The 288,358-nt window shown below is 44.5% G+C and overlaps 1 protein-coding gene across 3 annotated transcripts; it reads left to right on the top strand.

Annotated features, from left to right (window-relative positions):
* Positions 1-125,371: 125,371 nt before the first annotated feature.
* On the top strand, positions 125,372-285,072 carry LEMD2 (LEM domain nuclear envelope protein 2). 3 transcript variants are annotated; one of them, XM_044288141.1, is made up of 10 exons: positions 125,372-125,919; positions 125,965-126,746; positions 170,368-170,408; positions 193,664-193,739; positions 252,533-252,609; positions 252,705-252,784; positions 257,318-257,463; positions 280,010-280,111; positions 280,268-280,370; positions 284,078-285,072. In XM_044288141.1, the coding sequence occupies exons 1-10, from the start codon at positions 125,504-125,506 to the stop codon at positions 284,220-284,222; spliced, it is 1,968 nt and encodes a 655-aa protein (XP_044144076.1). In that variant the 5' UTR covers positions 125,372-125,503; the 3' UTR covers positions 284,223-285,072. The 3 variants fall into 3 exon arrangements, with proteins under 3 accessions (XP_044144076.1, XP_044144075.1, XP_044144077.1); XM_044288140.1 differs by having other exon boundaries at positions 125,372-126,746; XM_044288142.1 differs by lacking the exons at positions 170,368-170,408; positions 193,664-193,739 and having other exon boundaries at positions 125,372-126,746.
* Positions 285,073-288,358: the final 3,286 nt, after the last annotated feature.

Below are 288,358 nucleotides of genomic sequence, written 5' to 3'. Positions count from 1 at the left end.
GCATGGCCTCCTGCTCAGAAGGGGCTGACAGCGACTGAGACCCCTGCGCACAGAATGAGACCGCTGCACTGTCCTGGGACTGAGTATGACAGTAAGGAGAGATCTCTCCTCTCTCTCTAAGACACCTGTCAATACGAACGGCCTGAGACATAGCAGCGTCCAAGGAGATAGGCCTCTCATGAAAGGCAAATGCATCTTTCAATCCCTCTGAAAGACCATGGCAAAATTGACTTCGGAGTGCAGCATCATTCCAACCAGTATCAGCTGCCCATCTCCGAAATTCTGAGCAGTATATCTCTGCGGATTGTTTACCCTGGCATAACAGACGTAGTCTAGACTGAGCCAAAGCAACACGATCCGGATCATCATATATCTGACCCAGGGCTAAAAAGAATGTATCCACTGAACGGAGGGGCCGTGCCCCCACCGGCAGCGAAATGTCCCACGACTGAGCGTTACCCCTGAGCAGCGATATAATGATCCCCACCCTCCGTTCCTCATCACCAGAGGAATGGGGAAGAAGGCGAAAATGGAGTTTGCAAGCCTCTCTGAAACGCACAAAATTCTCACTACTCCCGGAGAACGTATCCGGGTGCGAGATCTTGGGCTCAGAGCAAACTCCATGAGCGTAAGCTGAACCGGTCACTAGAAACTGAGAAAGAGTCTTACGGAGATCAGCTAGCTCCAATGAAAGACCCTGAAAGCGTTCAGCCAAAAGTGAAACCGGATCCATGCTTGAGACGGTTTGGGCGGTTTATAATGTCATGGAAGGTGTACAGGAAACAAGACAATGCAAAATGAATATATGACTCACTGGATCCAAAACTAAGGAACAAAAGGGAGACCCTGCATAAGACCTGGCACTCTCCCTGACTCTGCTCAGCCTATGCAAACACCCCAATGGTGGATGATCGCATATCCACGTACCTCGACTATATAACACCTGAACACCCTACAATAGTGAGGGGACACGACCACCGGCTCCCTACACTAGACACGGAGGGAGTCAGGGTCACCTGGGATCCAGCAAACATAAAATCACAAATGAATGTACAACACTTAACTTGTAGAAGACTGGGAAATAGGATCAGCATGCACACACACGCCAGGAAGTTGTATAAACCGCACACTAATGCATTATGGGGAGGAATTTAAAGGGATGCAATCAGTCCAACTACAAGACAGCTGAGAGAGACTAACGAGATAAGGAACTGAAAACCAAAACAAAGAAAAGCTCAAGGAGGAGGTTCTGAAAGGCATCTGTCAGAGCTTCTCAGATGTCTGGTTGTGACAAAATCCCTTTCCTTAGATACTGAGGTTAGGACTGTATCACTGATTTTATATTCTGCTCTTGGGTTTTTACGCCCCAGGTGCATTATCTTGCACTTATCAACATTAAATTTTAGTTGCCAGATTTTTTACCATTACTCTAGTTTTCCTAATTCCTTTTACATTTGGTGTATCCCTCCAGGAACATCAACCCTGTTACAAATCTTTGTGTTATCAGCAAAAAGACATACCTTACCATCGAGGCCTTCTTCAATTTCGCTGATAAAGATATTAAACAATATGGGTCCCAGAACAGATCCCTGAGGTACCCCATTGGAAACAAGACCATGGTCTGAATATACTCCATTAGCTACAACCCTTGTCACGAGGGTGTCAAGAGCCACGTCTAACTCCGTTATACCCGGGGTCAGGAAGTCGCAGCAGGTGGCTGCGCGCTCTATGTCTAAAGATCACGTTGTTTCTTAGTGATTGTTTTCTGTGTTTGCCTTGCTATCCTTTTTGTCTCACTCAGGGATCCGTAGCTTCTCCTCCTCAGCTGTTTCTTGTCTGCCACTCCCATGATGTTCCACAATCCTCTCCTTAAGTATGGTTTCCATTAATTTCCCCACTATTGATGTCAGGCTTACTGGTCTATAGTTGCCCGATTTCTCCCTACTACCTTTATTGTGAATGGGCACAATATTTGCTAATTTCCAATCTTCTGGGACGACTCCTGTTACCAGTGATTGGTTAAGTAAATCTGTTAATGGTTTTGCTTGTTCACCGCTAAGCTCTTTTAATAGCGTTGGGTGTATCCCATCAGGCCCCTGTGACTTATTTGTATTAATTTTAGACAAACGACTTAGAACTAGAGTTGAGCGAACACCTGGATGTTCGGGTTCGAGAAGTTCGGCCGAACATCCCGGAAATGTTCGGGTTCGGGATCCGAACCCGATCCGAACTTCGTCCCGAACCCGAACCCCATTGAAGTCAATGGGGACCCGAACTTTTCGGCACTAAAAAGGCTGTAAAACAGCCCAGGAAAGAGCTAGAGGGCTGCAAAAGGCAGCAACATGTAGGTAAATCCCCTGCAAACAAATGTGGATAGGGAAATGAATTAAAATAAAAATTAAATAAATAAAAATTAACCAAAATCAATTGGAGAGAGGTTCCATAGCAGAGAATCTGGCTTCCCGTCACCCACCACTGGAACAGTCCATTCTCAGATATTTAGGCCCCGGCACCCAGGCAGAGGAGAGAGGTCCCGTAACAGAGAATCTGTCTTCATGTCAGCAGAGAATTAGTCTGCATGTCATAGCAGAGAATGAGGCTTCACGTCAGCCACCACTGCAACAGTCCATTGGCATATATTTAGGCCCAGCACCCAGGCAGAGGAGAGAGGTCCCGTAACAGACAATCTGGCTTCATGTCAGCAGAGAATCAGTCTGCATGTCATAGCAGAGAATCAGGCTTCACGTCACCCACCACTGCAACAGTCCATTGTCATAAATTTAGGCCCAGCACTAGTGTTGAGCGGCATGTCCCATATTCGAATTCGCGAAATTTTGTGAATATTCGAAAGAATATTCGTAAAATATTCGCGATTATTCAAATTCGTTATTATTTCGCATATGCGATAATTCGAATTATCGCATAATACATATGCTATGCAAAATTCACATGTGCGCTAATGAAATCGCCTTACGAAGATTCGCAACTCAATTCAATCACTAATGTATGAATGCAATGCCCTTTGCCTCTGTTCTGGGACAAGTGTAGATATTCGCATGTGCGCTAATAAAATCGCCTTACGAAGATTCGCACCTCAATCACTTTCTAGGGAATGTGAGACTTTTGGGAATCAATCGAGATACAGTGGGGGGTGATGACAGTAGTTGACAGAGTACAGATCAATGTAATCTGTAAGGTGGAAAGTAAAATAAAAAATACGAATATTCGTAAATCGAATTTTACGAAGTTCTACGTATTCGCGAATATGGTGCTATACTATATGAATGCACAGGCCTTTGCCTCTCTGTTCTGGGGACAAGTGTAGATATTTGCATTTGCGTTAATAAAATCGCCTTACGAAGATTCGCAGCTCAATTCAATCACTAATGTATGAATGCAAAGCCCTTTGCCTCTGTTCTGGGACAAGTGTAGATATTCGCATGTGCGCTAATAAAATCGCCTTACGAAGATTCGCAACTCAATTCACTAATGTATGAATGCAAAGCCCTTTGCCTCTGTTCTGGGACGTGCCGATATTCGCATGTGCGCTAATAAAATCGCCTTACGAAGATTCGCGCCTCAATCACTTTCTAGGCAATGTGAGTAAGATCTGAGCTGTTGGACCTTTGGGAAACAATCAATTATATGTGTACTGTAATTTTGTGGGGGGGGGGGGGGAAACAAAAAACGAATATTCGTTTTTACGAATATATAGCACTATATTCGAAATATTCGCGAAATCGCGAAGTTGCGATATTCGCGAAAAAAATTTGCTTTTCGAATATTCGCGCTCAACACTACCCAGCACCCAGGCAGAGGAGAGAGGTCCCGTAACAGAGAATCTGGCTTCATGTCAGCAGAGAATCAGTCTTCATATCATAGCAGAGAATCAGGCTTCACGTCACCCACCACTGTAAGAGTCAATTTTCATAAATTTAGGCCCAGAACCCAGGCAGAGGAGAAAGGTCCCGTAACAGACAATCTGGCTTCATGTCAGCAGAGAATCAGTCTTCATATCATAGCAGAGAATCAGGCTTCACGTCACCCACCACTGCAACAGTCAATTGTCATAAATTTAGGCCCAGCACCCAGGCAGAGGAGAGAGCTCCCGTAACAGAGGATCTGGCTTCATGTCAGCAGAGAATCAGTCTGCATGTCATAGCAGAGAATGAGGCTTCACGTCACCCACCACTGCAACAGTCCATTGGCATATATTTAGGCCTAGCACACAGGCAGAGCAGAGAGGTCCCGTAACAGACAATCTGGCTTCATGTCAGCAGAGAATCAGTCTGCATGTCATAGCAGAGAATGAGGCTTCACGTCACCCACCACTGCAACAGTCCATTGGCATATATTTAGGCCTAGCACACAGGCAGAGCAGAGAGGTCCCGTAACAGACAATCTGGCTTCATGTCAGCAGAGAATCAGTCTGCATGTCATAGCAGAGAATGAGGCTTCACGTCACCCACCACTGCAACAGTCCATTGGCATATATTTAGGCCTAGCACACAGGCAGAGCAGAGAGGTCCCGTAACAGACAATCTGGCTTCATGTCAGCAGAGAATCAGTCTGCATGTCATAGCAGAGAATGAGGCTTCACGTCACCCACCACTGCAACAGTCCATTGGCATATATTTAGGCCTAGCACACAGGCAGAGCAGAGAGGTCCCGTAACAGACAATCTGGCTTCATGTCAGCAGAGAATCAGTCTGCATGTCATAGCAGAGAATGAGGCTTCACGTCACCCACCACTGCAACAGTCCATTGGCATATATTTAGGCCTAGCACACAGGCAGAGCAGAGAGGTCCCGTAACAGACAATCTGGCTTCATGACAGCAGAGAATCAGTCTGCATGTCATAGCAGAGAATGAGGCTTCACGTCAGCCACCACTGCAACAGTCCATTGGCATATATTTAGGCCTAGCACACAGGCAGAGCAGAGAGGTCCCGTAACAGACAATCTGGCTTCATGACAGCAGAGAATCAGTCTGCATGTCATAGCAGAGAATCAGGCTTCACGTCAGCCACCACTGCAACAGTCCATTGTCATAAATTTAGGCCCAGCACCCAGGCAGAGGAGAGAGGTCCCGTAACAGAGAATCTGGCTTCATGTCAGCAGAGAATCAGTCTTCATATCATAGCAGAGAATCAGGCTTCACGTCACCCACCACTGTAAGAGTCAATTTTCATAAATTTAGGCCCAGAACCCAGGCAGAGGAGAAAGGTCCCGTAACAGACAATCTGGCTTCATGTCAGCAGAGAATCAGTCTTCATATCATAGCAGAGAATCAGGCTTCACGTCACCCACCACTGCAACAGTCAATTTTCATAAATTTAGGCCCAGAACCCAGGCAGAGGAGAAAGGTCCCGTAACAGACAATCTGGCTTCATGTCAGCAGAGAATCAGTCTTCATATCATAGCAGAGAATCAGGCTTCACGTCACCCACCACTGCAACAGTCAATTGTCATAAATTTAGGCCCAGCACCCAGGCAGAGGAGAGAGCTCCCGTAACAGAGGATCTGGCTTCATGTCAGCAGAGAATCAGTCTGCATGTCATAGCAGAGAATGAGGCTTCACGTCACCCACCACTGCAACAGTCCATTGGCATATATTTAGGCCTAGCACACAGGCAGAGGAGAGGTTCATTCAACTTTGGGTAGCCTCGCAATATAATGGTAAAATGAAAATAAAAATAGGATTGAATGAGGAAGTGCCCTGGAGTCCAATAATATATGGTTATGGGGAGGTAGTTAATGTCTAATCTGGACAAGGGACGGACAGGTCCTGTGGGATCCATGCCTGGTTCATTTTTATGAACGTCAGCTTGTCCACATTGGCTGTAGACAGGCGGCTGCGTTTGTCTGTAATGACGCCCCCTGCCGTGCTGAATACACGTTCAGACAAAACGCTGGCTGCCGGGCAGGCCAGCACCTCCAAGGCATAAAAGGCTAGCTCTGGCCACGTGGACAATTTAGAGACCCAGAAGTTGAATGGGGCCGAACCATCAGTCAGTACGTGGAGGGGTGTGCACACGTACTGTTCCACCATGTTAGTGAAATGTTGCCTCCTGCTAACACGTTGCGTATCAGGTGGTGGTGCAGTTAGCTGTGGCGTGTTGACAAAAGTTTTCCACATCTCTGCCATGCTAACCCTGCCCTCAGAGGAGCTGGCCGTGACACAGCTGCCTTGGCGACCTCTTGCTCCTCCTCTGCCTTGGCCTTGGGCTTCCACTTGTTCCCCTGTGACATTTGGGAATGCTCTCAGTAGCGTGTCTACCAACGTGCGCTTGTACTCGCGCATCTTCCTATCACGCTCCAGTGCAGGAAGTAAGGTGGGCACATTGTCTTTGTAGCGTGGATCCAGCAGGGTGGCAACCCAGTAGTCCGCACAGGTTAAAATGTGGGCAACTCTGCTGTCGTTGCGCAGGCACTGCAGCATGTAGTCGCTCATGTGTGCCAGGCTGCCCAGGGATAAGGACAAGCTGTCCTCTGTGGGAGGCGTATCGTCATCGTCCTGCCTTTCCCCCCAGCCACGCACCAGTGATGGACCCGAGCTGCGTTGGGTGCCACCCCGCTGTGACCATGCTTCATCCTCATCCTCCTCCACCTCCTCCTCATCCTCGTCCTCCTCGTCCTCCAGTAGTGGGCCCTGGCTGGCCACATTTGTACCTGGCCTCTGCTGTTGCCAAAAACCTCCCTCTGAGTCACTTCGAAGAGACTGGCCTGAAAGTGCTAAAAATGACCCCTCTTCCTCCTCCTCCTCCTCCTCCTCCTGGGCCACCTCCTCTTCCATCATCGCCCTAAGTGTTTTCTCAAGGAGACATAGAAGTGGTATTGTAACGCTGATAACGGTGTCATCGCCACTGGCCATGTTGGTGGAGTACTCGAAACAGCGCAACAGGGCACACAGGTCTCGCATGGAGGCCCAGTCATTGGTGGTGAAGTGGTGCTGTTCTGTAGTGCGACTGACCCGTGCGTGCTGCAGCTGAAACTCCACTATGGCCTGCTGCTGCTCGCACAGTCTGTCCAGCATGTGCAAGGTGGAGTTCCACCTGGTGGGCACGTCGCATATGAGGCGGTGAGCGGGAAGGCCGAAGTTACGCTGTAGCGCAGACAGGCGAGCAGCAGCAGGATGTGAACGCCGGAAGCGCGAACAGACGGCCCGCACTTTATGCAGCAGCTCTGACATGTCGGGGTAGTTGTGAATGAACTTCTGCACCACCAAATTCAGCACATGCGCCAAGCAAGGGATGTGCGTCAAATTGGCTAGTCCCAGAGCTGCAACGAGATTTCGCCCATTATCACACACCACCAGGCCGGGCTTGAGGCTCACCGGCAGCAACCACTCGTCGGTCTGTTGTTCTATACCCCGCCACAACTCCTGTGCGGTGTGGGGCCTGTCCCCCAAACATATGAGTTTCAGAATGGCCTGCTGACGTTTACCCCGGGCTGTGCTGAAGTTGGTGGTGAAGGTGTGTGGCTGACTGGATGAGCAGGTGGAAGAAGAGGAGGAGGAAGCCGAGAAGGAGGAGGTGGCAACAGGAGGCAAAGAATGTTGCCCTGCGATCCTTGGCGGCGGAAGGACGTGCGCCAAACAGCTCTCCGCCTGGGGCCCAGCTGCCACTACATTTACCCAGTGTGCAGTTAGGGAGATATAGCGTCCCTGGCCGTGCTTACTGGTCCACGTATCTGTGGTTAGGTGGACCTTGCTACAGATGGCGTTGCGCAGTGCACACTTGATTTTATCGGATACTTGGTTGTGCAGGGAAGGCACGGCTCTCTTGGAGAAGTAGTGCCGGCTGGGAACAACATACTGTGGGACAGCAAGCGACATGAGCTGTTTGAAGCTGTCTGTGTCCACCAGCCTAAATGACAGCATTTCATAGGCCAGTAGTTTAGAAATGCTGGCATTCAGGGCCAGGGATCGAGGGTGGCTAGGTGGGAATTTACGCTTTCTATCAAATGTTTGTGAGATGGAGAGCTGAACGCTGGCGTGTGACATGGTTGAGACGCTTGGTGACGGAGGTGGTGGTGGTGGTGTTGGTGGTACATCCCCTGTTTGCTGGGCGGCAGGTGCCAACGTTCCTCCAGAGGCGGAGGAAGAGGCCGAGGCGGCAGCAGCAGAATAGGCCGAGGCGGCAGCAGCAGAAGAGGTAGCAGGGGGAGCCTGAGTGACTTCCTTGGTTTTAAGGTGTTTACTCCACTGCAGTTCATGCTTTGCATGCAGGTGCCTGGTCATGCAGGTTGTGCTCAGGTTCAGAACGTTAATGCCTCGCTTCAGGCTCTGATGGCACAGCGTGCAAACCACTCGGGTCTTGTCGTCAGCACATTGTTTGAAGAAGTGCCATGCCAGGGAACTCCTTGAAGCTGCCTTTGGGGTGCTCGGTCCCAGATGGCGGCGGTCAGTAGCAGGCGGAGTCTCTTGGCGGCGGGTGTTCTGCTTTTGCCCACTGCTCCCTCTTTTGCTACGCTGTTGGCTCGGTCTCACCACTGCCTCTTCCTCCGAACTGTGAAAGTCAGTGGCACGACCTTCATTCCATGTGGGGTCTAGGACCTCATCGTCCCCTGCATCGTCTTCCACCCAGTCTTGATCCCTGACCTCCTGTTCAGTCTGCACACTGCAGAAAGACGCAGCAGTTGGCACCTGTGTTTCGTCATCATCAGAGACATGCTGAGGTGGTATTCCCATGTCCTCATCATCAGGAAACATAAGTGGTTGTGCGTCAGTGCATTCTATGTCTTTCACCGCTGGGGAAGGGCTAGGTGGATGCCCTTGGGAAACCCTGCCAGCGGAGTCTTCAAACAGCATAAGAGACTGCTGCATAACTTGAGGCTGAGACAGTTTCCCTGGTATGCATGGGGGTGATGTGACAGACTGATGGGGTTGGTTTTCAGGCGCCATCTGTGCGCTTTCTGCAGAAGACTGGGTGGGAGATAATGTGAACGTGCTGGATCCACTGTCGGCCACCCAATTGACTAATGCCTGTACCTGCTCAGGCCTTACCATCCTTAGAACGGCATTGGGCCCCACCATATATCGCTGTAAATTCTGGCGGCTACTGGGACCTGAGGTAGTTGGTACACTAGGACGTGTGGATGTGGCAGAACGGCCACGTCCTCTCCCAGCACCAGAGGGTCCACTAACACCACCACGACCATGTCCACGTCCGCGTCCCTTACTAGATGTTTTTCTCATTGTTATGGTTCACCACAACAACAAATATATTATTTGGCCCAATGTATTGTATTCAAATTCAGCGGGATATAAATTTGAGGCCTAGTATTTAGGCGCTGGGTGACCGGTATGGATTTAGTGACAGAATTAGACTTGGAAATGCACAGAAGCGTGTGTGTGTGAAGTTATTCTGAATGACCCAATGTGCACCTTGAATATTATATACCCTTTTAGGGATAGATTTCAAATAGCTCTGATATAGCAGAAACCACTAAATTATGAAATTGCTAAATTGGGAATTGTACTTCAACCCAGAACAAAAAATGTGCTTTGACGGACACTAAATATCTTGCCCAGCAACAACAGTACAGCGGTGGGTAACGAGAGATTTAGAGGGAATTAAATTTGAGGCCTAGTATTTAGGCGCTGGGTCACCGGTATGGATTTAGTGACAGAATTAGACTTGGAAATGCACAGAAGCGTGTGTGTGAAGTTATTCTGAATGACCCAATGTGCACCTTCAATATTATATACCCTTTTTGGGATAGATTTCAAATAGCTCTGATATAGCAGGAACCACTAAATTATGAAATTGCTAAATTGGGAATTGTACTTCAACCCAGAACAAAAAATGTGCTTTGACGGGCACTAAATAACTTTCCCAGCTACAACAGGACAACGGTAACGAGAGATTTAGAGGGATTTAAATTTGAGGCCTAGTATTTAGGCGCTGGGTGACAGGTATGGGTTTAGTGACAGAATTAGACTTGGAAATACACAGTAGCGGGTGTGTGTGAAGTTATTCTGAATGACCCTATGTGCACCTTCAATATTATATACCCTTTTTGGGATAGATTTCAAATAGCTCTGATATAGCAGAAACCACTAAATTATGAAATTGCTAAATTGGGAATTGTACTTCAACCCAGAACAAAAAATGTGCTTTGACGGACACTAAATATCTTGCCCAGCAACAACAGTACAGCGGTGGGTAACGAGAGATTTAGAGGGAATTAAATTTGAGGCCTAGTATTTAGGCGCTGGGTCACCGGTATGGATTTAGTGACAGAATTAGACTTGGAAATACACAGTAGCGGGTGTGTGTGAAGTTACTCTGAATGACCCTATGTGCACCTTCAATATTATATACCCTTTTTGGGATAGATTTCAAAGAGCTCTGATATAGCAGGAACCACTAAATTATGAAATTGCTAAATTGGGAATTGTATTTCAACCCAGAACAAGAAATGTGCTTGAACGGACACTAAATAACTCGCCCAGCTACAGCACTAGGGACAGATTTAGCTGGATATAAATTTGAGGCCTAGTATTTAGGCGCTGGGTGACAGGTATGGGTTTAGTGACAGAATTAGACTTGGAAATACACAGTAGCGGGTGTGTGTGAAGTTATTCTGAATGACCCTATGTGCACCTTCAATATTATATACCCTTTTAGGGATAGATTTCAAATAGCTCTGATATAGCAGAAACCACTAAATTATGAAATTGCTAAATTGGGAATTGTACTTCAACCCAGAACAAAAAATGTGCTTTGACGGACACTAAATATCTTGCCCAGCAACAACAGTACAGCGGTGGGTAACGAGAGATTTAGAGGGAATTAAATTTGAGGCCTAGTATTTAGGCGCTGGGTCACCGGTATGGATTTAGTGACAGAATTAGACTTGGAAATACACAGTAGCGGGTGTGTGTGAAGTTATTCTGAATGACCCTATGTGCACCTTCAATATTATATACCCTTTTTGGGATAGATTTCAAATAGCTCTGATATAGCAGGAACCACTAAATTATGAAATTGCTAAATTGGGAATTGTACTTCAACCCAGAACAAAAAATGTGCTTTGACGGGCACTAAATAACTTTCCCAGCTACAACAGGACAACGGTAACGAGAGATTTAGAGGGATTTAAATTTGAGGCCTAGTATTTAGGCGCTGGGTGACAGGTATGGGTTTAGTGACAGAATTAGACTTGGAAATACACAGTAGCGGGTGTGTGTGAAGTTATTCTGAATGACCCTATGTGCACCTTCAATATTATATACCCTTTTAGGGATAGATTTCAAATAGCTCTGATATAGCAGAAACCACTAAATTATGAAATTGCTAAATTGGGAATTGTACTTCAACCCAGAACAAAAAATGTGCTTTGACGGACACTAAATATCTTGCCCAGCAACAACAGTACACCGGTGGGTAACGAGAGATTTAGAGGGAATTAAATTTGAGGCCTAGTATTTAGGCGCTGGGTCACCGGTATGGATTTAGTGACAGAATTAGACTTGGAAATACACAGTAGCGGGTGTGTGTGAAGTTATTCTGAATGACCCTATGTGCACCTTCAATATTATATACCCTTTTTGGGATAGATTTCAAATAGCTCTGATATAGCAGAAACCACTAAATTATGAAATTGCTAAATTGGGAATTGTACTTCAACCCAGAACAAAAAATGTGCTTTGACGGACACTAAATATCTTGCCCAGCAACAACAGTACAGCGGTGGGTAACGAGAGATTTAGAGGGAATTAAATTTGAGGCCTAGTATTTAGGCGCTGGGTCACCGGTATGGATTTAGTGACAGAATTAGACTTGGAAATACACAGTAGCGGGTGTGTGTGAAGTTACTCTGAATGACCCTATGTGCACCTTCAATATTATATACCCTTTTTGGGATAGATTTCAAAGAGCTCTGATATAGCAGGAACCACTAAATTATGAAATTGCTAAATTGGGAATTGTATTTCAACCCAGAACAAGAAATGTGCTTGAACGGACACTAAATAACTCGCCCAGCTACAGCACTAGGGACAGATTTAGCTGGATATAAATTTGAGGCCTAGTATTTAGGCGCTGGGTGACAGGTATGGGTTTAGTGACAGAATTAGACTTGGAAATACACAGTAGCGGGTGTGTGTGAAGTTATTCTGAATGACCCTATGTGCACCTTCAATATTATATACCCTTTTAGGGATAGATTTCAAATAGCTCTGATATAGCAGAAACCACTAAATTATGAAATTGCTAAATTGGGAATTGTACTTCAACCCAGAACAAAAAATGTGCTTTGACGGACACTAAATATCTTGCCCAGCAACAACAGTACAGCGGTGGGTAACGAGAGATTTAGAGGGAATTAAATTTGAGGCCTAGTATTTAGGCGCTGGGTCACCGGTATGGATTTAGTGACAGAATTAGACTTGGAAATACACAGTAGCGGGTGTGTGTGAAGTTATTCTGAATGACCCTATGTGCACCTTCAATATTATATACCCTTTTTGGGATAGATTTCAAATAGCTCTGATATAGCAGGAACCACTAAATTATGAAATTGCTAAATTGGGAATTGTACTTCAACCCAGAACAAAAATGTGCTTTGACGGGCACTAAATAACTTTCCCAGCTACAACAGGACAACGGTAACGAGAGATTTAGAGGGATTTAAATTTGAGGCCTAGTATTTAGGCGCTGGGTGACAGGTATGGGTTTAGTGACAGAATTAGACTTGGAAATACACAGTAGCGGGTGTGTGTGAAGTTATTCTGAATGACCCTATGTGCACCTTCAATATTATATACCCTTTTTGGGATAGATTTCAAATAGCTCTGATATAGCAGAAACCACTAAATTATGAAATTGCTAAATTGGGAATTGTACTTCAACCCAGAACAAAAAATGTGCTTTGACGGACACTAAATATCTTGCCCAGCAACAACAGTACAGCGGTGGGTAACGAGAGATTTAGAGGGAATTAAATTTGAGGCCTAGTATTTAGGCGCTGGGTCACCGGTATGGATTTAGTGACAGAATTAGACTTGGAAATACACAGTAGCGGGTGTGTGTGAAGTTACTCTGAATGACCCTATGTGCACCTTCAATATTATATACCCTTTTTGGGATAGATTTCAAAGAGCTCTGATATAGCAGGAACCACTAAATTATGAAATTGCTAAATTGGGAATTGTATTTCAACCCAGAACAAGAAATGTGCTTGAACGGACACTAAATAACTCGCCCAGCTACAGCACTAGGGACAGATTTAGCTGGATATAAATTTGAGGCCTAGTATTTAGGCGCTGGGTGACCGGTATGGATTTAGTGACAGAATTAGACTGGGATATGGCCAAAAAATGAACAGACTATTGCTGGTTAAATGCACTTGGTGTGACAGCTTCACCCTGATGTAGGCTTTAGCCAAAAAACAACCACACCATTGAGGGTTAAATGCACTTGGTGACAGGCGCAGCTTGCCCCTGATTTTGTATATGGCCAAAAAATGAACAGACTATTGCTGGTTAAATGCACTTGGTGTGACAGCTTCACCCTGATGTAGGCTTTAGCCAAAAACAACCACACCATTGAGGGTTAAATGCACTTGGTGACAGGCGCAGCTTGCCCCTGATTTTGTATATGGCCAAAAAATGAACAGACTATTGCTGGTTAAATGCACTTGGTGTGACAGCTTCACCCTGATGTAGGCTTTAGCCAAAAAACAACCACACCATTGAGGGTTAAATGCACTTGGTGACAGGCGCAGCTTGCCCCTGATTTTGTATATGGCCAAAAAATGAACAGACTATTGCTGGTTAAATGCACTTGGTGTCACAGCTTCACCCTGATGTAGGCTTTAGCCAAAAAACAACCACACCATTGAGGGTTAAATGCACTTGGTCGCAGCTTGTGCTGGCGCACCACAAGACACAAAATGGCCGCCGATCACCCCAGAAAAATGAGACTGACAAACGGTCTGTGCAGCCTAAAAACAGTGAGCAATTGAGGATCAGCAGCTCAATGATCCACAGCTGCAGATCGATCAGTTAATCAAGTCCTTTGGAGGAGTTAATCTGCCTAATCTCGCCCTACTGTCGCAGCCGCAACCTCTCCCTACGCTAATCAGAGCAGAGTGACGGGCGGCGCTATGTGACTCCAGCTTAAATAGAGGCTGGGTCACATGGTGCTCTGGCCAATCACAGCCATGCCAATAGTAGGCATGGCTGTGATGGCCTCTTGGGGCAAGTAGTATGACGCTTGTTGATTGGCTGCTTTGCAGCCTTTCAAAAAGCGCCAAGAAAGCGTCACAAAAGCGCGAAGAAAGCGACGAACACCGAACCCGAACCCGGACTTTTACGAAAATGTCCGGGTTCGGGTCCGTGTCACGGACACCCCAAAATTCGGTACGAACCCGAACTATACAGTTCGGGTTCGCTCATCCCTACTTAGAACCTCTTCCTCTTTAAAGACATGCATCAAAAGATTAATTAGTCTTCCTTCCTAGCTGAGGTCCTTTTCCTTCATTTTCCTTTGTAAAAAATGAACAGAAGTATTCATTGAGGCAGTCAACTAGTTCTTTATCTTCTTCCATGTACCTTCCGTCTTTTGTTTTTAATTTGGTTTTGTTTTATTTTTTTCATTTATGTATCTGAAGAATGTCTTATTGCCTTTTTTCACTGACTGAGCTAATTTCTCTCCTGCCTGTGCTTTAGAAGCTCTTATAACTTGTTTGGCCTCTCTCTGCCTAATCTTATAAATTTCCCTGTCATCCTCGTTTATTTTTTATTTATATAATTACTAAATGCTATTTTTTAGTTTTTAATGGTTTTGGCCACTTCTGCTGAGTACCACAGTGGTCTCTTCCTATTTTTGCTTTTACTGACAAGCCTAATGCAATTATCTGTTGCCTTCAATAGTGCCACTTTTAAGTAGTCCCATTTCTCCATTGAAACTGTTCCAATCTGATAGGGACTTGTATACCACTAGTCTAATTTTAGTCAGTTTTTCTAAAATCTAAAACTTTAGTTTTTGTATGGTGTGACTCAGTCACTGTACTTATAGTAAACCACACTGACTGGTGATCACTAGATCCCAAGCTTTATCCTACAGTAAAATCCGACACCAAATTCCTATTTGTGAATACTAAATCCAAAATGGCTCCTTCCGGGTTGGCTCCTCCACTACTGGCTGTAGAGATAATCCGAGTAGGGAATTTAGAATATCTGTACTCCTGACCACAGATCCACAGCAGTCCAAAGAACAATAGTAGATAGCAAAAATCACAGCAGCACAAGTGCACACACAAGTAAAGTCTGACGTTTCGGCTAAGCAGTAGCCTTTATCAAGTTCATAAAGGCTACTGCATATACTGCGTAGCCGAAACATCATACTTTACTTGTGTGTGCACTCTAGTTTTCCTAAATCCTCTAGGCTTCCAATAAACAGATGCAGCAGATATGCTGGTGTGATTTTTGCTATCTACTAAGACTCTGAGCTTGTCATTTCTTAACCTATGTGCTACTGGCATCTTCTGGCATTGTTCCGGGGGACTGCTGGATTATCACTCTTTTGCCCCCCCCCCCCCTTCCTAGTTTAAATGCTCCTAAGCAAATACTTTGAACTGTTCACTGAGGACTTTCGTTCCCTTGAGAGAAAGATGCAAACCATCTTTCTTGTACAGTTCTTTTCCATTCCGAGAGCTAACATGAGACACAAAGCCAAACCCTTGGTTCAGACACCATTTACCAAGCCATACATTTAATTCCTTAATGCACATCTTTCTTTCATGCTGAAGGTTATGCACAGGCAAAACTGCAGAGAATGAAACAGTTGATGCAACCTCCCGTATATCATTTCCAAGTGTGCGAAAAACTTCCTTCACCTTTGAAACCTCATTGCAAGCCAGATCATTTGTTCCAAGATGGACAATAACATCCTCCTCCCTTTCCTGCTTTGCTTACCTAACAATATTAAGGATACGCCGTCTGTCCCTGCTAGCTGTAGCACCAAGGAGACATCTCACAAAACCATTTTCCTCAAACTTCACACACCATGATAGAATCGCCCACCAACAGCTGCTTACTATCAGTCCTCGCCTTCTCTTTTTTGTCTTTGGCTGCAGTCTTGCATACTTTAGGCATGGGAGATGATTGTTCCTCACCCACTGTGCCTGAGCCATCCTCCATGTTGATCTTGCGCTCTATAAATGTGACAAATTAATTATGGAGAGCCACAGACTGTGGGACATGTCTTCTATCCACAACTCTAAGTCTACCAGAACCTGCAGTAACCCATCTTCCATTTCTAGGTGGCCACTGTGGCAGTGGCATTGCAACATTCCCAGCCTAAGTTTGTTTAACAGTTAATTTACAAATCTCAGATTTAAAAAATGAAATTTCCTGCTGCATTATGGAGAGCTGTCTACAGATCAGACAGCATCCAAACTTCCGAAGAGTGGAACCTGAAATAAAAGCACAACAATTCCTGCACAGAACCAGGTCTGCCATTTTAAAGAGGGGAAAGGTTTAAACAAACAAATCTTACTTTTTAGAATGTATCCACCTCCAGATTACCTCCTGAGTATCTCCTGAATATCTCAGATGCAGCACTTTGAGAATGCAGCTACCGCCTGTCCACAGCCAATGTGGACAAGCTCACGTTCATTAAAATGAACCAGGCATGGATCCCACAGGACTTGTAAGCAGTGATGGCCAGTTTACCGTTTTCGAGAACAGCCCGATGAAGGCCCCTGGCGGCTGTTCTCGGAACTGCCTGCTCCCTGTGACCATATTTGTTTCAGACTGGCTCGCGTCACAGGCATAGGTAGGGAATTACCTGTGCATTGCCGGACTTGTGATTTACGATGGCAGCCCGCATGTGTTCGCGGCCGAACACGGTGAACTGGCCATCACTGCTTGTAAGTACCTTGTGCAGAATAGACATGTATACCGGCCTTACCCAGCCATTCTTATACTACAGCGCAATTGCTCATTGTTGTATTTTGGATATTTTGGAGTGTACTCTAATAAAAAAATAAAGTTAAAATTAAAACCAAAAACTAGTGTTGGCTACCTCGTCCTCCTCCACTGCCGCTTCCACCTACACCGCTACATCCACCGCCTTCTCAAACTCCTACTCCATATGGACCTCCACCTCATCAATCAAGTTTATTTCATTTTATTTATTTGTACATATTAAATTTTACATCATTTCACAAATTTAAATATGGGGGATTCAGCCCGCACAACCGGTGCAGATTGCTATGGTGAAATACAGATACAAACGCAAAAACACAAATGCAATCGCACTCTGCAACCAGCCCTGCCTTTATGCTTGATGTTGAATAAGACATTGGTGTACATTTTGGCCAAAGCATAATAAGCCACTCACCACGTCAAGGTCGCCTTCATGAGTGGTCCCTAACACTAGTTCCTACCCGTTATGGGCCATGACAGCCACACAAAGTCCAGGGAGTGTAGGTACAGCATGCACGCCAAGAACACTCTGCTTTTAACCCCGTCCGGTGCCATTACAGCTTTCATCGGATCCAGACAGGGTTAAAAGCAGAGTGTGCTTGGCGTGCATGCTGTACCTACATTCCTTGGACTTTGTGTGGCTGTCATGGCCCATAACATTGAAGTTCATATGTGTGACATATTATTGAAGCGCAAATGTGGGAAAGCTTATTGAAGAGCAAATGTGGTACAAATTATTGAAGCGCAAATGTGGGAAAAATTATTGAAGCGCAAATATGGGACAAATTATTAAAGCAAAAATGTGGGACAAATGATTGAAGCCCAATTGTGGGACAACTTGTTAAAGTTTAAGCATTGAATGAAAGGAGGCGCGCATCAATTAAAGAAGAATTGTATTCCCTGTCACCTATGCAGAGCAAAGTTTTCTATCCGGCAAAATTTTTTAAATGTCCCCTGACAATGTAACAAATGTATGTTCCTGTCACCTATGCAGAGGTGTCCCCGTGATGTCCACCATCCATTTGGATATCCTCTCTATCAAGTTTCGATGTTCTTTTCTGAGCCTACCATGTTGATTACGGTTATCGGCAAATCGAGGTTCCACACCGGAGAGGGAGTGTTACAGTTACCTCAGGCTGGCTGAGGGTTGGACCGCTTAGATGTCCTTCTCCCCGAATTCTAGAGAGTGCTGTTAGGTTCCTTTTAGCAGTCATCCATGCTCCTGTAAGTGTAGATGAAATCCAGAGAGCTCTTACAAGGGCTAGTGATTAGTGATGCTCTACAAAACGAGTCAAAGCACGAATTGACGGTAAGAAGCAGAATCTCTCTTTTCTAAGGGCTACCCGCCCGTATTTATGCAGGTCCCCATCTAGTGGACACTCCCCTGTGACAAAGGATAGATAAACAACAATTCCGGACACACAGACACAATACATCACCAAATGCATCCTCCTTTCTGCCCCGGAGACAACCAAGGAGTAATTCAATTGTCTCTCAGGACAAAGGGAGATTGCCACTATACGCGTGGAGACAACAGAAATCACCATTCAAACATATAATGTCACAACCCTTGCAGTAAACATAGACACGTACCCTGGAGACAACCGAGAAGTAATTCCATTATCTCTCAGGACAAAGGGAAATCGCCACTATACATGTGGGGACAACAGGACAGAAATGACTACTCAAACATACAATGTCACAGCCATTACAGTAAACATAGACATGTAACACATCCCCAGATAGCTCCGGTCTGAGTGCATATTATTAGGTAAATGGCACTCAGACTACACGAATACAGTAGAATCACCATGGATCCAAAGTCTTTACTTTCACATAGTCTTTCGTTATCCGAATGGGCTCCATGGCATAGCAATCTGGGGTATCACTGTTCAAATCGGGCAAGTACCAAATGACCCGGCTTTCATGTCTTAAATAACCGAAATACATTGTTGCAACAAAGTATCAGCCAGAGTGTAACTGTAACATAGCTCCCTCCTTGTGGAACACTCTGGCAGACACGGTTTGACCCCTTTTCGGGGCAACTTGAGGATGTCCAGAAAAACTTTACTCTGGGCTGATATCAGTCTGCTGGGACAAACCATCGGCATTACCGTTTTGTTTTCCTGGTCGGAATTGAATGGTAAAATTGAAAGGTTGTAATGACAGGCTCCAGCGCAATAACCGACCATTGTCCCCGGAGACACGGTTTAGCCAGACGAGAGGATTATGATCTGTTATGAGTGTCAATTCTTGACCATATAGGTAGGGGGTTAGTCTCTTTGGGGCCCACACCAGGGCCAAACACTCCTTTTCCACCACGGCATAATTGACCTCTTGTGGTAGGAGCTTTCTACTGATGTAGGCAACAGGATGCTCCCCCCCCCCCCCCCCGTCCTCTCCGACTTGGCTTAGAACTGCCCCCAGCCCGAACATGGAAGCGTCTGTGTGGACAATAAAGCTTTTGTTAGGGACTGGGGCAGCCAAAATAGGAGCATTCACAAGAGCCTTTTTCAGAGCTTGAAAGGCTTCTTCACAGTGGGGAGACCACAGGACTTCTTTTTCATCAAATCGGTCAGGGGTTTTGCAATGGTGCTTAGCCAAAAGGGGTGACGAAGGCCGACTCGGGGACAGCCTCCTTGGCCAGAGGATCTGCCATCATTCTCAGTGGCTCCCTCCCAGTGTTCCCTAATATGGTCCAAGGGTCCTTGCACTTTTCTCCCATAAAGTAGTTCAAACGGGGAGAAACCCATGGATTCCTGCGGCACCTCCCAATATGCGAACAGGAGGTGTGGCAGGAACCGCTCCCAATCCCTATACTAACTGGTAAAGGTCTTGAGCATTTGCTTGAGCGTTCTATTGAATCGCTCGCACAAACCGTTTGTTTAGGGATGGTAGGGAGAACTGAGTAAAGATTTTATGTTACACAGATGCCACAGCTGTTGGGTTAGTTCTGCTGTAAATCGGGAGCTTCTATTGGATAGGATTTCCCTGGGAAACCCAACATGGGAAAAAATATGTACCAAGGCATTGGCTACAGTATCAGCCTGAATGTTTGATAGCACTACTGCCTCTGGGTACCAGGTGACATAATCAACTACAGTAAGGATGTATTTCTTTCCCGAGGGGCGAGGGGTGGTGAGAGGTCCTATTAAATCTTTAACCACCCTACTAAACGGCTCTTCAATAATGGGCATATTGGCTAGGTGAGCTTTTGGATGATCTCCCTATTTCCCACCCTTTGACACACATCACAGGTCCTACAATGAGTATGCATATCATTATGTACTCCCGGGCCAGAAAAAGGTGTGGGTGATCCTATGTAACGTACGGGTCATTCCTAGATGCCCTGCTAACGGAATGTCATGCCCTACTCTTAATATCTCCTTGTGGTATTTTAACGGAATTACCAACTGGCGTTTTGGGTTTCTCTTTTTCTCTGTTAGGGTCCATTCACACGTCCGTTGTTTCTTTCCTGATCTGTTCCATTTTTTGCTGAACAGATCTGGACCAGATCTGGACCCATTCATTTTCAATGGGTCCTGAAAAAAATCTGACATTGTGCTGTCCGTTTTTCTTCAGGACCCATTGAAAATGAATGGGTCCAGATCTGGTCCAGATCTGTTCAGCAAAAAACGGAACAGATCAGGAAAGAAACAATGGACGTGTGAATAGACCCTTAATCTGTACAATTTATTCTGTTCCCTAACAAACATTTCATTATTTAACCCCCCTATGCCTTGATCAGCTTTCTCCCTATATTTCTGCAGGGTCAGGTCAGTCTTAGTCTCAGCTTCAAATGTCTCAGGAGTATCCCACTGGACTGGGGGCTGAGGGAAAGTCAGGGTAGGAGTTTATCCTACCTGTGGCTCCCGCACTGGTGAAGGCTCTTTCTCAGTCCTGGCTTGCGACCAGGTGGTTACAGGATGGGCTGTTGCACCATAGGAGGGGGCATAGGCAGATGTCATCGGCCCCAAGTCATTGCCTAATAAAACTTCCGCTGGTAAATTGTCCATGATGCCCACATTCACTTGACCCTCCCCTGCCCCCAATTCAAATGTACTCCGTCTGTAGGTACCCGGTATACTGCTTCTCCTGCCACTCGTTCAGCCACAGTTTGCCCAGACATTTTGTGAGCCGGAATAAGACTGCCTTTAACCTTTAACTAGCGTGATGGTGGCACCAGTATTACTTAGTCCTTCCACTGACTGCCCTTCTAATTGTACCTGCTGTCTGTGGAATTGACATTTGTCATCTGATGCTGCATAGATAGGGTTGGCCTCATGGAGTTGCCCTAGTATTCCTCTGGAGCGGAGGGTGATGACACACACATGGCACTAGGGTGGCGAGCTGTTACAGCAGTGGTTTGTGGCTTTGGTCGGTTCCAGTAGGGGTGTTCTGTTTTGAGTGGACACTGCCTGGCATAATGTCCTGGTTCGTGGCAGTTGTGACAGGTTCCTCTGGCTCTGTCATAACTGGTATTAACTGGTCTCTGGTACCTGGTGGGGCCTGGTGGAATTGGAGCCCAAAATTAATTGCGAGGAGGTGGTCTGTAATTATCCTGTAGTTCTGTCGGTGGAGTGGGTCTGGAGCTGGGAAGTTTGTGTAGTACCCGATCTGCATATTTGTCGGCGAGATGGGCAGCTGTCTTGAGCCTGGTGGGTTGCTTGTCCAACAACCATAGTAATAATTTTGGCTCCAATACTTTGTAAAAATGTTCTAGCAGAAATAATTGTGACACTTCCTCAGCGGTTACCGCTTGATGGCCCGTAATCCAATGATTAGCAGCTCGGTGCAATCGGTTGGCCCATTCTGTGTGTGTATAGCTGCGTTTCTTGGCCATTTCTCTGAACTGCCGGCGATACGTATCAGGTGTCACAGCATACCTTTTTAACAATGCCTCTTTTATCCATATGTATTGGGTAACTTCCTCAGCTGGCATATCCCGGAAGGCATCAGCAGCCCTACCAGTTAATTTACCCATAAGCAATGTAATCCAATCATTGGTGGTTACTTGATGTAGGGCGCACAATCTTTCGTAATCTGCCAGGTATTCATCAATCCCCCCCCTCCTCAGTCTCTTGAAATTGTAAACGCAGCATAAGGGATCTTCCCAGGACTACAGGGGACAGTTGTCATTACTGTGGGTACAACAGGGGGCGGTGTTGTATACAGTACTCATGGTCCCTCTGATCCTGTATCTCTTTGGCTGCTTCAGTATACAGTGCGGCAATCCTCTCCTCTGAGATATTCTGTCTGTACGTCATCATCCTGGCTTTTACTATTCGGGTGGCCTCATCCTCCCCGGGTGATGATGCCTCTGCCATGGTACAATTCCGGTCCAGCTCGGTTAACTCCACAATCAGCTCTCTCCTGGGCCGGTTGCTGGCAATTCCTCCACTACTCTCCAACAAATGTTTTAAGGTAGCCCGTTTCAGCTTGTCATAAGTACTTTCCATCCATTCAGCTACTCTCCTGGGAAATAAAGGACCATCCCACTTCTGTGCCACCAATTGTTACAGTTGCCTCAGGCTGGCTGAGGTTTGGACTGCTTAGACGTCCTTGTCCCCGAATTCTAGAGAGTCCTGTTAGGTTCCTTTTAGAAGTCATCCATGCTCCTGTAAGTGTAGATGAAATCCAGAGAGCTCTTACAAGGGCTAGTGATTAGTGATACTCTACAAAACGAGTCAAAGCACGAATTGAAGGTAAGAAGCAGAATCTCTCTTTACTGAGGGCTACCCGCCCGTATTTATGCAGGTCCCCATCTGGTGGAGACTCCCCTAGGGAGACCAGATGGAAGACCGTGACACAGGACAGAAAAACAACAATTCAGGACACACAGACACAATACATCACCACAATGCATCCTGGTTTCCTCCTCTCTGCCCCGGAGACAACCGAGGAGTAATTCAATTATCTCTCAGGACAAAGGGAGATCACCACTATACGCGTGGGGGCAACAGGACAGAAATCACCATTCAAACATATAATGTCACAACCCTTGCAGTAAACATAGACACGTACCCTGGAGAAAACCGAGAAGTAATTCTATTATCTCTCAGGACAAAGGGAAATCGCCACTATACATGTGGGGACAACAGGACAGAAATCACTACTCAAACATGCAATGTCACAACCATTACAGTAAACATAGACATATAACACATCCCCATATAGCTCCGGTCTGAGTGCATATTATTAGGTAAATGGCACTCAGACTACATGAATACAGTAGAATTGCCATGGAGCCAAAGTCTTTACTTTCACCTAGTCTTTCGTTATCCGAATGGGCTCCATGGCATAGCAATCTGGGGTATCACTGTTCAAATCGGGCAAGTACCAAATGACCCGGCTTTCATGTCTTAAATAACCAAAATACATTGTTGCAACAAAGTATCAGCCAGAGTATAACTGTAACAGGGAGCGTGAGAAAGAGAGACCATATCCAAAGGAGATAAATGGATGTAATTTTATTTTGATCAAGCGGAAATATGGGAAAAGTTATTGAAGTGCAAATGTGGGATAAATTATTGAAGCTCAAATGTGGGATAATTTATTGAAGTGCAATGTGGGACAAATTATTGAAGCTCAAATGTGGGAAAAGTTATTGAAGTGCAAATGTGGGACAAATTATTGAAGCTCAAATGTGGAAAAATTTATTGAAGTGCAAATGTGGGAAAAATTATTGAAGCTCAAATGTGGGAAAAGTTATTGAAGCGCAAATGTGGGACAAATTATTAAAGCGCAAATGTGGGACAAATTATTAAAGCGCAAATGTGGGATAACTTGTTAAAAGAAGGTGGCGCTCATCAATTAAAGAAGAATTTCTGAAATGTTATTCCCTGTCACCTATGCAGAGTAGGTGTTTATTCCCGTCCAAAATTGCAAAATGTCAACCCAAGAATGTAACAGAAAAATTTGTAAAATGTATTAACCTGTCTACTTGGTAGAGCAGGGGTCTATGACAGAAATAAATTGTTTAATGTCACCCGAAAATGTAAAAGAAAAATTAGTGAAATTTATTAAGTTGTCAACTAGGTAAAGGAGGGGTATATTACACCCCTAAATTGGTGAATTTCACCCCAAAATGTAACAGACAAATTGGTGATTTTTTTTAACCTGTCTACTAGGTATAGCAGTGGTACATCACACCAAAAAATTGGTGAATTTCACCCGAAGACAGACAAAGTAGTGAAATGACATAAATTAAACTAAAATACGTACAAATTTTTTATTTTTTATTTATGAGGTTGAGGTCCATATGGAGTAGGAGTTTGAGGAGGCGGTGGATGTAGCGGTGTAGGTGGAAGCAGCGTTGGAGGAGGACGAGGTAGCCAACACTGGTTTTTGTTTTTAATAAAAAATAATAATTAGGGTACACTCCAAAAGAGTGTAAAAATATCCAAAATACAAGAATGAGCAATTGCGCTGTATTATAACAATGGCTGGTTAAGGCCGTATACATGTCTATTCTGCACAAGGTACGGACAAGTCCTGTGGGATCCATGCCTGGTTCGTTTTGATGACCGTGAGCTTGTCCACATTGGCTGTGGACAGGCGGCTGCGCTTGTCTGTGATAACGCCCCCTGCCGCGTTAATCATACGTTCAGATAATACACTGGCTGCAGAGCAGGCCAGCACCTCCAAGGCGTAAAGGACAAACTCAGGCCATGTGCCCATTTTGGAGACCCAGAAGTTGAAGGGGGCAGACCCGTCATTCAGTACGTGTAGGCATGTGCACACATACTGCTCCACCATGTTTGTGAAATGCTGCCTCCTGCTAAGACATTCCATACCAGCTGGTGGTGCTGGTTGTTGTGGCGTGCTGACAAATCTTTTCCACATTTCGGCCATGCTAACCCTGCCTTCTGAGGTGCTGGCGGTGCTCCAGCTGCGTTGGCGACCAGTTATGGCCATGAGCTGGTCTGGGTGCGACCCTGCTGTGAACATGGTTCCTCCTCCTCCATCTCCTCCTCCTGATCCTCCACCTTGTCATCCTCCAGAACTGTCCCTTTGCTGGACAATTCTGTACCTGGAGTTTTTGGGTGCAGGAACCCACCCTTGAAGCCACTTGTGAATGACTGGCCAGAAACCCTACAAAATGATTCCTCTTCCTTCTCCTCCTCCTGTCCTATTCTCTCCCTCAAAGCAGCAGCAGCATCCTCTCCTTGCACTAAGCACAGCGCTACGTGACTCCAGATTATATACAGGCTGGGTCACATGCTGCACTGGCCCATCACTTCTAAGGTCACACAGTTAAACGCTTGTTGATTGGCTGCTCTGCAGCCTTTCAAAAAGCGCCAAGAAATCACCAAACAACAAACTTTTACTGAAATGTTCAGGTTCGGGTCCGGGGTCCAAAAATTCTAAAGTTCGGTACGCTCACACAGAAACCGCACGAGGTCCGCGTATCACTCTTCCAGCGCGGGCCTACTTCCTCTACTACGTCCCGTTCACTTCAGAAAAAATCTTGTATTTGGCTTTAAGCTCTGCACTGATATACGCTAAAATATCTTTTTAAATATTTGGATGGAGAAAAAACTTGTATTCTGCATTAAGCGCTGCACTTATATGCAGTAAAATCTAAAATTTCCACCTCCTCAATTAACTTCCTCATCACTTCCCTAACATTGGACACACTAACTTTACACCCCACCCCCAGCTATATATCTAAGTGGTTCCTGCACCACCTAGGATCAAATAAAGGTAAATTATACTACCAGCCTGTTAAAGGGAACTACAGCATGATACCACAATACATTTGATACGACATTTAGCAAGAGTTTAAAGTGCCCACATATAGCACATAGTGGGACACTGCATCAAGATGAATCAGGTATGGATCAGCCAGAATTTCAACACACCAATGCCTGATGCATCAGACTAGATTTTTTTTACAAAAGAGACCATTTTCTTCTGGCTACCTGCCTCAGCTACTATTCTGATGTTGTTACCCACCTGATGCCAAACATCTAATGCCAAGTGCTCCTTCTTCCACCCATCTTCAGCGAGTATTAGTATAGCCACCCACCTCCACGCTATGTCACCTTGCCACTCTGTGGCCTACTGATGCTGCCATGTCCACACTATGTCACCTTGCCACTTTGTTGTATTATACAGCTGCTGGTGCCATGTCCACACTATGTCACCTTGCCACTCTGGCCTCCTGCTGCTGCCAACTACATACTCTGTGATTGTGCCACTCGGTGGCCTCCTCATACTGCTGCCACCTCCACACTGTCATTGTGCCACTGTGTTGCCTCCTGATGCTACCACCACCTCCAGACTTTGTCATTGGGCAACTATGTGGTCTCCTCATGCTGCTTCCACCTCACCACTCTGTCATAGGGACACTTTGTGGACTTCTGATGCCGTTCACACCCTCCCCACTTCATGACTGCGCCACTATTTTGACTTTCAGCCTCGCTGACATGATCATTTATTTGTCCTTTCTTCTGATCTGTCAGAAGGAAGGAAAAATGAGACACACAATAGATCCTGTCTGTGTAGCAGCTGTAAGGCCTGTATGGTCCCATCAGAATTGACTTATGATTTGGTAGCCAAAGGCAGGAGTGGTACAAAACACAGAAGACACATAAATATTCCATTCATGTGTCATTTCTGTTTTAGTTTTACTCCTGTTTTTATTGGCGAGTGAAGGTGTTGCTCCAAAAAAATGCTGACCGAGTGAAGGTGTATGCTCCAAAAAAAGGATCTGTTTTTTGTGGGTTATTGTTCTGATAGATCAAAAGAAGGGCAAATTAATCAGTGACGTCAACACAAACTTACTGCTGACAGTCTCTCCACTCTGTCAGGGGGGCTCTACTTGTATAAGCGTGTAATAGAACAGGTTCTGTAGACATCTATGTGGAATCAGCTCACAAAGGTGTTAAAGGAGTGCACTTCTTCTTGACACTAACATTGACCTATAAGGCAGAGTTCAGAGGCCAGTTTTGGCAAACTTAAGTATACTTTCTTATAATTTTAATAAAGTTTTGGTTTAATAAAATTCATGTTAAAATAATTTATACATTTAATAATATAAATTAAATGTTGCGTAAGACAGGAGAGAATTGGCAAGTCTTCTGTTTATTTAACGACATGGTGTTGCGATGGAGAAAGCATTCCAAAAAATTAAAAATTACTCTTCATCTGGAGCTGAATCCTGTCAAGATTGATGCAAGTGCGGTATTGGCTGCTCATCAAGCAAGATACTTTTGGAGGAACCTGCCTGGCATGCTTAGGCCTCTACTAGCGACAGACAATGAGAAGAAGACAAAGCTTCAAGATTGCTTGGAGCCTGGGAGAGTTGCAAATTTAATCACGATTCAAACCAACCAGGGTCCAGTCTCTTCGCCAGGGGTTCCCAGTCATCATGGAATGGAAAAGAGGGCATTCTTATTATATTTAATAAATTTAATAGTAAAATGCAAAAATCTGACATAAAATATGAAAATCAGACATCATATAGTACATGGTAATCTCTTTCTAACAAAGCTAGAACCAGCTCTGTACCAAAGATCTCCCTATTTATTGCTCTGCTAGATTTATATCAAGTTGGCAGCTCAAAAGTAGTGTCTTTACTGCTGCAGCTCAGGGGGCGTGTCCATTCTCTCCCTATCACAGCTCCGGAGGCAGTTGAAAGATAAAACTGAGCATGCGCAGCCTTCCTAATGAGCCATTCAAAGAAATAGGAACTTAAGTGGCACTATTCAGATACATTTTATTGAATAACTCAGTAGCTATACAAAATTTTTAATTACATGCAATTACAAAAGTGTTCAAATCCAGTTGCTGGTTTGAAAACTGTAGAATATTTTTCATGGGACAACCCCTTTAACATTCACCTCCTAGTACTTCACCCAAAAAATGTTTTTGTTTTAGTATTAATAATGAATATGACTTAGGCTACTTTGACACTTGCGGCAGAGTGTTCCATCGCCGGAACTGCCTGCTGGATCCAGCAAAACGTATACAAATTGATGGCATTTGTAAGACTGATCAGGATCCTGATCAGTCTTAAAAATGCCTGATCAGTCAGAAAAATGCATTGAAATGCCGGATCTGTCTTTTCGATATCATCCAGCAAAACGGATATGGCATATTTTTTTTTCACCTTTTTTTGTATCCTGAACGGAATGCTCTCTAGAGATGGCCTTGCGGTTCGCCTGGCGGTCGTTTCTCGGCGAACTTTGTATGGTCACGATTCGCTGAACATGCGAACATATGGAAATATTTGTGCCCCCAATATTCTTTTACATTGTGAAAACTTTGACCCATGACACATCCATCAGGTGGTACAGGACAGCCAATTGAGACGTTTCAGCACATGGAAATATCCCCTACCATATAAATAAACCTGATCTGGCCGCCCCAAAGCAATCAGTCTCCTAAATGCTCGGAGATTATTGCCCCTTCCTAGGATAGAAACTACCACAGACTGAAAGTGACTGCTGCATTCATGACCCCATGATGACCTCTTGTCTGCAGTGGTGTCTGAATCAGTGTATATATACTCATAAGCACTTCCTACTTTGCTCTTGCTATATCTATATGCTGTGAACTGTGAATAGTAATGCCTTCTAGTGCAATGTTTTGTTTTTTTTCTAGTGTAATGCTTTAGTTTAAATGTCAGTTCTTGTTCCCCTGTCCATGGCATCTAGGATTGCTCCAAACAACATTTCATTGTATTGTACATTGTATTACATTGTATTGTACAGTGACAATAAAGGCATCTTATGTTATATTTTACATTCAGTCTTTTGTCAGTGTAGGGAGAGGTTGCTGTGTGGAACAGGGACAAGCTGTTAGGGACACCAAATGCTTGCTAATAGGGCCACAAAAGTCTTTTTAAGGACTGGTATAGGTGTGCTATCGATAGGTATGATACACATAGGGGTGCAACATATTTATAATATACTTTTATAATGAGTCAAAAACACATAGATTTATATAGTGATCACCTGGAAGTCAGGGGCCTAAGGGCTAGGGGCTTACTAGGGCCATTTTTATATAGGGTAAGGTTCCAGACGGGGTCGCTCTTAACAGGGCGGGTGGTCTGTGATTAGGCTATCAGGGCCAGAATAGCACCCCTCTGTAGGGTAATATCAGGGACAGTTCTTTGCCCACCCTGTCCTTCAATACCACATCATCTAGCCCAGGGATAGATGTTTTTTGCTTTCCCTCTGGGATTCATGGATGTGCACTAGAACCCCCCGAATTGTAGTAGGACATATGGTTTCTGATTTGGTGCCGCCGAGCACCTGATTTAGTGCTGCCGAGCACTAGTCATTGCCTATCACATCTATGCTTTTTGCATAACTTTAATAATTTAATTTATTTTCATTTTGAGGGATATCTTTTCCATTCACACGTCCGCAAAATAGATCCGCATCCGTTCCGCAATTTTGCAGAATGGGTGCAGACCCATTCATTTTCAATGGGGCCGGAATGTGCTGTTCGCATTTGTGGATCCGCACTTCCGCAGCCATGCTTCAGTTTCCGCCAAAAAATATGTAGAACGTGTCCTATTCTTGTCTGCAATTGAAGACAAGAATAGGCATTTTCTATTATAGTGCCCGGCGATGTGCGGTCCGCAAATTACGGAATGCACATTGCTGGTATCCGTGTTTTCGTAGATCTGCAAAACACTTACGGACGTGTGAATGAACCCTTATTGTAACATTATTAAAGGTTACGTTTTATCTTTATGTATATTCTAATGGATTGCCTTCCTTGTACAATGTTATAATATACTTTCTATGTTAGAAAGTATATTATAGTGCATTTGTATTGTGCGGCAGTTGTGTGCGGTTCTGCTGCAATACTGCAGGTACCGTATATAGAGGGACAAGCGTTATTGGAACAAATAATTTCTACTGGTGTGATATACCAGTCGTTCCCCCCAAAAAATGATTGAAGTAGGGTGTTATATACCAATATACTTTCTTTATAGTTCATTTGGGTACTGTATAGTGCATTTGCGCATACGCGTACACGAAAATTATATTGCCGATATTTCGCATTGAAAAAAATTATGAATGGAGATCGCAAATTTAAATAATACATCTGGTATGTCACTGTCCATGTCGTGGGACTATTTGTGCACTTCTAGTAATTATTTCTTGGTTGCAAATATGAGTTGAAGGTTTTTCAGGTTCGCCTGCCATTAAAATGAATGGGACCCACTGCGAACCGCGAGTTCGTGAACCGTCCTGGCAGATGTTCGTCCATCGCTAATGCTCTCCATTCAGAATGCATGGGGATATAACTGATCAGTTCTTTTCCGGCATTGAGCCCTTTTGACGGAATGTTTTGTAGCATATTATCTCATATAGCTATTGTTTCTTTGTGCATTTGTGTAACTCTTAATTCAGTATTTTTGTATTTTAAGTTATTTATGCTTTCCTATTACAGCTATGGATTCCCGTGTGATTGTGTCCACTTTTCTTATTGTATTTGGTCTCTTCATGTTAACTGAGAAGACTCATGGGAGTTTCCTACATTTTTTCTCACACAGTGATGCTTGTAATATGCAGGTATTGCAACCAATACATTTTAAACTGTACAGATAAAAATCTCTGTTGCATAAAATGTTATAATAAGAGTTGATTACTTTACTTATATTCCAGTACCTATAAAACTATTATCCCTTTCTGGTCAACACATTTTGATCAATGTTAGATCTATGTATTCAAGAGGTGTAGTACAAGTCAATTCTTTTTACTAAGTTGTTATACACTGCCTGTCCCAAAAAAAAGTCACCACCAAAAAAAAGCCTTTAGCTTTGATTACAGCACGCATTCGCTGCTGCATTGTTTCGATAAGTTTCTGCAATGTCAAAGATTTATTTCCATCCAGTGTTGCATAAATTTTTCACCAAGATCTTGCATTGATGATGGTAGAGTATGACTGCTGCGCAAAGCCTTCTCCAGCACATCCCAAAGATTCTCAATTGGGTAAGGTCTGGACACTGTGGTGGCCAATCCATGTGTGAAAATGATGTCTCGTGCTCCCTTTCACAATTTGAGCCTGAATAATCCTGGCATTGTCATCTTGGAATATGCTCATGCCATCAGGGAAGAAAAAATCCATTGATGGAATAACCTGGTCATTCAGAATTTTCAGGTAGTCAGCTGACCTTATTCTTGGAGCACATGCTGTTGCTGAACCTAGATGTGACCAACTACAGCAACCCCAGATCATAGCACTGCCCCCACTGGCTTGTACAGTAGGCACTAGGCATGATGGGTGCATCACTTCATCTGCCTTTCTTCTTACCCTGATTCGCCCATCACTCTGCAACACAGTAAATTTGGACTCATCAGACCATTGCTCCAGAGTCCAATCTTTATGCTCCCTAGCAAATTTAAGCTTTTTTTCTGGTTTGCCTCACTGATTAGTGGTTTTCAGTCCCAATACCTTGAGCTCCCTTCATACTGTGTGTGTGTGGAAATGCTCTTACTTTCACTATTAAACATAGCCCCTGAGTTCTACTGTTGTTTGTCTTCGATTTGATTTCACCAAACATTTAAGTTAGGCATGTCCAAACTGCGGCCCTCCAGCTGTTGCAAAACTACAACTCCCAGCATGCCCTAGTAGCTGTAAGCTATCCAGGCATGCTGGGAGTTGTAGTTTTGCAACATCTGGAGGGCCGCAGTTTGGACATGCCTGATTTAAGTGATCGCTAATCACAATCATTCAGGATTTTTTTCTCCGCCACATTTCTTCCTCAAAAACGATGGGTCCCCACTATTCTTCCAGTTTTTAATAATGCGTTGGACAGTTCTTAACCCAATTTTAGTAGTTTCTGCAATCTCCTTAGATGTTTTCTCTGCTTGATGTATGCCAATGATTTGGCCCTTCTCAGACAGACTAACATCTTTCCCACAACCACGAGATGTGTCTTTCGACGTGGTTGTTTAAGAAATGAGAAGCAATTCATTGCACCAGTTGGGGTTAAATAACTTATTGCCAGCTGAAAGATAATCGCCCATGCAGTAATTATCCAATAGAAAGCTCATAACTATTTGCTTAGTTAAATCCAGGTGGCTACTTTTTTTTTTTGGGACAGGCAGTGTAGTATATGTTTGTATATTTGTGTTGCAAAACCATTCCTTTTTCCTAACAAACCTTATATAGTGGCGCCCCTAACAAAAATACAGTATAACAGAGAACATCACAGCAAGAAAAACGTGAGACAAGCAATAAATGGGCACAGATATGGAACAAAGTAATAAAATAAAAAAAGAAATAGAGTAGTTCATAGTGCAGGACATAAAATACAGAAAAAGTTGGCTTAACAGATAGGGCTGTTCTCTGTCAGGCATAACTCTGGGAAGGGCATATAGCAGTTCATATCCGCTACTGTACAAAAGCTTCTCCCTCCTGCAACCAGGTACCCAAGCTATGTCTCCTCTAATATTGTAGAAAATGAGGAAAATGCAGGTAACAGGGGTAAAGAAGCTATGCAGAGGCATAGCCCTGTACCCACTTTTATGTAATTTTTAACGTGTTTTAACAATAAATAAATGTTGACATTAGTGAACAACTACCTGCATGTAGCCAAACTGTGTGCACAATTATTAGTTAAGTTGTATTTTCGAGGATTCATTTTATTATTGAACCACTATAGTGCTATCTTCCAATCCAAAATGTTAAAAAACTTCAAATCCGAATATTTATGTACACCTTTGGGGGAATTTTTTATTATTATTATTCCATTGTACTCATTTTGAGCCAAAAATCTTTTTTTGTAATTCTAGGACCCTTTTTTCTGTACATGGCTGAGATTTTTTTCTAATATGGGGATCTGAATGTTTTCTCTCTTCTGTCAGCCAGCTAATCTGATGGGCTCCTTATATCTACTTTCAGACATTATAAACACTTATTATCGCTCAATCCTTATCTTACTGATACTGAATCTAGCTTAAATAAGTGTTTATTACCTCTTAGTTAATTAGAGATAAGGGTTATTAGATGACCTGGAAAAGCAAAAAGTACCATTCACCCAGCTAGACAAACAGTTAACCCTTTGTGACAGAATGGCTCAATATTTTTTAATAAAGACCAATTTAAAAAATGATTTCTAGCACAAAATGAGTAAAATGCAATCATAAAAAAATACATTTAAAGAAAGTAAAAGGAGAATATATATACATGTGTGCATAATTATCGGGCAACTATTAGTGTGCAGAATTATTATGTAGCTTCTTTTCAATAACAGTCATAAGCATTCCATTCATAGAGTTTCTTAGGCTACGTTCACATCACCATTCAGCCTTTCCATTCTCCTGCTCCGTTTAGGGGCAGGAGAACGGAAAGGACGGATAAGCACATAACTGACACCAAACTGAGTCAAACGGAGCCCGAGGACCCCATAGACTATAATGGGGTCTGTTATGTTTCCGCTCAGAAGATGATTTTTAAGCGGAGACAAAAGTTGTGCATGCAGCACCTTTGTCTCCGCTTAAAAATCATCTTCTGAGCGGAAACATAACGGACCCCATTATAGTCTATGGAGTCCTAAGGGCTCCGTTTGACTCAGTTTGGTGTCAGTTATGTGCTTATGCGTCCTTTCCGTTCTCCTGCCCCTAAACGGAGCAGGAGAACGGAAAGGCTGAAAGGTGATGTGAACGAAGCCTTAATCTGTTGTTGATGAACTTTTTGTGCAGCAGCAACCACAGTATCCCAACCACTGCTCAGAGACGTGTATCGGTTTCCTTCAACGTACATCTCCGTTTAAGAAGGGCCCACAAGTTCTCAATAAGGTTTTAGGTCAGGTGAGGAAGGGGCCATGTCATTATTATTTAATCTTTAAGGCCTTTACTGGCTAGCAATGCAGTGGAGTACTTGCATGTGATGCATACAATGAAACACTGTCCTGCACAAAAAAAATGGTTTTCTCAAAAGATGCAGACTTTTTCCTGTACCACTGCTTGAGGAAAATGTCTTTTAAAAACTGGTCCAACTAGCTCCTCTTTAATAATACTAGTCCATAGCAGTACCCCACCTCCACCTTGCTGGCTTTTGAATCAAAGTGAAGTTCTGTGCCTGTTACTGATCCAGCCACCGCAAATCTATCCATATTTCTTGGCCCAGTCTTGATGTTTTAACTTATGTGTCTTGTTCAATGGTGGTCAGGTTTCAGGCTTCTTTACCTTGGCCATGTCCCTGAGCACTGAACACCTTGTACTTCTGAGCACTCCAGGGAGGTTGCAGTTCTGGACTATTACATCAGTAGAGTATAATGGGTTCTTATTCGCTTTACATTTAATTATTCTTAAATCTTTGGCAATGATTTGCGTCTTTGTTTTCTCAACACTTTCTTGCGACCTTGTTGACCATTTAAAACAAAACATTTAAGGGATCACGCCCCAATATGTTAGCAAATTGAAGAGTGATGCATCTCTCTGAAAGACTTTGCCAATTTTTTACTTTTCAGGGTCTTTGAAATCTTTTTTGGTCCAATTTTCAAGTGGAAAACAAGCTGCCTAGGCTACACCCTCTGTTATTATACAAATACACATAACCTGATATGCTTTTATCCAACAAACATTAAAGTTTATACAGTTGGAAAATAGGCATAACAATAATGATATGCTGAAAATACAGTAACATAGTAATAATTGTGCAAACAGTATATAAGGAACTGTGGTAACACGTAGGTGTTATCTTGTTACAAAAGCCATTAAAAAAGTCAATTAACATTTTCATGTCATTGTTTACTTTTACCTTGGCTATTCTTTCTATCTATCTATCTAGAATTTTTTTTAAAAAGCCAGCAGCAGGAGAATTGAATTGGACCTTGGTGCCCGTTCGTGTTGGCCTGATTTTGCACCCTAATGCTAGTGTGCTGCGTCCTCATTTTCCATATATATATTTTTTTAAATCTATCTATCTATCAGGGCTTTCCAAAAATTGTTTGTAAAAGGATGCCATTATTTCATGCATGTAGCGCACATGCAGCTCCTTCACATGATACACAAAGTAGAAAATACCTATGGACTGTTCATGTACACTATATTACACATATGTACTATGACTGCAGAACATATCTCTCCACTTCAACACTGGTGAATGGGTTTTGTATGTCAAGAAAGTGTATTTTTCTTTGCTGTTATCTAAGTTTATTGAAAAAGTAAAACATGCTGAAATATTAGTAATATATTTATAACTTACTATTTTGCATTCTGTTCAAACCATTCGGAGAAGGGTGGACCATGCAAGAAGTTTTTACAACAAAGATCAGAAGGAGGTGATCTGCGAAGTGTAGGAGGTCTGGAAGAAGATGTTTTAAAGGTACATAGGGGGAGATTAATAATGAGGATATTTTTAAAATGTGATTTAGAGGAGTCTGCATTGGTGTAATTTGCGCCAAATTTATCAAATCTTGCACAATGTTTGATCAATTTTGTGCATCTTCAGCACTTCGGTTTTGAGATGTCACCCTACTGTACTTTACTCTATCCATTACTGAATTAACTTAATGAAGCCAAAATTCTGGAGTGAGAAGGTTTGAAAAGGTCTGAAATGTCTCACCCACTAAAGCTTCTTGATAATTAGAGATATCTTATATTTTAGACTAAAGATTCATCTTCTGTGTTGATTGGATAACAGTTATCTGTTAAGCAAGATAAATGTCTGACAGAAACATCTGATGTCACTTAACACAGAGGAATGGTACAGGCAAAATCCATGATATATCAATGGAATGGGTTAAAAAGTGCCATGGTCTGCTAACAAACATCTAAGAGCCAGCTTCACAGTGATACATAACTAATTACCATGCTTTATTGACCATATTTTATAATCCAGATATGCCTGATGACATGCATGCATGGAGGTACTCCATGGCTATAGAGATAGGCAATGGAAGCCTTGCTGATATACAGGCTGCCACTTTGGCATGGTAAAGGTCATACAAATGCTGGATATCTGTGTGTAGTACAACATGTAATTCCAAGCTCTATCAACTTGGACCCATGGTTCAGCCAAGGTGGTTGTTGGCTGCTGTGCATGGAAGATCTGTCTCCCCATCTCGCCCAGACTCAGTGGGTCTGACATTTCAGCCAGGGGATGTGCTGGATAATCTGAAAAGCGCGTTTTTAGTGCGGGCAGTGTGTGGGCGGGCGTTATCTTGCTGGAACATCATGCTTCCTAAGTTGAAACATGCAGTATAACTGGTGTCACAATGTCCTTGGCATACCAAAGGCTGGACAATGTTTGTTCCATGAATACCAGATGAGAAAAGCCATGGTAGTTAATTGCACCCGAAACCATGACACCTGGTATTGGTGCTGTGTGTCTCCACAGTATGCATGATGGCAATAGACATTGTACAGCTCTCCTGCAAACTTTCATGTGGCAATCACCAGTACCAAGCACTGTTTTTTTATGGCAACATCAGAATTCACAAGGGCTGGAGAGCGCCTAATGCCATCATACATATTGTGGAGATACACAGAACCAACACCAATCAGGTATCATCGTGTAAGGTACCATTAGTTACGATGGCCTTTTCTGTCTTGAATTAATGCAGAGAGCATTGGCCGGCCTTCAGTATGTCCATTACTTTTTGTAACGAGTTCTACTGGCTGTTTTCACTCACCTAGGAGATGTGGTGTTTCAACAAGATAATGCCTGCCCACACATTGCCCACGCTAGAAAATATGCTCTTCTGGGTATCCAGAAGTTCCCCTGGCCAGCTCGGTCACCATATCTCTCCCCCATCGAGAATGTCTGGGACTGAATGGGCCGACAGATCTGCCATGCACAGCAGCCAACAACCGCCTTGTAAACAATTCGAAGTTCTGTTCAATTTGATCCAGCATCTGTATGACTGTTACCATACCAGGGAGGCAGCCTGTATCGCAGCAAGAGGAGATACCACTCAGTATTAATGAGAACCTGCCTCAACATAGAATGATTGAAAGAATGAGTTTATTGGCAAAAACTGTAGCTCCTACACACTCGTAAATCTTTGATTCACAATAAATCTGGCACCTGAGCAGACCAAGAAAGAGTTGCAACCTGATGGAGAAATTCCTGGCAAAACTCATTGTAACCTGAGAGGCAACATATTGTGGCCGCAGGATAACCTGCACATACTATAGCGCTGAGCTGTAGTATAGTGTAGTGTACCTTATACAGCCCTGATCAAAAGTTTAAGACCACTTGAAAAATGGCAAAAAATCATATTTAGCATGGCTGGATCTTAACAAGGTTCCAAGTAGAGCTTCAACATGCAACAAGAAGAAATGGGAGTGAGTCAAAACATTTTTTTAGGATTCAATTTAATGAAAACAACAAATGAACTGAAACAGGCTGTTTTTGAGCTGATCAAAAGTTTAGGACCACATACCTTTAAAAGGCCAAATCTGTGCAAAGATGTGGATTCAATGTAATTTTCTGTCAGGTAGTCACACGTTGTGAAGGCAAAGGCAAAAAAACTCTCACTTTTTGAACGTGGTCAGGTTGTTGAACTGCATAAGCAGGGTCTCTCACAGCGCGCCATTGCTGCTGAGGTGGGACGCAGTAAGACAGTCATTTGGAATTTATTAAATTCTTAAATGATCCTGAGGGTTATGGAACAAAAAAGTCAAGTGGAAGAGCCAACAAAAATTTCATCGGCACTGAGCCGGAGGATCCAATTGGCTATCTGTCATGACACTGGACGATCCTCGACCCAAATTAAGGCCCTTACTGGTGCTGACTATAGGGCTTCAAAAACAAAAAACGTCTTCAAAGACCTTGTCTTCTTGATCGCCACAGAACTGCTCGTTTGGACTTTGCAAGAGAGCACCAAACATGGGACAGTCAAAGGTGGAAGAAAGTTTTATTATCTGATGAGAAAAAATTTAACCTTGATGGTCCTGATGGTTTCTAACGTTAGTGGCATGACAAGGAGATCCCACCTGAGATGTTTTCTACGCACCACTGTGGAGGGGGCGCCATAATGGTCTGGGGTGCTTTTTCCGTCAGAGGAACAATGGAGCTTCAGGAAGTGCAGGGGCGTCAAACGGCCGCTGGCCATGTCCAGATGTTGCAGAGAGCATTCCTCATGACTGAGGGCCCTCGTCTGTGTGGTAACGACTGGGTTTTCCAACAGGACAACGCTGCAGTACACAATGCCCGCAGGACAAGGGACTTCTTCCAGAAGAATAACATCACTCTTTTGGCCCATCCTGTGTGTTCTCCTGATCTAAATCCAATAAAGAACCTTTGGGGATGAATAGCAATGGAAGTTTACAAAAATTGACAACAGTTCCAGACAGTAGATGGCCTTCATACGGCCGTCTTCACCACTTGGAGAAATGTTCCCACTCACCTCATGGAAACGCTTGCATCAAGCATGCCGAGACAAATTTTTGAAGTGATAAACAATAACGGCGGAGCTTCTCATTACTGAGTTCATGTTTGGAAGTTGGATTTCTGTTTTGGGGGGGTTTCGTTTTTTTTGGGAGGTGTGGTCCTAAACTTTTGATCAGCTGAAAAACAGCTGGTTTCAGTTTATTCGTTGTTTTCATTAAATTCAATGCTCAAAAAATGTTTTGTATCACTCCCATTTCTTCTTGTTGCATGTTGAAGCTCTACTTGGAACTTTGTTAAGATCCAGCCATGCTAAATATGATTTTTGCCATTTTTTAAGTGGTCTTAAACTTTTGATCAGGACTGTATCACTACTATGGGTGACCGACTGTTGCATGCAATAGCTCCAAAGATTATCACACCACACCAATTGGGGAAGTGTGGAGCTCCACAGCAAAGACAAAGGTGCCACCTGTGTGTGGATAGTGGACAATAAAACTGCTCATGATGTTGGCATATTAGATGATTCCTCTACTAGTGATCTGTCTGGGCCGTCCAGAGCATGTTTGCAGTGTGTGCATGCCCTCATATAACCTCCGATCCCAATACCTCCTAACAGCTAGGTTAGAACAGCCTAGATGGGGTCAATTCGTCAAAATGATCTTCCTGCTTCTCTCAGTCCAATGATGTGCCTGCTTTCAGTCTGTCAGCTGGGCTAAATGTTTTAGAGCGAGTCATAGAGGCATATCTAGTAGTCAAGGATCTCTCACTAAGAGATATAATACACAACCTTTTTATAGGGCAGCGAGGGAAGCACTTTTTTTTTCCCCCTCTTGTGGCAAGACCCAGCGTTTAATCAGACCATACCTGTAATCATTTACATATCTGCCTAAGACCCAACATTTCTATCTAGGTGTGTTTTTTTTGTCAATAAGTTACAGTATCCCACAAAAGTGAGTACACCCCTCACATTTTTGTAAATATTATATCTTTTCATTGGACAACACTAAGAAAAGAAACAATATAAAGTACTCAGTTGTACAGCTCGTTTAAAAGTGAAAATTTGGTGTGCCCTCAAAATAACTCAACACACAGCCATTAATGTCTAAACCCCTGGCAACAAAAGTGAGTACACCCCTAACTGAAAATTGCCAAATTGTGCCCAATTAGCCATTTTCCCTCCCCGGTTACATGTGAGTCGTTAGTGTTAAAAGGTCTCAGGTGTGAATGGGGATCAGGTGTGTTAAATTTGGCGTCATCACTCTCACACTCTTTCATACTGGTTACTGGAACTTCAACATGGCAGCTCATGGCAAAGAACTCTCTGAGGAGCTGAAAAAAAGACTTGTTGCTCTACATAAAGATGGCCAATGTTAAAATAAGATTAAACAAACTTGTTTAAATTCGGTGGCTCACCAATTGGGCACAATAAAATGTGTGCACACCTAACTGGACTTGTCCGTCCCAAAGAAAGCAAAAAATGAAATTAGAATGTGGAGGGGCACTCGGTAGATGGTAATGGATAATAAGACGATACCAGACAAAAGTGCAACTAATTTCACAAGTCCACAATCTCCATATATATACTGCTGGATGATTGGATGTATATTGCACAAGCCCGCTTTGTTCATACAGTACAGACCAAAAGTTTGGACACACCTTCTCATTCAAAGAGTTTTCTTTATTTTCATGACTATGAAAATTGTAGATTCACACTGAAGGCATCAAAACTATGAATTAACACATGTGGAATTATATACATAACAAAAAAGTGTGAAACAAATAGAAATATGTCATATTCTAGGTTCTTCAAAGTAGCCACCTTTGGCTTTGATTACTGCTTTGCACACTCTTGGCATTCTCTTGATGAGCTTCAAGAGGTAGTCACCTGAAATGGTTTTCACTTCACAGGTGTGCCCTGTCAGGTTTAATAAGTGGGATTTTTTGCCCTATAAATGGGGTTGGGACCATCAGTTGCGTTGTGGAGAAGTCAGGTGGATACACAGCTGATAGTCCTACTGAATAGACTGTTAGAATTTGTATTATGGCAAGAAAAAAGCAGCTAAGTAAAGAAAAACGAGTGGCCATCATTACTTTAAGAAATTAAGGTCAGTCAGTCAGAAGAATTGGGAAAACTTTGAAATTGTCCCCAAGTGCAGTCACAAAAACCATCAAGCACTACAAAGAAACTGGCTCACATGCGGACCGCCCCAGGAAAGGAAGACCAAGAGTCACCTCTGCTGCAAAGGATAAGTTCACCCGAGTCACCAGCCTCAGAAATCGCAGGTTAACAGCAGCTCAGTTTAGAGACCAGGTCAATGCCACACAGAGTTCTAGCAGCATGCTCTAGAACAACTGTTAAGAGGAGACTGTGTGAATCAGGCCTTCATGGTAGAATATCTGCTAGGAAACCACTGCTAAGGACAGGCAACAAGCAGAAGAGACTTGTTTGGGCTAAAGAACACAAGGAATGGACATTAGACCAGTGGAAATATGTGCTTTGGTCTGGTGAGTCCAAATTTGAGATCTTTGGTTCCAATCACCGTGTCTTTGTGCGACACAGAAAAGGTGAACGGATGGACTCTACATGCCTGGTTCCCACCGTGAAGCATGGAGGAGGAGGTGTGATGGTGCTTTGCTGGTGACACTGTTGGGAATTTATTCAAAATTGAAGGCATACTGAACCAGCATGGCTACCACAGCATCTTGCAGTGGCATGCTATTCCATCAGGTTTGCGTTTAGTTGGACCATCATTTATTTTTCAACAGGACAATGACCCCAAACACACCTCCAGGCTGTGTAAGGGCTATTTGACCATGAAGGAGAGTGATGGGGTGCTGCGCCAGATGACCTGGCCTCCACAGTTACCGGACCTGAACCCAATCAAGATGGTTTGGGGTGAGCTGGACCGCAGAGTGAAGGCAAAAGGGCCAACAGGTGCTAAGCATCTCTGGGAACTCCTTCAAGACTGTTGGAAGACCATTTCAGGTGACTACCTCTTGAAGCTCATCAAGAGAATGCCAAGAGTGTAAAGCAGTAATCAAAGCAAAATGTGGCTACTTTGAAGAACCTAGAATATGACATATTTTCAGTTGTTTCATATTTTTTTGTTATGTATATAATTCCACATGTGTTAATTCATAGTTTTGATGCCTTCAGTGTGAATCTACAATTTTAAAGAAAACTCTTTGAATGAGAAGGTGTGTCCAAACTTTTGGTCTGTACTGTATATATTGCACAAACCGGCTATGTCCCATAGATGGTATGGTAGACAGACTCCAGATGAAAAACAATAGGTGGATAACAGCGGGTGATCCGTAACAGGATAGTATTGGTCTATTGATGTGGAATCTATTCCCCTGTGATTCAGGTACACGGTATCTAATAGACAGTACTATGGTGGTACATTACCGCTCCTGAGTTCTCCGGCTGTCAGTTGTGGATGCTCCTTGATTCGGCTTGTGCGGCGTTTAGTTCATCTTACCCAGCGCTGCATCCCGCTTGGTTTCAGAGTCAGCGTAGCGTCCCACGTGACTCTACAGCCGCTTCCTGGAGTGAGTCTTCAGTCTCCTGGGTCCTACCTTCCCTCCGCCTCCGCCCTCATTAACTTAGAGGGGCAAATGTCTTTAAGGGTAATGGTGCACACAGATGGCCAGTGGTCCCAACGTCTAGGAAAAATGCAACAATCCGCAGCACTCGCCAGTGTGGAAAATCAAGTGGTGAGTTATTCACAAATCAGCATGGTACAAGCGACGTTTCGACCTTCATCGGTCTTTCTCAAGCAATTGTAGTTTTCTGCTTTCTTCCACGTCTTTCAGGTTTTGGTTGCCATTTTAAAGCATTTGCAATCATTTTAGCTGAGCAGCCTATCATTTTCTGCCCTTCTTTATATGTTTCCCCCTCACCAATCAACTTTTTTATCAAGATACACTTTTTCTGAACAATGTCTGGAATGACCTATTTTCCTCAGAATTTCAGAGAGAAATGCACTGTAACCAACATGTACAACATTTGCTGCCTTCCTTCCTTAAATAAGTGCAATAATTGCCACCTGTTTTTCAAAGAATGAATTACCTCAATCATTGAACTCCACACTGCTATTTTTTTTAACATGCCCCTTTCAATTATTCAACCCCCAATGCTGTAAAGGGTTTTAGGGAATTTAGTGTACATTTGTAATTGTGTTCAGAATGAAATCTTACAAGGACTTTTTAAAGAACCAAATGCAACTAAAACGACATCAATTGTTTTTGTAATACAGTATTAAATATTTATTTTGTGATTTCTTCATTGATACAATTATTCAACCCCTTAAAGACTACCACTCTTAAGAACAGAGGCTCATTCAAGTGTTTTCAATCAGGTATTGAAAACACCTGTGGATGTCAAGGATCAGCAATCGAGCATAATAAGCACCAATTAGGAAGATTTAAAAGGACTGTGATACTCAGCTCCTTCTAGACATTTAATGGTGTGTTTCAAACATGGTGATGTCAAGAGAATGGTCCAGGAAAACAAGAGAAGAGGTGATTTCTCTTCACAGGAAGGGCAATGGCTATAAGAAGATTGCAAAAATGTTAAACATACCAAGAGACACCATAGGAAGCATCATTCGCAAATTCAAGGCAAAGGGCACTATTGAAACGCTACCTGGTCGTGGCAGAAAGAAGATGCTGACTTCGACTGCTGTGCGCTACCTGAAGCACAAAGTGGAGAAAAGTCCCTGTCTGTGTGACTGCTGAGGAACTGAAAAAAGATTTGTCAGATGTGGGTACTGAAGTTTCAGCTCAGACAATAAGGCGCACACTGCGTAATGAAGGCCTCCATGCCAGAACTCCCAGGCGCACCCCCTTGCTGTCCCCAAAGAATAAGAAGAGTCAACTGCAGTATGCCAAAAGTCATGTGGACAAACCACTAAAGTTTTGGGATAGTGTTATGTGGACTGATGAAACAAAATTAGAACTGTTTGGGCCCATGGATCAACGCTATGTTTGGAGGAGGAAGAACAAGAACACCTTGCTTACTTTGAAGCATGGCGGGGGGTCAATCATGCTTTGGGGCTGTTTTTCTTCTACAGGTACAGAGAAGCTTCAGCGTGTGCAAGGTACCATGAATTCTCTTCAGTACCAGGAGATATTGGATGAAAATGTGATGCAGTCCGTCACAAACCTGAGGCTTTGGAGACGTTGGACCTTTCAACAGGACAATGATCCCAAGCATACCTCCAAGTCCACTAGAGCATGGTTGCAGATTAAAGGCTGGAACATTTTGAAGTGGCCATCGCAGTCACCAGACTTAAATTCGATTGAGAACCTCTGGTGGGACTTAAAGAAAGCAGTTGCAGCGCGCAGGCCTAAGAATGTGACTGAACTTGAGGCTTTTGCCAATGAAGAATGGGCGAAGATACCTGTAGATCGCTGCAAGACACTTGTGTCAAGCTATGCTTCACGTTTAAAAGCTGTTATAACTGGAAAAGATGTAGTACTAAGTACTAAGATTGAATGTCACTTGGGGGTTGAATAAAACTGATAATGATGTGAGCACAGAAAAGACATTTGTGGTTATTTCATTATAAATGTTGTGTTATATTTGTCTGATTTAATGTGCCTCTTTGATTTAATTGTAAACAAGATGACTGAAATGATCAAAATCAATGTCAAACTGGCCAAAACACTAAATTTCAGTGGGAGTTGAATAATTTTGAACACAACTGTATATATATATATATATATATATATATATATATGTACTCCAGCCAGCCTTAAAGAAACAATAAAGTCCCGAATCTATAGCACAATAGCACAACATAGGTATTGTATTGCACAGTCCGTAACCCCACAGGGTGTATGTGTACCTCGCTTTGTCCTCAGTCTTTTAGGCACTTCAACTCCAGCTCAGACTCTGATCCACCACAGAGCTGAGAGAGAGGCATTCCTCAACACCTGACACTGCTGGCTGTTTTTGTAGGCAAGTCAAAACCTGGCCTGGAACGTGGGGAGTATTCACCAACCCAACACTATAACTACTCCCAGTAAGAGTCATCCCAGTTCAGCATTTCACAGATATACTAAATAACAAAGTGTCAACCACCTACTGCCGCTGACACCTGAAATACTGGCTCTTACTTCACCAAGGCCATCAACGATGGTCCCTTGTGCCTTCCTACATATCCCCCCCTGCCCAAAGCTGGAGTCTGGGCAACTTCAGCAAGCATGCAGTGTACTCTAGACAGGGCATCTGTATTCCCTTGCAGCTTGCCTGGCCTATGCTCCACAGAAAACCTAAAATCCTGTAGAGCCAGAAAACAGCGAGTGACATGGGTGTTACCCTTTTTATCCCTTAGCCTTTTCATAGGGACATGATCCGATAATGGTTTAAATTTCCACCCAGGAGGTAGTATCGGAGGTACTCAAGTGACCACTTAATGGCCAAGCATTCTCTCAATTATTGAATAATTCCGCTCTGCCGGGAACAGTTTTCTGCTGCTGAGATAACACACGGGATGTTCCTCCCCATTTATGACCGGAGACAATACTGCCCCTAGGCCTACCTTTGATGCATCTGTCTGAATGATAAACTCTCGGGAGAAGTCAGGAGCTACCGAGACTGGTTGTCGACTTACTGTAAGCTTCTGGAAGGCCTCTTCAGCCTCAGGGGACCACTTGATCATGGCATATTTTTCTCTCTTTGTAAGGTCTTTCAGGGGTACTGCTATTTCCACAAACTTGGGGACAAATCTCAAGACAAATCTCAATATCCCACAATACTGAGAAATGCCTTAACCTGTTTCTTGGTAAAGTGGGCTGGGCCATTCTTGGATAGCTTCCACCTTATTTACTAGGGGTTTTATCACCCCTCTTCCCACGATGTATCCCAAGTACCTGGCCTCTTCGATCCCCATGGCACACTTACTTGGATTTATAGTGAAGCCAGCTTTTCTTAGCGCATCAAGGACGGCTTGAAATTTGAGGTGACTCTCTCAATCACGACTGAAGATGATGACTATGTCATCCAAGTAAACTGCCACATATTCCCTGTGTGGGTGTAAGATCTGGTCCATACTCCTTGGTAAGATCTAGGATAGTTATATAGCGAGCTGGCCCTAGTTTCTCAATAAGCTCATCCACCAAAGGGTATGCATCTACCTTGGATACTTTGTTTAGTTTGCGGTAGTCGTTACAGAATCACCACTCTGCATAGGGCTTTGGGACTAGCACTATGGGACTGGACCACCCACTTTTAGATTCCTCATTCACCCCCAGGTTTAAGATTCTATTGACCTCCTTGGAAACTACCTCCCCACGGGCCTCGGGAATCCTATACGATTTTAAATTTACTCATGCATGAGTGATAATCTCAAGTTCCACAACATTGGTTTACCCTGGTATTTCTGTAAACAAGTCCCTAGTCTGTTGCAACAGGAGCTTGCATTGGTATTTTTGGGAAGGGGACAGGGATTCTGCAATTTTCACATTCTCTATGGTGGTGTCTGGTTGGGTCATCAGACAAGGGGCCTCAGGAGGATCCCTATCTTTCCATGGCTTAAGAAAGTTGATATGGTAAATCTGATAGGGCTTTCTCCTACCTGGCTGATGTTAACTTCACCAACCCTCTCAACTATCTCATAGGGCCCTTGCCATTTTGCCAGGAATTTTCTCTCCACCCACTGTGGGCACTAGGACTAGAACCCGGTCCCCTGGACTAAACTGTCTAAGACCGGCCGACCTGTTATATATTTTAACTTGTGCCTCTTGAGCCTGGAGAAGATGCTCCTTCACAATGGGCATTCACTCTTGCAGTCTGGTGACATGTTCAATCACGCTTTTGTAAGGTGTGACCTCGCTCTCCCAGGTCTTCTTAGCTATATCTAACAGCCCTTGAGGATGCCTGCCATATAACAAAAGGCAAGAACCCTGTTGACACTTGAGGCACCTCTCTGATTCAGAACAGTAGGTAAGGCAACAGGTAATCCCAATCCCAGCCATCCTTTTGAACTACTTTAGTTAACTTTCTTCCAAGCCATTTGTTTGTGGTTGTGTCATGGAACCATGAACCAGACGTACAACAAGAGATAAGTGGAAAATAAGAAGGTTTTATTGAAGAGCAAGCCGTAAGCAAAGTCCAAACGGATGGCTAAACCGAAGCAGGGTCTTGCGGAGACAGAGGTCAGGAACCAGAAGGGTAGTCAGACGAAGCCAGGATCAGGAACCAACGGGGTAGTCAGACGAAGCCGGAATCAGGAACCAACGGGGTAGTCAGACGAGGCCAGGATCAGGAACCAGAAGCAGCAGCAGTCTTGGAAGCATGTGAACACAGGAGGACCAAGCAAGGAACTGAAGCCACAGACCTCCTATATATATGAGCTAGGCATCCAGCTCCTCCCAGTGGGAAGGAGGAGCCGCAGGGTGGGAGGCTACAAGAAAACCCAGAAACCAAGATGGCCGCCAGCACATGTCAAACGAAGGGAACAGCAAGGAGGTAAGACCATGACAGTACCTCCCCCTCAAGGGCCCCTCCTCCGCGGAGTAAGGAACGGTTTCTGAGGGAAGCGTGCGTGGAAGGCTCGGAGCAAGACAGGAGCATGGACATCTGCGGAGGGAACCCAGGAACGCTCCTCTGGACCATAACCACGCCAATGGACCAAAAACTGCACCCGGCCGCGGACCAGGCGTGAGTCCAGGATATTGCTCACCTCATACTCCTCACGATTGCCCACTTGGACCAGACGAGGCCGAGGAATCGAGGAAGTGAAACGATTACACACCAGTGGCTTCAACAGGGAGACATGAAACACGTTGGAGATCCGCATGCCAGGAGGAAGCGCAAGGGCATAGGCTACCGGGTTTACCCTGCGAAGCACTCGGAAGGGACCAACAAAGCGAGGCGCCAGCTTGGGAGTGGGCACTCGAAGGTTGAGGTTGCGGGTGGACAACCATACGCGGTCTCCGACCTGGTAGGAAGGAGCGGGCGCTCGTCTGCGATCAGCCTGGAGTTTCTGGCGCTGCGCAGAGACCTCAAGGGACCTCTGGATCTGTACCCAAGAAGCACGTAGGACGGAAAGGTGATCCTCCACAGCCGGAATATCCTGGGGAGAGAATACCTCCGGTAACACGGCAGGTTGGAACCCATAATTGGCCATGAAGGGAGACGTCCCAGAGGAAGAGTTCACCGCCGTGTTCCTGGCAAACTCAGCCCAAGGCAGGAGGTCAACCCAATTGTCTTGGTGATCGGAGACATAGCAACGAAGGAATTGCTCCAAGGCCTGATTGGATCGTTCTGCGGCCCCATTGGACTGAGGGTGGTAGGCCGAGGAGAAAGAGAGATGAATCCCCAACTGGGAGCAAAAGGCGCGCCAGAACCTGGACACAAACTGACTCCCCCGATCCGACACAATCTCCTTGGGCAAACCGTGCAACCGGAAGACCTCCCTGGCAAAAATCGAGGCCAACTCTTGTGCAGAGGGTAACTTCTTGAGAGGAACACAGTGGCACATTTTGGAAAACCGATCCACTATCATGAGAATGACCGTATGGCCTCGGGATGCAGGGAGGTCCACAATGAAATCCATCCCCAGGTGTGACCATGGACGCTCCCCGGTGGCTATGGGTTGCAAAAGGCCCAACGGAAGGTGCCGAGGGGACTTACTCTGGGCACAAACGGAGCATGCCGCTACATATGCGGCGATGTCGGAACGTAGGGAAGGCCACCAGAACAGACGTGAAACAGCCCAGGACAGCTGATTCTTTCCAGGATGCCCCGCGGCCTTGGAGTTATGGTAGGTTCGCAACAACCGAGTGCGCAACTCCTCAGGCACAAAACACCTGCCGTTGGGTCTCCCAGAGGGAGCACCAGATTGAGCCGCCAAAATCTGCTCACCCAGGGGAGAGGTCAGGCTGGTGCGAATGGCGGCCAGGATCTGATTCGGAGGTATGACCGAAGTCGGAATCGACTCCTCCCCGGACAGCTCGGAGTACTGCCGTGATAAGGCATCCGCTCTGATGTTCTTGGAACCGGGTAGGTAGGAGACCACGTAATTAAAACGTGACAAGAACAGAGCCCATCTGGCCTGACGTGGTGTCAATCTCTTGGCCTCAGAGAGGTAGGTCAGATTCTTGTGGTCCGTCAGGATGAGAACCGGAACCACCGAGCCCTCGAGCAAGTGCCTCCATTCTTTAAGGGCCTGCACGATGGCCAATAACTCCCTGTCACCAATCTGATAGTTGCACTCCGCGGAAGACAGTTTCCGGGAGTAAAACCCACGAGGAAGCAGAGGACCCTCCGGTGTTCTACGCTGAGACAGGAGGGCGCCTACTCCCGTCTCAGACGCGTCCACCTCAAGGACAAACGGCAACCCAGGGTTGGGATGCGACAGAATCGGAGCCGACACAAAGGCGGACTTTAGAGCCTCAAAAGCTCGGATGGCCTCGGGCGGCCAGACCTGGGGATTGCTGCCCTTCCTGGTCAGATCCGTGAGAGGCTTGGCTAGCATGGAAAAGTCCCTGATGAACTTCCGATAATAATTGGCGAAGCCCAAAAAGCGCTGCAGGGCACGAAGACCACTGGGCTAGGGCCACTGTAAGACAGCCGAAACCTTCTCAGGATCCATGGAGAACCCCTCAGCGGAAATGATGTAACCTAAGAAGGTTACCTGGGTTCGGTGAAATTCGCATTTCTCAAGCTTACCGAACAGCTTGTTGTCTCGTAACCGTTGCAACACTCGTCTGACATCCAGAACGTGGGCCTCCATGGATTCAGAATATACCAAGATGTCATCCAAATAGACCACCACACACTGCTGCAACAGGTCACGGAAAACATCGTTGATGAATTCCTGGAAGACTGCGGGCGCATTGCACAACCCAAAGGGCATAACCAAGGATTCATAATGACCGGTCCTGGTGTTAAACGCGGTCTTCCACTCATCGCCCGCCTTGATCCTTACCAGGTTATATGCCGCCCTCAGGTCGAGTTTGGTAAAGACCGTGGCCCCTTTGAGGCGATCGAACAGCTCAGAAATCAAGGGTATCGGGTAAGCGTTCTTTATCGTGATGCGATTGAGACCCCTGTAATCGATGCAAGGCCTCAATTCACCGCCCCTCTTTTTCACAAAGAAAAATCCAGCCCCTGCCGGGGACGAGGATTTGCGAATGTGTCCGCGTGAAAGCGCCTCCCTCACGTACTCCTCCATGGCCTCATTCTCCGCTACCGACAGTGGATAGACTTTGCCACGAGGAGGAACGGCACCAGATTGTAACTCTATGGCACAATCGTATGGGCGGTGCGGAGGTAGGGCAACCGCACGCACCTTATCGAATACATCCCGGTACTCCTCGTATTCAGGAGGCAACAGAGAGTCCGAGGAAGTACTCAGCAACTTGACAGGCCCATGGATGCAACTAGCCCCACACTGCGGTGACCACGAGAGGATCTCGGCCGATTTCCAATCGAAAGTCGGATTATGCTTCTGGAGCCAGGGGTACCCCAAGACCACCGAGTAGTGTGGAGACGAAATAACCTGGAGACAGACCGACTCTCTGTGAACGGCACCAATGGCCATCCCCACTGGAAGGGTCTCATGAGTCACGTGTGGCGGCAGAAGGGGTCTGCCGTCTATCGCCTCAAGAGCCAGTGGGGAACCTCGAGGCTGCAGAGGAATGGAATTGGCGGCAGCGAACACACTATCAATGAACAAACCACCAGCACCAGAGTCCACCAACGCCTGGGTCGTCACCGAGCCCCCGACCCAGGAGAGGACAACAGTAATCAGTGGTTTGTCAACACGGGAAACCGGGGACGAGGAGACTCCACCCAAGATCTGCCCCCGACAGGATCTCAGGTGCGAGCGTTTCCCGGACGGTTCGGGCATGCCAACCGAAAATGCCCACCGAGACCACAGTACATGCATCGGCCCTCGCGTCTCCGGAGTACCCTCTCCCCCTCGGACAGGCGAGCAAACCCCAGCTGCATGGGTTCACCCCCAGACAAGTCATCCCCAGGAGGCGTGGGAGGAGAGGGAGGCACGGCAAACGTAGGCGCCAATCTGTTAGAAGGCCTCCGCAGGCTCTCCTTAAAGGAAGGTCTCTCCCTGAGTCTGGTGTCAATCAAAATCAGGAAAGAAATAAGAGACTCGAGCTCCACTGGTAGGTCCTTAGCTGCAACCTCATCCTTCAAGGCATCCGAGAGACCATGAGAGAAAGCAGCGACCAGAGCCTCATTATTCCAGCCCACCTCTGCTGCCAGGGTACGAAACTCAATGGCGTATTCAGCTACGGATCGTGAACCCTGTCTGATGGACATAAGGAGCTTCGCAGCAGAGGCAGCACGAGCCGGCACATCGAATACCTTCCGAAGAGAAGCAACAAAACCGGAAAACTCGGCAACCACCGGATTGTTGTTCTCCCATAAAGGGCTGGCCCAGGCCAAGGCCTTGTCCGAGAGCAGCGAGATCAAGAAGCCCACCTTTGATCTCTCAGTAGGAAAGGCATGTGGCAGCAACTCGAAGTAAATGCCCACCTGGTTAAGGAAACCTCGGCACTGAGTTGGCTCTCCCCCAAAGCGCTGTGGAAGGGGGGCAGAACCGGTCATACCCTGAAACACCACAGGCGCAGCAACAGGTGTCAGGGTAGACTCTGGCGCAACAACCGGAGCGGCAGTAGGAGTGGGCCCAGGAGCGACAACCGACCCATCGGCAACGGAAGCTAAATGAGCCGTGCGTTCAAGCAGGGTTTGCAACGCCACAGCGAACCGACCCAACAGGTGATCCTGCTGATCAAGTCTGGCAACCAGCGTAGGTAGCGAGGGTGGCCCTGTACCGTCAGAATTCATGGCTTGGTCCTAATGTCATGGAACCATGAACCAGACGTACAACAAGAGATAAGTGGAAAATAAGAAGGTTTTATTGAAGAGCAAGCCGTAAGCAAAGTCCAAACGGATGGCTAAACCGAAGCAGGGTCTTGCGGAGACAGAGGTCAGGAACCAGAAGGGTAGTCAGACGAAGCCAGGATCAGGAACCAACGGGGTAGTCAGACGAAGCCGGAATCAGGAACCAACGGGGTAGTCAGACGAGGCCAGGATCAGGAACCAGAAGCAGCAGCAGTCTTGGAAGCATGTGAACACAGGAGGACCAAGCAAGGAACTGAAGCCACAGACCTCCTATATATATGAGCTAGGCATCCAGCTCCTCCCAGTGGGAAGGAGGAGCCGCAGGGTGGGAGGCTACAAGAAAACCCAGAAACCAAGATGGCCGCCAGCACATGTCAAACGAAGGGAACAGCAAGGAGGTAAGACCATGACAGGTTGCTAAACCAAGGTGCATAGCTGGGTAACTTTCAGTACTTTACAGAGATTTTGAATTACCCTTGGCATGAACAGGGTCCCCTTGTCGGTGAGGATCTCCTTGGGCAGCCCTGTTCTGGAAAAAATCTGAAACAGCTCTCTGGCGATAGCCTTAAAGGAGGCCTTTCTCAAGGGCACTGCCTCAGGGTACTAGGTGGCATAATCCATTACAACTAATAGATATTGGTGCCCCCTAGCGGACTTCACCAAGGGTCCTACCAAATCTATCACCATTCTCTCAAAGGGGACTTCGATAATAGGCAATGGTACTAGAGGGCTGCGGAAGTTTGCGACTGGGGAGGTTATTTGGCACATAGGGTACGACTGGCAATAATCCCTAATTTCTCGGTAACACCCTTGCCAATAAAACATTTGTAAAACCCTTTCAAGTGTCTTATTTTCCGCCAAGTGTCTCCCTAAGACAAGGTCCATTATCAATAGTGTTGAGCGAACCCATGCCTATTAATGGCATGGCTGTGATTGGCTGGTGCATTATGTGACCCAGCCTCTATACAAGCTGTATCACGTGTAGCACCGCCCATCAGCTCTGAGTAGTGCAGGGACAGAGGCAGGCATCTGGATTTAGGGAGAGTGTTAGGAATCTCATCTGGCTATTTACTCTGTTGGTGACCTATAGCAATCTTTTGTGGGTGTATGCACCATCTTTGCACCCCTGACACAGAAATATAATAATTAATCTGGTTGTTAATGTGACCTATAGTGATTTTTTTTGTGGGTGCAATGCACCATCTTTGAACCCCTGAAGCACACCTGCACTGCATACGTGATAGGGAAATGAATATAGTTAATCCTTCTGTTAGATCAGTGGGTGACATATACCCATTTTTGGTGTGAGGTACATCTGCACTGCCTCCGTGACAGGGAAATTAATATAGTTAATCCGTCTGTTAGATCAGTGGGTGACATATACCCATTTTTGGTGTGAGGTACACCTGCACTGCATCCAAGACAGGGAAATTAATATAGTTAATCCATTAGTTAAATCGGTGGGTGACATATACCCATTTTTGGTATGAGGTACACCTGCACTGCGTCCGTGACAGGGAAATAAATATAGTTAATCCATCTGTTAGATCGATGGGTGAGATATACCCATTTTTGGTGCGAGATACACCTGTACTGCATACATGACAGGAAAATTAATATAGCTATTGTCTGTTAGCTCAGTGGGTGACCTTAAAGAATGGAGAGAGCATCAAATAAGTGACGTAGCCCTGGTCATGGTGCTGCTGGTGGAGCTCCTGATGCAGGGAGAGGACATGGTTGATCTGTGTCAACTACACACCCAAATGAAACACCTTCCTCAGGTGCACGTAGGCAACAGAACATTCAGTGTTATTTTGTAGGCCCAAATATCGGCGTACGAATGGTGAGGCCAGAGAAAATAGAGATGGTAGTAGATTAGGTGGCTGACAGTGCCTCCAGTTCCTTCACATTGTCTCCCACCCGGTATCCTGCTGAAAGCGCAGAGTTGGCACCTGCAGCCCAGGGGCATCTGTCTTTCTCCTCACCCTCTTGCAAATCAGCCAAGCAGTCTGAGCCCCAAGTCATGCAGCAGTCTCTTAGGCCCCTTTCACACAGGCGAAATTTCTGAGCGGGTGCGATGCGTGAGATGAACACATTGCACCGGCACTGAATCCGGACCCATTCATTTCTATGGGGCTGTGCACACGAGCGGTGATTTTCACGCATCACTTGTGCGTTGCGTGAAAATTGCAGCATGCTCCTCTTTGTGCATTTTTCACGCAACGCAGGCCTCATAGAAGTGAATGGGGCTGCGTGAAAATTGGGGATGCGATGCGATTTTCAGGAGACGATCGGGATGGGGACCCGATCATTATTATTTTCCCTTATAACATGGTCATAAGGGAAAATAATAGCATTCTTAATAGAGAATACATAGTACAATAGGTCTGGAGGGGTTAAAAAATAAAATAAAAATGCTGTCATTCTGTCTGGTGGAGACAGAGACTTTTAAAAACCTTATGGTGGTGACTTTCCCACAGTAGGTGGTTCCAAGCAGCCACTACGTTTCCAGGTGAGCCATCCTTGCCTTGCACAACCAAGTGGCGGACAAAATCAGGTCTGCACTGTGCAATGCCATCTGTGGCAAGGTCCACATAACCACCGATACGTGGACCTGCAAGCACGGGCAGGGATGTTATATCTCCCTAACTGCACACTAGATAAATGCAGTGGCGGCTGGGCCTGAGGCGAATAGCAGTTTGGCGCATGTCCTTCGCCATTGAGGATTGCAGGACGTTTCTCGTTGCCTTCTGTTGTCTCTTCTTCCTACTCTGCTTCCTCCTCTACCACCTCCTCATCCGGTCAGCGTAACACCTGCACCACCAACTTCAGCACAGCCAGGGGGAAACAACAGCAGGCTGTTTTGAAACTCATCTGTTTGAGGGAGAAACCCCACACCGCACAGGAGCTGTGTACGGGCATGGAACAACAGATCAATAAGTGGTTGGTGCCACTAAGCCTCAAGCTGGGTCTGGTGGTGTGCACTAACAGGCAAAACCTCGTAGAAGCTATGGGCCTAGCCGGTTTGACGCACATCCCTTGCCTGGCGCATGTTGGAATTTGGTGGTGCAGAGGTTCCTAAAAACGTACCCTGATATGTCAGAGCTGCAGTTGAAAGTGCGGGCCGTCTGTGCAAGCTTTCGGCGTTATCACCATGCTGCTGTTCGCCTGTCTGTGTAGCTTTGGCCTTCTCGCTCATTGCCTCATATGTGACATACCCACAAGGTGGAACTCCACCTTGCACATGCTGGAGAGACTGTGTGAGCAGCAGAAGGCGACAGTGGAGTTTCAGCTGCGGCACCCTTTATTACACATAAAGGAGGGCATCCTACACATCCTTTAAAGATTATGATTGATGGCCTGCTAGTGACCTTCAAAAACTATTGGAGCAAGGGCCTGCTGATCTGACCATCTAAAACATTAGGGGTGAGGGTCTGCTGCTGGTGACCCTCAAAAACATTATGGGCAAGGGGCTGCTGGTAACCCTCAAAAACATTATAGATGAGGGCCTGCTGCTGAGCTGACCCTCTAAAACATTAGTAGCGAGGACAGCCTAATAAGCATGTTGATATGATGGAGGAGGAGGTGGAGGATGAAAAAAGGGAGATTGAACCATCTACCTTTTTAGTGGTGGAAGGGGTGCATGGGAATACAGTGTATTCAATACACCATAAAAGCCACATTTAGAGTGCCTTTATGTTCAGCCGCTTTCTTCTGTTGGAGTAGAGAAGTCAGGGGCAATCCAGGCCTTATCAGTTATTATGCCCCCAAGCAGCACTAAATACACGCTCTGACAAAACGCTGGCAGCGGGGCAGGCCAGAATCTCCAAGTCGTAGAGCGCCAGTTTGTGCCTTGTGTCCAGCTTGGACAGTGAATAGTTGTAAATCGCACAGGGATCACTGAGGATGCCGACACGGTCTGCTACGTACTCCTTCACCATCTTCCAAAATTTTTCCCTCCTTGTGACACTAGGCCGCGTATCAGGTTAAGTGTGCTGGCAGGGTGTCATAAAGCTCTCCCAGGCTTTGGAGAGTGTTGCCCTGCCTCTGTTGGAACTGCTGTGTTCCCCTCGTCTACCTTTCTCGGTTGGCCAAGGAACTACGTACTCTGCAGCCAACGTTGTCAGTTGGAAATTTTTGGAGCAATTTTTCCACAAGGACCTTCTGGTATTGCACCATTTTGCTCTTGCTCTCCACCACAGGAATGAGAGATGAGAAGTTCTCTTTATAGCGGGGGTCGAGAAGGGTGAACAACCAGTAATCGGTGTTGGCCAAAATGCGTACAACGCGTGGGTCAAAGGAAAGGCAGCCTAACATAAAGTCAGCCATGTGTGCCAGAGTACCAACAGACAAGACTTCACTGTCCTCATGAGGAGGATGAATCTCAATCTCCTCATCCTCTTCCTCCTTTTCTACCCATCCACGCTGAACAGATGGAATAAAACTTCCATGGGTACTACCCTCTGTAGTGGAGGCAACTGTCTCCTGCTCCTCCTCATCATCATTCAATCCGTGCTGAGAAAACGAACTGAGGGTGGTCTGGCTATCACCGTGTGTACTTTCTTCCCCCATTTCCACCTCTTTCACATGCAAAGAGTCCACCTTAATTGTATGCAGCGAGCGTTTGAGTAGATACAGAAGTGGGATGGTTACGCTGATAATAGTGTTATTGCAGCTCACCATCTGTGCTGATTCCTCAAATTTCTGTAAAATCTCACAGAGGTCAGACATCAATGCCCACTCGTCGCTTGTGAAGAGCGGAAGCTGACTGGAAATGTGACAACCATGTTACAGCTGTTATTCCACTACTGCTCTCTGCTGCTCACAAAGCCTGGCCAACATGTGAAACGTTGAGATCCAGTACGTGCCCACATCGCACAACAGTCGGTGAGCTGGCAGACCGGCGGAAGCTGTTGATGACTTGCAGAAAAGGGCACACACGTGGCGGACCTTCACCAGTAGCTCAAGCAAATTGGGGTAGGTTTAGAGAAACCGCTGAACCACTAGCTTAAACACGTGGGCTAGGCATGGTATGTGTTTGAGCTTGCCGAGCTCCAAAGCCGCCACCAATTTGCGGCCATTATCAGACATAACCATGCCTGGTTGTAGGTTGAGTGGCAAGGGCCACAGCTCAGTCTGATCCCTTATCCCCTGCCACAGCTATGCTGCGATGTGCTGTTTGTCACCTAAGCAGATCAGTTTAAGCACGGCCTGTTGCAGCTTCCCCACTGCAGTGCTACACTACTTCCAGCTACTGACTGATGTCTGACTGGTGCTGCAAGATGATAATTCAGAGGTGGAAGTGGACGAGGAGCCAGAGGAGGAGAATTGGGGGTTGCAGCCACTAACGTAGGTGGTGGCGGAAACCCTGATGGAAGTAGGGCCCGCAATCCTTGGTGTCGGTAACACCTGTGCCATCCCAAGGTAGGACTTGCTCCTGGCCTCCACAACATTAACCCAATGTGCCGTTAGGAAATGTAGCGACCCTGGCAAAAAGAACTTCCCAATAACTGTATTTGGAAGATGCGCGGGTGATGTTACGGGACACATGCTCGTGTAAGGCTGGGACTGCACACCGTGAAAAATATTGACGCCTGGGGACAGAATAAAGTGAGACAGCTACCGCCATCAGGCCGCGAAAAGCCTCAGTGTCCACAATCCTAAATGGCAACATTTCCAGGGCAAGCAATTTGAAAAGGTGCGCATTTAGTGCAATGGCCTGTGGGTGGGTGGCTGGGTATTTGCGCTTTTGTTCAAAGGCCTGGGGTATGGACATCTGTACGCTGCACTGGGACACAGAACTGGATGTGCTAGCTGATGGTGCTTGCAAAGGTCCAGGTACATGGCGTGACTGATGGGCCTGAGTTTTGGACAGGGGATTGGCCAGCACGTAACACAGGGGAAGAGGAGGTAGTGGTGTGACCCGCAGACACTGATTGCAGACCCAGGCATTCGTATCATGCTGGTGGTGGTGAGGTTGCTACTGTTCACACCCCTGCTCATTTTGGTACGGCATGGGTTGCAAATGACAATTCTTTTATCGTCCGCACTTTCCTCAAAAAAGTGCCAGACTGTGGAACACCTACCCTTTGGCAAGGGAGATTGCCGCAAGGGGGTGCCTCAGGGAACAGTTGCAGGCCTGTTCTGTGTGGCCCGCCTTCTCCCTTTTTCCACCCCACTGCCTCTTCCAGCCTGTTGTGGTGCTGCACATCCCTCCCCCTCTGTACTGCTCTCCTTGCTCAGCTTGCCACCTTCCCAGGTTGGGTGAGAGACTTCATCGTCCACCATCTCCTCTTCCACTTCTTCACTCTTGTTATCCTCCTGACTTGTTGACCTAACAACAACCTCAGTTATTGACAACTGTGTCTCATCCTCATCATGAACCTCTTGAAACACTAATTGCGGTTGACTTACTGGCAACTGTGTCTCATCATCATCATCCACCTTGTGAAACACTCATTGCAGTTCCCCACCGTCATCTTCTTGTGACTGTGGATGCTCAAGAGTTTGGGAATCAGTGCACAATATCTCCTCATATCCCTCTTCAAGGAGGCTTGTCGAGAGGCCTAAATCAATGAAAAGAGCTCCTCAGAATATCCGAGTGTAGGATCACTTGTTTGCCAAGACTCTCCATGGTGGGAGGAAGGAGTATCAGGGTGAGGATTCTGTTGACCACACTCTTGGCTACTGATACTGGACTTTGTGGAAGACAGGGTGGTGCTTAACCGACTGGAAGCATTATCTGCTGCAATCCAACTGACCACCTGGTCGCACTATTCTGACTTCGAGAGTGGTGTCCTGCGCCGCCCTGCAATCTGGGACACGAAGCTAGGTATCGTGGATGAGTGTGTTTCTTGTGCTCTGGCAGCAGACACAGTTTCACCACGCCCAGGTGCACCATCAGCAGCACGACAACTTCTCCATCCCTTACTGCTCACCTTGCGCATATTAAATGGTATATATGCTTGCAAGTATGTGACACGTACAGTAGCGCAGGTTTTGCAAGTGTATGTGCAAATAAAGTACACAGAATGTCTCAGATATTTTTAGGATGCGCACACGTTAAACAGGAGATGTAGCACAGATAATGTCACAGTCTGCAGCGTCTATGAAAAAAGTACACTGAAAGTCACAGATAATTTTAGGATGCGCAAACGTTATACAGGAGTATAGCGCAAGTAATATCACTGTCACCAGCGGCTAATTAAAAATTACACTAAATGAATGTCACTGATATTGAAGATGAGCAAACGTTATATAGGAGATATAGCGCAAGTAATGCTACCAGTGGCTAATAAAAAAATAAAAAATGACTTAATGAATGTCACTGATATTTAGGATGCGCAAACGTTATACAGGAGGTATAGAGCAAGTCGTGTCGCTGTCACCAGCGGCTAATAAAACATTACACTGAATGAATGTTCCTGATATTTAGGATGCACAAATGTTATACAGGAGATGTAGTGCTGGTAATGTCGCTGTCACCAGTGGCCAAATAGGCTGCGCAAATTTAAAATAAAAAATGTAGCAGGGGTTGTTTCACTTTCAGAAGCGGCACTAACAATTGCACGCAATTTAGGTCAGGTTGTGCTAATAATATATATTGCAGCCAGATACAACTATAGTCCTTAAAAGGACTTTAAGGTCTCTAACAATTCCATGCAATTTAGCGCAGGTTGCGCTAATAATTATGTTGCTACTAGATGCAACGAAAGTCTTTAAAAGGACTTTTGGGTCTGTAACAATTTTTTTCACTAAAATATTACAATTTCACTCCCTAAAATTTCTGTCCCTTCTTCAGCACAGCTCTCCCTGACTAAGACTGAGCCGAACATGTGTCATCGGGTGCTATATTGGTGACGCTTTCCGGACAGCAAATCACTGTAATGCCAGTAGCCAACATGGCTACAGCGTTACAGTGAGTGCAAGTAACCCTGCGCACGTCTATTGGCTGCAGAGCAGCCAACAAACGTGCGGGGAGGAGACTCGAGTAGAGTATCGCGCTCGAGCACACACATTGTTCGGACGAAAGAAAATTGTGTTCAGCAGAGCATGCTCGTCCAACACTAGTGCCAATATAAAAATGCTCCTTTTTACAGCCGCAATGTCCCCATAGTGCTTTCTCCAGTTACAAAATAATGAACCCCACCCCACTGTGGCCCAGCAGCATGCTGCCAAATAAAATTTGTAAACTTAAATACTTACCTTCATTCTGCTGTCAACAATGCAGTGCAAGACACAGGCCTCTTCTAGTCTGGGCCAGGAGCTCTATGCAACCTGGTTCAGGTAGCACAATAATGATGACTTCGGCCTCTGTAGTTGAATATGTAGAGATGAGCATTTTCACAATGGAGGTGCTCATTGCCCATGGCTCTTCCGCCACCCACCACTTGCTCCTACCTGGTGCTGCCTGAGGTGATCGCTTCATTGGTGGTGCAGCCCTGTTCGCCTCAGGCAGCAAAAAGGCTAGGTGTACCCCTGCAGTTACTTCAATTGACCCAGTTGTTTTGCAAGGATCTGTATTGAGCAGTTCCAGCATGAGCGCTCTGCTCAGTACAGCTGAAGCTGCTCCATATAGACTTAAGCAAAATGACTGGATGAATTTAAGAAACTGACCTAGCGTTTTCCTCAGGGTCTCTGTCACCAGTTTATGTTGCCTCAGATATGGATTTGTCATCAAAATGAAATGTCAAAGATTTTAAATGTATAATGTTTTTATATCTTTATTACACAGAATGTGGATTCTTATCATTCCTTAATACATTAATTTATTCTATTTTATTTTATTTTATGATTTCCACTTATCACAGATAAAAGCCCCCATGGAGATTGAAGTTAGACTGGATCCACAGCAAATCGAAAATTATCAAAACACTGCTGAAGACCTCTTTAGAGGGGAACCTCAAAGGTCTTAAGATGCTATAAAGTAACTTGCAACTATGTATACTCATATAAGATAACTAGTATTACTCTGGCTCTTTAACACAAATACATTTGCTAACATGAAATGTGGAAAAATATATTCCAGTTTTTTTTGTGTTGAATAAATATGAACTTCAATTCTGTATTCTCAGCATTAACTGACTAGAACTTGTGTTAATCTGTCTCAGAATTATACTGCAGAGACTAATTCTGTTTCCATGACAAAACAAATGCTTTACAATCATCTGAGTGGTGAGGCAGCATAATGTGAACATGATGGTAAACACAATAAATCATTCCTGCAGAAAGGGAATAGAAGCTCTGGGGCGTTTCCTACATTATTAAACCCTTCAGGACCCTGCTATTTTTCACCTTAACTCCTTAAGGACAGGGCTCATTTTTACCTTCAGGACCAGGCCATTTTCTGCAAATCTGACCAGTGTCACTTTATGTGGTGACAACTTTAAAACGCTTTGACTTATCCAGGCCATTCTGAGATAGTTTTTTCATCACATATTGTACTATTGTACACTGATAAAATGGAGTAAAAAAAAAAAAAACATTTTTGTTTATAAAAATATACCAAATTTGCCCAAACTTTGGAAACATTTGCAAATTTCCAAGTTTTAATTTCTCTACTTCTATAATACATAGTAATAACTATAAAAATAGTCATTACTTTACATTCCCCATATGTCTACTTAATGTTTGGATCATTTTGGGAATGACATTTTATTTTTTGGGGATGTTACAAGGCTTAGAAGTTTAGAAGCAAATCTTGAAATCTTTCTGAAATATTCGAAAACCCACTTTTCAAGGACCAGTTCAGATCTGAAGTCACTTTGTGAGGCTTACATAATAGAAACCACCCAAAAATGACTCCATCCTAGAAACTAAACCCCTCAAGGTATTCAAAACTGATTTTAGTTTACAGAAACACCTCATATGTGGTTGTAAACCGCTGTACGGGCACACGGCAGGGCGCAAAAGGAAAGGAATACCAAACGTTTTTTGAAAGGCAGATTTTGCTGGACTGTTTTTTTTACATGTCCCATTTGAAGCCCCCCTGATGCACACCTAGAGTAGAAACTCCCACAAAGTTACCCCATTCTAGAAACTACACCCCTCAAGGTATTCAAAACTGATTTTACAAACTTTGTTAACCCTTTAGGTGTTCCACAAGAATTAATGGAAAATAGAGATACAATTTCAAAATTTCACTTTTTTGGCAGATTTTCCATTTTAATAATTTTTTTCCAGTTACAAAGCAAGGGTTAACAACCAAACTCAATATTTATGGCTCTGATTCTGTAGTTTACAGAAACACCCAATATGTGGTCGTAAACCGCTGTACGGGCACACAGCAAGGCGCAGAAGGAAAGGAATGCCATACGGTTTTTGGAAGGCAGATTTTCCTGGACAGCTTTTTTGACACCATGTCCCATTTGAAGCCCCCCTGATGCCCCCCTAGAGTAGAAACTCCAAAAAAGTGACCCCATACTAGAAACTACACCCCTCAAGGTACTCAAAACTGATTTTACAAACTTTGTTAACCCACAAGAATTAATGGAAAATAGAGATACAATTTCAAAATTTAACTTTTTGGGCAGATTTACCATTTGAATAATTTTTTTCCAGTTACAAAGCAAGGGTTAACAGCCAAACCAAACTCAATATTTATGGCTCTCATTCTGTAGTTTACAGAAACACCCAATATGTGGTCGTAAACTGCTGTACAGGCACACAGCAGGGTGCAGAGGGAAAGGAATGCCATACAGTTTTTGGAAGGCAGATTTTGCTGGACTGGTTTTTTGACACCATGCCCATTTGAAGCCCCCTTTATGCAGTCCTAGAGTAGAAACTCCAAAAAAGTGACCCAATTTTAGAAACTATGGGATAAGATGGCAGTTTTGTTTATGTAAGTTTTACACAATGATTTCATTTTTGAAACAAAAAAAATCATGTTTTAGTGTTTCCATAGTCTGAGAACCATAGTTTTTTCGTTTTTGGGCAATTATCTTGGGTAGGGTACGATTTTTGCGGGATGAGATGACGGTTTGATTGGCACTATTTTGGGGTGCATATGACTTTTTGATCGCTTGCTATTACACTTTTTGGGATGTAAGGTGACGAAAAATGGTTTATTTAGCACAGTTTTTATTTTTTACAGTACCTATCTGTAAGATCCTCACCTGCTTTGCACTCCAGGGGAACCAAGAGGGGTCCTCGTGGAGTTGCGGGACAGGTTATGCGTGTCTCTGATGCACCAGCGCTGACCCCTTTGTGAGCCAGTGCGGAGATACGTTCACGTGGACATCGGAGGGGAGGACCGTTGGAGTCCCGGGGACAGTGTGGCCAGGCGAGTGACAAGACGCCGCGGCCAGGGTTGTCTCCGGTGTCTCCTGCGACTTCCGTTTCCGCATCTGGGTCCACGCGCTCGCATACTCGTGCTGAGTCAATCATGCGTCCGTGCGTACGCATGAGGGCAGGTTCGCAAAGGGATACACGGTCGCGAGTACGCGCTTCTTATGCACTTCGTCGACCAGTGGCGCATATTATACTGACTCACAAGAGCAAAGTGGATTAGGGAGCCAGCCATGGGTTAATCAACTTGTGATTGCCTTAGGCCTTGTACTCAGGTGCAGGGCAATTTGTTCACCTATGGTAGTGGACACTTGGCACCCTGGGATTGGTCAGCAGGCATTTAAAAGGAGGTCTCTCAGGGTGATCAGTGCCCACTGTTATTTTCCCTCAACCAGGTATAGGTCACAACTCCTAGTGACTGAAGACTTCCAGGAACTTTGTCCTTTACAGCGGACCCAAGATCTGGAGTGACTCGACTGCCAAGTGCACAGCATCATTCAGCACTGGTTGGGACTATTCCTGGAATCTCCTTGCCTGGTTTTTTGTTATTATTCCTTGTTACCAGCAAGTGTCCTGGACGTTTATGTTTCTGGTGAATAAACACCTTTTTGCTTTCATCACTGGTCTGTTTGTTGGTGCCTTGCATTACACTATCAATTAACGATACGTGACGTACTCAGATATATTTGATAAAGCAGCGGGGGGGGGAAAGGAAATAATCAAAGAAAGAAGAAAAATGAGGATGATCAGGGGACCACAGGGGATGCTATCCCTGTAATACCCTAGTCTATCCTCTGCCCAGGGTCACCCCCTGATGGTGGAGGTTCCCTGTCCCTGTGCCTAATCCTAGAGCATCCCTGTTAAAAACCCTATAAGCAAGGGATATAACATACAAGTTAGATAAACAATATATAATAATAATATATAGATATATAGATTAAGTTCGGTACACCGCAGATAATCGGATACCGACACTTATGCAAGCAAAAAATCTAATATGTATACTTTTTTTTATTTATGTAAGTTTTACACTATAACAGCTTTTTTTAAACAAAAAAATAATGTTTTACTGTCTCCATCGTCTGAGCCATTTATTTTTTATTTTTTGGGCGATTGCCTCAGATAGGGGCTCATTTTTTGCGGGATGATGTGACCGTTAGATTGGTACTATTTTGGTTGGCAAACGCCTTTTTTAACACTTGCTGTTGTACTTTTTGTGATGTAAGGTGCCTAAAAAATGGTTTATTTAGCAGAGGTTTTTATTTTTTACGGTATTCATCTGAGGGGTTAGGTCATGTGATATTTTTATAGAGCCGGTCGATACAGACACAGCGATACCTAATATGTATTTTTACCAATTTCTTTTAACTTTATTTGGGGAAAATTAAGTTTTTGTTTATTTTTACTTGAAACTTAATTTTCTTGGGGGGAAACTTTTTTTTTTTTAACTTTTTTTTTTGTCCCACTTTACAATGCATTCCAATACTTCTGTATTGGAATGCTTTGGCTGTATGAGTAATACAGTGAGTATTACTCATTACTCATACAACTTCCGGCCTGTGAGATCCAGGGGGCTGGGTCTCACAGGCTCGTCACAGGAAGGCAGCGCTGATGCCTCAGGAAAGCATTGCGCTGCCTTCCATGCTATCGGGTCCCCCCTACAGCCCTACAGGAACCCAATGGCACCTCCGCCCGCCGCACCATAAAAATCTGAATTGACCTGCGCTTTGAGGCGATCGCCGACATGGGGGGGGGTCACAGGACTCCCCCCTTCCCCATGCATTTAGCCAAGGTGCCTGCTCAATGATTTGAGCAGGCACCTTGTTCCGCGCGGCGGTGATCGGAAGTACACAGGGCGTACAGGTACGCCCTGTGTCATTAAGTACCAGGACATCAGGGCTTACCTGTAAGAGGTTAAGGACCAGGTTGTTTTTTGGAAACTTTATGTAGTAATGACGCGTTTACTTATCCAAGCCATTCTGGTTTTCTCGTGACACATTGTACTTCATGTTAGTGGTAAATTATTAAAACCATATTCTTAAAGCCATAGTTTATTTTCTTAGGGCAATTGTCTTACGTAGGGTCTCATTTTTTGCAGGATGAGATGACGGTTTGATTGGATGCGTGAGACTTTTTGATCGCTTGGTATTACACTTTTTGTGATGTAAGGTGACAAAAAAATGGCTTTTTTGAAAGTTTTTATTTTATTTTATTTTTTTACGGTGTTTACCTGAGGGGTTAGGTCATGTAATATTTTAATATAGCAGGTTGTTACAGATGTGGAAATACCTAATATGTCCACTTTTTAATTTTTTTTTCACTTTTAACTATTGTTGAGGGAACACCTGGATGTTCGGGTTCGACGGGTTTGGCCGAACTTCACAAAAAAGTTTGAGTTTGGGACCCGAACTTGACCCCGAACCCAAACCCCATTGAAGTCAAACTTTTGAGCACTAAAATGGCTGTAAAAATGTAATGGGAAGAGTTAGAGGGCTGCAAATGGCATCAAAATGTGGTTAAGAGCATGGAAGGTGCTCTGCAAACAAATGTGGATAGGGAAATGAGTTTAAATAACATAAAATACGTAAAAATAAAAAGTAATAATCTTGATCTAGGAGGACGAGGTCCATATGGAGTAGGAGGTTGAGGAGGCGGTGGATGTGGCGGTGTAGGTGGAAGCGGCGGTGGAGGAGGAGGAGGTAGCCTACACTGCTTTTTGGTTTTAAATTTATTTTTATTTTTTTTAATTAGAGTCCACCCCAAAACATTAGGAAATATAACCTTTGATAACCCCCTTCAGTCGTGCTAAACACATGTTCAGACAATACACTGGCTGCAGGACAGGCCAGCACCTCCAAGGCGTAAAGGGCAAGCTCAGGCCATGTGCCCAATTTGGAGACCCAGAAGTTGCAGGGGGCAGAACCATCAGTCAGTTCGTGTAGGTGTGTGCAAACATATTGCCCCACCATGTTGCATGTCCCCGTGATGTTCACGATCCAATTTGATATCTGCTCTATCAACTTTCAATGCTCTTTTCTGCGCATACCATTTTGATCACGGTTAGCTGCAAATCAAGGTTCCCCGCCGTAGAGGAAGCATGAGAAAGAGAGACCACATCTAAGGGAGATCAATGGATGAAATCTAATTGTGATTGAGCGGAAATGTAGGAGAAGCTATTAAACCAAAAGAATTGAAGGAAAGGAGGGGACGCGTGGCAATTACCCTCTCCCGACTCAGGGAGCTAGTGGCGATAAATAACAATACAGGATATTGTTCGCTCAACCCTAATCAACAGTATCCCCATAACAGTAACCTCTACAGTATCTGCCCCTTAAACAATGATCTCCACAGTGCTTGCCCCTTTAACAGTGATCTCCACAGTGCCCACCCCTTTAACAGTGACCGACCCTTTAACACTGACCTCCACAGTGTCCACCCCTTTAACAGTATTCTCCACAGTGCCTGCCCCTTTAACAGTGAACTTCTACAGTGCCCGCCCCTTTAACAGTGACCGCCCCTTAAACAATGACCTCCACAGTGCCCTCCCCTTTAACAGTGATCTCCATGGTGCCCGCCCCTTTAAAGGGGTTGTCCGGGTTCAGAGCTGAATCCGGACATACTTCTATTTTCACCCCGTTTGCCCCCCTGACAGGAGCATCGGAGAAGTTCATGCTCCGATGCTCTCCTTTGCCCTGCGCTAAATTGCGCAGGTCAAAGGCATTTTTGGAGATCTGGTGACGTATCATGCAGGGCAAAGGCTATTTTGTTTACAATCATCGTTTGGTGACGTCACTGGCACTGATGCGCAGGCTTTAGCTCTCCCCTAGCCAGTAAATAGTCTAGGGCAGTGCTAAAGCATGCCCATCACAGCCAGTGACGTCACCAAACAAACTGCCGGGCGGAATCCTTCGCCCGGCAGTGTGTGATTGTAAACAAAAGAGCCTTTGCCCTGCACAATTTAGTGCAGTGCAAAGGACAGCACTGGAGCATGAACTGCTCCAATGCTCAAGTCAAGGGGGCTGTCTGGGTGAAAATATGGGAATGTCCGGGTTCAACTTTGAACCCGGACAACCCCTTTAACAGTGATCTCTACAGTGGCCGCCTCTTTAACAGAGACCTCCATAGTGACTGCCTTTTTAACAGTGACCTCCCCAGTGCCCACCCTTTTAACAGTGACTTCCACAGTGCCCACCCCTTTAACAGTGACCTCTACAGAGCCCACCCCTTTAATAGTGACCAGCCCAAACAAGTCTCTTCTGCTTGTTTCCTGTCCTTAGCAGTGGTTTCCTAGTAGATATTCTACCATGAAGGCCTGATTCACACAGTCTCCTCTTGACAGTTGTTCTAGAGCATGCTGCTAGAACTCTGTGTGGCATTGACCTGGTCTCTAAACTGAGCTGCTGTTAACCTGTGATTTCTGAGGCTGGTGACTCGGGTGAACTTATCCTTCGCAGCAGAGGTGACTCTTGGTCTTCCTTTCCTGGGGCGGTCCGCATGTGAGCCAGTTTCTTTGTAGTGCTTGATGGTTTTTGTGACTGCACTTGGGGACAATTTCAAAGTTTTCCCAATTTTTCTGACTGACTGACCTTTATTTTTTAAAGTAATGATGGCCACTCGTTTTTCTTTACTTAGCTGCTTTTTTCTTGCCATAATACAAATTCTAACAGTCTATTCAGTAGGACTATCAGCTGTGTATCCACCTGACTTCTCCACAACGCAACTGATGGTCCCAACCCCATTTATAAGGCAAAAAATCCCACTTATTAAACCTGATAGGGCACACCTGTGAAGTGAAAACCATTTCAGGTGACTACCTCTTGAAGCTCATCAAGAGAATGCCAAGAGTGTGCAAAGCAGTAATCAAAGCAAAAGGTGGCTACTTTGAAGAAAATAGAATATGACATATTTTCAGTTGTTTCACACTTTTTTGTTATGTATATTATTCCACATGTGTTAATTCATAGTTTTGATGCCTACAGTGTGAATCTACAATTTTCATAGTCATGAAAATAAAGAAAACTCTTTGAATTAGAAGGTGTGTCCAAACTTTTGGTCTGTACTGTACATATATATATATATATATATATATATGAGACTAGCAAAAGGACCCGGCTTCGCACGGGTATATTTCATTTTTGTTTCCGTGTGTCGTAAAAAGATATCAACAGTTACCCCCATAAGAGTGACCTCCACAGTGCCCGCCCCTTTAACAGTGACCACATCTTTAACATTGACCTGCACAGTGCCTGCCCCTTTAACAGCACCTGCACCATTAACAGTGACCTCCACAGAGTCTGCCCCTTTAACAGTGACCTCCACAATGCCCACCCATTTAACATTGAAATCCACAGTGCCTGCCCCTTTAACAGTGACCCCCACAGTGACCCCCACAGTCCCCTAGACAGTAGGCCTACTACTGCTCACCGCAGCAAGGGACCGAGCACACCAAAGCTAGCTCCAAGGAGTTCCCTGGCATGGCGGTTCTTCAGACAATGTGCTGACGACAAGACACGAGTGGTTTGCACACTGTGCAATCAGAGCCTGAAGCAAGGCATAAACGTTCTCAACCTGAGCACAACCTGCATGACCAGGCATCTAAGTGCAAAGCATGAGCACCTCAAAAACCAAGAAAGGTCTCTGGCTCCTCTTGCTTCTTCTTCTTTTGCAGTCTTCATTCAACTCTGGAGTGACAGTGCCACCTGCCACCCCGCAAACAGAGGATCTGCCAGAAGCACCACCATCTGGGTCACCAAGCATCTCCACGATGTCCCACGGAAGCGTTTAGCTCTCCATCTCCCAAACACTGGAGCGAAAGAGGAAGTACCCCCTACCCACCCGCGATCCCTGGACCTGAAATGCCAGCATTTCCAAATTACTGGCTTTTGAAATTCTGTCATTCCGCCTGGTGGATACGGAGAGTTTTAAAAGCCTTATGGAGGTGGCTGGCCCACAGTACATCGTGTCCAGCTGCCACTATTAATCCAGGTATGCCATCCCTTCCCTGCACAACCAAGTGGGGTACAAAATCAGGTGTGCACTGCGCAACGCCATCTATGGCAAGATGCACTTCACTACAGATACGTGGACCAGTAAGCACGGTCAGGGACGTTATATCTCCATAACAGCACACTGGGTAAATGCAGTGGTGGCTGGGCCTGAGGCAGATAGTAGTTTGGCGCATGTTCTTCCACCACCGAGGATTGCAGGGCGCTTCAGTTTGCCTCATGTTGCTTCCTCCTCCTTCTCCATTTCATCATCCTCTACCGTCTCATCCGATCAGCGTACCACCTTCACCACCAACTTCAGAACATATTAACGACTGCAGGCAGTTTTAAAACTTATCTGTTTGGGGGACAAACCACACACCTCGCAGGAGCTGTGGACGGGCCTTGAACAACAGACCGATGAGTAGTTGGTTCCAGGGAGCCTCAAGCCCGGCCTGGTGGTGTGCGATAATGGGCAAAATCTAAAGCAGCTCTGGGACTAGCCGGGTTTGACGCACATCCCTTGCCTGGCCCATGTGCTGAATGTGGTGTTGCAGAGATTCCTTAAAAATTACCCCTATATGTCAGAGCTGCTGCAAAAAGTGCGGGCCGATTGTGCGCGCTTTTGGCAATCTCACCCTGCTGCTGCTCGCCTGTCAGCGCTGCAGCGTAACTTAGGCCTTCCTGCTCACCGCCTGATATGCGAGGTGCCCACAAGGTGGAACTCCACCTTGTACATGCTGGTCAGACTCTGCGAGCAGCAGTAGGCGATAGTGGAGTTTCAGCTTCAGCACGCATGGGTGAGTCGCTATGCAGAACAGCACCACTTCACCACCAATGACTGGGCCTCCATGCGAGACCTGTGTTACTTGTTGCGCTGTTTCGAGTACTCCACCAACATGGTCAGTGCTGATGATGCCATTCTCAGAGTTACTATTCCACTTCTCTGCCTCCTTGAAAAACCGCTGCTGGCGATGATGGAAGAGGATGTGGCGCAGGAGGAGGAGGAAGAGGGATCATTTCATAGGGTTTTCAGCCAGTCATTCACAAGTGGCTCCGAGGGTGGGTTCCTGCACCCACAAACGTCAGCTACACAATTTTCCAGCCAGGGCACAGTTCTGGAGGATGACTAAGTGGAGGATGAGGAGGAGGAGATGGAGGAGGAACCATGTTCAAAGCAGGGAGGCACCCAGACCAGCTCATGGCCATCACTGGTGAGTGGCTGGGGGGGATACAGAGGACACAGACGATACAACTCCCACAGAGGACAGCTTTTCATTGCCTCTGGGCAGCCTGTCACACATGAGCGATTAAATGCTACAGTGTCTCCACAATGACCGCCGAATTGCCCACATTCTAACTTGTGCTGATTACTGGGTGGCCACGCTGCTGGATCCCCATTACAAAGACAACATAATTCCCTCACTGGAGCGTGTTCGTAAGATGCGTGAGTAAAAGCTCATGCTGGTAGACACGCTGCTGGTGTCTACCAGCATGAGCCAATGTGGACAAGCTCACGTTCATTAAAATGAACCAGGCATGGATCTCACAGGACTTGTCCGTACATTCTGCAGAACAGACATGTATACCGGCCTTAACCAGCCATTGTTATTCCAGAGTGCAATTGCTCATTCTTGTATTTTGGATATTTCACACTCTTTTGGAGTGTACCCTAATAAAAAAAAAAAAATATTAAAACAAAAACAAGTGTTAGCTACCTCGTCCTCCTCCACCGCTGCTTCCACCTACTCCGCTACGTCCACCGCCTCCTCAAACTCCTACTCCATATGGACCTCCACATCATAAATCAAGTTTTTGTATTTTATTTGTACGTATTTTATTTTATGTCATTTCACTAATTGGTCTGTTACATTTTCGGGTGAAATTCACCCATTTTTGGGTGTGATATACAACTCCTATACCTAGTAGACAGGTAAAAAAAATGCACTGATTTGTCTGTTACATTTTTGGGTGAAAATCACCAATTTTGGGGTAAGATATACCACTTCTATACCTAGTGGACAGCTTAATAAATTTCACCAATTTTTCTTTTACATTTTTGGATGACATTCTACAATTTTTGCTCTACCTAGTAGACAGGTTAATACATTTCACAAAAATTTTCAGTTACATTCTTGGGTTGACATTTTACAATTTTTACTGTGAAAAAACCCATGCTCTGCATAGTTAACAGGGGACCGAATTTTTTTTACATAATCTGTTCCATTGGTGGGTAATATTAACCCATTTATGGCGATGAATAACCCCTGCTCTGTATAGATGACAGAGACTTACATTTCTAAAATGTGTCTTTAATTGGCCCTTTCATTCGATCCTTCTGCTTTAATAATTTCTCCCACATTTCCGTTTTTTCCCATTGCAGCCATTGCCCTCCCTTGGATTAGGTTTCCCTTTCTCACGCTTCCTCTCTGGCGTGGAACCCTGTTTCGCCAATAACCATGATATACATGGTAGGCTCAGAAAAGAACATCGAAAGTTGATAGAGAAAATATCCAAATGGATGGTGGACGTTACAGGGATGTGCGATCAAGCAGAAGTTGTCTAGAGTCAACAAAGCGGCAGCAGGGCCTCTCCTGGCTAACGTTTCCAAATCCAAAATACCCCAATGACATTCCCTATAATTTTTTATTAATCATTCAAATAACAGGGGGCATCCTAAATAACAATACAACTTTTCAGTAAAAGTTTGGGTTTGAGTTTGGTGTTCGGCGATTTAATGGCACTTTTTGAAAGGCTGCAAGGGCTGCCAATTACCAAGCGTTTAACTTGTGTGACCGTAGAAGCCATCACAGCCATGCCTACTAATGGCATGGCTGTGATTGGCAGTGCAGCATTTGACCCAGCCTCTATATAAGCTGGAGTCACGTAGCGCCGCACGTTACTCTGCTCTTACTAGTTTAGGGATAGGATGCTGCTGCTGTGAGGGAGAGAATAGGAAATAATCTATCTATCAGAACTTAACTCTGCGATCTACAGCAATTTTGTTTTGTGGGTGCAATGCAACATTTTTGTACCCTGCCCTGAGCCCAGTGACACAGCAAAAAAAGTTTTATTCGTCTGTTAGGTGGGCGTCGGCGGCCATTTTGTGCAAGTTCAGTGCACCAACACTGCATATGTGCCAGGGACAATAATTTAATCCTGTTTTTTAGTTCAGTGGGGAACATATACCCATTCATTTTTTTGTGCACCTGCACTGCATATGTGCCAGGGGAAAGGACAATAATATAGGGAATCCGTCTGAGTTCAGGGACCCAGGGGGTGACATATTCAAATTTTTTCTGTAAAGTACAATCCAAGAAAATCCATCTGTTTAGATTCTGTGGAGACAAATTATAATTTTATTTGCTAAAAAGTACATTTGCTCCCTGAACTGCATTTGTGATAGTGAAAGAAAATCTGTAAAATCCATATGTTACATAGTTACATAGTTAATACGGTGGTAAAAAGAGAACGTCCAACCAAGGGATAGGTGGGGACGCGAATCCCAGAAGAAAGAATATGTGTAAAGACTTTTGTTTATAACATTTAGGAGGGTTTGCATAGTCTGAGAAGAAATTTAGAAGGGTCTAATAAAATTGTGGGTGAAAAAAATCATATTTTTTTCATAGAGTACCTTTGCGGCCTTTGCTGCATTTGTGACAGTCCAATACAAGCGATAAATACTGCTGTTATATTCGGGTTTTAAGAAAAAAACACCCATTGTGCTAGATACTACATTTGCGGCCTTTGCTGCATTTGTGACAGTCCAATACAACCAGTCAACACTGCAGTTACATTGTTGGTTGGCAAATTAAAAAATTTGTGACCGTGAAGTAATTGTATAAAATTCGCCTGTCACACTATTGAGTGACCTCAAGAATTTTTTCCTCTTTATGACACAGGCACTGCCTTACTGTCAGTGAATTTAATTGTTGCCTATTGGTGGTTACATTGTCGCCTGACATAAATCATCTGTTAGTTTGGTGGGTGAACGCAAAGAATGAGGAGAGCGTCAAATAAGAGACATGGTGCTGCTGGTGTTGGCGGAGCTCCTGTAGCAGGTAGAGGACGTGGTCTGTCAGAACTTTTGAGTATAAAAAGAGTCCATCATATAAAGCCTATACAGGTATATGAAAAGGAACATTAAGAAAAGCTATTTTGATGTGATTTTGTCTTATTCAAGAGGTTAATATAAGTACAAACCCTGGTGAATTTAGAATCACTAACTGGAGATTAGCTATGTGCAAAGACTTTTGTTTATAAAACTTAGGAGGGTTTGCATAGTCTGAGAAGAAATTTAGACGGGTCTAATAAAATGTATTTACCCAGATAAGACACTGGAGTAGTAATGTGCTGAGTGTTGGTGATTTCAGCAAATAGAAAGAATATCATTTTATTATTCATTGTAAGGTATATTAATCCTCATATGTATGGATTTTAGGTTATATATGATATGCCTTACAATTGCATGGGTTTTAATAATTAGATGCGTGACATATATATGTACAATATATGTAAGAATCAAAGGGAATTTTTTTTCCATAGCTTCAAGGTGTAAGTTAACAAATTACTTCAGTCTTAGGAGACCTGTTCTTGGATTTGTAGACACAAATGTTCAAGAACAAACAATGGATTTACACAGAGACAATGGCTGAGTAACACTTATGGTGGTTCCCAAACAGACAGGAATAAACCATGAATAGGGTAGCACTTTGGATTGTGTAACTAGACTGGAAGTTAACAAAGTGTATATATGAGTGCTGGGTGAAAGTCAACAGTTCATTGTTTCCCTGTTAAACATTCCAAATCCTGTTTTTAAAATCAGTTAATAAATAAAATCCAAATTAATTCCAAAATTTATACGTGGACCTCTGGTGCCATCTGGTGGTAGAATAGAATAAAGTAATTTATTGCAAAATCCCTAGGGGAGGTCCTATTAGTTATAAAATTATGTCACTAGTTGTTGATTAAACTAGGCCAGTCTCATTTTAGATAGGATAAAAAGATGGTATGGGCTGACAGAGCGTCATCAGTTCATAAGATCAGATCAGGAGGCAGATCATCAGGAAGCAGATCGTCATCGTCATCATCCTCATCATCTTTTTGAATCAGCTTGGGATGGTCATCTTGAAGAAGACATCTTAATCCATCAGATAGAGCCCTAACCACATTTTCAGTCATTAGAAGCAATCTTAGAACCATTGAAACTAGATGGCATTTTTGGTATAGTATAACCTTATCTATATTTTATAGGATAATTAATTAAAATAATATTTAGCTATATATATTCGATTAACCATACTTTGTGTATAGTATCTGTTTTGGAATAAGATTGGGGTGTACCTGCAGCATCATCCTAAAACTTAATCTGATCCAGGGAGATTGAAAATGTACTGGTGAAAACACGGTATCATCTCCAAGGTATGGCTGATTATGTATACATATCTGTATTGATAAAAGATTTGGGCTTAATCAGACATTTGTCGGCTGAGGGAAATCAGGTATTAAATTGATGTAAAACATAATTGAGCGGTATTGTTATACTAAGGCATAGTAGTGAATATATATATATATATATATATATATATATATATATAATTTAGATTATTTTGACTTTTTTACTATTTTGCATATTATTGACTTTTAATTGTCACCAATTTTTTTATATGCTAGTTTGCACCTTATTATTGTTATTTAATAAATATATATTTTGATTTACCACCGCCTTCTTTTTGTTATCTAAGTGCAGATCATGACCTCGTTTTAGCTTGGTATTTATGCTAATAGATTAGAATTACAGATTATAATTTATTTACATAAATAATATAGACTGTTAATCGGAGACAGCATAAATATTCTGACAGGCTGATCTGTGCCAGCTACACGCACAAGTGAAACACCTTCCTCAGGTGCAAGTAGGCAAAAGAACCTTCAGCGTTATTTGGTAGGGCCAAATACGGCTCTACGAATGGTGAGGCCAGAACAAGTACAGGCGATAGTAGATTGGGTGGCTGACAGTGCCTCTAGTTCCTTTACATTGTCTTCCACCAAGTCTCCTTCTGAAAGATCAGAGATGGCACCTGCAGCCCATGGCCATCAGCCTTTCACATCACCCCCTTGCAAATCAGTCAAGCAGTCTGAGCACCTAGTCATGCAGCAGTCTCTTCTGTTTTTTGATGACTCTGCTAGCAGGGTTTCCCAGGGCCATCCACACAGCCCTGCCCAACCAGTTATGTTTCAGGATGAGTACATGGGAGGACCACCATAGCATGTCTCGGATGATGACAAAACACAGGTGCCAACTGCTGTGGCTTTCTGCAGTGTGCAGAAGTAGGACAGGGGTGAAGACTGGGTGGAAGATGATGTAGAGGACGATGAGGTACACTATCCCACATGAAATCAAGGTCATGCAAGTGACCTGTCTATTTTGGAGGAAGAGGTGGTAGTCACACAGAGGCACCAGCAAAGCAAAAGAGGGAGCAGGGTGCAAAAGCGGAGTGGCCGTCCCCTAGACAGTACATATGCTACTGGGACCAAGCAAACCAAAGCCAGCTCCAGGGAGTTCCCTGGCGGGGCAATTCTTCAGACAATGTGCTGACGACAAGACACGAGTCGTTTGCACGCTGTGCAATAAGAGCCTGAAGCAAGGCATAAACATTCTCAACCTGAGCACAGCCTGCATGACCAGGCATCTAAGTGCAAAGCAAGAGCTTCAGTGGAGTAGACACCTCAAAAACAAAGAAAGGTCTCTGGCTCCTCCTGCTCCCTCTTTTGCTGCATTCTCAGCCTCTTCATCCCCCCTCTGGAGTGACAGTGGCACCTGCCACCCCACAAACAGAGTATGTGCCAGCAACGCCACCACCTGGGTCACCAAGCATCTCCACAATGTCCCATGGAAGTGTTCAGCTGTCTATCTCCCAAACACTGGAGCGAAAAAGGAAGTACCCCCTACCCACCCGGATCCTTGGCCCTGAATGCCAGCATTTCAAAATTTCTGGCCTTTGAAATGCTGTCACTCTGTCTGGTGGAGGCGGAGAGTTTTAAAAGCCTTATGGCGCTGGTTGTCAAACAGTACGTTATTCCCAGCCGCCACTACTTTTCCAGGTGAGATAACCCTTCCCTGCACAACCAAGTGGGGGACAAAATCAGGTGTGCAGTGCCCAACGTCATCTGTGGCAAGGTCCACCTACGGATACGTGGACCAGTAAGCATGGTCAGGAATGTTATATCTCCCTAACAGCACACTAGGTAAATGCAGTGGCGGCTGGGCATGAGGCGGATAGCAGTTTGGCTCATGTCCTTCCACCACCGAGGATTGCAGGGAGTTTCTCTTTGCCTCCTGTTGCTTCCTCCTGCTAATCCGCTTCCTCGTGCTCTACCGTCTCCTCTTCCGGTCAGTGTAACACCTTCACCACCAACTTCAGCACAGCCAGGGGTAAACGACAGCAGGCAGTGGTTGGTGCCAGTGAGCCTTAAGTCCGGCCTGGTGGTGTGTGATAATGGGCGTAATCTCATAGCAGCTCCGGGCCTAGCCGGTTTGATGCACATCCCTTGCCTGGTGCATGTGCTGAATTTGGTGGTGCAGAAATTCCTTAAAAATGACCCCAATATATCAGAGGTGCTGCAGAAAGTGCGGGCTGTCTGTGCGCGCTTTCGGCGTTCTCACCCTGCTGCTGCTCGCCTGTCAACGCTGCAGCATAACTTCGGCCTTCCCGCTCACCGCGTCATATATGACATGCCCACAATGTGTAACTCCACCTTGCACATGCTGGCATGTGCGAGCAGCAGCAGATGATAGTGGAGTTTCAGCTGCAGCACGCACGGGTGAGTCGCTCTGCAGAACAGCACCACTTCACCACCAATGAGTGGGCCACCATGCGAGACCTGTGTGCCTTGTTGAGCTGTTTTGAGTACTCCACCAGCATGGCCAGTGCCAATGACGCCATTATCAGCGTTACTATCCCACTTCTATGCCTCCTTAAAAAAAAAAAACTTTGAGCGATGATGAAAGAGGATGTGGCACAGGAGGAGGAGGAATCATTTACAAGGGTTTCAGGCCAGTCATTCACAAGTTGCTCCCAGGGTGGGTTCCTGCACCAACATACGCCAGGTACACAATTGTCCAGCCAGGGCACATTTCTGGAGGATGAGGAGAAGGAGATGGAGGAGGAGGAACCGTTTTCACAGCAGGGTAGCACCCAAACCAGCTCATGGCCATAACTCGTGCGTGGCTGGGGGAGATACAGAGGACACAGACGATACACCTCCGACAGCTGGTTGTTGCCTCTGGTCAGCCTGGCACACATGATTGATTACATGCTGCAGTGTCTCCACAACGACTGCCGAGTTGCTCACATTCTAACTTGTGCTGATTACCGGGTGGCCACGCTGCTGGATCCCCATTACAAGGACAACATACCGTCCTTAATTCTATCACTGGAGCGTGATCGTTAGATGTGCGAGTACTAGCATACGCTGGTAGACGCGCTGCTGATAGCATGCCCACCTTACAGCGGGGGCACAGTGGAAGCACAAGTCGAAAGCAGAGGCGCAGGAAGAGGTCGCCAACGCAGCTGATGCCCTGCCAGCACCTTAGAAGGCAGTGTTAGCATGGCTGAAATGTGGAATAGCTTTGTCAGCACGCCACAACAACAACCAGCACCACTAGCTAATATGGAATGTCTTAGCAGGAGGCAGCATTTCAGCAATATGGTGGAGCAGTATGTGTGCACATGCCTACACGTACTGAATGATGGGTCTGCCCCATTCAACTTCTGGGTATCCAAATTGGGCACATGGCCTGAGCTTGCCCTTTACACCTTGGAGGTGCTGTCCTGCCCTGCAGCCAGTGTATTGTCTGAACGTGTGTTTAGCATGGCAGGGAACGTTATCACAGACAAGTAGAGATGTTACGAACATAAAATTTTCCGTTTGCTAACGGCGAACGCAAATTTCCGCAAATGTTCACGAACGGGCGAACCGCCATAGACTTCAATGGGCAGGCAAATTTTAAAACCCACAGGGACTCTTTCTGGCCACAATAGTGATGGAAAGGTTGTTTCAAGGGGACTAACACCTGGACTGTGGCATGCCGGTGGGGGATCCATGGCAAAACTTCCATGGAAAATTACGTTGTTGACGCAGAGTCGGGTTTTAATCCATAAAGGGCATAAATCACCTAACATTCCTAAATTGTTTGAAATAACGTGCTTTAAAACATCCAGTGTGTGTATACGATCAGGTATGATGTTATATCGATCAGGTAGTGTAAGGGTTACGCCCGCTTCACAGTGACAGACCAAACTCTGACAGACCAAACTCCCTGTTTAATGCACCGCAAACAACTGCAAACAGTCCATTTGCACAACCGCAATCTCCCCATTTGCACAAGATTGAATACAAAACTTGCCATGTCCCGTTCCTTGTCCTCACTGATGTCATTGAAGGTCTCTTCCTCCACCCAGCCACGTACAACACCAAGGGTCCCCGAAAAGTGACAACAAGCCCCTGGGTCGCCTGCTGTGTTTGGTTTTCCACCTCCTCAAATCCACCTTCCTCCTCTGACTCTTCTTCAGACTCCTCTCTCTCCATGCAGATTCAGCAATCAACAACGACAAGGCTGCTTCTGGTGGTGATGGTGACCACAACTCTTCTTCTTCATGCTCATCTACTACCTAATCCAGCACTCTTCGCAGGGCACGCTCCAGAAAAAATACATATGGGATGAGGTCGATGATGTTGCCTTGGGTTTGACTGAGCAGGTTTGTCACCTCCGCAAAAGGACGCATGAGCCTACAGCCATTGTGCATGAGTGTTTAGTAACGCGGCCAAAAAATACCCAGCTCCGCAGAGGCTGTCCTCTTTTTTTTAATTATGCCTGCTGTGGTTGGTCTTCCTCCTTCTCAAAGCCACATTACTCCTCTGACTCCTCTTGCTCAGACACCTCTTCCAGCGTTGCCGCAGGTCCAGCAAGCGATGCTGATAAGGCTGTTTCTGGTGGTGATGGTGATGGTGACCACAACTCTTCCTCTTCACGCACATCTACGGCCTGATCCAGCACTCTTCGCAGGGCACGCTCCAGGAAGAAAACAAATGGGATGATGCCGCTGATGGTGCCTTCAGTGTGACTGACTAGGTTTGTCACCTCCTCTAAAGGACGCATGAGCCTACAGGCATTGCGCATGAGCGTCCAGTAATGTGGCAAAAAAAATTCCCAGCTCCGCAGAGGCTGTCCTAGCACCCCGGTCATACAAATACTCACAAGAGAAAATAGTCGGCACTCACTCTGTTTGCACGTTGCACGGGATAGGATGAAATCCATGTATACAGGGAGTGCAGAATTATTAGGCAAATGAGAATTTTGACCACATCATCCTCTTTATGCATGTTGTCTTACTCCAAGCTGTAGAGGCTCGAAAGCCTACTACCAATTAAGCATATTAGGTGATGTGCATCTCTGTAATGAGAAGGGGTGTAGTCTAATGACATCAACACCCTATATCAGATGTGCATAATTATTAGGCAACTTCCTTTGGCAAAATGGGTCAAAAGAAGGACTTGACAGGCTCAGAAAAGTCAAAAATAGTGAGATATCTTGCAGAGGGATGCAGCACTCTTAAAATTGCAAAGCTTCTGAAGCGTGATCATCGAACAATCAAGCGTTTCATTCAAAATAGTCAACAGGGTCGCAAGAAGTGTGTGGAAAAACCAAGGCGCAAAATAACTGCCCATGAACTGAGAAAAGTCAAGTGTGCAGCTGCCAAGATGCCACTTGCCACCAGTTTGGCCATATTTCAGAGCTGCAACATCACTGGAGTGCCCAAAAGCACAAGGTGTGCAATACTCAGAGACATGGCCAAGGTAAGAAAGGCTGAAAGACGACCACCACTGAACAAGACACACAAGCTGAAACGTCAAGACTGGGCCAAGAAATATCTCAAGACTGATTTTCTAAGGTTTTATGGACTGATGAAATGAGAGTGAATCTTGATGGGCCAGATGGATGGGCCCGTGGCTGGATTGGTAAAGGGCAGAGAGCTCCAGTCCGACTCAGACGCCAGCAAGGTGGAGGTGGAGTACTGGTTTGGGCTGGTATCATCAAAGATGAGCTTGTGGGGCCTTTTCGGGTTGAGGATGGAGTCAAGCTCAACTCCCAGTCCTACTGCCAGTTTCTGGAAGACACCTTCTTCAAGCAGTGGTACAGGAAGAAGTCTGCATCCTTCAAGAAAAACATGATTTTCATGCAGGACAAAGCTCCATCACATGCGTCCAATTACTCCACAGCGTGGCTGGCAAGAAAGGGTATAAAAGAAGAAAATCTAATGACATGGCCTCCTTGTTCACCTGATCTGAACCCCATTGAGAACCTGTGGTCCATCATCAAATGTGAGATTTACAAGGAGGGAAAACAGTACACCTCTCTGAACAGTGTCTGGGAGGCTGTGGTTGCTGCTGCACGCAATGTTGATGGTGAACAGATCAAAACACTGACAGAATCCATGGATGGCAGGCTTTTGAGTGTCCTTGCAAAGAAAGGTGGCTATATTGGTCACTGATTTGTTTTTGTTTTGTTTTTGAATGTCAGAAATGTATATTTGTGAATGTTGAGATGTTATATTGGTTTCACTGGTAAAAATAAATAATTGAAATGGGTATATATTTGTTTTTTGTTAAGTTGCCTAATAATTATGCACAGTAATAGTCACCTGCACACACAGATATCCCCCTAAAATAGCTAAAACTAAAAACAAACTAAAAACTACTTCCAAAAATATTCAGCTTTGATATTAATGAGTTTTTTGGGTTCATTGAGAACATGGTTCAATAATAAAATGAATCCTCAAAAATACAACTTGCCTAATAATTCTGCACTCCCTGTATTCAAGGATAAATCCCAGCAGTCGTGTCTTCAATCAATAGAATATTTATTTCACCAACGAAATGTCCACAATCCTGGACGCGTTTCGGCTAGCATGCCTTCATCAACAGGTACAAATATATAAAATGACCAAGTTTATATAAGGGAATATACTCCTCCCCTTCTGACAACCTCACCTACTCCCATTATCTACACAGGTGATGGGAGGGGTGTGTAATTAACAAAGAAAATACGCCCAACATTAAAACTATAAATGGGTCTGTGTCTCAGACATTTTTCAGACATCTAATATTCAGTGAGGGATCTTATACCTGGCAATGTATGGCAAAAATATATATAAATGCATACATGGTTTTGAATTATTATTTTTGCATATATGTGATTGTGAAGCATGATCTGAGACACAGACCCATTTATAGTGTTAATGTTGGGCATATTTTCTTTGTTAATTACACACCCCTCCCATCACCTGTGTAGATAATGGAAGTAGGTGAGGTTGTCAGAAGGGGAGGAGTATATTCCCTTATATAAACTTGGTCATTTTATATATTTGTACCTGTTGATGAAGGCATGCTAGCCGAAACACGTCCAGGATTGTGGACATTTCTTTGGTGAAATAAATATTCTATTGATTGAAGACACGACTGCTGATACAAATACTCGTTGACTGCTTTTTCTTGTTGGAGCAGGCGGTCGAACATTAGGAGTGTTGAATTCCGTGTCGGGCTGTTGCAAATCAAGCGCCTCACTGGCATGTGGTTTCGCCGCTGAATATCTGAAAAGTGCGCCATGGCCGCGTAGGAAGGCCTGAAATGGCCACACACCTTTCTGGCTTGCTTGAGGACGTCCTGTAAGCCTGGGTACTTATGCACAAAGCGTTGTACGATCAGATTACACACTTGTGCCATGCACAGCACATGTGTCAACTTGCCCAAATTCAATGCCGCCAACAAATTGCTTCCGTTGTCACACACCACTTTGCCGATTTCCAGTTGGTGCGGAGTCAGCCACTGATCCACCTGTGCGTTCAGGGTGGACAGGAGTGCTGGTCCGGTGTGACTCTCTGCTTTCAGGCAAGTCAACCCCAAGATGGCACGACACTGTCGTATCCGGGATGTGGAATAGCCCCTGGATAGCTGGGGGTTTGCAGTTGATGTGGAGCAAGACACAGCAGCAGAAGAGGACTCAGCCGAGGAGGTTAGCGAAGAGGATGGAGTAGGAGGAGTAGAGGAGGTGGCAGCAGGCCTGCCTGCAAGTTGTGGCGGTGTCTCCAACTCCTCTGCAGAACCACGCATTCCATGCTTGGCAGCCATCAGCAGGTTTACCCAATGCACCCTGACCGTGCTTTGCAGACCAGGCATCAGAGGTCAGATGGACCCTTGCCCCAACACTGTGTGCCAGACAAGCCATGACCTCCTTTTGCACTATAGAGTACAGGTTGGGGATTGCATTTTGTGGAAAGAAATTTCGGCCGTGTACCTTCCACTGCGAGGTCCCAATAGCTTCAAATCTTTTAAAGGCCTCAGACTCCACCAGCTTGTATGATAAAAGCTGCCAGGCTAAGAATTCCGACAAGCCAGCTGTCAGATGCTGGGCAAGGGGGAGACTTTGTGACATTAGTTTCTTACGCTCAAACATGTCCTTGACAGACACCTGACTGTGGGCAGATGAGCAGGAACTGCTCAAGGCGAGAGACGGAGTGGCAGGTGGTTGAGAGGGGGCAAGGGGGACAGCAGTGGTTGACGTGGCTGAAGACGCTGGACCAGGAGGAGGATGGTGGCTTTGAGTTTGTGTGCTGCTTCTACTCATGTGTTGATCCCATAGGCGTTTGTGATGTGAGAGCATGTGCCTTCGCAAAGCAGTTGTACCTAGGTGGGTGTTGGACTTCCCACGATTCTTCTTCTCTTCGAGCAAGCACCCACGTAACATCCACGGACACATCATCATCATCAACCGCTTCACTTGTATCTGACAACTCAGCAAAGGAAGCAGCAGTGGGTACAACATCATCATCATCACACCGTACATCCATGTGTGTAATGCTGCCTGACTGAGACATATCCCTGTTATCTACATCCTCTGGCAATAATGGTTGCGCATCACTCATTTCTTCCAACTGATGTGTAAATAACTGCTCTGACAGATCAAGTGAAGCAGCTGTGGTGCTAGTGTTGGTGGTGGCGGCAGGCTGGCGAGTGGTAACTTGAGAGGTGCCCGAAGCTGAGCTGGAGGAGGATGGTGTGTCAAGGTTCCGAGCTGCAGCTGTAGAAGATTGGGTATCCTGTGTTAGCCAGTCAACTATGTCCTCAGAACTTTTCGAATTCAGGGTACATGGCCTCCGAACACTGGGCATTATTCCAGGGCAAAAGGGAATCACAGCACCACGACCACGACGGCCCCTGCGGGGTGGCCTGCCTCTGCCTGTCATTTTGTTTAGATTAGTTTAGTTGTACTATGCGTGCAAGCTACTGTGACACCAGATATGAGTGACACTGTGCTCTGGCAGTAGTTGGCAGAGTAGACACTGTAGGCCTGACACACACGCTTGCAGACAACTAACTGCTATTATATTACAGTCAAAATAGTTTTTTTTTTTTTTTATGCAAGCTACTGTGACACCAGATATGAGTGGCACTGGCAGAAGTTGGCAGAGTAGATGCTGTAGGCCTAACACACATGCTTGCAGAAAACTAACTGCTATTATATTACAGTCAATTTTTTGGTATTTTTTTTTAAATGCAAGCTACTGTGTGTGACACCAGATATGAGTGGCACTGGCAGAAGTTGGCAGAGTAGACGCTGTAGGCCTAATACACACGCTTGCAGAAAACTAACTGCTGTGCTGTGCTGTGGGAGGGGAGAAAGATGGCTAGAAGGTTGGAGGAGTGTTTAAACTAGGGACTGGGGGGGAGGGTAATTACGTTATAGGACGGGAAGATAGCGCAGATAGAGACCGGGGGCAAGGTAATGGGACTGGGGGAGGAATGGAAGGAGGGACTAGAACAGTTCAGAAAGAAAGGTGTAGGGTAAAAAATATACATAAACCTCTCAAATGTATGTATACTAATGCCAGAAGTCTGACTAATAAAACTGGTGAACTGGAATTAGTGATGTGTGAGGAGAACTATGACATAGTGGGAATAACTGAGACATGGCTGGATGATAGCTATGACTGTGTGGTTAAGGTTACAGTCTGTTTAGAAAGGATCGTCAAAACCGGAGAGGGGGAGGGGTCTGCCTTTATGTAAAGTCCGGTCTAAAGCCCACACTCCGCGAAGATATAAGTGAGGGACATGAACATGTGGAGTCAGTGTGGGTAGAGATACATGGAGCTAAAAACAACAATAAATTACTAATAGGAGTTTACTATAAACCACCTAATATACCAGAGTCCACAGAAAATCTACTACTAAACGAGATAGACGAGGCGGCAAATCATAATGAGGAGGTTATTATGGGGGACTTCAACTACCCAGATATAGACTGGGAAACTGAAACTTGTATATCTCATAAGGGAAACAGGTTCTTGGCAATAACAAAAGACAATTACCTCTCCCAACTGGTTCAGGACCCGACTAGAGGGACGGCCATACTGGACTTAGTATTAACCAATAGGCCCGACAGAACAACAGACGTGCAGGTTGGGGGACACCTGGGAAATAGTGACCATAAAGTAATAACCTTCCAATTATCATATAAAAGAGCGTTTCTACAGGGAGGAACAAAAATACCAAACTTCAAAAAAGCTAAATTTAGCCAACTAAGAGAGGCCATAGGCCAAACTAACTGGGACAAAGGCCTCAAAAATAAAAATACAGCCACAAAATGGGATATCTTTAAAAACATCCTAAAATCTCATTGTGAGAGGTACATACCGTATGGTAATAAAAGGTTAAGGAACAAAAAGAAACCAATGTGGATAAATAGAACTGTAAAGAAAGCAAAAAATGATAAAAAGAAAGCATATCATTCACTGAAACAGGAGGGGAGCACGGAAGCACTGAAAAACTATAAGGAAAAAAATAGAACATGTAAAAAACAAATAAAAGCGGCCAAACTAGAGACCGAGAGATTAATTGCCGAAGAGAGTAAAACTAACCCTAAAATGTTCTTTAATTATATAAATGTTAAAAAGTATAAATCTGAAGGTGTCGGCCCTTTAAAGAGTAATGAGGGGGAAGTCGCAGAGAGCGATGAGGAGAAAGCAAAGCTGTTAAATATTTTTTTCTCCAATGTATTCACTGAGGAAAAGAAATTGTCAGATGACATGCAGAATGCAAAAATAAATTCCCCATTAATAGTGTCCTGTCTGACCCAGGAAGAAGTACATCAGCGACTTAAAAATATTAAAATAGACAAATCGCCAGGACCGGATGACATACACCCCCGTATCCTAAAGGAATTAAGTAATGTCATAGCCAGACCCTTATTTCTGATATTTGCAGACTCTATACTGACAGGGAATGTACCACAGGATTGGCGCATGGCATATGTGGTGCCAATATTCAAAAAGGGGCCAAAAACAGAGCCTGGAAACTATAGGCCGGTAAGTTTAACATCTGTTGTGGGTAAACTGTTTGAAGGTTTTCTGAGAGATGCTATATTAGAGCATCTCAACAGAAATAAGCAAATAACACCATATCAGCATGGCTTCGTGAGGGATCGGTCATGTCAGACTAATTTAATCAGTTTCTATGAGGAGGTAAGTTCTAGACTTGACAGCGGCGAATCAATGGATGTCGTATATCTGGACTTCTCCAAAGCATTTGACACTGTACCACATGAAAGGTTAGTATATAAAATGAGAATGCTCGGACTGGGAGAAAACATCTGTATGTGGGTAAGTAACTGGCTCAGTGATAGAAAACAGAGGGTGGTTATTAACGGTACACACTCAGATTGGGTCACTGTCACTAGTTGGGTACCTCAGGGGGTCAGTATTGGGCCCTATTCTCTTCAATATATTTATTAATGATCTTGTAGAAGGCTTGCATAGTAAAGTATCAATTTTCACAGATGACACTAAACTGTGTAAAGTAATTTACACTGATGAGGACAGTATACTACTACAGAGGGATCTGGATAGATTGAAGGCTTGGGCAGATAAGTGGCAGATGAGGTTTAACACTGATAAATGTAAAGTTATGCACATGGGAAGGAAAAATGCAAGTCACCCGTACATACTAAATGGTAAAACACTCGGTAACAATGACATGGAAAAGGATCTAGGAATTTTAATAAACAGCAAACTAAGCTGCAAAAACCAGTGTCAGGCAGCTGCTGCCAAGGCCAACAAGATAATGGGTTGCATCAGAAGGGGCATAGATTCCCGTGATAAGAACATAGTCCTACCACTTTACAAATCGCTAGTCAGACCACACATGGAGTACTGTGTACAGTTCTGGGCTCCTGTAAACAAGGCAGACATAGCAGAGCTGGAGAAGGTCCAGAGGAGGGCATCTAAAGTAATAACTGGAATGGGGCAACTACAGTACCCTGAAAGATTATCAAAATTAGGGTTATTCACTTTAGAAAAAAGACGACTGAGGGGAGATCTAATTAATATGTATAAATATATCAGGGGTCAGTACAGAGATCTATCCCATCAGCTATTTATCCCCAGGACTGTGACTGTGACGAGGGGACATCCTCTGCGTCTGGAGGAAAGAAGGTTTGTACACAATCATAGAAAAGGATTCTTTACGGTAAGAGCAGTGAGACTATGGAACTCTCTGCCTGAGGAGGTGGTGATGGTGAGTACAATAAAGGAATTCAAGAGGGGCCTGGACGTATTTCTGGAGCTTAATAATATTACAGGCTATAGCTACTAGAGAGGGGTCGTTGATCCAGGGAGTTATTCTGATTGCCTGATTGGAGTCGGGAAGGAAGTTTATATTCCCCTAAAGTGGAGAAAATTGGCTTCTACCTCACAGGGTTTTTTTTTTTTTTGCCTTCCTCTGGATCAACTTGCAGGATAACAGGCCGAACTGGATGGACAAATGTCTTTTTTCGGCCTTATGTACTATGTTACTATGTTACTATGCTATTATATTACAGTCAAAAAATTCTTATTTTTTTTAATGCAAGCTACTGTGACACCAGATATGAGTGGTGGCACTGGGCAAGTGGGCACAGTATACGCTGTGAGCCTGACACACGCTGGCAGGCAACTGCAATTAGATTACACAGGAAAAAAAAAAGCAGACTGATGTACTATCCCTAAAAAGGGCTTTTTGGGGTGCTGTCAGGATGCTGTCCTTACAGCAGAGATCAGATGAGTCTGTCAGGATTGTAGTGGACACTGAATACACTGGCCTAGCTATCGATTTCCCTATTAAATCAGCAGCAGCACTGTCCCTCCTCTCACTAAGAATGCAGCTTCCAAATGAATCTAAAATGGATGCTGTCCAGGAGGTGGGAGGGTCTGGGCGGGAGGGTATGCTGCTGATTGGCTGGAATGTGTCTGCTGACTGTGAGGTACAGGGTCAAAGTTTCCTCAATGATGACCAATAGGGGGCGGACCGAACATCGCATATGCTCGCCCGTTGCGGCGAACGCGAACAAGCAATGTTTGCCGGGAACTGTTTGACGGCAAATAGTTCTTCGGGACATTTCTATTCTGGCATTATTTCTTTTAGCTTTTTATAGCATTTAGTATGTATTAAATCATGTGTTAGTGTGTGTGTGTATAGCCTTTTATTGTTTTTATTGTTTATTTAAGTTATGTCATGTTTGAATGGAAAAATTTAGATTTTAATGGATTTTTTATTTTTGTCTAAACTGTATGCAGCCGAGTATATAAGGAATTATCATGTTTATGCAAGACAAAGTATTAGCAATATAGTCATTACCTGAGGACTTATTAGGCACTTTTGTACTAGGTGTAGGAGATAGCTTGAAGCAGCTACATCTCCAGTTTACATCCTGAGGACAGTCAGGCCAACAACATTGGAATAGAAGTTTCAGGATTCAGAAAAGCACCTTTTTAATCAAGGATTAGAATCAGACCGGAGTTGTTACCAGTGTAAGACTTTCATTATTACCAGCCTAGTCTGAGCAGTAGCTTTCTTATGTATTAAAAGAGCCTGTACTTCATTGAGGGTTTGCATTTCCCTTTCCCCATATGCATGGGAGATCGTTTTTAATGCCGGATTGTATCAAGAGACTGTTTAATGCCTATCGATGTATTGTAATCAAGAGTCATCATCAGTAAAGTGCCATTTGGAGTTTCACCCTGCTTGCCTCAGACTCAGTTCCTCTATTAACACTATAGTAAATGGTTGTACCTCCATACAAAAGGTAATGGCGTCACGACTACAAGGGACCTTGCCACTAGCACATTAATACAGACGACCAAGGGCACCTTGTGCCATTTTCCTTTTCACTTATGCAAGCCTGCCCCACGACAAACCGTGAGTAACCAGAACTGTATTTACCTCAGCCCACCTATTGCTCACACCGTGACCTCACACATAATTCCCCTGCAAGGTCTGGTCTACTACACATATATACTCATCAATAATAACTAATATCAATTTTCCACACTATACTCATTGCATCTAACCTTCAAATCAGACCCAGTAATAGGGTGTATTACATATTGTATATTTTTTTTATATATTTTTACATAATAATTTCTTACAAATGGTATGGAAATCATGTAAATAATTCAACACTAATAAATAACATTTTGCATACTACCCCTTCCCCAAGCCCTAATAAACAATACCCTTTAAAGACCTGCTAGCTGCCATTTGTCCATTTCCATAACAATGCATACCTCTAAAAATGCTGCCCTTCCCCTCTGTGGCATCAGAATTTTTTTTATCTGTGGACTTTGATTGTTGTTCTTCTCTATTGCTCTGATTCTTATTATAACTGATGAAAGATACAGTCAGCTACCTCCAGGACACAACCGACCTACTGAATAAACTATCTGCAATAGAGGGAACTATCCTGGCTACAAAGGATCTAGAATCTTTATATTCTAACATCCCACACCAGGATGGATCAAACGCCTGTGAGGTTTTTATGAAAGATAAAAAGGAATTGGCACAAAATCTATGGTGGTACTTAAAAAATTCATCCTGACCCATAATTATTTATCATTTGGTGAAAGCATATACCTACAGAGGACTGGTACGGCAATGGGGAGCAAAATCGCAGCACAATATGCAAATCTGTTCATGGCCAAGCTTGAAAGTGACATCCTGTCCTCCTGCCCCATCAAACGTTTTGCCTAAAATTGTTACATTGATGACATCATAATCATCTGGACTGGATATAAACAACTAAAAACATTCCATGAACGCTTCAATCAGTTTCATCCCACCATCAATTTCACTTTCAATTACTTCTTTACTGAAATAAGTTTTTTGGACACCATCATCAAGATACAGAACAATAAAACAGCTCTTTACCAAAAACCAACTGGCTGCACAGCATACTTCACCAAACACATACAAAAATCCATCATCTACGTCAAGCAATCAGATACAACCGCAAATGTTCAAACTAAACTAAAACCCTAATCTCAAAAACATAATTGTCAGAAGATCACAGTCATCTCCAACAAATACAGGAACATTCCACTGCAAACAGACCAGATGTAAGACCCGTCGATACATAATGACTAGAGTTGAGCGAACACCTGGATGTTCAGGTTCGAGAAGTTCGGCCGAACTTCCAGGAAATGTTCGGGTTCGGGATTTGAACCCGACCCGAACTTCGTCCCGAGCCCCATTGAAGTCAATGGGGACCCAAACTTTTCGGCACTAAAAAGGCTGTAAAACAGCCCAGGAAAGAGCTATAGGGCTGCAAAAGGCAGCAACATGTAGGTAAATCTCCTGCAAACAAATGTGGATAGGGAAATTAATAAAAATAAAAATAAAATAAATAAAAATTAACCAATATCAATTGGAGAGAGGTCCAATAGCAGAGAATCTGGCTTCACGTCACCCACCACTGTAACAGTCCATTGTCAGATATTTAGTCCCAGGCACCCAGGCAGAGGAGAGAGGTCCCTTAATAGAGATTCTGGCTTCATGTCAGCAGAGAATCAGTCTGCATGTCATAGCAGAGAATCATGCTTTACGTCATCCAACACTGGGACAGTCCATTGTCAGATATTTAGGCCCAGGCACCCAGGCAGAGGAGAGAGGTCCCATAACAGAGAATCTGGCTTCATGTCAGCAGAGAATCAGTCTGCATGTCATAGCAGAGAATCATGCTTTAGGTCACCCAACACTGGAACAGTCCATTGTCAGATATTTAGGCCCAGGCACCCAGGCAGAGGAGAGAGGTCCCGTAACAGAGAATCTGGCTTCATGTCAGCAGAGAATCAGTCTTCATGTCATAGCAGAGAATCAGTCTTCATGTCATAGCAGAGAATCATGCTTCACGTCACCCAACACTGGAACAGTCCATTGTCAGATATTTAGGCCCCGGCTCCCAGGTAGAGGAGAGAGGTTGCGTAAAAGAGATTCTGGCTTGATGTCAGCAGAGAATCAGTCTGCATGTCATAGCAGAGAATCAGGCTTCACGTCACTCACCACTGTAACCGTCCATTGTCATATATTAAGGCCCAGGCACCCAGGCAGAGGAGAGAGGTCCCGTAACAGAGAATCTGGCTTCATGTCAGCAGAGAATCAGTTTTCATGTCATAGCACAGAATCATGCTTTACGTCACCCAACACTGGAACAGTCCATTGTCAGATATTTAGGCTTCGGCACCCAGGCAGAGGAGAGAGGTCCCATAACAGAGATTCTGGATTCATGTCAGCAGAGAATCAGTCTGCATGTCATAGCAGAGAATCAGGCTTCACGACACCCACCACTGTAACAGTCCATTGTCATATATTTAGGCCCAGAAGGCACCCAGGCAGAGGAGAGAGGTCGCGTAACAGAGAATCTGGCTTCATGTCAGCAGAGAATCAGTCTGCATGTCATAGCAGAGAATCAGGCTTCACGTCAGCCACCACTGGAACAGTCCATTGTCATATATTTAGGCCCAGGCACCCAGGCAGAGGAGAGAGGTCCTGTAACAGAGAATCTGGCTTCATGTCAGCAGAGAATCAGTCTGCATGTCATAGCAGAGAATCAGGCTTCACGTCACCCACCACTGGAAAAGTCCATTGTCATATATTTAGGCCCAGGCACCCAGGCAGAGAGAGAGGTCCCATAACAGAGAATCTGGCTTCATGTCAGCAGAGAATCAGTCTGCATGTCATAGCAGAGAATCAGGCTTCACGTCAGCCACCACTGGAACAGTCCATTGTCATATATTTAGACCCAGGCAGAGGAGAGAGGTCCCATAACAGAGAATCTGGCTTCATGTCAGCAGAGAATCAGTCTGCATGTCATAGCAGAGAATCAGGCTTCACATCACCCACCACTGGAACAGTCCATTGTCATATATTTAGGCCCAGGCACCCAGGCAGAGGAGAGAGGTCCCAAAACAGAGAATCTGGCTTCATGTCAGCAGAGAATCAGCCTGCATGTCATAGCAGAAAATCAGGCTTCACGTCACCCACCACTGGAAAAGTCCATTGTCATATATTTAGGCCCAGGCACCCAGGCAGAGGAGAGAGGTCCCATAACCGAGAATCTGGCTTAATGTCAGCAGAGAATCAGTTTGCATGTCATAGCAGAGAATCAGGCTTCACATCACCCACCACTGGAACAGTCCATTGTCAGATATTTAGGCCCAGGCACCCAGGCAGAGGAGAGAGGTCCCGTAACAGAGAATCTGGCTTCATGTCAGCAGAGAATCAGTCTGCATGTCATAGCAGAGAATCAGGCTTCACGTCAGCCACCACTGGAACAGTCCCTTGTCATATATTTAGGCCCAGGCACCCAGGCAGAGGAGAGAGGTCCCGTAATAGAGAATCTGGCTTCATGTCAGCAGAGAATCAGTCTTCATGTCATAGCACAGAATCATGCTTTACGTCACCCAACACTGGAACAGTCCATGGTCAGATATTTAGGCTTCGGCACCCAGGCAGAGGAGAGAGGTCCCATAACAGAGATTCTGGATTCATGTCAGCAGAAAATCAGTCTGCATGTCATAGCAGAGAATCAGGCTTCACGTCACCCACCACTGTAACAGTCCATTGTCATATATTTAGGCCCAGAAGGTACCCAGGCAGAGGAGAGAGGTTGCGTAACAGAGAATCTGGCTTCATGTCAGCAGAGAATCAGTCTGCATGTCATAGCAGAGAATCAGGCTTCACGTCACCCACCACTGGAAAAGTCCATTGTCATATATTTAGGCCCAGGCACCCAGGCAGAGGAGAGAGGTCCCATAACAGAGAATCTGGCTTCATGTCAGCAGAGAATCAGTCTGCATGTCATAGCAGAGAATCAGGCTTCACGTCACCCACCACTGTAACAGTCCATTGTCATATATTTAGGCCCAGGCACCCAGGCAGAGGAGAGAGGTCCCGTAACAGAGAATCTGGCTTCATGTCAGCAGAGAATCAGTCTGCATGTCATAGCAGAGAATCATGCTTTACGTCACCCGACACTGGAACACTCCATTGTCAGATATTTGGGCCCAGGCACCCAGGCAGAGGAGAGAGGTCCCGTAACAGAGAATCATGCTTCATGTCAGCAGAGAATCAGTCTTCATGTCATAGCAGAGAATCATGCTTCACGTCACCCAACACTGGAACAGTCCATTGTCAGATATTTAGGCCCCGGCTCACAGGCAGAGGAGAGAGGTCCCATAAAAGAGAATCTGGCTTCATGTCAGCAGAGAATCAGTCTGCATGTCATAGCAGAGAAATCAGGCTTCACGACACCCACCACTGTAACAGTCCATTGTCATATATTTAGGCCCAGGCACCCAGGCAGAGGAGAGAGGTCCCATAACAGAGAATCTGGCTTCATGTCAGCAGAGAATCAGTCTGCATGTCATAGCAGAGAATCAGGCTTCACGTCACCCACCACTGTAACAGTCCATTGTCATATATTTAGGCCCAGGCACCCAGGCAGAGGAGAGAGGTCCCATAACAGAGAATCTGGCTTCATGTCAGCAGAGAATCAGTCTGCATGTCATAGCAGAGAATCAGGCTTCACGTCAGCCACCACTGGAACAGTCCATTGTCATATATTTAGGCCCAGGCACCCAGGCAGAGGAGAGAGGTCCCGTAACAGAGAATCTGGCTTCATGTCAGCAGAGAATCAGTCTGCATGTCATAGCAGAGAATCAGGCTTCACGTCACCCACCACTGGAACAGTCCATTGTCATATATTTAGGCCCAGGCACCCAGGCAGAGGAGAGAGGTCCCATAACAGAGAATCTGGCTTCATGTCAGCAGAGAATCAGTCTGCATGTCATAGCAGAGAATCAGGCTTCACGTCACCCACCACTGGAACAGTCCATTGTCAGATATTTAGGCCCAGGCACCCAGGCAGAGGAGAGAGGTCCCGTAACAGAGAATCTGGCTTCATGTCAGCAGAGAATCAGTCTGCATGTCATAGCAGAGAATCAGGCTTCACGTCAGCCACCACTGTAACAGTCCCTTGTCATATATTTAGGCCCAGGCACCCAGGCAGAGGAGAGAGGTCCCGTAACAGAGAATCTGGCTTCATGTCAGCAGAGAATCAGTCTGCATGTCATAGCAGAGAATCAGGCTTCACGTCATCCACCACTGGAACAGTCCATTGTCATATATTTAGGCCCAGGCACCCAGGCAGAGGAGAGAGGTCCCATAACAGAGAATCTGGCTTCATGTCAGCAGAGAATCAGTCTGCATGTCATAGCAGAGAATCATGCTTCACGTCACCCACCACTGGAACAGTCCATTGTCATATATTTAGGCCCAGGCACCCAGGCAGAGGAGAGAGGTCCCGTAACAGAGAATCTGGCTTCATGTCAGCAGAGAATCAGTCTTCATGTCATAGCAGAGAATCATGCTTCACGTCACCCAACACTGGAACAGTCCATTGTCATATATTTAGGCCCAGGCACCCAGGCAGAGGAGAGAGGTCCCATAACAGAGAATCTGGCTTCATGTCAGCAGAGAATCAGTCTGCATGTCATAGCAGAGAATCAGGCTTCACGTCACCCACCACTGTAACAGTCCATTGTCATATATTTAGGCCCAGGCACCCAGGCAGAGGAGAGAGGTCCCGTAACAGAGAATCTGGCTTCATGTCAGCAGAGAATCAGTCTGCATGTCATAGCAGAGAATCAGGCTTCACGTCACCCACCACTGGAACAGTCCATTGTCATATATTTAGGCCCAGGCACCCAGGCAGAGGAGAGAGGTCCCGTAACAGAGAATCTGGCTTCATGTCAGCAGAGAATCAGTCTGCATGTCATAGCAGAGAATCAGGCTTCACGTCACCCACCACTGTAACAGTCCATTGTCATATATTTAGGCCCAGGCACCCAGGCAGAGGAGAGAGGTCCCGTAACAGAGAATCTGGCTTCATGTCAGCAGAGAATCAGTCTGCATGTCATAGCAGAGAATCATGCTTACGTCACCCAACACTGGAACAGTCCATTGTCAGATATTTAGGCCCAGGCACCCAGGCAGAGGAGAGAGGTCCCGTAACAGAGAATCATGGCTTCATGTCAGCAGAGAATCAGTCTTCATGTCATAGCAGAGAATCATGCTTCACGTCACCCAACACTGGAACAGTCCATTGTCAGATATTTAGGCCCCGGCACCCAGGCAGAGGAGAGAGGTCCCATAACAGAGAATCTGGCTTCATGTCAGCAGAGAATCAGTCTGCATGTCATAGCAGAGAATCAGGCTTCACGTCACCCACCACTGTAACAGTCCATTGTCATATATTTAGGCCCAGGCACCCAGGCAGAGGAGAGAGGTCCCATAACAGAGAATCTGGCTTCATGTCAGCAGAGAATCAGTCTGCATGTCATAGCAGAGAATCAGGCTTCACGTCACCCACCACTGTAACAGTCCATTGTCATATATTTAGGCCCAGGCACCCAGGCAGAGGAGAGAGGTCCCATAACAGAGAATCTGGCTTCATGTCAGCAGAGAATCAGTCTGCATGTCATAGCAGAGAATCAGGCTTCACGTCACCCACCACTGGAACAGTCCATTGTCATATATTTAGGCCCAGGCACCCAGGCAGAGGAGAGAGGTCCCTGTAACAGAGAATCTGGCTTCATGTCAGCAGAGAATCAGTCTGCATGTCATAGCAGAGAATCATGCTTTACGTCACCCAACACTGAAACAGTCCATTGTCAGATATTTAGGCCCAGGCACCCAGGCAGAGGAGAGAGGTCCCGTAACAGAGAATCTGGCTTCATGTCAGCAGAGAATCAGTCTGCATGTCATAGCAGAGAATCATGCTTCACGTCACCCGAACATTGGAACAGTCCATTGTCATATATTTAGGCCCCGGCACCCAGACAGAGGAGAGGTTCATTCAACTTTGGGTTGCCTCGCAATATAATGGTAAAATGAAAATAAAAATAGGATTGAATGAGGAAGTGCCCTGGAGTACAATAATATATGGTTAAGGGGAGGTAGTTAATGTCTAATCTGCACAAGGGATGGACAGGTCCTGTGGGATCCATGCCTGGTTCATTTTTATGAACGTCAGCTTGTCCACATTGGCTGTAGACAGGCGGCTGCGTTTGTCTGTAATGACGCCCCCTGCCGTGCTGAATACACGTTCAGACAAAACGCTGGCCGCCGGGCAGGCCAGCACCTCCAAGGCATAAAAGGCTAGCTCTGGCCACGTGGACAATTTAGAGACCCAGAAGTTGAATGGGGCCGAACCATCAGTCAGTACGTGGAGGGGTGTGCACACGTACTGTTCCACCATGTTAGTGAAATGTTGCCTCCTGCTAACACGTTGCGTATCAGTTGGTGGTGCAGTTAGCTGTGGCGTGTTGACAAAACTTTTCCACATCTCTGCCATGCTAACCCTGCCCTCAGAGGAGCTGGCCGTGACACAGCTGCCTTGGCGACCTCTTGCTCCTCCTGTGCCTTGGCCTTGGGCTTCCACTTGTTCCCCTGTGACATTTGGGAATGCTCTCAGTAGTGCGTCTACCAACGTGCGCTTGTACTCGCGCATCTTCCTATCACGCTCCAGTGCAGGAAGTAAGGTGGGCACATTGTCTCTGTATCGTGGATCCAGCAGGGTGGCAACCCAGTAGTCCGCACACGTTAAAATGTGGGCAACTCTGCTGTCGTTGCGCAGGCACTGCAGCATGTAGTCGCTCATGTGTGCCAGGCTGCCCAGGGGTAAGGACAAGCTATCCTCTGTGGGAGGCGTATCGTCATCGTCCTGCGTTTCCCCCCAGCCACGCACCAGTGATGGTGCCCGAGCTGCGTTGGGTGCCACCCCGCTGTGACCATGCTTCATCCTCATCCTCCCCCACCTCATCCTCGTCCTCCTCATCCTCCAGTAGTGGGCCCTGGCTGGCCACATTTGTACCTGGCCTCTGCTGTTGCAAAAAACCTCCCTCTGAGTCACTTCGAAGAGACTGGCCTGAAAGTGCTAAAAATGACCCCTCTTCCTCCTCCTCCTCCTGGGCCACCTCCTCTTCCATCATCGCCCTAAGTGTTTTCTCAAGGAGACATAGAAGTGGTATTGTAACGCTGATAACGGCGTCATCGCCACTGGCCATGTTGGTGGAGTACTCGAAACAGCGCAACAGGGCACACAGGTCTCGCATGGAGGCCCAGTCATTGGTGGTGAAGTGGTGCTGTTCCGCAGTGCGACTGACCCGTGCGTGCTGCAGCTGAAACTCCACTATGGCCTGCTGCTGCTCGCACAGTCTGTCCAGCATGTGCAAGGTGGAGTTCCACCTGGTGGGCACGTCGCATATGAGGCGGTGAGCGGGAAGGCCGAAGTTACGCTGTAGCGCAGACAGGCGAGCAGCGGCAGGATGTGAACGCCGGAAGCGCGAACAGACGGCCCGCACTTTATGCAGCAGCTCTGACATGTCGGGGTAGTTGTGAATGAACTTCTACACCACCAAATTCAGCACATGCGCCAAGCAAGGGATGTGCGTCAAACCGGCTAGTCCCAGAGCTGCAACGAGATTTCACCCATTATCGCACACCACCAGGCCGGGCTTGAGGCTCACCGGCAGCAACCACTCGTCGGTCTGTTGTTCTATACCCCGCCACAACTCCTGTGCGGTGTGGGGCCTGTACCCCAAACATATGAGTTTCAGAATGGCCTGCTGACGTTTACCCCGGGCTGTGCTGAAGTTGGTGGTGAAGGTGTGTGTCTGACTGGATGAGCAGGTGGAAGAAGAGGAGGAGGAAGCCGAGTAGGAGGAGGAGGCAACAGGAGGCAAAGAATGTTGCCCTGCGATCCTTGGCGGCGGAAGGACGTGAGCCAAACAGCTCTCCGCCTGGGGCCCAGCCGCCACTACATTTACCCAGTGTGCAGTTAGGGAGATATAGCGTCCCTGGCCGTGCTTACTGGTCCACGTATCTGTGGTTAGGTGGACCTTGCCACAGATGGCGTTGCGCAGTGCACACTTGATTTTATCGGATACTTGGTTGTGCAGGGAAGGCACGGCTCTCTTGAAGAAGTAGTGCCGGCTGGGAACAACATACTGTGGGATAGCAAGCGACATGAGCTGTTTGAAGCTGTCTTTGTCCACCAGCCTAAATGACAGCATTTCATAGGCCAGTAGTTTAGAAATTCTGGCATTCAGGGCCAGGGATCGAGGGTGGCTAGGTGGGAATTTACGCTTCCTCTCAAATGTTTGTGAGATGGAGAGCTGAACGCTGCCGTGTGACATGGTTGAGATGCTTGGCGACGGAGGTGGTGGTGTTGGTGGTACATCCTCTGTTTGCTGGGCGGCAGGTGCCAACGTTCCTCCAGAGGCGGAGGAAGAGGCCGAGGCGGCAGCAGCAGAAGAGGCCGAGGCGGAAGCAGCAGAAGAGGTAGCAGGGGGAGCCTGAGTGACTTCCTTGTTTTTAAGGTGTTTACCTCACTGCAGTTCATGCTTTGCATGCAGGTGCCTGGTCATACAGGTTGTGCTAAGGTTCAGAACGTTAATGCCTCGCATCAGGCTCTGATGGCACAGCGTGCAAAACCACTCGGGTCTTGTCGTTTGCACATTGTTTGAAGAAGTGCCATGCCAGGGAACTCCTTGAAGCTGCCTTTGGGGTGCTAGGTCCCAGATGGTAGCGGTCAGTAGCAGGCGGAGTCTCTTGGTGGCAGGTGTTCTGCTTTTGCCCACTGCTCCCTCTTTTGCTACACTGTTGGCTCGTTCTCACCACTGCCTCTTCCTCCGAACTGTGAAAGTCAGTGGCACGACCTTCATTCCATGTGGGGTCTAGGACCTCATCGTCCCCTGCATCGTCTTCCACCCAGTCTTGATCCCTGACCTCCTGTTCAGTCTGCACACTGCAGAATGACGCAGCAGTTGGCACCTGTGTTTCGTCATCATTAGAGAAGTGCTGAGGTGGTATTCCCATGTCCTCATCAACAGGAAACATAAGTGGTTGTGCGTCAGTGCATTTTATGTCTTCCACCGCTGGGGAAGGGCTAGGTGGATGCCCTTGGGAAACCCTGCCAGCAGAGTCTTCAAACAGCATAAGAGACTGCTGCATAACTTGAGGCTCAGACAGTTTCCCTGATATGCATGGGGGTGATGTGACAGACTGATGGGGAGATAATGTGAACGTGCTGGATTCACTGTCGGCCACCCAATTGACTAATGCCTGTACCTGCTCAGGCCTTACCATCCTTAGAACGGCATTGGGCCCCATCAAATATCGCTGTAAATTCTGGCGGCTACTGGGACCTGAGGTAGTTGGTACACTAGGACGTGTGGATGTGGCAGAACGGCCACGTCCTCTCCCAGCACCAGAGGGTCCACTAACACCACCACGACCATGTCCGTGTCCTTTACTAGATGTTTTCCTCATTGTTATCGTTCACCACAACAACAAAAATATTATTTGGCCCAATGTATTGAATTCAAATTCAGGCCTTTTTTTTACAGACACCTAACACTATCTGGCTATCTATTTAGGTACCATATTACACTAATACAGGCACAGCAGTAACCACAGATTTAGCTGACTATGAATTTGAGGCCTAGTATTTAGGCACGGGTGACAGGCATACGTTTACGGACAGAATTAGACTGGGATATGCACAGTAGCATGTGTGTCAAGTTATTGAGAATGACCCTATCAGCACCTTGATTCTAATATACCCTTTTAGGGATGGATTTAAAGTAGGCCTGATACAGCAGAAACCACTAATTTAGAGAATTGCTAAATTGGGAATTGTATTTCAACCCAGAACAAAAACTGTGCTTTGACGGACACTAAATAACTTGCCCAGCCACAGCAATAACCACAGATTTAGCTGACTACAAATTTGAGGCCTATTATTTAGGCCCTGGGTGACAGGTATACGTTTACGGACAGAATTAGACTGGAATATGCACAGTAGCGTGTGTGTCAAGTTATTGAGAATGACCCTATCAGCACCTTGATTCTAATATACCCTTTTAGGGATAAATTTAAAGTAGGCCTGATACAGCAGAAACCACTAATTTAGAGAATTGCTAAATTGGGAATTGTATTTCAACCCAGAACAAAAACTGTGCTTTGACAGACACTAAATAACTTGCTTAGCCACAGCAATAACCACAGATTTAGCTGACTACAAATTTGAGGCCTATTATTTAGGCGCTGGATGACAGGTATACGTTTACGGACAGAATTAGACTGGGATATGCACAGTAGCGTGTGTGTCAAGTTATTGAGAATGACCCTATCAGCACCTTGATTCTAATATACCCTTTTAGGGATGGATTTAAAGTAGGCCTGATACAGCAGAAACCACTAATTTAGAGAATTGCTAAATTGGGAATTGTATTTCAACCCAGAACAAAAACTGTGCTTTGACGCACACTAAATAACTTGCCCAGCCACAGCAATAACCACAGATTTAGCTGACTATAAATTTGAGGCCTATTATTTAGGCGCTGGGTGACAGGTATACATTTACAGACAGAATTAGACTGGGATATGCACAGTAGCGTGTGTGTCAAGTTATTGAGAATGACACTATCAGCACCTTGATTCTAATATACCCTTTTAGGGATAGATTTAAAGTAGGCCTGATACAGCAGAAACCACTAATTTAGAGAATTGCTAAATTGGGAAGGCCTATTATTTGAGGCCTATTATTTAGGCGCTGGGTGACAGGTATACGTTTACTGATGGATATAGCCAAAAAACAACCACACTATTGAGGATTAAATGCACTTGGTGACAGGCTCAGCTTGCCCCTGATGTAGTATATGGCCAAAAAATAACCACACTATTGATGGTTAAATGCACTTGGTGTGACAGCTTCACCCTGATGTAGGATATAGCCAAAAAAACAACCACACCATTGAGGGTTAAATGCACTTGGTGACAGGCTCAGCTTGCCCCTGATGTAGTATATGGCCAGAAAATAACCACACTATTGAGGGTTAAATGCACTTGGTGACAGCTTGACCCTGATGTAGGATATAGCCAAAAAATAACCACACTATTGAGGGTTAAATGTACTTGGTGGCAGCTTGTGCTGGGGCACCAGAAGACGCAAAATGGGTGCCGATCACCCCAGAAAAAAGTGAATGAAAAACGCTCTGGGCAATTGAATATCAGCAGTTCAATTATCCACAGCTGCAGATCAATCAATGAATGAAGTCTTTTGGAGGAGTTAATCACTGCCTAATCTCGCCCTAACATCGCAGCTGCAACCTCTCCCTACACTGATCAGAGCAGAGTGACGTGCGGCGCTACGTGACTCCAGCTTAAATAGAGGCTGGGTCACATGCTGCACTGGCCAATCACAGCCATGCCAATAGTAGGCATGGCTATGATGGCCTCTTGGGGGAAGTAGTATGACGCTTGTTGATTGGCTGCTTTGCAGCCTTTCAAAAAGCGCCAAGAAAGCGACCAACACCGAACCCGGACTTTTACGAAAATGTTCGGGTCCGTGTCACGGACAACCCAAAATTTGGTATGAACCCGAACTATACAATTCAGGTTCACTCATCCCTAATAATGACCACTCACAAGGTGAAGGTCCCCAATACAGATCAGGACTACAAAATCCCAGGTACTTTCACCTGCACCACATAAAATGTGGTCTTTCTGATTGTATGTACCAAATGTCCTACTGGAGGTCTGCCGATGAAACTGGCCAAAAACTCTGAACAAGAATTAACTCTCATCGCCACACAATAAAAGAAGAAAGGAAAGGTTTCCCTGTACCTAAACACTTTTGCAGCCATGACCACAATATCACAGACATGAAAGCATTGATGTTAAAGGGGAATTTCAAATCAGAGGGACAGGAGAATCAGGGAATACAAGTTAATGATGACCTTTGACACACTTCGATCAGGAATGAATGTGTCTCATGGATTTATGTCTGCCTACATCTCTTAACTACTTTGCATCCGGGTCATTTGCCCCCTTCCTGACCAGGCCTAATTTTGCAAATCTGACATATCTCATTTTATGTGGTAATAACTTTGGAACACTCTCACTTATCCAAGCCATTCTGAGATTGTTTTCTTTTAACACATCGTACTTCATGATAGTCATAAATTTGGGTCAATATATTTCGCCTTTATTTATGAAAAAAGTCACAAATTGACAAAAAAAATAGAAAAATTTGCAATTTCCAAAATTTCGATTCATCTGCTTTTAAAACAGAAAGTGATACCTCATAAAATATTTATTACTTAACATTTCGCGTATGTCTACTTTATGTTGGCATCATTTTGGAAATGTCCTAAAAACATTTTTAAGGATTAGAACTATAGAAGCAATTCTTAAAATTTTTACGAAAATTGCCAAAACCCACTTTATAAGGACCAGTTCAGGTCTGAAGTCACTTTGTGGGGCTTACATAGTGGATACCCCCATAAATGACCCCATTGTAGAAACTACACCCCTCAAGTTACTAAAACCCTTTAGGCGTTCCACAAGATCACATTTTAAAATTTAACTTTGTTTTTTGCAGATTTTCATTTTAATTAATTTTTTTCTTTAATACATCGAGGGTTAACAGCCAAACAAAACTCAATATTTATTACCCTGATTCTGCGATTTACAGAAACACCCCACATGTGGTCATAAACTGCTTGGGCACACGGCAGGGCACAGAAGAAAAGGAGCGCCACATGGTTTTTGGAAGGCAGATTTTGCTGAACTCGTTTTTAGATGCCATGTCCCATTTGAAGCCCCCCTGATGCACCCTTACAGTAGAAACTCCCCAAAAGTGACCCATTTTGCAAACTAGGGGATAAGGTGCCAGTTTTATTGGTACTATTTTTGGGTACATATGATTTTTTGATCATATAATTTTTGATCTGTTTTAGCACCGTTTTTATTTATTTATTTTTACAGCGTTCACCTGAGGGGTTAGGTCATATGACATTTTCATAGAGCAGATTGTTACGGACGTGGCGATACCTGTATACTTTTTCTTATTTATTTAAGTTGTTTTGAAACGATATGTACCTCACAGTCAGCAGACACATTTCAGCCAATCAGCAGCAGACCCTCCCTCCCAGACCCTCCCACCTCCTGGACAGCATCCATTTTAGATTCATTCGGAAGCTGCATTCTTAGTGAGAGGAGGTACAGTGTAGCTGCTGCTGATTTAATAGGGAAATCGATAGCTAGGCAGTGGCGGATCCAGGGGGGGGGGCAACGGGGCAATTGCCCCCCCCCGAGCTGGCGGCGGGCGGCGGCAGCGGGGCACAGGGAGATGAGCGCTTCCATTGTGGAAGCGCTCATCTCCAGTCATCTGTATCGCTGTCCTCAGGACAGCAATACAGATGCCTGCCTGTGCTGTGGCAGGGAGGGGGAGGCGTGTCCCTTTCCCTTCCTCTGATAGGCTGCCGGCCAAGTGCTTGCAGCCTATCAGAGGCCGGCGCAGGCGGCGCGATGACGTCATCGCGCTGCCTGCGCCATACAGCGTGAGACACAGGCCAGAAGAGGCTGCATCGCATCGCTGACATGGAGGTAAGTATGTGTTTTTTTATTTTTTATTATATACAATACTTTTACTGGGGGCGCTTATTACTGGCACAGGGGGGCTGTTATCACTGGGGGCACTTATTACTGGCACAGGGGGGCTGTTATCACTGGGGGCCCTTTTTACTGGCACAGGGGGGTTGTTTATCACTGGGGGCTCTTTTATTACTGGGGGCACTTATTACTGGCACAGGGGGGCTGTTATCACTGGGGGCTCTTATTACTGGCACAGGGGGGCTGTTATCACTGGGGGCTCTTATTACTGGGGGCACTTATTACTGGCACAGGGGGGCTGTTATCACTGGGGGCTCTTATTACTGGCACAGGGGGGCTGTTATCACTGGGGGCTCTTATTACTGGCACAGGGGGGCTGTTATCACTGGGGGCTCTTATTACTGGCACAGGGGGGCTGTTATCACTGGGGGCTCTTATTACTGGCACAGGGGGGCTGTTATCACTGGGGGCTCTTATTACTGGCACAGGGGGCTGTTATCACTGGGGGCTCTTATTACTGGCACAGGGGGCTGTTATTACTGGCACAGGAGGGCTGTTATTACTGGCACAGGGGGGCTGTTATTACTGGGGGATGTTATTACTGGCACAGAGGGGCTGTTATCACTGGGGGCTGTTATTACTGGCCCAGAGGGGCTCTTATTACTGGGGGCTGTTATTACTGGCAAAGGAGGGCTGTTATTGCAGCCTATCAGAGGCCGGCGCAGGCGGCGCGATGACGTCATCGCGCTGCCTGCGCCATACAGCGTGAGACACAGGCCAGAAGAGGCTGCATCGCATCGCTGACATGGAGGTAAGTATGTGTTTTTTTATTTTTTATTATATACAATACTTTTACTGGGGGCGCTTATTACTGGCACAGGGGGGCTGTTATCACTGGGGGCCCTTTTTACTGGCACAGGGGGGTTGTTTATCACTGGGGGCTCTTTTATTACTGGGGGCACTTATTACTGGCACAGGGGGGCTGTTATCACTGGGGGCTCTTATTACTGGCACAGGGGGGCTGTTATCACTGGGGGCTCTTATTACTGGGGGCACTTATTACTGGCACAGGGGGGCTGTTATCACTGGGGGCTCTTATTACTGGCACAGGGGGGCTGTTACTGGCACAGTGCCAGTAATAAGAGCCCCCAGTGATAACAGCCCTCCTGTGCCAGTAATAACAGCCCCCTGTGCCAGTAATAACAGCCCCCAGTGATAACAGCCCCCTGTGCCAGTAATAAGAGCCCCCAGTGATAACAGCCCCCCTGTGCCAGTAATAAGAGCCCCCAGTGATAACAGCCCCCCTGTGCCAGTAATAAGAGCCCCCAGTGATAACAGCCCCCCTGTGCCAGTAATAAGAGCCCCCAGTGATAACAGCCCCCCTGTGCCAGTAATAAGTGCCCCCAGTAATAAGAGCCCCCAGTGATAACAGCCCCCCTGTCCCTGTGCCAGTAATAAGAGCCCCCAGTGATAACAGCCCCCCTGTGCCAGTAATAAGTGCCCCAGTAATAAGAGCCCCCAGTGATAACAGCCCCCCTGTCCCTGTGCCAGTAATAAGAGCCCCCAGTGATAACAGCCCCCCTGTGCCAGTAATAAGAGCCCCCAGTGATAACAGCCCCCCGTGCCAGTAATAAGAGCCCCCAGTGATAACAGCCCCCCTGTGCCAGTAATAAGAGCCCCCAGTGATAACAGCCCCCCTGTGCCAGTAATAAGAGCCCCCAGTGAAAACAGCCCCACGGGGGGCTGTTATCACTGGGGGCTCTTATTACTGGCACAGGGGGGCTGTTATCACTGGGGGCTCTTATTACTGGCACAGGGACAGGGGGGCTGTTATCACTGGGGGCTCTTATTACTGGGGGCACTTATTACTGGCACAGGGGGGCTGTTATCACTGGGGGCTCTTATTACTGGCACAGGGGGGGCTGTTATCACTGGGGGCTCTTATTACTGGCACAGGGGGGCTGTTATCACTGGGGGCTCTTATTACTGGCACTGGGGGCTCTTATCACTGGGACAGGGGGGCTGTTATCACTGGGGGCTCTTATTACTGGCACGGGGGGCTGTTATCACTGGGGGCTCTTATTACTGGCACAGGGGGGCTGTTATCACTGGGGGCTCTTATTACTGGCACAGGGGGCTGTTATCACTGGGGGCTGTTATTACTGGCACAGGGGGCTGTTATTACTGGCACAGGAGGGCTGTTATTACTGGCACAGGGGGGCTGTTATTACTGGGGGATGTTATTACTGGCACAGAGGGGCTGTTATCACTGGGGGCTGTTATCACTGGGGGCTGTTATTACTGGCCCAGAGGGGCTCTTATTACTGGGGGCTGTTATTACTGGCAAAGGAGGGCTGTTATTACTGGGGGCTGTTATTACTGGCACAGTGGGTCTGTTATCACTGGGAAGCTGTTATCACTGGGGGCTGTTATTACTGTCACAGGGGGGCTGTTATTACTGTCACAGGGGGGCTCTTATTACTGGGTGTGGAGCACTATGGGGTCATTTACTAGGGGCACTATATAGGGGTATTTTATACTGGCACATTATGGGGCACTATGGGGACATTAGCTCAACTGGGGCATTACAAGGGGGTATTTTTTGCACTGTCACATTATAAGGCGAATTATTTCTACTGGGGGGCATTATGGTGGGCTTTATTACTCCCCCATGGTATGACCCCCTAGTAGCAGCACCGGCCTATCCTTCTGCCCCTTCTCCAAATCCTTATTATGAAATCTTTCTCATTAGGATAAAACACAACATCATCTCCGCCGAGCCCCCGGCTAAAGTGTGGAAGTGGCGTCCGAGATCCCCAAGGGTCAAGTCAAGTAATTGTAAGTTTTCATGTGAAATATGTTTGTTATACACATATAGCATACACTGTGCCCGACAATATACAGTATAGCGCTACACTGTGCCCCACAATGTACAGTATACCACTACACTGTGTAGTCTGTTCTATAAGTACCATTGTTTTGTGGCGGCGGACAGAAAATAATCTGAAAGTGCCCCTCCCGAGACCAGGCTCTGGATCCGCCACTGTAGCTAGGTTAGTGTATTCAGTGTCCACTCCAGTCCTGAAAGACTCATCTGATCTCTGCTGTAAGGACAGCATCCTGACAGCACCTCAAAAAGCCCTTTTTAGGAATAGAACATCAGTCTGCTTTTTTTTTTTTCCTGTGTAATCTAATTGCAGTTGCCTGTCACCGTGTGTGTCAGGCTCACAGCGTATACTGTGCCCACTTGCCCAGTGCCACCACTCATATCTGGTGTCACAGTAGCTTGCATTTTTTTCTTAAAACAACAATTTTGACTGTAATAGAACAGCAGTCAGTTGCCTGCAAGCGTGTGTGTTTCAGGCCCTGCAAGTGCAGAGTGTCACCTCACCAGTGCAACTCCTATCTGGTGTCACAGTATATTACATAAAAAAAAATTAAAAAATACAATTTTGATTGTAATAGAATAGCAGTCATTTGCCTGCAAGCGTGTGTGTCAGGCCTACAGCGTCTACTCTGCCAACTACTGCCAGTGCACAGTGCCACTCATATCTGGTGTCACAGTAGCTTGCACGCATAGTACAACTAAACTAATCTTAAAAAAATGACAGACAGAGGCAGGTCACCCTGCAGGGGCCGTCGTGGTCATGGTGCTGTGATTCCCTTTGGCCCTAGAATAATGCCCAGTGTTCAGAGGCCACATACCCTGAACTCAAAAAGTTCTGAGGACATAGTTGACTGGCTAACACAGGACACCCAATCTTCTACAGCTTCCGCTCGGAACCTTGATGCACCATCCTCCTCCAGCTCAGCTTCGGGCACCTCTCAAGTTACCACTCGCCCGCCTGCCGCCACCACCAACACTAGCACCACAGCTGCTTCACTTGATCTATCAGAGCAGTTATTTACACATCAGTTGGAAGAAATGAGTGACTATTATTGCCAGAGGATGTAGATAACAGGGATATGTCTCAGTCAGGCAGCATTACACACATGGATGTACGGTGTGATGATGATGATGTTGTACCCACTGCTGCTTCCTTTGCTGAGTTGTCAGATACAAGTGAAGCGGTTGATGATGGCAATGTGTCCATGGATGTCACGTGGGTGCCTGCTCGAAGAGAAGAAAAACAGGGGGAAAGTTCAGATGGAGAGACATAGAGGAGGAGGAGACGAGTTGGAAGCAGGGGGAGGTCGTCGCAAGGAGCTAGTGGCACAGTCAGACAGCATGTATCGGCACCCGGGGTCAGCCAGACAGCACGGCAATCAATGCATGCTGTTGCCACCACCAGAATGCCGTCATTGCAAAGCTCAGCAATGTGGCATTTTTTGTGTGTGTCTGCCTCTAACAACAGCGATGCCATTTGCAACCTATGCCAAAAGAAACTGAGTCGTGGGAAGTCCAACACCCACCTAGGTACAACTGCTTTGCGAAGGCACATGATCGCACATCACAAATGCCTATGGGATCAACACACGATGACGAGTAGAAGCAGCACACAAACTCAAAGCCACCATCCTCCTCCTGGTCCAGCATCTTCAGCCATGTCAACCACTGCTGTCCTCCTTGCCCCTTCTCAACCATCCGCCACTCCGTCTCTCGCCTTGAGCAGTTCCTGCTCATCTGCCCACAGTCAGATGTCTGTCAAGGACATGTTTGAGCGTAAGAAGACAATGTCACAGAGTCACCCCCTTGCCAGGCGTCTGACAGCTGGCTTGTCGAAACTCTTAGCCCGCCAGCTTTGACCATACAAGCTGGTGGAGTCTGAGGCCTTCAAAAAATTTGTAGCTAATGGGACACCGCAGTGGAAGGTACCCGGACGAAATTTCTTTTCACAAAATGTAATCCCCAACCTGTACTCAAAAGGAAGTCATGGCATGTCTGGCACACAGTGTTGGGGCAAGGGTCCATCTGACCACTGATACCTGGTCTGCAAAGCACGGTCAGAGCAGGTATATCACCTACAGTGCTCATTGGGTAAACCTGCTGACGGCTGTCAAGCATGGAATGCGTGGCTCTGCAGAGGAGTTGGTGACACTGCCACGACTTGCAGGCAGGCCTGCTGCCACCTCCTCTACTCATCCTACTCCATCCTCTTCTATAACCTCCTCGGCTGAGTCCTCTTCTGCTGCTGCATCTTGCTCCACATCAACTGCACCCCCCCAGCTCCCCAGGGGCTATTCCACATCCCGGATACGACAGTGTCACGCTGTCTTGGGGTTGACTTGCCTGAAAGCTGAGAGTCACAACGGAACAGCACTCCTGTCCGCCCTGAACGCACAGGTGGCTCAATGGCTGACTCCATACCAAATGGAGATCGGCAAAGTAATGTGTGACAACGGAAGCAATTTGTTGGCGGCATTGAATTTGGGCAAGTTAACACATGTGCTGTGCATGGCACATGTGTTGAATCTGATTGTACAATGCTTTGTGCATAAGTACCCAGGCTTACAGGTAGAGATGTCCCAAACTATTCGCCGGCGAATAGTTCCCGGCGAACATAGCTTGTTCGCGTTCGCCGCTGCGGGCAAACATATGCGATGTTCGTTCCGCCTCCTATACGTCATCATTGAGCAAACTTTGACCCTGTGCCTCACAGTCAGCAGACACATTCCAGCCAATCAGCATACCCTCCCTCCCAGACCCTCCCACCGCCTATCAAAAAGCAAGGACAGCATCCATCTTAGATTAATTCTGAAGCTGCAGTGTCACAAAGTTGCAATCGCAATGCGATTAATACAGGTTATATTAATCGCATTGCGATTACAACTTAGAGCTGGGTTCCTAATGGTTATATTGATAGAATATAATGAAGATTGAGAATATAGTGCTATATTCATTGTCAATTCTACCAATACAACCATTAGGAACTCAGATCTAAGTTTTAATCGCAATGCGAATAATGCAGGTTATATTAATCGCATTGCGAATTCAAGCTAGCGAATGCAAGCTAAGTTCCTAATGGTTGTATTGCTATAATTGACGAATATAACGAATATAGCACTATATTCTCAATCTTCATTATATTCTAGCAATAAAATCATTAGAAACCTAGCAGCTCTAAGTTGAATTCGCAATGCGATTAATATAACCTGCATTAATTGCATTGCGATTACAACTTTCTCAAATCCGACAGTACATTCTAGCATGGAGCCGTTCTCATGGTGATGGGGACGCTCCATGAGCACGGAAGTCGGCAGAAGCTCTAAGTTGAAATCGCAATGCGATTAATTCAAGTTCTATAAATCGCATTGCGATTTCAACAGAACTTCTGCTGACTTCCGTGCTCATGGAGCGTCCCCATCACCATGGGAACGACTCCATGCTAGAATGTACTGTCGGATTTGAGAAAGTTGAAATCGCAATGCGATTAATTCAAGTTCTATAAATCGCATTGCGATTTCAACTTACCACACTCTGCGTCAACTACGTAATTTTCCATGGGAGTTTTGCCATGGATCCCCTCCGGCATGCCACAGTCCAGGTGTTAGTCCCCTTGAAACAACTTTTCCATCACTATTGTGGCCACAAAGAGTACCTGTGGGTTTTCAAATTCGGCTTCCTATTGATGTCTATTGCGGTTCGCCCGGTTCGCATGTTTGCGAACATTTGTGGAAATTCACATTCGTGAACGGAAAATTTTATGTTTGCGACATCACTACTTACAGGACGTCCTCAAGCAGGCCAGGAAGGTGTGTGGCCATTTCAGGCGTTCCTACACGGCCATGGCACACTTTTCAGCTATCCAGCGGCAAATCAACATGCCAGTGAGGCGCTTGATTTGCGACAGCCCGACACGTTGGAATTCAACACTCCTAATGTTCGACCGCCTGCTCCAACAAGAAAAAGCAGTCAACGAGTATTTGTATGACCGGGGTGCTAGGACAGCCTCTGCGGAGGTGGGAATTTTTTTGCCACGTTACTGGACGCTCATGCGCAATGCCTGTAGGCTCATGCGTCTTTTTGAGGAGGTGACAAACCTAGTCAGTCGCACTGAAGGCACCATCAGCGACATCATCCCATTTGTTTTCTTCCTGGAGCATGCCCTGCGAAGAGTGATGGATCAGGCCGTAGATGAGCGTGAAGAGGAAGAGGAAGAGTTGTGGTCACCATCACCACCAGAAACAGCCTTATCAACATCGCTTGCTTAACCTGCGGCAACACTGGAAGAGGAGTCTGAGGAAGAGGAGTCAGAGGAGGAATGTGGCTTTCCCAGGGTGCTCGTTGTCACCTATCTGGTACCCATGGTGTTGTACGTGGCTGAGGGGAAGAACATACCTTCACTGAGATCAGTGAGGACGAGGAACGGAACATGAGGAGCTCAGCATCCAACCTTGTGCAAATGGGGTCTATCATGCTGTCGTGCCTGGTGAGGGACCCTCGTATAAAAAGGCTGAAGGAGATTGACATGTACTGGGTGGCCACACTACTAGACCCCCAGTATAAGCAGAAAGTGCCTGAAATGTTACTGAATTACCGGAAGTCGGAAAGGATGCAACAGTTCCAAAATAAATTAAAAAGTACGCTTTAACCACTTCAGCCCCGCTAGGTGAAACCCCCTTCATGACCAGAGCACTTTTTACACTTCGGCACTACACTCCTTTCACCGTTTATCGCTCGGTCATGCAACTTACCACCCAAATGAATTTTACCTCCTTTTCTTCTCACTAATGGAGCTTTCATTTGGTGGTATTTCATTGCTGCTGGCATTTTTACTTTTTTGTTATTAATCAAAATGTAACGATTTTTTTGCAAAAAAATGACATTTTTCACTTTCAGCTGTAAAATTTTGCAAAAAAAACGACATCCATATATAAATTTTTCGCCAAATTTATTGTTCTACATGTCTTTGATAAAAAAAAAATGTTTGGGCAAAAAAAAATGGTTTGGGTAAAAGTTATAGCATTTACAAACTATGGTACAAAAATGTGAATTTCCGCTTTTTGAAGCAGCTCTGACTTTCTGAGCACCTGTCATGTTTCCTGAGGTTCTACAATGCCCAAACAGTAGAAAAACCCCACAAATGACCCCATTTCGGAAAGTAGACACCCTAAGGTATTCGCTGATGGGCATAGTGAGTTCATAGAACTTTTTTTTTTTTGTCACAAGTTAGCGGAAAATGATGATTTTTTTTTCTCTTTTTTCCTTACAAAGTCTCATATTCCACTAACTTGCGACCAAAAATAAAAAAATTCTAGGAACTCGCCGTGCCCCTCACGAAATACCTTGGGGTGTCTTCTTTCCAAAATGGGGTCACTTGTGGCGTAGTTATACTGCCCTGGCAATTTAGGGGCCCAAATGTGTGAGAAGTACCTTGCAATCAAAATGTGTAAAAAATGGCCTGCGAAATCCGAAAGGTGCACTTTGGAATGTGTGCCCCTTTGTCCACCTTGGCTGCAAAAAAGTGTCACACATCTGGTATCGCCGTACTCAGGAGAAGTTGGGGAATGTGTTTTGGGGTGTCATTTTACATATACCCATGCTGGGTGAGATAAATATCTTGGCAAAAGACAACTTTTCCCATTTTTTTTATACAAAGTTGGCATTTGACCAAGATATTTTTCTCACCCAGCATGGGTATATGTAAAATGACACCCTAAAACACATTCCCCAACTTCTCCCGAGTACGGCGATACCAGATGTGTGACTTTTTTGCAGCCTAGATGCGCAAAGGTGCCCAAATTCCTTTTAGGAGGGCATTTTTAGACATTTGGATCCCAGACTTCTTCTCACACTTTTGGGCCCCTAAAAAGCCAGGGCAGTATAAATACCCCACATGTGACCCTACTTTGGAAAGAAGACACCCCAAGGTATTCAATGAGGGGCCTGGCGAGTTCATAGAATTTTATTTTTTTGCATAAGTTAGCGGAAATTGATTTTTAATTTTTTTATTTTTTCTCACAAAGTCTCACTTTCCGCTAACTTAGGAAAAAAAATTCTATCTTCCATGGACTCAATATGCCCCTCACGGAATACCTTGGGGTGTCTTCTTTCCGAAATGGGGTCACATGTGGGGTATTTATACTGCCCTGGCTTTTTAGGGGCCCTAAAGCGTGAGAAGAAGTCTGGAATATAAATGTCTAAAAATGTTTACGCATTTGGATTCCGTGAGGGGCATGGCGAGTTCATGTGAGATTTTATTTTTTGACACAAGTTAGTGGAATATGAGACTTAGTAAGAAAAAACAAACAAAAAATATATATATTTCCGCTAACTTGGGCCCAAAAAAATGTCTGAATGGAGCCGATCAATGACAGGGGGGTGATCACCCATATAGACATTGATCACCCCCCTGTAAGGCTCCATTCAGACGTCTGTATGATTTTTACGGATCCATGGATACATGGATCGGATCCGCAAAACACATGCGGACGTCTGAATGGAGCCTTACAGGGGGGTGATCAATGACAGGGGGGTGATCAGGGAGTGTATATGGGTGATCACCCGCCTGTCATTGATCACCCCCCTGTAAGGCTCCATTCAGACGTCTGCATGTGTTTTGCGGATCCGATCTATGTATCCATGTATCCGTAAAAATCATACAGACGTCTGAATGGAGCCTTACAGGGGGGTGATCAATGACAGGGGGTGATCAGGGAATCTATATGGGTGATCACCCGCCTGTCATTGATCACCCCCCTGTAAGGCTCCATTCAGACGTCCGCATGTGTTTTGCGGATCCGATCCATGTATCCGTGGATCCGTAAAAATCATACAGACGTCTAAACGGAGCCTGACAGGGGGGTGATCAATGACAGGGGGGTGATCAATGATAGGGGGGGTGATCAATGATAGGGGGGGTGATCAGGGAGTTTATATAGGGTGATCATAGGTGATCAGGGGTTCATAAGGGGTTAATAAGTGACGGGGGAGGGAGTGTAGTGTAGTGTGGTGTTTGGTGCGACTTTACTGAGCTACCTGTGTCCTCTGGTGGTCGATCCAAACAAAAGGGACCACCAGAGGACCAGGTAGCAGGTATATTAGACGCTGTTATCAAAACAGCGTCTAATATACCTGTTAGGGGTTAAAAAAAAAATCACATCTCCAGCCTGCCAGCGAGCAATCGCCGCTGGCAGGCTGGAGATCCACTCGCTTACCTTCTGTTCCTGTGCGTTCACAGGAAATCTCGGGTATCGCGAGATGACGCGCCGATGCGTCCAGGAGGAGTAAATCAACCACGTCCCGGACGCATCGGCGCGTTAGGCGGTCGGGAGGTGGTTAATATTGATAAGTAACCATGGCAATCAGGACTGCAGTAGCGTCCTGGTTGCCATGGTTACCGATCGGAGCCCCAGCGGGGGGGGGGGGGGGCGCACACTGGCCACCAATGATAATACAATAGAGGGAGGGAGGGGGGGCCCGCACACTGACCACCAATGATAATACAATAAAGGGAGGGGGGGCCGCACACTGGCCACCAATGATAATACAATAGAGGGAGGGGGGGGGCCCGCACTGGCCACCAATGAAATTAAAACTGGGAGGGAGGGGGGTCTGCCCCCTGCTGCCTGGCAGCCCCTGATCTCTTACAGGGGGCTATGATACGCACAATTAACCCCTTCGGGTGCGGCACCTGAGGGGTTAATTGTGCGGATCACAGCCCCCTGTAAGAGATTGGGGGCAGTCATTTACACAGTTCGTAGTATATTCTAAGGGCTCTTTCACACCTGCGTTCTTTTCTTCCGGCATAGAGTTCTGTGTGCATCCATTTTTTTTCACTGACCCATTGACTTGAATGGGTCCGTGAACCGTTGTCCGTCAAAAAAAAAAAAAGGACAGGTCGTATTTTTTGACGGACAGGATACACGGAGGCGGATGACAAACGGTGCATTTTCCAAGTTTTCAACTGACCCATTGAAAGTCAGGGACACTGTTATGGGGGGGGGGGGGGGAATCTGTGGATGACACATAAGATGCCCCCATAACAGTGCCATCCACAGATGCACCCATAACAGTGCCATCCACAGATGCCCCTATAACAGTGCCATCCACAGATGCCCCTATAACAGTGCCATCCACAGACCACCATTAGTTCAAAACCCACCAAAAGCACACCTTTTGGTTAAAAATATTTTTTTTCTTATTTTCCTCCTCAAAAACCTAGGTGCGTCTTATAGGGTGAAAAATATGGTAATTATAACTTTTTGTGAATTGGGACGTTTAAACTTTTTTTTTTATTCCAATTTAAATCTAGTAGGAGTCGGTTAATTTTTTGCAGACTTCGACTCCAGGTACTAGGGCTGCATGATATGGGAATTTTGTGTGATTGCGATTAGGGCCCTAAAAATTGCGATAACGATATTTTAAGGGAATAGTGCTAGAGGTCTATTTGCTTGGATTTTCCCATATGAGCCGCTGACGAGGCTGGGTATGATATAGTTATGGGGGATCTGTGGAGGACGCCGTTATGTGGGATCTGTGCTATGACACATAGGACCATGAGGGGCGCCAGCATAACACAGCATGCCTCCTCTGTCATATCCTATATTAAATTTTGCATAGACAATATCACTGATACCCAAATCATTCGGACCTTCCCAAATAGGAAACCATGGATAAACAGAAATGTCCAAAACCTTTTGAAGGCACGTGACATTGCTTTCCGAAAGGGAGACCCAGAGGAGTACAAAACAGCCCGGTCCAATCTGAAGAGGGGCATTAAGGAGGCGAAGCACTGCTACAAAACAAAAATACAACATCATTTTACAAGCTCCGATTCCCGACGCATGTGGCAGGGTATCAAGTCCATTACGAATTATAAGAGCAACACCTGTTCCATCAACACTGGAAATTCTCTCTCCTGATGACTTAAATCATTTTTTTGCACGATTTGACAAAGGCAATGAGCTGCCTATCATCAAATTTGCCCAGTAAGAGGCTCCATTATGTTCCCTGATGCTGAGAGCACATGAGGTAGAATGGGCCTTCAGCCACATTAATCCCCACAAAGCAGCTGGCCCTGATGAAGTTCCTGGAAAAGTGCTAAAAAACTGTGCTAAACAGCTGAAAACAGTGTTTACCAGTATGTTTAACAGCTCACTAGAGCAGGCCATTGTCGCCACTTGCCTGAAGTCCTCCACAATTGTCCCAATTCCAAAACAGGCCGGGGTGAAACCTTAAAGGGAACCTGTCATGTGGATATTTGATTATAATCTAACTAATTATATATAATCATTAACTACTAAAAAGTACCTTAGATGTATTCACTTACTGAGGTGACAGATGGTTACCTCATAATATACATATACACATACAAAGATGTCGCATGCTAATAAGCTGATTCGAGTCCGGCGTGATGTCATTGAGTCCAGCGTATATTTAATTCAGCTATAGCCACTCCCCTGCCCACCTGCTGCTGATTCCTATGGAAACAAACTGTCACTCAGCAGCAGGTGGGCGGGAAGAGTCAGGAGCTCATAAATATTCATGACTCATCATTATCAGCTGGAGCTTTTCAATACAAGATGATGGCAGATTGACTGGGTCAATTAAAGAAAGTGACCCAGCATTTTGCTAAGAGAATCAGTCACTTATTTATGTTGCCCTTAGTTAGGACACCATAAAACTGGTGACAGGTTCCCTTTAAGTGATTATCGCCCTCTCACTCCTATTGCTATGAAGTGTTTTGAACAACTTGTCCTCAGGCACATGAAGAGCAAGATCTGCACCTCCATGGGTCAATACCAGTTTGCTTACAGAGCACAAAGGTCGGCTGAGGACGCCGTCTCACTTACCCTTCACACTGCGTTGTCACACCTGGAGCAGAGAGACAGCTATGTGCGGATGCTGTTCATCGATTACAGCTCGGCCTTTAACACCATCCCTCCCAACAAGTTGGCAACGAAACTGAACAACTTGGGTCTCAGCTCACACCTGTGCAACTGGATACTGGATTTTCTTACAAAAAGACCACAAATCGTACGCATGGGCAAGCACTTTTCTTCATCCTTAACACTAGACACTGGGTACCGCAAGGCTGTGTGTTGAGCCCTCACCTTTACTCCCTCTTCACAAATGACTGTAAACCTATTCACAATACCAATACCATTATAAAATTTGCAGATGACACGACCGTGATAGGCTAATCTCCAACAATGATGAAACAGCCTATAGGAAAGAGGTTGAGAACCTAGAGAGATGGAGTAAGAACAACCTCATACTCAATACCAAAAAAACAAAGGAGCTAATTCTGGATTTTAGGAAGAAGAAACAAAATGGACACCATCCCATTAGCATTAATGGTGGAAACGTGGAGATAGTTCAAAGTTTCAGATTCTTGGGAGTTCATATTAGTCAGGACCTGTCATGGATAAAAAACACAACAGAAATTACCAAAAAAGGCCTTCAGAGGCGTTATTTTCTGAGGAGTCTGAAGAAAGAACAACTCCCAAAACAGCTGCTAGTCAATTTTTACAGGTGCACCATAGAATCTGTTATCACATACTGCATTACAGTGTGGTACTCCGGCTGCTCTTCTGAGGACAAGACCCTCAAGCGCACAATCAGAATGGCTGGCAGAATTAGGCTAGGTCTACACAACAACATTTGTTGCACGACAGGGCGCAACATTTGTTGCGCGACATTTTGTTGCACTAATGTCGCGCGACAATTTTTATAATGACAGTCTATGGTGTCGCACTGCAACATGCGACATGCTGCGACGTGACAGTCGCAGAAAAATCCATCTCGAATGGATTTTCTGCGACTGTCGTGTCGCAGTATGTCGCATTTTGCAGTGCAACACCATAGATTGTCATTATAAAAATTGCCGCGCGACAAATGTCGTCGTGTAGACCTAGCCTTACTGGTACTCAGTTACCATCACTGGATGACATCTTCACTGCTCGCTGCAGCAACAGGGCAAAGATTATCTGCGGCGATCCAACTCACCCCAGCCACAGCCTTTTCACCCCCATACCCTCTGGTAGGAGTCTTAGAGCCCTACATGCCCGCACCACTAGGCTGAAGAACAGCTTTTACCCCAAAGCAATCAGTCTCCTAAATGCTCGGAGATTATTGCCCCTTCCTAGGATAGAAACTACCACAGACTGAAAGTGACTGCTGCATTCATAAATCCATGATGACATCTTGTCTGCAGTGGTGTCTGAATCAGTGTATATATACTCATAAGCACTTCCTACTTTGCTCTTGCTATATATATATATATATATGCCGTGAACTGTGAATAGTAATGCCTTCTAGTGCAATGGTTTTTTTTTTTCTCCTAGTGTAATGCTTTAGTTTAAATGTCAGTTCTTGTTCCCCTGTCCATGGCATCTAGGATTGCTCCAAACAACATTTCATTGTATTGTACTACATTGTATTGTACAGTGACAATAAAGGCATCTTATCTTTTCACATATAGCATCTTATGCTGGTCCCCCTCATGGCCCTATGTGCCCTAAACTGCGCACATAACTGGCTTTGTGTGTAAAGTATTTTACTACTGTGTGAAACAAGCTCTATCCTATTGATAAATTGGCCAGCCTCTGTACTCACTTTCACAGTACTATGAATGCACTGCAGAGAGCTGGCCAGCCGGCGCGCGACTGACGTCATTTAGTAACGCTCCTCCCACTATAGGAAGCAGGAGCGTTACTAAGTGATGTCAGTCACGCGCCGGCCGGCCCGCTCGCTGCAGTGCATTCATCGTGAAAGTGAGTACAGAGGCTGGCCATTTTATCAATAGGAGAGAGCTTGTTTCACACAGTAGTAAAATACTTTACACACAAAGCCAGTTGTGCGCGCAGGCCCCTTCATATATAATCGCTGCATTTTCGGGTTGGCCAAATAGCCATAAGATTATTTTTTCAATATATCATGCAGCCCTACCAGATACCCAAAATTGCCTCTGACTCCTCAGCCCTGCAAGATACCCCCTCCCTCAGCATCCCCCCCATACAAGATACCCCCTCCCTGAGCATCCATGCAGCTGCCCCCCCCCCCATACAACCAGATACCCCCACCCTCAGCATTAGGGCTGCACGATAAATCGAAAAAATAATCGAATCGCGATAATCGCCAAATGCGATATGGCGATTTGGCCGACCCGAAAATGCCGCGATTATATATAAAAGGGGCCCCGCGCACATAACTGCCTTTTGCATGTAAAGTGTTTTACTAGTGTGTGTGTGGGTGAAACAATCTCTCTCCTAACAGGTCCGGCGTCTGTACTCACTATGAATGCAATGCTCTGCAGTGAGCGGCAGCGAGGTGGCCGGCCGGTGCGTGACTGATGTCACTTAGTAACAGTCCTCCCACTTCAGGAAGCAGGAGCGTTACTAAGTGACGTCAGTCACGCGCCGGCCACCTCGCTCCCGCTCGCTGCAGAGCATTGCATTCATAGTGAGTACAGAGGCCGGACCTCTTAGGAGAGAGATTGTTTCACCCACACACACACTAGTAAAACACTTTACATGCAAAAGGCACTTATGTGCCCAGTTTAGGACACATGAGGAGGACCAGCATAAGATGCTATATGTCTTAAGCTGGCCCCCCTCATGGCCCTATGTGTCCTCCACTCATCCCCTATAACAGCGCCCTCCACAGGTCCCCCATAACAGCGCCCTCCACAGGTCCCCCATAACAGCGCCCTCCACAGGTCCCCCATAACAGCGCCCTCCACAGGTCCCCCATAACAGCGCCCTCCACAGATCCCCCATAACAGCGCCCTCCACAGGTCCCCCATAACAGCGCCCTCCACAGGTCCCCCATAACAGCGCCCTCCACAGGTCCCCCATAACAGCGCCCTCCACAGGTCCCCCTTAACAGCGCCCTCTACAGGTCCCCCATAACAGCGTCCTCCACAGGTCCCCCATAACAGCGTCCTCCACAGGTCCCCCATAACAGCGTCCTCCACAGGTCCCCCATAACAGCGCCCTCCACAGGTCCCCCATAACAGCGTCCTTCACAGGTCCCCCATAACAGCGCCCTCCACAGGTCCCCCATAACAGCGCCCTCCGCAGGTCCCCCATAACAGCGCCCTCCACAGGTCCCCCATAACAGCGTCCTCCACAGGTCCCCCATAACTATGTCATACCCAGCCGTGTCAGCGGCTCATATGGGAAAATCCAAGCAAATAGACCTCTAGCACAATTCCTTTAACCACTTCAACCCCGCTAGCTAAAACCCTCTTAATGACCAGGCCACTTTTTACACTTCTGCACTACACTACTTTCACCGTTTATCGCTCGGTCATGCAACTTACCACCCAAATGAATTTTACCTCCTTTACTTCTCACTAATAGAGCTTTCATTTTGTGGTATTTCATTGCTGCTGACATTTTTACTTTTTTTTGTTATTAAAGGGATTCTGTCACCTCCCCTAAGGCAAAAAACGATTTAAAACCAGCCATGCAGCACAGCTTACCTGGATTAGGCTGTGCTGTTCAATCTTGAAATCCGTCCAGCAGTTAGTTCAAAAAACGAGTTTGATCAATCAGGAAATGCTTTCTGAAGGTGCCCAGAGGGGCGTTTTTTTCTTCTGAGAGAGCCCAGTCCCGCCCCTTTTTCAGTGCCCAGCCCGCCTTCCTTTTACTTCCTAACCGCCGCCCCCAGCCTGCCACAGCCTCCCCTTCCTCTCCTCCCCCTCCCTCTTGCCGAACGAAGTCTCGCACAGGCGCAGTACCCACTGAGGGCTGCGCCTGTGCGATCATCAGGAGACTGAGGGCGGCAGCTTCATCTTCGTCACTGGGCATGCGCCGAGCCCAGTGACGTCCGATGCTTGCTCTTCCCTGCTGACTGAGGGAAGAGCGAGCATCGGACGTCACTGGGCTCGGCGCATGCCCAGTGACGAAGATGAAGCTGCCGCCCTCAGTCTCCTGATGATCGCACAGGCGCAGCCCTCAGTGGGTACTGCGCCTGTGCGAGACTTCGTTCGGCAAGAGGGAGGGGGAGGAGAGGAAGGGGAGGCTGTGGCAGGCTGGGGGCGGCGGTTAGGAAGTAAAAGGAAGGCGGGCTGGGCACTGAAAAAGGGGCGGGACTGGGCTCTCTCAGAAGAAAAAAACGCCCCTCTGGGCACCTTCAGAAAGCATTTCCTGATTGATCAAACTCGTTTTTTGAACTAACTGCTGGACGGATTTCAAGATTGAACAGCACAGCCTAATCCAGGTAAGCTGTGCTGCATGGCTGGTTTTAAATCGTTTTTTGCCTTAGGGGAGGTGACAGAATCCCTTTAATCAAAATGTAACAATTTTTTTGCTACAAAATGACATTTTTCACTTTCAGCTGTAAAATTTTGCAAAAAAAAAACGACATCCATATATACATTTTTCACTAAATTTATTGTTCTACATGTCTTTGATAAAAAAAAATGTTTGGGAAAAAAAAATGGTTTGGGTAAAAGTTATAGCGTTTACAAACTATGGTACAAAAATGTGAATTTCCGCATTTTGAAGCAGCTCTGACTTTCTGAGCACCTGTCATGTTTCCTGAGGTTCTACAATGCCCAAACAGTAGAAAACCCCCACAAATGACCCCATTTCGGAAAGTAGACACCCTAAGGTATTCGCTGACGGGCATAGTGAGTTCATAGAACTTTTTATTTTTTGTCACAAGTTAGCGGAGAATGATGATTTATTTATTTTTTCTTACAAAGTCTCAAATTCCACTACCTTGCGACAAAAAATAAAAAATTCTGGGAACTCGCCATGCCTCTCACGGAATACCTTGGGGTGTCTTCTTTCCAAAATGGGTCACTTGTGGGGTAGTTATACTGCCCTGGCAATTTAGGGGCCCAAATGTGTGAGAAGTACTTTGCAATCAAAATGTGTAAAAAGATGGCCGGTGAAATCCGAAAGGTGCACTTTGGAATATGTGTCCCTTTGCCCACCTTGGCTGCAAAAAAGTGTCACACATCTGGTATCGCCGTACTCAGGAGAAGTTGGGGAATGTGTTTTGGGGTGTCATTTTACATATAACCATGCTGGGTGAGATAAATATCTTGGTCAAATGCCAACTTTGTATAAAAAAATTGGAAAAGTTGTCTTTTGCCAAGATATTTCTCTCACCCAGCATGGTTATATGTAAAATGACACCCCAAAACACATTCCCCAACTTCTCCTGAGTACGGCGATACCAGACGTGTGACACTTTTTTGCAGCCTAGGTGGGCAAAGGGGCACATATTCCAAAGTGCACCTTTCGGATTTCACCGGTCATTTTTTACAGATTTTGATTGCAAAGTACTTCTCACACATATGGGCCCCTAAATTGCCAGGGCAGTATAACTACGCCACAAGTGACCCCATTTTGGAGAGAAGACACCCCAAGGTATTCCGTGAGGGGCACGGCGAGTTCCTCAAATTTTTTATTGTTTGTCACAAGTTAGCGGAAAATGATGATTTTTTTTCTTTTTTCCTTATAAAGTCTCATATTCCACTAACTTGCGACAAAAAATAAAAAATTCTAGGAACTCGCCATGCCCCTCACGGAATACCTTGAGGTGTCTTCTTTCCAAAATGGGGTCACTTGTGGCATAGTTATACTGCCCTGGCATTCTAGGGGCCCATATGTGTGAGAAGTAGTTTGCAATGTCATTTTACATATACCCATGCTGGGTGAGATAAATATCTTGGTCAAATGCCAACTTTGTATAAAAAAAATTGGAAAAGTTGTCTTTTGCCAAGATATTTCTCTCACCCAGCATGGTTATATGTAAACTCAGGAGAAGTTGGGGAATGTGTTTTGGGGTGTCATTTTACATATAACCATGCTGGGTGAGAGAAATATCTTGGCAAAAGACAACGTTTCCAATTTTTTTATACAAAGTTGGCATTTGACCAAGATATTTATCTCACCCAGCATGGGTATATGTAAAATGACACCCCAAAACACATTCCCCAGCTTCTCCTGAGTACGGCGATACCACATGTGTGACACTTTTTTGCAGCCTAGATGCGCATAGGTGCCCAAATTTCTTTTAGGAGGGCATTTTTAGACATTTGGTTCCCAGACTTCTTCTCACGCTTTAGGGCCCCTAAAAAGCCAGGGCAGTATAAATACCCCACATGTGACCCCACTTTGGAAAGAAGACACCCCAAGGTATTCAATGAGGGGCCTGGTGAGTTCATAGAATTTTTTTTTTTTTTTGGGCATAAGTTAGCGGAAATTGATTTTTTATTCTCACAAAGTCTCACTTTCCGCTAACTTGGGACAAAAATTTAAATCTTTCATGGACTCAATATGCCCCTCAGCGAATACCTTGGGGTGTCTTCTTTCCAAAATGGGGTCAGTTGTGGGGTGTTTGTACTGCCCTGGCATTTGAGGGTCTCCGCAATCATTACATGTATGGCCAGCATTAGGAGTTTCTGCTATTCTCCTTATATTGAGCATACAGGTAATGAGATTTTTTTTTCCGTTCAGCCTCTGGGCTGAAAGAAAAAAATGAACGGCACAGATTTCTTCATTCGCATCGATCAATGTGGATGAAAAAATCTCTGCCAAAAAAAAAAGAAAGGAGGGGAAAGGCGTCTGCCAGGACATAGGAGCTTCATCCAACATCCATACCCACTTAGCTCGTATGCCCTGGCAAACCAGATTTCTCCATTCACATCAATCGATGTAGATGAATAAATCATTGCCGGGATTTTTATTTTATTTTTATATACAAAGTGTTTGCCAAAGCATAGGAACGCCGTCTCCTCCTCAGCTCGTATGCCTTGGCAAACGTATCTGTTACTGCAGAGTAGAAATCTCGTCTTGCAGCGCCGCATACACCGACTTGCGTGTAATCTGACAGCAGCGCAATGCTTCTGTCAGAATGCACATCAGTGCTGCAGCTAGTCGATCAGTTGGTCCATCTGGAAGGTAAAAAAAAAGAAAGAAAAAAAGAAAAAAAAAGAAAATACCAGGCCGCAACGCAATAATTTTATTAACTTTGGAACAGAACATATAAACTTTAACTTTTTGAACTAAACATTAACCTTTTTGCTTACTGGCGATTTTTTTTTTTTTTACCTTTATAGAACAAACCTCTCCTTCCCCATGGGTCAATGTGCAAAGCGCAAATCGCCCAAAGATGTGGCGAAGTGCGTTATGCACTTTGTCCCAGGTGAAAGGAGACGTTTGCAGCAGCTGTGAGTGAATGGGCCCTAATAGCCCTGTGTGCCTGTCCTGTGAGATGTGATCCCAATGCTAGGTGTACCTGTGTGTGGTACTTCCGGAAACACTCTCTAAAGCATAGGGCAGGGTGGTCAGGACAGAAATAGCGGGTGTCACGCCTTATTCCACTCCTGCTACAGACACAACATTTTTTTCGGGGTGGCGGTCGGTTTGAGGTACCAGGAACGACACTGGGGAAATGTCGCTCGTGTAGACGGCTAACTACACTGGTGGATGGGGCCACGGAACCTCCTGGGTACAGGAGGTTCGCAATGATCTCTTCCTGAAATCTGAGGAAGGATCCAGTTCTCCCAGCCTTACTGTAGAGAACAAAACTATTATACAGAGCCAATTGAATTAAATATACAGACACCACCTTATACCAGCGTCTGGTTCTGCGGGACACTAAATACGGAGCCAACATCTGGTCATTGAAGTCCACCCCTCCCATGAGCAAATTATAGTCGTGGACTGAGAGGGGCTTTTCAGAGGGGTTGCTCGCTCAATTTGGATTGTCGTGTCTGCGTGAATGGAGGAGAGCATGCGGCCCTCTGCCCCCTTGCAAGACGGGTGGTAACGAGCCGTTGGGGGAAGCCCGCGCGGTGCCACAGGCGCCAATCCGTTCTAGAAACAAATGCCTAAAGAGGGCCACACTTGTGTAAAAATTGTCCACATAAAGATGGTACCCCTTGCCGAATAAGGGTGATACCAAGTCCCAGACTGTCTTCCCACTGTGTGGGTATAGCCTGTGGCCCTTTCACAGAGCTTATACAATTTGACCCCATACCGGGCGCGCTTGCTTGGGATGTATTGTTCGAAGCCAAGGCGCCCGGTAAAATGTATCAGGGACTCGTCTACGCAGATGTTTTGCTCAGGGGTATACAAATCTGCAAATTTCAGGTTGAAATGGTCTATGAGGGGCCGAATTTTGTGGAGCCGGTCAAAAGCAGGGTGGCCTCTGGGACAGGAGGTGCTGTTATCACTAAAGTGCAGGAAACGCAGGATGGTCTCAAAAGGTGTCCTGGACATAGCAGCAGAGAACATGGGCATGTGATGAATTGGGTTCGTGGACCAATATGACCGCAATTCATGCTTTTTAGTTAGACCCATGTTGAGGAGGAGGCCCAGAAAAGTTTTAATTTCGGAAACTTGGACTGGTTTCCACCGGAAAGACTGGGCTTAAGAGCTTCCCGGGTTGGCGGATATAAATTGTGTGGCATACCGATTTGTTTCGGCCACGACTAAGTCCAAGAGCTCCGCAGTCAAGAACAGCTAAAAAAATCCCAGGGCCGAACCGATCTGAGCTGTCTCAACCCGAACTCCAGACTGGGCAGTGAAAGGGAAAACTACAGGTGCGGCTGAAGTTGGGGACTGCCAATCAGGGTTTGCCAGCACCCCAGGGATTCTAGGGGCTCTACGGGCACGTCTTTGCGGTGGCTGCGACGGGGTCACTACTGCTCGTGCCACCGTACCAGCTTCAACTGCCCTTCTGGTGCTCGCCACTTCACCAGGTTGTACGGCAGTGCTGGTACTAGGTCCAGGAAGGGCTGCGCTGCTGGTGTATGCCTCACCTGCGGTCTAGCGACACGGGGCCGGGTACGCCTGGTGCTATCAGGGACCTCAGCCTCCTCGTCCGAACTTTGGGTCAGAGAGCCACTGCTTTCTACAGGTTCGTATTCTAACCCGCTAGATTCATCAGATGAGGGTTCCCATTCCTTATCCGACTGGGTCAGAAGCCTGTAGGCCAGGGATCAGCAACCTTCGGCACTGCAGCTGTTGTGAAACTACAATTCCCAGCATGCTTCATTTATTTCTGTGAGAGTTCTGAGAAGAGCAGAGGAAGTATGCATGCTGGGAGTTGTAGTTTCAGAACAGCTGGAGTGCCGGAGGTTGCCTACCCCTGCTGTAGGCCTTTTCAGAAGAATACCCCCTGTTTGACATTTGGGCAACTAAATTTAGGGGTATTCCCTGAGACTACCAAAGAAAAAAAGCAAGCCTGTCTTACAAAGGGGAGGCTAGCGAAGTACCAGAGGCCGCTGCGGTTGATAAAAAACATCAAAACTGATTTTTTTATCGCCGCAGTGCATGTAAAGTGAATGTGCAGTGACCACTGCGGTGGGGCGGGCGTGGGTGAACGCACGTGTGGGCGACCGATCAGGCCTGATCGGGCAAACACTGCATTTTGGGTGGAGGGCAAACTAAAGTGACACTAATACTATTATAGATCTGACCGTGATCAGTTTTGATCACTTCCAGATACTATAAAAGTACAAATGCTGATTAGCGATACGCTAATCAGCGAATAAGGGACTGCAGTGGGCTGGGTGCAAACTGATCCCTAAACTACCTAACCAAGGGGCCTAAACTATACCTGAAACCTAACGGTCAATACCGGGCTTTCCCCGAAATCTCGCAAGAGGACGCACCAGCGCGTCCACCCAGAACAACAGGACCGCCGCAAAGACGCAATCCTGCGTACGGCGGTCCTGAGCCGATTAAAATATCGCATATCGTTATCGCAAATTTTTAAGGCCCTAATCGCAATCGCACAAAATTCCCATATCATGCAGCCCTACTCAGCATCCATGCAGCTGCCCCCCCCTCAGCATCCATGTAGCTGCCCCCCCCTCAGCATCCATGTAGCTGCCCCCACTCATACAAGATACCCCTCCCCTCAGCATCCATGTAGCTGCCCCTCACATACAAGATACCCTCCCTCAGCATCTATGCAGCTGCCCCCCGCGGTGTACAATCCCTCACAGCACATCACCAACAGTTTCAGTAAAACATAAGTTACTTAATCAGTAGGTTCCGCGTAATTCTAAATTCTACAACGCTGCAGGATTTTTTTTTAGTTCACACTCCCCGCGCTGCTGACGCTCGCAAGCACCATGTGATATACGTGAAAAAGAGCGCGGCTCTCCTGTTTCCGATCCACGTGATCTAGGAGTACCACGTGATGTTATGACGTCAGCAGGCCCTTCCCGAATATAGTATTTAGCCTCGGGAAAACCTCTGTAATGCTCGTCCGTTTTCAGTCACCTGCATAAACATTCCTTCTGCGGCTTCTTGCGCAAACAGGGTTACATGAACGTACGACGTGGCGGAGGTGATGTCATTAGCTAGAAACATGTCCGACAGTAAGCTCAGAAGTGAGTTGATAAACTTTGGCTACATTCCGGGGCCCATAACAGATAGTACTCGTGGGGTCCTGGAGAAGAAGCTCGAGAAGCTACGGTCGGCGGCTAAACACCCCGTGGGCAGCAGCCAAAGAAGCGAAAATGCCACAAAAATCCGGCGCCGGGAGCCACAGGTTGACAGCAGTGCTGACGATAAGACTTGGAAGACTCTGACATCTGACCGCCGGAGACAGTCTCACGAACAGTCTCCTAAAGAGAGAGTGCTGGAAGAGAGCAGCAGGAGGGGAGATGGGGATAGGAGAGTAGATGAGAGCAGCATCTTACCTGCTCACATTGAGGAGAGTGCCCTGACGAATACCTCCCTTGCTTACAACCCTGGTTATAATAGGTATTCCACTGACATCCCCGAGAGAAGCTCCACTGGTTATAATAGGTATTCCACTGACATCCCCGAGAGAAGCTCCACTGGTTATAATAGGTATTCCACTGACATCCCCGAGAGAAGCTCCACTGGTTATAATAGGGATTCCACTGACATCCCCGAGAGAAGCTCCACTGGTTATAATAGGTATTCCACTGACATCCCCGAGAGAAGCTCCACTGGTTATAATAGGTATTCCACTGACATCCCCGAGAGAAGCTCCACTGGTTATAATAGGGATTCCACTGACATCCCCGAGAGAAGCTCCACTGGTTATAATAGGTATTCCACTGACATCCTCGAGAGAAGCTCCACTGGTTATAATAGGGATTCCACTGACATCCCCGAGAGAAGCTCCACTGGTTATAATAGGGATTCCACTGACATCCCCGAGAGAAGCTCCACTGGTTATAATAGGTATTCCACTGACATCCCCGAGAGAAGCTCCACTGGTTATAATAGGTATCCCACTGATGTCCCTGAGAGAAGCTCCATTAATTTTAATAGGTTTTCAGGTGATGAGCTGAGGTACAGACCAATAAGCGACAGCATCAGGGACCAGAGGAAAAGTCCATATATCTCCAGCAATAGGTCTTCGCTAGACTCTTTATCTCCTCTGACATATGCTGGCCTAAAGCAGGAAAAAATGTCACATTTGAAGCCATCCTGGGCTAAAAAGCTAGAACGTTACTTGTCAAGACTGCTGCGGTTGCTGTGTGTGGTCCTGGTTCTGGTCTTCTCTGGTATCCTAATTATGAAGAGTGGCATCTTGAGTACATCTCAGGACGATGGCAGTAAGTTCAGTGTTCAGTCTATATAGTGATGGATTTGTGAAAGCACTTGCTGCCAAAACAAGCCTAATCAGTTTGGAAAAAAATCGGCACACTACATAGGCCTATGATTGAGGCAATTATTGGGAAGGAGAGTTGCTAGGATTTCACAGTCCCAATAATTGCCATGTGTAAAGGTGCCACCGATCACCTGATGAGCAAATGCTGTTCATTACGTAAAATCATTTTTTAGGGACTATTAACACGTTCGCATGAATGGTTCTGCAATTTTGCATAATGTGTGCAGAACCATCCATTTCAATGGGGCTGCAAAACATGCGAACAGCACACCGTGTACTGTTGGCATCTGTAGTTCCGTTCCACAGCCACGGACAAGAATAGACATTTCTATCACAGGGCCGGCCATGTGTGGTCCGCAAAATGCCCCGGTTTTGTGGACATGTGAATGGACCCTTATTTGAATACCAAAATCATAGTTTCTCGGCAGCAGATTGTGCTATCTAAACAGCCATCTGCTGTCCAGAGGTATTAAGTCTCTATGCGGACAAGCTATCACAGTAGTGATCACTCTTACCCACGTAGCAGAGATTATTGCTGCATGATGAGTAGACAACTATCTGGACTGAATGGTTTGTTCCCGATAATTGCCTGCTGAGTCGTTCCGTGTAAACTGCCCTTTGGGTAGGTCATTAATATCACGTTGGCCGACTCCCGGTATCCCCACCAATAAGCTGTTTGAAGAGAAAACAGTGCTTGTACAAGCGCTGCCTTCTGTTCATTGTTTACCTGATCGCCGTCACAACAGCAGCGGTGAGCAGGTGTAATTACAGCTCAGCTGTCCCATTCACTTCAATAGGAGGGCTCCTTCCTATTCAAGTGTATACTACAGAGCCATCCCATTGAAGTGAATGGGACGTCAGAGATGTAATTAAACCTGCTTGCCATCGCAGCTGCAGTTGCTTTCTCTTCAAACAGCTGATTGGGGGGGGGGGGGGGCGATAGTTGAACACTTGCTTTTCTGATATTGATGACCAATTCTGAGGAGAGATCATCAGCATAAGGGCCCTTGCACACGACCGTATGCCCTCCAAGACATATGGTCCGTGAGCGGACCTTATGTCCTGCAGTGGCATTGATCGTGTGCACGGGAGTACACAGCATCATAGATCACAATGATACTGTGCACGCCTCGCCGGCCGCGGGACTATTGTCCTGCACTCCTAAGATCATATAAGTGCGGGACAATAGTCCCGCGTGCGACCCGACATGCACAGTATCATTGTAATTTATGATGCTGTGTGCTCCCGTGTGCATAATCAATGCCGCTTCAGGACGTATAGTCCACTTATGGACCGTATGTCTCAGAGGGCATACGGTCGTGTGCAAGGGCCCTAAAAGTAATAGACAACCCCTTTTAAGGGTATGGAAATGTGTAACATAAACACTTGATTTTCCACACCAGGTTTGCATGTGGAAAATCTGCATCATTTACATACAGTAGTAGCAAAGTGGATTATAATTTCACAAATCTGATTGGCAAGCTGCCTATTTTTTGCGCAGAAAACTCCACACTTAAACCTCTAGCACACGAATGTGTCGTGTTTTGTGGACGGCAAATTGCTGATGCCACTTTGCGGAACTGAACAGACAGCCCATTATAGAAATGCCTATTCTTGTCCGCAAAACGGCCAAGAATAGGACATGATCTGTAATTTTTGCGGGGCCGTGGAACAGAGCATCGGAGTGCTGTCCGCATATTTTGTGGCCCCATTCAAGTGAATGGGTCCGCACCTAAGCCGCAAAAAATGCGGCTCGGATGCGGAACCAAACCACGGTCGTGTCCAAGAGGCCTTAACTTTATATGTGCTTCAGATTTTAAATATGCTAAATGTCAATTTATGTTGCGGATTTCTGATGTGGATTTGACCCCTTGCAATGCAGAGGGTGAAATCTGCAACCACGTTTCTACAAGGATTTGGTGGGCATGCCAGTAGATACACTGTGTGAATTTTCTGCTGCCAAAAATTGCAGCAATTCCTTTACGTGCGACTGTACTGGTAGGACTGTCAGACGGATCAGGATCCTGATCTGTCTGACAAACGCATTGAAGTGCCGGATCCGTCTCTCTGGTCTCATCCGGAAAAACAGATCTGTCTTTTTTTTTTTCCACATTTTTTGTGGTCGTACCACAATGCCGTATCCGTTTTGCCAGAACACTTAGGGCCGGATCCGGCATTAATGCATTTCAATGGGAAAAAAAATGCCGAAGTGCAAGTGTTCCGGAATTTTGGACGGCGATAAAACCGCAGCATGCGGATAAGTTTACACTGGGCAGTGGTCATAAGTGTTCATATGAATTATCGTATCGGCAATTATGTACTTTCCTCTCCCTGGCAGGCAGAGTTATCATTGCCTAGTCTGAACAATGCTTTGTAAATGTTGCTCCAAGCAGAATTTATTGCTGCGACCTACAATGTTTTTTATAGGGTTGTCCAAAATCTTAGAAAATAATAGTGAATAGAAAAAAATGTATAAAGGTTATAAAATAAAAATACTACACTTTAATCTTCCACCAACGATTTAGCAGTCCCTCCAATCTTTGTTTTCAAATGGCCAGTGCATGTCGACTGCTGTAGCCAATCATTGGCCTTAGTGGTGACATGCCATGCAACCGGCATCAGTGCTCATTAGAAATTTCCAAACAACTTATACAATACTATGGTTTTCTAGTTGATCTTTTTGTGCAGTTTCCCAGTGTTAGGCCCCATGCACACGGCCGTTGTTCACGGCCGTGTGCGGGCCGTGGAACCGCGGCCTGGATCCCTCCTGAGAGCAGGAGCGCACGGTGTCACTGGTTGCTATGACGCCGTGCGCTCCCTGCTGCCGGCACATTACAGTAATACACTGGTATAGATCATACCAGTGTATTACTGTACTGTGCCGGCAGCAGGGAGCGCACGGCGTCATAGCAACCAGTGACGCCGTGCGCTCCTGCTCTCAGGAGGGATCCAGGCCGCGGTTCCACGGCCCGCACACGGCCGTGTGCATGGGGCCTTAACAAGTCTTTAGCCAGGTCTAGCTTTAAAAGTCAGCGACAACAGTAAGGCTCCTTTCACATCACTGTTTCTCCTTTTTGTTCGCCGACTCTGTTGAGGGGCAGGAGAACGGAAAGGATGGATTCTGCAGATAACTGAGACCTAACTGTGCGTAATGGAGCCTAAAGACCCCAGGACTTTCGTCTTCTCTCAAAAATCATGTTCTGAGCGGACACTGAACGGACCCCATTATAGTCTATATGGGGTCTTTAGGCTCCGTTACGCTCAGTTAGGTCTCAGTTATCTGAAGAATCTGTCCTTTCTGTTCTCCTGCTCCTCAACGGAGCCAGAGAACGGAAAGGAGAAATGGTGATGTGAAAGGAGCCTAACAGCATGTTGTATGCTTGCATCCACACAACCTAATTGAAGAAAAGTTGTTGCTCATTTAGAAAAAAGTCCAGCAATTTGCATGTATTTTCACATCACCCCAGAGCTTTTTCCCCACCAATAGTGAGAATACAGCTGAGGGATTCACTTGTCCAATCTGATATCAGGTGTAGAGAGACTCCACATACTGGGTGGTAACCATATAATGTCAGATAATTATTTTGCATGGGTCATGTTTTTTATAATTGTATATTTATTGAAAGTGTCTTGGCATTTAAAATATATATATATACACATACACAGTACAGACCAAAAGTTTGGACACACCTTCTCATTCAAAGAGTTTTCTTTATTTTCATGACTATGAAAATTGTAGATTCACACTGAAGGCATCAAAACTATGAATTAACACATGTGGAATTATATACATAACAAAAAAGTGTGAAACAACTGAAAATATGTCATATTCTAGGTTCTTCAAAGTAGCCACCTTTTGCTTTGATTACTGCTTTGCACACTCTTGGCATTCTCTTGATGAGCTTCAAGAGGTAGTCACCTGAAATGGTTTTCACTTCACAGGTGTGCCCTGTCAGGTTTAATAAGTGGTATTTCTTGCCTTTTAAATGGGGTTGGGACCATCAGTTGCGTTGTGGAGAAGTCAGGTGGATACACAGCTGATAGTCCTACTGAATAGACTGTTAGCTGCTTTTTTCTTGACATAATACAAATTCTAAGTAAAGAAAAACGAGTGGCCATCATTACTTTGAGAAATGAGGGTCAGTCAGTCCGAAAAATTGGGAAAACTTTGAAAGTGTCCCCAAGTGCAGTCACAAAAACCATCAAGCGCTACAAAGAAACTGGCTCACATGCAGACCGCCCCAGGAAAGGAAGACCAAGAGTCACCTCTGCTGCGGAGGATAAGTTCATCCGAGTCACCAGCCTCAGAAATCGCAGATTAACAGCAGCTCAGATTAGAGACCAGGTCAATGCCACACAGAGTTCTAGCAGCAGACACATCTCTAGAACAACTGTTAAGAGGAGACTGTGTGAATCAGGCCTTCATGGTAGAATATCTGCTAGGAAACCTACTGCTAAGGACAGGCAACAAGCAGAAGAGACTTGTTTGGACTAAAGAACACAAGGAATGGACATTAGACCAGTGGAAATCTGTGCTTTGGTCTGATGAGTCCAAATTTGAGATCTTTGGTTCCAACCACCGTGTCTTTGTGCGACGCAGAAAAGGTGAACGGATGGACTCTACATGTCTGGTTCCCACCGTGAAGCATGGAGGAGGAGGTGTGATGGTGTGGGGGTGCTTTGCTGGTGACACTATTGGGGATTTATTCAAAATTGAAGGCATACTGAACCAGCATGGCTACCGCAGCATCTTGCAGCGGCATGCTATTCCATCCAGTTTGCGTTTAGTTGGACCATCATTTATTTTTCAACAAGACAATGACCCCCAAACACACCTCCAGGCTGTGTAAGGGCTATTTGACCATGAAGAAGAGTGATGGGGTGCAGTCACAGGACCTGAACCCAATTGAGATGGTTTGGGGTGAGCTGGACTGCAGAGTGAAAGCAAAAGGGCCAACAAGTTCTAAGCATCTCTGGGAACTCGTTCAAGACTGTTGGAAGACCATTTCAGGTGACTACCTCTTGAAGCTCATCAAGAGAATTCCAAGAGTGTGCAAAGCAGTAATCAAAGCAAAAGGTGGCTACTTTGAAGAACCTAGAATATGACCTATTTTCAGTTGTTTCACACTTTTTTGTTATGTATATAATTCCACGGAACACGGTCCGTGTGATACTGGCCTGGATTTCTTCTGATTGCAGGAGCGCACGGCATCATTAGTTGCTATGACGCCGTGCGCTTTCTGCTGACGCCGCAGTACTGTCGTACACTGGTATGATGTATACCAGTGTATTACTGTACTGCGACGGCAGCAGGATGCGCATGACATTATAGCAAATAATGACGCAGTGCGCTCCTGCACTCAGAAGAAATCCAGGCCGGTATCGCACGGACTGTGTTCCACGGACATGTGAATCCAGCCTTATTGTGTGCACGACCACCACAGATGGATTGCAGTGTGGTAGTAACCATGGAAATGAGCAGCGTATAATGTGATGGGAAAATTAATCCTGCCAGCTAACAAAGCAATACCGATAGTAACAATAAATTAGTAAGTGGCCTGTATTAACTTCCTCTACATGATACATGCTATTTGCTGAAGTCAGACAATGCCTTTAACCTGTTTGGGACATAGGGCGTACAGGTATGCCCTTATGTCCTGGTACTTAAAGACACAGGGCGTACCTGTACGTCCTGTGTATTTCTGATCACCGGCGGGCGGTGATCGGAACAAGGTGCCTTCTCAAATCATTGAGCAGGCACCTTGGGTCAATGCGCGGGCGTCCTGTGTCAATTCAGACCTGCGGTTTGCGGCTTTTACTGGAGGTTGCAGCGGCAGGCGGCGGTGCCATTGGATCCCTGTGCGATGCCTTCCTTAGGCATTGGCGCTGCCTTCCAGTGAAGAGCCTGTGAGATCCAGCCCCCTGGATCTCACAGGCCAAAAGCTGTATGAGTAATACACACACTGTACTGCCAATGCATTCCTATACATTCCAAGTATTGGAATTCAACTTTTGGGGTCTGATCCCCTTTACAATGAAGTCCCAAAGTGGGGACAAAAAATAGTGGACAAAAAAGTTGAAAAAATAAAGTTTTCCCCCCAAAAAATTTAAAGTTTCAAGTAAAAAACAAAACAAAAACGTAATTTCCCTCAGATGAACACCGTAAAAAATACAAACTGTGCTAAATAAAAATGTTTTTGTCACCTTTCATCACAAAAAGTGTAATAGCAAGCGATCAAAAAGTCATACGCACCCAAAAATAGTGCCAATCTAACTGTCATCTCATCCCGCAAAAATCATACCCTACCCAAGATAATCGCCCAAAAACTGAAAAAACTATGGCTCTCAGACTATGGAAATACTAAAACATGATTATTATTATTTTTTCGTTACAAAAATTAAATCATTGTGTAAAACTTACATAAATAAAAACATCAGTATACATAATAGGCATTGCCGCATCCGTGACAACCTGCTCTATACAAATACCACATGATCTAACCTGTTAGATGAATGTTGTAAATAACAACAAAAAAACCTGCCAAAACAGCTATTTCTTCTTACCTTGCCTCACAAAAAGTGTAATATAGAGCAACCAAAAATCATATGTACCCTAAACTAGTACTAACAAAACTGCCAACCTATCCCGTTGTCTCTGGGGACCCGATAACCCGGAATAGGCAGGTGATCGGTGGTGTGATAATACACCACCAATCACCATCCTGGAGATCCTGAGAGGTGATGATGACATCACCTCTCAGGATCGGCTCTCATTGGCTGCAGGGGCGAGACGGGCCATTCAAATTATTGCAGCACTCCTCTACTCCTCCTTTTGTGTCCGGGAGCTGAGGAGCGAGGAGCGCTGCACGGATCTCCAGAGCCAGAACCCCCATCTGTGCCCAGCACCCCTTTCATCTTTACTAAGGTATTTAGGGAAAGGTTAGGGACAGAATAGGTTAGGCATGGATATTCAGGGAAAGTTTAGTTGAGGAAAAAAAAGTTTTTGGTTGCATCACCTTAAATCTGGGGTCTACAGCACAGCTGTGTGACCCTAGACCCCCCCAGAGGTGCTGCAGCTTGCCCCCCCACAACTCTTTTGGGGGCACAAGCAGTTTTTTTCTGCGTACCCTGACTGTGGCCAGCATTCTTAGCGGACTGTTAGCGTATCACACACCCCACCGTTGATCAGCGAGTTTGAATTTTTATCTATATTTTTTTGTCTGTTACGTTTATGGTAAGTCTGCAAACACCTGTGCCCCCACACACACGCACACCAAATAAAGATTTCCAGGCACGCACACACACACACACACACACTCCCCTATGGCCCGCTGGATGTTCTCGGCCGAGGAGGCATACGCCCAGCTTGCCTCAGAGTCTGAGAGCCCCAGCAAGGACGAGGATGACCCCACTTTCCTTTTGTCATCTGCGTCCTCCTCCTCATCATCTAGCGACTACAATCGGTATATTGGAGGAGTTGATCTCTCTCATCAAGTCCTCAAGCCATATAATGCAATGCGCAAAACCCAGGCATGGTACAAAAAGTTGCGGTCTGCTTGGTACAGGTTGCCTTGTACAACTCTTTTGTGCTGTCCTGGAGCGTTGGCAACACAGGGAAATTCCTTCAGTTCTATCATTCATAAAGTGGGCTGCGCAGGCGCAGTGAGCGCAGTGAGCTACGCTACCAGCGACCGCCCACCCTACCTCCTGACTGCCAAGAAGTTAGTTGTAAATAGTACAGCGCTAGATTTAAGATGATTGGAATACGTTAAACAATAGCCACAAGTTAGATATGATTACCGTATACTACAGAGAGCGGGGCCCGGTGTAGAAGAATACACTGACTGCACTGGGCCCCACTGCCATTACAGAAACAGATGCCGGCCTTCGGCTCCCTCTAAGCCTATTCACCAGACGGTCACAGCATTTACCCCCATAAGACGCACTTTGGGTGGGGGTGGGGGGGGGGGGGAGTGTGTCTTATAGGGCTAAAAATACGTTGGGTATTGCCACGTCCGTTAGAATCTGCTCTATTAAAATACCGCATGACCTAACCCCTCAGATGAACACTGTAAAAATATTAAATAAAGTGCAAAAAAATGTATTTTTTGGTCACCTTACATCACAAATACTGTAATAGCAAGCGATCAAAAAGTCATATGCCTCCCAAAATAGTGCCAATAAAACCGTCCCCGCAAAAAATGAGCCCCTACCTAAGGTAATCGGCAGAAAAAAAACTGACTATTAGACTATGGCGATACTAAAATGTTTTTTTTGTTTGTTTCTAAAAGGATAATATAGTGTAAAACCTAAAGACATATTAGGTATTGCCGCGTCTCTATAAAAACACCCCATGTCCTAACTCTTCAGATGAACACGGTAAAAAAAAAAAACTATAAAAAACTGCCAAAACATTTTTTGGCAAATTTTCCATTTTAAACCGTTTTTTCCCAGTAACAAAGCAAGGGTTAACAGCCCAACAAAACTTAATATTTATTTCCCTGATTCTGCAGAAACACCCCATATGTGGTTGTAAACTGCTGTATGACCAAACTGCAGGGCGCAGAAGGAAAGGAACGCCATATGGTTTCTGGAAGGCAGATTTTGATGGCCCTTTTTTGGCACTATGTCCCATTTGAAGAACCCCTGATGCACCCCTAGAGTAGAAACTCCATAATAGTGACCCCATCTAAGAAACTACAACCCTCAAGGTATTCAAAACTGATTTTACAAACTTTGTTAACCCTTTAGGTGTTTCTCAACAGTTTATGGCAAGATTCAGTTGTAAGTACAGTTACAACAAGTTGGCCATCCTCAAAATAATGTCCTTTTTAAGTGGATGTACTGTGGTCCAGTCAGAAGCGGCGGGTCCAAGCAAAATGAAACGTATATAGAATATAAAATATATATCGTAACAGTAGTAATGGAACTAGCAATAAAAAATTGTGATAAATATAGTAAGAAAAATAGTATTCATACTAGTGATAAAATTCACAATTGGTGAAAATACTAATAAAGTATTAATGCACTCACTTTGCTTGGGGATAGTCATCAGGATAAGCACATAACACCTGTGACATCAACTCCCCCCCCCTGGCCAGAATCGCATGTAGAGTGGCAGTGACAGATGGCAGCACACAGTGGAGGCTTCAGATCAATCACTTTATTCAGACAATGTAAGGCTCAAAGCTCAAGTTGGGGGGATAGCTAACTTGTTGTAACTGTACCCACTACTATCTGGTCTGCTCACGGGCCTTATGCTATAGGCCGTTCTATCTTCTCTAAAATACGGAGCTACATTGCCTCACATTGCATAGTTATAATTCTTTTTGGAGTGGCGCTCACTAAACATTCCCCAGTGGAGCGATCGGCACTAGCACTACTTGGCCACGCCCACCTTACTTGGCCACGCCCACCACACTCCGATATCCTCCCCCTCTCCAGCACACGCTTCACTGCTCCCTGTGTCCTTACAGCAAGCACCACATGCAGTAGTCGGGTCTCAATACCCCAGCTACATCAGCCTCACCGCCACAACAGGTAACAAGAATAATAATCTAATTAGATGATCATAACTTTCTTATCATATACAAACTGCCTTTTCAATTACCCTAAACTGTATTTTATTACACGGCATTGCCTAACCAAGTATAATAGCAAAGCCACAGCGCTTCAGCCACATCTATTTCATCTCTGGCAAAGGTAATAACAATATTAACCATTTCCCAACATCACCACAACTCCTTTATCACTCACCCTTCACTTTTTAATAACTCCTAAACCATTTCCGCCACACAGAATTGTACTACATTGTCAATAAAAGTGACCGGGGAGCATTAAACGAACAGCAAACATCCAGCTGCACCTGCAGCTGCAGCACACCAGGTAACAACCCCCCATCCAAAGTCCATACCCAGAGCCACATACATTTATTGCCATTGCCTCCAACCACCAAAATAATGCACTGACATCTACTTATGATGTCACCATTCATCACATACCGACCAATCACGTTCATCCGCAGGAACTAGGTACAGCTCCTGACTCCATTATCTAATGTTATTAATCTATTTATCTTTTTTGAGAGATCATTTTATTCATTTATGTATTTATCTACCTAACAACTGATAACCACATCCTATCTTACCCATGTAATTTAACATGGCAATACATATGAGTTGACCGATTCTACCTATTTATTTATATATTTATGTATGAATTCAGGCTTAAATACACAATTTTATATGACGACATATGAGAACTGAATCTTTTTATCAAATTGTTGTGCTTTTGTGAACCATTAACGATACGCCTACGCATTCATTTTCTTTGATGCCTATTTGTTATAGGCCTCTTCTCTATAGTCTTTACCCAGAAGGCCATTATATATATATGTATGTGTGTGTATGTGTGTGTGTGTATGTGTGTGTGTGTGTGTATATATATATATATATATATATATATATATATATATATATATATATTTTTTTTTTTTTTATATATCGTATTTTTCTCCTCTTCTAGATTTTGTCTTTTGAAGATAGCACTTCTTATTCCATTCTACCAACTTAATTGAAAGATATTTTCTCTCTTTATATTATTCTTATCCCTTACTTTCAACTATCGTTATTATTATGAATTTTATCAAACCCTCGCTTTTAATGCCATGAAAAAATCCCCCCCCCTTTGAGTACAAATTGTACATGTATATACTTTTGTTATTATTTATGTTCTTTGTAGACTTGATAAAGGGGTCATGCGCACCCCGAAACGCGTTGTCTCTCAATAAACACGTACTCGTCAAAACCGGTTGTGATTTGCGCCTCACGTCCACCAGCTCGCCAGACCACAAAGGTTGTGACGGGCACTGTCAGTATTTCAGTTAAGTCAGTACTCTCTGCTCTGCACTGATAGGGGCAATCGCCGCAAAACAGCTGTCTGCAGATGAGGTGCTGACTCATTTACTATCCAAGTCATGTCTCAAGGCTTATTTTAAGAGCTGAATATTGATTTATAGGATAGCTGCCTTACATCTGGTGGCATTAGAGGCAAAGCTTGTTAAGAGCTCATTTGCATTTCTTCCCTCCCATTGTGAATGGATTAATGGAATTTATTTACCAAAACAATTAAACATATACAGCCTTATTCTACATAATAAAAAAACTCCTCTTTATTTCATGATGGAATAACCTTAGGATGGTAATATACTTTCCTCAAAAAGCATTTTATATAAAAGAAAAAATTTTCTTTTTTTAAATCATTGATTTTTATCCACCCTGCTGCCGCCGCCGCCTCCGCCTCCGCCGCCGATAGTTCATGTACAAAACATGTGTTGAAAAGATATCACAAAATGGCAGTATGCATAAGATGGTGGTTCAACTGTTCAATCTTGTCATTCAACATAAAATGGATATATTTTTCTCTTCAGTATCTGTACTGTCACTTTAAGTTATTTAAGCACTTTATAATCTCTTTGAGAGGTATATCTAAGGTCTAACTAATAGTTCTGCTTGCTCAATTTGGTTTGCAGTATGCAATTGCTTATGATCTGGTATGAGCAGTTTGCAGTTTGTATGGAATCTGGTTTGTATGCTTGTAATTTGTAGCTTGCAATTTGTATAGTTGCCATTGGTGGAACTGTAAGTAAACACACACACACATTGTTTATATATACCGTATTTTTTTATATATATATATATATATATATATATATATTTAGATATATATATATATATATATAGATATATATATAGATATAGAAAAGCACTGGCAGCACCGTCCCTAATGTAAAATGGTGGGTGCAACTAGCCCAAAATGGATTAAAGCCAATCTGATAAATACAAAATAGAAAAAAGATGGGCAGCACTCCAAGAAATAAAAATAGCAAAAAAAACTTTACCCCAATGGAGCATAAAAATTCTTGATGTTGTTTCTTAATTGAAATACAACTATTTGGGCCTCAGCACAATTATATCGAAAACACTTTGTTGGGCTATTGCTTGCTTTAAAACATAACTTTTACTAAGTTTGTTCTTAAAATAATGGGGAAACACTATCTATATTCATAAATTAACAGTGATAAATGTTGTACCTGTTGATGGACATTCCCTGTACTGATATGGAATTTTCTTACCAGATCAGGGGATATATTTTTGTCCAAACTACTCCCGTCTGTATGGGTCCAAACGGTTCAGGTACGCAGTTAGGCTCGTATTTAGTGGATGGAATCTTCTATGGGACAGGGTCCTATCTAGCCCTAGATCTAATCCCTAATGGATGTATTGGGATTGGGGCTATTAGGCCCTGCCTAACAGAAATACAGAGCACCCGCCCCGATAGGGGCGACCCCGTCAGGAACCTTTCCCTGTAAGGGGCCTAAATCCCTTATGGATTCCCTCTCTATTGTCCCAACATGTTTCGTCCCCCTCTCTGGGGACTCATCAGGGGAGATATTTGCTCTTGGAGGGTTAACTAAAGTAAAGAAAAAAGGGAAAATATACACCAAGAACAGTCACAATTTGTCCCGATTGTATAATGAAAAGAAAAGAATTTGGGGATCACATTAAGTTGATCCAACATTTACTAACCGCTTCAGTAGTTGTTCTGTTGAACGCGGGAGGTGTCGGATGTATCGACAAGTCCGTTTTTCAGAGACACTAAAAAGACAGTGGTCCGTGTCCTGTTAAGATGCGGGGAAGTGTCTCCGGCATCTATGTCTCACCGCCTGTAGTTTGTTGTCTCAGGAGGTTGGCGCTTAGTATCGCGCCGGTTTCCCTATTTAAATCCCCCACTCTGATACAGCCCTGCGGCCTTTCCACTCCCACTTCCTGTGCGCTGGAACGCACGCTAGTAACGCGTGCTAGGAAGTGAGAGGGAGGAGCGGCCAACTAACAATGGGCCAGGTTGGAGGTTCGTGGTATTACGAGTGCGCGTCTCTCGTTGCGTAGCAACCGGGTGACGCGCAACACGCAATTTAGTCTGATGGCTTGACTTATTCTACATCTGAGCATCATTGCTCGAACCAGGATTTCTTTGACGGGTTTCAAAAGACCAGTACAATTATTCATTTGTATTATTTTATTTTCACCCTGAGTGGGGGAGTTTAATATTATTTTAATTTTGTTTATATTTTGTTTTATTTTATTTTATTTTGTTTTACTGGGATTTGGCCTTATGTATGCGCTCTAATGGTCATATCACATTTGCATCCAGTGCCTTCATGTGTCACCATGAGGCTCAGATGAAAGGGCCATAATTCAGTTGATCATTAAGGCTGTTCGGGTATACTGTCTGCATATAAAATATCCATTTGGCTTCACATTGCAAAATCTTTTTGTCCCAGTTTCCTCTTCTGCCGGTTTGTTTTATTAAGTCAATTCCCATAAACTCCAGGGAGTCCAGTCTTCCGTCATGTTCAAATCTGACATTCCGGGAGACTGATGTTTCTCTCTCATGTGTAATGTCTCCAATATGTTCACCTATTTGGCGCCTGAACTCTCTTTTGGTCTTGCCGATGTACTCTTTACCGCATTTACAGTTAATTTTGTAGATGACACCCTTTGATTTACAATTTATCATGTCTCTGATGGTGTATACCCTGCCAGTCACGTTACTCATGAAAGTTTTACCACGGCACACATATTTACAAGAGACACGTACCACATTTGTAACAGCCCATGACCGGCTTGTCTAACCATGTTCTGTGTGCAGGAGGCCCTACAAAGTGGCTTTTGACAACCTTGTCACGTATACTCATTCCCCTCCTGTAGGTTATACTGGGGTATTCTCTAATTACACTCCTTATATCTGAGTCCATTCTTAAGATGTGCCAGTACTTGGAGATAATATTTTTCACATTTTTCACATTTGGGGCTGCCTGATCAAATGTTCTAATCATTTATCACTGTTAATTTATGAATATAGATAGTGTTTCCCCATTATTTTAAGAACAAACTTAGTAAAAGTTATGTTTTAAAGCAAGCAATAACCCAATGGAGCATGCTAGCATGCTCCATTGGGGGTAAATAAAGTTTTTTTGCTAGTTTTATTTCATGGAGTGCTGCCCATCTTTATATATATATATATATATATATATATATATATATATATATATATATACTAACAATAGGAACATTATATAACTGTTTTAACTACCTATTTTGGCCTCTTGTTCCCATAAAACGGCAAAGTGCATCTCGTGATTCACAAGTGGCTCTTTAGACACTTCTATGCAGCTCTTTGGTGCGCAATAATCGAATCGCGAATAATCGATAAATGCGATTTTGCGGACCCGAAAATTATATATGAAGGGGCGCATAACTGGCTTTGTGTGTGAAGTTTTTTTACTACTGTCTGAACTCTGAAACAAGCTCTCTCCTATTGATAATATGGCCAGCCTCTGTACTCACTGTCACTATGAATGCACTGCAGCGAGCGGCTTCTGGTGCAGCTACATCACTTCCGGCTATAGACTTTTGTCCGGGTATGGAAAAGTGGCAGAACACCGGCCCGCTCGCTGCAGTGCATTCATAGTGAAAGTGAGTACAGAGGCTGGTCATTTTATCAATAGGAGAGAGCTTGTTTCAGAGTTCAGACAGTAGTAAAAAACTTTACACACAAAGCCAGTTATGTGCGCAGTTTAGGACACATGAGGGGACACATAGGGCCATGAGGGGACCAGCATAAGATGTTATATGTGTGTCTTATGCTGTCCCCCCTCATGGCCCTATGTGTCATAGCACACATCCCCTGCCTATAACAGTGCCATCCACAGATCCACCCCATAACAGTGCCATCCACAGATCCACCCCATAACAGTGCCATCCACAGATCCACCCCATAACGGCGTCCTCCACAGATCCACCCCATAACGGCGTCCTCCACAGATCCACCCCATAACGGCGTCCTCCACAGATCCACCCCATAACGGCGTCCTCCACAGATCCACCCCATAACGGCGTCCTCCACAGATCCACCCCATAACGGCGACCTCCACAGATCCACCCCATAACGGCGTCCTCCACAGATCCACCACATAACGGCGTCCTCCACAGATCCACCCCATAACGGCGTCCTCCACAGATCCACCCCATAACGGCGTCCTCCACAGATCCACCCCATAACGGCGTCCTCCACAGATCCCCCACATAACGGCGTCCTCCACAGATCCCCCACATAACGGCGTCCTCCACAGATCCCCCACATAATGGCGTCCTCCACAGAAGCTGAACAGCGCATGCACTACTTTTTTGCGTTGCGGAGGCACAGCCAGAAGTACCACGGAAGCACTCTGTAGCAGTCATATCCCGGATCCTGGACCCATTTACTTCAGCATGCGCTTCCTTCCTATATATTTTAGGTTTGAAAAATGTGGCTCTGAAAATAAATTTCAATCGTGGTTTTGGCGATATTTGGCTCAGTTGACAAAAAAGTTTGCCCACCACTGGTCTAGACTTCTGCCCAGCAACAACAGATTAACAATATGTTTTCTTTTGTTTCTGCTGTGTCACTAAGCTTACCTTGCATTACATAATTAATCTTAAATGGATATCATCATTTTCTGCTTCTGTGAACACAATATATAAGTTATATGACATCTAAAACATGAAGTCACAGTAAATAACTTTGCTTTTGTCTCTAACACATAAACATAAGAACTGTATTAAGGTTATTGTCAGGTCCAGCTGCATAAACATACAAGCTGTATTAGCAAACTAGGACAAGTCTTAGCCGGCCAGCTACACTCCCACCAAAATAACCTATAATTCTATGTTCTTAGTGGTTGGACTTGAACATGAATTTGAGGAATTTTCCATCAGGTTCTCAACTTCCAAGTGTCTTTCATCACTCTCAAGTAGAACAACTAACTTCTATATAGGACGTTCCAACTTGAGTGGAGTAGTGAGACGTCTTCCTTTTTTGTCAAGTTTTGAGTCTCCTATTTGTAACAGCACTCTTCTTACTAGTTTGTCTTCATCCTTTTGAACTTCTAGAACTTTGGCCAATTTCCATTGACTTCTAGGTAAATCTTCTTTCACTAACACTATGTCACCAACTTGGACATTTCTTTTGGGTGTTTGCCATTTACTTCTTAGCATAATATTGGCAAAGTACTCTTTCCTCCATCTATTCCAAAACTGTTCTGATAGATATTGAACTCTTCGCCATATCCTTTTAGCATATAATTCCTCTTTGGTGAACTTGCCAGGCGGTGGCTGTATGTAATCGACTTAAGGTGAAGTAGCTGGTCGGGAGTTAACTGGTCCAAACTTGTTGCATTGTTGATGTTATCAACTGCAAGTGGACGACTGTTAACAATACACATTACTTCATAGAATAGGGTCCTAAAGTGAAGCATCATCTATTCTTCTGGCATTCTTTTTCAACACTGAACTTAACACATTTCTCACAGTTCTTATTTGTCTTTCCCAAATTCCTCCTGTATGGCTTGCATGTGGAGCATTCATATGAAAATCACACTGTTTCTCTAACAAATACTCAGTTACTTTTTCTTCAATTCATTCTTTGCTCCGACAAAATTAGATCCTTGGTCAGATCTAAGCGCTCTGACGGTACCTCTAATGGTACATCTTAAGGCGTTGATGAATGCGTGAGTTGACATATCTTCTAACATTTCCAGGTGAATTGCTCTGGAGCTCAGACATGTAAATATTAGTCCATATCTCATGTACTCCTTGCGGTTCTGTTTGGTGATGAATGGGCCAAAACAATCCATTCCGCTATAAAGAAATGGTGGTGATGGGTTTAAACAATCTGCCGGTAAATCTTCCATTCTTTTTTCTTCTGTTGGTCTACGTGCATTTCTGAAGACTACGCATTTACTTGCAGTACAGACCAAAAGTTTGGACACACCTTCTCATTCAAAGAGTTTTCTTTATTTTCATGACTATGAAAATTGTAGATTCACACTGAAGGCATCAAAACTATGAATTAACACATGTGGAATTATATACATAACAAAAAAGTGTGAAACAACTGAAAATATGTCATATTCTAGGTTCTTCAAAGTAGCCACCTTTTGCTTTGATTACTGCTTTGCACACTCTTGGCATTCTCTTGATGAGCTTCAAGAGGTAGTCACCTGAAATGGTCTTTCAACAGTCTTGAATGAGTTCCCAGAGATGCTTAGTTCTTGTTGGCCCTTTTGCCTTCACTCTGCGGTCCATCTCACCCCAAACCATCTTGATTGGGTTCAGGTCCGGTGACTGTGGAGGCCAGGTCATCTGGCGCAGCACCCCATCACTCTCCTTCATGGTCAAATAGCCCTGTTGTCCTGAAAAATAAATGATGATCCAACTAAACGCAAACCAGATGAAATAGCATGCCGCTGCAAGATGCTGTGGTAGCCATGCTGGTTTAGTGTGCCTACAATTTTGAATAAATTCCCAACAGTGTCACAAGCAAAGCACCCCCACACCATCACACCTCCTCCTCCATGCTTCACGGTGGGAACCAAGCATGCACAGTCCATCCGTTCACCTTTTCTGCGTCGCACAAAGACACAGTGGTTGGAACCAAAGATCTCAAATTTGGACTCGTCAGACCAAAGCACAGATTTCCACTGGTCTAATGTCCATTCCTTGTGTTCTTTAGCCCAAACAAGTCTCTTCTGCTTGTTGCCTGTCCTTAGCAGTAGTTTCCTAGCAGATATTCTACCATGAAGGCCTGATTCACACAGTCTCCTCTTAACAGTTGTTCTAGAGATGTGTCTGCTGCTAGAACTCTGTGTGGCATTGACCTGGTCTCTAATCTGAGCTGCTGTTAATCTGCGATTTCTGAGGCTGGTGACTCGGATGAACTTATCCTCCGCAGCAGAGGTGACTCTCGGTCTTCCTTTCCTGGGGCGGTCCGCATGTGAGCCAGTTTCTTTGTAGCACTTGATGGTTTTGTGACTGCACTTGGGGACACTTTCAAAGTTTTCCCAATTTTTCGGACTGACTGACCTTTTATTTCTTAAAGTAATGATGGCCACTCGTTTTTCTTTACTTAGCTGCTTTTTTCTTGCCATAATACAAATTTTAACAGTCTATTCAGTAGGACTATCAGCTGTGTATCCACCCAACTTCTCCACAAGGCAACTGATGGTCCCAACCCCATTTATAAGGCAGTAAATCCCTATTATTAAACCTGACAGGGCACACCTGTGAAGTGAAAACCATTTCAGGTGACTACCTCTTGAAGCTCATCAAGAGAATGCCAAGAGTGTGCAAAGCAGTAATTAAAGCAAAAGGTGGCTACTTTGAAGAACCTAGAATATGACATATTTTCAGTTGTTTCACACTTTTTTGTTATGTATATAATTCCACATGTGTTAATTCATAGTTTTGATGCCTTCAGTGTGAATCTACAATTTTCATAGTCATGAAAATAAAGAAAACTCTTTGAATTAGAAGATGTGTCCAAACTTTTGGTCTGTACTGTACATCCTACGTATCTCCGATCACCGCTGCTTGGCAGGCGGTGATCGGAACCCGGTGCCTGCTCAAATAATTGAGCAGGCACCTTGGGGCAATGCACCCCTGTGTAGGCGATTGCAGCAAACTGCATGTCAATTCAGACCTGCGGTTTGCTGCGTTTCCGGGTTATTCGGGTCTCTGGGGACCCGATATCCCGGAACAGGATGGTGATTGGTGGTGTGATAATACACCACCATCCTGAGATCCTGAGAGGTGATGTGACATCACCTGTCAGGATCGCCTCTCATTGGTCGGCAGCAGGGGCGGGCAGTCCAAAATACTGCAGCGCTCCGCTCTTCCTCCTTTTCAGTACGGGAGCCGAGGAGAGAGGCGCGCTGCAGGTGGATCTCAGAGCCAGCACCCCCATCTGTGCACCCAGGTATTTAGGGAAAGGTTAGGTTAGGCAAGGATATTCAGGGAAAGTTAGTAGAAGAAAAAAAACTTTTTTATTGTATCACCCTAAATAGGGTGTCTGGGGTCCACAGCACAGCTGTGTGACCCTAGACCCCCAAGGGGTGCTGAAGCTTGTGCCCCCCCCCCACAACTTTTTTGGGGGCGCAAGCAGTTTTTATTTTTTTGTGCGTACGCTGACTGTGGCCTGCACTCTTAGTGTCCGGCCACTGTTAGCGCATCGCACACCCCACCGCTGATCAACTTCGGGTGGTTGATCAGCGATTTAGAATGAATTAGCAAATAAAGTTTATCACGCACACACACACACTCCTCTATGGCCTTGCCGGATGTTCTCGGCCGAGGAGGCATACGCCCAGCTTGCCTCAGAGTCCGAGAGCCCCAGTGAGCACGAGGATGACCCCACTTTCCTTTTTTAATCCGCATCCTCCATCATCTAGCGATGATGATGAGCCCCATGGGGCCGCAGACGCCGCCAGGCGGAGCAAGGGGTCCGCCATGCTAGGGACCCTGTGGCCCAAACTAGTACGAGCAGCTCTGGGGCTCGTACTAGTTTTTCCGGCCCACCAGTTAAGTCCACTGGAGCCCCTTGCCGGTGAACTTGTCTGGTATACCCTAGAGCGTTTTGAGCCCGCAATTCCTGATTTTGTAGGCCAACCAGGAATCCAGATTTCCACAGTGGGCTTGAATACGATTACTTTTGTCTTTTTTCAGTGACCACTTTGTGTTATATGGTGGAACAAACAAACCTGTACGCCCAACAGTTTGTTGCTCAACACCGGGGCTCCTTTTTGGCTAGGCCCGGTGACTGGACTCCGGTCAGTGCAGCCGAGATAAGGACATTTTGGGGCCTCGTGCTGCACATGGGCCTAGTCAAGAAACCTAGTGTCAGGCATTACTGGAGTGGGGACGTTCTCTACCAGACCCCACTTTACAGTACGGCCATGACACGCTCCCGTTTTTGAGGCCATACGGAAATGCCTGCATTATTCAGATAATGCAGCATGTCCTCCCCCCCCAAGGTGATCCTGCCTATGACTGCCTGTACAAAATCAGTCCGGTCATCGATGACTTTGGGGCCAAATTTGAACAGGCCTATGTAACTGGAAGGGAGGTCGCGGTTGATGAGTCTCTCATTGCTTTCAAGGGGAGACTCCTTTTCCGCCAGTATGTCCCCTCTAAGCGGGCGAGGTATGGCATGAAGCTCAGGGTACAAGTTTTGTGTGTGCGAGGGGTGAGAATCCCGTATTCAACCCCCAGAATGTCCCCCCACTCTGGGTGTTAGCGGGAAACTTGTGCGGGACCTTATGCACCCACTGCTAGATGAGGGTTAACACCTGTACGTGGATAACTTTTATACTAGTATCCCATTGTTCCAGTCCCTCGCCGCCAGATCCACGTCCGCTTATGGGACCGTGCGGACAAATCAACGCGGCCTCCCTACCCACCCCCTTCAGGTACCTATCCCCAGGGGTGAGACCCGTGCCCTTACCAGTGGAAACCTGTTGCTGGTCAGATATAAGGATAAGAGGGATGTCCTTGTACTTTCCACAATTCATGGTAACTGCATCACCACTGTCCCTTTGCGAGGTACCGCGTCAATGGTCCTCAACTATAATATGTATATGGAAGGAGTTAATCTCCTCAAGCCATATCATGCCATGCGCAAATCTTGGGCATGGTACAAAAGTTGCGTTCTACTTTGTACAGCTTGCCTTGTACAACTCTTTTGTGCTGTCAACACAGTGACATTCCTTCAGTTCTATGAGGCAGTCCTCAAAGCCCTGATCTTTTCTGACCGCGAAAGAGCAGGCCGGAGTACCTCGGGAACAGGAGGCGCCCGGATCGTCCCTGGCCTACACTTTACAGGTGTGGTCCCCCATACTGGAAAGAAGGGACGGACCCCCAAAAAAGTGCAGAGTGTGTCACAGGAGGGGGTTACGAAAGGACACCACTACTCAGTGTGACACGTGCCCTGATCATCCGGGCTCTCTGCATTGACTGTTGCTTCATTGGAGTACCACACTTCCATGAAGTACTAAATTTATATCCCAATTTAGCCACTGACAATCTGATAAAAAAAAATGTTTCTCAGACTTGAGACACTAAAACAAACATTTTTATTTTTCAAAAATATTTAGTAAAACGAAAATAAATTAAAAAAAAGACATATTAGGTATCGCCGCATCTGTAAGAATCTGTTCTGTAAAAATACCCCATGACCTAACCCCTCAGATGAACACGGTCAGAAAAATAAAATTAAAACGGTGCAAAAAAGTTATTTTTTTTGTCACCTTACATCACATAAATTGTAATAGCAAGGCATTAAAAAGTCATATGGCCCCCCCCCCCAAAAAAAATAGTACCAATAAAACTGTCTTCTCATCCCACAAAAAATGAGCCCCTACCTAAGATAATCGGCTAAAAACAAAAACAAAAAAAATGACTCAGACTATGGAGATGCTAAAATGTTTTTTTTTTTTGTTTATAAAAAGATAATATAGTGTAAAACATAAATAAAAAAGTAGACCTATTAGGTATCGCCGTGTCCGTAAGAATCTGCTCTATAAAAAAAACCATGACCAAACCCCTCAGATGAACAGTCAAAAAAAAAATATAAAAACTGTGCCAAAACAGCAATTTTTTGGCAAATTTTTCATTTTAATCCGTTTTTTTCCCCAATAACAAAGCAAGGGTTAACAATCAACCAAAGCTTAATATTTATTACCCCGATCATGCAGTTTACAGAAACACCCCATATGTGGTCGTAAACTGCTGTATGACCAAACGGCAGGGCGCAGAAGGAAGAGAACGCCATATGGTTTCTGGAAGGCAGATTTTGATGGCCTTTTTTATTTATTTATTTTTTATTTAGGGCACCATGTCCCATTTGAAGCCCCCCTGATGCACCCCTATAGTAGAAACTCCATAAAAGCGACCCCATCTAAGAAACTACACCCCTCAAGGTATTCAAAACTGATTTTGTTAACTTTATTAACCCTTTAGGTGTTCCTCAACAGTTTATGGCAAATGGAGATGAAATTTCAGAATTTCTATTTTTGGTAACCTTGCCTCACAAAAATGTAATATAGATAAACCAAAAATCATATGCACCCTAAAAATAGTCTAATCCAGGGATGTCAAACTCGTGGCCCTCCAGCTGTTGCAAAACTACAACTCCCATCATGCCTGGACATACTACAGCTATCAGGGAATGCTGGGAGTTGTAGTTTTGCAACAGCTGGAGGGCCATAAGTTTGACATCCATGGTCTAAACAAAACTGCCACCTTATCCGGTAGTTTCCAAAATGGGGTCACTTTTATGGAGTTTCTACTCTAGGGGTGCATCAGGGGGCTTCAAATGGGACATGGTGTAAATAAACCAGTCCAGCAAAATCTGCCTTCAAAAAAACCATACGGCGCACCTTTCCCCCTACTGTGTGACCGTACAGTAGTTTATGGCCACATATGGGGTCTTTCTGCAAACTACAGATTCGGGGCAATAAATATACCATTTTGTTTGGCTGTTAACCCTTGCTTTGTTACTGGAAAAAATTTATTAAAATGGAAAATTTGCCATTATCTCTTGTGAACACCTAAAGGGTTAAAGAACTTTTCTATTATGTAAGCCTCTCAAAGTGACTTCAGACCTGAACTGGTCTCTAAAAATTTCTGAAAAATTGTAAGATTTGCTTCTAAACTTCTAAGCCTTGTAACGTCCCCAAAAACTAAAATGTAATTCTCAAAATGATCCAAACATGAAGTAGACATATGGGGAATGTAAAGTATTAACTATTTTTGGAGGTATTACTATGCATTATAGAAGTAGAGAAATTGAAACTTGGAAATTTGCTATTTTTTTCAAAAATTTTGGTTTTTTTATCAATACATTTTATTTTTTTACTTAATTTTATCAGTGTCGTGAAGTACAATATGTGACGAAAAAACAATCTCAGAATGGCCTGGATAAGTCAAAGAGTTTTAAAGTTATCACCACTTAAAGTGACACTGGTCAGATTTGCAAATAATGGCCTAGTCCTTAAGGTGAAATATGGCTGTGTCCTTAACCCCGTTTTGAGATTGTTTTTTCGTCACATATTGTACTTCATGACACTGCTAAAATTGGGTAAAAAAATTTAAAAAAATTTGCATTAAAAAATACCATATTTACCAAAAATTTTGAAAAATTTGCAAATTTCAAAGTTTCAGCTTCTCGACTTCTGTAATACATAGTAATACCCCCAAAAATTGTGATGACTTTACATTCCCCATATGTCTACTTCATGTTTGTAGCATTTTGGGAATGATATTTTATTTTTTAGGGATGTCACAAGGCTTAGAAGTTTAGAAGCAAATTTTGACATTTTTCAGAAATCTTCAAAATCCCACTTTTTATGCACCAGTTCAGGTTTGAAGTCATATTGTGAGGCTTAGATAATAGAAACCTCCCATTCTAGAAACTACACCCCTCCAGGTATTCAAAACTGTTTTTTCAAACTTTATTAACCCTTTAGGTCTTTCACAAGAGTTAATGGCAGATTGAGAAACAATTTCGAAATTTCTATTTTTTTTTAAATTTTCCAATATAATCAATTTTTCCCAGGAATAAAACAAGGGTTAACTGCCAAACAAAACTCAATATGGGTTGCCCTGATTATGTAGTTTGTAGAAACACCGCATATATGGTCGTAAACTACTGTTCGGCCGAACGGTCATAGAAGGAGGGGAACACCATATGGGTTTTGGAAGGCAGATTTTGCAGGACTGGTTTTGTTTATACCATGTCCCATTTGAGGCCCCCTGTTTTACCCCTTGAATAGAAATTTCAAAAAAGTGACTCCATCTAAGAAAGTACACCCCTCAAGGTATTCAAAACTGGGTTTACAAACTTTGTTTACCCTTTATGTGTTCCACAAGAGTTAAAGGGGTTGTCCAGGTTCAGAGCTGAACCCGGACATCCCTCCATTTTCACCCCGACAGCCCCCCTGACATGAGCATCGGAGCAGTTCATGCTCCGATGCTCTCCTTTGCCCTGCGCTAAATCGCGCAGGGCAAAGGCATTTTTCTGAGTTCCGGTGACATACCGGGCTCTCTATGGGGCTGACAGGCAGCCCGGTGACGTCACCGGCACTGATGGGCGGGATTTGGCTCTGCCCTAGCCAGTAAAACGGCTAGGGCAGAGCTAAAGCCCGCCCCTCAGAGCCGGTGACGTCACCGAACACACTGCTGGGCGGAAGTTACCGCCCGGCAGTGTGTTATTGAAAACACAAGAGCCCGTGCCCTGCGCGATCTAGCGCAGGGCATGGGAGCGCATCGGAGCATGAGATGCTCCGCTGCCGGGGTGAAAATAAGGGTATGTCCGGGTTCAGCTCTGAACCCGGACAACCCCTTTAATGGCAGATGGAGAAACAATTTTGAAATTTCTATTTTTTGGAAAATTTTCAATTTTAACCCTTACTTTATTACTGGAAAAAATGGGTTGACAGCCAAACAAAACTCAAAATGGGTAACCCTGATTCTGTAGTTTGCAGAAACGCCCCATATGTGATCGTAAACTACTATTTGGCTAAACGGCAGGACATAGAAGAAGGGGAACGCCATATGGTTTTTGGAAGGCAGATTTTGCTGGACTGGTTTATTTACACCATGTACCCTTTCAAGCCCCCTGATGCACCCCTAGAGTAGAAACTCCATAAAAGTGACCCCATCTAGGAAACTACGGGATAAGGTGGTTGTTGTTTTGGGACTATTTTAGGGGTAAATATGATTTTTGGTTGCTCTATATTACACTTTTTTGAGGCAAGGTAACCAAAAATTTCAATTCTACAATTGTTTCTACATTCGCTATTTAGTTTTGTGGAACACCTAAAGGGTTAACATAGTTTGTAAAGTAACTTTTGAATACCTTGAGGGGTGTATTTTCTTAGATGGGGTCACTTTTTTGGAGTTTCTAGTCTAGGCTACATCAGGGGGGGCTTCTAATGGGACATGGTGTCAAAAAGAAAAAATAGTCCATCAAAATCTGCCTTCCAGAAACTGTATGAGTTCCCTTCGTTCTATGCCCTGCCGTGCGGCTATATAGCCATTTACGACCACATATGGGGTGTTTCTGCAAACTTCAGAATCAGGGCAATAAATATTTAGTTTTGTTTGGCTGTTAACCCTTGCTTTATTACCGGAAAAAGGTATTCAAATGGAAATTTTGCCTAAAAATTGCTTTTTTGGCACCGTTTTTATTTTATATTTTTAACACCGTTCATCCGAGGCGTTTGGTCAAAAGTTATTTTTATAGCGACGACTTTTACGCACGCGACGATGCCCAATATGTATGGCTCTCAGACTTTGGAGATACTAAGCAGGCATCCTAAAAACTGCGGCCCTCCAGATGTTGTAAAACTACAATTCCCACCATGCCCTGCTGATGGCTGTAGGTTGTCTGGGCATGCTGGGAGTTATAGTTTTACAACATCTGGAGGGCCGCGGTTTGAGGATGCCTGCTCTAAAACTAATATTTTTTTGGGGGAAAAAAATGTTTCCGTGTCTCCAAAGTCTGAGAGCTATAGTTTTTTTATGTTCTCTAGTGGACTGTTGGGGATTATAAAAATGTAGTACTCCATGGAAGTGTGATACTCCCTGAAGCAATCGATAACGCAGGCTGGTGTTGAGGGGGGGCTGGTGGGGGGTCAAGTGGCAGGGGGGTGGGGTCTGGGGTCTGATAGATGGATCAAAGAAAGTTTAGGGTAAAAGTTCTTATTTTTTTTTTTCCTTTTTCCTAACTAACCTTTCCCTTCCTAATGGTGCCTCTCCTTCACTGACCCTAACCCACCTGGGTGGCGATGGGTGCAGGAGGGTGATGGATGCTGATTTAGGGGGACGCAGGAGCTGGTGCTGAACGGTGCTGCACGGTGAGGGTGCTGGACAGGAAGCGGAGGGGAGAGAGGAGCGCAGGAAGTTTGAATCTCGCGCCTCTTTCCCCTGCACCAATCAGCACCCTGGACAGCGGGTTTCAGCACCAGGGCCAGCACCGCCTCTTCAAATCTTTGTACTGCGATTGGTGGTGTGTAATCACGCCACCGATCGCAGTCTTTTTCCGGTTCATCGGGTCACAGGACACCCGAATGGACCGGAAAAGCAGAAAACCGCAGGTCTGAATTGACCTGCGGTTTTCTGCGATCGCCGTTCCGATTACCTCCCGCGGCGCCGGAATTGTGAATTAAAGCCATGCCGTACCGGTTCGTCATGGCTCCCTAAGGGGTGTTAAGGAGTTAAAAAGTTCTTACCTAGATCTAACTGTTTACTTACATAGCAATTCCATCTAGAAGCCACTTCTTCAGGTAGCTTAGTTAGCATCCTGACAGTTGTTCAGTACTTCTAGATCTTGAACATATGGGATGGCATTGCTGCATGCTTGCAGGAAGTCACCATACTTTTGTAGTCTGAAGTGTTCTTTAGTGTTCTTTTAGGCCAGTAATTCAGTTTCTCTCTAAAGACTTTTTGTACTAAGAAAGGATGACTTGCGTTCAATGTTTCCCAAGCTTGTTTGTAGGCTTCTTCGTCTTTTTTTCTTTAAAAGTTACCTTCAAGAGCTTCCTTGGCTTCTCCACCAACATATCTCCTGAAGGTAGAATAACTTCTTAAATGGACTGAACTGAAGCAATGATGCTCAATGATCATTTCAAAACTTACCTTTCACCCTATGAACTTCAGTACGTCTCCTGAAAATACAGTGGGTTCCGGAACGGGAAGTCTAGCTAGGACTGTTTTCTGTGGTCTTGCTGGGACAATTGCTGTAACACTCTCCTGAGCATTGCCATGGCATCTAGGAAGAGAATCATCCGGTTCTATTTTCTCACTCACTTCTGAATTTGGCGAGTCCTTTTCTTCATCTTTTCTGGTAGAGATAGAGGGTAAATTCACACAGCTTCTTCCTAACACTGGACTAGGCCTCGATGGCAGCTTCCATCTCAATTTCTGCTTTCTTGACAGCAAGTTGTTCAACTAATTCCTTTCTTTTGGCTGAATTATTTGGACTCTGATATGGGGGTGGCACTTCTGCTAGCGAAGGAAGTCCCACTTGTAATTGTGGTTCCACCTAAGGACCAAGCATAGTCCCTCATAAAAAGCTTGTTTATTCTCTTCTTGCTTTAACTTCATTATAGTTTACTGCAGATGATGGTTCTCTCATGAGCTTTACTAAATCTTTAGTGACCGCAGTACATTTGTCTATGTTCCTTACAATGTCCTGGGAAGGTGTCGTAAGCGACCGCAGGTTGACATATGCTGCCATAAGCTCTGATTTAGATTCTTCTACCGTCTCTACCATATCACTCAAGTTCCCTTTTTATACTTTCTTGTTTTAACTTTCCATGCCTTTAATGTACAATTTCCACTTCTCATACATTCTGGCAAACTTTTTTCCTTTTAATGCTGCTTTTTGCTCCAAAATTTCTATATATATATTTGTTTGAGGCAAGACTAATGCTGCATCAGACTCTTCTACCTCAGAGGAGGTTCCCTTGCTCTTTCCCCCTCTATCTATCTTTGTATCCTCTAACAGTGGCATGTTAATACTAGGTTCAGACATTTTACTTTAAATGCTATAACAATCAATACGAATATTAAGAGTACTTTCACTTTAAATGCAATATTGACAAATACAGAATTAAATGACTTTCACTTTAAATGTTTTAGATCCCGTGTACTACAATCTGTCCTTTTGTTTTTATTTAAAGTCTCTTATTTCTGAACACAAAAAAAAATTCTCCTTATGCTAAAGCCTATATGCAATGATAAGTAATAAAAGGAAAGCTCTGACCTTATTCTGAAGAGCAGGATACTGCAATCTGAAGGTTGGTGGAACAAATGTCTTAAAGGAGACTTGTCTTTTCTTGATGTGATGCGATGCTCTGCCCTGGCTTGCGATGCTCTGCTGCAGGCTTTGGGCCTAGTGGCGGGAAACTAGCTGAATGCAGTACATGGTCTCTCCGTGGATAGCAGTGCAGGCACTCTCGCTATGGACTTTGGCCTCCCACCAGGCTTCTTTCTCTCTCTAGGAATCGCAGGTGGGTTGGCGCTCTTTCTCTGACTATTTTGCCCTTGTCGTTCTACAACTTTGAGTCGGCTGCAGTTTGACTAATGCACACGTTCTATGGCCTTTATAGTAGCTCTGCTGACGTGTCTTTGCTTGCTCAGTCAGGAAACAGTTGCTGCGCGGCGGTATATGCTGGAGCTCTGTTGCTCTAATGCACTCTTTGCTGTGCAAGTTGAGGAGCCGCTATCACTTCGCCCTCTGAGGGTAATAGTTCCACTGTGGCAGGCACAGCACTATGAAGTGCCTTTTGTGCTGTGGCATTAGAAGAATTTTTATATCTCTGTCTTCTAGTCTAACTAGACGGTCTATTACTCTGTAATTCCTCTAGCGCCGTTCTATGGAAACAGTTTTGAAGAGCACACCGAATGCTTCAAAAAACTTCTTTATTCATTTCAACTTTTCTTCATATATAACACAGCCGCCTCCGCAGCATCTTGCTGTGTGAGAAGCTGGCTGTGATTGGTCTAGACTTCTGCCCAGCAACAACAGATTAACACTATGCTTTCTGTTTCTGCTGCGTCACTAAGCTTACCTTACAAAATTAATCTTCACTGGGCTAATTTTCACCTTAAGGACCAGGCCATTTTTTGCAAATCTGATCACTGTCACTTTGTGTGAATAACTTTAAAACGCTTTGACTTATCCAGGCCATTCTGAGATTTTTTTTCATCACATGTTGTAATTCATGACACTGGTAAAATGGAGTTAAAAAAAAAATCACTTTTATTTATGAAAAAATACAAAATTTACAAAAAAAATAGAAAAATTAGCAAGTTTCAATTGCTCTACTTCTATAATACATAGTAATACCGCCAAAAATAGTTATTAATTTACATTCCCCATATGTCTACTTCATGTTTGGATCATTTTGGGAATGCCATTTTATTTTTTGGGGACGTTACAAGGCTAAGGCCTCTTTCACACTTGCATTATTAGGATCCGGCGTGCACTTCCGTTGCCGGAAGTGCCCGCCGGATCCGTAACACCACAAGTGAACTGAAAGCATTTGAAGACTGATCCGTCTTCAAAATGCGTTCAGTGTTACTATGGCAGCCAGGACGCTATTAAAGTCCTGGTTGCCATAGTAGTAGTGGGGAGCGGGGGAGCAGTATACTTACCGCCCGTGCAGCTCCCGGGGTGCTCCAGAATGACGTCAGAATGCCCCAAGCGCATGAATGACGTGATCCATGACGTCACTCTGAAGCGCCCTGGGAGCCGCACGGATGGTAAGTATACTGCTCCCCCCGCTCCCCACTACACTTTACCATGGCAAACAGGACTTTAGCGTCCTGGCAGCCATGGTAACCATTCAGAAAAAGCTAAACGTCGGATCCGGTAATGCGCCGAAATGACGTTTAGCTTAAGGCCGGATCCGGATTAATGGATCCGGATCAATGGGCATTAATTCCGGATCTGGCCATGTGGCAAGTGTTCAGGATTTTTGGCCGGAGCAAAAAGCGCAGCATGCTGCGGTATTTTCTCCGGCCAAAAAATGTTCCGGTCCTGAACTGAAGACATCCTGATGCATCCTGAACGGATTTCTCTCCATTCAGAATGCATTGGGATAATCCTGATAAGGATTTTTCCGGCATAGAGCCCCGACGACGGAACTCTATGCCAGAAAAGAAATACGCAAGTGTGAAAGAGCCCTTAAACTTTTAGAAGCAAATCTTGGAATTTTTCTGAAACTTTCCAAAACCCACTTTTTAAGGACCAGTTCAGGTCTGAAGACACTTTGTGAGGTTTACATAATAGAAACCACCCAACAATGACCCCATTTTGGAAACTACACCCCTCAAGTTATTCAAAATTGATTTTACAAACTTTTTTAACCCTTTAGGTCAGGCATCCTCAAACTGCGGCCCTCCAGCTGTTGCAAAACTGCAACTCCCAGCATGCCCAAACAACCTACAGGTATCAGCCTACAGCAGGGCATTGTGGGAGTTGTAGTTTTACAACAGCTGGAGGGCCGCAGTTTGTGGGTGCCTGCTTTAGGTGTTCTACAAGAGTTACTGGCAAATGGAGATGAAGTTTCAGAATTTCAGTTTTTGGGCAAATTTTCAATTTTAATCAATTTTTTTTCCAGTAACAAAGCAAGGGTTAACAGCCATACAAAAGTCATTATTTATGGCCCTGATTCTGTAGTTTATAGAAACGCACCATATGGTTTCTGGAAGGCAGATTTTGCTGGACTGGTTTATTTACACAATGTCCCATTTGAAGCCCCCCCTGATACACCACCCCTAGAGTAGAAACTCCCAAAGATTTACTCCTTGGAAGATCAGGGCCTTGAGAACTGCCTCATAGAACTGGAGGAATTTCCCTGTGTTGCCAGCACTCCGGGACAGCACAAAAGAGTTGTACAAGGCAACCTGTACCAAGTAGACTTCAACTTTTTTGTACCATGCCCGGGTTTTGCGCATGGCGTTATATGGCTTGAGGACTTGATCAGAGAGATCAACTCCTCCCACATGCTGCATTATCTGCATAATGCAGGCATTTCCGCATGGCCTCAAAACGGGAACATGTCATGGCCATACAGTAGAATGGGATCTGGTAGAGGATGTCCCCACTCCAGTACAGCCTGACACAGCGTTTTTTGACTAGGCCCATGTGCAGCACGAGGCCCCAGAACGTCCTCATCTCGGCTGCACTGACAGCCACCGGACCTAGCCAAAAAGGAGCCCGGGTATTGAGCAAGGAACTGTTGGGCGCACAAATTAGTTTGCTCCACCATCGGATGCACAAAGTGGTTACTGAAAAAAACAAAAACTAAAATAGTCAAATTCAGTGAAGCCCACTGCGGGAATCTGCATTCCCGATTGGCCAACAAAAAATAAGGAATCGCGGGCTCAAAATCCTCTGGGGTACACCATACAAGTTTACCTGTAGGGGGCTCAAGTGGACTTATCCGGTGGGCCGGAAAACTAGTATGAGCCCCAGAGCTGCTCGTACTAGTGTGGGCCACAGGGTCCCTCGCATGGAGGTCCTCTTGCTCCACCGCCTTGGGGGCTTCTCATCATCACTAGATGATGAGGACGACGCGCATAACAAGAGGACAGTGGGGTCATCCTCGTCCTCACTGGGGCTCTCTGAGTCGGAGGCAAGCTGGGAGTATGACTCCTCGGCCGAGAACGTATGGCAGGCCATAGGGGAGTGTGTGTGTGTGGAAAACTTTATTTAGTGTGTGTGGGGGCACGGGTGTTTGCGTACTTACCCTAAACCTAACAGAAAAAATAAGTAACTAAAGATTCAAACTCGCTGATCAGCGGTCCGAAGCTGATCAGTGGTGGGGTGGGCGCATCGCTAAGAGTGCCGGCCACAGTAAGCCCATGCACAAAAAAAGAAAAAGTGCTTGCGCCCTAAAAGATGTATGTGGGGGGCAGGGGGGTTTAGCGTCACACAACTGAGTGTGCTGTGGACCACAGACACCCGATCAGGGTGATGCTGGAAAAAAAACCTTTTTTTCCCTTAAACTCTCCCTAATCTCCCTGCCTAATCTAAGCTGTCCCTAATCCTGTCCTTAGTTACCTGTGGTGGCTCAGATGGGGGGTGCTGGGCACAGATAAGGGGTGCTGTGCTCTACGAGGCTCCTCTCTCCACGCTCCAGGACACAGTGTGGAGGAGGAGGCAGAGCTGGGGGAAGTCAACCGCCCCGCTAGCCCGGGCAGCTAATCAGACGCGATCCTGAGAGCTGATTTCACCATCACCTCTCAGGATCTAAGGATGGTGATTGGTGGTGTATTAACACACCACCGATCACCATCCTATTTCGGATTATTGGGACACCAGAGACCTGAATTACCTGGAAGCGCAGCAAAGGATCTGCGGTTTGCCGCGATCGCTGATGGGGTGCCTGATGAATAATTTCAGCAGGTACTCTGTTCCGATCACCGCCCACCACGCATCGGTGATCGGGAATACACAGGGCGTACAGGTAGGTGTGTCCCCAACAGGTTAAAGGAAAATTATCTTTTTCTGCTTCTGTGAACACAATATATAACGGTTATGACATCCAAAACATAAAGTCACAGTAAATAACTTTGCTTTTGTCTCTAGCACATAAACATAGGAACTGTATTAGGTTATTGTCAGGTCCAGCTGCATAAACACACAAGCTGTATTAGCAAACTAGGACAAGTCTTAGCTGGCCAGCTACAATCAGGGCCCTCATTCTCTTGTTGTAATTATTGACTTGTCTGTTGCTATGTTATTTATGACTGTTTGTACATGAACCCCTGAACTGTAAAGCGCTGCGGAATATGTTGGTGCTCAATAAATAAATATAATTATTATTATATATTGGCATGTTTCAGTAATATAGCCCTATTGTATACCTAGCTAAACTGAGTGTTAAAGTGTTTGAGGCATATACAGCTAATAGGATACAAACACAATCAGCAGGCACAAGTAAAAAGTAACTTGGCTTCAGGCCTTGGGAAGCCAACTGCCGTAGGTAGTGGTATATTTAGGAGGTGTTTTAATTTAAAGGAAGTCTGTCATCTACATGAAATGGGTTGTCTCACTTCAGCAAATGTTAATGATCATATAGATAAACTATATACAAGGCACTTACTAATGTATATTGACTTTGCTGGCTTTGTTTTGCCATCACATTATAAACTGCTCGTATCTAGGGATTATGCCGCAGTGGTGGCTGGGGACGCATGCTGTAGCTCATGGATGCCTATGTGCTACCACAGTCCCGCCATCAGAGAGGCCTGGTGCATTTTCCTATACCTATAGTGTGCAAGCATGACTGCTGCTGCTAGATTGCAGTATTGACGTAACGCCTTGAAAAAGAGCAATATGGAAAATCACAATACATTGGTAAGTGCCTTGTATTAACTTTCTCTACATGATAAATGCCATTTGCTGAAGTAAGACAACCACTTTAACCGCCTCCGGACCGCCTAACGCAGATGTGCGGTCCGGAGGCGGCATCCCTGCGCAGAGTGACGCATATACGCGTCATCTCGTGAGGGCCGAGATTTCCTGTGAACGCGCGCACACAGGAACAGAAGGTAAGCGAGTGGATCTCCAGCCTGCCAGCGGCGATCGCTCGCTGGCAGGCTGGAGATGTGATTTTTTTAACCCCTAACAGGTATATTACACGCTGTTTTGATAACAGCGTCTAATATACCTGCTACCTGGTCCTCTGGTGGTCCTTTTTGTTTGGATCGACCACCAGAGGACACGGGTAGCTGTGTAAAGTACCACAAAATACTACACCCCCCCCCTGTCACTTATTAACCCCTTATGAACCCCTGATCACCCATGATCACCCCATATAGACTCCCTGATCACCCCCTGTCATTGATCACCCCCCTGTCAGGCTCCGTTCAGACATCCGTATGATTTTTACGGATCCACGGATACATGGATCGGATCCGCAAAACGCATACGGACGTCTGAATGGAGCCTTACAGGGGGGTGATCAATGACAGGCGGGTGATCACCCATATAGATTCCCTGATCACCCCCTGTCATTGATCACCCCCCCTGTCATTGATCACCCCCCCTGTAAGGCTCCATTCAGACGTCCGTATGCGCTTTGCGGATCCGATCCATGTATTCATGGATCCGTAAAAATCATACAGACGTCTGAATGGAGCCTTACAGGGGGGTGATCAATGACAGGGTGGTGATCACCCCATATAGACTCCCTGATCAGCCCCCTGTCATTGATCACCCCCCTGTAAGGCTCCATTCAGACATTTTTTTTTGGCCCAAGTTAGCGGAATTTTTTTTTGGGGGGTTTTGTTTTTTCTTACTAAGTCTCATATTGCACTAACTTGTGTCAAAAAATAAAATCTCACATGAACTCACCATACCCCTCACGGAATCCAAATGCGTAACATTTTTTAGACATTTATATTCCAGACTTCTTCTCACGCTTTAGGGCCCCTAAAATGCCAGGGCAGTATAAATACCCAACATGTGACCCCATTTCGGAAAGAAGACACCCCAAGGTATTCCGTGAGGGGCATATTGAGTCCATGAAAGGTTGAAATTTTTGTCCCAAGTTAGCGGAAAGGGAGACTTTGTGAGAAAAAAAAAAAACAATTTCCGCTAACTTGTGCCAAAAAAAATAATAATTCTATGAACTCGCCATGCCCCTCATTGAATACCTTGGGGTGTCTTCTTTCCAAAATGAGACTTTGTAAGGAAAAAAGAAAAAAAAAATCATCATTTTCCGCTAACTTGTGACAAAAAATAAAAAATTCTAGGAACTCGCCGTGCCCCTCACGGAATACCTTGGGGTGTCTTCTTTCCAAAATGGGGTCACTTGTGGGGTAGTTATACTGCCCTGGCAATTTAAGGGCCCAAATGTGTGAGAAGTCTTTGCAATCAAAATGTGTAAAAAATGGCCTGCGAAATACGAAAGGTGCACTTTGGAATATGTGCCCCTTTGCCCACCTTGGCTGAAAAAAAGTGTCTCACACCTGGTATCGCCGTACTCAGGAAAAGGTGGGGAATGTGTTTTGGGGTGTCATTTTACATATACCCATGCTGGGTGAGAGAAATATCTTGGTCAAATGCCAACTTGAATAAAAAATTTGAAAAGTTGTCTTTTGCCAAGATATTTATCTCACCCAGCATGGTTATATGTAAAATGACACCCCAAAACACATTGCCCTACTTCTCCTGAGTACGGCGATACCAGATGTGTGACACTTTTTTGCAGCCAAGGTGGGCAAAGGGGCACATATTCCAAAGTGCACCTTTTGGATTTCGCAGGCCATTTTTTACACATTTTGATTGCAAAGTACTTCTCACACATTTGGGCCCCTAAATTGCCAGGGCAGTATAACTACACCACAAGTGGCCCCATTTTGGAAAGAAGACACCCCAAGGTATTCCGTGAGGGGCATGGCGAGTTCCTAGAATTTTTTATTTTTTGTCGCAAGTTAGTGGAATATGAGACTTTGTAAGAAAAAATAAATAAAATCATTTTCCGCTAACTTGTGACAAAAAATTAAAAGTTCTATGAACTCACTATGCCCATCAGCGAATACCTTAGGGTCTCTACTTTCCGAAATGGGGTCATTTGTGGGGTTTTTCTACTGTTTGGGCATTGTAGAATCTCAGGAAACATGACAGGTGCTCAGAAAGTCAGAGCTGCTTCAAAAAGCGGAAATTCACATTTTTGTACCATAGTTTGTAAATGCTAGAACTTTTACCCAAACCAATTTTTTTTTTTGCCCAAACATTTTTTTTTTTTATCAAAGACATGTAGAACAATAAATTTAGCGAAAAATTTATATATGGATGTCGTTTTTTTTGCAAAATTTTACAGCTGAAAGTGAAAAATGTCATTTTTTGTCATTTCGATTAATAACAAAAAAAGTAAAAATGTCAGCAGCAATGAAATACCACCAAATGAAAGCTCTATTAGTGAGAAGAAAAGGAGGTAAAATTCATTTGGGTGGTGAAAGGAGTGTAGTGCAGAAGTGTAAAGTGGCCTGGTCATTAAGGGGGCTTCAGCTAGCGGGGTTGAAGTGGTTAAGCACTATAAACATGAATAGAACTGGAGACACTGACAGCTAATTTAATATCTTTATTCGCTTTCTCATTTCTCACTCCCCTTTTTCAAAGCTCTACTGTATTACCTGGTCAGGACTGCCGAGCAAGCACAGCAAGTGTGACAGTGTAAAGCTGTGTTCACATCACAATTTTGTTCCATGTTTAGTATATACATTTGGGGGGGAAAGAGGATGCAAAAGCATAGTATACAATGCTTTTTCTTCCTTCAGAGCAGCAGAGTTTTGCAATAAAGTATCCATTTTAATAAATGGATACATTTTTTGAAGATGGCATCCGTCACCATAGGATTCTATTGACAAACCTGATCTTGTATCCTATAGAAATACTTTTTACCTCCTATGCTTGGTGGGGTTCGCATCCGTTGGTTCCCCACCGATCAGTTGATTAACTTTGATTCTGTGGATAGAGGATAACTTTTAATCATGACACAACCCTTTTTAACCACCTCCGGACCGCCTAACGCACATGTGCGTTCCGGAGGTGGCAGGCTGGCGCACAGTCACGCATATACGCGTCATCTCGCGAGACGCGAGATGACGCGAGTATGCGCCCGCGCGTGCGCAGTTCGCGCCGGCATTTCATCGAGAAGTATTTCGTCAGCAACCTGCCAGCCAATGATCGTGGCTGGCAGGTTGCTGATTTTTAAAAAATCCAATCAAAGTGCCAGATAGCAGATCATATTAGTAAATATGATCTGTTATATGGCTGCCTGCTCCTCTGCTGGTTCTTTTCGTCGGTTGGATCCAGCAGAGGAGCAGGCTTCACAGTGAGTACACCAAACACTACACTATAGCCCCTGATCACCCCCCTGAACCCCAATTAACCCTTTGATCACCTCTTTGATCACCCCTGTCAATCACAAGTGAAAAGAAAAAAGTGATCAGTGCAAACTGTCACTTTTTTTTTTCACTGTTATTGACCGTTAGGTTTTAGGTATAGTTTAGGTCCCTTGGTTAGGTAGTTAGCGATCAGTTAGCGCCCAGCCCACCGCACCGCAGTCCGTTATTCGCTGATTAGCGTATCGCTAATCAGCATTTGTACTTTTATAGTATCTGAAAGTGATCAAAACTGATCACGGTCAGATCTATAATAGTACTAGTGTCACTTTAGCTCGCCCTCCACCCAAAACGCAGTGTTTGCCCGATCAGGCCTGATCGGTCGCCCACACGTGCGTTCGCCCACACCCGCCCCACCGCAGTGACAAAAAAAAATTTTTTTTTGATCACTGCACATTCACTTTACACGCACTGCGGCGATAAAAAAATCAGTTTTGATATTTTTTATCAACCGCAGCGGCCTCCGGTACTTCGCTAGCCTCCCCTTTGTAAGACAGGCTTGCTTTTTTTTTCTTGGGTAGTCTCAGGGAATACCCCTAAATTTAGTTGCCCACATGTCAAACAGGGGGTATTCTTCTGAAGAGGCCTACAGGCTTCTGACCCAGTCGGATGAGGAGTGGGAACCCTCATCTGATGAATCCAGCGGGTCAGAATACGAACCTGTAGAAAGCAGTGGCTCTCTGACCCAAAGTTCGGACGAGGAGGCTGAGGTCCCTGATAGAACCAGGCGTACCCGGCCCCGTGTCGCTAGACCGCAGGTTGCGCAGGATCCGCTTCAAGAGCAGCAGAGTGGGGCTGGTGCTGTCGGATTACGTGGTGAGGCATACACCAGCAGCCCAGCCCTCCCTGGACCTAGTACCAGCACTGCCGTACAACCTGGTGAAGTAGCGAGCACCAGAAGGGCAGTTGAAGCTGGTACGGTGGCACGTGCAGTAGTGACCCCGTCGCAGCCACCGCAAAGACGTGCCCGTAGAGCCCCTAGAATCCCAGAGGTGCTGGCAAACCCTGATTGGCAGTCCCCAACTTCAGCCGCACCTGTAGTTTTCCCTTTCACTGCCCAGTCTGGAGTTCGGGTTGAGACGGCTCAGATCGGTTCGGCCCTGGGATTTTTTGAGCTGTTCTTGACTGCGGAGCTTTTAGACATAGTTGTGGCCGAAACAAACAGGTATGCCACACAATTTATCACCGCTAACCCGGGAAGCTTTTATGCCCAGCCTTTCCGGTGGAAACCAGTCCAAGTTTCCGAACTTAAAACTTTTCTGGGCCTCCTCCTCAACATGGGCCTGACAAAAAAACATGAATTGCGGTCATATTGGTCCACGAACCCGATTCATCACATGCCCATGTTCTCTGCTGCCATGTCCAGGGCACGTTTTGAGGCCATCCTGCGGTTCCTGCACTTTAGTGACAACACCGCCTCCCGTCCCAGGGGCCACCCTGCTTTTGACCGGCTCCACAAAATTCGGCCCCTCATAGACCATTTCAACCAGAAATTTGCAGATATTTATACCCCAGAGCAAAACATCTGCATAGACGAGTCCCTGATACATTTTACCGGGCGCCTTGGCTTCAAGCAATACATCCCAAGCAAGCGCGCCCGGTATGGGGTCAAATTGTATAAGCTCTGTGAAAGGGCCACAGGCTATACCCACAAATTTCGGGTCTATGAGGGAAAAGATCAGACCCTGGAGCCGGTCGGTTGCCCTGACTACCTGGGGAGCAGTGGGAAGACAGTTTGGGACTTGGTGTCACCCTTATTCGGCAAGGGTTACCATCTTTATGTGGACAATTTTTACACAAGTGTGGCCCTCTTTAGGCATTTGTTTCTAGAACGGATTGGCGCCTGTGGTACCGCGCGAACTAGTCGCGCGGGCTTCCCCCAACGGCTCGTTACCACCCGTCTTGCAAGGGGGCAGAGGGCCGCACTGTGTAACGAAGAACTGCTCGCGGTGAAATGGAGAGACAAGCGTGACGTTTACATGCTCTCCTCCATTCACGCAGACACGACAATACAAATTGAGCGAGCAACCCGTGTCATTGAAAAGCCCCTCTCAGTCCACGACTATAACCTCCACATGGGAGGGGTCGACTTCAATGACCAGATGTTGTCTCCGTATTTAGTTTCCCGACGCACCAGACGCTGGTATAAGAAGGTGTCTGTATATTTAATTCAATTGGCTCTGTACAATAGTTTTGTTCTCTACAGTAAGGCTGGGAGAACTGGATCCTTCCTCAAATTTCAGGAAGAGATCATCGAGAACCTCCTGTATCCAGGAGGTTCCGTGGCCCCAACCACCAGTGTAGTTAGCCGTCTACACGAGCGACATTTCCCCAATGTCGTTCCTGGTACCTCAACCCAACAGTCACCCCGAAAAAGATGTCGTGTCTGTAGCAGGAGTGGAATAAGGCGTGACACCCGCTATTTCTGTCCTGACTGTCCGGACCACCCTGCCCTATGCTTTGGAGAGTGTTTCCGGAAGTACCACTCACAGGTACACTATTAGCATAGGGATCATCTCACCAGGATAGGCACACAGGGCTATTAGGGCCCATTCACTCACTGCTGCTGCAAACGTCTCCTTTCACATGGGACAAAGTGCATAACGCACTTCGCCACATCTTTGGGCGATTTGCGCTTTGCACATTGACCCATGGGGAAGGAGAGGTTTGTTCTATAAAGGTAAAAAAACAAAAAAAAAACAGGTAAGCAAACAGGTTAATGTTTAGTTCCAAAAGTTAAAGTTACATGTTCTGTTCCAAAGTTAATAAAATTATTGCGTTGTGGCCTGTTTTTTTCTTTTTTTTTTTTTTTGTCTTTTTACCTTCCAGGTGGACCAACCGATCTACTAGCTGCAGCACCGATGTGCATTCTGACAGAAGCATTGCGCTGCTGTCAGATTACACGCAAGTCGGTGTATGCGGCGCTGCAAGACGAGATTTCTACTCTGCAGTAACAGATACGTTTGCCGAAGCATACGAGCTGAGGAGGAGGCGGCGTTCCTATGCTTTGGCAAGCACTTTGTATGTATATATATATATATAAAAAAAAAAATCCCGGCAATGATTTATTCATCCACATCGATTGATGCGAATGGAGAAATCTGGTTTGCCAGGGCATACGAGCTAAGTGGGTATGGATGTAGGGCGGAGCTCCTATGTCCTGGCAGACGCCTTTCCCCTCCATTTTTTTTTTTGGGCAGAGATTTTTTCATCCACATTGATCGATGCGAATGAAGAAATCTGTGCCGTTCATTTTTTTCTTTCAGCCCAGAGGCTGAACGGAAAAAAAAAACTCATTACCTGTATGCTCAATATAAGGAGAATAGCAGTAAACTCCTAATGCTGGCCATACATGTAATGATTGCGGAGACCCTCAAATGCCAGGGCAGTACAAACACCCCACAACTGACCCCATTTTGGAAAGAAGACACCCCAAGGTATTTGCTGAGGGGCATATTGAGTCCATGAAAGATTGAAATTTTTGTCCTAAGTTAGCGGAAAGTGAGACTTTGTGAGAAAATAAATAAATAAATCAATTTCCGCTAACTTATGCGAAAAAAAAAAAATTTCTTTGAACTTGCCAGGCCCCTCATTGGATACCTTGGGGTGTCTTCTTTCCAAAGTGGGGTCACATGTGGGGTATTTATACTGCCCTGGCTTTTTAGGGGCCCTAAAGCGTGAGAAGAAGTCTGGGATCCAAATGTCTAAAAATGCCCTCCTAAAAGGAATTTGGGCCCCTTTGCGCATCTAGGCTGCAAAAAAGTGTGACACATCTGGTATCGCCGTACTCAGAAGAAGTTGGGGAATGTGTTTTGGGGTGTCATTTTACATATACCCATGCTGGGTGAGAAAAATATCTTGGTCAAATGCCAACTTTGTATAAAAAAATGGGAAAAGTTGCCGTTTGCCAAGATATTTCTCTCACCCAGCATGGGTATATGTAAAATGACACCCCAAAACACATTCCCCAACTTCTCCTGAGTACAGCGATACCAGATGTGTGACACTTTTTTGATGCCAAGGTGGGCAAAGGGGCGCATATGCCAAAGTGCACCTTTCGGATTTCACCGGTCATTTTTTACAGATTTTGATTGCAAAGTACTTCTCACACATATGGGCCCCTAAATTGCCAGGGCAGTATAACTACGCCACAAGTGACCCCATTTTGGAAAGAAGACACCCCAAGGTATTCCGTGAGGGGCATGGCGAGTTCCTAGAATTTTTTATTTTTTGTCGCAAGTTAGTGGAATATGAGACTTTGTAAGGAAAAAAGAGAAAAAGAGAAAAAAAAAAAAATCATCATTTTCTGCTAACTTGTGACAAAAAATAAAAAATTCTAGGAACTCGCAGTGCCCCTCACGGAATACCTTGGGGTGTCTTCTTTCCAAAATGGGGTCACTTGTGGCGTAGTTATACTGCCCTGGCAATTTAGGGGCCCAAATGTGTGAGAAGTACCTTGCAATCAAAATGTGTAAAAAATGCCCTGCAAAATCCGAAAGGTGCACTTTGGAATATGTGCCCCTTTGCCCACCTTGGCTGCAAAAAAGTGTGACACATCTGGTATCGCCGTACTCAGGAGAAGTTGGGGAATGTGTTTTGGGGTGTCATTTTACATATACCCATGCTGGGTGAGAGAAATATCTTGGCAAACGACAACTTTTCCCATTTTTTTATACAAAGTTGGCATTTGACCAAGATATTTTTCTCACCCAGCATGGGTATATGTAAAATGACACCCCAAAACACATTCCCCAACTTCTCCTGAGTACGGCGATACCAGATGTGTGACACTTTTTTGATGCCAAGGTGGGCAAAGGGGCGCATATGCCAAAGTGCACCTTTCGGATTTCACCGGTCATTTTTTACAGATTTTGATTGCAAAGTACTTCTCACACATATGGGCCCCTAAATTGCCAGGGCAGTATAACTACGCCACAAGTGACCCCATTTTGAAAAGAAGACACCCCAAGGTATTCCGTGAGGGGCATGGCGAGTTCCTAGAATTTTTTATTTTTTGTCGCAAGTTAGTGGAATATGAGACTTTGTAAGGAAAAAAGAGAAAAAAAAAAAATCATCATTTTCTGCTAACTTGTGACAAAAAATAAAAAATTCTAGGAACTCGCAGTGCCCCTCACGGAATACCTTAGGGTGTCTTCTTTCCAAAATGGGGTCACTTGTGGCGTAGTTATACTGCCCTGGCAATTTATGGGCCCAAATGTGTGAGAAGTACCTTGCAATCAAAATGTGTAAAAAATGCCCTGCAAAATCCGAAAGGTGCACTTTGGAATATGTGCCCCTTTGCCCACCTTGGCAGCAAAAAAGTGTCACACATGTGGTATCGCCGTACTCAGGAGAAGTTGGGGAATGTGTTTTGGGGTGTCATTTTACATATACCCATGCTGGGTGAGAAAAATATCTTGGTCAAATGCCAACTTTGTATAAAAAAATGGGAAAAGTTGTCGTTTGCCAAGATATTTCTCTCACCCAGCATGGGTATATGTAAAATGACACCCCAAAACACATTCCCCAACTTCTCCTGAGTACGGCGATACCACATGTGTGACACTTTTTTGCTGCCAAGGTGGGCAAAGGGGCACATATTCCAAAGTGCACCTTTCGGATTTCACCGGTCATTTCTTACACATTTTGATTGCAAGGTACTTCTCACACATTTGGGCCCCTAAATTGCCAGGGCAGTATAACTACGCCACAAGTGACCCCATTTTGGAAAGAAGACACCCCAAGGTATTCTGTGAGGGGCATGGTGAGTTCCTAGAATTTTTTATTTTTTGTCGCAAGTTAGTGGAATATGAGACTTTGTAAGAAAAAAATAAAAATAAAAAATCATCATCATTTTCCGCTAACTTGTGACAAAAAATAAAAAGTTCTATGAACTCACTATGCCCATCAGCGAATACCTTAGGGTGTCTACTTTCCGAAATGGGGTCATTTGTGGGGTAGTTATACTGTTTGGGCATTGTAGAACCTCAGGAAACATGACAGGTGCTCCGAAAATCAGAGCCGTTTCAAAAAGCGGAAATTCACATTTTTGTACCATAGTTTGTAAATGCTCTAACTTTTACCCAAACCATTTTTTTTTTGCCCAAACATTTTTTTTTTATCAAAGACATGTAGAACTATAAATTTAGCGAAAAATTTATATATGGATGTCGTTTTTTTTGCAAAATTTCACAGCTGAAAGTGAAAAATGTCATTTTTTTGCAAAAAAATCGTTATATTTTGATTAATAACAAAAAAAGTAAAAATGTCAGCAGCAATAAAATACCACCAAATGAAAGCTCCATTAGTGAGAAGAAAAGGAGGTAAAATTCATTTGGGTGGTAAGTTGCATGACCGAGCGATAAACGGTGAAAGGAGTGTAGTGCCGAAGTGTAAAAAGTGGCCTGGTCATGAAGGGGGTTTCACCTAGCGGGGCTGAAGTGGTTAATACTTTCGATGCAAAAGGCTTTTGGACATTTTGCAGCTGGGACTGTTCTCGCAGCTTTAACATGCACAAATAAAACTTAAATTCCAAAATAAAATCATGCTAACCCCCATACCCATATATTTTCTGTTGTCAAAATGGCACTTGGCACTTTATACTTGCAGACGCCTTTATGCAACTTTGCTTAAGAGTTATTAGTTGATAAATGTGAGACCCAAGCAGAAAATTACATGCAGTTCAGCATGTACTGAATTCATACATACCACTTAGGCCCAAAGTTCCTTTCACAGGTCTTCATCAAATTGCCAGTGCTAGAAAGACCAAAAATATGTTTTTCATTTGGAAAGCTCCTTTGTTAGAGTGTGAAGATACATGCTCTCTGATTGGGAGGTGGTGTTGATAACATGCACAGTAGCCCATGTTACCCTTCCCCTGGGGTCATGTACAGTTACGCAGGTAGAGAGAATCTATGTCTCTTCCTCTGTGCCAAGGGAGGCCAATGGGCTGGCCCCCTCTCCTCCACCATGCTGGTCGACATCACAGCTGGCTGAATGGAGAAAGGTTGCTTTATCCTGGTTTATATTAGGCTGTGTATCCGCTAGTAATATAAGCCAGGTCTTCTTTTTAAGCTTACCATTATCAGGAAATTGACCGACAATGCTAGCATAGTGTTCAATACAGAAAGCCGGTAAACTGGTACTAGTCTATAAAGAAATAGTAACTAACGGTGGTTATTTACTATATATTTTGTTTTGCAGTGAAACTGGTTCCTTCTGACTGTGAAGGCAGACAAGATCCGGTAATTGTATTTTTTTTATTTTTATGGATTTCTATATTATTATTTATTCGGGGAAGTGTATGTAATTTTTAGATATCTGCACATCTTTACAAATTGCTGCCTGTCAACCTCGAAACACAGTAACAATGATTCATTCACAATATGCTTTAATACCCACGCTATATGTGTTTTGTCCTATACGTAAATAGCATTAGGGCGTTGCCGTCTTTTTCTCAAAGCTACCATTATCAATGAGGATGATGATGATGGCTTTTTTGACGAAAAGTTTATGATGCTACATAGATCTAAATTGTTTTATTATAAAGATCTCATCCATGCAGGTTCCCAAGTTATGTATTTATTAGATTTATGATTTCTTTAACAGAAAGTAGAATGAGACCATCTTGTTTATGGATCGAAATAACCACACAGTTAAAGGGGTTGTCCGGGTTCAGAGCTGAACCCGGACATACCCTTATTTTCACCCCGGCAGCCCTCCTGAGCCTGGCATCGGAGCATCTCATGCTCCGATGCGCTCCAGTGCCCTGCGCTAGATCGCTCTTGTGTTTTCAATAACACACTTCAGTAACTTCCGCCCAGCAGTGTGTTCGGTGACGTCACCGGCTCTGAGGGGCTGGCTTTAGCTCTGCCCTAGCCGTTTTACTGGCTAGGGCAGAGCCAAATCCCGCCCATCAGTGCCGGTGACGTCACCGGGCTGCCTGTCAGCCCCATAGAGAGCCCGGTATGTCACCGGAACTCAGAAAAATGCCTTTGCCCTGCGCGATTTAGCGCAGGGCAAAGGAGAGCATCGGAGCATGAACTGCTCCGATGCTCATGTCAGGGGGGCTGCCGGGGTGAAAATGGAGGGATGTCCAGGTTCAGCTCTGAACCTGGACAACCTCTTTAAAGGCTACACCTTTGGGGGCAATTTTTTTTATTATTGCATTGTACTTATTTTGCGCTAAAATAATTTTTTTCAATTGTTCTTTATTGAAAATATGAAATCCTTTTTTCTGTACCAGCAGCCTGTGGATTTTCTGTCTTTTCAGTTATCTGGTGAGCAGACAGACTCCTTATCTTTTCTTTCTGACATTATAAACGCTCATTAAAACTAAAGATATTAGAATTTTCCTAAAATTCGATTCACCAAATTTTGGGGGAAAAATTCAATTTGAACCGAATAAATTCACGGCGAATTTTGTTAAAAACGTCTATCTCCTGGCTGCAGAGAACCTTTATAGTGGTGTAGATCACTGTGCCTTGCTGTAACACGCATAGGGAGTCTACTTTGGTAGTGAAATAATAATAATACTGAGTCCATATGACATGCAGGCTTCGCACTGCACACTTCAGTTATTTGGGCAGTCACTGGGCCAAAACTGATCAAATAACTTGCGTATGAACTCAGCCTTACAGAACAATGATAGGGCCAAGAAGAAGCGCACTACTTTTACACCGTCATCAGCTGATTCCACGTAGATGTCTACAGACCCCTTTCTATTAAACGCTTATACAAGTAGAGCCCCCTTGACAGAGTGGAGAGGGTGTCAGCAGTAAGTTTGTGTCGACTTCACTGATTATTTTGCCCTTCCTCTGAACTGTCAAAACAATAACCTACAAAAAACAGATCCTATCTGTGGAGCATCTGCCTTCACTCGGTCAGTATTTGGTCAGAAATCCATCAGTAGTGCTAATGCCCAAAAAATCAGTAGTGGGTCCAAAACAAAGATGACATGTGAAAGGAATATTTGCATGTTTTCTGTGTTTTGTACCCATTCCTGCTTATGGGACCATACAGGCCTTTACAGCTGCTACACAGATAGGTTCCATTGTGCGTCTCATTTTGCCTTCCTTCTGACACATCCGCTTACTTGTATGTATCGCCTTACTTGTATGAAATGACACATGCTATTATATGTGTGACCATTCCTAGAGGTCTCTATACTAACAGTATTTATTAGGACTACTTATTTTGACATGGCTTTGAAGTTGTCGGGTATCTTGACCCCATAGTTAAAAGAAACTAATATGTAGGCGTCATTTGCGGCTCTTACTTTCTGACAGGACAAGCTATTCTAATACATTAGACCTACTAGGCTACCTATTACAAGTAGCTGAAACTGTGTCATCATCAATGGCCTTGCTGACTGCTCTGCCATCCTGAATTCAATATAGTGCCGTATACAATATTAAACTAAATGTCCCCTGAAGAGCCCGGTTATCAATATGGATGAAACGCGTAGGGACTTAATTGTATGCCACAATTTTTAGGCAGCAAATTTAGGCGCTAAGTGTGTATATATAAAGATCACATCTATATCAATAAATGTGTCTGGCATCGTAGTATATAAATATGTACATAGATATTTGTATGTGGGGATATACATATAGATAATCACACGTGTGATTAAACTTTGGTGTATCGCTAAACACGAGACATCTTGAGCAATTGTCTACTATCACATATGGTATCCACAGCTGTGGTGTTCCATTGCTCTGTGTACTGTAAGTTTGTTGTTTTTGTGTACCTAGAATAGGCCACTACCTAGAAACATAACAGCATTATAGGGTCAGACTAGGGCCTATCAGGAGGTTCCAGAACACGGGATCGCCCTTATCAGGGTGGCCATTCCGTTTATAGGCAGGGTTGTTAAGTATAGGGCCACATATAGGGATAGGCCCAAACCAACAAGCAATCACCCTACCTATACCGCTATGTCTTCAATCACAACGGAGGAATAGATACATTGCCATTGAACATTACAGTACATATCCCTGATGTGCCGTTTTTGTGTATTTTTTTTTCTTTTTCTGTGTCGTTTTTGTTTGTGGGAGTTTATTTTACATGTGACTTATATTAAAGGCTACGTTTTATAACAGGAGAAACCCTGTGATTACATCCGAAGAAGGGTCAAATAAATTATGTCAGCCAAGCCAAAAAGGCTAAATCGTGGCCCAGTCATGAAGTGGGGAGGGTGGGAACAGCATGAGAAGTCCACAGAGTTGCCCTATGACATATAGTGGTGAGGTGGAAGCAGCATGAGGAGGCCACAGAGAGCCCAATGACAGATTGTGGAGGTGGTGGCAGAATCAAGAAGACACAGAGTAGCACAATGACAGTGTGGGGGGGGACAGCAGCAGCATCAGGAGGAGGCCACAGAGTGGCAGCAGAGAGGTGGGTGGCAGCATCAGAATAGTAGCGGCAGCTTTTTCCAGGGCAAACAAATCCAGTTTGGCTGCCAAGTAGTCCAGCGGATCTTCAGTGTGGGGTGGCAGGGTGCTGTCCAAGTATGCTACCACCTGCTGGTTCAGGTCCTGCTCTGTCTAGCTGCTGGTGAGTAGTTTCTTCACTATGCGGGTGAAGGAAGCTGCTCATCAGCAACTCTAGACTCAGGCTGTTGCTGATGGAGCTGGTACTGCTCCTGCCGCCCCTCCCCAGCAGCCATGGCAGTGGAATTTGAGCGCTGAGGGCCCATCGATTAGACCAGCGAGAGGATGGACGATGGTGCAGATAGGAGGCGGCCAACTGACTTAAAAGTATGTCTCTTTAGTAGTTCAGTTTGTCCTCCCTCTCAGCGGGTGTAAAAAAAAAAAAAAAGGCCCCCATTTTGGACCGGTAGCGAGGGTCCAACAAGGTGGAGAGCCAGAAGTCATCCCTCTGCCGAATGGTGACAATTCGGCTGTCACTACCTATGCAAGTGAGCATGCAGCGGGCCATTTGCGCATGTGACTCAGAGGGACTCCCTGACTCCCATCTCCACTGCATACTGCCATGATGTGCCTGGGTCATCTCCCTCTTGCTTTTCCGGCTGCTCCAGCTCCTCCTCTCCTGTCACCTGTGTAGAAAAAACACCCATTTTGCTACACATTGCTTGTGTTCCAATGTCCTCCTCCTCCAGTTCAGCCCCCACAGGGCTCATGTTGCAGTAAGACCTAGTCACCACGTCTCCAGTCCCCTGACCAGCCATATTTAGCAGCATTTGTTCCAGGACATGAAGCAGTGGAATGACGTTGTTCATCCCGTAGTCCTGGTGACTGACAAATTACATGGCCTCCTCAAAGGGCCTGAGCAAACGGCAGGTGTCAGGCATGAGCTGCGAAGTTATCGAAGTTACACAAGGCAGTACTCCTGTCCGCTTGGATCATCAGGAAATTGTTTATGGCCTTTCTCTGTTCGTACATTTGGAGGGTGGAATTCCAACGGGTGGAAACGTAGCATATCAGCCTATGTTGGGGGATACCCTTCTGCAGCTTAAGGGAGGTGTGCTTCATGGTGTACAAGTGACTGAAATGCATGCAAAGTTTCCTGCCCATTTTTATGATGTCTTGCAGATGGGTGGAAGACTTCAGGAAATGCTTGACAACCAGATTGAACACGTGTGCCATGCAGGGCGCATGGCTCAGCCCTCCTTGACGCAGTGCTGACACCATGTTCTTCCCGTTGTCAGTCGCCATGGTTCCGATTTTCAGTTGTCGCGGAGAAAGCCAGGATTCGATTTCTTGCTGAAGGACACAGAGCAGTTCCTCCCCTGTGTGACTCCATTTGCCCAGGCAAACTAGGTGCAGAACAGCATGACGCCGCCGTGGTATGCTGGAGGGGCACTGTGAATTGTCCCAGCAGCAGAGGCTGAGGACACAGTGGAGGATGAGGAGGCAGAGGCAGACATTGTCCCTGGACCGACGGCGTGGCAAAGTGGAGGCGGAAGTGGCATCACCTGGCCAAGTTGCAGGAACCACATTCACCCAGTAGGCCGTAAAGGACATGTACTGTCCATGACCATAGTTATACCTCCACACGTCGGCGCTCCCGTGCACTTTGGCAGACAGCAACAGGCTCAAGGACTGGCCCACCTTCTGTTCTACATATTTGTGCAGGACTGGTACTGCCTTTTTGGCAAAGAAATGAAGGCTTGGGACTCTCCACCTTGGCGCGGTCCCAGCCATCAGTTCTCTGAAAGGTGCAGAGTCCACCTCTTGGAAAGGGAGGGACTTCAGCACCACCAACTTGGACAGGAGCACATTCAGCTTCTGCGCCGTTGGATGAGTGCTTGCATACTGTTGTCTCTGGTAATCGCTTCGGTGATCGATTGCTGACGGAATGAGTAATGAGGAGTAGAAGGAACAGGAGCATCGGTACCAGCAGATGCTGGGAATGACAGACAGCTCCCTTCAGCTATGGTGGTGAAGCCTTGACTGCCTGAAACCGGGTGCGTGCAGCTGGGTAATGCAGCGGTTGCTACAGCAGGCTGGACCACCACATCGGAGCCACGGTTCTCCCAGGCCACCGTATGGCAACGCTGCATATATTGACGCACGGCCGTAGTGCCAACATTGGCCCCCTGGCCATGCTTCACCTTCTGCCCACAGATTCTACATATGGCCACATTCACCTTCTCCGGCGGCTTAAGAAAAAAACTGCCACACCTCCAAGAAGTTGATTTTACCACCGACACTACCCACTGACTGAATGCTACCGCTGCTGCCTCTGTGAACCCCCCCCGTATCGGCGATCGCTGCAAACCGCAGGTCAACTCTTTCTGTAGTTTCTGATCACCGCAGGGATCAGAAACTTTAAAATGGCCAAAGTAAAAAAAATAAATATATGAACCCCCCACCTCCCCTGAATGATTTTATGTCGGTGGGGTGTAGGGGGCGGGTTGTGGGCGTTGGCGGGCGGTGCGGCAGTTGGGATCGCGATCCCCCGCCTGCCTCCTCCTGAATTTTCATTGGTGGTCAGTGGTGTATACCAGAGTGTCAGCACATTGCTGACACTCTGGTATAAACGGCTGACATCGCTGCAACTGCTGTATGGAAAGGGTTAAGTCAGGGAGCTCCCTCCCTCTGCCATCGAGGGGCTGCTGTGCCTTTGCAGCCCCCATATGGATGGGGGGACAGAGGGAGGGAGCTCCCCTCCTTCCCCGTCTGCTCAGTTGTGGCAAACTGGGAAGGTTCCCATGGCAACAGGACGCCTTCTCAGGCGTCCTGCTGTCCATGGTGCTAAACAGATCTATGCTAAAGGCATAGATCTGTTCAGTGTAAGTAAAATACAGTACAGTACCCTATATAGGGTACTGTACTGTTTTTTATACAGACATCAGACCCACTGGATCTTCAAGAACCAAGTGGGTCTGGGTCCAAAAAATGTTTTAAAAAAAAGGGAAAAAAAGTAAAGATAATAAAAACACATTTATCACTGAATAAAAAAAATAAAAATACACTACACATATTAGGTATCGCCGCGTCTGTAACGACCTGATCTATAAAACGGTCATGTTACTTTCCCCGCACGGAGAACACCATAAAAATAAAAAATGAAAACTATGAGGAAATTGAAATTTTGCCCACCTTACTTCCCAAAAAAGGTATTAAGTGATCAAAAGAGTCGCATGTATGCCGAAATAGTACCAATCAAACTATTACCTCATCCCGCAAAAATTAAACCCCTACATGAGACAATGGCCCAAAAAATAAAAAAACATAGGGACACTATAACATGATATTTTTTTTTTTGTTTCAAAGATATTATTGTGTAAAACTTACATAAATAAAAAAAAAGTATACATATTGGGTATCGCCGTGTCCGTATCGACCAGCTCTATAATATCACATGAGCTAACCCCTCAGATGAACACCGTAAAAAATAAAAACTGTACTAAATAAACAATTTTTTGTCACCTTACATCACAAAAAGTGTAATAGCAAGCGATCAAAAAGTCATATGCACCCCAAAATAGCGCTAATCAAACCGTCATCTCATCCCGCAAAAATGATGCCCTACCCAAGATAATCGCCCAAAAACTGAAAAAACTATGGCTCTCCGACTATGGAGAAAAATGAAATCATTGTGTAAAACTTGCATAAATAAAAAAATTGTATACATATTGGGTATCGCCGCATCCGTGACAACCTGCTCTATAAAAATACCACATGATCTAACCTGTCAGATGAATGTTGTAAATAACAACAAAAAAAGTGCCAAAAAAGCTATTTCTTGTTACCTTGCCTCACAAAAAGTGTAATATAGAGCAACCAAAAATCATATGTACCCTAAACTAGTACCAACAAAACTTCCACCCTATCCCGTAGTTTCTAAAATGGGGTCACTACAGTAGTTTACGACCACATATGGGGTGTTTCTGTAAACTACAGAATCAGGGCCATAAATATTGAGTCTTGTTTGGCTGTTAACCCTTGCTTTGTAACTGGAAAAAAATTATTAAAATGGAAAATCTGCCCAAAAAGTGAAATTTTGAAATTGTATCTCTATTTCCCATTAATTCTTGTGGAACACCTAAAGGGTCACAAAGTGACTTCAGACCTGAACTGGTCCCTAAAAATTGGGTTTTTGAAAAGTTCAGAACAATTTCAAGATTTGCTTCCAAACTTCTAAGCCTTGTAACATCCCCAAAATATAAAATATCATTCCCAAAATGATGCAAACATGAAGTAGACATATGGGGAATGTAAAGTAATATCTATTTTTGGAGGAATTACTATGTATTATAGAAGTAGAGAAATTGAAACTTGGAAATTTGCTATTTTTTTACAAATTTTTGGTAAATTTGGTATTTTGTTATAAATAAAAATGTATTTTTTTTAACTTCATTTTTCCAGTGTCATGAAGTACAATATGTGCCGAAAAAACAATATCAGAATGGCCTGGATAAGTCAAAGCGTTTTAAAGTTATCACCACATAAAGTGACACTGGTCAGATTTGCAAAAAATGGCCTGGTCTTTAAGGTGAAAATGAGCTTGGTCCTTAAGGTGTTAATCAGAATTCAGTCTTTATTCACACTTCGCAGAAAACAAAGTAACCTTAGTTTTAAGTCATTCTGTTCAGTTCACACCGTGCCGCGGGTACCGCATATAGAGTTCAAGTGCTGGTATGTGTTCACACCTTGCAGTAGATCTGCATAGAGTTCAGGTCCTGGATACCGTCGACTTGTCCTGCCAGACAGGCCGCAAACATACATCCAGCCAGAAGCACCTTATGGGCTCATTCAGACAGCCGTAAGTTTTGTTCCGCATGGGTTCCGTTCCACAGCACCGCAAAAAATATAGAACATGTCCTGTGTTTGTCAGTAAAACTCGGCTCCATGGCCCCAATCAAATCTAAGGATCAGCAAAAAACTGAATGTGTTCTGTATGCATTCCGTTTTTTGCGGACGGATCCACATTTTTACAGACCACAAAAAAAAAAACGTATGGCCGTCTGAATGAGCCCCAACACAGACACCTACTACACTCACTCTAGCTGGCAAGCTGACACCTAACTGTCTTAAAAAGCAATATATAAATATAAAAAAAAAATATATATATATATATATATATAGAGCTCCAGATGGCTACCAAAATGGTCACCAATGCGACTTGAAATTGCAAAATGGCAACAAGACTTTGCAGTCTTGTCGCCATTTGCGCCTAAATCCTCCGCTGCTCTGCCTCTAAGAAAAAAAGGCTTTCACCCAGCAGACACATGCTGCAGCCGTCTGCTGGGTGAAGATCCGCTCGCTCACACTACTCGGCATAGAGGGTGGGCATGGCTTGGGTTCCCGCATCTTGTGCTTCCACTTCCAGCAGTCTGCTTCTGAATTCACACGTCTGCGAGATCCCGGCCCAGAGTCCTGCTGAGTGCAGGAGCGCACAGCGTTATTGGTTGCCATGATGCAGTGCGCTTCCTGCTGCCACCGCAGTACAGTAATACACTGGTGTGACAACCAATGACGCAGTTCGCTCCTGCACTTAGCAGGACTCCGCGCCGGGATCTCACAGACGTGTGAATTCAAGCACTCTTACATTGCAAATCCAGTCAAGCTCCCAGCAGACCTTGGACTCCAGTTTTCCCTCACAACGACCTGATGTGACTAACAAGTCTCAAACGTTTAATGGCTTCCCTAATCTCATACACTTCAAGGAGCTTGAAACATGAGTATGTATTCTGCATATGTTCTTGTCCATATTCCACAGTTTCTACAGTGCTGATTGCACATTATTAGTATTAAGGACCATCATTACTGCATAAATAAATCAGGTTAATTAGTAATTAAAGGGATTTTCAAGAACTTTAATTCAAAAGAAATTAAGGGCAGGAAATATTAAAAAAATAAACTCACTCACTGGTTAATTCCCGGCCACTCCAGCGCTGATACAGTTTTTTCTTTCCTGAAGTGATGACATGGAATATGTCCATGTGACCATTGCAGACAATTACTGGCCTCATTGTTGATGCCAGCATGTGCAGCAGGTGACCATAGACTCACATCATGTGAATGTACAGCACTAGAAAATAAGGAAGGATCAGTGCAGGAGTGATGTGGGATTCAACCAGTGAGATTTTTGAGTACAAAATGTTTAAAGGGACTGTCCAGTGCAGTGCAAAATTTTAGTAAAGTATTTGGAGTGGTTTTATATTAAAGAATCAAAACTCACATCCCTCAATCCCTGATGTTCCCATTCCAACTGGGTTTCCACTGGTCTCTACTTAATGGTCCAGTCTCCACAAGCAGAAAAATGCCAGGAGAAGCCTGCTCAGCCAATCACTAGCAGTGGCGCTATACTTTTTTCTCGACCAGTGATTGACTGAACTGGCATTTCCTGTGTGCAGAGACCAGTGGGAACCCATTTAGCATTGAAATAGGAGTGGCAGGGGATCAGTGGTGGTGAGTATTGATTCTTTTTAAACCACCCTGAGCACTAAAAATTGTGCCTCCCTTGTCAACTCCTTTTAATATTTTTCCATATCAGCACTAAATCAGGGCTTGACAAATTTCCTTGGAATCTAGGAGCCAGCTAAAAAAGTTAGGAGCCAGGCGGAGCCGCGTCCAAGCCCCCAATAGATGCCCCCATAGTGCTCTCCCTCCCCCCCCCCTCCCAATAATGCTGTATACCATGTTACATATACCACCGCTCCGGACCCTATTGACTATAGTGGGGACGGGTGTGGAGCTCTGACGCAGCCTGGCAGTTCGCGGTGAGAGGCCGCCGGACTAAAAAGTTGGACATGCAGTACTTTTAGTCTGGTGGCCTTTCGCCATGCACTGCAGTGCTGCTCCAGCGAAACAGCGGAAGGACGGATCCGACAGGGTGAACAGCCTGCCGGATCCGTTCTGCCGCAAGTGTGAAAGAACCCTTTGTTATATAGCTACTGAATGAGACAGAAGAAGGGATGCCTTTAACATATATATCTCCTTGAGAAGCCAATTTTATCCTAAAGGGTTAATTCAAACTGTAATCTAAACTCTGTCCTGTCACTTCTCTTATCTCTCTGCTCCTGTCCCTTAATCTTATCACTGCTGCAAAAGCATCAGCCAACAGCCTCAGTGTAAACTGTTCTAGAGTCTGACTCAAAGAATCGAATGAGTCTCTAGCCAAGTCGGATCTTTAGATTCTACCTGTGACTCATTCGATTCTTTCTGACTCCCTGTACTTGTGTCAGTGACTCAGAGCTGCTAGTGCTTGCCTCAGCTCTGATTGGTTGGTGGGCGGGGAGGGGATGGGCTGGCAGAAGCAGCTTCCACTCTAGGATCAGATTTCACTGCTCCCGAGTCCCTCCCCTCCCTGCTGCCAGCGGCTCTGTGTGCTTTGACTCACTGACTCAGACGGAACTGTTTCAAGTGGTGCTGCCTCCGGACAGAACGGCAGCTCCGCACCCATCGCCCGGGCACCTTTGAAAACGGGCTGACAAATACCCAAGCGCTAGGACTAAATTCCTGGTCGCCATGGCGACCTGGCGCCTGGGATTTGTCGAGCCCTGCACTAAATGACATGTACAGTTGCTGTCTGATTTCTAGTGTGTTACTGGTTTAAGTTGTCCATGCATTAATGATGGACAACCTTGACACTTTTTTTTTTTTTTCTGGCACCTATTGCTGTTAGGCCCCATGCACACGGCCGTGTTTCACAGCCGTGTGCGGGCCGTGGAACCGCGGCCTGGATCCCTCCTGAGAGCAGGAGCGCACGGCGTCACTGGTTGCTATGACGCCGTGCGCTCCCTGCTGCCGGCACAGTACAGTAATACACTGGTATAGATCATACCAGTGTATTACTGTATTGCGGCAGCAGCAGGGAGCGCACGGCGTCATAGCAACCAGTGACGCCGTGCGCTCCTGCTCTCAGGAGGGATCCAGGCCGCGGTTCCACGGCCCGCACACGGCTTTGAAACACGGCCGTGTGCATGGGGCCTTAGATTGCTGTGTTAGATTATTTTCATTCATTGCAGGTGCTGATGGCCTAGTAAAAAATAAATTAAAAGCTCATGGTACGGTACTGTTCACAGACCTGCCTCATTGGTCATGTGCCAGCTGACTTAATCAACATGCACTGCTTAAAGCAGGCATCCTCAAACTGTGGCCCTCCAGCTGTTGCAAAACTACAACTCCCAGCATGCTCGAACAGCCTACAGGTATCTGCCTACAGCAGGGCATTGTGGGAGTTGTAGTTTTACAACAGCTGGAGGGCCGCAGTTTGAGGATGCCAGGCTTAAAGGGCTTATTGTGTCCTCTCAGACTTAGGCCTCTTGCACACGACCGTATGCATTTTGCGGTCTGCAAAAAATGGTTCTGCATAAAATACGGATGACATCCGTGTGCATTCTGTATTTTGCGGAACGTAACAGCTGGCCCCTAATAGAACAGTCCTTTCCTTGTCTGTAATGCGGACAATAATAGGACATGTTCTATTTTTTTGCGGAACAGAAGTACGGACATACAGAAACAGAATACACACGAGTAACTTCCGTTTATTTTGCGGACCCATTAAAATGAATGGTTCCGTATTCAGCCCGCAAAAAAAAACCCAACGGAATGGACATGGAAATAATATACACATTCGTGTGCATGAGGCCTTAGATGGCTTATATGCTCCTAAGCATCCCAGCTATATTATATATACAGTATTTTAAATTTGGCTCCTAAATTTTTCAGGTTAGGAGCCAATGGCTCCTTCATATTTTTTTTTCTTAGTCTGGAGCACTGATATATACAGTCGTGGCCAAAAGTTTTGAGAATTACATAAATATTGGAAATTGGAAAAGTTGCTGCTTAAGTTTTTATAATAGCAATTTGCATATACTTTTGGCCACGACTGTATATATTGTAAGAGATCACCTTCTTTCAGGGGGTCACAATATAAGTCCAAATGACAGTTTATTTTTACCATCCCAAACATAAATTATACATTTTGTATTAGCAAGTGCCCGTCTAGGCACTTGCTAATACAAAATAACGTATCCCTGACTCGCCTAAATAGCCACGGAAATCAAATGCGGCTTTCCTCAGCCAAACAGTCTGGCAGCCTCCAGGCTGTGAAAACTCTGGTACCTTTTGGGGGCATTCTGGCCCAGTAGTCCTCCTGACTCTGGCCGTGTGACCCTCGCTCCACAGGTGTCGCTGGGGGGGTCCCCCAAACTTCGGGCTATCGCGTAGCCTCGTGGCCCCTCAACCTCCCTGGCTGAAACAACTCAGAGCCTCTGCAGGTCTCTGTTCTAAATCACTGTTCCCTAACTGACACCCTGGTAGGTGCTTTATCCCAGTCTTCTTATCGCAAACCTCACCTACAATCCTCTCTGGACCAAGGGAACACCCTTCCTGGAAGGGTGTGGATTGGCAGATCCCACATCTAGTCCTATCTGCCAATCCAACTAAAATCCAGCCCAGAATGTACCAAAAACAACCTTGTCTCGGCAACCTACATGCTGCTGAGACTATTGCATCCCGGATTTTAGCTATCTCACCCAGCTGAGAGTGGAATATACACACCTTCCCGGATTGTCCACCTTATCAACATATAATAATAATAATAATAATATTATTAATTATTAAAGCGCCATTCATTCCATAGTGCTGTGCATATGAGAAGAGGTATACATACATAATACAGACAATTGCACTAATCCTAAACAAAACGAGTTACAAACTGGTGAAGAAGGAGAGGGCCCTGCCCGTGAGGGCTTACAATCTACATGGTATGGGAGAAGGGCACAGTAGGTGTGGGTGAAGTGAGGATCGAAGAGTGCGTATGGGGATGTATCGGGAAAGTAGCTCAGAGATGTAGGGAGTGGACAGGTTATGGAACGGCCTTGTATGTATTTGTTAGTACTTTGAAGTGAATTTGCTTGGCAATGGGGAGCCAGTGAAGGGATTGGCAGAGGGGAAAGGCAGAGGAGTAATAGGGTGAGAGGTAAATTAGTCCGGCAGCAGAGTTGAGGATAGATTGGAGGATGCAAGAGTGCTAGATGGAAGGCCACAGAGGAGAGTGTTGCAGTAGTCTAGGCAGGAGATGATGAGGGCATGTACACGCATTTTCGCATATTCAAAGTTAGGGAAAGCGGCGATGCGGGAGATGTTTTTGAATTGGAGGTGGCAGGTGGTGGAAAGGGCTTGGATGTATGGTCAGAAGGAAAGGGCAGAATACAAGGTCACTCCAAGGCAGCGGACTTGGTTGACTGGGGATAGTGTGCAGCTATTGATCAGGGGGTTGAGCAAGATGGGGGAAAGATTATGAATTCTGTTTTATCCATGTTAAGTTTTAGAAACCGGAAGGCAAAGAAGGATGATATAAAACAGTGTTTCCTAACCAGTGTGCCTCCAGCTGTTGCAAAACTACAACTCCCAGCATGCCCACACAGCAAAAGACTGTCCGGGCATGCTGGGAGTTGTAGTTTTGCAACAGCTGGAGGCACACTGGTTGGGAAACACTGATATAGAAGATAGACATTGTGGGATTCTTGATAGTAAGGTGGTGATGTTTGGACCAGAGAGGTTGATTTGTGTGTCGTCAGCATAGGAGTGATACTGAAAGCCATGGGACTCTATGAGCTGTCCCAGGCCAAAAGTGTAGATAGAGAAGAGCAGGAGTCCTAGGACAGAGCCTTGCGGGACACCAACAGAGAGGGAATGAGATGAGTGATATGGGAGTGGGAGACACAAAATGTATGTGTGTGTGTGTGTGTGTGTGTGTATATATGTGTGTATGTATATATATATATATATATATATATATATATATATATTATATTTAATGTGACATGCTCTAAACTTTTGAATGCAACTGTTCAATGTTTCAGTACTTTTTGCACAATTTTCTGTTTTCTAATAAGGAGCCCAATGGCAAAATTCACAACTGGTGTTTGATCCGCCGAATAAATTTTCTGGTTACATTAAGATTGGTATTTAACCACTTCAACCCCGCTAGCTAAAACCCCCTTAATGACCAGGCCACTTTTTACACTTCTGCACTACACTACTTTCACCGTTTATCGCTCGGTCATGCAACTTACCACCCAAATGAATTTTACCTCCTTTTCTTCTCACTAATAGAGCTTTCATTTGGTGGTATTTTATTGTTGCTGACATTTTTACTTTTTTTGTTATTAATCAAAATGTAACAAATTTTTTTGCAAAACAATTACATTTTTCACTTTCAGCTGTAAAATTTTGCAAAAAAAAAAAAAGACATCCATATATAAATTTTTCGCTACCTTTATTGTTCTACATGTCTTTGATAAAAAAAAAAATGTTTGGGCAAAAAAAAAAATGGTTTGGGTAAAAGTTATAGCGTTTACACACTATGGTACAAAAATGTGAATTTCGGCTTTTTGAAGCAGCTCTGACTTTCTGAGCACCTGTCATGTTTCCTGAGGTTCTACAATGCCCAAACAGTAGAAAAACCCCACAAATGACCCCATTTCGGAAAGTAGACACCCTAAGGTATTCGCTGATGGGCATAGTGAGTTCATAGAACTTTTAATTTTTTGTCACAAGTTAGCGGAAAATGATGATTTATAAATATTTTTTTTTTCTCCTTACAAAGTCTCATATTCCACTAACTTGCGACAAAAAATTTAAAATTCTAGGAACTCGCCATGCCCCTCACGGAATACCTTGGGGTGTCTTCTTTCCAAATGGGGTCACTTGTGGGGTAGTTATACTGCCCTGGCAATTTAGGGGCCCATATGTGTGAGAAGTAGTTTGCAATCAAAATCTGTAAAAAAAATGACCGGTGAAATCCGAAAGGTGCACTTTGGAATGTGGGTCCCTTTGCCCACCTAGGCTGCAAAAAAGTGTCACACATCTGGTATCGCAGTACTCAGGAGAAGTTGGGGAATGTGTTTTGGGGTGTCATTTTACATATAACCATGCTGGGTGAGAGAAATATCTTGGCAAAAGACAACTTTTCCAATTTTTTTATACAAAGTTGGCATTTGACCAAGATATTTTTCTCACCCAAGGAGAGGTTTGCAGCAGCTGTATGTGAATGGGCCCTAATAGCCCTGTGTGCCTGTCCTGGTGAGATGTGATCCCTATGCTAAGTGTACCTGTGTGTGGTACTTCCGGAAACACTCTCCAAAGTATAGGGCAGGGTGGTCAGGACAGTCAGGAAAGAAATAGCGGGTGTCACGCCTTATTCCACTCCTGCTACAGACACAACATTTTTTTCGGGGTGGCGGTCGGTTTGAGGTACCAGGAACGACACTGGGGAAATGTCGCTCGTGTAGACGGCTAACTACACTGGTGGATGGGGCCACTGAACCTCCTGGGTACAGGAGGTTCGCGATGATCTCTTCCTGAAATTTGAGGAAGGATCCAGTTCTCCCAGCCTTACTGTAGAGAACAAAACTATTATACAGAGCCAATTGAATTAGGTATACAGACACCTTCTTATACCAGCGTCTGGTTCTGCGGGACACTAAATACGGAGCCAACATCTGGTCATTGAAGTCCACCCCTCCCATGTGAAGGTTATAGTCGTGTACTGAGAGGGGCTTTTCAATGACACGGGTTGCTCGCTCAATTTGGATTGTCATGTCTGCGTGAATAGATGAGAGCATGTAAACGTCACGCTTGTCTCTCCATTTCACCGCGAGCAGTTCTTCGTTACACAATGCAGCCCTCTGCCCCCTTGCAAGACGGGTGGTAACGAGCCATTGGGGGAAGCCCGCGCGACTAGTTCGCGCGGTGCCACAGGCGCCAATCCGTTCTAGAAACAAATGCCTAAAGAGGGCCACACTTGTGTAAAAATTGTCCACATAAAGATGGTACCCCTTGCCGAATAAGGGTGATGCCAAGTCCCAGACTGTCTTCCCACTACTCCCCAGGTAGTCAGGGCAACCGACCGGCTCCAGGGTCTGATCTTTTCCCTCATAGATCCGAAATTTGTGGGTATAGCCTGTGGCCCTTTCACAGAGCTTATACAATTTGACCCCATACCGGACGCGCTTGCTTGGGATGTATTGTTTGAAGCCAAGGCGCCCGGTAAAATGTATCAGGGACTCGTCTACGCAGATGTTTTGCTCAGGGGTATACAAATCTGCAAATTTCAGGTTGAAATGGTCTATGAGGGGCCGAATTTTGTGGAGCCGGTCAAAAGCAGGGTGGCCTCTGGGACAGGAGGTGCTGTTATCACTAAAGTGCAGGAAACGCAGGATGGTCTCAAATCGTGTCCTGGACATAGCAGCAGAGAACATGGGCATGTGATGAATTGGGTTCGTGGACCAATATGACCGCAATTCATGCTTTTTACTTAGACCCATGTTGAGGAGAAGGCCCAGAAAAGTTTTAATTTCGGAAACTTGGACTGGTTTCCACCGGAAAGACTGGGCATAAGAGCTTCCCGGGTTGGCGGATATAAATTGTGTGGCATACCGATTTGTTTCGGCCACGACTAAGTCCAAGAGCTCCGCAGTCAAGAACAGCTCAAAAAATCCCAGGGCCGAACCAATCTGAGCTGTCTCAACCCGAAACTCCAGACTGGGCGGTGAAAGGGGGAACTACAGGTGCGGCTGAAGTTGGGGACTGCCAATCAGGGTTTGCCAGCACCTCAGGGATTCTAGGGGTTCTACGGGCACGTCTTTGCGGTGGCTGCGACGGGGTCACTACTGCTTGTGCCACCGTACTAGCTTCAACTGCCTTTCTGGTGCTCGCCACTTCACCAGGTTGTACGGCAGTGCTGGTACTAGGTCCAGGATGGGCTGCGCTGCTGGTGTATGCCTCACCACGTAATCCGACAGCACCAGCCCCACTCTGCTGCTCTTGAAGCGGATCCTGCGCAACCTGCGGTCTAGCGACACGGGGCCGGGTACGCCTGGTGCTATCAGGGACCTCAGCCTCCTCGTCCGAACTTTGGGTCAGAGAGCCACTGCTTTCTACAGGTTCGTATTCTGACCCGCTAGATTCATCAGATGAGGGTTCCCATTCCTCATCCGACTGGGTCAGAAGCCTGTAGGCCTCTTCAGAAGAATACCCCCTGTTTGACATTTGGGCAACTAAATTTAGGGGTATTCCCTGAGACTACCCAAGAAAAAAAGCAAGCCTGTCTTACAAAGTGGAGGCTAGCGAAGTACCGGAGGCCGCTGCGGTTGATCAAAAATATCAAAACTGATTTTTTTTTATCTCCGCATCTCACAGGACAGGCACATCCTTGTGGATCCTGTAAATTTTGTGGGTTCATTAAAAAATCCAAAAGCTTCACTAACAGCACTGCGGATAAAACGTTCTTCATTAAGTCTTTCCACAATTGCAAGTCAGTTGGTGTTGTGTATTTAATGACATGTATATGCAGCATCAAATATGTGGGTAAAACCATCAGAGAGCTAAGAAGACGGATTGGGGAGCATATTTTGGATATTACCAATCTCAAAGATACGCCAATTGCTCGTCATGTTCTTGACCTTCACAGGGGGGATACATCTTCGGTCAAATTTCAAGTGATCGACTCTGTGAAGCCGTCACCAAGGGGCGGTGATTATGATCGCATATTGTTGCAAAAAGAGGCGAGATGGATTTTTTCTCTGAATACCATCAAACCATCCGGCCTCAATGATGCGATCTCATACGTCCCGTTCATCTAGTGACCAGGCTGATTTCTTTGTGTTACTGTACAATGCACTATGAGAAGTGGATTCATGTGTGTGATCATTGATACAAGTGGCTACACACATGAATCTATGTGTCTGTCCGTTTTTACACACTTCTCTTGGAGTGACTCTCCTTCACTGTATATTACAATAAAGATGTCCATGCTGCGATAAATATATAAAGCCGCTTTGTAAATTCCTTGCTTTGTTTATGTGGCGCTTGCTGCGCTTTCCCTGTGACTCACCTTGTTCCTCCACCCTTCAGCCTTTAGTTTGCCTTGTGCCGTGCCTCCTGGCCGGATTGGCTGATTGACGGAGGCGTGTCTAACAGGGCGGGGTTTCACCCTGTAAAGCTCGGTGTTCTGTGGGCCGCTTTGCGGCCATCACAGTGCCGGATTACATGCACACTAGCACGCAGCACCTCAGCCTAGAGGTTGCTAGCTCAGGCAGGATAGTGACTGTTTGTAAAGCTCCGTACCTCACACTAGAGGAAAACGGTGCTAGGCAGGGATCTCTATCACTGACTGTTTGTTTGTCCATTACCTCGGTTATTAAAACAACACTGAGGCTCTGGGCTCTAGTATTAACCTGGTGCACATAGCTCCTGATGAAATGCATTCCCAATGCATGGAAACGCAGCGTTGAGCTGTTGCAAATAAGGGACATGTCAGGGCAACCATTGCTCCTTTAATCCACCTGGAGTGAATGCTATTGCTCTGCCATAGTCCAGCACCTGTGATTATTAGTGCAGTGAGAGTCTGCGCGCTGGCTCTCACTGTTTTGGAGTGGTGTTTGGTGGAATTCCCATACCAATACATCCCCTTGATACCTTTCACCCTGGGATACACATCTTGAACCCTGTGGTTGAATGAGCCCCTTATGCTAGTAGCTTGTGAGACTACACTGGCAATCCAGATGGTGGTGCTATTTGGTATATATCAGTGTTTTCACAATTGTTAAAGTCAGTTTTGCACATTATACTGACGGTTGATACCCCTTACTTCTTAATCAGACAATTAATAAAGACATTATTATTTTGTTTTAGCGCCTATCCCCATGTTATTTGCAAATGCCAACTTTGTATAAAAAAATGGGAAAAGTTGTCTTTTGCCGAGATATTTATCTCACCCAGCATGGGTATATGTAAAATGACACCCCAAAACACATTGCCCAACTTCTCCTGGGTACGACGATACCACATGTGTGACACTTTTTTGCAGCCTAGGTGGGCAAAGGGGCCCACATTCCAAAGTGCACCTTTCGGATTTCACAGGCCATTTTTTACAGATTTTGATTTCAAAGTACTTTGCACGCATTTGGGCCCCTAAAATGCCAGGGCAGTATAACTACCCCACAAGTGACCCCATTTTGGAAAGAAGACACCCCAAGGTATTTCATGATGGGCATAGGGAGTTCATGGAAGTTTACATTTTTTGTCACAAGTTAGTGGAATATGAGACTTTGTAAGAAAAAAAATCATCATTTTCCGCTAACTTGTGACAAAAAAATAAAAAGTTCTATGAACTCACTATGCCCATCAGCGAATACCTTAGGGCAGGGATCTCAAACTGCGGCCCTCCAGCTGTTGCAAAACTACAAATCCCAGCATGCCCGGGCAGCCTACAGGTATCAGCCTACAGCAGGGCATTGTGGGAGTTGTAGTTTTGCAACAGCTGGAGGGCCGCAGTTTGAGATGCCTGCCTTAGGGTGTCTACTTTCCTAAATGGGGTCATTTGTGGGGGTTTTCTACTGGCTGGGTATTGTAGAACCTCAGGAAACATGACAGGTGCTCAGAAAGTCAGAGCTGCTTCAAAAAGCGGAAATTCACATTTTTGTACCATAGATTGTAAACGCTATAACTTTTACTCAAACCATTTTTTTTTACCCAAACGTTTTTTGTCAAAGACATTTAGAACAATAAATTTAGCAAAAAAATTATATATAGATGTCGGGTTTTTTTTGAAAAATTTTACAACTGAAAGTGAAAAATGTTATTTTTATTGCAAAAATTTTGTAAAATTTCGATTAATAACAAAAAAAAGGTAAAAATGTCAGCAGCAATGAAATACCACCAAATGAAAGCTATATTAGTGAGAAGAAAAGGAGGTAAAATTCATTTAGGTGGTAAGTTGTATGACCGAGCAATAAACAGTGAAAGTAGTGTAGTGCAGAAGTGTAAAAAGTGGTCTGGTCATTAAGGGTGTTTAAGCTAGGGGGGCTGAGGTGGTTAATAACTAAACCCATAGAACTGAGGCAGAAATGCTTTTTTTTCCCACTACATTGTATATTGTATTAAATGCCATTAGAAAGTACAAGTTGTCCCGTAAAAAAAACTAGGCTTCGTACATCTATGTGTAAAGTGATGGAAGCAAATAGGTATTCGAAGTGGACAGTACCGTCTAGCAAATTACCTAAGTTGTTGCAAAATGGCTTGAGGACAAAAAAGTGAAGATAATGGAATGGCCTAAAATTTCTGGGCAGAACTGAAAAAGCATATGCGAACAAGAAGGCCTGCAGTCGGTTACCTCAGTTGTGCTTACAGAAATGGGCCAAAATTCCAGCAACTTGTGGAAGACTACTCAAAAAATATTTAACCCAAGTTAGGCAATTTAAAAGCAATGCTACCAAATACCAATCGCATGCAAACTTCTAAGTCAATTAATATGTGAAGAAAGTAAATTGTCTATCATGGTTTACCGTATTTATCATATTTCACCTTCTTGAAATATTATAGGGATTCCACCTAACCTTAGGAAGGGAATGTGTACTAGAATTAAATGTCGGGAATTGTGAAAAGCTGAGTTTTAATGAATGTTATCCAATAAAACATCTATATAGTGCCACCTACATTTTTTTTTTTTTTTGTCTTGCTCACTGAGAAGGCCGCACATGCTCCATTTCATCCTTTAACTGTCTCCTGAGTTATGGACACTCCTCCTTAGCTGTAGGAGAAAAGACACTCCCTTTAAGCTACCAGGATGGGGAGATCTCTGGATCCATGTGATGTACAGTGTTAGTTTTAGATTTTTTAGAAAGATGGTCATATACTATATGATGTCTGATTATTCATGACATAAACCAGTGATGGTGAACCTTTTACAGACCGAGTGCCCAAACTGTAACCCAAAACCCACTTATTTATCGCAAAGTGTCAACACTGCAATTCAATATGAATACCAATATAGTATATCTTCCATGTACTTTATCATTTAGCTATAATATCCTGCCTACATTCAGTGCGCTGCCTGCGCTGTTCATAGTGCGCCCTGCGCTGATGAATGGCAGGAAAAGTCTATGGCATATTGGTACACCTTAGACTTTTCCCATGGTGCGGGTGCCCACAGAGAGGGCTTTGAGTGCCGCCTCTGGCACCCATGCCATAGGTTCGCCACCACTGGCATAACCCCTTTAAGGCTACATTCACATATGTGCTAAGGTAATCCAGTAGTCGGTTCCAGCAGAGGCTATGCCAGATAACGCCAGGGACCCCCAGATCCCCATTGGCTATTATAGTGGTGATTTCTGGCTATTCTGTATACTGTAAATTCCAGTAATCCCTGTTTCTCTGCTGAAACAGACTACCAGAGTTGGTTGCCACATATGTAAACCTTTCCTTCAGCTGCCCATACACATTAGATAAATGTAGGCTGACCTCACTGATGTGTCAGACATGCGCCATCATTCTTGTTGTAGGTGAAATGAGGTAGCGGGTTAACGCCCCTGAGAACACAGGTATGTGCTTGTTGAAATTCAACATGCAGATTTGGTTTGTCTAGCAGCAGCTTAGGCTACTTTCACATTTGCGTTCGGGGCTCCGCTTGTGAGTTCCGTTTAAAGGCTCTCACAAGCGGCCCCGAACGGATCCGTCCAGCCCTAATGCATTCTGAGTCGATGCGGATCCGCTCAGAATGCATCAGTCTGGCAGCGTTTGGGCTCCGCTCCGCTCAGCAGGCAGACACCTGAACGCTGCTTGCAGCGTTCAGGTGTCTGCCTGGCCGTGCCGAGGCAAACGGATCCGTCCAGACTTACAATGGAAGTCAATGCGGGCGGATCCGTTTGAATTTGACACTATGTGGCTCAATTTTCCAACTGATCCGTCCCCCATTGACTTTCAATGTAAAGTCTGGACGGATCCTTTCACACTTCGAATTTTTTTTTACAATATAATGCAGACGGATCCGTTCTGAACGGATCCATCGTCTGCATTATATGAGCGGATCCGTCTCAGACGGATCCGCTCTGAACGCAAATGTGAAAGTAGCCTTAGGGCTCTTTCACACTTGCGTTGTCCGGATCCGTCGTGTACTCCACTTGCCGGAATTACACGTCGGATCCGGAAAAACGCAAGTGAACTGAAAGCATTTGAAGGCGGATCAGTCTTCAAAATGCGTTCAGTGTTACTATGGCAGCCAGGACGCTAGTAAAGTCCTGGTTGCCATAGTAGTAGTGGGGAGCGGGGGAGCAGTATACTTACCGTCCGTGCGGCTCCCGGGGAGCTCCAGAATGACGTCAGAGCGCCCCATGCGCATGGATGACGTGCCATGCGATCACGTCATCCATGCGTATGGGGCGCCCTGACGTCACTCTGAAGCTCCCCGGGAGCCGCACAGACGGTAAGTATACTGCTCCCCACTACACTTTACCATGGCTGCCAGGACTTTAGCGTCCCGGCAGCCATGGTAACCATTCAGAAAAAGCTAAACGTCGGATCCGGCAATGTGCCAAAACGACGTTTAGCTTAAGGCCGATCCAGATTAATGCCTTTCAATGGGCATTAATTCCGGATCCGGCCTTGCGGCAAGTGTTCAGGATTTTTGGCCGGGGCAAAAAGCGCAGCATGCTGCGGTATTTTCTCCGGCCAAAAAACGTTCCGGTCCTGAACTGAAGACATCCTGATGCATCCTGAACGGATTTCACTCCATTCAGAATGCATTAGGATAATCCTGATCAGGATTCTTCCGGCATAGAGCCCTGACTACGGAACTCTATGCCGGAAGAAAAGAACGCAAGTGTGAAAGAGCCCTTAGTATACTCTCTATTAAGCATACATGCACATGTATGGGGGGTTTCGGGCTCAGTAGTGGTCGACCAGACAAGCAGTCACCCAACAGCTGTGGAGCATGTATGTCCAGCTTTAAAATCTGAAATGGAAATTTGCAAGACCAGAAGATTACACATTAAAGAGAATCTTTTTTTTTTGAGAAACTACCTTGAGTATAAAAAAAACAATTATACAAAAATTATAGTAGCAAATTTTGTGTAAAGATTTTATTTTGAGTTATCTATTTTCCTATGATAGACCTTTAGTCCCGAATATCAGTTTCTATCAAGGCCATGTTAATTTCTACTTACTTTTATGGATATAAGTTTACTTTATTTGTTTCTTTCCATTTCTTTATTAAATTTCATTCTTTATTCCTACAGTTTTGCAAAGCTAAGCAAAAGGAAATTACACTCCGAATCTTGTCAGAATTGTATGATTTTTTGTCCTTACAGGCAGGTACGTGTTTATTATTAAAAAGTACTTGTTTTAATGTATCATAGCAGTATAGAGAAGTTCTGCTACAAATCTGTTATCTGCTTTAGAAGAACACTGATACCAAAATGTGTTAATATATCAGCCTGTATGTAAATCTGTGTGATTTTTTTATTTTCTTTAAAAAATGCGTGGATGGTTTTCTGGATATGATTTAAATATCTCAAACAACCCTTACATGTTTAGAGCCATGATATTTTCACTCCTGTTTATTTACGAACAGTAGCATGACCACTGCAGCCAATCACTATCCACAGTTCTCTACAGCTGAGGACAGCTATTGACTGCAGAAGTGATGTGCCATATACAAACATGTTACCCCGGCTGTTTTTAAGCAGCAGCAGCAGCAGAAGTACCAGACCAGCACAGTAGAGAATGGAGCTGGAGAAATGAATAGCTGGAGTATTTCTTGTTTTCTTGTTTTGAGCAATTGTACGGGTTGTACACAATTTTAACCCCTTAAAGGGAATCTGTCACCTGCTTTTACCATTTTAAGCTGGCACCATCGCTATGTTCACTAAAGTACCTTTTTTCCAGGAGTCTTCTTTTTACTTTATTTCGTTTTGTAGTTTTGATATAAAAACTCTTTTATGTTATGCTAATGAGGCCCCAAGGTGCCCAGAGGGGCGTTTTTTTTTTTTTCACTCTCCGGTGCCCAGTGACGCCCCCCTGCAGTGCCCAAGAAGGCCTCCTGATGCTCAAATAACCTCCCACAGCCTGGCAAACGGTTCCGCAGTACCGCCTGCGTGATCATCAACCTCCTGAGGGCAACAGCCTCAAAAGTCTCACTGGGCATGCGCCGAGCCCAGTGATGTAACCTGAGCGCTGTTGCCCTCAGGAGGTTGATGATCGCGTAGGCCGCAGGCGGTACTGCGCCTGCGCAAGTTTTCTGGCCGCAGACAGGAAGAAGGACGGGGCATTTCTATAAGGTAGACTATCACGTGGGGAGGGGGCGGAACAGTTTGCCGGGCTGTGGGAGGTTATTTGAGCATCAGGAGGCGTTCTTGGGCACTGCAGAGGGGCGTCACTGGGCACCGGAGAGTGAAAAAAAACACCCCTCTGGGCTCCATGGAGCCTCATTAGCATAACTTAAAAAGTGCTTTTATATCAAAACTACAAAACGAAATAAAGTAAAAAGAAAACTCCTGGAAAAAAGGTACTTTAGTGAACATAGCGATGGTACCAGCTTAAAATGGTAAAAGCAGGTGACAGAGTCCCTTTAAGGACCCGTGCAGCTGGACGTGTCTTAAGAACCAGCGCCGCAAGGTCTGCTGGGTTCTGGGAGGGGATTGTTGGTGAATCTGAGTGCGATGCTGGTCTTACTGGCCATCCGTTTATTTTATTTTTTTAGAAGAGAGATATATATGTGTGTGTCCTTTTATTACACCATATGCAACATTTCAGCTCATCTCATTGGAGCTCATGGTAATTATTGCCAAATAAAATAAATTTTCAGTAACCATGATTATTAAGAAAAGATATAAATAAAATGTAATACAATCTCATGTTTTAGTCTCCAATCAATAACCCTTAAGAATCCGTAACTAGACTCATGTGTATACTTAATACATGTGTGATATTAGAAAATACATATTTGTGTTAAAATAATACACATTAAAAATGTAATGATCGTGGGGCCCTCACCCTATTTGTCCGGACTCCATGTGGCTAAAGTACGGCGTATCATAAGTACAACTGCATCTGCGTCGACACAGTGTAAGGCCCCTTTCACACAGGTGAGTTTTCCTCATGGGTGCAATGCATGAGGTGAACACATTGCACCCGCACTGAATCTGGACCCATTCATTTCTATGCGGCTGTGCACATGAGCAGTGATTTTCACGCATCACTTGTGCGTTGCGTGAAAATCGCAGCAAGCTCTATATTGAAGAAGTGAATGGGGCTGCGTGAAAATCACAAGCAAGTGCGGATGCGGTGCGATTTTCACACACGATTGCTAGGAGACGATTGGGATGGGGACCCAATCTTTCTTTATTATTTTCCCCTTATAACATGGTTATAAGGGAAAATAATAGCATTCTTAATACAGAATGCTAAGTAAATTTTTCTAAATTTTCTCCCAGGTCCTCAAAGAAGAAGAGAGAAGACAAGACGGGCTGCGCCAACAAGTGGATGAGGGGAGTTTAATTAATTATTTGGTTTTTTTTAACCCCTCCATCCCTAATTTACTTAGCATTCTGTATTAAGAATGCTATTATTTTCCCTTATAACCATGTTATAAGGGAAAATAATAAAAATCTACATAACACCAAACCCAAACTTCTGTGAAGAAGTTCGGGTCTGCGTACCAAACATGCCGATTTTTCTCGCGTGCGTGCAAAACGCATTAAAATGCTTTGCACTTGCTGGGAAAAATTTTGCATTTTCCTGCAACGTACGCGCATCCTTTCCCGCATGTCACCCACAACGCCCATGTGAAAGAGGCCTAAGTCCCGCGAGATCATGGCATCGTTCATGTGCTTGCGCAAGCGGAGCGGTGCAATGTCACTCGGAGACTACAATTAAGTTTGCTATTGTTAAATCCTACACTGCGTATGTCCGTACGGCATCCATGTATTCAACGGGTAGCCATTGCTACCAGGTAAACAACTGGTTCTGTGAATAGTAACAGGCGATGTTTTTCAAGGGATTAGTAACATAAATCACTATGTAGGGTCTGGATGCTACGGGAAGGCTCCCGGTCACAAGTTAACTTAGGATCCGTGCCTTAACCCATTAGGGGCTGCAGATGGGGGCACGCTAGTGTCACCACCTCATGCATCCCTATGTCCACAAGTGAAAGTGAGTACAGGAAAAATTGGGCATTGTCCAAATTGATTCCAAGAGGGGTAAGGATATCCTCCCTCGGTGGAGGATCCTTCTCCCCCCCTCCTCCCCCCAGGTCATTGAAAAGGAAGACTGGAGGCACATTCAAATGTCACCTTCCCTTCAAGTCGAACTGAGGGAAAAATCAAGGACTATCCATAGGAACATAGGCACAGTGGTTAACAGGTTAAGCAAACGTTGTAAGTAATATTAGACTAAACAAATCTTGTTATAAACCCACATGGAGGATCTCATAATGGGTGGTGTCTTCACGATCATTCTCTATAGTTTCTTTTCAAATTTTCCTAGGATAAAACAGAAAAATTAAGAATAAAGAATGGAAAGAGCACAGGTCTTATTCCTACAACACAGGAGATATCGGAGCGCATCCAGAGGGCCACAGCAGCTATAGCACCCTAAAGTCCACATTAAGTCCCTTTTGTTTCAATGTTTGTAAATGGTATATCCAATAAAGTTCCCGTTTTGTAGATAAAGCTATCCTGTCATCTCCGTGTCTGGGCATGGCAACCTGATCTATAACTCTAAAGCGTAAGTCCCTCTCTGTGTTTTGCCTCTATGAAATGTTTAGACACTGGCAAATCTAGTTTCTTTTCCTGGATGCTATACCTATGTTGGTTAAGCCTGGTCTTAACATCCCATGTGGTTTCCCCAACATAGTAGAGGTGGCATGGGCATTCAAGTAGGTAAATAACGTATGATGAATCGCATGTTAGGTAATGTTTAATCCTGATCTCCGCTCCTGTATCTGGATGTGCAAAGGTGGGACCTCTCAACAATTAGTATGCAATTTACACAGTTATGGCAGGGGTAACTACCCGTTCTAGTGGAACCAAAATATGAACGGATTGTGTGTGTGTGTTTTGTGCCTATATCCGCTCGGACTAATTGGTCTTTAATATTCTGGGTGCGTCGAAAGAACATGAGGTGGCCCACTGAAATCTGGAATCTGCCTGAAGTTGCTCCCCAAGAACGGCCAATGTTTTTTGAGGACATCACCTATTTTAGTACTTATAGGTGTGTAACAGGGGACAAACGGTATAGGTTTTGTTCGTACTGTCTGAGTTTTATCATTTTTTAAAAGGGTGTCCCTAGAGAGGGGGCGAACCTTATCCATGCACATCTGTATTCATTTTCACGGGTAACCCCTCTTGGAAAATGTATTTCCCATCTCAAATAATCTGTCCTCTAGATTCCCTCTGTCCTTGACTATTTTTTTTCACCCTAAACAATTGGCTAAAGGCTAATGACTTTAACATGGCTTTAGGATGATTGCTATTGTATCTCAGCAGTGTATTTCTATCTGTTGCTTTTACAAATAAGTCCGTATAAAGTTGGCAACCTACTCTCTTTACAGTCACATCTAGGAACTGGATCTCACTATATGATGATACAAGTGTAAATTTGACCTCAGGGTCTATGTTATTCAAAAATTTGCCAAAATCAACCAAATCTGATTCTGTGGCGGTCTATAGTAGGAAGACATAATCTATGTAACGCCACCACCTCAGGATGTGCCTAAAGTGGTGGCTCACATAGACGTGTGTCTCCTCCATGTGTGCCATAAAAATATTAGCGTAATTTGGCGCTACATTTGATCCTATTGTGGTCCCACGCAGTTGTATATAAAAATCATCTTGAAACTGAAAATAATTGCAGGTAAGTATTAGATCGAGCAATGAAATCAAGTTTTTTACCGGTATTAGTATATGCAGTATTGGCTAGACAATCCTTAATCGATCTTAGGGCTGTAGAGTGGCAAATTGAGGTATAAAGGCTAACTACATCAAAATATGTTAAAATCACATGCTCCGGAAGTTCAATTTATTCTATTAAATAAAAAAAATGGGTGGTATCTCGTACATATGATTTTATTAACAAATGGAGATAATATTTTATCCAAAAAGATTGCCATTTGTCAACAAAGGGACTCAATTCCCGAGACTATTGGACGTTCCGGTTGGGCTTCAAGGGATTTATGTATTTTAGGCAACAAATAAAAAACGGGAGTCTGAGGACGATCCACATAAAGGAATGTATAAAGCTTTTCATCAATGATCCTTTTTTCTTTTGCCTGGTCGAAGATGCGTCGGATAAGTCTCAAAATATCAAATTTAGGATCACCAGGTAGTTTGCGGTACACATTCGTATTGCTCAACTGTCAGATGATTTTTTTTCTATGTAATCAGTAGTGATCATAACTACCACCGCCTCGCCCTTATCGGCCGGTCTGATGGTCAGTTGAAAATTTTTCCGTAACTCTTGTAAAGCTTTGCATTCTATTGTGGATATTAGAGTTGTTGTGATACCAAATTTTTTATTCGGTTTTGATACCATTAAAAAGTATTGCGATACTCGATACCACACGAAAAACATAAACCAAAAAAGCCATGTGCATTCCGCATTTTAAAAAATGGTGAATCGCGCTGTTTTTATTTATTTTTTCTGTTACGGCGTTCACCGCATAGATTTTTTAAAATATTTTAATAGTTTGGACTTTTCTGACGTGGCGATATCTAATATGTTTATTATTTATACATTTGATATGTGAAATTGGGAAAAGAGGGTAATTCATACTTAATATTTTGGTGTGTTTTTTTTAAAACTTTTTTTATTTGTTTATTATTTTTTTAACACTATTTATTTAACTCCTTAAGGACTTAGGACGTACCGGCACGCCATGTTTACTTAGTCCTTAAGGACCCATGACGTACCGGTACGTCCTAACTTTAAAACTACATTGCGGCTGGGGTTAATCGGAACAGGATGTCCGCTGAAATCATTCAGCGGGCATCCGGGCACAACGCCCCCGCATCGGTGATCGCAGCAAGCCGCAGGTCAATTGCGGCTTTACCTGAGGTTTGCAGCAGCGATCGGCGGTGCCATCAGGTCCCCATGCTGCTGGAGGGGGGACCTGACGGCATGGAAGGCAGCGCGATGCCTTCATTAGGTATTAACGCTGCCTTCTCACAGGCCGGAAGCTGTATGAGTAATACACACAGTATTACTCATACAGCCAATGCATTTCAATACAGAAGTATTGGAATGCATTGTAAAGGGGATAAGACCCCCAAATGTTCAAGTCCCAAAGTGGGACAAAAAATAAAGTTGGAAAAATGATTATTATTTTTTTTTGCTTCAAAAATGATATTGTGTATAACTTGCATTAAAAAAAACAGATACATATTAGGTATCGCCGCATCCGTATCGACCGGCTCTATAAAAATATCACATGACCTCAGATGAACACGCTAAAAAAATAAAAACTGTGCTAAGTAAACAATTTTTTTGTCACTTTGCATCACAAAAAGTGTAATAGCAAGCGATCAAACGCACCACAAAATAGTGCCAATAAAACAGTCATCGCAAAAATCATACCCTACCCAAGGTAATCGCCCAAAAACTGAAAAAATTATGGAAACACTAAAACATGATTTATTTATTTTTTGCTTTAAAAATGAAATCATTGTGTAAAACTTACATAAATAAAAATAAATAGGTATGGCAGCGTCGGTGACAACCTGGTCTATAAAAATATCAAATTTCTAACCTGTCAGACGAATGTTGTAAATAACAAAAAATAAAAACTGTGCCAAAACAGCCATTTCTTGTTACCTTGCCTCACAAAAAGTGTAATATAGAGCAACCAAAAATCCTATGTACCCTAAACTAGTACCAACAATACTGCCACCCTATCCTGTATGTTTCTAAAATGGGGTCACTTTTTTGGAGTTTCTACTCTAGGGTGCATCAGGGGGGCTTCAAATGGGACATGGTGTAAAAAAAAAAAAACAGTCCAGCAAAACCTGCCTTCCAAAAACTGTATGGCATTCCTTTCCTTCTGCGCCCTGCCGTGTGACCTTACAGCGGTTTACGACCACATATGGGGTGTTTCTGTAAACTACAGAATCAGGGCCATAAATATTGAGTTTGGTTTGGCTGTTAACACTTGCTTTGTAACAGGAAAAAAATTATTAAAATGGAAAATCTGCCAAAAATGTGAAATTTTGAAATTGTAGCTCTATTTTCCATTAATTCTTGTGGAACACCTAAAGGGTTAACAAAGTTTGTAAATACCTTGAGGGGTGTAGTTTATAGAATGGGGTCATTTTTGAGTGGTTTCTATTTATGTAAGCCTCGCAAAGTGACTTTAGAACTGAACTGTTCCCTAAAAATTGGGTTTTTGAAAATTTCTGAAAAATTTCAAGATTTGCTTCTAAACTTCTAAGCCTCGTAACATCCCCAAAAAATAAAATATTGCCAAAATGGTCCAAACATGAAGTAGACATATGGGGAATGTAAAGTAATAACTATTTTTGGAGTTATTACTATGTATTATAGAAGTAGAGAAATTGAAACTTGGAAATTTGCTATATTTTTGTAAATTTTTTATAAATAAAAATATATTTTTTTTACTTCATTTTACCAGTGTCATGAAGTACAATATGTGACGAAAAAACTGTCTCAGAATGGCCTGGATAAGTCAAAGCGTTTTAAAGTTATCACCACTTAACGTGACACTGGTCAGATTTGCAAAATATGGCCAAGTCCTTAAGGTGAAATAGTGCTGAGTCCTTAAGGGGTTAATAACTCTTTCCCCCCTTAGGAGCTAGATCCTGGGATTTTTTTCACCCCTTGTCCTATTCACCATGATGGAGCTCTATCAGGGTGAATAGGACTTCACACTGTCCCTGCTGCTCTGTGCTCTGTGCACACAGCATCATTAGTAGCGTCCTGGCTGCCATGTTAACCGATCAGAGCCCCAGGATTACACTGCTGGGGCTCCGATCAGAAGCTGCCACTGCACCACCAATGAGGGGGAGGGGAAGGGACCCTGTGGCCACTGCCACCAATGATTTTAATTCTGGGGGGGTTGAGAGGGGCTGGCGCACTGTACCACCAATAATTTTAAGGGGGGGGGGGGGCGCACTGCGCCACCAATGATAATTGCCCCTTAATACAGGAGGCGGGTACTGGCAGATCAGCGGCAGTTAACCCCTCAGGTGCCGCACCTGAGGGATTAACTGTCGCTGCTCGCAGCTCCCTGTCAGGGGCAGGGTGCCGGTAATGCGATTCTGCTGCCGGCACCCACCTCCTGTATTATGTGTTAAAGTCTACTTTTCCTGGGTCCAGACTTTAAGTATTAGGCTACACAGAGCGGCACCCAGCGATGTCCCAGCATCTACTATTAGTCCTGGGCGCCGCTCCGTTCACCCGCTGTGCCCCATTACTGTCTCCTTCTGCTCCATATGCTAATTACTATCGGAGCAATGGGGAGTAGACATCAGCTTCTCTAGTGGGCGTTCCTTCTACCTGGCTGTAGCGCTGTCCAATCGCAGCGCAGGGAGAAGGAACGCCCACTAGTGAAGCTGATGTCTCCTCCCCATCGCTCCGAGGAGCCCATATGAGGATCCTCATTTGGGCCAGATCCTGCCCAGGTGCGCCCTTCATCCTCTTATGGGTCAGATCCTGCCCAGGTGCGCCCTGCATCCTCTTATGGGTCAGATCCTGCCCAGGTGCGCCCTGCATCCTCATATGGGCCAGATCCTGCCCAGGTGCGCCCTGCATCCTCATCTTAAAAAGACCCCTGCCTTTACCTGCTTCAGTTTGTTGTTTCCTGTCCTCGGGATCGCATGGAAGCCGCTCCTGCTATGTCAGGGGTTGATGGATCACACGGCCTAAATAATATTGCTCCATTCGGGAGGGCCGTGCAGAGGTCGGGGGTCCGGATCATTCCCATGTCCTTCCATGAAGGCAGCCCCGTGCTTGCGTTCCCCTGCTCACTCATCGCGTGGAACGAGGGATCATGCGCACAGGCCGGATGTTCCGTTACCAGGCCTCGGCGTCACTTGCAGTTGCGGGTGATGTCAGAGGCCGGGAGCATGGAGTACGGCGTTTCCAGCATCGCAGAGTGCATAGCATGTTGGCTTCTCTGGAAGCTCCTGAGTTCCGCAAGCCTGTGGATCCTGCTGCCCAGAGCCAGGTAAGCCTCCTTCCTGTCTGACTACCGACCCTGCTTGAAGGGGGGGGGGGGGGGCACATTATTATATCCCTCACTGGTGAGGAGCTGTAAAAGAGTCTCCCTGGTTAAAGCCCTAAAAAGTTATTATTACCTTACAGGGCAGGGACACCAGCACCAAAAGATCTGCCGAGGATTCATTAACTGGGAAGAAATGTGCAATATGTAGAAAATCCCTAGCATCCAATTTAAAGAAAACGTTATGTCCTTGATGCACGAACTAAATAGATTCTGAGGAGTCACCCTCTTTCCTTGAATCTACCGGAAGGAGAGGTTAAATCAGCAATTGACACAAGGCTACCGCCGTGTTCTCCTCAGCCCTCTACCTCACAAAGATCACAGATGTCAGACCTTCAGTTGGAGCCTGACTGATGAGGGAGAGATATCATCACTAGGAGAATCTGAATCCTCCGATGATAATTCAGGGAAGCCCCTTTGTAGCCCAGAGGATACGGAAAAGTTATTAAAACCATCAGGGCTACAATGAAAATAGAGGAAGTTAAAGAGCCTCAGCCCATCCAGGACAGAATGTTCCAGGGGCTGGGAGAGAAGAAACGGAAGGTCTTTCCTGTACATTATAACATTAAAATGTTGATTAATAAAGAATTGAAAGATCTAGAGAAAAATGATGTAATTCCCATCCTTTAAGAGCAAATATCCGTTTGCTGAGGAGGACTCAGTACTGTGGGAAAAAACTCCTAGGATTGATGCGCCTGTCGCTCGCATATCTAAGAAAACTTCTCTCCCTTTTGAGGACATGGGCCTTTTAAAAGACCCCATGGATAAGAAATGCCAAGGTCTCGTAAAACGTGCATGGGAAACAACCACAGCCATACTAAGACCCAGTTTAGCTGCCACCTGTTCCTCGAGATCCCTGTCAGTCTGGTTAATACAGCTGGAAGAACACTTGGAGGCAGGAACTCTAAGGGAAGAAATGCTAGCCTCAATACCCATCTTAAAGCAGGCTTGTAACTTCTTGTCAGATGCATCCGCAGACCTGGTGAAACTCTCCGTCAGATCCTCAGCCCTCTCCAATTCCACAAGAGCTATATGGCTCAGATCTTGATCTGGTGATGCCAGTTCAAAAAGTCGGCTATGCTCTATTCCGTGTCAGGGGGATAGGCTATTCAGGTCAGTCCTTGAAGACATCTTGGCTAAAGCATCAGACAAGAAAAAAGGATTCCCTTCGGAGTCAAAATTCTATCAGCACCGCCGATCCTTTTGAAATCAAAGGAAAGCTAAACCAGACCAAAAAAGGAAAGACAATCCTCCAGAGGAAGAGGGGAAGGGTTTTCTATTCAACCCTAAATCCACTTCAAAACCTGGCCAATGACGCTAGGCTTCAAGTAGGTGGCAGGTTAAAAATGTTCTCTACTGCCTGAGAAGAGATTTCATCCTCCCCATGGGTTATAAATACCATATGCATGGGGTACAAACTAGAATTCGACACGCCTACACCCGATTTTTTCACCGTCAACAGGCCATTAAAAAGATCAGAAAAACAGCAAGACTTAGAGACAGAGATATTATCTCTCCTAATAAAAAGGCGTAATTGTTCCAGTCACGAGATACCAGGAAAGGCGAGGATTTTATTCTCCCACATTCCTTATTCAAAAGCCAAACAGGTCCTTCAGACTAATAATCATTTTAAGGAAACTAAACAAATACATGACCTACAAAAGATTTAAAATGGAATCGATCAGATCCACAGTGAATCTCCTATCTCGCAACTGTTGCATGGTAACTATAGACTTCTCGGATGCTTATTACCACGTTCCCATACACAGAGCATACCAAAAGTACCTCAGGATTGCAATACTCCTAGGAGGTCAGGAGTACCACTTTCAGTTCCAGGCACTCCCTTTCGGGCTATCATCAGCCCCAAGAATATTTTCGAAAATATAGTCCATATCTAGACTATCTTTTGATAGCAGGTTCATCTCTTCAGGACCTCCAGGGGCATCTGAAGACGGTGCAAAAAAAGTTGGTGGCGTTAGGCTGGCTAATAAATACCCAAAAATCTGACCTGGTTCCCAGTCAGCACAAGAAGTTCTTGGGAATCCTGTTAGATTTACACAACCTTATGTCCCTTTTACCTTCAGAAAAGCAGATGGTTGTAAGTCCAAAAATCTCCCAATTCTGCGAATCCAGAAGAGTGGCCTTCAGGGACATCATGAGACTGTTGGGACATCTAACATCTACTATTTCCGCAGTCGAATGGGCCCAGTATCATACAAGGACACTGCAAAGGTTCCTTCTGGAATCCTGGGACGGAAATCAGAATTCTCTAAACAGGAGAGTGAAAATTCCAGAAAAAGTGAAGATGTCTCTCTTCTTGTGAAAGATAAAGAAAAATCTCCAAAGAGGAGTTTTTTGGCGACCGACAGATCAGATCGTTATAACAACAGACGCCAGCAGCTGAGAATGGAGAGGCCACACAGGAAATCGGGTGGTCCAGGGCACCTGGAGCGTAGGGATATCTGCTGTCTCTTCGAACATGAGAGAATTGGTGGCATTCTTGAAGGTATTTGCTCTTCATCCATCTGTAAAATCCCATCACATAAAGATATTGTCCGACAACTCTACCACAGTAGACTACCTAAACCGGCAGGGGGGTACAAGAAGCAGAGAACTACAACAACTGTCAGAAGATTTTCGGTTGGGCAGAGAAAAATCTAAAATCCCTGGTAGCTGTCCATCTAAACGGCAAGTGGCGGATTATCTCAGCAGAGAAGATCTAAGAGTGGGAAAGTGGTGATTGGACCCCAACATGTTCAGACCGATATCTCACAGATAGGTGTTAGCAAAAGTGGATCTCTTCGAAAATCAGAAGAACAAACAACAATTTATTCGGTTCCTTCTCCAGCAGGGATCAGCCGCCAATGATGGATTCCCTGTCATGTCCGTGGCCAAAGGATCTCCTGTATGCTTTTCCCCCTTACAGTATGATTCCAAAGGTATTAATAAAGGCAATAGAGGAAGAGGCACAGTTAATACTGATTGCACCCTTTTGGCCGAAAAGATCCTGGTTTCCCCTCCTCTACAATCTGTCGGCAGGTCAATTCTGGTCTCTCCCAACGTATCTGGGACTACTACGTCAGGGCCCGGTGTTCCATCCAGATGTAGCGAGACTATATTTAACAGCCTGGAGAGTGAACTGGTCCACTTAAAACAAAGGGGCCTATCTGAATCTGTAATATCCACTCTGCTTTCCAGTAAGAAAGACACTACCTCCCGGATCTACAGGACAACATGGAAGGCCTTTTTGGAGTTTGCAGGAGACAGACTGTAATGCAGTAAGGATCCCAATATTCCACTCATACTGGACTTTCTGCAGGCAGGTATTGACAAAGGTCTCAAGCCAAATACCCTCAAAGTGCAAGTCTCAGCATTGAGTAGTTTTCTTGAAGTAAAGCTGGCATACTTGCCGTTGATGAAGCTGTTCATAAAAGGAGCATTCAGAAGATGCCCATTTGTCCATTCTACCATTCCTCCTTGGGACCTGAATCTAGTATTGGAAGTATTAATGGACGCACCGTTTGAGCCTTTGCAGGAGATCCCACTTAAGCTCCTGACTCTAATAACCACATTTTTATTAGCAATGTCAGCTAGAAGAGTGGGGAAAATCCAGGGCGTCTCCTGCAGAGCACCCTATCTCAGTGTTATAGACAGTATTATCCTTAAACACACCCCAATGTTCCTACCTAAGGTGGCCTAAAAATTCCATCGCCAACAAGAGGTGTCTCTTCCATTTTTCTGTGAGAATCCAGGTTGTGAGTTAGAAAGGAGATACCATAATTTGGATGTCAGAAGATGCCTGTTAACTTACCTGGAGGTCTCAAGTGTTCAGAAAATCCGACCATCTCCTTCTCCAGTATCAAGGCCAGCATAAAGGGCCGCGGCAAGCAAAAGTACCATAGCCAGATGGATCCGAAGCACCATAGAGTTCTGTTACCTCCAAAGAAGCTTGACCTCTCCTAAGGGGATTAAAGCACACTCTACCAGGGCTGTCTCTGCCTCATAGGCAGAGAATGCCTCTGCCTCAGTAGAGCAAATATGCAGAGCAGCTACTTGGAGAAACCCAAATACCTTCTTTAAGCATTATAAATTGATGTCTGTGAAGGTTCTCATTTATCCAGGTCATGGTATATATCTGTAAAGAATAAATCAAGGCAACTGGGCGTACTGTAGATTTCTTGAAAACGTTTCACTCGTTCTTCTAACAAGCTTTCTCAATTCTGAGTGATTATACAAGAAATTCTGGGAATAAATATTTAACTGAATCCACTTCTGGTAATTAGACCCAGCATTGGGTCAAAGGTGTTGATTCCATTATCCTAATTGGAGTCAGTAGGTGATAAAGACTTCCCAGAAAAAGGTGTCGACAGCATTATACGTGGCAGACAATAGATGTCTAACCCCCCACATCTATTCCAAGTGTATGCCTTACTGGACCTTTGTCTGAGTACCACCTACTTCAAGTATAAGGACAAGTTCTACAAGCAAAAACATGGCTGTGCTATGGGATTGCCAGTCTCGCCTATTGTAGCAAACCTGTATATGGAGGAAGTAGAAAGGAAAGCCCTGACCACTTTCAAGGGAATTACACCGAGTCATTGGTTCAGATATGTGGATGACACTTGGGTTAAAATTCATAAACAAGAATTACAGGCTTTCACCGACCACATCAACTCAGTGGATCATAACATCAATTTCACGCGGGAAGATATGCAGAACAACAAACTGGCGTTTCTGGACTGTCTTATAACGGTGGAAGAGGGAAGGAAGCTGGGAATGGAGGTCTATCGAAAACTAACACACACAGACCAGTACCTGCTGTTTGATTCCCACCATCCTCTAGACCACCACCTGGGAGTCATCCAGACTCTACACCACCGGGCAGAGAAAATCCCCACTAGCACAGAGGCCAAGGCGAAGGAACTCAAACACCTCAGAGGGGCACTTAAAACTTGTGGGTATCCAGTTTGGGCCTTTGTCAAAACAGAAGGAAGGAGAAGAAAGACCACCAAGACTACCAGTAAGGGCGAGAAGCATGACAGACGCAAGAATATGGTTATCCCATATATAGCTGGGGTGTCTGAGAAACTCAAAAGGATTTTTAATAAACATCACATTCCTGTTTGCTTTAAACCCAGCAACACACTGAGGCAACAACTGGTTCACCCCAAAGACCCAACGCCTAAACACAAGATGGACAACATTGTGTACGCAGTCCAGTGCAATGAGGAATGCTCAGAACTGTATATCGGCGAAACAAAACAACTACATCAGCGTATGGCCCAGCATAGAAGAGCCAAAACCTCTGGTCAAGATTCAGCCGTGTACTTGCATCTAAAAGGAACAGGTCACACCTTTGAAGACAGTCAAGTACATGTTTTGGATAAGGAGGCCGATTGGTACAAACGAGGCGTGAAGGAGGCCATCTACGTAAAAATGGAGAAGCCAAGCTTGAATAGAGGTGGGGGGGGTTAGACATCTATTGTCTGCCACGTATAATGCTGTCTTGACACCTTTTTCTGGGAAGTCTTTATCACCTACTGACTCCAATTAGGATAATGGAATCAACACCTTTGACCCAATGCTGGGTCTAATTACCAGATGTGGATTCAGTTACATATTTATTCCCCAAATTTTTTGTACAATCACTCAGAATTGAGAAAGCTTGTTGGAAGAACGAGTGAAACGTTTTCAAGAAATCTACAGTACGTCCAGTTGCCTTGATTTATTCTTTACAGATATTATAAATTGATGTACTTCAAAATCGTGATTTATCATATGGCAGAAAAGTCTTATCTGCAGTAGTCCCACCCTAGTGTTTGTTTTCTCTATTAATCCTCCTGGAGTGCCGCTGTGGAAGCGCCGGGGAAAAGAGGCGATTACTCTTACCGGTAATTGGATTTTCCAATAGCCTCCACAATGGCACTGGATTCCCTACCCAAGTTATATTAATTATTGTGGGAAATATTATGTTATGTTACGTTATGTTACTATCCATTATATCAATAAAGTTCTTGAACTAACTAACCGAGTCCTAGGTCATTAACTAAAGCAGGTAAGGGGAGGGGGCCTTTTAAGATTGAGCTTCTATGTTGTTTCCTGTCCTGGGGAGGTGTGGACACCCTCCTGGAGTGCCGTTGTGGAGGCTATTGGAAAATCCAATTACCGGTAAGAGTAATCGCCTCTATTTTTGTAGACAGGGATTGTCTTTGTATTTTGTTTGGAGGCAAGGGTTTCAGTAAATACTTGATTGCAAAAATCACTTGCCTTTACTAATTTATTGTGAGACAAATTACATTAAACAGGTAAACACATTTCAACAGAACATAGGCACACACAATACTCCTAGAACTATCACTTTAATGATCCACATACTTGCTTAATTATCTATCTTTAAATAAGGTATTAGAAGGTTTTTGGGACCATATATAAACTAGACTATTGATTTTTATTTTTATTTTTTTATAGACAGTCTCGACTTTAAAAAAACATCTTTATTATTTTTATAAAACGTCAATATTTTTATGGCCCAAAACTTTAGCCCACAAGCCCAGTCAAGGGTCCTCATTCTCTTGCGAGTCAACTACAACATAAATTCCATAATCTAACGAGAACAAAAAATAAATGAAACACTGCAACGAATAGCGTCCATCCGCTATGGCAAGGACCCCTCTGAGCTGAAAAAGTAGTCTGCATAGAGTTCCCGAACTGCAGTGCCTGCAGTCCCAGGTCGTCTATGCAGGGTCCTCGCCAAACCCAAAACTGACATGGAAGAATTTCCTACATCGGCAACAGAAGAGGAAGCCTTGTGAATCCTGGTTAAGTTGTGTAGAACAACACAAGCTTGAATCAGGGTAGCATTCTTAGGATCCATTTGTATGGATGACAAAAACACCCTCCACTTGCTAAAGAGTATTCCGAAAGCGCACTCAACATACCGACGGGCACAAGTCAACCGGTAGTTGAAAATACGCCTCCTGACATCCAAATCACACTTTGGGAATGCAAATGCAAACCCTTCATCCGCCACGATCACAAATGGAGCCGGGGGACCAGCATATCTGGACAGTCTACTGGACTCAGGAAGGGCAAGCTGGTTGGCACGAAGCCGCTCACCCATTCTAGAAGCACTAAAGACGAGAGCATCTGCAGTGCTTCCATAGGCCCCCGATTTCAACCATTATAAACCGATAGTTACTGTCAGCAACAGCCATAAGCACTTTAGAAAAATATTGCTTATAATTGAAGAATCGGGTCCCTGAGTGAGGAGGCTTCTTCACACGAATTTGCTTGCCATCCATTGCCCCGATTCAGTTTGTTGCAGCAAGATTGAAGCCCTCAGCGATTCAAACCCAATCGTCCGCCTTGGTCTGTGGCATCCCAGTCTCTCTGAGTTGATGCCAGATGACATGGCAAGTGTGACGCACAATCTGAGAAATCAATGAGGTTCCCAAAAGCAACTCAAAATGCAGGGATGCAAATGAGTTCCCAGTTGCCAGGAATCTGTAGACAAAAAGGTGACATCATTAATTTGGCTGAAATTAGTCACATCATGAGCATGGTTCATATAATGGTTGTTAGTAGACATATGTTACACATTGTATGTCCATTTTGTATACTATCATTTTATCCACAAAATTGTTGAACATCAGATAAAAACTTTCAACAATGGGAGTGTGGGCCCAACTCCTACAAGCTATGTTACGCCTACTGTGGTCACGCCATTTCCATGCTGAATGTATGGGAAACGTAGAATGCTGTGAACACCTCAGCAGGATGATGGAGTTGGCATACACCAAACTTAAAAGCTATAAATACAGGACTACTGTTCAAGTATACACATGAGTCTAGTAACGGATTCTCAAGGGTTATTGATTGGAGACTAAAACATGAAATTGTATGAAAATGTATTTATATATCTTTTCTTAAAATCAATTGTTCAATAACCATGATTATTGGTAATAATTATGTACTTATTGAACTCACCTATATAAACCTGTATAGAGTACTGTTTTCACTGCTTGACCAAGGCTCCAATTAGATGAGCTGAAACATTGCATACGGTGTAATAAAAGGATTTCACCTAAAAGTCCCAGAGTGCTCCCTTGTTACCTGCTTTTACTATTAATTGGAAGATTTGTGTCCAAAACCTATTTCAAGGAATTTTGCACCTGGCACGTGTGTGTGTGTGTGTGTATATATATACAGTACAGACCAAAAGTTTGGTCACACCTTCTCATTCAAAGAGTTTTCTTTATTTTCATGATTATGACAATTGTAGATTCACACTGAAGGCATCAAAACTATGAATTAACACACATGGAATTATATACATAACAAAAAAGTGTGAAACAACTGAAAATATGTCATATTCTAGGTTCTTCAAAGTAGCCACCTTTTGCTTTGATTACTGCTTTGCATACTCTTGGCATTCTTTTTTCACTTCACAGGTGTGCCCTGTCAAGTTTAATAAGTGGGATTTCTTGCTTTATAAATAGGGGTGGGACCATCAGTTGCGTTGTGGAGAAGTCAGGTGGATACACAGCTGATAGTCCTACTGAATAGACTGTTAGAATTTGTATTATGGCAAGAAAAAAGCAGCTAAGTAAAGAAAAACGAGTGGCCATCATTACTTTAAGAAATGAAGGTCAGTCAGTCCGAAAAATTGGGAAAACTTTGAAAGTGTCCCCAAGTGCAGTCACAAAAACCATCAAGCGCTACAAAGAAACTGGCTCACATGCGGACCACCCCAGGAAAGGAAGACCAAGAGTCACCTCTGCTGCGGAGGATAAGTTCATCCGAGTCACCAGCCTCAGAAATCGCAGGTTAACAGCAGCTCAGATTAGAGACCAGGTCAATGCCACACAAAGTTCTAGCAGCAGACACATCTCTAGAACAACTGTTAAGAGGAGACTGTGTGAATCAGGTCTTCATGGTAGAATATCTGCTAGGAAACCACTGCTAAGGACAGGCAACAAGCAGAAGAGACTTGTTTGGGCTAAAGAACACAAGGAATGGACATTAGACCAGTGGAAATCTGTGCTTTGGTCTGATGAGTCCAAATTTGAGATCTTTGGTTCCAACCACCGTGTCTTTGTGCGACGCAGAAAAGGTGAACGTATGGACTCTACATGCCTGGTTCCCACCGTGAAGCATGGAGGAGGAGGTGTGATGGTGTGGGGGTGCTTTGCTGGTGACACTGTTGGGGATTTATTCAAAATTGAAGGCATACTGAACCAGCATGGCTACCACAGCATCTTGCAGCAGCATGCTATTCCATCCGGTTTGCATTTAGTTGGACCATCATTTATTTTTCAACAGGACAATGACTCCAAACACACCTCCAGGGTGAAGGCAAAAGGGCCAACAAGTGCTAAGCATCTCTGGGAACTCTTTCAAGACTGTTGGAAGACCATTTCAGGTGACTACCTCTTGAAGCTCATCAAGAGAATTCCAAGAGTTTGCAAAGCAGTAATTGAAGCAAAAGGTGGCTACTTTGAAGAACCTAGAATGACATATTTTCAGTTGTTTCACACTTTTTTGTTATGTATATAATTCCACATGTGTTAATTCATAGTTTTGATGCCTTCAGTGTGAATCTACAATTTTCATAGTCATGAAAATAAAGAAAACTCTTTGAATGAGAAAGTGTGTCCAAACTTTTGGTCTGTACTGTGTGTGTGTGTGTGTGTGTATATACTGAACAAAAATATTTATTTTTTGCATGAGCTGAACATGTTAGTGAACACTTCTCTTTTGCCAAGATAATCCATCCCACCTCACAGGTGTGGCATATCAAGGTGCTGATTAGACAGCATGAAAATTGCACTAGTGTGCCTTAGACTGCCCACAATAAAAGCCCACTCTGAAATATGCAGTTTGGTCACAAAGCACAATGCCAACGTTTGAGGGAGCATGCAATTGGCATGCTGACTGCAGCAATGTCTATCGAAGCTGTTGCCTGTGCAATGAATGCTCAATTCTCTACCATAAACAGTTTCCAAAGGCGTTTCGGAGAATTTGGCAGTACATCCAACCGGCCTCACAACCGCAGACCATGTGTAACCACACCAGCCCAGGACATCCACATCCAGTTCCATGATCGTCTGAGCCCAGCCACCTGGACAGCTGCAGCAACAATCGGTTTGCATAACCAAAGAATTTCTGCACAAACTGTCAGAAACCGTCTCGGGGAAGCGCATCTGCATAGTCGTCCTCCTCATCGGGGTCTGGACCTGACTGCAGTTCGTCATCGTAGCCGACTTGAGTGGGCAAATGCTCACATTCGATGGCGTCTGGCATGTTGGAGAGGCGTTCTGTTCCGGTTTTCACTGTTCAGGGCAGATGGCAGACAGCGTGTTTGGTGTCGTGTGGGTGAGCGGTTTGCTGATGGTTGACATTGTGGATCGAGTGTCCAGCGTTGGGGTTATGGTATGAGCAGGCGTATGTTATGGACAATGAACACAAGTGCATTTTATTTATGGCATTTTAAATGCACAGAGATACCATGACGAGATCCTGAGGCCCATTGTTGTGCCATTCATCCACGACCATCACCTCATCCCAGTTCTTGAATGGCCAGCATACTCACCGGATATGTCACCCATTGAGCATGTTTGGGATGCTCTGGATCAGCGTATACGACAGCGTGTTCCAGTTCCTGCCAATATTGTGCAACTGTCAGGAGGAAAATAAACATGCTTCTAAAATTCCCTTTTTTTCAATTTGGGGTAACAGGACAAATACCCTCATAATAAACAAAACAATGTAACAAAAAGGGTCTCTCGCCTAACAAAACAAAAAACAAGATAATATCCTAGCAGGGCTGATGCAGGTAATGATAGGCGTGCCTGGGGTGGCAAGGCTGAGCCCAAGGGTAGAGAAATTCTATCCCTATTTTGGCCCTAAAATGTAATCTCTGCCCAGGGAAGCTCCCTGATGGTGGAGGCCCCTTGTCTTCATGCCTAAAGCCTGACAGAACCCTGTTAAAACCCTTTACTGATGTACATATCTGAGTAAATATTTGTTTGGGTAAAAAACCCTATGAGCATATCTGGATGACACAGACAGTAATAACCCCAACGCATTTCCTCCACATCTGGCCGTTCATCAGGATGTGGTAAATTCGAATATTTGTAGGGAATGATATAGTAAAACAAAAATAATTATAGTAATGATAAGATACTTGGCTCCTTGAAGTCACATGTGGGAACGACATATATAAACGACCATGTCGGCAGATACTGACATGGAATGCCCAACAGTGCCTCGCAACGCCGATGTCTGGGGAGCTTTCTGCAACATCGCACAGCTATTGAAGAGTGGTGGACAAACATTCCACAGGCCACAATCAACAACCTGATCAACTCTATGCGACGAAGATGTGTTGCACTGCATGTGGCAAATGGTGGCCACACCAGATACTGACTGGTTTTCTGCAAAACTGTGCACATTTCAGAGTGGTCGTTTATTATTGGCAGTCTAAGGCACACCTGTGCAATATTCATGCTGTCTAATCAGCACCTTGATATGCCACAACTGTGAGATGGGAAGTGTTGTATTTATATTTTTATTAAATATATATATACACAGTCAGGTCCATAAATATTGGGACATCAACACAATTCTAACATTTTTGGCTTTATACACCACACAATGGATTGGAATGAACAAGATGTGCTTTAACTGCAGACTGTCAGCTTTAATTTGAGGGTATTTACATCCAAATCAGGTGAACGGTGTAGGAATTACAACAGTTTGCATATGTGCATCCCACTTGTTAAGGGACCAAAAGTAATGGGACAAGTGGCTTCAAAGCTGTTCCATGGCCAGGTGTGTGTTATTCCCTCATTATCCCAATTACAATAACCAGATAATAGGTCCAGAGTTCATTTCAAGTGTGCTATTTGCATTTGGAATCTGCTGCTGTCAACTCACAAGATCCAAAGAGCTGTCTCTATCAGTGAAGCAAGCCATCATTAGGCTGAAAAAACAAAACAAACCCATCAGAGAGATAGAAAAAACATTAGGCGTGGCCAAAACAACTGTTTAGAACATTCTTAAAAAGAAGGAACGCCCCGGGGAGCTCAGCAACACCAAAAGACCCGGATGACCACGGAAAACTGTGGTGGATAGTAACATAGTAACATAGTACATAAGGCCGAAAAAAGACATTAGTCCATCCAGTTCGGCCTGTCATCCTGCAAGTTGATCCAGAGGAAGGCAAAAAAAAACTGTGAGGTAGAAGCCAATTTTCCTCACTTTAGGGGAATAAAAAATTCCTTCCTGACTCCAATCAGGCAATCAGAATAACTCCCTGGATCAACGATCCCTCTCTAGTAGCTATAGCCTGTAATATTATTACGCTCCAGAAATACATCCAGACCCCTCTTGAATTCCTTTATTGTACTCACCATCACCACCTCCTCAGGCAGAGAGTTCCATAGTCTCACTGCTCTTACCGTAAAGAATCCTTTTCTATGTTTGTGTACAAACCTTCTTTCCTCCAGACGCAGAGGATGTCCCCTCGTCACAGTCACAGTCCTGGGAATGAATAGATGATGGGATAGATCTCTGTACTGACCCCTGATATATTTATACATATTAATTAGATCTCCTCTCAGTCGTCTTTTTTCTAAAGTGAATAACCCTAATTTTGCTATTCTTTCAGGGTACTGTAGTTGCCCCATTCCAGTTATTACTTTAGTTGCCCTCCTCTGGACCCTCTCCAGCTCTGCTATGTCTGCTTTGTTCACTGGAGCCCAGAACTGTACACAGTACTCCATGTGTGGTCTGACTAGCGATTTGTAAAGTGGTAGCACTATGTTCTCATCACGGGCATCTATGCCCCTTTTGATGCAACCCATTATCTTATTGGCCTTGGCAGCAGCTGCCTGACACTGGTTTTTGCAGCTTAGTTTGCTGTTTATTAAAATTCCTAGATCCTTTTCCATATCAATGTTACCGAATGTTTTACCATTTAGTATGTACGGGTGACTTGCATTAGTTCTTCCCATGTGCATAACTTTACATTTGTCAGTGTTAAACCTCATCTGCCACTTATCTGCCCAAGCCTCCAATCGATCCAGATCCCTCTGTAATAGTATACTGCCCTCTTCAGTGTTAATTACGTTACACAGTTTAGTGTCATCTGTGAAAATTGATATTTTACTATGCAAGCCTTCTACAAGATCATTAATAAATATATTGAAGAGAAAAGGGCCCAATACAGACCCCTGAGGTACTCCACTAGAGACAGTGACCCAATCTGAGTATGTACCATTAATAACCACCCTCTGTTTTCTATCTTTGAGCCAGTTACTTACCCACTTACAAACGTTTTCTCCCAGTCCGAGCATTCTCATTTTATATACTAAACTTTTATGTGGTACAGTGTCAAATGCTTTGGAGAAGTCCAGATACACGACATCCATTGATTCGCCGCTGTCAAGTCTAGAACTTACCTCCTCATAGAAACTGATTAAATTAGTTTGACATGACCGATCCCTCACGAAGCCATGCTGATATGGCGTTATTTGCTTATTTCCGTTAAGATGCTCTAACATAGCATCTCTCAGAAAACCTTTACCCACAACAGATGTTAAACTTACCGGCCTATAGTTTCCATGCTCTGTTTTTGAACCCTTTTTGAATATTGGCACCACATTTGCCATGCGCCAATCCTGTGGGACATTCCCTGTCAATATAGAATCTGCAAATATCAGAAATAAGGGTCTGGCTACGACATTACTTAATTCCCTTAGGATACGGGGGTGTATGCCATCCGGTCCTGGCGATTTGTCTATTTTAATCTTTTTAAATCGCTGTTGTACTTCTTCCTGGGTCAGACAGGACACTTTTAATGGGGAATTTATTTCAACATTCAGCAAGTCATCTGACAGTTTATTTTCCTCAGTAAATACATTGGAGAGAAAAAAATATTTAACAGCTTTGCTTTCTCCTCCTCGCTCTCTGCGACTCCCCCCTCATTACTCTTTAAAGGGTCAACACCTTCAGATTTATACTTTTTAACATTTATATAATTGAAGAATATTTTAGGGTTAGTTTTACTCTCTTTAGCAATTAATCTCTCGGTCTCTAGTTTGGACGCTTTTATTTGTTTTTTACACCTGTTTTAGTGTTTTATATGCTTTCTTTTTGTCATTTATTTCTTTACAGTTCTGTTTATCCACATTGGTTTCTTTTTGTTCCTTAACCTTTTATTCCCATACGGTATGTACCTCTCACAATGAGATTTTAGGATGCTTTTAGAGATATCCCATTTTGTGGCTGTATTTTTATTTGTGAGGACTTTATCCCATTTAGTTAGGCCTGTGGCCTCTCTTAGTTGGCTAAATTTAGCTTTTTTGAAGTTTGCTATTTTTGTTCCTCCCTGTAGAAACGCTCTTTTGAATGATAATTGGAAGGTTATTACTTTGTGGTCACTATTTCCCAGGTGTCCCCCAACCTGCACGTCTGTTGTTCTGTCAGGCCTATTGGTTAATACTAAGTCCAGTATGGCCGTCCCTCTAGTCGGGTCCTGAACCAGTTGGGAGAGGTAATTGTCTTTGATTATTGCCAAGAACCTGTTTCCTTTATGAGATATACAAGTTTCAGTTTCCCAGTCTATATCTGGGTAGTTGAAGTCCTCCATAATAACCACCTCATTATGATTTGCCGCCTTGTCAATCTCATTTAGTAGTAGATTTTTTGTGGACTCTGGTATATTAGGTGGTTTATATTAAACTCCTATTAGTAATTTATTATTGTTTTTCGCGCCTCGTATCTCTACCCACAGTGACTCCACATGTTCATGTCCCTCACTTATATCTTCACGGAGTGTGGGCTTTAGACCGGACTTTACATAAAGGCAGACCCCTCTCCGGTTTTGACGATCCTTTCTAAACAGACTGTAACCCTGTACATTAACTGCTCAGTCATAGCTATCATCCAGCCATGTCCACTATGTCATAGTCCTCCTCACACATCACTAATTCCAGTTCACCAGTTTTATTAGTCAGGCTTCTGGCATTAGTATACATACATTTGAGAGGTTTATGTATATTTTTTACCCTATACCTTTCCTTCTGAACTGTTCTAGTCCCTCCTTCCATTCCTTCCCCCAGTCCCATTACCTTGCCCCCAGTCTCTATCTGCACTATCTTCCCATCCTATAACATAATTACCCTCCCCCCAGTCCCTAGTTTAAACACTCCTTCAACCTTCTAGCCATCTTCTTCCCCAACACAGCTGCCCCTTCCCCATTGACCAAATAATTATTTCCCTGGTGAAGAAAACGCCCTTCACAACAGTTGGCCAGATCAAGAACACTCTCCAGAAGTTAGGTGTATGTGTGTCAAAGTCAACAATCAAGAGAAGACTTCACCAGAGTGAATACAGAGGGTTCACCACAAGATGTAAACCATTGGTGAGCCTCAAAAACAGGAAGGCCAGATTAGAGTTTTCCAAATGACATCTAAAAAAGCCTTCACAGTTCTGGAACAACATGCTATGGACAGATGAGACCAAGATCAACTTGTACCAGAGTGATGGGAAGAGAATATGGAGTATGGAGAAGGAAAGGAACTGCTCCTGATCCTAAGCATACCACCTCATCAGTGAAGCATGGTGGTGGTAGTGTCATGGCGTGGGCATGTATGGCTGCCAATGGAACTGGTTCTCTTGTATTTATTGATGATGTGACTGGTGACAAAAGCAGCAGGATGAATTCTGAAGTGTTTCAGGCCATATTATCTGCTCCTATTCAGCCAAATGCTTCAGAATTCATTGGACGGCACTTCACAGTGCAGATGGACAATGACCCAAAGCATACTGCAAAAGCAACCAAAGAGTTTTTTAAGGGAAAGAAGTGGAATGTTATGCAATGGCCAAGTCAATCACCTGACCTAAATCCGATTGAGCATGCATTTCACTTGCTGAAGACAAATCTGAAGGGAAAATGCCCCAAGAACAAGCAGAAACTGAAGACAGTTGCAGTATAGGGCTGGCAGAGCATCACCAGGGATGAAACCCAGCAAGAGGTGGTGTCTATGCGTTCCAGACTACTTTTGGCCCCTTAACAAGTGGTAGGCACATATGCAAACTGTTGTAATTCTTACACCTCAAATTAGACAGTCTGCATTTTTTATTTATTTTTTTTCAAATCCATTGTGGTGGTGTATAGAGCCAAAAATTTTATAATTGTGTCGATATATATATATGTATATGTGTATGTATGTGTGTGTGTGTTAATTTATAGCTAGTATTGTTGTTTTTTTGTGAAAAATATATATTTAGTGTTACATAGCAATCAATTTTAGGTAATGCTAGTGTAGATTTTCCCACGCACATAATTTCTATGTGCGTCCTGCTCTTGATGAGCGCTGATCAGAAACATCCATTTTTCTGACCGGTCTGCTAAGTTTACAGTTTTAGGTAGTGTTGGTGTAGATTTTTGCATGCACGCAACATCTTTATGCGTGCGTCCTGCACCTGTAATTTTTGTAACTTTTTTTTCTCCTCCTTTTTCTCTGTATTTCATATTTATTACAAGCCCCTTCACGTGTGAAAACACAACATTCACACCCTTCACAATAAATAAAGGTTTACACATTTCACACGTCACAGCCCAATAAAATAAAAATGGCCCGTCTGTCCCAACGACTATACTCCTATACACCTATCTTGCCTCTGATACGGAGTCTGCCAGTGAGGGAGAAGAGGATGCCACTTTCCTCTATTCCTCTACCCCCTTATCATCATCAATAGTGATGAGGGACCTTTAACCACCTCCGGACCGCCTAACGCGCCGATGCGTCCGGAAGGTGGTTGCTTTTCTCCTCCTGGACGCATCGGCGCGTCATCTCGCGAGACGCGAGATTTCCTGTGAACGCGCGCACACAGGCGCGCGCGCTCACAGGAACGGAAGGTAAGCGAGTGGATCTCCAGCCTGCCAGCGGCGATCGCTCGCTGGCAGGCTGGAGATCCGAATTTTTTAACCCCTAACAGGTATATTAGACGCTGTTTTCATAACAGCGTCTAATATACCTCCTACCTGGTCCTCTGGTGGTCCCTTTTGTTAGGATCGACCACCAGAGGACTCAGGTAGGTCAGTACAGTCCCACCAAACACCACACTACACTACACTACACCCCCCCCCCCCCCCCGGTCACTTATTAACCCCTTATAAACCCCTGATCACCCCATATAAACTCCCTGATCACCCCCCTGTCATTGATCACCCCCCTGTCATTGATCACCGCCCTGTCATTGATCACCCCCCTGTCAGGCTCCGTTCAGACGTCCGCATGATTTTTACGGATCCGATCCATGTATCCATGGATCCGTAAAAATCATGCGGACGTCTGAATGGAGCCTTACAGGGGGGTGATCAATGACAGGCGGGTGATCACCCATATACACTCCCTGATCACCCCCTGTCATTGATCACCGCCCTGTCAGGCTCCATTCAGACGTCCGCATGATTTTTACGGATCCGATCCATGTATCCATGGATCCGTAAAAATCATGCGGACGTCTGAATGGAGCCTTACAGGGGGGTGATCACCCATATACACTCCCTGATCACCCCCTGTCATTGATCACCCCCCTGTCAGGCTCCATTCAGACGTCCGCATGATTTTTACGGATCCGATCCATGGATCCGTAAAAATCATGCGGACGTCTGAATGGAGCCTTACAGGGGGGGTGATCAGTGACAGGGGGGTGATCACCCTGATTACCCTGATCACCCCCTGTCATTGATAACCCCCCTGTAAGGCTCCATTCAGACGTCCGCATGCGTTCTGTGGATCCGATCCATGTATCCATGGATCCGTAAAAAATCATGCGGATGTCTGAATGGAGCCTTACAGGGGGGGTGATCAGTGACAGGGGGGTGATCACCCTGATTACCCTGATCACCCCCTGTCATTGATAACCCCCCTGTAAGGCTCCATTCAGACGTCCGCATGCGTTCTGTGGATCCGATCCATGTATCCATGGATCCGTAAAAAATCATGCGGATGTCTGAATGGAGCCTTACAGGGGGGGTGATCAGTGACAGGGGGGTGATCACCCTGATTACCCTGATCACCCCCTGTCATTGATAACCCCCCTGTAAGGCTCCATTCAGACGTCCGCATGCGTTCTGTGGATCCGATCCATGTATCCATGGATCCGTAAAAAATCATGCGGATGTCTGAATGGAGCCTTACAGGGGGGTGATCAGTGACAGGGGGGTGATCACCCTGATTACCCTGATCACCCCCTGTCATTGATAACCCCCCTGTAAGGCTCCATTCAGACGTCCGCATGCGTTTTGTGGATCCGATCCATGTATCCATGGATCCGTAAAAAATCATGCGGATGTCTGAATGGAGCCTTACAGGGGGGGTGATCAGTGACAGGGGGGTGATCACCCTGATTACCCTGATCACCCCCTGTCATTGATAACCCCCCTGTAAGGCTCCATTCAGACGTCTGCATGCGTTCTGTGGATCCGATCCATGTATCCATGGATCCGTAAAAAATCATGCGGATGTCTGAATGGAGCCTTACAGGGGGGGTGATCAGTGACAGGGGGGTGATCACCCTGATTACCCTGATCACCCCCTGTCATTGATAACCCCCCTGTAAGGCTCCATTCAGACGTCCGCATGCGTTCTGTGGATCCGATCCATGTATCCATGGATCCGTAAAAATCATGCGGACGTCTGAATGGAGCCTTACAGGGGGGGTGATCAGTGACAGGGGGGTGATTACCCTGATCACCCCCTGTCATTGATAACCCCCCTGTAAGGCTCCATTCAGACGTCCGCATGCGTTTTGTGGATCCGATCCATGTATCCATGGATCCGTAAAAAAATCATGCGGATGTCTGAATGGAGCCTTACAGGGGGGGGTGATCAATGACAGGGGGTGATCAGGGAGTCTATATGGGTGATCACCCCCCTGTCATTGATCACCCCCCTGTCATTGATCACTCCCCTGTCATTGATCACTCCCCCCCTGGTAAGGCTCCATTCAGCCATTTTTTTTGGCACAAGTTAGCGGAAATTTTTTGTTTGTTTTTGTTTTCGTTTTTTCTTACTAAGTCTCATATTCCACTAACTTGTGTCAAAAAATAAAATCTCACATGGACGCACCATACCCCTCACGGAATCCAAATGCGTAAACATTTTTAGACATTTATATTCCAGACTTCTCACGCTTTAGGGCCCCTAAAAAGCCAGGGCAGTATAAATACCCCACATGTGACCCCATTTCGGAAAGAAGACACCCCAAGGTATTCCGTGAGGGGCATATTGAGTCCATGAAAGATTGAAATTTTTGTCCTAAGTTAGCGGAAAGTGAGACTTTGTGAGAAAAAAAACAAAAAAAATCAATATCCGCTAACTTATGCAAAAAAAAAAAAAAATTCTAGGAACTCGCCAGGCCCCTCATTGAATACCTCGGGGTGTCTTCTTTCCAAAGTGGGGTCACATGTGGGGTATTTATACTGCCCTGGCTTTTTAGGGGCCCGAAAGTGTGAGAAGAAGTCTGGGATCCAAATGTCTAAAAATGCCCTCCTAAAAGGAATTTTGGCCCCTTTGCGCATCTAGGCTGCAAAAAAGTGTCACACATCTGGTATCGCCGTACTCAGGAGAAGTTGGGGAATGTGTTTTGGGGTGTCATTTTACATATACCCATGCTGGGTGAGAAAAGTATCTTGGTCAAATGCCAACTTTGTATAAAAAAAATGGGAAAAGTTGTCTTTTGCCAAGATATTTCTCTCACCCAGCATGGGTATATGTAAAATGACCCCCCAAAACACATTCCCCAACTTCTCCTGAGTACGGCGATACCAGATGTGTGACACTTTTTTGCAGCCAAGGTGGGCAAAGGGGCACCTTTCAGATTTCGCAGGCCATTTTTTACACATTTTGATTTCAAGGTACTTCTTACACATTTGGGCCCCTAAATTGCCAGGGCAGTATAACTACGCCACAAGTGACCCCATTTTGGAAAGAAGACACCCCAAGGTATTCCGTGGGGGGCACGGCGAGTTCCTAGAATTTTTTATTTTTTGTCACAATTTAGCGGAAAATGATGATTTTTCTTTTTTTTTTCTTTTTTCCTTACAAAGTCTCATATTCCACTAACTTGCGACAAAAAATAAAAAATTCTAGGAACTCGCAGTGCCCCTCACGGAATACCTTGGGGTGTCTTCTTTCCAAAATGGGGTCACTTGTGGCGTAGTTATACTGCCCTGGCAATTTAGGGGCCCAAATATGTGAGAAGAACTTTGCAATCAAAATGTGTAAAAAATGCCCTGCAAAATCCGAAAGGTGCACTTTGGAATATGTGCCCCTTTGCCCACCTTGGCAGCAAAAAAGTGTGACACATCTGGTATCGCCGTACTCAGGAGAAGTTGGGCAATGTGTTTTGGGGTGTCATTTTACATATACCCATGCTGGGTGAGAAAAATATCTTGGTCAAATGCCAACTTTGTATAAAAAAATTGGAAAAGTTGTCTTTTGCCAAGATATTTCTCTCACCCAGCATGGGTATATGTAAAATGACAGCCCAAAACACATTCCCCAACTTCTCCTGAGTACGGCGATACCAGATGTGTGACACTTTTTGATGCCAAGGTGGGCAAAGGGGCACATATTCCAAAGTGCACCTTTCGGATTTCACCGGTCATTTTTTACAGATTTTGATTGCAAAGTACTTCTCACACATTTGGGCCCCTAAATTGCCAGGGCAGTATAACTACGCCACAAGTGACCCCATTTTGGAAAGAAGACACCCCATGGTATTCCGTGAGGGGCATGGCGAGTTCCTAGAATTTTTTATTTTTTGTCGCAAGTTAGTGGAATATGAGACTTTGTAAGGAAAAAAGAGAAAAAAAAAAAAATCATCATTTTCCGCTAACTTGTGACAAAAAATAAAAAATTCTAGGAACTCGCAGTGCCCCTCACGGAATACCTTAGGGTGTCTTCTTTCCAAAATGGGGTCACTTGTGGCGTAGTTATACTGCCCTGGCAATTTAGGGGCCCAAATGTGTGAGAAGAACTTTGCAATCAAAATGTGTAAAAAATGCCCTGCAAAATCCGAAAGGTGCACTTTGGAATATGTGCCCCTTTGCCCACCTTGGCAGCAAAAAAGTGTGACACATCTGCTATCGCCGTACTCAGGAGAAGTTGGGCAATGTGTTTTGGGGTGTCATTTTACATATACCCATGCTGGGTGAGAAAAATATCTTGGTCAAATGCCAACTTTGTATAAAAAAATGGGAAAAGTTGTCTTTTGCCAAGATATTTCTCTCACCCAGCATGGGTATATGTAAAATGACACCCCAAAACACATTCCCCAACTTCTCCTGAGTACGGCGATACCACATGTGTGACACTTTTTTGCTGCCAAGGTGGGCAAAGGGGCGCATATTCCAAAGTGCACCTTTCAGATTTCACCGGTCATTTCTTACACATTTTGATTGCAAAGTTCTTCTCACACATTTGGGCCCCTAAATTGCCAGGGCAGTATAACTACGCCACAAGTGACCCCATTTTGGAAAGAAGACACCCCAAGGTATTCCGTGGGGGGCACGGCGAGTTCCTAGAATTTTTTATTTTTTGTCACAATTTAGCGGAAAATGATGATTTTTCTTTTTTTTTTCTTTTTTCCTTACAAAGTCTCATATTCCACTAACTTGCGACAAAAAATAAAAAATTCTAGGAACTCGCAGTGCCCCTCACGGAATACCTTGGGGTGTCTTCTTTCCAAAATGGGGTCAATTGTGGCGTAGTTATACTGCCCTGGCAATTTAGGGGCCCAAATATGTGAGAAGAACTTTGCAATCAAAATGTGTAAAAAATGCCCTGCAAAATCCGAAAGGTGCACTTTGGAATATGTGCCCCTTTGCCCACCTTGGCAGCAAAAAAGTGTGACACATCTGGTATCGCCGTACTCAGGAGAAGTTGGGCAATGTGTTTTGGGGTGTCATTTTACATATACCCATGCTGGGTGAGAAAAATATCTTGGTCAAATGCCAACTTTGTATAAAAAAATTGGAAAAGTTGTCTTTTGCCAAGATATTTCTCTCACCCAGCATGGGTATATGTAAAATGACAGCCCAAAACACATTCCCCAACTTCTCCTGAGTACGGCGATACCAGATGTGTGACACTTTTTTGATGCCAAGGTGGGCAAAGGGGCACATATTCCAAAGTGCACCTTTCGGATTTCACCGGTCATTTTTTACAGATTTTGATTGCAAAGTACTTCTCACACATTTGGGCCCCTAAATTGCCAGGGCAGTATAACTACGCCACAAGTGACCCCATTTTGGAAAGAAGACACCCCATGGTATTCCGTGAGGGGCATGGCGAGTTCCTAGAATTTTTTATTTTTTGTCGCAAGTTAGTGGAATATGAGACTTTGTAAGGAAAAAAGAGAAAAAAAAAAAAAATCATCATTTTCCGCTAACTTGTGACAAAAAATAAAAAATTCTAGGAACTCGCAGTGCCCCTCACGGAATACCTTAGGGTGTCTTCTTTCCAAAATGGGGTCACTTGTGGCGTAGTTATACTGCCCTGGCAATTTAGGGGCCCAAATGTGTGAGAAGAACTTTGCAATCAAAATGTGTAAAAAATGCCCTGCAAAATCCGAAAGGTGCACTTTGGAATATGTGCCCCTTTGCCCACCTTGGCAGCAAAAAAGTGTGACACATCTGCTATCGCCGTACTCAGGAGAAGTTGGGCAATGTGTTTTGGGGTGTCATTTTACATATACCCATGCTGGGTGAGAAAAATATCTTGGTCAAATGCCAACTTTGTATAAAAAAATGGGAAAAGTTGTCTTTTGCCAAGATATTTCTCTCACCCAGCATGGGTATATGTAAAATGACACCCCAAAACACATTCCCCAACTTCTCCTGAGTACGGCGATACCACATGTGTGACACTTTTTTGCTGCCAAGGTGGGCAAAGGGGCGCATATTCCAAAGTGCACCTTTCAGATTTCACCGGTCATTTCTTACACATTTTGATTGCAAAGTTCTTCTCACACATTTGGGCCCCTAAATTGCCAGGGCAGTATAACTACGCCACAAGTGACCCCATTTTGGAAAGAAGACACCCCAAGGTATTCTGTGAGGGGCATGGTGAGTTCCTAGAATTTTTTATTTTTTGTCGCAAGTTAGTGGAATATGAGACTTTGTAAGAAAAAAAAAAAAAAAAATAAATCATCATCATTTTCCGCTAACTTGTGACAAAAAATAAAAAGTTCTATGAACTCACTATGCCCATCAGCGAATACCTTAGGGTGTCTACTTTCCGAAATGGGGTCATTTGTGGGGTTTTTCTACTGTTTGGGCATTGTAGAACCTCAGGAAACATGACAGGTGCTCAGAAAATCAGAGCCGTTTCAAAAAGCGGAAATTCACATTTTTGTACCATAGTTTGTAAATGCTATAACTTTTACCCAAACCATTTTTTTTTTGCCCAAACATTTTTTTTTTATCAAAGACATGTAGAACTATAAATTTAGCGAAAAATTTATATATGGATGTCGTTTTTTTTGCAAAATTTCACAGCTGAAAGTGAAAAATGTCATTTTTTTGCAAAAAAATCGTTACATTTTGATTAATAACAAAAAAAGTAAAAATGTCAGCAGCAATAAAATACCACCAAATGAAAGCTCCATTAGTGAGAAGAAAAGGAGGTAAAATTCATTTGGGTGGTAAGTTGCATGACCGAGCGATAAACGGTGAAAGTAGTGTAGTGCCGAAGTGTAAAAAGTGGCCTGGTCATGAAGGGGGTTTCACCTAGCGGGGCTGAAGTGGTTAAGCAGGCGCCCCAGGGTAGCAGTAGAGGCAGCCCCCCAGAGCGAACCCTTATAGACCCCACTCCCTAACAATTATCAGCCACAAATTCCGGATTTTGAAGGCAGCTCCGGAATACAGATAGATTGTGTTGGCCTCACTAAACTAGATTTTTTTTTCACAATTTTCTCTGAAGATTTTGTAAATTTAATGGTGGCCCAAACCAATTTATACGCTCAATAATTCACTGCTCAGAACCCTACATCGCCATATGTTAGACCCCTAAGTTGGACCCCAGTAAATGCAGCAGAGATTTTGGGGATTCGTGGTGCATATAGGTATTGTTAAGAAGCCAAACCTTAGACAATATTGGAGTTCGGACATTTTCTACCAGCCTCTTATTTACAGTAACACCATGACCCGGAAGCGATTTGAGTCTATTCGGAAATTTCTACACTACAACAACAATGCACAGTGCCCACCCCATAACACAAGGTTTGCTGAGGTGTACACCCCTGATAAAAATGTTAGAGGGTTAGATTCCGCCAGTACCTGCCTAGCAAAAAGGTAAGGTATGGCATAAAAATATACAAACTTTGTGAGAGTAGCTCCGGGTACACCCACAAGTACCGCATTTACGTAGGAAAAGATTCCCAGATAGAACCTTGAAAATGACCCCATCCTAGATGTTAGTGGGAAGATTGTGTGGGACTTACTGCACCCACTGCTTGATAAGGGTTACCACCTTTATGTGGATATCTACTGGTACTTTGGTTTGTGGCACAGTGCGCAAAAATCAGGGAGGCCTCTCTAGATCCCTGGTAGGGCAACCGCTGAAAATGGGTGAAAGCAGGGCTTTCCTCCATGAGAACATGCTGGTAGTTAAGTAAAGGACAAGAGGAATGTCCTTTTACTGTCACTGCCAGTTCTGTGAGAAGGTCTGACAGACTTCCTTCTCTACCTCTTGCATGATGTTCTTTGTTTTGGTTTCACTTTCTCATCTCATTTCCTTCTCCCAGGTGTCACCTATTTAGACTAATCCTCTTTCCTTTATATTCCCTCCCATACTGCCTCACTTTGCGGTTTATACTACTTCCTGGATTGAAGTGTTCACTGCTGGAGGCTTCTGCTGCTGCACGTTCAGATAAGTCCTTTCATGTATTGTGTTTCCTTGCTGGCTTGAATCTAGGTGACCCTGACTCCCTCTGTATGAAGTGCAGGGAGCCGGTGGTCCTGTCCCCTCACTATTATAGGGTTCTCAGGTGTCACACAGTCTTAGGTATGTGGGCATACAATCGTCTACCTTTGAGACCCTTGTATGTGCTTAGCAGTCAGGGTGAGCTCTTAGGGTTTTATAGGGGTCACCTATATGCTCCTTAGTTTGGGATCAAGCCAGTCAGACGTTTATTCATAACTTCCAGCTATATACAACATCATCCATGACATTTACTGACTACCATTCACAGCAACACCAGCTCCCCTGCCGCTGGACGAGGTACCCCAAACCAGTTAGCATTTTTGATTACAAATAGTAGGGGTTGATCTTTCATATCAACGAAAAAACCAAAGTGTGGTACAAAAAGCTGGCTGTACACATTGTTCAGACGGCAGTGTGAAATGCGTACGTTCTATTTCATTCTGCAGGCCACACAGGAACTTTCCTTCAGGTGGCTATCAAGGCCCTAATTTTTTAAAGCTAGGCCGGGAAGGGTCCCGGTACTTCAGGAAGTCATGGTGCCCGTGTTGTACCAGGGAAACATTTTGCAGGTCAAGGCCCCCAGACAGCAAGAAAGGGAGGGACCCAAAAAAGATGCAGGGTGTGTTCCACCCTGCATCCTGAAGAACCTGGCCTGTGCATGCAGGATTGTTTTAAAATCTACCACACATCCATGAAGTATTAATTTAAAGGGAACCTGTCACGTGGAATATCGCAATAGAGCTGAGGACATGGGCTGCTAGATCGCCGCTAGCACATCCGCAATGTCCAGTCCCTATAGCTCTCTGTGTTTTTATTGTGCCAAAAAAAAGATATGCAAAATATCCTGAGCTTTGTGACGTCTGGGAGCAAGGAGGAGATTCGGAGGATGCGGGGCAGTGCTGGGCTCCTTCACACTGTTGCAATTTTTCATTTTTAGTGCCAAGTGTTTCCTAATTCTAGGAAACAATTTGAGGTCAAAGTGCCTACTACACACCTTGAAAGATTCCTTGAGGGGTGTAGTTTCCAAAATGGGGTCTCTTTTTGGGGATTTCCACTGTAGGGCCACCTCGGGGTCTCTTCATATGCGACATAGCTCCCAATTACCATTCCAGCTGAATCCGCTCTCCAAAAGCCATATGGTGCTCCTTCCACTCTGAAGCCTTCTGTGCGTCATATGGGATGTTGCTGTATTCAGGGGGAAATGGGGAACTAAATATGGGGGTGTATTTTGTCCTGTTACCCATTGGGAAAGTGAAAAATGTGGGTGTAAAGCAACTTTTTCTTTTTCATTTTCACTGCCAAGTGCTTCCTAATTCTAGGAAACACCTTTGAAGTCAAAGTGCTAAATGCACACCTTGAAATATTAATTGAGGGGTGTAGTGTCCAAAATGGGGTGACTTTTTGGGGGTTTCCACTATGAGGTCACCTCACGGTGTATTCATATGCAAAATAACTCCTAATTACCTTTCCAGCTAAATCCGCTCTTCAAAAGCCATATGGTGATCCTTCCACTTTGAAGCCTGCTGTGTCCCCCATACATAAGATTTTGAGCACATATAGGGTGTTTCTGTAAACTCAAGAATCAGGGTAATATATTTTGAGTTTTGTTCAGCTGTTAACCCTTGATGTGTTGCAGGAAAAATTTATTAAAATGTAAAATCTGCTAAAAAAAAGGAACCTTTTTAACCACCTCAGCCCCCTTAGCTTAAACACCCTTAATGACCAGACCACTTTTTACAATTCTGCACTACACTACTTTCACCGTTTATTGCTCGGTCATGCAACTTACCACCCAAATGAATTTTACCTCCTTTTCTTCTCACTAATAGAGCTTTCATTTGGTGGTATTTCATTGCTGCTGTCATTTTAACTTTTTTTGTTATTATTCGAAATTTAACAACATTTTTGCAAAAAAATGAAATCTTTCACTTTCAGTTGTACATTTTTTTTTTTAAAAAAACCACATCCATATATAAATTTTTCGCTAAATTTATTGTTCTACATGTCTTTGATAAAAAAAATGTTTGGGTAAAAAAAAATTGTCTGGGTAAAAGTTATAGCGTTTACAAACTATGGTACAAAAATGTGAATTTCCGCTTTTTAAAGCAGCTCTGACTTTCTGAGCACCTGTCATGTTTCCTGAGGTTCTACAATGCCCAGACAGTAGAAAACCCCCACAAATGACCCTATTTCGGAAAGTAGACACCCTAAGGTATTCGCTGATGGGCATAGTGAGTTCATAGAACTTTTTATTTTTTGTCACAAGTTAGCGGAAAATTATAATTATTTTTTTTCTTACAAAGTCTCATATTCCACTAACTTGTGACAAAAAATAAAAACTTCCATGAACTCACTATGCCCATCATGAAATACCTTGGGATGTCTTCTTTCCAAAATGGGGTCACTTGTGGGGTAGTTACACTGCCCTGGCATTTTAGGGGCCCAAATGCATGCAAAGTTGTTTGAAATCAAAATCTGTAAAAAAAAATTGCCTGTGGGGAAAGTCGCTCGTGTAGACGGCTCACTACACTGGTGGATGGGGCCACAGAACCTCCTGGATACAGGAGGTTCTCGATGATCTCTTCCTGAAATTTGAGGAAGGATTCTGTTCTCCCGGCCTTACTGTAGAGAACAAAACTAATATATGCAGCCAATTGAATTAAATATACAGACACCTTCTTATACCAGCGTCTGGTGCATCGGTAAACTAAATAGGGAGCCAACATCTGGTCATTGAAGTCCACCCCTCCCATGAGCGAATTATAGTCGTGGACACAGAGGGGCTTTTCAATGACACTGGTTGCTCGTTCAATTTGTATTGTCGTGTCTGCGTGATTGGAGGAGAGCATGTAAACGTCACGCTTGTCTCTCCATTTCACCGCAAGCAGTTCTTCATTACACAAGACAGCCCTCTCCCCCCTTGCAAGATGGGTGGTAACGAGCCGTTGGGGGAAGCCCCTGCGACTAGGTCGAGCGGTGCCACAGCAGCCAATCTGTTCTAGGAACAAATGCCTGAAGAGGGGCACACTTGTGTAGAAATTGTCCACATAAAGATGGTACCCCTTGCCAAATAAGGGTGACACCAAGTCCCAGACTGTCTTCCCACTGCTCCCCAGGTAGTCAGGGCAACCGACCGGCTCCAGGGTCTGATCTTTACCTTCATTGATCCGATATTTGTGGGTATAGCCTGTGGCCCTTTCACAAAGCTTATACAATTTGACCCCATACCGGTGTATAAGAGACTCGTCTATGCAGATGTTTTGCTCAGGGGTATACAAATCTGCAAATTTGTTGTTGAAGTTGTCTGAGGGGCCGAATTTTGTGGAGCCGGTCAAAAGCTGGGTGGCCTCTGGGACAGGAGGTGCTGTTATCACTAAAGTGCAGGAAACGCAGGATGGTCTCAAATCGTGTCCTGGACATGGCAGCAGAGAACATGGGCATGTGATGAATTGGGTTCGTGGACCAATATGACCACAATTCATGCTTTTTGGTTAGACCCATGTTGAGGAGAAGGCCCAGAAAAATTCGGAAACTTGGATGGGTTTCCACCGGATAGACTGGGCATAATAGCTTCCCGGGTTGGCGGCTATAAATTCAGTGACATATCGGTTTGTTTCTGCCACAACTAAGTCCAAGAGCTCCGCAGTCAAGAACAGCTCAAAAAATCCCAGGGCCAAACCGATCTGAGCTGTCTCAACCCGAACTCTAGACTGGGCGGTGAAAGGGGGAACTAATGGTGCGGCTGAAGTTGGGGACTGCCAATCAGGGTTTGCCAGCACCTCAGGGACTCTAGGGGGTCTACGGGCCTGTCTGTGCGGTGGCTGCGACGGGGTAACTATTGCACGTGCCACTGTACCAGCTTCAACTGCCCTTCTGGTGCTCGCCACTTCACTGTGTTGTACGGCAGTGCTGGTACTAGGTCCAGGATGGGCTGCGCTGCTGGTGTATGCCTCGCCACGTAATCAGACAGCGCCAGCCCCACTCTGCTGCCCTTGAAGCGGATCCTGCACAACCTGTGGTCTAGCAACACGGGGCCGGGTACGCCTGGTGCTATCAGGGACCTCAACCTCCTCGTCCGAACTTTGGGTCAGACTGCCACTGCTGTCTACAGGTTCATATTCTGACCCGCTAGATTCGTCAGATGAGGGTTCCCATTCCTCATCCGACTGGGTCAGAAGCCTGTAGGCCTCTTCAGAAGAATACCCCTTATTTGCCATTTGGACTACTAAATTTAGGGGGTATTCCCTGAGACTACCCAAGAAAAAAAGCAAGCCTGTCTTACAAATGGGAGGCTAGCGAAGTATCGGCGGCCGCTGCAATTGATAAAAAATATCAAAACTGATTTTTATTTTTATTTTTTTATCGCCGCAGCGCTTGTAAAGTGGTTGTGCAGTGATAAAAAAAAAAGAACATTTTTTGTCACTGCGGCGGGGCGGGCGTGGGTGAACGCACGTGTGGGCAACCGATCAGGCCTGATCAGGCAAACACTGCGTTTTGGGTGGAGGGTGAGCTAAGGTGACACTAATACTATTATAGATCTGACTGTGATCAGTTCTGATCACTTACAGATGCTATAAAAGTACAAATGCTGATTAGCAATACGCTATTCAGCAAATCAGTGATTCCGGTGCGGTGGTTGGGCGCTAAACGATCGCTAAACTACCTAACCAAGGGGCCTAAACTATCCTAAAACTATCAGTCAATACCAGTGAAAAAAAAAAAGTGACCGTTTACACTGATCACTTTTTTCCCTTTCACTAGGTGATTAAGGGGTTAATTGGGGTGCTGGGGGGTGATCTGGGGCTAAGTGTAGTGTTTGGTGGCAAATCTTGAGGAAGGGTAGTTGAGCAGCACTCCTTTAGATAGTCGGCGGTGCTCAGTGGTAAGGGTACATAACTTGATATCAAAGAACCACGGCACTCAATAGCTACTTATGAATCAGTTGTTTTCTTTTTCTTTTTCTTTATATATCTTTTTTTCATTTTTATATATCCATCCAAAAAATTAATAAGCCACTGGCCAACGTTTCGGTCTATTTGACCTTGTTCACGGCCTAATATGTGGATAAGTTATAAATTATAAATTAATAATTACATATATAACAATAGTAAATAGTTCTTAGTTAAATCACATGATATAGTTTAACAAAGTATTAGTAATTGCATCAGTCTTGAGAGAAAGTCTCTATCGTATCTAGGAGAATACAAAAAACGGACCAAATGCATATAGACATATATAACATATATAACATCATTTGGTAATCTATAATATGGTGAGGCATAAAGTGCAAGTAGTAGTCTGAAATGGAACTCTGTAATAGGGATTTCCAGATGGCATTGATGTATGGTATCTGTGAAGTCCAAATAGTATAATGTTAAATATAGACCCAGATGGTGTTACAATCATTCAGGTGATGTAAATAGTATAGTATAGTATAGTATAGTATAGTATAGTATCGACCACTTAAATATGTTGCTGATAACCTAGGATAAAAGTAATGGCTACAGAAGTAGTGTCTGGCTTCAGAAGTAGTATCCAATAGGAGTGACATAAATAGTAATACTGGCAGGGTCCTGTATATATAGCATCAGGGAGCGCACATACCTTAGTCTGTATAGTCATGAAGTTCTGGGATGGTGTGGGGACGCTACGTGTCTGTTCGTTTTATGAGGTAGCGGGGAGGCGTGTCTAGCGCCGGCTGACCGGCGTCATAAGCGTGCGCATATGTAAACAGAGGTACTGGACTCACGTGGCTAGCGTCACAAGCGGGCGCATGCGCAGAGCGATTTTATATTCGCATGAAGCCGGAGTCGGATGACGTGTATGCGGGCGCATGCGCAATCGAAAGCGCTAGTCTAGAAAGGGAACTGACCATATCAACAGGGATGTGCGCATTTGTATAGTGGTCGCAATGCTATTGGACAAAAAGTATTATAACACAGAGGACACAGAGTAGACATTAATCTTATGTAATTTGTTAGGACATAATTGCTATCTATTAGAGGGGTATAGACATATATGTTAAAGCTAGAAATTAGATATATCTCTATGTATTTCAGCATCTATACAGCACTCTATCATTATATCATTCTAATATACTATAGTGGTGGCATAATACTACATGTGTAACAGTGGTCATTTCACCTAAAGAAAATAAAGAGGAGGGAGGGGGGGAGAAAAAGAAGATTAATATCTGGAATCATATATTGTCTCTCATCTATACAGTATATTCAACAATAACTTGTAAATGGAAAACGGAATCAATTGCTAGCATGTAGAGAATCAGGAAATACAATGGTCAAGAAATACAGAAATCAAAGTCTCTATTTAACCCACGGGGTGCCAAGGTGTTGAGTTCGAAGATCCAATACGCCTCGCGTTGTTTTAAGCGTGCTATCCTGTTGCCTCCGCGTCTCGCCGATCCTACTTGTTCGAGAATTTGGAACTTTAATTGATTGATCTGGTGATTGGCAGAGATAAAGTGGTGTGGTACAGGTAGTTCAGTTTTTTGGCAACGGATATCCGATTTATGCTTAGATATGCGGTCCCGTACACTTTGGGTGGTTTCGCCTACATATGCCAGTCCGCACGGGCAACGGATTAGATAGACGACGTATGAGGATGCGCATGTATAGAAACCCTTTGGATGGTATGTTTTGCCAGAATGTGGATGAATGATTCTATTTCCTCGAATGACATTATTACATTGGGTACAACTGAGGCATGGATAGGTTCCTGTTTTTGAAGGGGCTAGTGTGGTTTGTCTTAAGGAGGGTTTCATGGGACCAATATCAGCTTTCACTAATCTGTCTCTCAGATTTTGGGGTCTTTTATAACACATACGGACAGGAGATTGGAATTCTGGAATATCTGGATATGATTGTGTAAGAATTGGCCAATGTTTTTTTATTATGGTTTGGATTTTGGGCATGATAGGATGATATGTCACCACTAGCGGGAGACGAGGAGATGATGGAGTGGTATTAGAAGAGGAATTGGGGCGTGTAGGAAGAGTCTGTTCTTGTGTAAGTAGGGAACGTGGATAACCTCTATCCTGAAATTTTTGTGACATTTCTTCTAGTCTTTTCTTGCACAATGTGGGATCTTTGACTATTCTAGATACTCTTTGAAATTGTGATCGGGGTAAGGATTGTTTTGTGGTACGGGGATGGCAACTTGAATAGTGGAGGTACTATTCAAGTTGCCATCCCCGTACCACAAAACAATCCTTACCCCGATCACAATTTCAAAGAGTATCTAGAATAGTCAAAGATCCCACATTGTGCAAGAAAAGACTAGAAGAAATGTCACAAAAATTTCAGGATAGAGGTTATCCACGTTCCCTACTTACACAAGAACAGACTCTTCCTACACGCCCCGACCCCAAAATCTGAGAGACAGATTAGTGAAAGCTGATATTGGTCCCATGAAACCCTCCTTAAGACAAACCACACTAGCCCCTTCAAAAACAGGAACCTATCCATGCCTCAGTTGTACCCAATGTAATAATGTCATTCGATGAAATAGAATCATTCATCCACATTCTGGCAAAACATACCATCCAAAGGGTTTCTATACATGCGCATCCTCATACGTCGTCTATCTAATCCGTTGCCCGTGCGGACTGGCATATGTAGGCGAAACCACCCAAAGTGTACGGGACCGCATATCTAAGCATAAATCGGATATCCGTTGCCAAAAAACTGAACTACCTGTACCACACCACTTTATCTCTGCCAATCACCAGATCAATCAATTAAAGTTCCAAATTCTCGAACAAGTAGGATCGGCGAGACGCGGAGGCAACAGGATAGCACGCTTAAAACAACGCGAGGCGTATTGGATCTTCGAACTCAACACCTTGGCACCCCGTGGGTTAAATAGAGACTTTGATTTCTGTATTTCTTGACCATTGTATTTCCTGATTCTCTACATGCTAGCAATTGATTCCGTTTTCCATTTACAAGTTATTGTTGAATATACTGTATAGATGAGAGACAATATATGATTCCAGATATTAATCTTCTTTTTCTCCCCCCCCTCCCTCCTCTTTATTTTCTTTAGGTGAAATGACCACTGTTACACAGGTAGTATTATGCCACCACCATAGTATATTAGAATGATATAATGATAGAGTGCTATATAGATGCTGAAATACATAGAGATATATCTAATTTCTAGCTTTAACATATATGTCTATACCCCTCTAATAGATAGCAATTATGTCCTAACAAATTACATAAGATTAATGTCTACTCTGTGTCCTCTGTGTTATAATACTTTTTGTCCAATAGCATTGCGACCACTATACAAATGCGCACATCCCTGTTGATATGGTCAGTTCCCTTTCTAGACTAGCGCTTTCTATTGCGCATGCGCCCGCATACACGTCATCCGACTCCGGCTTCATGCGAATATAAAATCGCTCTGCGCATGCGCCCGCTTGTGACGCTAGCCACGTGAGTCCAGTACCTCTGTTTACATATGCGCACGCTTATGACGCCGGTCAGCCGGCGCTAGACACGCCTCCCCGCTACCTCATAAAACGAACAGACACGTAGCGTCCCCACACCATCCCAGAACTTCATGACTATACAGACTAAGGTATGTGCGCTCCCTGATGCTATATATACAGGACCCTGCCAGTATTACTATTTATGTCACTCCTATTGGATACTACTTCTGAAGCCAGACACTACTTCTGTAGCCATTACTTTTATCCTAGGTGATCAGCAACATATTTAAGTGGTCGATACTATACTATACTATACTATTTACATCACCTGAATGATTGTAACACCATCTGGGTCTATATTTAACATTATACTATTTGGACTTCACAGATACCATACATCAATGCCATCTGGAAATCCCTATTACAGAGTTCCATTTCAGACTACTACTTGCACTTTATGCCTCACCATATTATAGATTACCAAATGATGTTATATATGTTATATATGTCTATATGCATTTGGTCCGTTTTTTGTATTCTCCTAGATACGATAGAGACTTTCTCTCAAGACTGATGCAATTACTAATACTTTGTTAAACTATATCATGTGATTTAACTAAGAACTATTTACTATTGTTATATATGTAATTATTAATTTATAATTTATAACTTATCCACATATTAGGCCGTGAACAAGGTCAAATAGACCGAAACGTTGGCCAGTGGCTTATTAATTTTTTGGATGGATATATAAAAATGAAAAAAGATATATAAAGAAAAATAAAAATAAAACAACTGATTCATAAGTAGCTATTGAGTGCCGTGGTTCTTTGATATCAAACTAGTGTTTGGTTGCTACTCACTGTGATGTCTGCTCCTCTGCTGAGACCAACCGACCAAAAGGACCAGCAGAGGAGCAGAGAAGCCATTTAACACCTTATATTTATAAATATAAAGTGTTAACTGGCTTCTGATTAGATTTTTTGAAAATCGCCAGCCATGATCATTGGCTGGCAGGCTGGTGACGAAATACAACTCTAACTTTTGCCGGCCCACAATGCTCATGCGCGGGCCGGCTTTGCCCGAAATCTCGCGTCTCGCGAGATGACGCCCCGGCGCGTCCACCCAGAATAAAAGGGCCACCGCCAGGACGCAGTCCTGCGTAGGGCGGTCCTGAGGAGGTAAAATTGCATTCCTATTTTCCTTTAATTCTTGTGGGACACCTAAAGGGTTAACTAAGTTTGTAAAATCAGTTTTGAATATCTTGACGGGTGTAGTTTCTAAAATGGGGTGATTTATGGTTGGTTTCTAAGGCTACTTTCACACTTGCGCTTGATCGGATCCGTTCTGAACGGATCCGATCATATTAATGCAGACGGAGGCTCCGTTCAGTACGGATCCGTCTGCATTAATAACTTAGAAAAATTTCTAAGTTTGCAAGTAGCCTGAGCGGATCCGTTCAGACTTTCAATGTAAAGTCAATGGGGGACGGATCCGCTTGAAGATTGAGCCATATGGGCTCATCTTCAAGCGGATCCGTTCCCATTGACTTACATTGTAAGTCTGAACGGATCCGCTCGCCTCCGCACGGCCAGGCAGACAGCTGAACGCTGCAAGCAGCGTTCAGCTGTCCGCCTGTCCGTGCGGAGGCGAGCGGAGCGGAGGCTGAACGCCGCCAGACTGATGCAGTCTGAGCGGATCCGCTCCATTCAGACTGCATCAGGGCTGGACGGAGGCGTTCGGGTCCGCTCGTGAGCTCCTTCAAACGGAGCTCACGAGCGGACCGACGAGCACAAGTGTGAAAGGAGCCTAATATGTAAGTCCCACAAAGTTACTTCATAACTGAACTGGTCCTTAATTTTCTTAAAAATATTAAGATTTGCTTCTAAACGTGTAAGCCTTCTAACGTCCCAAAAAAAGAAAATGTCATTTACAAAATGATCCAAACATGAAGTAGACATATGGTAAATGTAAAGTAATAACTATTTTTGGAGGAATTACCATCTATTTTAAAAGTATAGATATAGAAATTTGGAAAGTTGCAAATTGTTCCCAATTTTTGGTAAATGTGGTATTTTTTTTATGAATAAAAATCTAATATTTTTACTCATTTACCACTGTCATGAAGTACAATATGTGAGGAGAAAACAATCGTTTTAAAGTTTATCGCCGCATAAAGTGACAAATGTCAGATTTGCAAAAAATGGCCTAGTCATTAAGGTGAAAAATTACAGGGTCCTGAAGGGTTAAACACCTCATGCAAAATCATGTTCATGTACGTAATTTGCTTTAAGAAAATGTATGGAGCAAGTTTGCAAGCTGAGCCTGCTCCATACACTGCGTGTGCTGACTGTATAATACACCTGCTGGCAGTTACCGGGATTGGAGATGACTCAGCATCTGCGGGCTCCCTCTGTCCTCGCTGAATGCTCCCTGCCCTGCCATAGCAGACTGCCTGGTAAGCCCTTAGTCAGCTTAACAGGAAGCCTGTCAAAATCCTGTAGACAGCAATAATAATGTTTTCCAATTTTGAATATAAAAAAAAATCATAATTCATATTTCCATGTCCAAAGATGTCCGAACTATTAAAATACAAAAGTATTTATTGTGCTTGATGAATGCTGTAACTGGGGGAAAAAAATCTAAATGGTTGATTAGTGTTTTTTTGGTCATGTTGACCCTTCCACCCCCTTCCCCAAAGAATTGAATAGAAAGTGAGCCAATAGTTGTATTTACCCCAAAATGGTACCAATAAAAGCTACAGCTGGTCCCTCATAAAATAAGCCCTCACACATCTCTATAAACTGAAATATAAACAAAAGTATTTAAATAAAAAATAAAAAAATTGTATTGTAGTTACACATAACAAAAACTGTACAAATCCGGTATTGCTGTAATCATACTTACCCGTAGAGTTAAGCCCCTTGCAGACTAGCGTTTATTGGATAACACTGGCATAATGCTGCCAGTGTTATCCAATACATTTCAGAACTGTAAGGGTTACATAGCATCATAAATCAGTGTAATGCTATGTGAATCCTGTCAGGCTGGGACCTGCGTTGCGGACTCGCTACGGAAGGAACACTCGTCTGCAAGGGGCCTTAGGTTTTCATACAATTTTTAGCTCTCAGTGAACACCATAAAAACAAAACCCAAAAAGCATGATGAAATAGTTTTAATTTCAGCCCACAAATATTTTTTCCCCATTTTCTATCTTTAAGGGGTATTCCCATCATAATGATCACTGTTAAATCTGTTAATGATTTGACAGTGATCATTTTTGTAAATATATTTGATTAACAAATTCCCACCATTTAGGATAAAATTCATCCCCACTTACCTCATTGTTGTCATTCGGTCTCCCCTGGTTATGGCCACCGCTCTTCGCCGGAATGCCGGTGGCCACGCTTGCGCAGAAGACTCCTTCTTTCCGCCGGGCCGCTCGCTGTCCTGAACACACCGGCGTGCACGTTCGCGGCTCTGTACTATTCTGGCCAGGAAGAAGTCACCTTGGCGCATGTGTGGCGGCGTGCGCGTTCAGTCCAGCGCGCCGCCGGGCCAGGAGAAGTCTTCAATCAAGATGAAGCCCATCCCCAGCCAGAATCCAGGAAGTGAACGGCACGCTGGCAGCAGGTAAGTATGAAAAGGCGAAGCGGGATAACCCCTTTAAGTTAAATTAAATGGTCATGTTAAAAAAAAATATATAAAACACCTTGCCCCAGACCTTAAATGGCTATGTGAACAGAAAATATAAAAGGTTATGGCTCATGGAAAACAGAAAGAAAAATGAAAATTGTCTGGTGTTTAAGAGGTTAATTTTTTGGGGCAACCCCTTTTAAACTTACTACTTTGGTTGCACTTTTAGCTAAGGCAAACAACCTTACTTGAAATTGACAAATTTCACCTGAAGGTGTTTGGTCCAGAAAACACACTTTGTGTGATGGCCACATTTCCCAGACTCATTATGAATCATTATGATTGTATGAGTTTGGGTCAGAGCAGCAGTGTTCGCCTGTTCAATATGGGAAATGCAGCTATCTAGCGGAGTGTATTTCCCAAACTGAACACACCTTTGTAAAATAAGCATTTCTCTATCAGACCATTTTCCATGATCACTGTACTTAAAGGGGTTCTGAACCCGGACATATACCGATTTTCACCAAGGCAGCCCCCTGACTTGAGCATCTGGGCAGTTCATGCTCCGATGCTCTCCTTTGCCTTGCACTAAATTGTGCAGGGCAAAAGCATTTTCTGGAGTTCTGGCCATGTACCGGGCTCTCCATGGGGCTGACATCACCGGCACTGATGGCCGGGCTTTAGCGCTGCCGTAGCCTGTAAAACGGCTAGGGCAACGCTAAAGTCCGCCCATTAGAGTCCGCCCATCATCGAACAAACATGTTGGGTGGAAATAAAAGAGCCCTTGCCCTGCGCTATCCAGCGCAGGGCAAGGGAGCGCATTGGAGAATAAAAAGCTGTGATGCTATCATCAGGGGGGCTGCCTGGGTGAAATTATGGGTATGTCTGGGTTCAGATCTGAACCTGGACAACCGCTTTAAAGGCATTCTGTCAACTAGTTTGAGCCTATAGAGCTGAGGATATGCGCTTCTAGATTGCCGATAGCACATCCACAATATACATTTCGCATAGCTCTGAGTGTTTTTATTCGGTCATAAAAATGATTTTATAGATGCAAATGAGGCTAGTAAGGAGCCCAAAGGGCTGTTACCAACGTTTCAGCAGCCCAGCCACCCCCACTGTGAAGGAGCCCAGCACCGCCCCGCATCCTCTGTATCTCCTCCTTGCTCCCCCCGACGTCACACAGTTAGAGCGCCGTAATGTCGCGCATGCTCAGTTCGTTCCCTGAGGCTGATGCCAGCACAGGGTAGGAACACTCTGCTGGCACTGACACACAGCATACTTGCGCATGTGCGAGATTACAGCGCTCTAACAGTGTGACATCATGGGAGCAAGGAGGAGATTCAGAGGATGCAGGGCGGTGCTGGGCTCCTGAAAGGTTGGTAACAGCCTCTTGGGCTACTTACCTGCCTCATTTGCATTTATATTTTTTTTCACTGAATAAAAGCACTCAGAGCTATGGGAAATGTATATTGTGGATATGCTAGTGGTGATCTAGCAACGCATATCCTAAGCTCTATAGGCTAAATCTAGTTGACAGAATCCCTTTAATGCCAAGTCTCGTCAGAGCACTCAGCTTACCTGCACCGTATGTGCTTCACAGTTTTCCCTGGGCCGATAGCACTCTAGTTACGCCACTGCTACTAACCAATAACATCTTCCCATCACAACAAGAGTTAACTCAAAATGTGTTATATATATATATATATATATATATACTTTATAGGAGTTTTATTTAATTTTAATTAATTTTCATTGGTATAGTACTGCCAAAAATTGTTTACTATGAATATTAAGTTTAATGCCTTGACCTACCAGTACGTCATGGCTGACAGTATCACTGATATCAGTGATTTCCGCTGGTATCACTGTAAACAGCGATGCCGGCTAATTAACCCCTTTTATGCTGTGGTCAAAACTGACCGTTGCATACTGGGCGTTTGCGGGGGTCGGTGACTCCATTTTAATCCTCATTGTGTCCCCGCGCTGCAGTGACTGGGACCCGATGGCTGAGGAGGCAGCCCAATGCCTTGCACAGGCATCAGGGCTTGCCTTCTACGGAAGCGTAGGCAACAGTGTTATACACTGGTAATGCACTGGCAAGCAATTCATTACAATACAGATGTATTGTAATGTTTTGCAGAAGGGATTAGACCCCCGCACAGTGGGTAAAGTAAAAAAAAAATAAAATCTATAACTAAGTTTTGGGTTTTTTTGTAATAAAAAAACATTGTTTCAAATATATATATAAAAAATTTTTTATTATAATAAACACATAAAGTTTGTAAGAAAAAAAAAAAGGTAAACAGATATATTAGGTATCTCTTTCAGAAAATGGAGACACCGAAACTATTTTCTTTCAAAAATGTTTTTGTCTAAAACTGAAATAAATATAAAAAGTAGACATATTAGGGCTCTTTCACACCTGCATTCTTGTCTTCCGGCATAGAGTTCCGTAGTCGGGGCTCTATGCCGGAAGAATCCTGATCAGTTTTATCCTAATGCATTCTGAATGGAGTGAAATCCGTTCAGGATGTCTTCAGTTCCGGAACAGAACGTTTTTTGGCCGGAGAAAATACCGCAGCATGCTGCGCTTTTTGCTCCGGCCAAAAATCCTGAAGACTTGCCGCAAGGCCGGACCCGGAATTAATGCCCATTGAAAGGCATTGATCCGGATCTGGCCTTAAGCTAAACGTCGTTTCGGCGCATTGCCGGATCCGACGTTTAGCTTTTTAGAGTGGTTACCATGGCTGCCGGGACGCTAAAGTCCTGGCAGCCATGGTATAGGGTAGCGGGGAGTGGGGGAGCAGCATACTTACCGTCCGTGCGGCTCCCGTGGCGCTCCACAGTGACGTCAGGGCGCCCCACGCACATGGATGACGTGCTCGCATGGCACGTCATCCATGTGCATGGGGCGCTCTGACGTCACTCTGGAGCGCCCCGGGAGCTGCGCGGACTGTAAGTATACCGCTCCCCCGCTCCCCGCTCCTACTATGGCAACCAGGACTTTAATAGCGTCCTGGCTGCCATAGTAACACTGAAAGCATTTTGAAGACGGATCCGTCTTCAAATGCTTTCAGTACACTTGCGTTTTTCCGGATCCGGCGTGTAATTCCGGCAAGTGGAGTACACGCCGGATCCGGACAACGCAAGTGTGAAAGAGGCCTTGCGTATCGCTGCATCTGTAACAACCTGCTCTATAAAACTATCACATGTTGATATTTTAAGTTGTTTTTCTATACTCAGATATGCATACAGTAGGAATTAAACGTCTTGCACAAGTCCGGCCGAGATGAACTTTGGCTCCACAGGCCTAATACATTTTAATGCTGTACGGCTACGTCATTAAAATGGAAGTATTTGAACAAATCAACTTCAGATCTAAGATACGAAGGTCGATTAACTTAAGCATAATTATAGTATCAGGGCACTGATACTACAAAAAGTGCTGACCAGCTTTCCAAGGTGTCTGAATGTCAAGTGAATTCTCACTATTTTTCTAGGAAAACTGTAGGGAAGCTAGATTACAAGTCTTGTGGAGCTGTACATACTGCCTATACACATATTGTGACCATTACATTATGCTAGTTATCCTAGGTTCCTAAAAGGCAAGTCTGCTTGGCTATGACACTTTTTAGTGGTGAGCAGTGGGAGTTATCTTGGTATATTTAGTATTCTGCAGTCTCTGTTACAGCACTACATGGGTTTAATTCAACTTTTCTTGGACCCTGAAAGGCCCAACTGCCTAGCTGTGAAACTATTTGGGAGTAAAGATAGATTTCTTTAGGTAGAGTTGAGTTTAACATAATTTATTACCCAGCTTTCCAGGGACTGTGAATGGTATTTGTCTCTGGCAATTTCCATGGGACGTTAGGGGGCAGATTTGTTATACAAAATACACACAATGCTGCTCTGATGTTTTGTGTACCAGCTTTTTGGCAAGTTTTGGGAGCTTTATGACCCACTTGCCACTTCTCCCATTAGTGGGTAAAGAAGAGCTGGACATAGCCGGTCTGACACATTGATTATCTTTGCCAGAAGACTCCCTCGCTGATACAAATTAAATTTCTGATGCACAGAAGTTCACAGATAAGGCAAAGTTGGCAAGAGACTTAAAGGGGTTGTACAGCGACTTTATATTGATGACCTATCCTCAGAATAGCTCATCCTCAGCAGTGCTCCATAAGTACTTGTGATTACACTAGTCCGCTACTCCACAGGTGACAACGAGTAGTATAATGAAGAGGAAGCAGTGCCCACATGGAGCGCTGCCTCCTCTTCAAACAGCTGATTGGCAGCGGTGCCGGGTGTCGGACCCAAGCAGATGAGATATTGATGACCTATCCTAGGGTAGATAGTAACATAGTACAGGTCCTTCAAAAAAAATTAGCATATTGTGATAAAGTTCATTATTTTCTGTAATGTACTGATAAACATTAGACTTTCATATATTTTAGATTCATTACACACAACTGAAGTAGTTCAAGCCTTTTATTGTTTAAATATTGATGATTTTGGCATACAGCTCATGAAAACCCCAAATTCCTATCTAAAAAAATTAGCATATTTCAGCCGACCAATAAAAGAAAAGTGTTTTTAATACAAAAAAGTCAACCTTCAAATAATTATGTTCAGTTATGCACTCAATACTTGGTCGGGAATCATGGAGGCAATCAGCCTGTGGCACTGCTGAGGTGTTATGGAGGCCCAGGATGCTTCGATATCGGCCTTAAGCTCATCCAGAGTGTTGGGTCTTGCGTCTCTCAACTTTCTCTTCCCAATATCCCACAGATTCTCTATGGGGTTCAGGTCAGGAGAGTTGGCAGGCCAATTGAGCACAGTAATACCATGGTCAGTAAACCATTTACCAGTGGTTTTGGCACTGTGAGCAGGTGCCAGGTCGTGCTGAAAAATGAAATCTTTATCTCCATAAAGCTTTTCAGCAGATGGAAGCATGAAGAGCTACAAAATCTCCTGATAGCTAGCTGCATTGACCCTGCCTTTGATAAAACACAGTGGACCAACACCAGCAGCTGACATGGCACCCCAGACCATCACTGACTGTGGGTACTTGACACTGGACTTCAGGCATTTTGGCATTTCCCTCTCCCCAGTCTTCCTCCAGACTCTGGCACCTTGATTTCTGAATGACATGCAAAATTTGCTTTCATCCGAAAAAAGTACTTTGGACCACTGAGCAACAGTCCAGTGCTGCTTCTCTGTAGCCCAGGTCAGGCGCTTCTGCCGCTGTTTCTGTTCAAAAATGGCTTGACCTGGGGAATGCGGCACCTGTAGCCCATTTCCTGCACACGCCTGTACACGGTGGCTCTGGATGTTTCTACTCCAGACTCAGTCCACTGCATCCGCAGGTCCCCCAAGGTCTGGAATCTGTCCTTCTCCACAATCTTCCTCAGGGTCCGGTCACCTCTTCTCGTTGTGCAGCGTTTTCGGCCACACTTTTTCCTTCCCACAGACTTCCCACTGAGGTGCCTTGATACAGCACTCTGGGAACAGCCTATTCATTCAGAAATTTCATTCTGTCTTACCCTCTTGCTTGAGGGTGTCAATGATGGCCTTCTGGACAGCAGTCACGTCGGCAGTCTTACCCATGATTGCGGTTTTGCGTAATGAACCAGGCTGGGAGTTTTTAAAAGCCCCAGGAATCTTTTGCAGGTGTTTAGAGTTAATTAGTTGATTCAGATGATTAGGTTAATAGCTCGTTTAGAGAACCTTTTCATGATATGCAAATTTTTTTAGATAGGAATTTGGGGTTTTCATGAGCTGTATGCCAAAATCATCAATATTAAAACAATAAAAGGCTTGAACTACTTCAGTTGTGTGTAATGAATCTAAAATATATGAAAGTCTAATGTTTATCAGTTTATTACAGAAAATAATGAACTTTATCACAATATGCAATTTTTTTAGAAGGACCTGTACATAAGGCTGAAAAAATCCATTTGTCCATCCAGTTTGGCTTGTTATTTTGCAAGATCATCAATATAATTTTCTGCACAACAACCGATCACACCACAAAGTGGTGCTCCCTTTATTTTGCATTCTGCAGAATGGTATATGTTAAGGCAGGGTCACATTGATACTTGGTGGCATTTTTCCTTACTGCAATACAGACTGCTCCTCTGGCATGGTGACAGTCATACAGATTCTTTATATACTCCTGTAGTATGCCATTCCAAGCTCTTTCTTGGACCTGTAGTTCTGCCAAGATGGTTGTTGGCTGCTTTGCATGGGAGATCTGCCACAACATCCAGTCCCAGAAATTCTCGGTAGACTAAGGTGTGAATCGCTGGCAATGTGTGCGTCTTCATACTCTAAAAAGGCTGTAGGACTGGATCCCCTGTGTCCTAGACGTACCGAAGGCTGCTCACTGTTCCCTCCACAAATACCACACTAACCATGGTAGCTAATGACACCAGCTGTTTGTCCTGTCTGTCTGTGCACTATGATGGTGGCAGTAAGTGCTCTCAAGCCCCCCTGCAAACTCTGATGTGGCCATTATTAGTACCAAGACAGAACCTGTTTTCATCATTAATAACTGTTGTATGCTATTCATGCCTCTAGTGTGTTCTCTTATGGCATCAATGCAGGCACTCCTATCGATGATAAGAGGTTAGTGGCAAATGGGCTAGTTGAGTGTGTCCTGCTTCAAGTAGACTGTTATGGTCTGGACGGTCACTGCAGGGGCAACTGCAGAACCAATTTGTGATGTTGTGGTTCTCCTTTGCTATACAGCAGCTCTTACATGGCAATCTTGCCGTGCATCTGTCTGTCTTGACCGTCCAGAACCCTAGCTACATGTGTGAGTGTGCCACTCTGACCACTGTCTACACCACTGATGAACTGCCGACATTTGTCGTCCAGCTCTTTCCCAGAATTAATGAATTGACCATCCGAATTTTCGATTTGGCCCTTTTCAAATTTCATTAATTGCACAAATGGAGCATGCCTTCTTCTAGCAGTTGTAGTGACACTTCAACAACAGTGATGTCTGACAAAAAAAAGTCTGTAGACCTTTTTAGGTCTGGGGACCTCGTTGTCACATTTCTCTATTTCAAGGGGCTGCAAAAAGAGTCGATTGGTGCTCATTTGCATCAGCCTATTGCAAAGGCCTAAGCAAAGTGAAAATGAAGGAGTGATCACTATCAGGGTATTCTTTCCTCATTTGGTTCTATTGATTCACAAGTAGATGTTCTGACAATAGGGCCCCTTGCAGACGAGCACTGCCGGGGTCACATAGCATTATATTGATATATGATGCTATATAACCCTTACAGTTCTGGAATGTACAGTCCTGATCAAAAGTTTAAGACCACTTGAAAAATGGCAAAAAATCATATTTTGCATTGTTGGATCTTAACAAGGTTCCAAATAGAGCTTCAACATGCAACAAGAAGAAATGAGAGTGAGACAACATTTTTTTTGAACATTCAATTAATTGAAAATAACGATTAAACTGAAACAGGCTGTTTTTCAGCTGATCCAAATTTTAGAACCACATGCCTTTTTAAAAGGCCAAATCTGTGCACAGATGTGGATTCATTGTCATCTTCTGTCAGGTAGTCACATGTTGTGATGGCAAAGGCAAAAAAACTCTCCCTTTTTGAACGTGGTTGGGTTGTTGAACGGCATAAGCAGGGTCTCTCACAGCGCGCCATCGCTGCTGAGGTGGGACGCAGTAAGACAGTCATTTAGAATTTCTTAAATGATCCTGAGGGTTATGGAACAAAAAAGTCAAGTGGAAGACCCAAAAACATTTCAATTGGCTGTCCATCAAGACACTGGACGATCTTCGACCCAAATTAAGGCCTTTACTGGTGCTGGCTGCAGCCCCATAACCATCAGACGGCATCTGAGACTGAAGGGCTTCAAAAACAAACGTCTTCAAAGACCTCGTTTCCTTGAACGCCACAGAACTGCTCGTTTGGACTTTGCAAGAGAGCACCAAACATGAGAAGAAAGGTGGAAGAAAGTTTTATTCTCTGATGAGAAAAAATGTAACCTTGATGGTCCTGATGGTTTCCAACGTTACTGGCATGACAAGCAGATCCCACCTGAGATGTTTTCTACGCGCCACAGTGGAGGGGGCGCCATAATGGTCTGGGGTGCTTTTTCCTTCAGTGGAACAATGGAGCTTCATGAAGTGCAGGGGCATCAAACAGCCGCTGGCTATGTCCAGATGTTGCAGAGAGCATTCCTCATGACTGAGGGCCCTCGTCTGGGTGGTAATGACTCGGTTTTTCAACAGGACAAGGCTACAGTACACAATGCATGCAGGGCAAGGGACTTTTCCAGGAGAATAACATCACACTTTTGGCCCATCCTGCGTGTTCCCCTGATCTAAATCCAATTGAGAACCTTTGGGGATGGATAAACTTGGAGAAATGTTCCCACTCACCTCATGGAAACGCATGCCGAAACAAATTTTTGAAGTGATAAACAATAACGGCGGAGCTACTCATGTTTGAAAGTTGGATTTCAGGTTTTTTATTTTTTTTATTTTTTATTTTTTGGAGGTGTGGTCCTAAACTTTTGATCAGCTGAAAAACAGCCTGTTTCAGTTTATTTGTTATTTTCATTAAATTGAATGCTCAAAAAATGTTTTTGCTCAGCGTGAATCGACTTTAACAATTGAACAGCACTGAGGCCCACTGGTCTCTCATCCAGCCTAGATGCTTCTTGGCCCATTCAAGACAATGACGCCTGTGGTCACGTATCATTGCAGGTCGTATAGCACACAAACCACGCTGATATAAATGGTTTTAAATGGTCCGAGGTGACACTTGGGTGCCTCTCACCTCCCTTAAATGTGCCTGAAGTTGTGTAGCATTCATCATCTGGTTCCTCAGGGCATTGTTCACAATGAAGCGGTCATCAGTGTGGGATAAGGCCAAAGAACATCCACTTCTATGCTGTTCTGTGACTCCTATAGTCGCTCTCTATCTCTGTAGAATCTGCTAATGACACTCTGTGACAATTTAAGTTCAGTGGACGCTTCCTCTACTGTTGATCATTAGGTGTCATCTTGGTCTCATGATGTCAAAATGTGAACAGCATGATGAGGAGGGCTGTTTAAATACCAATAAGCTCCTTGTTAGAAAACAGCTGTCACGCACTGCCCTGTGGGTGTTCTGAGGAGATCTGTCAGAGTTGCTGCACGTGACTCGATCTGGCAGTTTGTTTTGTTGTGGGTTTGAACTGAATCCCACCTCCTACCAGGTGTTTTTCTTTAGGTAATTGGTGAGGCCATTTATTCCTTCCTCTCCCTATAGCCTTTGCGGGTTATAGTTCTGCCCTGTGTGAGCTGTGAAAGTTTGGTGGATCATCTGCTCCAACACATCTCTAGATAAGTCCTTTTTCCTTCTGTTTCTGTTCTTACTAGGCCTCTAGGGTGACGCTAGCTCCTTTTGATTGTTGAAGGAGGTGGGTGTCTCTTTCCCTCTTCCCTACAGCTGAGGGTTTTGTTCATTGTGTTATAGTCTTAGGTACGTGGGCATGTGCATATCTATCGAGATATGCACTTGGGCATAGCAGCTTAGGGAAAGTGTTTTAGGGATTGCTAGGAGGTTACCCCTTTTGCAAGTTGTGAAAAAAGTACTGAAACATTGAACAGTTGGACATGTTCATTTAAAAGTTTAGAGAAGGTCACATTAAGTTCACCTGTAAAGGTTAGAGTGTATTTTAGGTTTATCCTGAAATTTCACCCACAAGCCAAATATCCCTAACTTTTTGTGAGTAGTGTATATCTGTGTGACTGGTGCCCTGCAATAACCAGTAAGCACTGTCCTTTACAAGCTGTAAAAGCACTTTTGGTTAATCCTTTATTGACTGGGCCTGAAAAGGACTTAAAGGGGTTGTGTCACTTCAGCTAATGGCATTTATCATGTAGAGAAAGTTAATACAAGGCACTTACTAAAAAAATAAATTATATATACACATACACACACACACTAGCTGAAGGACTAATCTATTTAATTTAATGTTTGTATGTGTTGTTCAAAGATATCAACACTATCCACTATAACGGTGAGATCTACAGCACCTCGCTCCCAAAACAGTGACCCCCCACATTGCCCCGTCCCTTAAAATTGGACCTCCACAGCAGCCCACCCCCTTAACTTTGACCTATACAGCAGCCTTCCCCTTTAACACTGACTTTCACAGCATACCACCCCCTTGACAGTGACCTCCACAGGGGCCCGCCCCCTTAGCAGTGGCCTTTACGGGATCTGGGGCTTGTCCTTTTGAACAGCTCACTCTAAAACAGCAGCACTGTATTGTCTGAGTGTGAGCTGCAGGGAGAAAGTCACCCTCCCTCCCACCCCTGCAGCTGACAGAAGTAGATTTTTACCTTCATTTTTTCTTAATCCCTGTCAGCTGAGGAGTGGAGCATGGCCTAGCCAGATCAGGGGCGTTCTAACAACAGACATTACGGATGATGTAATCTGAAAAGAAACAGCGTGCTGTCATTTTGAATAGGTGACGTACAAAATCACGTGAGACGCCACCAAACACGTGATCAACATTCGGAAGTTCCGACTTAGTGCAGTATGCCATTAGAGAGTGAATCTACACCGGACCACCGTTGCTTGCACGGTAAAATAAATCTTCGCTGACTAGGCGTGCGGTCTGTCCAACCGAATAACCACCAGGAGGTGGTAAAGAGACTGCTCTTATCTTTATATGCTTGCCTGCTATTCAAGATTCTTGCAGTTATATGGTAATTATGCCAAGCCATGAGTGGTTATACACCTTACTAATGAGAATATAAGCGGTCATATACATCACCACTAGGAACAGAATCTGGAGGACTTTTATACTGTACTTATATTTATGTGGTTTCTTCAACTATATGATGTTTTCCACCAATTGATTTTCTTGATTATCTACTCTATTTACTGTTCGATCATCCATCTCCACCAGTCGATTTATTGTTCGATTACAACATGAAATTATTTGTTTTTAATGCTATATGTTTTAATGCTATATGTTTTATGGTGTTATGTTTATTAAATTCACATTTTTTATGCAACTCCCTATGGCCTGAGTGCCCGTTTTATACACATACTTATCTTGCACTTGTTTATTGGGGTAAACATATATGTGAGCACCTGACTCCAATTGGATTGGAGGTGAGTCGCCTGTTAATTTTTTACACAGAATTTGATTTTTACCTTCATTTTTTTCAATCCCAGTTGGCTCAGGAGTGGGAGGGGCGCGGCCTAATCAGATCAGGGGCGTGGCTTAGTGTGGCCTGGTGGCGGGGTTTTAAGTCTTTAGAGGGTGGACACATTGTGTCAGGGGGCGTGTCTGGGCTCCTTCCTGCAAGAGTGACGTCCCTCGGGGCACCTGACTGGCTCATTTGCATACCAAATAAACTGGATTTTCAGAGGATAAAAACATCTATTGCTGGAACAAAGGCACATCTTGAAATAAGGTACTAAGTGCTATTAGGCCATGGCTTTACTTCAATAGAAATTATCCTGGTGACAGATTTCCTTAAAGCTCTCCTACATCAGTGAAGATAAATGGCTGGGTTGTTATGGAAACCTGGAGTAAAACTGTGTATGTGGAGACTGGAGGACCTGCGAGCTTCTATTGGCTGATAAGCGTCATGTGACCAAGCTTCTATTGGCTAATGCATTTTTTGGGAGTATCTCAGCTTTATATATAGATATCATTTATACTTTTATTTTATTTTTTTAGCTAGCTGCAGAATACAAGAGCGAGGCATAAAACGTGATGTGAACCCACCCTTATCCTTTAAATATGCAAAATGAGACCAAAATAAATTATTAAAATGAGCTCACTATTTTGTGTCTGTCATTTTGATGTATAGTATGTATCCTTAACCAGTGCTAGGTCACTGCTCTGTGTAGCATATGAAACATTTAATATGGCTAGTAATGGTAATATTATTGTATATTTGTGAATATTAAAGTCCTGAAAGACCTACTAACCTATGGAAACATTTCCATCATCTTAAGGCCCCTTTACACATGCTGACGGAGCAGTCAATACAGCTCTCATCTCCCCTAACGGGCAGGTAATTATCAGAAACAAACTGTCTGTTTCTGATAATTACCTGCCCGTTAGGGGAGATGAGAGCTGTATTTACATGACAACGCGATCTGCTGCCCAGAAACAATGACTTGGGTGTCTGCACCAGTCATGTCTTTACCCAATGAACGAGGATTTGTTCATTCATTGGGTGGTCAGCGGCACCTTTACACAGGGCAATTATTGGAAAAGAGTGTTCCCAGGAATGCTACTTCCTGATCATTGCCCAGATTGTCAGCTTGTGTTAAAGGGATTGTCCGGGTTCAGAGCTGAACCCGGACATGCTTCCATTTTCACCCAGGCAGCCCCCCTGACTTGAGCAACGGAGCAGTTCATGATCCGATGCTCCCCTTTGCCCTGGGGCTGCCAGGCAGCCTGGTGACGTCACCGGCACTGATCGGCGGGCTATAGGGCTGCCCTAGCCAGTAAAACGTCTAGGGCAGAGCTAAAGCACGCCCACCGAATACACTGCCAAGCGGAAGCCTCCGCCCAGGAGTGTGTTATTGTAAATAAAAAAGCCCTTGCCCTGCGCGATCTAGCTTAGGGCATGGGAGCGCATCGGAGCATGAGACGCTCCGATGCGAACATCAGGTGAAAATATGGGTATGTCTGGGTTCAGCTCTGAACCTGGACAACCCCTTTAAGGAACTTTTAGTGTTCATAAATGCTGAGCTGAACATGTTTTCTTAAATTCTCACTTTAGGCAGTTTTGAGTGTGGAAACCCATCTGGTCTGAGCAGTAAATGTGTTCCAATAAACACAGCAAAAGAGCATGTGCTGGTAAGTAGCATTATAGACTAGTGTCACATTGCCGTAATTGAATTGTAATTTGAAATGTCAAGGCTGTACTTTTGTTTTACTTGTTTGCTCATTAGAACGTTAGTGGATTTGCAGCAGAAAAATTTGACGCTGCCCTGGAATGGATGCTGAGCAGTAAGAAACACCTTGGCATATGGTGAGTAGAAATGCAAATTAATGTGAAATGCAAATTCAATTAAATGGAAACGTCGGTGTTAAAAATAGAGATAACCACAACAGTCTGAAACAGTGCAAAGACTCAGACATGTCACCGTCTAAGACAAGTTTTGAAGAGTAAAGTCATAGGGTTCATCTATTAAACAGAAATTCGCCTAAATTAAGCATATTTCTGGTGTCCTTTGCGCTGCAATCTGTGACTTCTCCCTGCTTTCTCCAGGGCTAAAAAAGTGGGCATGGCATGTTTTAGACATAGAAAATGGTCTAAATGTAAAACAGCTAGGAAGTTGTCTTACATTTAGAAGCAGAGGTGGGTTGGCCGAAGTTAGGAAGATGTCTGCGTCGCTTCATAACGCTGGCAGATCTACTGTCAGTATAGGTCATATTAAGACCATCGTCTAAAATGCCCCATAAATGTGCCCCATAGTGCGTTAAAATTATGCCCCTTAATTGGAATCTGTCAATAGTTTTGACCTGCTAACATAACTTTTGTGGAGCTTTTGTTTTCAGTAGTAAGGAAAATATGAACTTTTATTTTCCCAGATTCTACTCATGCAAGTGTCCAGGAGACAGTTCTCAGCAGTGAATTGAAGAGATGTGAAGTAGCTCACTGCAGAGATCACTGCACAATGAAGATCCATCTCCAATGCACTTGCAGGAGCAGAATCTGGCAGAATAATAGTTCATAGTAACACTACTCCTGATAATAAAAACTCCAGAAAAGGCATGTTTATTCTCGTCTTATTCTTCAGCAGTTTAGAATAGCCAAGGCTGCTGACAAGCAACCACCTCAACAAGACATTCAGTATATTATGGTACAAATAGCAGTCCACTAGCCAAAGCTTGTCTCCTTTCATATGTGCACTACCTTTTGGATTGTGTACTGGCTTTTGGCTTTAAATAAGAATAAATAAAAAAAATCTGGGCAATGATGTCATTTCCGTTAATGTGAACTTTTATCTGTAGATAGAATATTTATCATGTTTGGGAAGGTTCATGTTTTCTTAGTATAAGGTTCCAGTCACACAACCATGTCTGTTTTGTGGACTGCAAACCCCGGGTCCGCAAAACAGGTACACTGGCTGTGTGCACCCCGCATCACTATGCACACCTATTTACTTCAATGGGTTCATGATAGCAAAGAACAGGACATGTCTTTCTACTGCGGCAGAGCTGCACGGACCCAGAAGCGCAGGTAAGGGTGACCCAGGATGTTTTCATCCTTACTGCACTCTAGGACAGGAAGTTATAAGCACCCAGTTTTTGCTCACCCAGTTATCCACCACATACAGATATGCACAAACACTTCCCTGTGCCCTTTTATTCTCCCAATTTCCTACCTGTGCTGTTAATTTCTATTTGTTTATTGGAAAGTACAGCTGTAGAATATCATAGCATGCAATTTTTATATAAAATAACTGGGAATGCCCTTAAAATCGGAATTGTATAGACATAGTGGTTATTACAATGGTTGTCTAGTGCTGTGCAATTAAAAGTACACTAGTATTAGAATCTCGTAGTGACCACAGCACTCTATCTATTCTGACTAGTTTGGGTGCACGTAGTGGTACGTTCCTAGCTCCACCTCTTGGAACGTATAATTATTCAACAATTTAGACAGCACTCCAGATTTTGCTTAAGTAATTTTTATTTTATTAGCCGGACATGGTGGTCCTTTTGGTGACAACGTTTCGGGCAGAAAGAATGCCCTTCATCAGGCTAGCCTTATGCACAAGGGATGTGGATGGCCGGCCCTCCCTCCACATCCCTTGTGCATATGACAAGCCTGATGAGGGGCATTCTTTCTGCCCGAAACGTTGTCACCAAAAGGACCACCATGTCCGGCTAAGAAAATAAAAATTACTTAAGCAAAATCTGGAGTGCTGTCTAAATTGTCGAACAATTAAAAGTACACAACCTGCTGGTACACTTGATGCATTCTATTCTCACCACAGTCAATGTTTTAAAGCTGTTTACGAAGGAAAATCACGGCACTTGGTAGTAACAAACAGTACCAAGCAGAATCAAAGGGGCTTCTTTCTTCTACTAACATAAGTCCCTTAAAAAGGAAACTTGACAGCCCCCTTTTGCTGCCCTTTCTTCTGGCCGCAAAATATAGTGACAGACCCTGTACAGTGTGCGCACTGAGAGAGAGGGGAGTCCAATGAAATATTTACTGTCCACTCTGCCCCTGCCTTTAGGTTATGGTTGACAGTAGTTTTTTTTTCTATGCAAAAACAGTCAGTCATTTAGAGTTGGGGGTCAGATTGCAGCAGCATGCTTAACAAACAATTTATGGGACTCCTCTCTTGTGCTAATGCCCAGTTTCAGAAATCGGTTCTCTAAAACTTCTTGATGTCATCACAAGGGACCACTGAACTCAACGGATCTGTCACTACACTATACTACCCTCAGAGAAAGCATCATAAAGGAACTGACAAATCCCCTTTCGGAAAATATGTAAAGCAGAAAAATACTTTACTCCTCGCAGCTTACCAAGCATAGCGCCTTCCATTGGATAGTGGTTATGCCTGGTATTGCAGCTCCACCTAGGCCATGTGACTGATGATTGTGATGTCACTGGCCTGGGAAGAGGTTGTTTTTCTCATGCAGTGCCACAGCCTTTTCACACAGCAGATCAGCAGAGGTGTTGTGCCTCCACCAATCAAATATTGATGACCATCCTGAGGCTAGGTCATCAATATTAAGCACCAAGACAACCCCTTAATACATAACTAAGGAAATATTGTTCTATTCCCCACCCGGAATTCACACCATATTTATTACTTTTTTTCTACTTAATTTAACAATTTCATGTTTGATCTGAATTATAATCAATCAAGATAATTCTACAAGCATATTAGTATATTCTAGTGAGGGACATTATGATGACATCCAGTAAGAAACAGGCATTTTCGCTTCCAAGAATAATAGATCCTGAAATAGTTCTGAAATCAAGCCCTTTGGCCAACTTGAGACAGGTTCTTGCATCATAAGGTAACATAGTATATAGGGCCGAAAAAAGACATTTGTCCTTCCAGTTTTGCCTGTTATCCTGCAAGTTGATCCAAAAATTCCTTCCCGACGCCATTAGGGCAATCGGATAACTTCCTGGATCAATGACCCATCTCTAGTAGCTATAGCCTGTAATAATATTACACTCCAGAAATACATCCAGGCCCCTCTTGAATTATTTTACCATCACCACCTCTTCAACCAGAGAGTTCCATAGTCTCACTGCTCTTACCATAAAGAATCCTTTTCTATGTTTTGTACAAACCTTCTTTCCTCAGACGCAGGAGATGTTCCCTTGTCACAGTCCTGGGGATAAATACATGATGGGAGAGAGCTCTGTACTGACTCCTAATATATTTATATATAGTTATTAGATCTCCCCTCAGTCGTCTTTTTTTTCTAAAGTTAATAACCCTAATTTTGATAATCCTTCAGGGTACTGTAGTTGCCCCATTCCAGTTATTACTTTAGTTGCCCTTCTCTGAACCCTTTCCAGCTCTGCTATGTCTGCCTTGTTCACAGGAGCCCAGAACTGTACACAGTACTCCATGTGTGGTCTGACTAGCGATTTTTTTTTAAAGTGGTAGGACTATGTTCTTATCACGGGCATCTATACCCCTTTTGATGCAACCCATTATCTTATTGGCCTTGGCAGCAGCTGCCTGACACTGGTTTTTACTGCTTAGTTTGCTGTTTATAAAAATTCCTAGGTCCTTTTCCATGTCGGTGTTACTGAGTGTTTTACCATTTAGTATGTACGGTTGATTTGCATTATTCCTTCCCATGTGCATATCTTCATTCAGCAGGACCTGCACTGATGTCACCGCGCTCCCCACATGGTGAAAAAGTCTGGGTTCGGGTCTGGGTACCATAGTCAGTTTTTTATCACGCGCATGCAAAATGCATTGCTCTCGCAACGATAAAAACTGAGCATCGTAAAGCAATCGCAGTCAAAACGGACTGCAATTGTGTACCTACTCGCACAATTTTCCCTGATCACAGACGCAACTCATCTGAGCCTAATCCGGACACGCTAGTCTGCAAGACACAAAGCATTTTTAGCTAGATTTTTTTTCTTGCTAAAAACGTGCGTCTTGCAGTCTGGAAAATTCTGTAGAAAACCCTATTCACATATCCCACGTTCCATTTCGATTTTAACACTTTGCGTTTGCAAGAGTATATCTGCAATGACATCTGATCATTTCCACAACCAATCCACAGCAAACCCTATATTCCGTGTAGATTTTTGTATCAATGTGTGAATAGGTTTTAAAAGCTGCATTCTTTCAACATTGCCACATATTTTCCCTTGTGGAATCCAATGTAAGTATACCTTTATTGAGCGTAGGTGTCTGTATTAATATTTTCACTATTACTAAACAATCTGTAATGCAGTTAGTGAGGTACTGCCATTTGATAAGATGATGTCACTTAGTAAGGAAGGAAACTTTGTCATGAATAGTCAGGTGAGATTAATATTTTCTTATGTTCTTGTTAGGGCAAAGGGTGAGGGCACTGAAGAGCGTGTCACATTGCGTGCTGATGTCTTTTGTGTTGAATCATCTCGGCCAAGACTTGGATTAATTTGTCGACTGAAGAATGCACTTTACACAGCAATTTCTAATCTCTTTTTGGCTCTTCTTGGTAAAATAACTGTAGATTTTCTTTTTAAATTGATTATTTCTATAGAAACCATTGTTTTCTTTTTATGGGGAGAAATGGGGAGTTATGTCTGTTTATCTTTTGTTCCCCCTCATCTATGTGGTCATGTGGATCCTTAGAACTCAGTGTACCTGAGGTCATGCATAGCTGTGTCCAAGTTGAATAAAAGCCTGAGCAACCCCTGTACATATGGTAAAATAACAAAAGAGTAATACTTAAAGGGGTCGTCCCACAAAAAGAAATTCTACAGTTTACTAGCATCTAGATCTAAATATTTTTGGAATTGCATGTATCGGTAATTACAAATTTAGCATTGCCGCTGAGTTATTCAATACATTGTATCTGTATAGCGCCATATGCTCTTTGTTCTTTTTCTTATTCCTTTGGCTCAGTGAGAAGGCCACACATGCCTGAGATATGGACACGCCTCCTCAGCTGCAGCTAAAAAGACACTCCCCTTGAGCTGTCTGCTAAATCTAGCAGACCAATAAATGAGGAGATCTCTGGATCCATGTGAGGTACAAGGCTGGTTCTAGCTTTGTTAGAAACAAATTGTCATGTACTATATGATGGCTGATATTCATTTTTTACATTATTCATTGGATAACCCCCTAATTCTTTATTCTTCTGCTGCCTCCAGCTCTGTGCTCCGCTTCTCCCCGTATTTTTTTCTCCTGGCAGCATCAATGGCATTCTGTCACAGGTGACACAGGTCACTGTCACCACCGATCACAGTCAATGACATCTCACATACTTCTGAGACCAGTGATTTGAGGCATGGTAACTGTGTGCACAGAACATCATGTAACTGTGTGTGGTCAGGAAGATGATGTCAGCAACGGGGTGGACCAGAACAGAGCAACAGGGGATAAAAGGGGTAAGGGGTAAGTATAATTTCTTTGTTATTTTAACACATATACAAAGGCTGCCCAATTATTTTTAATTTAACTTGGATAACCCCTATAGCGCCATAACTGTTTTCTCCTGCTACTGCAAACAAATGCTTACGATAATAAGAAGCTCAAGTTGTTACAAAATCTTTTACATATAGTTAACCTCTTCTGGACACATGACGTACCGGAAGTGTGTATTTCCGATCACCGGCGGGCGGTGATTGGAACAAGGTGCCTGCTCAAATCATTGAGACCTGCGAATTGCGGCTTTTACATGGTGCAGTTGGCGGCGGTGCCATCGGGTCCCCATGGGGCTGTAGGACGGACCCGATGGCATGGAAGGCATCGCGATGCCTTCGTGAGGCATCGGCGCTGCCTTCCTGTGACGAGCTTGTGAGAGCTAGACCCCTGAATCTCACAGGCCGGAAGCTGTATGAGTAATACTCACTGTATTACTCATACAGCCAATGCATTCCCATACAGAAGTATTGTAATGCATTGTAAAAGATTAGACAAAAGTTGAAGTCCCTAAGTGGGACAAAAAAATAAAGTGACAAAATACATTTTTCCCCCCAAAAAATTAGAAGTTTCAAGTAAAAATAACCAAAAACGTAATTTTCCTCAAATAAAGTAAAAAAATTAATTGTTAAAAAATAGGAGGGATTTTTTTAAACATATTATTAGATATCACCGCGTCCCTGTCGACCGGCTCTATAAGCATATCATATGAACACCGTAAAAAAATTAAATAAAAACTGTGCTAAATAAAACATTTTTTGTCTTCTTACATCACAAAAAGTGTAATAGCAAGCGATCCAAAAGTCTAATGCACCCCACAATAGTGCCAATCAAACCGTCATCTCATCCCGCAAAAAATGAGACCTTACCTAAGATAGTCGCTCAAAAATATGGAGACACTAAAATATGATTTTTTTGTTTCAAAAATGATATTATTGTGTAAAACTTACAAAAGTATACATATTAAGTATCGCCACGTCCATATTAACCGGCTCTATAAAAATATCACATGACCTAACCCCTCAGATGAACACCATAACAAAAAACTGTGTAAAAAAAGCAATTTTTTTTGTCACCTTACATCACAAGTGTAATAGCAAGCGATCAAAAAGTCACACGCACCCCAAAATAGTGCCAATCAAATCATCCCTCAAAAATCATACCCTACCCAAGATAATCGCCCAAAAACTGAAAAAAACTATGGCTCTCAGACTATGGAAACACTAAAACATGATATCCTTTTTTTGTTTAAAAATGAAATCATTGTGTAAAACTTAAATACATTTAAAAAAAAGTATACATATTGGGTATCGCCGCATCCGTGACAACCTGGTCCATAAAAATACCACATGATCTAACCTGTCAGATGAATGTTGTAAATAGCAAAAAATAAAAACTGTGCCAAAACAGCTATTTCTTGTTACCTTGCCTCACAAAAAGTGTAATATAAAGCAACCAAAAATCATATTTACCCTAAAATAGTACCAATAAAACTGCCACCCTATCCCATAGTTTCTAAAATGGGGTCCATTTTTTGGAGTTTCTACTCTAGGGGTGCATCAGGGGGGCTTCAAATGGGACATGGTGTCAAAAAACCAGTCCAGCAAAATCTGCCTTCCAAAAACTGTATGGCATTCCTTTCCTTCTGCACCCTGCCGTGTGCCCGTACAGCGGTTTACGACCACATATAGGGTGTGTTTGTAAACTACAGAATCAGAGCCATAAATATTGAGTTTTGTTTGGCTGTTAACCCTTGCTTTGTAACTGGAAAAAAATTAATAAAATGGAAAATCTGCCAAAAAAGGGAAATTTTGGAATTGTATCTCTATTTTCAATTAATTCTTGTGGAACACCTAAAGGGTTAACAACGTTTGTAAAATCAGTTTTTAATACCTTGAGGGGTATAGTTTGTCGAATGGGGTCTTTTTTTCTTTTTCTTTTTTTTTTTCTTTTGATTATGTATGCCTCATAAAGTGACTTCAGATCTGAACTGGTCCTTGAAAAGATTTGCTTCTAAACTTCTAAGCCTTGTAACATCCCCAAAAAATAAAATATCGTTCCCAAAATGATCCAAACATGAAGTAGACCTATGCGGAATGTAAAGTAATAACTATTTTAATTTCGTCCACCATGACGGCTCTACTATGAGATTGACCCTTGGCCTCTGTAGGGGCAGGAACACACAGAGTTTAAAAGGCCACCACCCACTCTCACCCTCAGTGTTTCCTGTCCCTACGGGGTCAACCACACAGAGAGCCCTCCTGGTGGAGGTGAAGAAAGTTTTTATTATTTTAAAAATACCTGAGCATTCTGTCCTCTTCCCCTGACCTCCTGCGGTCTGGTCCAAAGCTGGGCAGGGGATCCATATGGAGCCGATCTCGTTCCTGCCTCAGGTCCCCCTTCCCTATATTGGGGAAGCAGGAGCATGCTGCACGCCAACTCTGGGGGAAGCCTAAGCATTACACTCTGCTCCCGGCGGAAGGGGCGGAGCTTGGATCGGGCGCACGGCGGTGACGTCAGACGCTGTGCTGACTACTTGTGGCGGCAGTTTCAAACAGGCAGTGGCACCGATCTTCCTCCTGGCGCATACAGCACTGATGTCTGCTCCTGAAGCCCCGGACGCCTCTACAGCCCAGATGGACTCTGAAACACCCTTGGCTACTCCAACAGTGAGTTCCCCTGTGGGGAAAGGACAAAATGATGTATCATTTTTTTACTTACTTGTCTGTTTGTCTATTGATACCTGGCTGCTCCTCTCTTATAGGGAGTTAAAGAGTCCAGAACAAGGTCTAAAGTTCAGAGATGTGCAACTTGTAGCAAGAGGCTTCCTGGGAATTATAAAAAGAAGCTCTGCCAGGGTTGCATAAAAGATCTTATAAAAGAGGAGCAACTGTCAATTTTGGTCAAATCGCTTATTCAAAATGAAATTAAGTCCTCTCTGGCCTCCCTCAGATCAGTCCAGTCTACACCTCCGGCAAAAAAAAAAACTAGATTATCCGCCCCCATCCTCCTCTGTTTCAGAGATCATGGACGAGGAGGCCTCCACCTCTAGACAGAATGTGGATCTTGACGTTCTTTCAGAGGGTGAAATAATGGAAGATAGTAAGAAATACTTATTTTCTTCCGAGGATATGGAGGAGCTATTGGGAGCTGTTAGAGCAACCATGGGGATTGAGGAGGTGAAAAAACCAAGGTCCGTCTTAGACGAGATGTTCGGGGGACTCAGAGCTAAAAAATTAAAAGTTTTCCCAATGAATGAAAATTTAAAGGACATGATTCTAGATGAATGGACTGACCCCGAGAGAAGACTGGGGGTATCCCGTGAATTCAGAATCAGGTTGTTGTTTGATCCAGCGGATGTCAAATTATTTAACAAAACCCCCAAAATTGACATCCAAGTAGCAAAAGTAGTTAAGAAGACTTCCCTCCCATTTGAGGACTCACAACTACAAGACCCAATGGAAAGGAAGGCCGACTCTCTCCTAAAAAAAAAATCCTGGGAGGCAGCTATGTTTGGGGTCAAAACCAACATAGCCGCAACATTGGTCGCAAGATCTATGTGTTTTTGGCTTAACGAATTAGAAGAGCATATCAAAAACAAGACCTCTAGAGAGGAAATATTGAGCTCTATCCCACTCCTCAGATCTGCCACGACCTTCTTGGCGGATGCCTCGGCGGAATCGGTGAGGTTCGCTGCTAAGGATGCGGCCCTCACCAATTCTGCAAGAAGGGCATTGTGGATGAAAGCCTGGGGAGGGGATAGAGCATCAAAAGCCAAGCTATGCTCCATAGCGTTTTCTGGGGAATACGTCTTTGGACCAGTATTAGACTTTATCCTGGAAAAGGCTGCAGATAAAAAGAAGGATTTTCTGGAAGAGACCAAAAAGAAGCCCTTTCGTTCCTCCAATTCCCAAACTAGACCCTATAGGGGCAAAGGGAAGGGGGGTAGGTGGAGTTACCAGAAAATGGGAAAAGGCAGAGGTTTCCTTCTTAACCCCCAAAATAAACAGTCAGATAAACAATGACGCCAGAGTAGGGGGAAGATGCAGAATTTTCTGTCCCGGTGGGAGTCCATTACAAAAAAATCCATGGGCCTTAAACATAATTCGCTAGAATTTTCCTCAACCCCTCCAAAGAGGTTCAAAATAACCTCACACAGCCCAAAAATTTTAGAAAAGATCTGGCAGGGTATCCTGCAGCTTATAGACTCAGGCGTTGTGACAGAAGTCCCAAGTACAGAAAGAGGAAGGGGTTATTATTCCAGTTTATTTCTGGTACAAAAAACAGATGGTACCTTCCGCACTATTATAAATTTAAAAGGATTAAACAAAGCAGTCGCATACAGGAAATTCAGGATGGAATCCGTAACATCCATCATTCCCCTGATCAGAACAGGAGACTTCATGACGTCCATAGACTTAAGACGCGTACTATCACGTCCCCATAAACAAATCATCGCAAAAATTCCTCAGGTTTGCCCTAGTGGACAGCTCAGGAGATGTAAAACACTTCCAGTTTACCGTGTTACCCTTTGGAATCTCATCTGCACCAAGGGTATTCACAAAACTCTTAGTAGAAATGATATCCCCCCTGAGAGCAGAAGGGAGAAACATTTTCCCATACTTGGACGATTTTCTGGTCCTAGGATCCTCGGAGCAGGAAACAACCAGCATTACCAGAGACCTGATGCACAGATTTTCAGACCTGGGTTGGGTAATAAACCTGAAAAAATCTAGTTTAATCCCTTCAACCATAATTACATTTCTGGGAGTGATCCTGGATTCAGTCTCCCAAGTTACATCCCTCCCTCAGGAAAAAATCATGTCGTTTATGGATAAAACAAAAAAATTCCGAAGTCAATCCCTGTGCTCCATTCGCAATGCCATGAGCCTCCTAGGTACGGTGACTTCCTGTAGGTACGATGACTTCCTGCATAACAGCGGTGTCTTGGTCTCAGGCCCACACCAGGATTCTCCAATCTTGGATCCTGAGAATTTGGGACAAGACAGTGCTCTCTAGAGAAAAGAATCCCCATTCCGAATCAGGTAATATCAGATTTAAAATGGTGGACGAAAGAGAGAAACCTGCAAAAAAGGTGTACCCTGGATAAAAGATCCGGAGATTCAAATAAACATGGATGCAAGAGGTATAGGATGGGGAGCAAAAATAGGCTCGCTAAATTACCAGGGCACTTGGTTAGACACCATGAGAAGATGTTCGTCAAATCACAGAGAACTGAGGGCAATCTGGGAGGTGCTGAAGGTGTCACAGGACAAGGTCTTCAGAAAACACCTAAAAATCCTTTCGGACAATGTAACAGCCGTGGCATACCTGAAACATCAGGGGGGCACACGATCAACAAGCTTAAAAGAATTGGCAGAAAAAATATTTTCTTGGGCCGAAAAAAATGTTCTCTCCATCACAGCTATCCATCTAAAGGGTACGGAAACATACAGGCGGATTTTCTCAGCAGAGTAACCATAGATCCGGGGGAATGGGCCCCAAACTCGATCGTATTCGATCAGATTACCAGGAGGTGGGGGACCCCCCAGATAGACCTGTTTGCATCAAGAAAAAGCGCAAAGGTCCATCCCATTTGCTCCCTAAACCCAAGGGACAACCCTTGGGCGACAGGCGCGTTTTCAGTCAGGTGGACTTGGGATCTAGCCTATGCCTATGCAGAAAATAAGATCGGACCCAGTAACAGTAATACTGGTTGTCCCGTACTGGACAAAAAGGATTTGGTTCCCAGTGTTAAAAGAGCTAGCTCTGGAAGAACCCTGGATAATCCCCCCACAAGAGAACATTATTTCTCAGGGTCCAATTCTTCACCAGAATCCAGGTCTATTCAAACTATCAGCCTGGATCCTGAACGCGAAGTCCTAAAAAGCAGAGGGCTATCAGAGAAGGTCATAAATACCCTTAAATCCAGCAGGAGAGAAGTTACCTCTGCGATATATCTTAAGATATGGAAAAAATATTGTAGTTGGCTAAGTCAGACTCCTCCAGTAAACTCTTCCCCAAATACTGAAAAAGTGCTAGACTTTCTCCTACGAGGGTTAGATCTGGGCCTTAGACCAAGTACTCTCAAAGTACAGGTCTCAGCTTTGGGGGCTTGTTATGATACGGACCTGGCCAGTCATAGGTGGATAAGGAGGTTCATAAGAGCTGCCTCAAGATTGAGACCTTCCCTAACCCCTAGGATGCCTCAATGGGATCTAATCTTGGTCCTAAGAAATCTTACAAATTCGCCTTTTTCTCCTATACAGGATATATCACTCAAACACCTATCTTTAAAAGCAGCCTTCCTAGTGGCAATTACTTCAGCCAGACGACTGGGTGAAATCCAGGCGCTGTCCTTATTATCTTCCCGGACAGAATAGTTTCACGTTTGGATCCGGGTTTTCTCCCGAAAGTGGTGTCGGACTTTCACAGAGACCAAGAGATCATTCTTCCATCCTTTCCCAAGGACTGTCCATCACAAGATCAGTTCCAGCTCCTGGATGTTCGGGATACTATCATACAATACCTAGATTCAACAAAAGAATTTAGGAAAGATAACCTTTTCATTCAGTATGCAGGTCCAAACGGGGAAAAAGGCATCCAAAGCCACGATTGGCAGATGGATCAGATCTACTATTATTTGCTGCTATCAGAAGTCGGGTCTAGACAGCCCCACGAATATAAAAGCTCACTCTACAAGAGCTATGGCGTCTTCATGGGCAGAAAGAGGAGGTGTCTCCCTAGACAAAATTTGTAGAGCAGCCACCTGGTCGAATATAAGTACCTTTATCAAACATTACCGAATTAATGTGTCGGCTTCTGCGGACTTAACCTTTGGTCAGAAGGTTCTGCAAGCAGTTATCCGCCCTATTTAATAATCTGGTAGTTCTCATAGTAGAGCCGTCATGGTGGAAGAAATGGAAAAAACTTAATTAGGCTTACCGGTAATTCTGTTTCCTTGAGTCCACCATGACGGCCCAGATTCCCCCCCTGAGATTTAAGGAGGGGTTGAGTATGAATTAATACAAAAAAATAAATAAAAGGTATATATGTATTGCCTAGGTTAAGGCTACACCCACTTAGTAATTTGGAAAGCACTGAGGGGTGAGAGTGGGTGGTGGCCTTTTAAACTCTGTGTGTTCCTGCCCCTACAGAGGTCAAGGGTCAATCTCATAGTAGAACCGTCATGGGGGACTCAAGGAAACAGAATTACCGGTAAGTCTAATTACGTTTTTTTTTTTTTTTTGAGGTATTGCTATGTATTATAGAAGTAGAGAAATTGAAACTTGGAAATTTGCTAATTTTTGGCAAGTTTGGTATTTTTTTATAAATAAAAATGATTATTTTTTTACTTCATTTTACCAGTGTCATGAAGTACAATATGTGATGAAAAAGCAATCTCAGAATGGCCTGGATAAGTCAAAGAATTTTAAAATTATCACCACATTAAGTGACACAGGTCAGATTTGCAAAAAATGGCCTGGTCCGTAAAGGGAACCTGTCACCAGCTTTATGGTGTACTAACTAAGGGCAACATAAATAAGTGACTGAATCTCTTAGCAAAATGCTGGGTCACTTTCTTTAATTGACCCAGTAAATCTGCCAACATCTTGTATTGAAAAGCTCTAGCTCATAATGATGAGTCCTGAATATTCATGAGCTCCTCACTTGCCGCCCACCTGCTGCTGAATGAGTTTTTTTTTTCCATATGAATCAGCAGCAGGTGGGCAGGGGAGTGGCTATAGCGCTGAATTAAATATACGCTGGACTTAATGACATCATGCTGGACTCAAATAAGCTCATTAGCATACGGCATGCGGCATCTTTGTGTGTATATTATGAGGTAACCATCTGTCACACCAGTAAGTGAATACATCTAAGGTACTTTTTAGTAGTTAATGATTGTATATAATTAGTTAGATTATAATCAAATATCCACATGACAGGTTCCCTTTAAGTAGTTAAAGGAAATGTGTCACTAGGGATCGACCGATATCGATTATTTTAGGGCCGATACCGAAAATGTGTGAACTTTCAGGCCGATAGCCGATAATTTATACCGATATTCTGTGAAATTTCATTTTTGAAAAAAAAATCCTACACAAATCTGCTGAAAATGACCATTTTTATTGTTAATGTGTATTTTTTTTTTTTGCAAATCTTTCTTTTTCATTTATACTTAAAATATATTTTTTTTTGTTTACTAACTTTTAGCCCCCTTAGGGACTAGAACCCTTGTCTTATTCACCCTGAATACAGACGTGGACAAAATTGTTGGTACCCTTTGGTCAATGAAAGAAAAAGTCACAATGGTCACAGAAATAACTTTAATCTGACAAAAGTAATAATAAATTAAAATTCTATAAATGTTAACCAATGAAAGTCAGACATTGTTTTTCAACCATGCTTCAACAGAATTATGTAAAAAAATAAACTCATGAAACAGGCATGGACAAAAATGATGGTACCCCTAACTTAATATTTTGTTGCGCAACCTTTTGAGGCAATCACTGCAATCAAACGCTTCCTGTAACTGTCAATGAGACATCTGCACCTCTCAGCAGGTATTTTGGCCCACTCCTCATGAGCAAACTGCTCCAGTTGTGTCCGGTTTGAAGGGTGCCTTTTCCAGACTGCATGTTTCAGCTCCTTCCAAAGATGCTCAATAGGATTGAGGTCAGGGCTCATAGAAGGCCACTTTAGAATAGTCCAATTTTTTCCTCTTAGCCATTCTTGGGTGTTTTTAGCGGTGTGTTTTGGGTCATTGTCCTGTTGCAAGACCCATGACCTGCGACTGAGACCAAGCTTTCTGACACTGGCTAGTACATTTCTCTCTAGAATTCCTTGATAGTCTTGAGATTTCATTGTACCCTGCACAGATTCAAGACACCCTGTGCCAGACGCAGCAAAGCAGCCCCAGAACATAACAGAGCCTCCTCCATGTTTCACAGTAGGGACAGTGTTCTTTTCTTGATATGCTTCATTTTTTCGTCTGTGAACATACAGCTGATGTGCCTTGGCAAAAACTTCGATTTTTGTCTCATCTGTCCACAGGACATTCTCCCAGAAGCTTTGTGGCTTGTCAACATGTAGTTTGGCATATTCCAGTCTTGCTTTTTTATGATTCGTTTTCAACAATGGTGTCCTCCTTGGTCGTCTCCCATGTAGTCCACTTTGGCTCAAACAACGACGGATGGTGCGATCTGACACTGATGTTCCTTGAGCATGAAGTTCACCTTGAATCTCTTTAGAAGTCTTTCTAGGCTCTTTTGTTACCATTCGGATTATCCGTCTCTTAGATTTGTCATCAATTTTCCTCCTGCGGCCACGTCCAGGGAGGTTGGCTACAGTCCCATGGATCTTAAACTTATGAATAATATGTGCAACTGTACTCACAGGAACATCTAGTTGCTTGGAGATGGTCTTATAGCCTTTACCTTTAACATGCTTGTCTATAATTTTCTTTCTGATCTCTTGAGACAGCTCTTTCCTTTGCTTCCTCTGGTCCATGTCGAGTGTGGTACACACCATATCACCAAACAACACAGTGATTACCTGGAGCCATATATATAGGCCCAATGGCTGATTACAAGGTTGTAGACACCTGTGATGCTAATTAGTGGACACACCTTGAATTAACATGTCCCTTTGGTCACATTATGTTCTGTGTTTTCTAGGGGTACCATCATTTTTGTCCATGCCTGTTTCATGAGTTTATTTTTTTACATAATTCTGTTGAAGCATGGTTGAAAAACAATGTCTGACTTTCATTGGTTAACATTTATAGAATTTTAATTTATTATTACTTTTGTCAGATTAAAGTTATTTCTGTGACCATTGTGACTTTTTCTTTCATTGACCAAAGGGTACCAACAATTTTGTCCACGTCTGTAGATCTCTATCAGGGTGAATAGGATCTCACTCTGTCCCTGCTGCCCTGTGCTTTGTGCAAACAGCAGCATGGAGCTTACCATGGCAGCCAGAGCTTCAGTAGCGTTCTGGCTGCCATGGTAACTGATCGGAGCCCCAGGATTTCATTGCTGGGGCTCCGATCGGAGAAGGAGGGGAGAGGGGACCCTGTGGCCACTGCCATCAATGATTAAAACTGGGGGGCTTGGGTGGGGGGGGCGCACTGCGCCACCAATGATTAATACCTGGGGGCTTGGGGGAGGCACACTGCGCCACCAATGAACATAAATCTCTCATTTATTCATATACATGAGGCGGGAGCTGGCTGCAGAATCACATAGCCGGCTCCCGACCTCTGAGCGGTAGCTGCGATCCGCGGCACCTGAGCGGTTAACTACCGCAGATCGCAGCTACCGCTCATAGAGGTCGGGAGCCGGCTATGTGATTCTGCAGCCAGCTCCTGCCTCCTGTTCAATTTAAATGAATGAGTAAATTAACATCATTGGTGGCGCAGTGGCCAAAGCCCCTCCCCTCCTCTTCTCATCTGTCTCCTCACTGGCGGCAGCGGCAGCAGCATCACGGGGGGAGGGAGACACTGCTTCCTTCTCCCCTGTGCTGCTAAGGGAACACGGAGAGCGCTGATAGCAGCGCGATCTGTGTTCCCCATGTGCTATCGGAATATCAGCAAAATACCGATAACGGTCCAAATCCTGAATATCTGCCGATAATATCGGTAAAACCGATAATCGGTCGATCCCTATGTGTCACCCAATTTTTTTTTCTGCCAGTTAAAACCAGATAGCAAGAAATATCCTTTTTTTCGATTCTGCCATTGATGCCTCCGCCTAGCAGTGTATTATATATAAACAAACAGCACAGAGCAAGGGAGAGCATCGAGCCACATCAGGGAGGCTCCCTGGCTGAAAATGGGGATATGCGACAACCCCTTTAACTTTTTTGAGACATTAATAAAAATAGAAGCAATTCCACAGTAGTTATTTTTTTTATATTGCCTTATTTACTTACAGATTTATTTTTCTGTCCATATAGCTGTATGTGGGCTTGTTTTTGGCCAAATAAGATGTAGTTTCCATTCGTATGATTTTCAAGGGTACATGTATCTTATGGATTATCATTTGGGGGTGAATATATATTTTTTTTTTTCCAGGCTATTCATGGGGAAAGTTAACTCCTTAAGGACACAGCCTTATTTCACCTTAAGGACCAGGCCATTTTTTGCAAATCTGACCAGTGATAAGATAAGATGCCTTTATTGTCACTGTACAATACAATGTAATACAATGTACAATACAATGAAATGTTGTTTGGAGCAATCCTAGATGCCATGGACAGGGGAACAAGAACTGACATTTAAACTAAAGCATTACACTAGGAGAAAAAAACAAACATTGCACTAGAAGGCATTACTATTCACAGTTCACAGCATATATATATATATATATATAGCAAGAGCAAAGTAGGAAGTGCTTATGAGTATATATACACTGATTCAGACACCACTGCAGACAAGAGGTCATCATGGGGTCATGAATGCAGCAGTCACTTTCAGTCTGTGGTAGTTTCTATCCTAGGAAGGGGCAATAATCTCTGAGCATTTAGGAGACTGATTGTTTTGACCAGTGTCACTTTAAGTGGTGATAACTTTAAAACGATTTGACTTATCCAGGCCATTCTGAGATTGTTTTTCCGTCACATATTGTACTTCATGATACTGGTGAAATGAAGTAAAAAAAAAATATTTATAAAAAAAATACCAAATTTACCCAAAATTTGTACAAAATTTCTAATTTCCAAGTTTCAATTTCTCTACTTCTATAATACATAGTAATACCTATAAAAAATAGTTATTACTTTACATTCCCCATATGTCTGCTTCATATTTGGATCATTTTGGGAATGATATTTTATATTTTGGGGATGTTACAAGGCTTTATGGACCGGTTTATTTACATAGTGTCCTGTTTCAACCCCCCGATGCACCCCATGAGTAGAAACTCACTAAAAGTGACCCCATTTTGGAAACTACGGGATAAGGTGGCGGTTTTGTTGGTACTATTTTTAGGGTACATATGATTTTTGGTTGCTCTATATTACATTTTTGTGAGGTAAGGTTACCAAAAATTGAAATTCTGAAATTTCATCTCCATTTGCTATTAACTGTTGAGGAACACCTAAAGGGTTAATAAAGTTTGTAAAATCAGTTTTGAATACCTTGAGGGGTGTAGTTTCTTAGATGGGGTCACTTTTAGGGAGTTTCTACTCTAGGGGTGCATCAGGGGGGCTTCAAAAAGGGACATGGTGTCAATAAAAAAGGCCATCAAAATCGGCCTTCCAGAAACCATGTCGGTCCTTTGCTTTTGCGCCCTGCCTTTTAGTGATACAGCAGTTTATGACCACAAATGTGGCGATTCTGTAAACTGCAGTATCGGGGTAATAAATATTAAGTTTTGTTTGCTTGTTAACCCTTGCTTTGTTACCGGAAAAAACGTATTGTAATGGAAAAGTGCCAAAAATAGCTGTTTTGGCAGTTTTTTTTTTTCCGACCGTGTTATTCTGGGGGTTAGGTCATGGGTATTTTTATAGAGGAGATTCTTACGGACACAGCGATACCTAATAAGTAAACTTTTTTACAATTATTTAGGTTTTAGATTAATTATCATTTTTTGCCGATTTATCTTATGTAGGGGCTCATTTTGCGGAATGAGAGGACGGTTTTATTGCCTCTAGGAGAAATTTTTACTGACGCGGCGATACCTAATTAGTATACTTTTTTTTAAATGATTTTAGTTTTTACAATTTTTTTGGGTGTCTCAAGTCTGAGAAGCATTTTTTTATCCGATAGTCAGTGCTAAATTGTGATATAAATTTAGTACTCCATGGAAATGTGGTTCTCCCTGAAGCAACCGTCAATGCAGAGGCCCGGACGATCAGGACACGTGTCGCACTGAGTAGTGGTGTCCTTCCGTATCCCCCTCCTGCGACACACTCTGCACTTTTTTGGGGTTTGTCCCTTCTTTCCAGTATGGGGGACCACAAACGGAAAGTGTTGGCCAGTGACGATCCGGGCGCCTCCAGTTCCCGAGGTACTCCGGCCTGCTCTTTCCCGGTCCGAAAAGATCAGGCCCTTGAGGACTGCGTCATATAACTGAAGGAATGTCCCTGTGTTGCCAGCGCTCCGGGACAGCACAAAAGAGTTGTACAAGACAACCTGCACCAAGTAGACCACAACTTTTTTGTACCATGCCCGGGTTTTGCGCATGGCGTTATATGGCTTCAGGACTTGATCAGAGAGATCAACTCCTCCCATATACCGATGGTAGTCGACGACACAATCGGGCTTGAGGACCGTTGCCTCCGTACCTCGCACAGGGACAGGAGTGATGCCGTTACCATAAATTGTGGACAATACAAGGACATCCCTCTTGTCCTTATATCTGACCAGCAACAGATTTTCACTGGTAAGGGCACGGGTCTCACCCCTGGGGATAGGTACCTGGAGGATGTGGCCAGGGAGGCTGCGTTGATTTTTCTGCACGGTCCCACAAGCGGACGGGGATCTGGTGGCGAGGGACTAGAACAAGGGGATACTAGTATAAAAGTTATCCATGTACAAGTGGTAACCCTTATCTAGCAGTGGGTGCATAAGGTCCCACACAAGTTTCCCGCTAACACCCAGAGTGGGGGGACATGCAGGCATTTCCGGATGGCCTCAAAACGGGTACGTGTCATGGCCGTACTGTAAAGTGGGGTCTGGTAGAGGACATCCCCACTCCAGTAATGCCTGACACTAGGTTTCTTGACTAGGCCCATATGCAGCACGGGGCATCTGTGGAAATCTGGATTCCTGATTGGCTTCCAAACTCAGGAATCATGGGCTCAAATCGCTCTGGGGTACACCAGACAAGTTCACCGGCAGGGGGCTCCGGTAGATTTAACTGGTGGGCCGGAAAATTAGTACGAGCCCCAGAGCTGCTCGTACTAGGGTGGGCCTCAGGGTCCACACAAAAAATTATGCACACGCAAAAAAATATAAAAATAAATGCCTACACACCAAAAAAAGTTGTATGGGAGGGGGCAGGGGGGAAAGCGGCAGCACCCCTAGGGGGTCTAGGGTCACACTGCTGTGCTGTGGACCCCAGACACCCTACTTGGGGTGATGCAAGAAAACTTTTTTTTTATCACTAACTTTCCCTTTATTTTCCCTGCCTAGCCCAACCTTTCCCTCATTACCTGCAGATGTGGGGTGCTGGGACACAGATCGGTTCCTGGGGGCAAGGATGGGTGCTGGGGCACAGATGGGGTTGCGATCCACATGTGCAGGCAGCGCTTCTTTCTCCTCGGGCTCCAGACACAAAAGGAGGAGGAGAGGAGCGCTTCTATCATTTGAATCTCCCGCCGGCCCGCCCTCCTACCAATCAGAGGCGATCCTGAGAGGTGATGTCACCATCACCACTCTGGATCGCAGGATGGTGATTGGTGTGGTAAAATCACACCACTGATCACCATCCTGTTCCGGCTTCTCGGGTCCTCAGATACCCGAATAATCCGGAAACGCAGCAAACCGCAGGTCTGAATTGACCTGCGGTTTGCTGCGATCACCTACACGGGGGGGGGGGGGGGGGGGGGGTCACAGGACCCCCCGGCTCATTTGCCCCGGGTGCCTGCTCAATGATTTTTCGGTCTATCGGTCATTAAAAACAGGTTAAAGTACCTTTCTGGGCCATTACGGAAACAGGGGCACTATGGAGGTATACTGAGAGCACTGATGGGGGTTGAAATTCTAAATAAAAAGAAAAACAAATTCATCAGTTTTTCATGTTTTTTTGACTGCCATTGAAAACGGACAGAAAATGGATGCACATCAGTGCAGAATGCCCATAAAAGACTGACAGTGAGTCTGTTTTTAATTGCCGTATAAATATAGCCTTACCTAGTAAAAAGGATGCAGTACATGAATATAGATCGGTGGTTAGCATTAGAGATGTGCGACTTTCTCAAAAATTTGATTCGGTCAGTTCTCAGAATTTTCCAAAAAGGGCTGCTGTGGTAGTGAAACAATACTGAGTCAGTATGACGGGCAGATGACAGGAGTCGCTCTTAGAATCACTGCACACTTCACTTATTTGGGTAGTTACGGGGCCAAAACTGACCAAAATAACAAGTGTGAACTAAGCCTTACAGGTCAATGTTGGCGTCAAGAAGAAGCGCACTCCTTTTACACCGTCCAATTTATGCAGAGCCTGTTCTGTTAAACGCTTATACAAGTAGAACCCCCCCCCCTGACAGAGTGGAGAGGGTGTCAGCAGTAAGTTTGTGTTGAAGTCACTGATTATTTTGCCCTTCCTGTGATCCGTCAGAACGGATCCTGTCTGTTAAGCATCTGCCTTCACTCGGTCATCATTTGGTCAGTAATCCATCAGTATTGCTAAAGCAAAAAAAAAAAAAATGTGAGTGGATCCAAAACGGAGATGACACGTGAATGGAATATTTGCATGTCTTCTGTGTTTTGTACCTACTCCTGCTTTTGGCTACCAAATCATAAGCAAATTCTGATGCAAAATAGGGACCATGTCATACAGGCCTTACAGCTGCTACATAGACAGGATCTGTTGCGCGTCTCATTTTGTCTTCCTTCTGACAGATCAGAAGGGTCAAATACCGTATTTTTCGCCCTATAAGACGCACTTTTCCCCCCAAAAGTGTGGGGGAATATAGCAGTGCGTCTTATGGGGCGAATGCTACTGATTTTACCGTATTTTCAATGATACCGCGTGGCATCACGCCGGGTGTATCAGCTGTGAGGGAGGAGGGGCTGAAGTGTCACCCACAGATCCCCCATAAGTGTCACCCACAGATCCCCCATAAGTGTCACCCACAGATCCCCCATAAGTGTCACCCACAGATCCCCCTTAAGTGTCACCCACAGATCCCCCATAAGTGTCACCCACAGATCCCCCCCATAAGTGTCACCCACAGATCCCCCCATAAGTGTCACCCACAGATCCCCCCCATAAGTGTCACCCACAGATCCCCCCCATAAGTGTCACCCACCGATCCCCCCCATAAGTGTCACCCACCGATCCCCCCCATAAGTGTCACCCACCGATCCCCCCATAAGTGTCACCCACCGATCCCCCCATAAGTGTCACCCACCGATCCCCCCATAAGTGTCACCCACCGATCCCCCCATAAGTGTCACCCACCGATCCCCCCCATAAGTGTCACCCACCGATCCCCCCATAAGTGTCACCCACCGATCCCCCCCATAAGTGTCACCCACCGATCCCCCCCATAAGTGTCACCCACCGATCCCCCCCATAAGTGTCACCCACCGATCCCCCCCCATAAGTGTCACCCACAGATCCCCCCCATAAGTGTCACCCACAGATCCCCCCCATAAGTGTCACCCACAGATCCCCCCCCATAAGTGTCACCCACAGATCCCCCCCCATAAGTGTCACCCACAGATCCCCCCCCATAAGTGTCACCCACAGATCCCCCCCCCCCCCCATAACAGTTCGCCACCCACAGACCACAATTAGTTCAAAACCCACCAAAAGCACACCTATTGGTTAAAAAAATTTTATTTATTATTTTCCTCCTCAAAAACCTAGGTGCGTCTTATAGGGCAAAAAATACGGTAACTGATGATGTCAAACAGGCCAAAAAGGCAAAATAGTGGCCCAGTCATGGAGTGTGAAGGGAACAGCATGAGAAGTCCACAGAGTGGCCCAATGACATAGTGCTGAGGTGGCAGCAGAATGAGGAGACCACAGAGTAGTAATGTGGCAGCAGCATGAGGCGACCAGAGTGGTCAGGTGGCAGCAGCTTGAGGAGACCACAGAGTTGCCCAGTGACATAGTTTTGGGGAGGCAGCAGCATGAGGATACCACAGAGTGGTGAAGTGGCAGCAGCATGAGGAAACCACAGAGTAGTGATGTGGCAGCAGCATGAGGCGACCACAGAGTGGTCAGGTGGCAGCAGCTTGAGGAGACCACAGAGTTGCCCAGTGGCATAGTGTTGATGTAGCAGCAGCATGAGGAGACCACAGAGTGGCACCGTAACAGAGTGGGGAGGTTGGGGGCAATACCAGTACCATCTGAAGATGGTGGCTGGTAGTAGGAGCACCTGGCATCGGGTGTGGCATCAGGCAGGTGGCAGTATCAGAATAGTAGCTGAAGAAGGTAGCCAGAAGAAACAGGCCTCTTTGTAGGTGTGGCACCATGGATGACCTAGTCTGATGCATCAGGCACTGGTGTTTTAAAATCCTGGCTGATCCATGCCTGATTCATCTTCACAAAGTTCAGTTTCTCCAAATTTTGGGTGGACAGGCGAGTTCTCCTGGGGTAACTATGGCCCCTGCTGCACTAAATACCCACTCTGATGCCATGCTGCTGGCCAGGCAGGAAAGCTTGTCCAGGGCGAACTCTGCCAGTTACGGCCACAAATCAAGTTTGGCTGCCAAGGCCAAAGATCCAATTGATCTTCCATGTGGGGTGGCAAGGTGCACTCCTAGTATGTCACAAACTACTAGTTCAGTTTCTGCTGTATGCCTCCTCTTCCTCATCACCCTGTCGTCCTCTAGTTCAGCCCCCACAGAGCTCATGTGGCCGTGAGATGAAGTTCCACGTCTCCTGTCACATGGCCAGTCAGATTTAGCAGCATCTGTTCCAGGACATGAATCAGTGTAATGACGTTGTTCATCCCGTTGTCCTGACGATCGACAAATAAAGTGGCCTCCTTAAAGGGCCTGAGCAAACCACAGGTGTCACGCATGAGCTGCCACTGGCTAACAACAAAGTTACACAGAGTAGTACCTCTGTCCGCCTGTATCATCAAGAAAACTTTTACGGCCTTTCTCTGTTAATATAATCGGTCCAACATATGGAGGGTGGAATTCCAACAGGTGAAAACGTCACATATCGGCCTATGTTGGGGGATGCCGTCCTGCCGCTGCTCCTCAAGGAGGGTGTGCCTCGCGGTGTACGAGTGGCTGAAGTGAATGCAAAGTTTCCTGCCCATTTTCAGGATGTCTTTCAGATGGGCGGAAGATTTCAGGAATTGCTTTACAACCATATTGCATGATCTGCCCTCCTTGACGCAGCGCTGACACCATGTTCTTCCCGTTGCCGGTCACCATGGTTCTGATTTTTAGTTGTCGAGGAGAAAGTCACGATTCGATTTCTTGATGAAGGACGCGGAGCAGTTCCTCCCCTGTGTGACCCCATTCGCCCAGGCAAACTAGGTGCAGAACAGCGTGGCACCGCCGTGCCCTGCACATGTGGTATGCTGGTGGGGCACTGTGAATTGTCCCTGCAGTTGAGGCTGAGGACACAGTAGAGGATGAGGAGGTAGAGGTGGACATTGTCACAGGACCAACGACATGAGAACGTGGAGGTGAAAGCGGCGTCACCTAGCCAATTTTCTGGTGTCTGGGCAGGAACGACACTTACCCAGTAGGCCGCAAAGAACATATATTGTCCTTGACTGTAGTTACAGCTCCACATGTCGGCGCTGCCGTGCACTTTGGCACACACCGTCAGGCTCAAGGACTGGCCCACCTTCTGTTCTACATATGTGTGCAGGGCTGGTCTGGCAAAGAAATGATGGCTTGGAACTCTCCACCTTGGCTTGGCACAAGGTGAAGAGTCCACCACTTGGAAAGGGAGGGACTGCATCACCAGCATCTTGCAAAGGAGCACATTCAGCTTCTGCGCCGGTGGATGAGTGCACGCATACTGTTGTCTTTTGGCAATCTCTTTGATGATTGATTGCTGACAGAATGACTAACGAGGAGGAGCAGGAGCATCAGGACCAGCAGATGATGGGAAGGACAGACAGCTTCCTTCGGCTGAGGCGTCCTAACTGCATGAAATTGGGTGCGTGCTCCAGGCTGGACCACCAGATTGGAGCCACGGTTCTCCCAGGCCACTTTATGGTGACTCTGCATGTGTTAACGCAGGGCGGTGGTGCCAACATTGGCACCCTGGCCACGCTTCACCTTCTGCTCACAAGTTTGTCAAATGGTCATGTTCACCTCCTCCAGCGGCCTAACAAAAAATTGCCACACTGCCAAGTATGGCATTTTCCCCCCAACTCCGTACTGACTGCCTGCTACCGCTGCCTCTTTGAACCACTGCACCGCTACTTCCCATGCAGGTAGTCTCCTGCCGGTCTACCCCAGGCACGTTTGGTTCCCAAACTCCCATTTCTGCCACCCTGCTGACTCCCGGCCATGCGACCACCTTACTGGCTCAGCCGCTGCCTCACGTGCAAGCTGCCACCCTCTTCTGATGATGATGATAATGTAGCCCCTTTTTCACCTGGCTCCCAAGTTTGATCGGCTTCATCATCATCCACTACTGTCATCACGTGACCGGTCTCAGGGCCAGGGGCTTGACCGCTCACATCAACTCCCACGCGACTCTCATCATCACTCCTTGCCTGCCTACCGGAGGAAGCAGCTGATCTCTCCTCCAGATCTTGGCTGGGCAGTAGCTTCTGACTGTCCTCTAGTAATTCATCCTCGCTGAAAAGTGGAGCAGAGCCTATGGCATATAATACTTCTCTAGCAGAAGGAACAGAAAAGGACAAGGGCAGGTTGAGGAAAGGTGAGGGCACAGACTCTTGGCTAGGAGTGTCTTATGTCACTTGCGACGAAGTAGAAGACAGAGTTAACATTCAAGCACTGCTTGGTTGCTGGTCAAGACACGAACGCTAGATAACATCGGGAGCTCAGGCCTCTCTCTGTGACTCATGCTGCTAACCCCCCCTTCTTCTGCTGCTTGCGACAGAAACATTTTGGCCACTGCCCGTTCCTTTTTTTGGCCTGTCACTTGTCTGTCTGACATACTGTTAGATAAAATAATTAAATTAATGCACCCCAAATTAACAGAAAATTAATACACCCCAAAAAAGCCATAGAACAATGTAACTTGACCGCTGAGCAGCAAATAAAACGTAATAGTTTTTTTTTCCACCAGTACACCCCAAGAAAGTAAATGGCAAACAAGACGTTTTTTTTTTTAACAATAATGCGCCCAAAAAGAAAATGTGGAGCAATGTAAATGCACTGCAGAACGTTTAATATGACCTACGTATATTTCCTATAAATACACCCTGCAACACAGCACTTGCACCCCAATAACAAACAGGGTTTGCTGGAATTACAGAGGTAGTATCTAGTGCAAACCTAAAAGTGCAGCAAGGTGTAATAGAATCGCTCCTATTACCCAGGCTGTACACTCTCCTATTGCACCCTGTTCTCCTTTTTATATTGTAGATGATGCCTCCCTATGCTTTCCCTACACCTTGAATAATCTTTCCCTGAACATGTAAATCAATTTTTTCAGCACAGTAGAGTTATTTCTATCACTGTCCCTAGCTTCTGCTAACGTCTCTCTCTGCACTAAGCATACTGGGAAAATTGCAGAGGGTATTATAGGACTGTGACATCACAGGGGCTGGCTGGCCTCTGGCTGCATGCATGGCATTGTGGGTGATCTCTATTTCCCAGAGTTCTTTGCTCCATGTCCTAACATGTGCAGCAGCCGTTTTAGGAAAAAATCTGACTCGTTACCACGATGCGTGAGGAAATTCGGATAGAATTCCATTTTGTCAACTTCGATTCGCTCATCTCTAGTTAGCATGGCTGCTTTTCTGCACTGGGCTGCTGGGTTTGAATCCAACCAAGGGCATTATCTGAAGACTTATGAAGACTTATTCTCCACGTGTTCCTTCCCGCACTTCAAAAGCATAGTAGACATTAGCTAGGATAATTTGTTTCAAATGAAAGCCCTACATTTGTATGAGATTGAGGTTGATGGGTAATTTGGATTGTGAGCCCCACTGGGCACAGGATTTGATCTGAGTGGTGATCTCTGTAAAGACTACACCTTTTTAGCTATGGATTCTACGCACACAAACTTTTTGCATATGTATGCTATTTTATGTAATCCTTTACTGTTTTTATGGTTTGTGTCATGTACACTTAGCATTTATTTGACAAAAACATTGTGACATGCTTTTATAATTTTTTTGTTGCTAAAGAATTGGAACTAGTACTAAAAACTGTATTGTGTCCTGCAAACAGCGGGTCCGCAAAATAAAGGCACCGGCCATATGCGCACCGTATCACAGATGCCGACCCATTCACTTGAATGGGTTCGCAATCTGGAAGATATGGATTTAAAGACCTCGGAAGCCTGCAGAGCGCTTCCGTGGCATTTCGGTCCGTGCCTCCTTACCGCAAAAAATAGAACATTCTGTTTTTTGTTTTATTTTTTTGCAGTGTGGACTGATCATGGACCCATTCAAGTTGAATGGGTCTGCATCTGCCAGTGCAGGCCACATGGATGGCAATATGCGGTCGGCACATGTTCATGTGCATGAGCCCTTAGACTGATGACACATGTATTTCCAAAACAGTTAAAACATTTAGTCAGCTACAATTAAATCATTTACGTTATTTCTTGTATGGAGAATATCGGTGTTTAATTAAGAAGCTAAACTGCCCAAATTCTTTAACTCTTTTGTGAATGCATATTTGTTGGTCAGTAACTGTATGTATTTTCAAATGCACTGTGCGGCAGCATGCAAAGTAAGTTTGTATAGATAATGGCAATTTAATAAAGTAATGAAGTATACTTTGCTCATTTGATTAACATCTTAATGACTTTTACCAGGTATCTTCATGCTTTGGATAGTATTGATTTTCCTGAGATATCATTGGCAGAGGTTGGAAGAAGAAGAGAAGCAGATGTTTGTGATGGTAGAGAAAATCATTGGTATGCTATACATAAGGACACACAATCTCTTCTAGAAAGCCACAGTCAATTGTAACAATGCTTTCAGTGTGTAGAAGGAAAATTGGACTGCATAGATACAGTGTATCCATTAAAAAATGAAAGAATACTTGAACATGTTTTTATTATCTTTTCAAGATGTTGTGAATCATCATTACAAGGACTGGACTTTGGGACGAGAGCAGAACCCATACATTGGTATCTTGCATGTCAGAGATTCATTGATAAAGCCTCAAGATAGGTGAGCAACATACTATTAAAGGGGTATTGCTGTTGGAAGTCCACTAATTGCGAGAATGGCGACAGTCCCGTCGCTCTCTTTCTCTCTTTCTTTCTTTTTTTTTTCCGTTTTTTTATGGAGCAATGTGGTCAAGCATGCTCTCCATCACACTTTTCAAAGTCAATGAAACTGCTGGGGCTAGTAGAGCTGTGTGCTCTGCTATCCCTGGCAGTCCCGTGGAGATGAATGGAGTGGCAGTGAGCATGCTCAACTTGCTGCTCCTTTCATCTGTGGGGCATGATATGAGAGCAACTAATTGTACAAGTAAACTAAAGGTACATATGCAACTAAATTTACTGCATTGTTTTCTTTTTTTAGGAACATTAAATTAAGAAAATACACACACAATAACATCAAACTACATTAAATGGGTATTCCCATTTTAGATTTTTTTTTTTTTTTTTTTTACATATTCTCAGGATATGTCTGAGATTAGAATATGCCGTTAAATGGGTTTCTCATCAAGCAAATGTAAAATCTTTGTAATATGCCCACATTTTTGCTGTTTTCACTCCCTTTTCAGTTGATTTTTTACTTTCTGCAGTAAAAAATCATGCCTTGCTAAACCGGGTGTCCCAGATGGTCCATTAAATGCTTGATTAGAGATAAAGCAACACTTCCTTAGCCTGCCCATTTGCCAGAATATGGCATTCTTGGTTAACCCTTGCAGTGTGTGGGTGAGCATAATCCTGCTGAAAAATCCTAGTTGGAAGGCCAGCCATGAGAGGCAACACATGTGGCCACAGGATGTCCTGCACATTTTGCTGAGCTGTTAGTGTCCCTTGTTTCACCAGTAGGGGTGGCCTACTTTCGTATGCAGTTGGGGCAGCATGTTGCAGGATTTACGTACTCGCCACAAGGCCTCCATACTCAAATCTAACCATTGTGGGATCTGAAACAGAACCTGGATTTGTCACTAAAGACGATACAGTTCCAGTTCATAGCTGTCCAGGATTTTCAGTCACATAACCACTACAAACAATGGTGATGGTGGTTGGTTGTCAGTGGCAGGACATGTAATAGGTGCCTTGACTACAAATGTTCTTCTGCTAAGCACCAGGCAGAGGCAGGGGTGTGTAGTGAAGGTGCCACCTATACCTGGATGGTAAACAACAAAACTGTGTTTGCTGCTTGTGCTTGTAGGTGATCCTCCCTACTGGTGCTCCATCTGTGCTGTCCAGAGCCTGTTCGCCTCTTGTAACCACTGCTCCCGGCACCTTCTAACAGATAGATCACAAAGACTTAGATTGTGGGCAGTTCATCAAAATGACCATTCTGCCTCTCTGTCCAATGATGTGTCCTCTCTCAAAGTATGTCAACTGGGCAAAATGTCTTTGAATGCGTCATACAGACATGTCTTGCAGTCAGCCAAGAAGTACTTCTCACCAAGAAGTACACTACTTCAAAGTAGCCTCTGAGAACCTTTTTATAGGGCAGCGGGGGAAGCATGTTTACTCCCTCTTGTGGCAAAACCCAGCTTCTAATCAGAGACCTCACCTGTAATCATTTACATATGTAGCTGATACATAACTGCAAGCCGAGTTTTGAAGAAATTCATTTCTGTGTGTGTTTTATTTTGCCAATGAGTGTATTTATAATAAAAGATTGGTCAAGAGTAACTTATTGATGGCCACCAGTCAGCAAACATAAGAAAATTGTCTGCTTTTTACTGTTGATGACTTATCCTCTGTACAGGTCATTAATATTGAAGTCGGACCCCCGCTGATCACCGTTTTGAAGAGAAGGCATAGCTCATAGGAGCGCTGCCTTCTCTTCTCTATTTACCTTCTTGCCACAGCTTTTGCAGTGGTGAGCCGGTGTAATTGCAAGTATGGCGTACACTTTCACTTCTAAGGGACTGCTCTGTCTGTGAATACTACAATGATGTCCCATTGAAGTGGATAGGGATGCCATACTTGCAATTAGACCTGCTTACCACTACATTTGCTGCGGCAAGGGGCAGATGAACAGAGCAGAGAAGGCAGCACTTATATGAGCTCAGCCTTCTCTTCAAACCCTTGCCGATCTGATATTGATGACCTATCCTGAGGATAAGGTCATTAATGGTAAAAAGCGGCTAACAATAAAAAAAAAAAAAAAAAAAAAAAAAGTTGGGTCTCATGCACACGACCGCAAAAAACGGAAGCCGCCGGTGTTGCCTTCCGCAATTTACGGAACGGGCGCCGGCAATATAAATGCCTATTCTTTTCCGCAAAGCGCGGACAAGAATAAGACATGTTAGGCTACTTTCACACTTGTGTTCAGAGCGGATCCGTCTGAGACGGATCCGCTCATATAATGCAGACGGTGGCTCCGTTCAGTACGGATCCGTCTGCATTATAATGTTAAAAAATTTCTAAGTGTGAAAGTAGCCTCAGACGGATCAGTCCAGACTTTCAATGTAAAGTCAATGGGGGACGGATCTGTTTGAAGATTGAGCCATAGTGTGTCATCTTCAAACGGATCCGTCCCCATTGACTTACATTGTAAGTCTGGACGGATCCGCACGGCCAGGCGGACACTCGAACGCTGCAAGCAGCGTTCAGGTGTCCGCCTGCTGAGCGGAGCGGAGGCTGAACGCTGCCAGACTGATGCATTCTGAGCGGATCCGCGTCCACTCAGAATGCATTAGGGCAGTACGGATGCGTTCGGGTCCGCTTGTGAGCTCCTTCAAACGGAGCTCACAAGCGGACGCCCGAACGCTAGTGTGAAAGTAGCCTTAATTGTTTTTAGCGGGGCCACGGGACGGAACGATGGCTGCGGACAGTACACGGCGGCTCGGATGCGGACCAAAACAACGTTGTGTGCATGAGGCCTTAGTGGAAGGAAATTTAAGGATGCTAAATTTGACAATTCATCAGTATACGAACAAATTTATTTAATGAAAGGTAACACCTCACACTAAATTGTTTTCAACCAGTGTTGTTCTTGAATTGCATATTTTCTCCTATTTAAGCATCTTATTAAATACGACCTGTCACTAGGGATGAGTGACAGGTCATTTTAAAGTTCGGGTATATGCCATTTTGCGCTATGGATTCTGTTACCAGGGACAATAACGCAATTTCATAACTGAATGCCTTTAGAAGCATTACGTCATAAGACTCCTGCATAACGGAAACCAGACGGATTCGTTATGCTGGCCATAGACTTCTATTATAAGCATAACAGAAAGCCTCTAAAGGCTTTTCTTTATGCATTCCGTCATGGAAATGTGTAATGGAATCCATAACGCAATTCAGCATATACTCAACTTGAAAACTTTAAGTTCACTCATCCCTACCTGTCACCACTCCTGATGTGTCTATTTTAGTAAATAATTATATTCCACATGATTTGACAATTGTGGAGCAGCTATTCTTTTCACTCTGTGTTGTGCCATTCTACTATTCTTGCTAGAAATTTATGGATAAAGGTACAGATGGGTGTTACCAGAGTTGGGGGGGGGGGGGGGTGTCCCTAAACAGTCTGGCATTTTCTGATGAGAATTGCCAGTAGCAGGAATAAGAGAAGAACTGCACAACAAAGTGTCATAGAAATATATTTTCCAGAACAGTTGTTATAAGGGGAATGTAAGTAGCTACTAAAAGAGACATGTCTGTAGAGGTGACGGGTCTCCTTTAAACACAAAGCAGAATGCATTTAACTTAATTTGTCCATATGTGCAGGAAACATTTAAAGAGAGCCTGGGATCGTGCAGTACAATTTGTTGAAGCTCATGAATCCCGTGTCCGTACCGAACTGCAGCGTGTAGCAGGAGCCGATTTGAGGGTTTGGCGATGGACTCAAACGCGGAATGAACGTCTAAGATGAACTATGTAAATGATGGGTCTTATGCATTGGTCTTGGTGCTCTGCAGCAGTTTGCTTTAGTTGTTGTTCAGCTTTCACAAAAGTTGATACTAATTGAGATGTGGATACCATAAATGCTAAGAATATTACATGAGAATTATAAATGCTGAAAAAATGTCTGTGCTTTTGTATAGCATACAACATTATACATACATTTTTACAGTTTTTTTCCCACTGCAGAACGTTAAAACTGCTGTAAATTTGTAGAATTTTTAAAATATGTTGTATTGCACTAAATACTTCTGAAAGTATTCAGTTATGAAGTCTGAAATAATTCCCTCCTGCATCTTAAACCAACTGTGGTAGTTTTGAGACTCTTGAAATCATCTGCTCTTTCTGGGCCTTCTTGTATAATAAAGGTGCCAACCACCATACTAGCTTGTAATCCCCACCCCTCCATTAGACCCTCTGCTGCTGTATAAGTGTAATTGCTTTGAGTAGGAAAGCTTTGGCGGGAGGGGGGAATGAAGGGGTGGTGTATGAAATGTTGTAAGTTATTGCAAAGGCTCATGGGAGATCTAGACACGTGCTGTCTTCTCACTTGGCTAATTCCCCCCCCCCTCGTTCTGGACAGTGGTTATGTTGGTAAGCAGCAGCATAGAGGCAGACAATTCAATTATTGGAGAATAACACAACACCTGCAGTACAACAATTAACATTTTCAGCGCCAGTCCTATATTTTATATTCATGTGCTCTGGTTGCAAATTCCTTTTTGAGTAATAATGAAGCTTAGCTGCACAGAAAAAGACAAATGTTTTCATAATCTTTACTTTGCTGTATCACATTAAATAAATGTCATGTTTATGCTTGAGTTTGTGCATTCATTATTCTAATGTTACTGTAGATTTATATTTACACTTTCATGCCTTTTTGTTCAAGTATGTACTGAAAATTGGTTTTGAGCTTCTCTTTCTTGGAATCCTAGATTTTGCCATAACCATCCTTTCTAACTCGCCTATAAAGGTACAAAAGCTGCTTGTTTATTTCAATAGTGATGGCAAAATAAATCACTCTGACCCCTATAGACCAGCAGTCCCCGACCACCGGGCCTTGGACCATCTGGTCCGGGTCTGCAGGAAGCGCTGTTTTTGAGTGGCCAATAGTTCCTGTGCTCTGCCGTTTAGCCTCATAGGATGAAGGGCGCTAGGCCTCTGAGGCAGTTCTAATGTGCAAGAAGTCGCGATCATCGCAACCTCCTGTGCTGGGCCACACGGCGTGACAACATTATCAGGTGAGTATTTTTATTTTTGGGGGGTTTATGGATACTACTGGGGGTTGTGATGAGGAGGATGTGATCATGGTGATCTGTGCAGGACTGAGAGATAAAAAAAACTATTTCTGCCAGAGGAGACAACACTTGTAAGACACTGAGTGGGGGCCTAAACGGGATTATTAAAAAAATGAATTTTCACTTTCAGTTGTAAAATTTTGCAAAAAAACAACATCCATATATAAATGTTTTGCTAAATGTATTGTTCTACATGTCTTTGATAAAAAAAAATGTTTGGGTAAAAAAAAAAAAATGGTTTGGGTAAAAGTTATAGCGTTTACAAACTATTGTACAAAAATGTGAATTTCCGCTTTTTGAAGCAGCTCTGACTTTCTGAGCACCTGTCATGTTTCCTGAGGTTCTACAATGCCCAGACAGTAGAAAACCCCCACAAATGACCCCATTTCGGAAAGTAGACACCCTAAGGTATTCGCTGATGGGCATAGTGAGTGAGTTCATAGAACTTTTTATTTTTTGTGACAAGTTAGTGGAAAATTATGATTTTTTTCTTTTTCTTTTTTTTCTTACAAAGTCTCATATTCCACTAACTTGTGACAAAAAACAATAACTTCCATGAACTCACTATGCCCATCTCGAAATACCTTGGGGTGTCTTCTTTCCAAAATGGGATCACTTGTGGGGTAGTTATACTGCCCTGGCATTTTAGGGGCCCATATGCGTGAAAAGTAGTTTGCAATCAAAATCTGTAAAAAATGACCGGTGAAATCCGAAAGGTGCTCTTTGGAATGTGTGCCCGTTTGCCCACCTAGGCTGCAAAAAAGTGTCACACATGTGGTATCGCCGTACTCAGGAGAAGTTGGGGAATGTGTTTTGGGGTGTCATTTTACATATACCCATGCTGGGTGAGATAAATATCTTGGTCAAATGCCAACTTTGTATAAAAAAATGGGAAATGTTGTCTTTTGCCAAGATATTTCTCTCACCCAGCATGGGTATATGTAAAATGACACCCCAAAACACATTCCCCAACTTCTCCTGAGTACGGCGAAACCACATGTGTGACACTTTTTTGCATCCTAGATGCACAAAGGGGCCCAAATTCCTTTTAGGAGGGCATTTTTAGACATTTGGATCCCAGACTTCTTCTCACGCTTTAGGGCCCCTAAAAAGTCAGGGCAGTATAAATACCCCACATGTGACCCCATTTTGGAAAGAAGACACCCCAAGGTATTCAATGAGGGGCCTGGCGAGTTCATAGAAAAAAAAAATTGGGGCATAAGTTAGCGGAAATTGATATTTTTTTTTAGTTTTTTCTCACAAAGTCTCAATTTCTGCTAACTTGGGACAAAAATTTCAATCTTTCATGGACTCAATATGCCCCTCAGCGAATACCTTGGGGTGTCTTCTTTCCAAAATGGGGTCATTTGTGGAGTGTTTGTACTGCCCTGGCATTTGAGGGTCTCCGCAATCATTACATGTATGGCCAGCATTAGGAGTTTCTGCTATTCTCCTTATATTGAGCATACAGGTAATGAGATTTTTTTTTTCCGTTCAGCCTCTGGGCTGAAAGAAAAAAATGAACGGCACAGATTTCTTCATTCGCATCGATCAATGTGGATGAAAAAATCTCTGCCCAAAAAAAAAAGGAGGGGATAGGCTTCTGCCAGGACATAGGAGCTCCGCCCAACATCCATACCCACTTAGCTCGTATGCCCTGGCAAACCAGATTTCTCCATTCACATCAATCGTTGTGGATGAATAAATCATTGCCAGGATTTATTTATTTTTATATACAAACTGTTTGCCAAAGCATATGAACACCGCCACCTCCTCAGCTCATATGCCTCGGCAAACGTATCTTTTACTGCAGAGGAGAAATCTCATCTTGCAGCGCCGCATACACCGACTTGTGTGTAATCTGACAGCAGCGCAATGCTTCTGTCAGAATGCACATCAGTACTGCAGCTAGTCGATCGGTTGGTCCACCTGGAAGGTAAAAAAAAAAGAAAAAACCAGGCCGCAACGCAATAAATTTTACTAACTTTATAATAACTTTAGAACTGAACATAAACATATAAACTTTTTTTAACTTTTGAAACTGAACTTTAACTTTTTTGCTTACTGGTGTTTTTTTGTTTGTTTGTTTTTCTTTACCTTTATAGGACAAACCTCTCCTTCCCCATGGGACAATGTGCAAAGCGCAAATCGCCCAAAGATGTGGCGAAGTACATTATGCACTTTATCCCGAGTGAAAGGAGAGGTTTGCAGCAGCTCTGTGTGTAAATGGGCCCTAATAGCCCTGTATGCCTGTCCTCTGAGATGCAATCCCTATGCTAAGTGTACCTGTGTGTGGTACTTCCGGAAACACTCTCCAAAGCATAGGGCAGGGTGGTCAGGGCAGTCAGGACAGAAATAGCGGGTGTCACGCCTTATTCCACTCCTGCTACAGACACGACATCTTTTTCGGGGTGACGGTTGGGTTGAGGTACCAGGAACGACATTGGGGAAATGTCGCTCGTGTAGATGGCTAACTACACTGGTGGATGGGGCCACGGAACCTCCTGGGTACAGGAGGTTCTCGATGATCCCTTCCTTAAATTTTAGGAAGGATCCTGTTCTCCCAGCCTTACTGTAGAGAACAAAACTATTATACAGAGCCAATTAAATCAAATATACAGACACCTTCTTATACCAGCGTCTGGTGCGTCGGGAAACTAAATACGGAGACATCTGGTCATTGAAGTCCACCCCTCCCATGTGAAGGTTATAGTCGTGGACTGAGAGGGGCTTTTCAATGACACCGGTTGCTCGCTCAATTTGTATTGTGTCTGCGTGAATGGAGGAGAGCATGTAAACGTCACGCTTG

Source organism: Bufo gargarizans, chromosome 3 (assembly GCF_014858855.1).
Source record: "Bufo gargarizans isolate SCDJY-AF-19 chromosome 3, ASM1485885v1, whole genome shotgun sequence".
Taxonomy (NCBI): Eukaryota; Metazoa; Chordata; class Amphibia; order Anura; family Bufonidae; genus Bufo; species Bufo gargarizans.
Note: the sequence above shows the minus strand (reverse complement) of the source record. Positions and strands in the feature narration are given on the sequence as shown.

What these genes read in the sequence shown, in the direction of transcription:
- LEMD2 (XM_044288140.1), top strand. Translation starts at nt 125,504, where the DNA reads ATGTCATTAGCTAGAAACATGTCCGACAGTAAGCTCAGAAGTGAGTTG. An exon ending in TTTTTTGTCCTTACAGGCAG is followed by an intron (nt 193,740 to 252,532) that starts GTACGTGTTTAT and finishes TTCTCACTTTAG; the next exon opens with GCAGTTTTGAGTGTGGAAAC. An exon ending in TCTCTTTTTGGCTCTTCTTG is followed by an intron (nt 257,464 to 280,009) that starts GTAAAATAACTG and finishes GACTTTTACCAG; the next exon opens with GTATCTTCATGCTTTGGATA.